Source organism: Hoplias malabaricus, chromosome 11 (assembly GCF_029633855.1).
Source record: "Hoplias malabaricus isolate fHopMal1 chromosome 11, fHopMal1.hap1, whole genome shotgun sequence".
Classification (NCBI taxonomy): domain Eukaryota; kingdom Metazoa; phylum Chordata; class Actinopteri; order Characiformes; family Erythrinidae; genus Hoplias; species Hoplias malabaricus.
The window spans coordinates 19,361,264-19,609,740 of record NC_089810.1 but is presented as its reverse complement, the minus strand read 5'-3'; the positions used below and the strand labels follow the sequence as shown (position 1 = coordinate 19,609,740).

The 248,477-nt window shown below is 39.8% G+C and overlaps 1 protein-coding gene across 4 annotated transcripts; it reads left to right on the top strand.

The window, feature by feature from the left end:
• Positions 1-58,242: 58,242 nt before the first annotated feature.
• tmtc2b (transmembrane O-mannosyltransferase targeting cadherins 2b) lies at positions 58,243-195,256 on the top strand. 4 transcript variants are annotated; one of them, XM_066685326.1, is made up of 13 exons: positions 58,243-58,699; positions 106,075-106,207; positions 130,126-130,702; positions 162,836-163,667; positions 165,502-165,616; positions 167,194-167,279; positions 168,560-168,744; positions 169,029-169,107; positions 173,075-173,196; positions 178,316-178,397; positions 181,299-181,413; positions 188,465-188,528; positions 191,536-195,256. In XM_066685326.1, the coding sequence occupies exons 2-13, from the start codon at positions 106,188-106,190 to the stop codon at positions 191,713-191,715; spliced, it is 2,457 nt and encodes an 818-aa protein (XP_066541423.1). In that variant the 5' UTR covers positions 58,243-58,699; positions 106,075-106,187; the 3' UTR covers positions 191,716-195,256. The 4 variants fall into 4 exon arrangements, with proteins under 4 accessions (XP_066541423.1, XP_066541422.1, XP_066541424.1 ...); XM_066685325.1 differs by lacking the exon at positions 106,075-106,207; XM_066685329.1 differs by lacking the exons at positions 58,243-58,699; positions 106,075-106,207; positions 130,126-130,702 and adding an exon at positions 153,482-153,552.
• The last annotated feature ends 53,221 nt before the right edge of the window (positions 195,257-248,477 follow it).

Sequence of the window (248,477 nt, the reverse complement as noted above, 5' to 3'; positions counted from 1 at the left end):
CAACTATTGCATCCTGTTTAATTAAACACTTAAGTATGGAAGTAGTTATCAACCTTCGGGGGTGGATGAAACACCCTGCTCATGAATTGTGTTTATAGATATTTTTTATTAATATCTTCATATTAATAAAGCATAGAAATACAGATGAAGTAAGTTACTAAATCTGCAGGGTCTGCCCTTCCTGTTCCATCTTATCACAAGATCATGCGTGATTCACATCCAGAGTTATGAGGCTATGAAGAGGGGTTGTCATCTCCTTTCACCATCTGATTTATGTATTCATCCACATTTTGTGTGAAAGGTGAAGGCTTGTTTTCTCAAGAGATATAAAGAATTTCTCATATCAGACTTCGGCTTTAGCTATAGGCCCGAATGATCTCTTTTCAGAGTGCTCTAGGTCAAATGGAGCTTCATTGTAGAAAGAGAAAGCTGAGATTGGTCTAAACATGTTGCCACAAAGCATATGGACATATTTAAAGATAATTTTTGAAGATCTGCAAAAACCAAAAAAATGCCCGCTAGGCCCCAGTCCTTGAACATTTAATATATTTTCCCTTTCAAGGATTAATATTAATATATATTTCATATGAGTGGCTATACTTTTACTGGCTACTCTACCCACACTTGGCATATGTATGCAAACACTCACTAGCCAAGTCTTGTATGGGACTATATTACACTCTCAGAAAAAAGGTATGGTAGCGGTACATCATTGGTCACTATAGGTACACACAGTGTAAAAGTAGTGTTCAAAAGTACAGTTGTGTTTCCTAATGGTACATTACATTCTGCTCTCCAGAAGTAGAAGTGAATATTTTAAAGATTTAATTATACAACAGTGTCAAATAAAAAAAGAAACATAATATATGTCTTGGAGATTAAACGTGGCGTATGAAATCAACACAATTTTACATCTACAATTATAATACAATAAGGTACAATTATGTTCCCTAATTAAAGATACAAATATGTACCCTTGAGGGTACCACCACAGTGACAAATTTTCTGACAGTGTCGGCACTCCACCCTGCAAGTGTACAATTGTAGACTGTATATCATGTGTTACCATCTGTTCTGTGGTCAGTTTTTCACCACAGATCCACACTCATCTGGGTAGTTTTGGGTTGGGGACCACTCTCTAAGCCTGGCAGTGAGACTGACGTTTGTAAAAGTGCAGCAATATCACTGTGTCTGGGGCTCCAACACCCAGTTTAACCTCTTTAACACTGTGTGGAGACACTTATGTGTGGAGAATGCTTTTCTCTGGGCGTGTTCTACTCAACAGTAGCACTCTCCCATCTCGAATCTATTTAGGAATGCTGTATAAATATAAACACTCAGGGCTTTCACAAGAGGAGCCTGTTAACTCTTTCATATAACAAAAAATTGGACTCAAATTGTTTATAGGCAACCCGGAAAAAAAACAGACAAAAAAGTCAAATAATTACAAAGGCAAGCTTTCTAGACATGGATAGAATGAAGGGTGTAGCAGAAGGAGGTTTGTCTCTCCACTAAATGCACACTGGGGCATTTAAATGAATGTTAAAGCTGCAGCTCAATCACAGGTTTGAGACGTTTTGCTCTTTTTTTTTCCATGCCCTTCTCTGACATTGCGGTAAAGGGCAGTGGAGACAGTGAGCAAACACTTAGGACTTCCCTGGCGAGAGAGAAGGACCTGCATCGCTCTGCTTCAGCAAAGGACAGCCACTCACAGCAGATATCCCACAGGAACTGCTGAAGAACACAGAAATCTTAAATGAAGCTGTAGTAGAAAGGGCTGACCAACTGGGCTTAATGCTCATATACACTGTTATCAATAAAGATGCCGCAGAGATGTTTGGAGTGAAGCTATATGAAACATGAAAAACCTCCTCTGATCACCATTCAGTGGATGATATTTTAAAAAGGCTTTTTGTGAATGCAATATTGCTTTTACAACATTTTTACAGTCCCTTGGGCTCTAGGAAATATATAAGCAAGTGTGAGGTACAAACTCCAGAGGGATAGGTCATTAATTTGAATAAAATGATGGAAATATTCAACTCCAACTAAACTACACTCAATGGTGAAGTACGTTTTCGAAATCAACTAAAAACATATTTGTCAAACCGTGATAATATTGTGGATAAATAATATTTGAGCTGGTAAATAATGTAAATAGATTATACACAAATAAAAAAAAAGTTTTGTATAATTTGTACTACCAATGAAATTTAATGAGGACAATAAATAGGAGATATTTCTGTAGTTTTACTGGGTCTTTAACAGTCACAATAGAAAGCAGCAGTCCAAAAACACATGCTGGTAGGTGGATTGGCGACTCAAAGTTTCCACAGGTGAATGTGTGTTGCTCTGTGAAGGACTGGCGCCCCCTCTGGTGTGTGATTCAGCCTTGCACCCAGTGATTCTGGGTAGGCTCCGGCCCCTCTGTGACCCTGAACTGGATAGGACTGTTACAGACAATGAATGAATATTTAGGTATTTTATATGTTAGATATAACTACAATTTCCATGTTACTGAAGATGTGACTGTGAAAAATATTTAAAAGCTCAAAGATCCTCTACATGAGCATATAGTTCATTTTTCCGAGAACAGTACGTCCAGGCCACAAACGAGTATTAGGAATCTTCAGAGTGCCCCGGCCTGAAGGTCTTTTGTTTTTAAAAGGGTGTCTGTTTGCTGTTGCAAAAGCTCAATTTTTACATCCCCTTGCAGGCTTTCCTGCAGAGCTGCCCAGTGCTACCACATAAACTTCACAGCCAAACCTCTAAATATCAACTTTGCATAAAATAGGATTAAATGGGATTCAGTCTCATCTAGCAAACACAGCATTTCCAAAAACAACAACAAGAGTGTTCTATACAGTAACACACACTTATTAAACTTCTTCAGTTTTTTTGGGCTCTTTGGAGCAGTGCTATAAAATAATAAAGGTATTTTAAAAGAACATTTTACTCGAGCAGTTCACCCCAGGGCAGGAACACTTCAAAAACCATTCTTAAAAGAGAATTCCCAACGTAGTTCAAGGTTTCTGCATAATTAAAACCAAGCCATTCAGCATCATTTAATGTGAAATGTTCAGAGAAATTAAACTGAAACCAAATGATAGTGTCTTAATGACAATATTATTAAAGAGAAATGAAATGATTATTCAGTTCATGGTGGAGGGGTACATTCACGCAATGCATGGCAAAACCATTAAACAACAAGTTTTTTCAGAGCTCTACTGCGGAGCTCATGGGGTGCTGCAGCATGCTCAGTGCCCGCCTTTTTGTTCAATCAGATTTGTTCTGTGGGGGATTTTGAGGGTTTTATGTAATTTGTGTGATTTGTTTGTGAGAGGCAGGGTTTGTTTATGTGCTGTGTGCTTGTTTTGGCTTGGTATGTGACAGAGTTTGTGTTGGTCAGTGGAGGTCACTCTGGCAGAGAGTTACAGGGCTTAGAATAAGGTCTCTGCTGGTTCTACAACAAATCAAGCCCATATTTCTGCACATTCCCTTGCTCCCTTTTCCTTTTAAGGGTTTATTAAAGGTTACTTAAAACGCAGTAATGGCTAAGTCTCATTTACCCCATGTCCAGTGACATCACACTACGTTTTGAGTCTGTGTAAGTGCAGATAATACCTAAAAGTGTTGAACATTTCATTGGCAACTCATGGCAGCAGAAGGACATTATATTTTAGCAGATCTTTTTATGCTTTTGTAATGTCTTAGCTTTTACAAACATCATGCGCAGAGCAGCTTTAAGTCTAGTTATCAAAACAAGTGTAAGACAACGCAGACTTCCAGAGTGAAACAGAACGTATGCAACATCATGAAATGTACTGTAAACATGAATGGTGCCAGACATGTTATAAATTATGCTTTCAAGTCAGACTTCAAGGCCACTCTTATGACTGGGTTTTGGCTGTAATGGATAATGGGATCTAAAGCAACGCTCCTATTGAGGCATGTTATAGCTGAAAGCGATGATTGTGCTCATCGCTGAGCCGAGAAAGGTCAGGCAACAGCGCGGAGATACTGACGAGTTCTGAGGCAGGCCAAAGACACAGGAATATTTTGGAAACACGCTCGTTCTGGCAGCCGACATGTAAACTCCTTTAGGAAATAAATCTGGAGCTGAGATCCTTTATTGGGCTTGGTGGGGGACTCATCTTGGACCGCAGCCGCATCAAGTGCTTGTTTATATCTCACTTCTGCAGTGCCAGAAACCATAGGAAACCACCAGTGAGAACACACAAGCGTCTGAGCAGAAGACACGTCACTATTTCACATTTAATGAAGCACTGGCAGAACGTCAAGCACCTCACGGTGATGATTATCTGTAATAACTCGTATTATCCAGATAGCACCTTGTCAGTTGTGCTTCTCATCCTGAGGTGAGCTCTCCCATTCAGTCACTTTGCACCACTCCCCTCGTGTGTATGCAGTTCAACTGCAAGCCAAACTTCATTCATACAAATACAGTACCTCTGAGTCCCAGCTTCAGGGTCCAGTGCGCTACTGAGCTGCACACTCGTGTACTGAGGAACTTACAGAGAAAATATAAGGAACTTTTCAAGTGCTAAATGCTCTATGCTAAACAATATAATCCATAATAAACTCACTGGCCAGTTTTACACTAATCTTCCACTTTATCAAGCTGAATTACAATATGGGTGTACTTTTTACTTTTACGGTTACAAGCTGAAGTCCACTCTGTTACTTTCTTCTGAAAGTTAGATTATCAGTGGTGGGATCACTACAGTATCATCCCCAAACACCCACAATCATGGGTAGGTCATAGATTTGATATTGGAACATTGCTACAATCGCCCATGTTTGGCTTTAAAAATTGTGACCTATGTTCAGCTGCTCCAAAATGTATTCTATGTTTTTTTATGTGGTGATTCTGTGAAACTGTGTGCACACTTGAACTGATGTGTCAAAAGTACAAATACTTTTTTTGGCTGAATTTTCTCATTTTAAGGAATCCTACAAAAACTGTTAAATATTTTACACATTGTATTCCGTTTACACCCTCTTATACAAGTGGTGTGCTATACTGTACATTACACTGGGCTTTTTACAGGGGTTTATTTCATCCACTGACATTTCTCTTGAACTTTGGTTAAGCTTGGCTAGAGCTTGGTTAAGCTGTGGCCAGTGGGTGACAAAAGACCTCAGATGTAAATTTAAAAATGCCCTCCGATGACAATTCATTGTTTGACTTGGTTAACATACAGGCCTTGTGCTGTTTATACGCTAGAAAAATCCATGGCTGTGCATTTCCACTTTGAAACTATGGTGCTTAAAATACGCATTTCAAACTAGCTAATTTAGACAGCCAGGGTTTCTTATGTCATAAACTTAAGGACCTAATTCATCAACTTGTGGGGTGAGGTTTTCCAGGTGAACCTGTATTGCAGGCGAGTGGCAGAGTGGTGGGTGGAGACAGAAGTGTTGACATAAACATATTATTTAGATGAAAAGAGCTCATTTTAGGGGCTTAATCAATGGCTGGATGGGGACTGTTATTTTCCCCCCCTTCTCTTGTGACTCCTGTGAGGATATAAAAGAAATATGTCATTATAAGAAATCAATATCTTTCAATGCTTTTCATGCTGTTGGGGCTGGTATTAACAGCACAGTAAAGCACAACACACTGCTCTCTCCTTAGTCTTGTGCAACAATTGAGGGTGGTAGTGTGCCAAACAGATGTGTGGTCTGTACCTCAGTTTTCCTGAGGGCAGCATCGGCATGTTCCAGCTAACTGCTTGCAATTGGAACTTGGTTTTCTGCAGTGGGTGATGTCACCTCAACTTTAAAACAGTCTGCGGGTGGTGGTCTCTCCCAGCTCCATGCTTTTCTGAATCACATTTCCTTTATTACTTCCATTGCCATTCACTAAATCAGAGTGGAGCACTGTGATGCGCAGGAGTAGATAGGAGAAGGAGAATTTATGCAGGTTTGCTAAAGAATCTCAGGGCTCTTCAGTTCATCCTGAGCGTCTTCCAGTTTGTGCATATGGTCCCAGGGCATATTTTCATTTCAGAAAACTCTGTCAAAACAGATAAGATGCTGTCAGCTGGAGGGACGAAGAGGAAAAGAAGTGTTCTGTGGAAGGTAGACATGTGTTCACCACATGGGCAGTAAATCCTCCACTACCTGGCTGAACACATGGATCCTACACCCCTACTATCCTTCCGTTCTCTCTGTCTTTCCTACTCACTTCTCTGGCCCTTCTCTCTCTTTCTCTCTCTCTCTCTCTCTCTCTGACATCTACCTCTCCCTTTGTCTCTGTCTCGTTCCCTGTCTCGTTCTGACTTCCTATATCCTTCACTTTCCCTCTCACTTTCCCTGAAAAAGGGTTTTCTCCCTAAAGTACCATACATTAGAGTAAATATAGTATGGAAGTAAATACAGTGTATGTTTTGTTTAATTTTGAAATATTCATGGATCAAACTATCAGGAAAACCTGTATCTGCTTCCTCCAAGACAGTTCATAATCTGCGTATGAAAGATTCCCAGACTGTTCCCATTTTACAGGCCAACCCACATGGGCTGGTTAATCAGGACATTAGATTCTGGACGTGTGCCTTGTGGTGACAACATTACAGACTTCAAGCTTGTGGTTTGTGAATTATTCATTGTACATTCTGATTTTGTTTGTCATTAATCATCATGTTTTGGAGAAAGCAGGGAAGTAAATGTTGTGAACATGGTACGCTACATAACAGAAATTTGGAAAAGTACTTATCTGTACTTCCTGCTGAAGATGGTTACAGGCTACTGTAATAAAAGTGAGCACATCATACATGCAGAGACTCATCCATCTCATCTGCTTTTGTTGATATGATCTTGTGCATTTGTTTTATTATTTTTCATTATTTGTTTTTTATCTACTTGTTTTAACTTTGTACTATAAAGTACTTTGGGCTGCACCCTTGACAGGTGCTATATAAAAAATAATTATATTTATCTGGGGCATCTCTGCATTTGGTTCTCAGAGCAGGAAGAGCAACAGTGATTTGATTCAGAATTCATTACCCTAATTTGTAGCCTGCTATGTGCTGCTTGGTGATGAGGAGCAAAACGGGAAGCACATGGAACACTACGACACATTAGTACTCCTTCCTGTGGATGTCTGCCCATGAGATCCTCAATCACCCTCTGAATAGACAAGATTCCTGAGTGTTTCCTGGTTTTAATGTTCATCACTGCAGGGATTTGTTTTATTCAAAAATCAGTCTTAGAACCTGGTTACTGTGTGTTACTGGTCAGTTTGTGATACCCTGTGATGGACTGGTGCCCTGGCTTATGACCAATGATCCATGTAGTTTTTGGGCCCACTACAACACCCACAGAAACAACTGTGTATGCTTTTTTCAGGATCACAAAATAAGAAACCAGCTAGACTTAGTTGTTTATCTGATGATGATGAGTTCTGGTGGTCTGCCAGGGCACACACTGTTGTTACACTGTATTTATTTATTGTAACATATTTAAATCCTATTTAAAACAGTTTTGGAAACTCTTCGTTTTTGTTCATTTTTATGTACTTTTCCTTTGGTTTTCCCCTTGCTTATATAAGTAGATTCCTTACTGATTCTTATAGGGAAGTTACAGAGGTAAGACGTTACACGGGGTGTACACAGGGTGTATTATAAAGTGTTATATATTCAGTTGATAATGTACTGATACAATAATACAACTTTAATATTTTAATGCTATAACTTAGAGGAGCAGAAATATAGGGTCTTCGGTGAAGGTCTTCAATACTTTCCCAACACTGCAACCATATACCTTTCATCAAGGTGAAATACTGTAGAACTGCCTTTATATTAAATAAATGGAGGTTACATTTAGTTTGTTTCACAGGTGGCCTACATCACAGCAAGAAAACATGGGAAGCAATGGATAAAAGTGCTGCAATCTTGTTTTTAGTCCATCAGCACTCAGAAGAAAGTTTAATTACAACCCTCTACACAAACCCCAGCCTTAATCTCACTGCTAAATGGTCTCAAGCTGAACTCACCCATTTTAGACCCAGGAGAGAACCACATTGCTGTGCTGTTACACAATGCGATCCATAGGTCTGTGCTGTGTGTGTGAGATTGTCTGCTGTACAATGAGTAAATGTTGAAACAATGCCAAACTGTACACATCCATCAGTGGCTATATTACAGCAGAGAGGATGGAATGCACTTGCCTAACTCTTGACCTCTTGTAATTTCCCGGGCTGTTATACAGCAGTTTGTAGAGCAGCAGTAAAGCCTAAAGAGGGAGTAGGAATAATCCTAGAGAGGTGCAATGTACATGTGCTGAAAACGTACATCAAAACACAGCAACTGTTGTGTCCTGTTACACAAATGACCACCAGAACATAGGGTCAACCTGCATGGCCAAGCAGAGTTCTTATTCTTTCCAGGCTAAATCTGCTGCAGTTATTGACGATCCCACTTTTATAAGATTGAAGTGAATAGAAAAGTGCTGCATAGCTTTTCCCCCATAAAACAGGCAGAGTCATTTATGACCATTCTACCAGCTATGGCTATCCTACATTTCCCAGCATATAGACATAGATATAGACTTGTGAACATTCTTGTAGAATCTTTATAGAAAACCATGAAGTCTAAAGGCATGCTGCAGCAGCTACACATGTGCTTAAGTTCTCCATGCTAAATGGCAAGCATAGGCTAGAGGAATATACATTTTTGGAGTGTAAGGAGTACTATTTAATTCCTCTGGGACAAGTTTAAGTGGTGTTAGTATAATTTATATTAAACACTAGTATACACACCCACTTCAGGGTGTATTCCCGCCTTGCGCCCAGTGATTCCAGGTAGGCTCTGGACCCACCGCGACCCTGAATTGGATAAGCGGTTACAGATAATGAATGAATGAATGAATGAATGAACTAGTATGCACATATTGAGATCACTGTTTTGCTGAATTTAAGTCAACTGTGTCATATGTACACAAAAAAGTGCTACAGAAACAGTGCTGTAATCTGTTTGTAAGAGAAAAGCCCATTACACAAACACTACTGTTTCTAACCAGTTAAAGAAACACTAGATAATAATTGGCTTTTTTTGGCTCCTGGGCTTCCACTACCTGTGGCAAACTGCAATTTACCTTACAGTACTTGTCATGAAACCAAGTCATACAAAACACCTCTCTCTCTCTCTCTCTCTCTCTCTCTCTCTCTCTCTCTCTCTCTCTCTCTCTCTCTCTCTCTCTCTCTCTCTCTCTCTCTCACACACACACACACACACACACACACAGTAACCTAACTAAATTAATGAACATAACATAATGAAAGGGCGACACGGTGGTGCAGCACATAGTGTCGCAGTCACACAGCTCCAGGGGCCTGGAGGTTGTAGGTTCGATTCCAGCTCCGGGTGACTGTCTGTGAGGAGTTGGTGTGTTCTCCCCGTGTCTGCGTGGGTTTCCTCCGGTTTCCTCCCACAGTCCAAAAACACACGTTGCAGGTGGATTGGCGACTCGAAAGTGTCCATATGTGTGTGTGTGTCTGTGTTGCCCTGTGAAGGACTGGCGTCCCCTCCAGGGTGTATTCCCGCCTTTGAGGTTTATTTACAAAAGCAACATATTCAAAACTCATCGAGGCAGAGATAAAGCCAATAAGAATACATTTTACACTGCAATCATTCATAAATATCATTGGCAGGGGTGTGCATCTTGAAATAAACATGCATGTTTAGTCTGTTCCGCTGTGGAGCACTCAAAATTTCCCCAAATCAGTAGCAAGCCAAGCTAACAGAATCTAAACTAGAGGCATTATCCTGCAAAAACTTGATTATAAACATATGTTGTAGTAACACACTTGGACTCCACCAGCACAAAGTGTAACTGTGGTGTCACAGTAGCCAATACAACTGCACAGCAACTGACAGCAAAGCACTTATTACCAGAACTAATGTCTAAAAAATATGCTAATCTGGCTAAAGTTAGCAGGTGCTAAACTTGGGGTGTGACTGATCAGTAACTCTCAGACATCTGACTACAACATTGTGTTGTCAACAAAGCTTGGATTCTGTCGGCACAAAGTCTAACTCCAGCCAGTACAACCACACAGCAATGGACAGAAACGCACTTGTGACCACAGACAATGTCAAATGCTAAAAACTTTGTTAAACCCTGGGGTTTACTGCTAAGTAACTCTCCAAACTTGACTATTACACTTCTTCCTCAAAGCTTATCTCTAACACAGGAACACATCCAGAAAGTGCAACATGTTATTACTTACTAGTCCAACATGACAAAGGCAGTTGTGTCCCCATGTCTCCTTCAACTTACAACAATCAGTCCAATCTCTCCTTTTCTCTTCCTTGCTTCCTTTGGCAAGGTTTTCCTCTGGCAATGTTGTCTCTTTGCAGCCTCTGCCATAATGTCCATACTTCCAATACTGAGATATGAATAAGGGAATATGTCACAGAAGCCATTTCCACCAACAGTAGACAAAGCAGTGGCTGCCCATAGGTACATAGTAAATGTGACCAGCATCATTTGGCTAGAATTGTTTATGTAACAGATAAGCAACTCTGACAGCAATCACATCCACAGTCAATGCAGGAGGCCCAATACGCATGTCCTGCAGGTCAGTGCAGCATTCTTTAGCTTCCATGGGATATGAGAACAGAAAACCCATCACAGTGCCTCAGATAACACATGAACTAAAGGGCAAAAGAGCAAAAGAATTCTGCACTGACTTGTGGGTTATGTGTGTGGGGCCTCCTGCCTTGAACGTGATTTCTACCAGAGTGTAGTCTGCTTGTTTGGACAATTCTAGCCTGACAACATTGATTCTGATCATTACGTCCTGGTGGGTGGCCATTGTGCTGTCCACTGTTGTTGTAATATCCCATCTGCTATCCCATGACTTTAGGCATGTCAAAATAATCCGTACAAATTTTCAGTTGCCAGTTATATTTGGTACACATTGAACAAATCCTGGGAGCATTCATTTAGTCAAATATAAATGTCATCAAGTGCCAAAAATCCTCATACTACAATAGCGTGAAGCTTTCTCAAAAGAATAGAAACTCTTACTACAGCAAGGAGTGGACTGCCTGCTAATACCTTTCATTTAGAGGAAATGTTCAATAAACAGTTTGATGACCTACTGTTGACCACATGGTGTGTGTTTGATTTGCCTGGCTTTGAAGCTATTCATTAACATTATCATACAAAACAGTAAACTTTTTAATGTTTTATTGCTATCCTTTTAATGTTGAATTTATATTAGGTTTTTGCTGCTGGTTAGTCAGGTGTCAGAGCTCAGTCCTTGAACCTGTCACAGAGAAGTGAGTGAATGGAAACTTCCCCAGCCCATGCTGAGGCCTACACCGAGCAGTGCTGGATCCTGTGGTTTTTTCTGTTGTCTCCAGTGCCAGGCCTGTTTAGGCTGGACTTCATCCACGCATGAGCCTCTGCCATCATATTGTTGTCTTCTATTTAGCCCACTGTAACAAACTGGATGAATCATGTTTTTCTAAATTTCATTTCTTTTTTCTGTGCCTCAGGCTCTGAGTCTCACAAAATGGGCACAGATTTGAAGAAAATGACTAACAAAATTAACCTGTGACATTATACTTGGCTGACTCTACAAGAGCAGTCCAATAGTCTTAATTACCTGGGTTCAAACCCCACCTCAGGTCACAGGTGTGAGTATGTGAGTGACTGGGTGAGTGTGTGAAACTGTCCACAGGTGTGAGGATGTGAAATTCCCACAGGGTGTGTTCCTCTGTATGCCCATTAATTCCAGGTAGGGTAATGACTCTTTGGAACTCTAAACAGGATGAAGCAGTCACAGAAGACTGAATAATGTTTTGGCATTTTCCGTGTTTGTCAGAGGGTAGCGGTTGGGGTGGGGGTCCTCAGTACAGCAGATTATTTATAATTGTCCATATATACAGTGGACTTTGTTTAAGAAATCATAGGCCAATGTTCTTTTAGCTGTTCGCATGCACAAACCCAAAAGATGAGAAACACCATTATGAGTCAGGTTTCTTGTACACTCTGATTTACACCATATGAAATCATAGGAAAATCCCTCCGATGATTTTAATAAGGATGTTTAGACAGTGGATAGATTCATCCTGTTGAAAAAGCCTGAGAAAAACAGAGCAGATGAAATAATGAACATTCTCAGGCCATTAATGCTGTATATTGAGACTGTAAAAAGAGAGTAATGACCACATATGATACTTTTGGGAAACAGAACGATATTTTCCCAGGCCGTTTATACTGTATGATGCTCTGTAATGTCCTTTGTTTTGTGTAGAAATGTCTAGGTCATGGGCTTTGTTCTTCTGTGATTTTAGGCAGTTTCTGTGAGGTATGGTGCTGTAGCTTGATGAAAAACTGAAAGAGGGTTGAGTCCCTGGCCATATTCCACTACTCCCTAAATGATGGTATGGAAAGTTCTCACATAAGTCCCACTAAAATGACAGAAGAGCCATCATGGGTGTCAGGATGTGAAAGTATAAGATGATCGGGACAGTTTCCTGGCAAACGCCAAGGTCCTGAGATGAGGTTATGGTCTCTGAACATTTGATGAGCTGAAAGGTTGTGATTCAGACAGTGTCCTCGTATGTGCCCTTATAGAATATGGGTGTTCCACTTTGTACCTGTCAGCAATTAACCGACCTCTCCAGTGCCGTTTTGAACTGATGGATTGCACACATCTCTGTCCCTGTGTTTTCTGGCCAGTGTTTATGGTTACAGGAGCATATTGGGTAAACAGAGGGATTAGCACAAGGGATGGCTCTGCCTTACATCAGCACTGTACTCTGAAAAGTTCCAGTGTTTGCTCCACAGAGCCTCAAATCCCATGGAAGAGATCTATCAGCTGGTCCTTCCTCATGCGGCAGCAGCAGCTCTCCCTGGGAGGCTAGCTCCATACAGACATGGCCAGATAAACCCAGACAGGGCCAGATAAAACCAAAGTGATAGGTAGAGCTACAAACTTTCTGGGACCACAAAGTGGAACAGCATCGGTCAAGCTCAGGCCATGTCATCACTCAGCTCAGCACACGCACTGTAAACGCAGGACAATTACCTCTCTGATATTCCGATTTATTTACCACTACCATGGTTTTCCACACGGCCATCAGGAGTTTGTCAGGAACGTCAGCTTGCTGTCCGCAAGCTAGTGGAGGTGCTGAGAAAGGGGGAAGTTTTTAAATTCTTGGCTCCATTCATATGTGCTTAATCAATGGTGTCACTAAGGGATTAGTTCCCGGTCTCTTCAGTCTTCCATGCATGGTTATAATTCAGTTAGCTGCATGCAAACTGCAATCAGATGCTTAGACAGGCAGGGCTTTATGGGTTACCTATTGTACAATATACCTTTTATGGTGTGCTGAGCTTTGTATCTTCTCTTGGCTTGTCCTGCGTCGGATTCCTTTCCATCTTCTCAGTGGACCTCCCTGGTGGGTGATACGTGAGCTTAGCATCGATCATTCCACATGTAAAAGCTTTAGTATGCATTAACTTGCCTTCAGTGCAGTTAATGCAATTTGGAACAATTTTCAGGTAACACTTTCTTTACCTTGTTAAACAGCATTGTAATAACCATGTCATGACATATGATGCATTTTGAAGTGAGTGCTCATAGCAGATTATGCACTTTTAGATAACAATAAAATTTAACCATTACTAGTAAGTGTTGTAGCATTAAGTCACGACAACTAATGATGCTTGCTAATTTTTGCTAATTGAAGTCTAGCACAGCCTTTTCCCACAGCTAGAACAGTGTTACAAGCCTGTTATAGTAAACCACTTTTCGAAATGGAGCTTTTAATTATTTTTAAAAGTACACCAGCATCATGGTAGTGTTGATTATTTGTGGTGTGTTTAGTGCTGGTGTGTAGAATAAATCATTGCAACAATTTTATCATTTTACTTTCTCATAATGCATTATAAAATAGTTTGTTATGTATAATTGCTTGACAACACTGAAGAGTAGCTCTCATGCTCTGATAATACTGTCACATGATGTCTATTATAACACATTCATTTCTTGATTCTGTAGGGTTCATATACACTAATCGGCCACAAAAGCACAATCCGGTTTACAGATTAATTGTCAGGCAGTTACATACATAATTACAGATAATTGCAGAGTCTTGCCTCCATTCAACCTGGTATTCAATGGTCAGGACCCCTACAGGCACAGCATGTAGTGTTGCAGTCACACAGCCCCAGGAACCTGAAGATTGTGGGTTCACGTCCTGCTCCGGGTGACTGTCTATGAGGAGTTTAGTGTGGGTGTCCTCCAGGTGCTCCTGTTTCCTCCCACAGTCCAAAAACTGTGTGAGTGAATGTGTGAGTGTGTGTCGCCCTGTGAAGGACTGGCACCCCCTCCAGGGTGTATTCCTGCTTTGCGGCCAGTGATTCTGGGTAGGCTCCAGACCCACCGTGACTCTGAACTGGATAAGCAGTTACAGACAATGAATGAATTAAGACCCCAAAAGGACAATCACAGAGCTATTTGTGTGGTACATCATTTTCAGCACTTTAGTCACACTGATGTGTTAGCGTGTAGTGGATCAGACACAGCAGTGCTGTTGGAGTTTTTAAAGCCCTCAGTGTCACTGCTAGACGTCCAAGGATTTCCAGCCAAAAGCATCCTGTGAGCAAGCCCTGTGTCCGCTAATGAAGGGCTAGAGGACAACTAACACAAACTGTGCAACAGCTGAGCTACTGTTTCTGACTTTACATTTAATGTGGGCCACACAATGTAGGGGTGTCTAAAAGTGTGGAGACTGAAGAACAGTGTTTAAAATGTCCAGCAGCAATGTTGTGTCTTATCCACGAGTATTAACACATCACACACTAACACACCATCCCCATGTCAGTGTCTACCACCCAAATCATACCTGCTCAAACCTGGTCCCGACTACAGACTACAGTCTGTAACTGTAGAACTACAAAGTGCACTTAAATGGTAAAATTAAGTTAAATTTAAGTAAATTTAAGAGCAGACAAAATGGACAATGATCGTTTTAGTGTTATGGCTGATTGGTGTAAAGTGATACTGAGGTTCACAGTGCATGAGGCACATTGAATGGGGGTAAAGACATATGGATACTTGAAAGAAAAGGGTCCCTAAAAGCTTTTTGATGTGGGTGTATATAACTCTAAGAACACCATTCATTTCTGGAGAATATTTGTATAACATGGAGTTCTAAAACTTTTAAAAGACTCAATACATCATAGGTTATTAGTAAAGTTTTGCAACAAAAGTGCACAGAACTGACAAGTCAACGAAAAGAAGAAAGGAAGGAATTCTTGGCACTAAAGCCGAACAGGATTTAAAGAAAAAAGACAAGACTAACCATGTGATCAGGGCAAAAAACTGCTGACCAATAGCTTTACATACTTGCTGGACCTCTTGACCTCAAAGATGGACTAGATATAAGCCTCTTTCCTTCCCAAACACATGTTGCACATATGCGAGCTTTCAGATGCTGAAGCCACAAACAGAAAACCTGATGCCTCTAATTTCTGGGCTATAATTACCAGTGTCTGTAGTCAGTTCCCAAACACAGATGACTAAAGTACCAACAGACCCTTTTGGAAAGTCCGTACGTTTATTTCTTTGTTGCCAGATAGCACCACATTTCTAAGCAGAGTGCCGAATGTCAGCTAAATGTGTTCAAAGACCTCCGCTAAAGCTGTCTTCAAAGGACGACTGAGAGGCATTGTGTATTTGTTGGAGTTTGTTTGGTTTGTGCATAACGTCTGTCTGTCAGAGAAGATAAAGTGTTGTTTGGATCACTTTCCACTGCTCAGCCTTTTGGCCCTGTTTTATTCATTAGAGCGGGTACGTGTTGTTATGTGATTGATTTCATTTTCGGCCGAGGAGGTGGAGTGGACAAGCGAGCAACGTTTCCACTCTGATCTGTGACCTACAAGTTGTCAAGAGAGAGTATGTCACAAAAGAGGGTGTTAATATTTCAGGGAATTGCATTATTAATCTGAAAATGGCTTGTTTTTCCAGTATTTTGTTCTGTGGCATATTGTCCATTATATTCACCACCACTCCCATTCTATTGTCGTTCAAATCATATACTTTGGAAAAAAAACCTCTATGTGCTCCACAGAAATTGTTCACGGTGCAGTCTTATGGAGTTGACTTCACGGTCAGCTGCTCCCAAACCGGTCACTGTATGTAATTGAGCTTAATTGTATATTTTTCCACATTTCTTTTTCCCTTCTGCCTGACGAGACTCTCAGACTTGTTAAGCTCTTACGATGAAAGACACACAAGCACACTTGGCTTGCGGGAATCCAGGCAGACTAGGCTACGCACTGAAAGCTGAGCTCAAGGGGCTATAGGCTGCAAATTGTTTGAGCAATTTGCTTGATGCACTTCAGAATCTGAGGCCAGAGGAGCTGTTGACCGCAGGAGCTCTAACTTTAGCTGATTGTGGCAGAAGCACCAATGCATCAGCCTTCAGCAGAGAAGGCTTTTACATGGGTATAAATGGAATCTGGAGGACAAGTCTTGGAAAAGGAGCCCAATCACTTACAGCATAATGAATAAGATCATCCTTACAGTAACAGGGGCATCTTTGAGCCATATGGTTTATATCAGGGCTTAATTCCTGCAGAGTGTTTTCCTTCTCCATCAGATCAATGTAATGACTCGTGCTGCCATGCAGTCGCATAATTCATACGCTTGACAAACCTTTTAGACTGTTCCTTTTACATAAGACATACATCACCCCAAGCTTCATTCATCATGCGGTTCAGAACAGTCCCAGCCTTGACCAGGGCACCAGGAACTGCTACTTGTTTTGGGATGATTTGTACTGATTTTGGAGTTTCTGCTTAACTTTAATCATCAAAAACAAACAATTAATATTAGTTGACAGGAGCTGATCACATCAGGAAAGAAAGATATACATTCATTCATTCATCTGCTGTAACTGAGCAAGGTCATCATGAGCAAGGTAACATCATAAGCAAGGCCACAGTGGGTCCAGAGCCTGGCACAAGCTAGGGGCACTAGTCCATCACAGGGCAGTTGTCAATCACAGGGCATTACATAGGCACACAGTCACTCACACCAGTGGACATTTCACACAGCCAATCCATCTACCAACATGGATTTTTTTGGGATTGTGAGAGGAAACCCGACACCTGGAGAAAACCCACGCTGAGGAACAATCCTGTAAATGTGCAAGGTGGAGCTTTCAAGAAGGACACATTTTCAAAAGAACTCTTCACAGTTACCTGAGGCAGGAATTGATGACAGGACCAACAAGATCCTGTACAGTAGACACTAATGTTCAAAGTAATTAAGTGGACTGAGTAATTCTAAATTTATCGAAATGTTTCACTCAGTTAAATATTCATTCATTCAATCATTCATTATCTGTAACCGCTGATCCAGTTCAGGGTCGCTGTGGGTCCAGAGCCTACCTGGAATTATTTGGTGCAAGGCGGGAATACACCCTGGAGGGGGTTCCAGTTCTTCACAGGGCAACACACACACCTATGAACACATTTGAGTCGCCAATCCACTTACCACTGTGTTTTTGGACCGTTGGAGGAACTGGAGCACCCAGAGGAAACCCACGTGGACACGGGAGAACACACCAAACTCCTCACAGACATTCACCTGGAGTGGGATTCAAACCCAAAACATCCAGTTTGCTGGAACTGTGTGACTGCGACACACCTGCTGCGCCACCATGCCGCCTCTCTCAATTTATTTTCAACAATTTCCCATTTTTGAGTTTGTGAAACTGTAAAAGTCTGATTTAGCAGAGTCCGGTTTGTGGTTTCAAGTAAAAATAGCTGGATTTGAGAGATTTAACTGAACTTAAATGTTATGAGTTTATGCGGCATGACGTCTGAAGTCACAGACATAGGATCAGTGCTGCAATTTTCAGCCGAGATGGTGGATAGTATGGGGTTCACTGCTTTTACTGAAGTTGGACAGGTTCATGTGTTTATTTCAGTGCAAGGGGCGGTGGTGAAACCGGTAGAATCACTGTCACACAGCTCCAGAGTCCTGGGGTCATGGGTTTGAGACCCGCATCGGGACACTACCCTGAGGAGTTTGGTGTGTCCCCCCACAGTGCAAAAACACACATTGGTAGGTGGAATGCCATGCAGGAGTGTCCATAGGTGTGAGTGTGTGGTGCCCTGTGATGGACCGGCTCCTTGGCCACAGACAACGAATGAATTTATGGTTAAATTAGTTAATAGTATTTAATAGTACTGAGTACCAGAAATGCATATTTTTGAGTTGTATTAAGCAATAAACGAAGTTGTGAACATTTAAAGTAAATGTGTTTGCATACTTCTGACATTTGAATTTATGAAATTAAACATTTTATGGCAATATAAATATTTTGATGGCCTTAATTTTTTTGAGGTTCTGCTAACTTTTTCAGGTTTACAGTGTGGAGCAACACTAACTGCTGTGCACAGTTTCATAAATAATTTAGTCTTTATGATCAAGGCCACTGTGTAATTATTGGCTTAGGATGAGTTGGAAGGAAAGTGATAATCGTGTTTTTACCTTAACATGTCACTGTGGTGTTGTCGTGACACTATAAGACATATCACAAGTGCCATGTCTCAGCCAATACTTTAATATATGCACTGCTTTAAGATAAAAAAAATGTTTTTATATTCATGTGGTGTGTTTTATTGAGTTTTGGAAACATAAATAATATAAGTGTTGTTTCAACACAATTTCCTGACTAACCATAACTCTATATATTCCATTAAATACTAAAAAGCAAAAATCAATTTCTGGCAACTCAGTTATTTGTACTGGACAACGCAATTTTCTCATTCATATGCTTTCTCCCGCCCACTCGGACAAGATGAATTTTACCAGAGTAGGCTGCTTCAGTTTGGTCCACGCACACCTTATTGTGGATAAGGCACAGAAAAGCTACCAGGGTGAGGGTTATACGCATTTTCATGACCCAAATATGTGGTTTATTTTGTTGGTGTGTTTAAGTTTGCCCGTTGTTCTGTTGTATTGATGGTCTGTGTTTAGTGGAGGCAGAATTAGCCGGCTAGCTTTCCTTAACTCTGTAAGAGTGTTACAATCGCCAGGAACACTTTTATGACCCTCAGGTATTTTTTTATTTAATTATTTACTTGCTTTGAGACTTAAGGCGCAACAAGTTAAACAGAGGGAGAGGGAAACGGAGGAGAGGGAAGTTAAGTTTCTATTACTGTTTTTATGAATGTTCTCATGTTCTTGCATCATTGTTTAAATTGTCTTACACTCAATTGACTGAAATCAAGCCTTATAACTGTGACATTTATACAGTAAACATAATACATATTTTTTACTGTTTCAGTTATGACAAAGATGTGAGATAGGATCACAGTACGGAATAAAAGTAAACATACTGTTGAATATCTTTTGATGGTGACATTTATTAAGTTCATGTTACATAAAAATGCGTTTTACTATGTCTGTCAAAGTAACTCACTGTACTCAAAATACTATGTTGGATCAATGTAATTTTACCAGAAGTCGAAAAAACTCAAAAAGACTGTCGTAAAACGTTGCGTTGATTTTTTTTTGTTGACCCAATGTTTTATGTTTCAGAATGTACATGACATTTTCACTTGAAAATGTTTCACAGACAGTTTCAAACAGGCAGATTCAGACAGCCAGTGATTCTTCATAATAACACCAATGAATAAGTCCTCTCTACATGTAGGGTGGGGCTTTTAACCTGCAGTAAAGCAGAGGAAGAATCGGTGAAGATAGACCCTGATTGAATTGGCTTATTTATAGATCTGTGCATACCGAATGAAAGGGAAGGTGTAGAGTTACATTTAAGTCACACAGGTATTACGTCAATTTCTTTTATTGGAATTAACGTTTAAATCTGTTACGCTGATGAAAAGACACAAGGTTTTAGGCAATTAATACATGATCAGAGGCGGAATTTCGAACATTGCACTCACACAAACTCTTTAAAAAGCTATGCTCAGGAGATCAACCCCTGATGATGCCATTCTAGGGAGTCAAAGAGAGCACAGTTGGCCCCTCTGTCTTCTCTGGGTGGGTATGATTTCCAGCCCTGGTCCCCTTTCTCTGCACAGTGCAAGCTTACACAGGTGGCTGTTAGGTAACAGAACTGGATAATTACTGTTCTCCTCCAGGTCCATTGAGCTATCCAGTGATGATGTTTTGGAAAAGAAGCAGTATGGCCTCATGTGTGTTGGAGGAGGAGATACTATGTACAAGCTTTCACCCAGTGTAGTAGTATTGTGTACTGGGTAGGCATGGATAGTGGCCATTCTGTTACTTTGCCCATTTACTTCAAAGACCAGGAGCCAAATTAAAAATCTGATTGTTCTGTGGTCATTGTATGATACTCTAATGAATGTGTTCTGGCTAGATATCTACTTTGCTACCTCACAGAACTAAGTTCTGTTCTCTTCCAAGTTTGGAATAAGAATTCAGTTTGGAAGCGAATGAGGAAATCATTTACCTAGTTATTTTTAGGATGCTGCCACTTTCGGGGCTGTTTTGTCCTTTTCTAACTGCCTTTGAAGAACAATGTAGTTGTTCTGTTTATTGTTTTACATTTCACGAGACATTTATATTTTGAAATGCTTAAATTAAAAACTGAATGCGTGGAAACGTCAAGATGGCTTTTATGGTTCCCTCATGTAAAGAAAGATATTTGGAAGACGCACTTGGTTGAGTTGTAGAGGAGTGTGTTTCACTTGTTAGATTTTCACAGATGTTGCTACACAGGGGGAATCACTGATGGTGTGTATTAAATCCAGAATATTTTTCCTGAAGGCTGCTCTTAATCCAGACCTGAGCCAAGAAAGACCATCATTCAAAACAAAGGGATCCAAAATGTGTCTATTTCTGGCACACTTTGAAAGTCTGAAATAATATTTGCTATAAGGACTAAAGCTAGTATCACATAATATGCATGATATGAAAACCCTGTGGTGTTTGCCCTGGAGGATGGCGCAAATTTTTGGTGTTTGTTTGTCTGAATTGTGACTTTCCTTAATACATTGTCCTCACTCGGGCAAAAGAATAAAGTCTAATGGAACACATCCCAGACACAACACTTTTACTCCACAGACTGACTTTACAATGTCAAGTGTATCAACACATTATGATAAAATATTTCTTTTCATTATGTGATTAACACATAAAACAGCTCAGAAACAATCTGATCTCAATGTGAATATAGTTCATTTTTCATAAATGTATGATGTATAACCCTGATCTTAACTCTAAACATAACCCTGGCCCCAACCCTGACCCTAATCCTAACAGCAAAGGCCAATTATGCTTCTTTGTTTAATCAATGCAGAGTCTACGATGCAGCTTTTACTAATGGCCTTGTGAGAGTTTATACTTGTGCACTGTTATGTCTACGTTCCTCTGTGATTTCAGCCAGGAAAGAAACAAATACAGTGCTGGCACTTTTTCCTAGCTCCTCATACCAAGTTTTTTGGAGGGGACTGTATTTTCCCCCATCTTCTTTCACCTCTTCCTAAACTGATGTTTGGGGAACTCTTTCATCATGATTTTCCTGCCATCGGGCAGTCTTCAGAGTGTTCCACAGAGAAGTTCGTATTCATGGACTACATCAATTAATCTTTCCTCAACTTGATCCATGTTCAATCAAATATGGGCCAATCATATCTGTAGCGTTTGGCGTTGCCACATTGCACAAGGGCAGTTCTGGAGAGTTGAGCCCCAGGCTATGGTGTAAAATATGGTGTATGGTGTAGGGTAGGGTACATGGCTATGCGGTACCTACGTCATACTTGCGGAGGAGATTTGACACATACATTGACCTTAACAATAAGCCTTACTCTAAACTTGAAATGTTAACAAGTTGTAGGTTTTCTTTTATCATCATCCTGTGTAATACTCTCCCACAGTTGTGTACAGTGCTTTCTGTAATCTTTCTTTCTGTGATTCTTCACATGTGATTAATTTATTTATTTTTATTATTTATTTATTTTCTGGGAGGGAGGTTCTCAATCAAGATGATATTTCATGAATAAACAACATCCATCTATTTATATGTATTGTACAGGTAATTTTTCATTTTTTATTACCACTTCATCCTAATCGGACCCTGCCAGTAAGTAAGCGCAAGTCAAGCACACCCTGGATGTGGTGTGAATCCCTCACAGAGCAACACTCACTCATCCATTTATTCACATCTGTAAACACTTCCACACAGACTGTCCACCTACCAACATGTGTTTATGGATTAAGGGTGGAAATTGGAGAGAAATACACACAGGGAGGAAGCACACACAGACTCAGGAGCACACACCAAACCCCTCCCAGACAGTGACCCAAGGTAAGCTTTAAACCCAGGACCTTGAGACCCTGGAGCTGTGAGGCAGCCCTACAGTGTGCCCTTACAGTACACACCGAAACATAGAGAACTGCTGCAATGTTGCACAGTGTTCTGAACAACAGAACATCATTTAAAAAAAACAGACAGTTCTTCATGAAGTCATGGATCTATGGATTTATAACCATTGTCTTGACTCAGAACCCTTGAAGAACCCCTCTTTCCATGGGCAGCCTTCATTGCCATTTATCTCTGCCGATCTGCTTCAGATGGCTTTTATTTTAATCTCAGATAAAGCAGTACTAGTGTAGGGAATTCTAGCTAAAGCCTGTGGAAACTGATCTGGAGTATGGTGTGAGACCTGGCCTTAGGTTTTGTGTTCTCCCGTGTGGCTCGTGATTTATCAGCTCTCTTTTCCAGCCTTAATCTTCTCTGCCAAAACTTTATATCAGCTCAGGCCTCTGTGTGACTCTGCTTTATGAGGAATGGGGGAGTTTTCCACATCCTTACATGCAGTTCATAAACACTTCCTACCTGAGCCTCTGGTTTTTTCAACCCTGCTGGGAGAAAAACACAGCCCCCCTGGCCTATTAATGCTGTGCATATATTTTTGCATTGCCCCTGTGCGGAGACAGGCACACTGCTGGGCCAGGGCAAGGGAAATGATCCAGGAGCACCCCCCCACCAAATCACACCCAGGCTGGGGGTCCCACAGGGCTTTCCGTCTGTCAGCCCTCCCTCATTTTCCATGTACTGTTTTGAAAATGAAAAAAAAAAAAACAATTATTATACAGGCAGAGGGCCTTGTGTATTGTGGTGAAAGATGGCTGTTTGGTGAGAAAACATACTTCTGGCTGTGAATCCTGCATCCTGGGATTTAGCCCATCTGTGTTTTCAACTGTTTACATGTTGCTCATGTTTGTCACAGCTAAGTTTGGGATTTTACACACTTTGAACCATCTTACTGAATTCTTTTGTGTGTATAGATTTAGTGGTGAGGACAGCCTTCTAGAGGACTTGTTCTTAATGAACTGAGCCAAGATCCACCTTCAAATAAACCCCTGGCAGCTGTGGATAGTTTGGCAAAAACACTTGCAAAAAACATTCATTCTAATGAAAATTTGCAGTTGTAGTGCACCTTTGTCTGGAGTCACTACATTAATTTTCTAGATTAAATATCAGTATCATCGCTAAGTTATAAATATACTATAATAAAGCAATGTTGTCATTTGTAGGTTGAGGACACTTTGCTTCATCATAAATCATAGTTATATTATGTTCACTAAGGAAGCCCTGAACGACTGGTGGCTCTTTTTATTTACATACACCTTTGTTCCCAAAGAAGAGATGCGAAACAAGCAGAGGTTTCTGTCAGTGACAGCATTACGCAAGGACAGAAAATATATGCTTGTATAATGTTCTATACTTTGCGGTTAGGTTTACAGGTTAAATCAAAAGATAGAGTTTGTGTTAAATTTAGCTTTCGATTTACAGTTCATTTCAGCCTGAGTTGGCAGATATTCATGTCTCGTTCATAAACAATTTATGAATCCTGGGAATGATCTTTTAGTAAAACTATGTAAATGTTCACATAGATAGCAGTCTGAGCTTAATTTACTGCACGAACAAGCTCTGTAGCTAGTTCTGTGGTATTCAAAATTGTAAATATATTTTGATATTAATAACACAGGAATAACAAATTAGTTATAAGTTATAAGTTATAAAGTTATAAGATTGGTTTATTTCAAAGATATTTGAGTTGTCTGCTAGTAAGTTAAAATGGATTTTGAAAAATATAAAATAGAAGGCTTGCTCAGAGTCCCCTACAGAGGTTAGAAATCTGGATCAATATGGATCACAGAAAAAAAATTTAGCAAATGCCTCCCTATAGAAGGTATGTTAGATTAGAGCTTTAAAAATATGATCCTAGATTTTTTCTCCTTTATATCTCTGCCACCCGGTATTATGTTTGTATAATGTCTGTGAGAGAAGTTTCGGTTCTTGTCAGTGTGCTTTAAAACATGCGTTATTTATTGATTCAGTGTTTATTCTGGCTGCTGGATTAAGCACATATTCCACACATTTTAAAATAAATATTCAGACAAAATTTACCCTTCTACCCCTTTTTTCCAAAATGGAAATATTTCAGGAAAAAAAAAATGTCCTTAAATTTTATTGTAATTTAATAGAATAAGAATTGGTTGAAAGTTGTTTTGCAGCAAAAAAACAAAAAACAAAAAACAAACAAAAATGGAGATACAAGGTTTTATCCAGACAGTAATTATATAATTTCATGATGTATTTGGCAGTGTAATAATGTTACTTGAAACATGTCCCAAATTCCATTACCTGGTCTTGAATGAAGAGAAATGGTATAGTTTTCAGAGGAAATACAAATATTATTTTCATTAGAAAAAAGGAATGAAAAAGGCCAAAGGTGAAAACATGACATTTGATTCCAACAGCAACAGTTTTGGCATTGTTTTTATTATTATATATTATTATTATTTAAAATCTATTATTGCATTATAAAAGGACAAACATGTATTGAACCTCATCCCAAATTCCAGTAACTGGTTTGTAGCCAACATAAAGGGGAATGATATCGTTTTTAAATTATGCCAGATCATAAAAATTGAAAACTGGAGATATGAGGTTTTATGCAGGCTGACACATTGCAAATGGAGCCCAGGACCTGCCACTTTGTCACAGGAAAAAAGTGTTGGGCTGTAGGGCTTTTCTGCACAGATTTGCCCCTTTTAAAGGTGATAGCTTCCTCCACAATTACTGTGATTTGCCTTCCCAGAAGGCCCTTTCTCATTAGTGCTGCACAATGGAGGCACACAATGTTCCTTGTACTTCAAATAGAGCCATATTTTTCAGCGGCTAATTATCAGCCTTTAGATCTTAATGGACCTTTTGTGGAGGTGAGCAGCCAAATCAATCACAAATGTTGTCCAGCCAGTGTTTTCTTTCAAGGACCCAATTTGTACCCTGGTCCACATCAGGGGCCCTATCTCCCAGGCCCTGGGTGTGAGAGTGCTGCAGGTTAAATGGAAAGCAGCAAGAGGAGGTGAGAGGGGATGGATGTGGCAGCTTTAGCATTAGCATCTGCTCTGGGAATGAATCAAGCTGAGGGAACAACAGCAGCTTGGTGTTTTCAAGCAACACGTGGAGTAGAGCTCTTCCTTTACTCCCTTCATCATTGTCTTCATTCATCACCCACTGTACCACTCAAAATGGCTCTCTTCTAAGGGCTCTCTTCCCAGAGAGAGAGAGGGAGAGAGAGAGATGTAAAAGTCTGACTTTACATGAGCCAGAATGGCCTGTCAAAGTCACACTGTGTAGTTCAACAGGGATTGAGAGCTGCTTATTTCTCTTCAGTGAGAACAGGAACACTTCCATAACACATAAAGAAACAGGCCCGATACGCAGGTTCCCCCATTAATAAGGTGCTAAATTGCCAGGTCAGGGCCGCAAACCAGCAGCCGCCAGAATTCACTCTCCATAAACGTCAACCTGGCAGTTTCCTTATTACTTACCAAATAATTTCCTTGCTGTTTCCTTTCTACCATAACTCTTCTGATTCAAATGTCCTGTAAACGTAGGTGGGCTGAACAGCACTAGACGACCGGGTCTAAATGCTGGCTATGGAGCAGGGGATTTAGAACGTGACAAATTCTAAAGCCACTCCCTAGTATCTGCTGTGTTTGAGCCAAAATCAGGACAGACCTTTGTAACAAAGTACACTGACTTCACTTATAAAAATACCAGGAAACCGACTGCCTCCAACATTTCAAGCACAGTAGCTCATTACCTTTAAGTATATGAAACTAAATTGGTCATGGCACAGGTCATGGCCATTACTGTGAGAAAAAAGGACTTCTAAAACATTATTATAATTACAAGGTTTTCAAAAAAAAAAAAAAAATTGTATCCTTACAAACATTTTCCTTTACTTCTACCTGGAAAATATCAGGACCACTGGGGTCTCAATGTGAAAATGTATATATTTAACAAAAGACCAATCCCAGCATTTATGCAATTTGAAATGATTACTTATATATAAGCACTTTCTTAAACAAAACCTGTGTAGGCAGTAGTAGGGGTAAGCGTGTGTGTGTATTTTTATAATTATTTACTACTCATATGTAAAATATGTAAAAAATACTGCAAAATATAATGAGTTTTGCTTCTGTGTAAGCGCCATGTGAAAATACAATTGGTTTAATTTGCCTGGGAATTAAAGGGGTTAACCATTTGGGTTATTGGCATGAGGAATGTTATCGCAAAACCATGACTATAGCACAGTCACCACATCACTGAGTATGCTTTAGATAGCAGTGCTATTTTGCATCCTTGGCATGGGTTTTCAGTCTGGACGGAGCTAAAAGGAACACTTCAGGGGCAAAATCTTCCAGTTTTTGATGAACAGCCTGCAAATCTCAGTCTACAGCACTTCAGTAGATATAACCACACTTCACTGCAATTAGAGTGGGCTGGAATGGCTTAAATCAGCATTTGAGGGAACTTATTTTAACTCCAGTGAAATTGTGACTCGAATGTAAACTTGACCTGCCAATAATAGTTTAGTAAGAAAGCTGGAAAAGATGAAAACAGAACTCCCTGAAGAATTTAGTTTGTCCACTCTCCTTGTAACAGAACAGCAAGACAATTATTGTCTCAGTGTAAGGGTGTGTAATGGGACTAATAAAACAAATATGCATGTAAAACAAATAATTAGCAACTCACAATATTTAAACATCAATTTAAAAGTAATTTCACTAATTAATGCAACTAAATTAAATTGGAATAAGAATAAGAGTGTTGTCATGCCTTACACTATGCTTATACATTAGAATATGTGACAGAATGGCCTTCATAAATCTTCCTTAAAACTAACAGAACAGCCTTCTTGAATCCTTAAATTTCTCTAATGAAACATATTTCCCACATTTAAAAGAAAATTTATACAAATAAAAAATATATTTTCATTATGTCATTATTACCATTCTCACTGAAATCTCTACTAGTGTGGTAAACTCTTTTTTCTCATTCAAGTGTTACTGGGTTTTAATAATCTACATTACACTAGAAACACATTCACCAAGGGTATAGAATTAGCATCGACGGAAGTGACCAATGTCCAGCAATTTTTAATTGCCCCACCAATAATTTGATCCCCTCCAAAACAAACAAACAAATCCCTATCTGTCAACGTCTCATTAGCCTAGATGTGCAGAAAAGGTTAAATCATGTTCTCTACTCGAGTCCTACCTCCCCGTAACACACATGGCCAGTGTGATTGGCTGTGCCTTTTGCTGATGTCACATGAGACTCTATTTACTTTTGGTTGTTAGCGTCGCTAAAACGGGAAGGAAAACTTTCCAGTCATATGCGAGACTCACTGTGCAAGACTATTTCAGAGTCATGGTGGGCCCGGAGCCTGCCTGGAATCACTAGTTGCAAGGCGGGAACACAACCAGGAGGGGGCACCCGTCTATCGCAGGGCAACACACACTCACACATACGCTCACACATTCACACCTATGACCACTTTGAGTAGGCAGACCACCTGCCTACTGTGTTTTTGGATTGTGGGAGGAAACCCATGTGGACATAGGTAGAACACACCACACTCCCCACAGACAGTCACACGGTGTGGGGCTCTAACCCACAAGCCCAGGACCCTGGAGCTGTCACGGAGACATGACCTGTTGCATCACCATGCCACTGAAATATACTTTTGAGACAAAAATATGGTTGTGTACAATGAGATAGTGATTAGATCTTACTGAAAATATGCCTAAGGACAAACTGTTGCTGAGAATGAAATATGCTTCTTAACCTTGAAAACAGTATATAAAAAAAACGCTCAAATGATGTAAAGAAAATGAAACAGGATTCACGGTTTTATTCTGGCAGCAAGAATAAGTTTGCATAAAAGCAGTGATGTTGTTCTTTATACCCATGTTGAGTTTTGGTTTGTCTCTCTGTGTGTGTGTGTGTGTGTGTGTGTGTGTATGTGTGTTTCCAGAGTTACTTTTGGATTCTGTCAGGATGAGGCTGCACAGGAGCCGTTTCTTGTGACTGTGGGCTGCAACTAAGTCTAAAGGCCTGGTCCCCTTGCTTCCCTCAAGCTCCATAACTCAACTCTGACATGTTTGAGCTGGGCAGTTCATTAAGGTACGAAATCACTCCCACTGGGAGGCAGGTCTCTTATCTCTCAAAGAGCCCCCCCCCCACCTCCCTTCAACATCTCACCCTGCCCCCAAGGCTAGATCTTTACTTATGAACACAGGGAATGATATAAGGCCCACGAGCCAGAGAACATGGCTGTCGTTGGTTAGGCCGCTGATATGTGATAGAGTCCAGATGCTGAGAGAGAGATCTATTGCTACTGACCAGTGGCTCTGTAAAGTGGACTTGAGGGATGAGTGCTCTCTTCTCCTGACTCAGGCTTCAGGCCTGGGTCTCAGGGTGACTGTCTTCTCCATGCGTGGTCCCAGGACCAAAGTATTAGGCTCCTTGGGTGGGAGGACGCTTGGCTGTTGAAGCTGTGCTAATAAAGAGGCCTGCTGCACAAGTTCTGGCACACAGCAAAATGATGACAAAAAACATGCAATAGCTCAGAGTGGAGATATTTAACTCCTAGAAGTTGCATTGTCGCCAGTGTAGCAACAGCATGTTGTCAATTTGAAATTTATGGAAAAACCATTGTTGTTTTGAAGAAAAACAGAAAAACACCAACAGAAAAAAAAATTATATTATAATTACAGTATTACATTAATTGGGATATTTCATATTGGGATTCCTATTACAATAGAGCCTCGTCATTGCTACTCCATGCTCAGCACTGCAGAATCTGCACTATGTAACTTTTGGAGGAGGGTTGGCATTGAGTATGCCAACATGGAGCTCAGGTACTCTTACCTCATGTTTTACAAATCACACCCTGCACACAACTGATTGTACACAATGTCAACAACAGATGGAACTTAAAGGGACGCTAGGTAAGGTTTACGTCTTTTACTCCTGGTGCTCCCCCTAGTGTAATTCATTTTTACAGCATTGTACTGATTTCATTGGAGAATGATATTCTTGCTCTAAATGCAGAGTGTAATTCACTTTTACAGCACTGTCCTTAATTCAAGTGGGACAGGGAAGTGTTGGGAGGATGGTTGCCTATCCTCTTCCAAAATGTTACGTTAGTGCAAAATGTTATGTTAGTGCAGTGCTGTGCCTGGAGTAGCAACTACAGAGGCTAAGTCCTCCCTGCTAAAGGTCAGTGAAACATCACAATGGTTTGAAACCGTTTTAATAAAAATACTACCCAGTGTTCCTTTAAAGTAGTTCAATTCTTGCATTGTGAAGTTTGGGCACATGGTGTAATTTTGATTTAGTAATTGAAGTGAACAAACATGTTGTTCTTTTAGTAAAAGTTGGAGTTAATACCAATAACCCTGACCTGTTTTCACTGGTGTAGTCTGCGGCTCCTTCCTTCCATCTTTCCCCAGGTCTGAGTGCTGTGTGATAACTGTAGGGTGACTGTGAGGCTGGGAGTGGGCTGGGCAGGTGTTTAATCAGTACTTTAAGTGCAGCATAAGCCCAGCTCAGGAGTAATGAGAGGAGTGAGCAGCAACCTAATTGGACTCTGGCAGGCTCACTCCTCATCAGTCTGCCCTTTATGATGTCTGGGTGGAGCAGAAGGGAGCCAGCCGGCCCACCACTTCAGAGCTCATGGCAACCCAAATAACACTGCGCTGATGAGATTAAGCAATTCAAGATGTGTACATGTTCATTTTTAGGCAAACAGAGACAGAGTCTGTTCCGTTCCCCTCCATGTGCCACCCCTCTCCCTCCCTCCACCTTTCCCCTTGTTTTGTAATTGTACGTGCACCCCCACCCCTCTATACCCGCGCTCACACACAGTCACAAAGCACACCACAGCTTTGTGTGCCATCCACAGTAAACACAGCTCCACCGTTTCCTTTGTTGTCTTGTGTGCCACGCTGCAGTAAACAGACCCAACGATTTCCTGTAAAAGCGTTGGGGAAAAAAAGCACAAGAAATGCAGGATATTGTGAAAGAAGGTCTGTGAAGACGTTTACGGGCCAAAAATAGAGCCTTGACGAGGCACAATGCGCTCCTCCCGCGTTCTCCATGAACCTGCTTGTTGGCAGAGGCCACAGAATGGAAAGCACGAGCTTGAGTCCTGCTCTCAGCCAATGTTTCTTAACTTTTCACACACTATAGTCAAAAAAAAAAAAAGGACAAGAGAGAATTGAAAAAAATTAATGGAAAAAAGCTTCCATTTCCAAAACCAAAGTATCAAAAGACATAAGAGCCCGTTCCAAATGAAAACCGCGGAGTTAATTTAATTTAAAGAGAAAATTTTGCACATTCAATCATTACTCTTCAAGGCCAAGAACCAAGCTTTATAATTTGGTCCCATCTTACACAGGTTTAGCCTTCTGCCCTTATTTATCTCCCTAAATCTCCAAAGGTCTGTCAGCAGGTCCAGACATGCATATCACATTCTAGTAAGCACATACTTTATACACCATTAAATCATAATATTGTGACCACCACGTAGTTTCTACACCAACTGTCCGCAGTTCTACAGTTACAGGCTGGAGTATATGTGTTGCTCTGCATACTTTGTTTGCACTCTTTCATCCTGTTTCTTAATGGTCAGGATCCAGACAGGACCACCACAGAGCAAGTGTGATTTGGGCGGAGGATCATTCTCATCATTGCGGTGAGACTGACGTGGTGGTGGTGTGTTACCGTGTATTGTGCTGGTGCAAGAGGATCAGACACAGCAGAGGATCAAATGCCTCAGTGTCACTTCTGGACTGAGAATCATCCACAACCCAGAAACAGCCAGCCAGCAATGTCCTGTGGGCAGCATCCTGTGACCACAGACCAAGGACTTGTCAGTAGTCCAACACCAACACAAACTGTGCAGCAACAGATGAGCTACTGTCTTTGTATCTATAACGTGGACCAACAATGTAGGTGGACAGGGAGTGGACATGATTTTTAAAGACTCCAGTAGCACTGCTGTGTCTGATCCACTCAGAGACAAAGAGACAACTGTTGCTGATGTGTTCCTCTTGTTCTGGTCCAATACTCAGTAACATTAAGATAACACATTATTCCACTAAGTACTATTCAGTGGTGGTCCTGGACTCTCATGACAGGCGTAAACCTTTATACACTGAAACAGATGGACTAGAGTCTGCTAGTTTACCACTGCAAAAGTGAACCTCTGTGGTCACTAGACTGGAGAAAATGGACAATAGATACAGGGATGCCTAATAAAATGGCCAGGGTGTGTTGGTAAATGTATTCACTAGTCCGTGTGTACACACGCTCTGAATTCAGACTGCAGCTTCAGTCTCAAAGGTGAGCGAGTCGAGACAGTGCTGTACTGATAACACACACACACACTGCTTCCAGAATCCAGCCATAATTACTATCTCAATGTGGGCACATGAGATTACAGCACTGCATCCCTCACTGAAATTATATCTACTACACCAGCATTTATACACTGCACAGAAAGGCAGCAACCCTGTTTCACTTCTTTTACCTTCTCCTGGTGTTCATTTCTTAATAATATGCAATAAAATTCCATATCAAATTGTGTAAGCGCATTGCAGTTTATCTTTTCATGCAGCTTTTTGTTGTTTACTTTTGGTTATGTATTTCAGTTGCTTAAGCACTACTACTAATGGAATTAAAATATAATGAAATATGAGCAGTTTACTTGAAATGATTTTATTTTTGTTGATTTCTTTTAAACAGGAATTTAGCTACATTTGCTGTAGCCTACACTTTATCTTCAGTGTATTGAATATATTTAATGTGTAAGTGTAGAAATAAGGTTTAAAGAGGTTTTGTGTAGTGTAATACTGTAATAAAAATTCAAACATACTCCTGCTCTTTTGTTATTTATAGTAACTGTTGTGCAATATTAAGAATGTTACAATACACAAAACATGCTTTAAACCTTATCTGTGCACCTACTACTATTCCCTGCACATTTGTGTTTGTATGAGATTATGTAGTTGCAAATAATGCAGTGAAATGAAACATAGATGATGTAACTAAACAGATCACACATCTAAGAAGTAAAACTAACCATTAAATGTTTAGTTAAATTACATAAAACAAAAAGAAAGCATGAATAAAGAACCCACATTTTGAAGAAGAGACAACCACAAGATAGAACAGGTAACCCCTGTAATAATTTGCTTACATGGTAACTGAAAACTCACAGGTGCAGGGTGGGACTAAAATGAAGAATATGAGGAGACAATAACCAAAACTGTGCGCAGAACCTTACAGATATTTACTAGAGTGACACTTTTCCTCTCATAATTGGCTCTTGCCATTGACTTCTTTCATTTTATGGTGCATTTGCCGTAATATTTATGGTTAATTGGACAATTCAGGCTTTATATTCTGTTTCTGAACACCAAACCAGTGAAAGAACTATGTTAGCGCTCTCTGTCTAGATATTGCTTTTTAAAAAATTACTGTGGTGATGCTATAGGGGAGGGGTGCTCACAGGGGAGTTCCCAGCATGCATTGAGGTCTCATTGTTCATGTTCTTGGGGTTATTTTGGGGTGTTATGTTGTGTTTATTGTGTGTTATGCGTGGATTGTTATTCTAAGGCAGTGGTTCTCAAACTTCTTAGTTACCACCCATTATCAAACCAATACGATTTATACCACAGAATCATATTCGCCCCTGATTCTTCCTCTGTCCAAATTCTTTCTTGAATGTGTGTGTGTGTGTGTGTGTGTGTGTGTGTGTGTGTGTGTGTGTGTGAGTGTGTGTGTGTGTGTGTGTGTGTGTGTGTGTGTGTGTGTGTGTGTGTGTGTGTTCCGGGGTTTGTTCCTTCCTTGTGCCCAATGATTCCAGGTAGGCTCTGGACCCACTGCGACCCTGATCTGGATAAGCGGTTACAGATAATGAATGAATGAATGGTCTCGGCTTGTTTTCTCGTTTTTGCTTTGCCCTTTTTATAATAAAACCCAAATTGCTCACATCTGTTACTAGCTTGTGCTTACGTATAGTAAGCAACTAAAACTTTCTTTACACAGATTTCTCAAAAAAAAAAAACAAAAAAAAAAAACAAGAAAACAAAATGCTGTCTCCTGTTCTTGTACAGATGTAATCAACTACAGTGAATGTATAGCATGCTGTATTTTTCTACAACACAAATTTGTTTAATTGGGGCATAATTACAAACTGGGGGCGGCGGCGGTGGTGCAGCAGGTAGTGTCGCAGTCACAGCTCCAGGGACCTGGAGGTTGTGGGTTCGATTCCCGCTCCGGGTGACTGTCTGTGAGGAGTTGGTGTGTTCTTCCTGTGTCCGTGTGGGTTTCCTCCGGGTGCTCCGGTTTCCTCCCACAGTCCAAAAACACACGTTGGTATTGGCGACTCAAATGTGTCCGTGAGTGTGTGTGTGTGTGTCTGTGTTGCTCTGTGAAGGACTGGCGCCCCCTCCAGGGTGTATTCCCGCCTTGCGCCCAATGATTCCAGGTAGGCTCTGGACCCACCGCGACCCTGAATTGGATAAGCGGTTACAGGTAATGAATGAATGAATAATTACAAACTGGATTCCAAACAAGTTGGGACACTAAACAAATTGTGAATAAAAACTGAATGCAATGATGTGGAGATGGCAAATGTCAATATTTTATTCATAATAGAACATAGATGACAGATCAAAAGTTTAATCTAAGTAAATGTAACATTTTAAAGGAAAAATATGTTGATTCTAAAATTCACAGTGTCAACAAATCCCAAAAAAGTTGGGACAAGTAGCAATAAGTGTCTGGAAAAAGGAAATTGAGCATATAATGAACAGCTGGAAGACCAATTAACACTAATTAGGTCAATTGACAACATGATTGGGTATAAAAAGAGCTTCTCAGAGTGTCAGTGTCTCTCTGAAGCCAAGATGGTAAGAGGATCACCAAGTCCACCATTGTTGTGCAGAAAGATAGTGCAGCAATACCAGAATGGTGTTACCCAGCGTAAAATAGCAAAGATTTTTAAGTTATCATCATCAACCGTGCATAACATCATCAAAAGATTCAGAGAATCTGGAACAGTTGCTGTGCGTAAGGGTCAAGGCCGTAAAACTCTACTGGATGCTCGTGATCTCCAGGCCCTTAAACTTCACTGCACCTCAAACAGGAATGCCACTGTCAAGGAAATAACAGAATGGGCTCAGGAATACTTCCAAAAAGCATTGTCAGTGACCACAATCCACCGCGCCATCCACCGTTGCCAGCTGAAACTCTACAGTGCAAAGAGGAAGCCATTTCTAAGCAAGCTCCACAAGCTCAGACATTTGCACTGGGCCAGGGGTCTTTTAAAATGGAGTGTGGCAAATGGAAGGCTGTTCTGTGGTCAGATGAGTCACGATTTGAAGTTCTTTATGGAACACTGGGACGCCATGTCATCCGGACCAGAGAGGACAAGGATAACCCAAGTTGCTATCAATGCTCCGTTCAGAAGCTTGCATCACTGATGGTATGGGGTTGAATGAGTGCTTGTGGCATGGGCAGCTTGCATGTTTGGAAAGGCAACATTAATGCAGAGAACTATATTCAGGTTCTAGAACAACACATACTCCCATCTAGACGTCATCTCTTTCAGGGAAGACCCTGCATTTTTCAACAAGATAATGCCAGACCACATTCTGCAGCAATCACAACATCACGGCTGCGTAGGAGAAGGATCCGGGTACTGAAATGGCCAGCCTGCAGTCCAGATCTTTCACCTATACAGAACATTTGGTGCATCATAAAGAGGAAGGTGCGACAAAGAAGGCACATGACGTTTGAACAGTTAGAGGCCTGTATTAGACATGAATGGGAGAGCATTCCTATTTCTAAACTTGAGAAACTGGTCTCCTCTGTCCCCAGACATCTGTTGAGTGTTGTAAGAAGAAGGGGGGATGCCACAAAGTGGTAAAAAATGGCCTTGTCCCAACTTTTTTGGAATTTGTTGATGCCATGAAATTTTGAAACAACATATTTTTCCCTTAAAATGATACATTCTCTCAGTTTAGACTTTTGATCTGTGATTTGTGTTCTATTCTGAATAAAATATTAGATGTTGGCACCTCCACATCATTGTATTCAGTTTTTATTCACAACTTGTTTAGTGTCCCAACTTTTTTGGAATCCGGTTTTTATGAAAACTGTGAAACATTATGTAATTTATACATAAAAACTTTAGATTTTCAATTATGAATACAATCTTTAATTAAGGTCGTTTGACGTACCACCTCTTGCTGCTTCACGTATCACTAGTGGTACGTGTACGACAGCTTGAGAACCACTGTTCTAGAGTGTTTGCTGAGGTTTATTTGTGGTTGTCTGGGCTGGGTATGTGACAAGAAAAGCATTTGGTCACCGGCCTCATCCCGAGGGTCTGTCATGGAAGCTGCGGTGAAGTCCACACGGATTCTTGTCACATACCACACCCAAACACAGCCTCTCTGTGTTGTTGTTCTCTACATTCCTCTTAGAGCAGTAATAAAGAACTATTAAAGGCAGCTATGGTGATGTTTACTTCTTCTCTACAAAAGGCATCAGAACACTGATTAGACTATAATTAATGTGCCCTTTCAACAAATAAGGAATATTGACCTGTATTTGGAACAAAGTTTTTGAAGTCATGACCAATTTCAACCAATAGCTTTGATTTCGCCAATCATAGAGTGCCACCAAGCTAGGGTTGTTTATGGCTAGCCTGTGCACACTGCAGCTAGCACCTTGCTACCAAACACACTTGAAAGAGAATGTTGTGTTAGCGAACAGATGCTAACAGTACTTGGAATTTGAAAAGATGGAAATGGTAATATTCCACTTCTTTTTTTGTTTTTGTTAATTTTTTAGGCAAGTCTGATTCCTGGTGCCTTGAACCAGGTGCTTTTTACTACCCACTCATTCATGCATCCAAGCAAGCCAAGTTGGGACTAAATCATTTAGTGCTGACTGACCAGAGAGACTTGTCACTCATGATAAAATGACATCCAGCACAAGTTAACCATTGGTAAAACCTCCACACTAGTACTGAAGATTCCCAGCCTGAAATGCCCCTTCATATATATAATGAGTGAACTGATGTTTGTAAATGTATTGTTAGTAAGAAAGTATATTAACATAGACATAAATCCTTCCATCCACCTCTAAACAGAATAACAGCTGCTGAAAGTTAGGCTAAAGAAATAAGTTTTGAATTTGAATTTAAAAACAATCACAAATCAGACATTTTTACAAAATAAAAGTTTATCCCAACCATATGTAATTTACGTCATATCAGAATGAACTTGGTCCCCCCGGCCGGCACGTGCCCTGCTTCTACCGCAGGAGCTGTACAAGCATTCACAAGCTGTCTTATCTTTGTATACTGATTTGATGAGGAAGTAAAGGCAAACACATTTGCTGCCATTTTATCTTCTCATTACGTTTGGCCTTGACCCATGGCCAGACAGGATGGCCTTGCTGTGGAAACACTATTAGAAATAACATAAGGCTGTCATTAGCCATGTTCTCACACGTCACCACTGCCATGTCAACACTGAAAACAATCTTCCATCTGAAAACAACCTCTGGCCATCCTGTTCCTATTGCCGGCACTTTCCTGTCTCTGAAAGAAGACCAAAACAACATTTGCTGACAGTTTATTTGCTGTTTGTATGAGTGCAGTGTCAAATTCAGTGGTATAATGGACAGCACCATGACACAAGTTTCATATTAAACTTAAGAATGTTATGCTTCTTATCACAATCTGAGTAGTACAAATGCTCCCTTAACCAGGAATATATCACACAAAGCCAACATATATCTTGCGTGTGGGCAACCAAAGGAAGAACAGAGGTTAAAAAGCATATTTTAGCAATGTTTACTATATAGAATTCAATGTGGCCTTTATGTTTTGCTTGAGCTGAGTGGAAGCAGCCATGGCTCTGGGTTATGGAAAAAGAGATTATGTTGTGGAAGGCTGTCAAAATATTATCAATCAATATGACCAGTCCAAATATTTTCCTCCACATTCTCCATTCATCTTTTTATGTCCGTTGGCTGAAATGCCTACTCTGCTGAACCCCTGTCTAGATAAAAACCCATTCCAAAATGGACAAATAGATCACAGCTTACACTTAACACTGATCCAGGGAGAGCGTTTGACCCCCGACAGTATTATTACCAGTGAAGATATTTGAACTGCTTTGGGTGTAGCAGAGTTCCACTGTGTCTGGGGACATTGCCCTTATGGCGACCATTATTTATGATCGAGTGCTTGGCTATCAAGAGGTTTCCTGATATTTAATGCTATTGCCTGTGGCCAAACAATCTCTTATCTTGAATCTCTTCTCAAACATATTGCACAAGGACGTTTCACACTATTGTCAGGGTTTTTAATGATTTTTTTCCTCTCTAATAAAAAGTGATTACATCAACTCCATGATTGAAAATACAAGATCCTGCTTCCCTGCAAAGTACTTACAGCTGACTCCCATGTAATAAATAAATGTATAGACATGAGGTAACTTCTTACTTATTTTCCTTTGTGTTTAAGGGAATGATATTAGAAATATGTTCTTAAACTTGAACAACTTGTACTAGATGGCTATTTTGACTAGAACTAAACTACACAGTAAAATCAGAGATCACCATTTATTTATCAGAAATTATTCAGTTGTTTTCTCATTTGAATAATGGCTAAAAGGTAGAATGACTTCCAATTTAAATAGCAAATACAGACCTGTAGCCTAAAACACATGGTATAGAATGCTGAGTGCAGTTGAGGATCAAGTGTTTGCCTCTATTTGTAACAGCATCTCTTAGGGCTGTAAAACATGGCTGTATGTATAGTTTGGCCCCTGCAGTTTAATACTGAATAGAATAAATATGCAATACTTAATTCACTGTTGGCTTTGACCCCTGCTTGTGGTTAAAATACAAGGGCCCAAAAAAGAATGAGGCATAAATTTTTATTTTATTTGACAGCTACGGTGCACACTGAGAGCGCCTGTCAGTGGCTATGCCTCGAGTACTAATTAAGTCAAAGTCATTTCAGTGCAGTACACCAATGTACGAATGCAACAAATGGGAATTCTGTCTCGGGACTTGGATGGCTTTCCACAAATAGTCCATCAATCCATGTCAAGTTCTAGCTTGGTGTTAACTGCAACTGAGCTACAAACCACATTCCGCAGAGAATACAGACCAACCGCACCCTTAGAGCAAAAAGTGCAAGCTCAACTTTTGACTTTACAAACAGTAACTGAACTTGGAGAAATCTGAGTTGTTCATGACTGGGCAGAACTCACTGCTGTCAGTCCCCCGCCCCCCCACCACCTCCCACTCCTTTTATTGTCTGTTTAAATAGGTGGACCTATAGGTTTAATAGTAAGATACATATGTTTTTTTGTTTGTTTGTTTGTTTTTTTTGTGACATTACACAAAGATGAATAACATTATGAAATGGTTCTACTGTTTTGCTACTTGTAAAGTGTGGGAGTGAACAGTACATTTTTAAATTTTTAAGACTGTCTACACACACATAGACTGCATCTTTGGAAAATTGTGTTCTTTAGTCACACACTGAAGGCATGGTCTTATCTACAACTACTTCATGTACAAAACTGGCAAATGTATCAGGTGGCAGAAGTTATGTGGAGTGATGTCATAGAGGAATCAGTCTTGGTTCCCTAAAGGACATTTACAAGTGTTGACTGATATTATATCATAGTATGAAGAACCTTCATAAACCTTGAAGGTCCACCACATAGCAGATTTTAAACCAGTTTAGTTCTAGATTCCTAGTCATATGCCAGGCAAGATTGTAATTTCAAAATTTATTTCAGCTATGAGAATAATGGCCCACTTTTTTTTTATTACCACTGTATAGCAGAGAAAGAGAGACAGAGAGACAGTGAGAGAAAAAGAGACTGAAAGAGTAATAGAGAGTGACTGAAAGATAGAGGGAAAGGGAGACTGAGAAAGACAGAGAGAGAGAGAGAGAGAGAGAGAGAGAGAGAGAGAGAGAGTGCTCTCTCTCCCATAACTTGTTAATATTCTGAGCATGGTTCTCTCCCATTAGAATTCAGCCAGTAGAAGTGGCCTCTACACTGCTGCCTGCACTAGAAATAAATTACTGAGTCCACAACTTCCCAAACACACCGCATTATCACACATCACGCTCCGGAGCAGTTACAGATATGGACACAACCGCTGACTTCTAACAAATGAGAGGGGGTGGTGTCCAAACACTATGGATTTTTATGAAAATGGAATATTGAAGTAATGTAAACAGATGCTCAGATGCTTGTAAAATTATACGGTTCATACGGGACATATTTTGCTCATATACCATAATCTCTCAGTGGAATGTGTCTTTGGGGGTGGGCAGTCTGTAGGGGAATTCAGCACACGTTCACTGGAGGTGTGAAATATTGCATTACACATTACATTTGATGGATTCATTAAGGGTACAAGCGCATCAACTGTACCATGGTTATTAGATTTTCATAGCCCTCTGATTGTTGAAATGTTCAAGTAGGACAAATATCATTATCATTATTAAATATATTATCAAATCAATACAATGTTTCAAGAAATCACATAGAGAAACTTGGATTATAGCTCAGTAATTGGTTGCTTCAGCATATGTGTACTCTTACTCTGATTACCTTTGCTTTTCTACATCTGCACATGAGCTGAAACAGAAGCGGAGAGAAATAATATGGCAGTAAAAACGTACACATAAATTTCAAGGCTATAATTTTGAAACTAATGGCTACCATTAATTAAGTAATTAATTAGTTGCTAATTTCTGGTCATGTTTCCATCAAATCTTCATCATGTTCTGGGTTGTGCTGGGTTTGGAGCCTACCCTGAATCAATGGGTGCAAGGCTGAAACGTCCTAGACAGGGCACCAGTCCATCACAAGACACCACACATTCACCCATTCAGTCACACAATCACACTTCTAGACAATTTCACAAAGCCAATCCACCTACCAGCCTGTATTTCTGGATTGTGGGAGGAAACTGGACCACCCGGAGGAATCCCACGCTGTCACTGGAAGAAGACATCAAACTTCTCACAGCTTTTTTGTGTCGTGTAAACCTCGTAATAAATATTCATTAGTAAAGGTGCCTTGTGGTAATAAGACAACTGCACCAAGAATGTTTTGTCACCTGAGGTGATGAGTTTATCAGTGAGTCACCTAGCAGCAGAACAATGAAATCTTATATCTGAGGTACTCGTATAGACTGTACATTTTTTAATGATCAGATAAAGTGGTGATTCCAGGTAGGCTCTGGACCCCCCGCGACCCTAAAATTGGATAAGCGGTTACAGATAATGGATGGATGGATAAAGTGGTTGTAAACTTGTTGAACAGATTACACAATACATTCAACTGGTTAACTAAATGAAGGTGGAGGGAGAAAAAAAAAGCAACCAAGCAATTAAGCATCTAGCCAAACAAAACAGAACAAACTGTAAAAAGGCTTGCAGTTAGACATGTTCATATGTAATTGAGAATTTTAAGAATATTAACAATGTTAACAATGTCTGTCCGATGTCCAAATAGCTTTTGACAACTATGCAGCACCTACATGCCCCTCTCACACTTCAGAACTATAAGAATACAGGGTTCCTGCTCACCAGAACTTTTATTTATTTATATATAGTTACAGTTATATAGTGCCTCACCTTCACACCAACTGAGTGACTGATGAGACTGGACTGTAACTAGAACTTCTCATTGTTCACCTACCCTACTTTATACTATAACCGCTACTACGCTCACTGAAAATCCACAACTATTCATTCATACAGCACTTTGTTTATATTGTCCAAAGAAAAGCTTGCATCTTCAAAATAGTAACTTTACAGGAGAAGGAAAAAATCTTTCAATGGAAGTCAATGTAAAAACATTTAATTCCAAGTAATCCTGGGGAATTTCTATTGGTCGATTGGTCATCATGAAATTTTCGCAGGACTGCTGTGTTCAATCGATCAACAATAAAATGGATATGAGGCCAGTTTGCTCAGTTGGTTTGAACATGGTGCTAATAACGGCAAGGTTGTGGGTTCGATCCCGGCACTTTATAGGGGTGGCACAATGGCACAGCAGGTAGTGTTGCAGTCACACAGCTCCAGGGACCCATTCTGGGTGATTGTGAAGAGTTTGGTGTGTTCTCCCTGTGTCTGTGTGGGTTTCCTCTGGGTGTTCCGGTTTCCTCCCATGGTCCAAAAACAAATTTTTGTAGGTGTGTGTGTCACCCTGTGCAGGACTGGTGCCCCCTCCAGGGTGTGTTCCTGTCTTGCACCCAGTGATTCCAGGTAGGGGCTCTGGACCCTGAACTAGATAAGCATTTAGAGACAATGAATGAATGAGTGAAGATATACTGCTCTGTGTTGTTTTGCTCTGGTGTCAATCAGAGAGCGATGGCTCCCCTTTTGAGTCTTGGTTCTTTAAAAGTTCTTCATCATGTTCTGAGAATATTTTCTTGCTGCTATTGCATCAGCAATGCTCAATTGGAGCTTTGACCTGGAAGTCTCTTAAGCTGCTTTTTGACAACACCAGCTTAGAAAAATAAAAATGAATTGAAATGATTAGTATGCAACTGTTTAGTATTGTCTAGATCCTTTGGGTTACATTTTGTAATGCACAAAAGACTACATAGGGTCAGCTTTAGCTTTGTACATTATATATTTCACTGATATTTAATCAAATATCTAATTATGCCATCTATGATTTACTGAAGTCTTCCAGTTATTTCAAAGCATTTGTTTCTTTGGGACTGAAATCTGATTTTCTAAGTGAGTAACATTCGGAAAGAGGCATGGGTGATACGATGACATGGTATTACTATCATGGAAAAATAAATAAATCCTGAACACACTGCAGGTATTGGGAATGTCTGCAGATCCCTGGTCTGTATTATACTTTATAAAAAGTAGAGATTAGACCACTTGCAGAAACGACGTGTAATTATGCACTGCTGTAATCAACACAGAGCCCAGACAATGCTGCACTGAATGTGTCAGTCATTTGCGCATGAATAAAACATCACATTCTCATGATCCTTCTCCAGAGAAGTAAAATCAAAGACAACTAATGTGTGGATGTTACATCTTTAATTCATATACTACCAATTAACATTGAATCATTCAAATCCCCATATTTACCAGAAGGCAACAGAATAGAAAAAAGATGACATTATCTTATTCACCACTTTTACGCACTGTGTGTGGTTCTTTTCTGCTTTTTTTTTTTATGATAATAACAAATAAATCATAGTTGTAAAGTGTCATGCATGGACCCTGTCCTGTGCTTTATTTTGCTCTTGTCATGTATTTTCCTATGTTCTGGGTTGTTTCTACATGCTCTCTGTGTTTGTTTTCCCAGCTATGTACTTTGTTTGGTCATGCCGTCATGTCACTGTAGTTATGCCCATGTCTCTGATTGTGTTCCAGGTGTTCTGTGTTTCTGAGGTCTTTTAAACATGTGCCTCTCTCTGTGCTGAGTATGTTGATTGTTAATTTATTTGTTCACTTCTTCATATGGTTGTCATTTGGTTCTTACTTCGTTTGTTATTTTTCTTGTCATTTCGGACATAGAAAAAACTAAAACATAAGCTTTCTGTTAGGCTTTGGTGGAAGCAAAGGACACAGAGGTTAAATACATCCACAAACTGGTTCTTAATTAGCATAAACATTGAACATTAAATCACAAATCTAAGCCAGTAATATCATTGTTGTTTTGCTCATTGCATGTATTCATTCATCTCTTGCAACTGCTTCATACTGATCAGGGTTGTGTTGGGTCCAGAAGCCTACCTGGGGTCACAAAGCAGGATCACACCTTGGACAGTCCATTGCAGAGCTAGCGGTCCACAAAACCCAAAATATGACGGTATGTACTCTGTATCAGATGCTGATACAATATTACAATTTGGCTGTATTGGGAAATTAAAACCAGAGGTTCAGATTTTTCTTGAGTTTTGTGGGAGCAGTGGCCTAATGGTATGAGAAGTGGATTTGGGACTGCAGTTGCTGGTTTGATGGGATGCAAAAAGGAAGAAATTTAGAATTTGTTTTGCATGCACACAGAGTGAATCACCAGGGAAGGAAAACAGTCAGAGTTAGGTCACAAGTATGGGTCCTGAGTCAGTAAATAGCAAATTATGCTTCACAGGGAAATGTAGTCTGGCTAAAGGGCAATACTCTTTCTCTCTCTCTCTCTCTCTCTCTCTCTCTCTCTCTCTCTCTCTCTCTCTCTCTCTCTCTCTCTCTCTCTCTCTCTGTGTGTGTGTGTGTGTTTGTGTGTCTGTCTTTCAGAGTCTCTCGCAGCTCCTGAGTGTTAGTTATGGTTTGTATGTATGTAGAGTGCTTCAGATATCACTCTCCGTGAAACACAGTCCCACAGCACACAGAGATCACAGCGTGAAGGACACTTAAACCTGAGGTATGAATAATGCCATGAAGCCATATTCAAATATTGCAAAAAACATAATGTAGGGGACATATTGCTTCCTGGAGTGACTTTAATGTGACTTGTTATTATGAGCAATATAAAAATCCAATGGCATAAATTTGAAAGGGACTTATTTGTTTTGCTAAAACATGTTGTACGTGTTGTACATTCTGAATATTAGAATATGATGGCTGTGCTTTGGGACTTCAGTGAAAACATGCTTCTGTAGTTTCTGAAGCTTAGTGAAGCTTAATCCCTGTCTGAGAAACCAGTCTTAGAAGCTTAGAATAAGTTTTGAGTTTAGAGTTAGGTTTAGGGTTAGGTTTAAGTTTGGGGTTATGATATAGGTTTCAGTCTGAGTAGAAACAGACAATGCACAACTGCCTGCTAGTTGTCCTACACATTGTGACATGTGTTTTAGCAAAAAAAAAAAAAAAAAAAACGCAAAAATTCTCCTTGAGACTAGACTGTGTAAAATGTCATTTTTTTGTGGATGCAGTTCAGATCTGACAGCAACTATATTTTATTAAATTCCTGACAGACGTGTCCCTTCCCAAACTCAAGAGCAGTATTTTATTTCCAGAGTGAAGGCACTAGTATAGTTTCCTGCTGGTTATGGGCCTGTCTGCATGGGCATTGAGTAGCGATGGAGCAGCAAGACTGTGTGCGTAGTCTGGGGTTTGAAAAGATGGATCCAGTTTTCTGGCAGACGCATCAGCTCAGATCAGCTGGGATTCCCATCACATGCTTGCGGGCTTCAGGATGGCACGGCACTCATAACAGCCTCATGCCGCTGCATCTTTATCTGCTCTAACCCTCGTTTAAAATCTGAAGCCAGAAACCTCTGCCTAGATTTCTATTTCAGGACTTGGCTGCTTCAGTGCAATGCAAGCAATGCTGATCCTGGACTGCCATGGCTGCAGAGTTTCATGGCTAATGTTTCATTGGCTAGCTAATATGCCAAGACACGAGAAACTGATGTGGAAATGTTTTTCGTTTTCTAATAGAAGCAGTTGGGCTTTCAGTGAAGAGTGAGATTGTAGTGTGTGGTCAACAGGACAAAACGGATTAAGGATGATTTATGCTCCTGCGTTGACTCAATTCTGTCATCAAACTGTTCTTAATTTAAAACCCTGATGTTTTAAATGTAAGTAACATTTGTTTTATTTTTTTTAAATAGTCAGAGTTAGTGTCAGGTGAGAAATTATTATTATGGAGTTTTCCTTCATATGTGCAGAAAGGAGGAGAAAATCTTATTGTCATGCATTTAATTTAATTTAATTTAATTTAATTTAATTTAATTTAATTTTATTAGGATATTAATAATAACGTTAAAGCTCTTGGACAAATGAAACTAATTGACCTAAATTGGCAGCAATTTAGGCTTGGTATGTCCAGGGGTAGCAGATATCCTTCTGCTCCATGGTGAGTCCAGAAATATATATACAGATGTAAAACAACAACAACAACAACAACAACAGCATTCAAATCTCCACAATAACCCCTAGAAGCTCCAATAAACTGTCAATGAGTCCCCAGTCGTGCCCAAAGTCTGGCATCTGCCACACTCTAATGTAAAACTAGAATCCTACAGTGGTGCTAGCAGAAATGTCCAACTTTATAATGTTTGTTTATTTGCCAGTGGTCCATGGGGTTTTGAGCATGGGGTTCTTTTTGCAGATGGTAAGTCTAATAAGAAGTTTGGAACTATTAACCCACTGAGGGGGGTCAAACTGAGGCTACATCAAAAGCCTGAACACAGAGGAATTCTCTGGAGACATGAATTGGTTTGTTTTTGCTAAACACTTCATTGTTATCAGGCTTCCTTCAGCAATTGGCCTGCCACTTTCCCATCCTTTCACTTCAAGCTCTGAAAAGTGAGTTTTGCTTTAATGGAGTGTTCCTGCAATCATGTCTGTCAGCTCTGGAACTAAAGGTCAGTGCGAGGCAGTGTGTTGACCCACTTTATGTGATGTACCAAGATGAGACCTGGCCTAAGGCCTTCTGAAGCACAGTGAAATGCCAGCTGGAGCCAGATGGATAAGGATCAGTGTTCCTTCTTCACACAAGGGAAAAGCAACTCTGTGATAAAAGAATGAAAGTAATCCAATTTACCGCAGGCCAAACTGCATTTAAGTGACTGCTGGAAAAATTCGTAGGAAGATGGACGATCTCATGTTATAGTTTCTAAATCTCTGTAACTACACATTAACAATACACATGCTAGTGTCTTAACTGGTGATGTATTCATTGTTAAACATGTAAATATGCATTTTAATCTGCTTCAATTTAACCAGTATAATTACACAACTCTATCTTAATAGCTACAATTGTTGAATGTAATTACTAAAACTTAATACACGTGTAAATGACCTAGATTGAAGTAATATGTCCTTAACTTTGAATACACCACAGTAGAAACAGTAATGCTGCATGTATTTTTAATGTGTAATTACACAGTTATTGAATTCTATGTAAAGTGGGACCATACATTTCCCTTTACAGTATTATATTACTTTTTATTTGTAACTACACATTTATTACAGACACTTGGTAGGACCAGATGGACTGAAGACACTGGTTAACACACTCATTAGTGGCATTTACAGGTGTGAGACTAGAACACTGACATCAGCTGAGTTTCTATGGGAGCATGTAAAGCAGTGAGTTTGCCCTGAGCATGGAAAACTCTGCAGCAGGGTAATTTTATTATGTAAATTAGGTAAGGAGAGGTAGCTGGACATGAGAAGGGATATGGCTCAAGTGAGATTGACCGTGGCTGAGTCAGGACAAAAACAGGCAGCTTGTGAAAAGAAGGCCTCTATCCAAAACCTCTTAATGACTGTCATCGACCCCCTCCTGTGTAGGAAAGCCACAAAAATCTTTACATTCCTGGATAGGAATAACATAAACAGATGGGAGGGTTAAGATATTCCAGAGAAAGGGATAAAGTACTGAATGACCTTAATGACCAAATTAATACATTCCTGAGGCTAAAGTGAGAAATTATAGTAACAAAGTGGGGTACGTTAATGACTTAATCCAACATTATGGGTTTAACCCTTTTAACCCTTAAAATTCACTTAGTCCTGCTGAAAATGAAAAGAAAAAACATGTTAATTTATATTAAATGTATCAGAAACAAAGGACATACACTATTAACCTTTCTGTATAAAATAGAATATGCTTTATTGTGAATGGAATTTGATGAAAATGTGGTCATCACATGCTGCAGGTCATTGCTGCAGTGTCACTACACAGCTCTGGGGTCTCAGGGTTCTGAGTTGGATCCCCACCTTGGGTCACAGTCTGTGAGGAGTTCTCTGTGTTCTCCCATGTCGGTTTGCATGGGATTTCTCCCAGTCCAAAGACACATCTTGGTAGGTGGACTGGCTATGTGGACAGGGCGTGATCCTGCCCAGTGATCCTGAGACTTACCATGATCCTGGTCAGGATGAAGTGGTTACAGAAGATGCATGAATGGCTGGGTGAAAGGATATTATTGTTATTTTATCAGTATAGAAAGCAACCCTCTCTCTTTCTCTCTCTCTCTCTCTCTCTCTCTCTCTCTCTCTCTCTCTCTCTCTGTCCATGTTTTATAATATTTTATATTATTTTTAATATCAGAGACTAGATTTGAGTCCTTTTAATGCAGTGTCACAGGAAAGTATATGTACTTAGTTGTGTAATTATTTAAGTACAATGTAATTAAACAATAATAATGGCAAAATAGTAATAGCTCTGTAATAACAATAATTTTTAAAAACTAAAAAGATTTCAGCACAGTATGAAATTGAGGTAAGGGCCCTGCTCATGCCATGCAGAAGGCTCTCATTAACTTTTTCACTGATGTTACAAATCCAAATCCAAATCCAAATCATAATTTATTGCCACACTTTAATAATGCATCATACACAGAGATATATCAGAATGCTTGTACATTAAGAGAGCAGTTTTCTACTGCCAAAGCTAACACCACAGGTTCCAGGATTCTTATTGTCACTGCTGTGTTTGCAGAGATATCTAAAGAATCCTTCAAGATGTGAAAGGATTTTTCATGGGAAGATTGCATTCGGATCCGTAGGGAGACTAAAGAACCTTGAGGCACAGTTTTTTTAAACATGCGGTCCTGATACCGAAGTTATGCCATTTTTGTATTGTATCCAAAACCTGCTTATCATTTAATAGGGTTTTTGACCATGTATCGTCTTTTTGATTCCATTTCTTTTCCTAATACATCCCACACCACCTCAGCACTGTGGAGAACACAGAGGCCTGGGTTTTGTTATTCTGATGCAAATCCCATTCCACTGTTGTGTTGCTGCTTCTTTCCCTCGTGTGCTACTTTTCATCATCTCTCCTCTGTGAATAATCAGGCCTTCCAGGGCCCTCCACCTTTTGTGGAAACAACCTTGACCTCTCCTGATGCATGGCAAATGTGTGCAGGTGCAGGTACCAAAGCAGAAAATATTGCTTCTTTGAGCTTTATGGGCATGAAACCCATTGGCTGGGCCCAGATAATGGAGAATGACTGGGGTGGCTATTGCCCAAACAAGGAACTAACCCTTGTGCCTGCATTACAGACCCAGATGGCAGCACAGCTAAGGCACCTACCGACCTTCTGGTCTTTTCTGAATGTAGGTACAGAGGCCAAAATCATGGACATGGATGCATGGCTGGAAATTTGAAATGTATTTATCCGTGACTCATCCAATCCAGATTTGTCAGATTCCATCTTGGGTTTGATTTAGGGATTTATTACGGTTCTGCCAGTCCCTCCAAAAGTTTTCCAGCTTGTTATTCAACTGATTCTTTTTTTTTAAACTTCTGTTGAGCTGAGCCTCTTAAAGGACTTGCGGAATCGTAATCCATTACATGGCCATCCTATCTGGTCATCCTACATTTATACTAAGAGTAACAACCTCAATTTTCATTGGGAGGGTTTTACATTAAATGTTGAAACATTGCTGTGAGGATTTGATTTCATTCAGTCTCGAGATCATCACTAAAGCCAAGAACTGATGATGCTCCAAACTCCAAAAACACAGTTGATGTTGATTTATACCTCTCTGATTAATGCATTGTAACCGTATGTGCAGCTGCTCCAAAAGCATCCCCTTTCTTTTTCATTCTACTCTGTGAAGTCATACTAATGACTGTATGTGCCAAACTGACTTCCTACTTTGAATTCCATATGGAGCACATCAGTGAGCTTTAAAAGAGGACAATGTGAAAGTAAGATTTAGAGATGCGCTCAAGTTTTAAGTTCTCAAACACACTAAGCAGTTCAAGGAGTGAAGGACATTACATTTCCCGCTGGGATATAAATGTCAGCACCCCACCATCCGACCGCCCGCCTGCCATTGAATTACTATACCCACATAAATGCCACCTTTTAATGGTGCTTTTTAATTAAGTAGAGAGTGTCTTGCTCTCTAAATGGAGGCGTCTGTAAAATGGCGTCTTTAATTTCCTCTCCACTGGAATGTACATCACACATCCAAAAGTCTTTCCTTCAAAGGTCACCTCATTTTTTACCGCCAGACACTTTCAGTACTTTCCCTTTGGCTCTGGACATCCGTGTACCACTCATAGCTCTTCTGCAGGTGGCCAGGCACACTACTAATACTGGCATTTCTCCAGTGCAGGAAAACCCAAGTGTGGATCTTAAATGAATGTCTCTACTCCCTAGTCCCCTACATCAGCTAGGTAATGACTAATACAAATAGTGTATTGTGTTTTATATTTGTATCCACCATCAGAGCTCTCTATTACGAATTTAGTCTACTTCTGAGTGTAGAAGACATAGCTTCATGCAGGTAAAATTACTACACATCACATTTTCTTCATACTAAACCTTTTCTAGTTTTGAGGTTTCTATATCTCAGAAGAACTGTCACTGAGGTGGTTCCTTTTGCTATCACTGTAGTGGTAAAAAACTATATGTTTTTTATGCATATGGTTTGGAAAATTTGGGAATATAATTGTAGCATATTTCATTTTAATTGCAGAGTTTGATTAGAAACAGTTTGTTGCACAGTGCTTTCCCTCTCTACCATAAAAAGGCTCTCAAAGGCTACTTTGGGGTAGTGTACCTCTTGATGACAGATCTACAGGCCCAGCTACAACATCTGTGGGCAAACGCGATGCAGGAAGCCGTAGTAGGAAGCAGTTTGTGTTCTTGCCTTGTGCCTTGTGCCTTGTGTGATTCCGGGCAGGCTCCTGAACCCTGAACTGGATAAGCAGTTACAGATAATGAATGAATGAATGAATAACTACATTCACACATATAAAGTTTCTTTTGATTACAACAGCATGATTTTTGTGCTTTATTTATTTATTTGTCAATGATTGTATTTTTTGATAGGACAAGTGCACAGTTTCTACTATTAATGAATAACAATGTACATATCAGCTAATAAAGAAACTAATAAGATATGATATCAAGCCTGAAAATCCTGCCACTATGATAGAAGCTATTATCTCTGATCTTACACAGCCAGACTTCATCTTTGCCTTTTTTTAGCAGTTCATCTGAAAACTAACCCCAACCACACTTGACAGAAGCAAAAAGCGAGAGAATGTTATTAATGACCATTGTCGCTGCTTCCAGTCCCAAGATGACGGATCCACCGGCCCTCAATATCCACACCATCTATCCATCTGTGAGCAGGTCTTCTCCGTTACCACTTCAACCCTAAAGTGAGAACATGATTTAATAGCGTTCACCTGCCGTAGCCCTGCTGACGAGGCTCTTCTCAGCCATGTGCATAAGACAAACGAGCTAATGCTCTCCCTAGTGGCTGGATACCATTAGAAATAACAATCACCAGCAGAAGCGCCGATGAGATATGGCCCACAACAACAGTGAGGGAGAAGATATGAGACAAACACATGTTTTGAGAAATGGTGGGACTCGAAAATAATGAAATGTATTTAGATAATTTCCCGCAGCGTTTCCTTTCATTTACAATCTCACACTGAGCGACGCAGCAGGGCTTGTTTTTGTTCATTCAGAGAAAGAGCTCTTTTGGTCAATACAGGTCAATGTGTAAATTTATACACAATATGTTTTATTATCCATTTTAATTCTCTTTAAACAGGAAAAAGTAGCTTGTGCATTTTTGCTGTTACTGACTATAGCAAACTCTAGCTCCTAATTAATAAATTTAGCTTCATTAACAATTCACATTGAGACCATTTAACATTGTCCATAAACCTTGCATCAATTCCTTAGAAAACATGGCCAGTAGAGTGGGATGAAGCTGTACGTGAGTCATCAAAAGCCATGTATCTGCTAGAGGGTTATTAAACCCCTCAGATTTGGACTGTGGAGCAATGGAACTGTGTTCAATGGAGTGGTGAGCACAACTTAAACGGGATGTTCACGATTATAATCAAAAGAACATGTTTCTTCACCATTTGCTGCTCTCCAGTCCTCAATTTGTATGCTCAAATCCCCAGTGACTGTAAATGAGTAAATTAAAAACCAGACTGACTTGGTCGGGTATGCTAGGCTTTCTCTCTCATCAGGAGTTTTTTAGACAACAAAGAGAACAAAGGATATTGCTCTATTCCTGCTCCATAGGTGTGTAATATTGACTTTGCCTTTGCTCTTTCTGATCACTTAAGATGGAAATATCTCCAAGCTCTACCGAAAGTGCTACAAAACGAAACAATTCACACATGAGTTTCTGTGGTAATTCAAACAGTGAGTGAAAACATACAGACAAGTTAAATTCAGCCAATTTTTCCCAAACAACTTTTTGGCCTTAAAAGACACAGAACTTCTGAATGTAAACAACCAGTGAGAACTAAGTTTCCCCACAATCGTAGATGTTTTCTTTAAGGAGTTTAGATTAGTTTGTGTTATTGGGGTCATCAACATGAGTTCCTGAACTCACCAGTCCTCTTGTGGCTGAATGCATTCAAATCAAAATGTTACTCTTAGTGGTGTAGCAGCCTATGAAGATGCGATTTAAAAAGTTACTTATTTGAGAAGTGGGAGTTTATATGCTAAAAAAAAAATCGCCCAGCAGTTCCAAGTAGTCTCTGGACCCACGCAACCATGGAATGAATATGCAGTTACAGACAATTAATAAATAAATTAATATAAATCATTTTATACAGACACCATGCTTATAGATAAGATGCATTTATTTTAAATAATTATATTAATTTAGGTGCCTAAGACACAGTACTGTAACTGAATCCCAAGAAGAAATTATGGTTCTGAATTGTAGGTTTAAGTTAATAAGCTTACACTGGTGCATTGACACAATATACCCTGATCAGCCATAACCTTGTTTCTACACACACTGTCCAATTTATCAATGCCACTGACCATGTAGGAGCACTTTATAATTATGCAATTACAGACTAGAGTTCATCTGTTGCTCTTCATACGTTGCTACCAACAATCATTTTACCCATTTTTTTTTTTTGGTTCATAGAGATGAACCAAAAATATTTGGGTGTCCTTTAGAGGCACTGCTTTTTTCCACGGAACTTAAGCCACATTAAATTATGTGGTGGTCAATAATTTCAAAGGACAAATTCTTAGGGTTTATTTACAGACCTGTAACAATCATCAATCAATTCATTTAAAATATAACTGAATCTTTAAGGATCTTCACTTCTTTGGTGGGGTTGAAAGTCTAAATTGGAAAATGAGACCCCCCTCAAACCCCTCTGTAATTTGCACCCTGGTTTTGACACAGGACTGTGTTCTTCCTGGTGTACTCTGGATGTTAAATCTATCATGGACTGAAAAAGCCACAAGAATGCAGCCTCGGCGCTTGTTCTTTGCTGTCATGGTTGCGGTTCTCCTGCTTCACTTCCAGACAGCAGTCACTCAAGCCACGAACCTGCATCCATAATTACCCAAGCTACAGTACACACACACACACACACACACACCATACACTCCACTCCTTCTTGGATGGGAAAGATGGGAAAGATGAAGGCCCTGGTATGAAACAGTAGATGTGGTACTGGATTTCCCTGACTGCACACATGCTTCCACTCAGCTCTAGAACCGCACAGTGTGAGGCTGAGAGAGCAGGCCACCACCACAGCACCAGGGAAACACAGCGCAGGAAACAATGTCATCATTCACACACTCGAAGTGGCATGGAGCTAAAGCAGAGCCTGACGTACAAGCGTACGGTAACACCTCGGCCAAACGTCCCTACTGTTTGCCTTGTCTGTAGAATGTATTTCAGAGGCATTTAGCACCTTCATAAGCTGCGCATAAGCATTTTCTTTGGTGGTTTCTATGGGAATATAGCTATAAATACACTTGTGTGGACTTGCCTATGGAAATAGCCTGAATAGGCTGTGCCTCATTGTAGCATTAGTAGTTTTCAACTTAATTCTACTGTATCTCTTAGCAGTGAAACACATTTCATAAGCTTCATAAACCCTGCATAAGTGTTCTCATAGGCCACTGTTATATGGACACAGGAAAAAAAAGTCTCATTGTCATGAAATGAGTTTCACTGTCAAACAAATTCTACTGTTCATCTTGTCTGTCAAGTATATTTCAAAGATACCAAACACGTGATGAGCACTATATAAATATTCATTCATTCATTATCTGAAACCTCTTATCCAATTCAGGGTCGCAGTGGGTCCAGAGCCTACCTGGAATAATTGGACACAAGGCAGGAACACACCCTGCAGGGGGCGCCAGTCCTTCACAGGGCAACACACACTCATACCGACACTTTTGAGTCACCAATCCACCTACCAATGAGTGTTTTTGGAGGGTTGGAGGAAACCCACACGGACACGGGGAAAACACAGCAAACTCCTCACAGGCAGTCCCCCGGAGCAGGAATCAAACCCACAACCTCCAGGAGCTGTGTGACTGCGACACTCCCTGCTGTGCCACCATGCCGCCCTATATAAATATTGTCTAGTATAATTTCTGAGGGAACTGTTGAAATGAATAACGAATTTGGGTGCATATTATATTGTCTATCAATAATAGCCTGATTGTAGCACTTCATATGCAATCACAAGCAAACATCTACTTTCCATTAAACATTTAGTTGTTAACGCATGTAGTTTTGCAATGTTTTTAGTTACTTATAACACCCTAATAAACCCTCCAGAAGCAATTTCATATATTCTGCCTCTTAAATGTGTAATACAGTGATGTACATGGACTATGTTACTCACAGGCTGGATCAGTCTCAGCAATGCAATGACATTGGCATGGTGGTGTGTTAGTGTGTGTTGCGCTGGTGCAACTGGATCTGACACAAACCCTCAATGTCACTGCTGCACTGAGAATAGTTCACTAACACAAAACATCCAGTCGACAATGTCCTGTGGACATGAAGGACTAAAGGACGACCAACACAAACTGGAGCAACACATGAGCAACTGTACAGGGTGGACCAACAAAGTAGGTGTGTCTAATAGAGGAATGGACTTGAGACCGGAAAGTTGCTGGTTCAATCTCCACAAACAGCAGGAACCGTGATTTCCAATTTCCTCATTTTTACATATAGAAAGTCACTGTATGGCCCAAGTGCCTGAGTCAATAAGTCATGAAGCAAATTCTACGGTATATTTTTTTCTGACAAGCATATTTCAAAGGCATTTAACTTTGATAAGATAAGGCTTTTCTGAGGTGGTTTCCATGAAAACAGTTAATAAATGTTTGCAAAAACAAAAACCCATTAATTAAAACCTATACCTATTAATTTTACCGTTTGCACTCACATTTGAATTTTGTGGTTTTTTTTACTTGTTGACTATAGGAGCATTGACACAGGTTTTTTTTCAACAATATTAAGTTATGTTGACTTTATCAGCAGATGACCGTACACTATGAGGACTGCTGTATGACCTACTATAAGGGTCGTCTGTATAAAAAACACTGCTATACTTAATATAAACTCTAATGTACATCAGTGTGTAATGTTTACTTTGCATGTGCATCACATCCTGTCAAGTGGACTATAAAACATCTGTCTGACCAAGGCTGATTTTATCTAATCTACAATTATACAGTGAGTGTGAGTTACTTGTAGCTGCATGCTTCCAAGACCACCAGTAAAGCAACGTTCCCACTCTACCCATTCTCAGCCCAAAGATAAGCTGTTGTAACCTACTTTAAAGCAACACATTTTTACTCTGGACTGTTCAGTTTTAAAATGTCCAAACGCACAATTCCAAATGAATGTTACAGGAATAAACACATCAGTGGAAAGATTTCATAGGAATGGTTAAATTAAAAAGCACTATTGTTGGTGTAATAAACCTGAATTGGAGGCTACTCTTGAGGCTATGTGCATGGAATCATCTTAGATTAAGCCACACAGCAAGAAAGCAGTAAAGCACACATGGTACTTAGCAACTCAGAATAAACAGACGCTTTTCTTACAGCACACTCGTGCCTGGAGGACACCGTATAAATGTGTTTGACTGTATGAGGCATCTACAAATGGAGGGATTACAGTGGAGCAAGGTCTACTGCTCTGTTACTGTGATCACTTTAATTAATTCCTCTAATGGATTACATCATAGCGTCCCGCTGCCCTGTGAATGGCCACATTGAGGGCTGTTGCAGTGGACTGGGCCCTGCTATTGAAATAGAATTGCATCAATATTCACTGGACCATACTGCATTCTTTGTCCCTTTAGCAACTCCAAGATTGATACTCTCTCTTTTTCTTTCTTTATTTCTGCTCCCCACTTTTTCTCCTCCCTCTTTTTTTCTGTCACTGACATTCACTTGATTTCTCTACTGTTTAAAACTGAGCAGAAAAAGCTTCATATGCTGGTAACTTCACTTCTCCTGTAACAGGAATCGGAAAAAATAGATGTAACTGCTTGTTCTATTCTTTATAATTTTGCAGTGATGGATTTAAACATATGTTCTGCCCTCACTTTGCCATCAAACATGCTTTTTCTAACAGAATCATAACTTGGCAGAGAGGAGGCTGTGATCTTTTGTGTATGCCCTCTACTGGAGGCTCTAAAACTGAGTTCTGCTAGTGACTGATATATGAACCTGAGTGATATATGCTATTGCTTCCTAAATAATAAACATCCAAAACAGTAGTAGAAATCTGAATTGGATTAGATTACAATAATTATGAGCATTTATAATATTTTCCTTTCAAACAAAAAAAAACTAATGTGTCACTCATTTGCCTATCAAATAAATGGCTATTCAGTATACACTCACTTGTTGAATACAAACAGGGTTCATATGGCTTATTCTTTTTAAACAGCAAAAATCACTTAGAAATGTAGAAATATTGCTCTCCTTCAGGTGAAGTAAGAGCCTCTAATTTTCTAAGAGTTACCACTAGATAGTGGAACATTCTGTGATGGTATTAATTTCTTTCAGCTACATAAATGTGAGGTCAAGTATTATTATTGTTATTTAGTTCTGGCACTATAACTCAACCAAAGTGTACTGAATGGCTCCACCACTCCAGAAAATGCAGTTCTATTACTTTATACCTCTCTAGCTGATGCTTGTCATTACACATGTTGATCATACTTTTAATGTAGCTGATTTTTAATGAACACATTTTTCAGCAATGAGTGCACCTTAAAGAACCTAAAAAAATTAATTAGAAGAAGTCTCTGCAAATAAGGGCGGCACGGTGGCGCAGCAGGTAGTGTCGCAGTCACACAGCTCCAGGGGCCTGGAGGTTGTGGGTTCGATTCCCGCTCCGGGTGACTGTCTGTGAGGAGTTGGTGTGTTCTCCCCGTGTCCGCGTGGGTTTCCTCCGGGTGCTCCGGTTTCCTCCCACAATCCAAAAAAAAACCACACGTTGCAGGTGGATTGGCGACTCGAAAGTGTCCGTAGGTGTGAGTGAATGTGTGTGTGTCTGTGTTGCCCTGGGAAGGACTGGCGCCCCCTCCAGGGTGTATTCCCACCTTGCGCCCGATGATTCCAGGTAGGCTCTGGACCCCCCGCGACCCTAAATTGGATAAGCAGTTACAGATAATGGATGGATGGATGGAAGTCTCTGCAAATATTTGGACATATGTATACAGTGTATATGACAGATGTTGTCATTTCAGGCCATGCAATTGCAGAAGCTGAACATAAGCAGTCTTTTCACTAAAGTACCACTGGTCTGCTAGTGCTAACATGGATTCTTTTTGCGTTTCTGAGTTTTGGAATTGGAGTCTGGTGTGTGTGGTGGTGGTGGTGGTGGGGGGTGGGGGGTCGCTGGATCTGTGTCACCGCAAGCAGACCAGTGCTTCCCCTATAACTGGGCTTTGTTTTATGGCTTCCTGGCATATCTCAGAATCGAAGATTATTTATAAGTTATTTGTATTTGTATTTTCTCTTATTCCAGTATTGAACCCTCAAGAGTTAAGAGGGGGTCTGACGCCAGTTCATATGCATAATCACAGTGAAATTAAACCATGTTCCTCCAGGACTATGTTCCAACAAAACTGTTCGCATTAGTGTTGACCAGATCCAGATGTCAGAAATGATTGAGACTACTATACAGACCTAAAAGAAAGTTATTAACTTGAGGCAATCCAAAGACTCCAAAGGTTCTGGAGCTGTGTGGCCGAGACACTACTTGTAGAACATTTGTGCTGCACCATTTCACATCACACCATTATAAATTTCCCCTGTAATTATACTGGCACAGCTCTTAGATAAACACACATCACCTGCTTTATCTGTGTCAGTCCAAAAAGTTGATTGTTTGAATTTGGAATCTTGGTACAGAGTCCATGTAGGAGCATATTATAAGTTTAAGTGCGGAATGTTTCTATTGTGGTTAGACAGGCTGTCTATAAAATTACACATAATAATTTCGTTTTTGTTGTAAAGTAGTCAGAGAAATGTAATATCTGTAACAAAAAGTTGTCCTGCATCAGATATTGCCAGTGCCAAATCCCTGCCCATGCCTATGGAGCTGATAAAGGTGAATCGGGTGTAGTTTAGCCAGCCTCTGCTTGTTGAATATGTAGGTTATTTAGGGTTAGCCCTCCAAATTACCTTGGTATGGACAAAAATCATTAATAATGTATTCTTTAAAGCTCTCTGTATGTCGTTTGTGTGGAATCGACTCCCTCAATTAGAGTCAGCTCCATCATTTGTGGTATGGATCAGCCCCCCCAGCCGCTTCAGCTAAACGCAGCGCTGTCATCGCCGTGGCGACCGTGCTGCGTGTCATTAGGGATAATAGAATGACTGAGAGTGACGTGTAAATGAGTGTGCAAATGAAGCAGCTGTTGATTGGTCGGTGTGACCGGTACCGCACCACGTGAGCATTTTCATCTTTAATTGGGGCGAGTGAGTGAGGCGGAGGGGTTCGGCGCGCATGCGCAGTTTGCACGACGACCACACGCGGCTCCTTCGTCTCGCCGTTTATTCCACGGCCAGCACCATGCAGCTGCAGCACAACAGAGAGAGCAGCCGGAGAAAACACAGCTCTCTCAGCGGACTCAGCAGACACGGGCTCAGACTCAGTCTGTCACATCGTTCCGCTCCTCCAGCCTGGATCAGCGGCTCTCTCCGTGGATGAAGGCCGCCGTGAGCGCGCTGAGTATGGGTTAAATAGCCGCCGTGCTCCCGGACTCAGCGACTCACTTACTGCGCGCTCCCGAAGATGGGGACTCGGACTGAGATTTTCAGCTTTTGGCAAAAGGCGTCCTGACGGAGAGAGAAACCTCCGATTTCTTCGCTTTTTCTCGTTTTCCTTTGCTCCCGTCGCTTGCAGTGTGTTGTTGAGAAATGATCGCTGATGTGGTGTGCAGCGCCGTGGCTCTGGTCCTGTACGTGAACACACTGGGAGCTGACTTCTGCTACGATGACAGGTACATGGAGGAGGGTACAGTGCTGTTTGTGACTGTAGTATAGTACGGTATAGCCACTCTTGTGGACCAACGTGTCTGTCTGCTGTCCAGTTGTTTAGGCTGAATATTTGCCTTTGGCCTCTCGGCTTTTATCCGTGGTTCACTGTGAGAATGAACAGCGGGAGAATGGCGGTTGGATGGAGCAGGAGTAGGCTCCGTGTTTCACTGATATGAGCGAGGACATTCAGACATGCACCGAGCTACAGCTGGTAAACTTTAACGCCTGTGGGACTCCCGTAATCTTAAATGGATCTTAAATCTTTCAGATACTGAAGCCAGCTGGCCTCAGTTAACTTGGCGTAATGGACTATTTCATTAACGCGCTCCAACACTGACTTGTTGTAAACAACCGCGCCGCTAACGTAAATATCCCGCGCCTTGTTTACATTGTTTACCTCAACCGGCTTCGTTAGCTCAAATAGGCAAAATTCAGAGACCACACTTCATCTCGCTCATTTTCAGCTAAAACACATTATTAAGTAAAAGCTATTGAGTTTAACATGAGGAATATGCACAGAAATATCAGAAGCGGAATATATTTATTCAGTGTTTATGGTGTCCCCCATTTGCCTTCATTATAACTGTATTACGACTAGTTTCAATTTTGGAATCATAGAGAGAGTTCTCCACACATCCAAAGTGCAGTCTTTTTTCTTCTTTTTTTTTCTTTTACCCTCCACCTAATCCCCAAACATCCAGTGATGTTGGCACAGGGCGGACAGCTCCTTTTCAGATCATCATTAGCTTCTTTGTTTGTTTTGGATATTTTGTAAAAATAAAAAAATAAATAAAAGTCATTTTGTAAGTAACATGTCTGGCACCTCCTCTTGTCTCAGAATCATAGTATTGGGCTCACTTCTCACAGTAGAATGATGGACAAAAGCACCTGTAGAGTTTTAAGTATTATTTCAAACAATAGTGTAGATTTATTATCTCCTCTCTCAAAGATGACAGCTTTAGGTGCTGTTCATGTAGTGGTGATTGTTTTGGTGCCCTACCGAGGCCTGCCTGGTTGTTGAAAACCTCACATTTTAAACAAAACTTCGGGGAAAATCTGTTTTATTTATTTTTGTTAGTCCTTTCTTTTTATGCACCCCCTGGAAAATGAGTAACTTGTACCTAAGATGTGCTTTGCCTTTAGGACTAATTAAATAAATTGAGAGTGATTTCTGATTTTTGCACAGAATATACAGTTAAATAGATCTGTTTTTATTGATTGTTTTTTTTTATCAGTTTAGTTACCAGTGTTAAGACTGTGAAGTGGCATTTTGTTGTCAGTTTAATAGAGTGAAGACTGTTAGATATAATATGTGGACGTTGTTGCAGTCTGAAAGTGTTTAATATTCATTTAGTATATTTGATTCTCATCAACCTTTTGAAGACGCGCTTCTTCAAGGTCTTATAGTGTTTTATACCCGTTTAAGGCACATTTCCAGGGAAGCCTTCTGGCTGTGAGGAAGTTGTGTGGGTTTGATGAGGGGATTTTTTAATGTTGGATGACTTTCTGTAGTTAATTTTTTTCCTCACATATAAGCAAAAGGAGCGCTGTTGTGGGAAATGTGTGCAGTACAGAGATTTGCTATAACTGATTCTGGTAAAAGTGTCGCTGCATCAGAAAATTGGGAAAGTCTCAGCTAGCCTCCTGTAATGTGTGTTAGTGTGCAGGGTGCATGTTCACGGCACGGCTGGAACTCCTGATTGTTAGGGGACTGCTGTGTACAACAGGCTGGTCCAAAAAACATTCCGGGTTGGAATCCGGATCGACCATGTCTTTATTTATTTATTTATTTATTTATTTATTTATTTATAAATATAATCCGCTCTCATCGTGACCTCACTGAGCAATACAGTAAATCTCTAGGGACGTTCAGATTAATAGCTTACAACATAATCAGATATTATATTAGATATTAGTCCTTGCTCTGCTGTTTTTGCTGCTTGCTGTTAACCTTCAGACACACAGCAAACAAGTTCAGTAAAGGTGAATCAGGGATAGATCAGCTGCCTTTTTTTGCTGCTGCAAGTGCAGCAAGTGTGAAAGCGATTGTGTGGTGTGAGACAAAGGTGCAGTATAGAGACATCATTCAGAAGCAGGAGGGTGTGGGAGAGCTGTGAGATGAAGGCTTCAGCAGCGGTGGTTATTGATAGCAGGCTGCTTCTGGTACGTGTGCAGGAGCTACAGTTGTTTTGGAGCAAATAATTAGTGTAAGTTGCAGTGAAATAGTTTGTGTTATTTGTAAGGCACCTGAAGAGAATTACAGAAGCCCACCCCCAAGTAGAAGCCACTGTTTTAATGGCTGTTTATGACAAGTTTTATTCTAAAATGCTGTTTATGGGTATGTTATGTTCACTGATAAACCCACTCCTAACAACTAGGGGAATAACGATACTCGGCCTAAAACATTTATTTATTTATTTTTTAAATACAATATTCCTGTAATTCCACCCTCCGAGGTCCTGCCTTTCATCCCACCCTCTGTCCAATTACAAATAGCCCAAACCCACCATGTTGCCAAGTCTACAAAGATAGTGTTATGCAGCCATGAAATTACTAAGTGAACATAGTTAATGTTATATTTTACCGCACCAAAAAGCCCCATTGCCCTTCTACAAATCTCCATGACCTGAGACGGAGTAAAATGAGAGGAAGTATAGGCGTTGTGTTTGAAAAATGGAGACAATTTAGATGCAGCAACATCTAGAACATTGTAGAACAGATCCAGAGCTGGCAATTTTTTTCCTGAACAGGTAACAGCAAATCATTTACACCTTTCAATCATTCACCTTCATATAAAACACACAAAACATAGTCCTTAAAAAAAAATGTACACATGCATATATTAAAAAGAGTAAATGCCATAGGTTGAGTGTTTTATATAAAGAAAATGAGGCATAGTGACATTATCAAGGTGTTAGGGCTATGTTTTGTGTGTTTTATATGAAGGTGAATGATTGAAAGGTATAAATACCGTTTGCTTGTTTGTTTTAAAGAAATTGATGCAGATTCATGTGCATTTCTCCATGGTGTGAGTTTTAAACAAATTACAGAGTAAGGATTGTGTTTGAAATTGTGTTTGTATTCACCTATTTAAGGTGGAATGGAGAAATCAAGCTTGGTAGTACACAGAACGTATAAGGGTCAGTAGGTGGGTATAGTAGGTAGATGTTTTAGTGACATGATGCACACTTGGTTGTGTGTTGTAAACGGATAAAATGGGAAATATGTGTTTAAAAACAAGTTTAGTTAGCTTTGCTTCACATAACTGTTTAAAGTGGAAATGAGTATTCAATAAGAAGCTGAGGAATAACACAAATAAGGTGGGACTAAATGCTTGAATACGAAAATTATGGATAAGAAGCAAAAATCTGCCTCCTAAAATGACATTTATGGTTGAAGGGAAAATTTAGTGTAAAATTTTAAGGTGGTTTAGAGAGCCCATTCTGTTAAATGCAGGGGAACTGGTGGCGGCTCTTTCCATTTTTGCCACATTCTTAGCTCTTCCGGTCCAAAGGTCTTAAACTTGTCTCTTGCTTGTTCATTCAGTTTTCCTCAAACTGGCAACCTTGTCGACCTTCAAGTCTCGGGGAGTAGGAGTAGGGGGAGGGGGCAGACAGCTCTCTCCGCTGTTTTGAAACTGTATTATTGTTCTCATTTTAATTGCTTGGTATCAGAATTATAGATTGCTCCTTTAAATGAGTCAAGAAAACTGCCTCTTTTGAGGGGGCTAATATGTAAACACTGACCAATACAACACTTGCTGTTAATTGGACCCATTTCCTGCCAATCAAATTGTATGCTAATGTCCAAATGTGTTATTAGGGGCAGAGAAATATAGCTCCACTGTTTTTAACCTAAACTAGAATTTTCTGAAATTTCCATAACATGTAGCCTTGCTATGGTGACCTTGGTTTAAAACCGAAATAACACTTAGCTTAATCTTTTACCACCACCTGGAGTGAAGCTTGTGGAAGGAGTTGAAAGCCTCTCCACCAGACTGGTCCTGGCCAGTGTAACAGCTCAAACTAGTTATTTTTTCATTTGTGTTGAGAAGAAGCAGACATGGTATGGTAGGAAAATAAAGGCTATTTCGATGCCCTATGCGATGTGTGTGGAAACATGTTCAGACCCAGCATACATCCTTCAGAACGCCACAAGCTCAAAGTGGCTGCTCTCGCTTTCAGTGCTGAGGTAATATTTAACCAAACAGTGTACTATCAGATAACCCCAGCCACAACTGTGCTTTATTGAGTTCATTATGAGAGATTGAGAGATTGGAGTGTGGCAGGAGTGTTAAGGAAGGCAAGTTAAGGCCTTTAACATTTCAGACAGGAAACATGGCACTTGTAGGAGCAGCCCTCTGCTGATATTGTGATCGGAGTAATGTACAAAACATTCGTTGTATAAAACGCTCACATAGAGCTTGTAAAATATGATGCATGTCAAATGTGCACAGTGGAGGCAGAATAAATAATGCATGGTTGCGTTTTACTCTTTTAATGAAAGCATTTTTATTTATTTATTTATTTTTTAAAAGGAAAAAAGGTGTCCTCAGTTAACTTGTTGCTGTGACCTTAACATCACCCTTTATGTATTTTCATATCTAAAATCTATGTCTCACATGGTGCCCATATGTCTTTTTTATAGAGGAAAATGCAGTGTACACTGTAGAATGTGCATCTGTTAGAGAAATGGAGAGAGGTGAAGGGGCTTTATGAATCAAAAGAGAAATCCCCACCTACTTAATGGTTAAACGTTGAAATGTGATGCAGGCTTCTACTGGAGTCTATGGAGACTCTCTTGGAGACATCCGTACCGAGGAATGCCAAAGAATATACATTATTATGAATCTTTTTTCTCTCTCTCGCACTTTCTTGCTCTCTTTCTAATATATGTTTATGCAAGCCTTTTATAGTAGTAATTTTTCTCTTGTACTAAGTCATTACAGAGCCAGGCCTGTACCCCTTTGTTGTGCAGCCTGTGTTATAGAGCTGTTAGAACATAAATCCTTGTTGTTCATTCCCATCACGTAAAAGGAAAGCCTTCTTTTCCTTAGGCCATCAGTGTCCTTGGTGGATAGAGAGCACTCCTGTGACATTCCCCTCTCTCAGGTCCATACGAGTTTAAAGCATTTGCAACCTGTATAATCATAGCCAGTGGGCAAATTCTGAAGCAACGGCCTATTGCTTTCAATTGTGCATGTCTTTTAGCATCAGCTCATATTTGGATATTTATACATTCCCTAAAACAGGGAAACATTGGGATTACTGTCCATAGAAACAAGTCATATGACATACAGTATATAGAGGATGGATTGAAAATGCTGGAGTATTTCTTTTAATAAGGTCTTTAGTATTCAGTCTTAGATGGTGCTCTGTCTTTGCTCAATGTCTTCTATTGCACCGGAGCCTGACACCTGTGTTGGGGAGTGAGAGTCATAACTCATGGTGTTCATATCTGTGGTGCCATAAGCCCGAGCTCAGGCCAGAGATGGACAGATGAGCGGCTAAATGGATAAATGCCAGATATGAATTATGCCTGGTTTCTGCTACCTGCCATGAAACTGTCCACAGTCCTGACAGATGTGCTCATCTGAGGTCTCCTGCTTGCTGGGATGGTGAAGGTTAGTGTAGAGAGAGCAGTTGATCGCAGCTTGTTCTTGGCCAGGTTGACCCTGGCTGGGCTTAGGGCTACACTAATAAATCATTGGTTAATCACCATCGCAGCATTGGCCTTTGCAGAGGGTCACAACCCAGAAATGTGTCCACTATCAAATCACATTTCATGATTTTGTGTCCGATCCCAGATTCATGTTTTGAGGGATTTATTTAAAAGTCTTTTTTAATGTTAACCTTTGAGCCAACAATTAATGCAGTGTAATGTGTATCACAGTTGCAGTATGGAGCAATGCAACTACTTTTGAGATCATAGGTAGGTTTTAGCATTGTAGTATTTTTAACTTGAAATTACAGCTTCAAAATCATTGTGATGCCTCTCTGAGCTGTAACAGAGAGGATAGGTCCTCTCTCGTTGCTCTGCTGGGCTCAGCACTGCGGAAACTGCACTGTGTAACTTTTGCAGCAGGTTGGGGTACATCCCCTTCCTTTTGATTTCAGGACAGTGCTGTAAAAGTAAATCATACTCTGCTTTATAGGGAGCCTGGGAGGGTGGAAGCAAAAGTACCATCCCTAAAATAACCCAAATCTTGACCAAAGAGAAGGTTCATATGTAAAGCAAAGCGGTGCTGTAGTTTTGCTAAAACGTGATCTTAATGAGTCCTTCAGTCAATGATATAGTCCTGTATATATCTGTGTGGTGTTTATAGAATGATTTACATGGTTAAATTAATCTTGAAATGGTTGAAATACTACTTCAGATTGGTTGTGAATGCATTGTATATCGTGCTTTGTAGCGCCTTTTTAGAAAATGCTTCTAGAAGAAGTAGAAGAAGAAGAAACACCTTTATGGATCTCCTTAGGGGTAATTGTTTCTCTGCATTTGACCCATCCGTGGCAGTGAACACACAAACACACACTAGTGAGCAGTTCTTCACAAACAATAGGTGCAATGAACACACACACACACACACACACACAACCAGAGCATGGGCCTGCCAACCATCTCAGTGCCTGGGGAGCAGTTTGGGGGTTAGGTGCCTTGCTCAAGGGTACTTCATCCGTGAATGAATTCTTCCTTTACGGTCCCGGGAATTGAAGCGGCGATCCGCTGACCTCAAGCTTGCTTCTCTAACCTTGAGGTTCTGCTATTGTTGTAAGCTGAAATTTGTTGCAATAATGGAAGAGCCCTTTCTAGTGCCTTATAGATCCGTTTTCAAAAAGATGCATACAGTTCCATATAGAACACACACAGGTAAATTGAGAACATGGTTCAGAAACTTTTACTTTACACGTAATTAAGAACCATTTAAAAAGATTTTAAGAGTGTAAGTTCAGCTATGCTCAGTAAGGCTTCCAAACAAAAATATCCTTAAAACACACACTCTTAGTTTCTCAGTCTGTGCTGAGCGTGTGGTGCTGTCAGGGACAGTATAAATATCTAAAGGAAAAAAATTAACAGGTTTAGTATTTCAAATAGCTTTATGTGTTCAGAGTTATTGCGGCAAGTTTTAGCTTCGCTGAATGAATTCTGTTTTAGGAAGGTCAGTGTGTGGTTGAGATTTCAGGGCCTGGGCTCTGTGTGTGAGACGCTGTAAATGGGCTGATGCTGTGCTGATGCTGTGGTTGGTAGTGAGTGTTTGGAGCTGCTCTTCACAGGCAATGCTGTGGTGTCCACATGCTCAGAGTCCAGTGTGTGTGTGTGTGTGTCTCCCTCTCTCTCCTCCATGTCTACCTTGAGCTCCCTGTAATTATCCCTCTCTGAGAGGGACTCTGAGGCTCACATTCACTCAGAGAGGCCTCCTCTAATCCCCCAATGGCTGCATCCAGATGGCCATGCTTGCAAAGCATTGTGGGTTCCCTTTTTCCCTATAAAATGGACCCACAGTGCTTTGCAGGGTGGTAACTTAAAAAAAAAAAAAAGTAAATAAAAGAAAACAAACATTGTTGCTATATTCTTTTGTTTAAAAAAAATAATAAAAAATCACAAAGAGAGTGAGTTGTGGTACAAATGTCAGTTTTACAGGAGATTGGCTGTTTGTCCCACTCTGCTGTGGGACTAGCTTTATGGAGCCTGATTTCATGATGTTTTCTTATTTGTTTTTGTGGAGTGTGTTTGTTGTGTTGAGCAAATATTTGTAAACCGTGCGTGTCACTCAGTGCTTGAGATTAGCCAGGAAACAGTGTGCCACTGAGCTGTGACTCAGTACTGGCATTTCACTGTGGTCCCCAAGCTAGGATTAATCCTAAGCAGCAGTCCAACTATCCTTTTATTTATCAAATTTTCTGCTTAAGTGTGTGTGTGTGTGATGCGTTGATGTATACGCTAATGCTAAACAATTGTGGCCTTGTGTACAATAGGCATTATGTATTTTATATGTTTTGATTTACATTTTTGTGTGTGTGTGTAATAATTAAGCAGCCATAATTGAATGCAGTTTGTGCTTGTTTCAAAATCACTCTACTGCAGTAATTCAATTGTTGTTACAGTTATAACCCAAATAAGTGAACAAAACACAACTGTACATTGCGGTAGGTGACCAGGAGGGCCACAGTGCTGTGTGTGCTGAACACTGGAATTCTCAGCTCTATGTATATCTCACTGAGATGTCCATACGTCTCACCACAAATAGATGCTTTCACTTCTCCTGAATGTTTTGCTACACAAGTGAGAGCCCAGATTCCTTCCCCACTGACCACAAAAGTATGATGGACGAGGCACACAAGAGCTTATTTGCTGCTAAAAATAATATTAATGACACGCTGCAGCAGGTTGTGTGATGCATGGCTGTGTACATGCCCTTGTTTTAAGGAACACCTCGGTTCTTTGGGTTAAAACCCTTCAAAATTCCTATTTAGAATGTGATGTACTTGGTTTAAAAGTGTTCCACACAGTGGATTTGGGAGATTACAATATAGCGACAATGTTTGCCTTTAATTGGAAAAGAATGTGTTAAAAATAATTTAATAAATAACTAAACCTTTTGCACTTGTTTTTTTACTATTTCTTCAACATGAAATATTTAGATACATAAACATATAGTGCACATCTTCACCAGTTGCTAATCTTGTTTGGACAATTGGACAAAAATATAATAAATTAAAAGCACATCTGTGTTGGCTTTTGCTTCTGTGTAACATAACACATTATAAACTAAACAAAACAAAAATGATGTTGTTTTACAAAGGCCACAATCTATGATATGATACTAATGCATTGTAGTGTTTGGTGTAGTGTAGTGAATTAACTAGTAAATATGGCATGCTACACCTGTATACGTCTTTTCACAAGACTCCTAAAATACATTTATCTTCATGTGTAAACAGATTAGATAATTGCAAGTCACCGGATATGAATATCTGTGGAGTTTATGATTTGTTCTAATCCTACCAGACTTTGGGTCAGTATTACTTTAGGAACAGTATATTTATTAGTGCCTCTGAGTTTGTACAGCAGACTTTGTTGCCCCTGAGAGGCTGTGGTCTGACCTGCTGCCTTCCAGTGACAAATTCTCCCCTCACTTCTGGGTCAGTGGTCCCTGCAGAAATCATAAACACTGTTAAACATACCCTTACTTTTTGTGTGTGTGTGTGTGTGTGTGTGTGTGTGTGTGTCAAATGCACACTCACTATGGTTTGTTTATTTTAACAAAAATTGACCTCATAAATGAACTTTCCCGACCAGAGCCTTGTCTATCATACAGGATCCTACAGCAGGAGATATTTAAATTGTATGTAAATCTGCCAGACCACTCTCTGAGACTCTGAAATGGATTAAGTGGCAAAGATGATGATGATAAATCTGCCACATTTTATTTTGATGGTTCCTTGTAGATATTAATTAACAGACCTGTTGGTGGTAGTTGATGATCAATATTGGGGTAAAGGTGAGTTTCAGGAGAAGGTGTGGGTTGGTGTTCAAATTAGGTTTAGGATGGGGAAAGTTTGCCATTATTTGTGAAGTATTACAGTATACAAATCTGTTCCTTGTATGTTGAGTAAACTACTGTGTTACAGGGGAGTAACTCTTGACTCTTGATCTTACAGCATGGAAACAATATGGAGACCCCATTTGACTAAAAGTTAAGCACAAATAATATTTTTAATATTTTTAACTGATAAAAATATGGTTGAAGACTGGGGCACCAAACACATTGCAGGTGAAGCTTATACCCTCTCAGCTCAGTGGACAGGAAAATCCCAACATACTCTTTTTATTCTTGTAATAATTAATTATTATCATTTAATTATAATATGGTGGCGCAGCAGGTAGTGTCGCAGTCACACAGCTCCAGGGGCCTGGAGGTTGTGGGTTCGATTCCCGCTCCAGGTGACTGTCTGTGAGGAGTTTGGTGTGTTCTCCCCGTGTCCGTGTGGGTTTCCTCCGGGTGCTCTGGTTTCCTCCCACAGTCCAAAAACACGCTGGTAGTTGAATTGGCGACTCCAAAGTGTCCGTAGGTGTGAGTGTGTGAGTGAATGTGTGTGTGTCTGTGTTGCCCTGTGAAGGACTGGCGCACCCTCCAGGGTGTATTCCTGCCTTGCGCCCAATGATTCCAGGTAGGCTCTGGAACCACTGCGACCCTGAATTGGATAAGCGGTTACAGATAATGAATGAATAATTATAATATTAGCAGCATGTAGTGTCACAGTCACGCAGCTCCAGGGACTGTCTTTGAGAAGTTTGTGTTCCCCCTGTGTCCGTGTGCTCCGGTTCCTCCCTCGGTCCATGTAAAGTGAGTGTAAATGGTGTTTTTGCCTGTGTGCATATGTTTAGTGCCGTCATCACTAGCAGTGATGTGTAGTGTGTCCCAAATGGCTCCTTGCTTCCTACATAGTGCACAGTGCAAGTGAGTAAACTACATCATCTGCACCAAAATAATGCACTTGTTTTGGAAAAGGGTGATAGCTGCATATAAATAGATGTGCTTAAAAAATATTGCTTATTGCTTAAATATTGCTTTAAAAATATTGCTAGGTGTAAAAACCCTTTAAGGACCTACATCTTGTGCTATGTAGTGCCTAGGGGCCCATTTTGGGATGGAGCTACATAGATGTGTCACTGTGCCCTTGCTTGCTATTTCAGAGGCTAAGTAAACAAAGAGCAATGCGTGATGTGACAAGATGATCTGTTGAGATGCAGAATCTTTAGCTCTATTCTCAAACAGCTCAGATAAGATCCTTTGATAAGTGCCATAACCATGGTCCAGATGGTGTCTAGACTCAAATCTGAGGATTGGGAGCAAGCCTGTTTTTTCTTCTTGCTGGCATTTGGGGGGAGGGTCTGGTTGTAGGCCATTCCAGGCTTCATTATTGAAGTGCGGTGCTGTCAGAAAATGGCAAGACTGGATGGCCCTTGTCCCATTCCACCTAGGTTTTCACAAAGAGTAAATGGGTTCTTTGATTGCTGGGGCATTTGATTGTTGCTGACGCTGGTCAGGATGGAGTGCGTTGACCCCTCGCTGTCTTCTGGGCTCTGAAAGGGCCTGTTGTTCACAAATGAGTCTCCAGATCAGACAAGCCTGGGCAAGCCGTGATGTTGTCTGTCAGGAAGCAGAGTGTACTGGCCATATGTAGCCTTTCGCAGTAGTGGTCAGCAGAAGGGATTAACTTTACCGGACACAGTGGGAGAGCATTGCTCATCATCTTCTATCACTTTGAATGCTACTTAATTAAAGCCAACAGCTTATCTCTTCGGGATCATTATTTTTAGGCATACATTTGTCCTCAATTCATGCCGTATAAGGCTAATCACATTAACTGGGTTTAATATTTAGGCCCAGTCCTCCTGTTGTGATGTTGCTGTGACTAACCTTGCACTCATCCCACGCTTGGGCAGTGGTGTTTAGCAGGAGATTAGGAATTAGACCTTGTGGCCCATCAGGATTACAGTTTCAATGCAATTAAACAGTCTGTTTGTTGAGAAAGGACAATAAAACTTGGCAGTGGTGACGGACAGATTGATTTTGTTGGCACGAAGGACTGCTAGTGTGCTCTGGTTTAAAGCGACGTCTGGAAGGAGGCCTTGCAGAAGGAGTTTTGGTGTAATATTTCAGCCTCGTCATTAGACATGGCTCTCAGATCATTTTCTTTCGTTTCAGTAGGTGGTTAATGGCTCTAGACAAGGCCTTTGATTTGGGACTAATGTATGCTGATGGATCTTATTCTGTGCCCTACTCCAGCTCCGTCCTGCCTTCTACTTTAATGGGATTAGCAGAGGCTGAGAATGATTGGGTGGGTGGTGGTGGTGGTGGGGTGTGTGTAAAGAGAGCATGCAGTCCATTTTAAATAAAATCTCCCCAGTCACCCATATCAAAGATAACAATGATGAATACTGCAGTAAAAATACATATATTTTAAATGTTATTAATATTTATTTTATTACATTTATCTTTTTAATAATTAAGACTTCCCCTCTCTGGGCACTTCCCATTCCTATTCTGGATGCTGAGACTCAATCAGGGCTTCTAACTCTACTTTGTGCTTTCTAAAGTCCTGTGTGGTCTCTCTGTTCTTTTCTCTGGCTCAAGTGCTTGTACTCACAGTTAGGAAATAATATCTCATCTTTGTGAGCTTATCTCAGTGTAGAACAATGGCAGAAGTGTTTGTGTTTTGGAGCAGGAGGGGGATGTAACGCCCTTGTGTACCAACCTGTCGGAACTCATCAGCACAGCGTGGGAGAATGTGCCTGGATGTGTTTCCTCTGCAGCTGAGAGGCTCCAGCTCACTTTAAGGCCTGCTGTGTGGGTGAAAGGGCATATATCACCTGATATTAATATCTGCAGTACTGGTCCGCAAGCAGAGACCACCCTTCATTTCATTCCAAACAGACATTTTCTAGAAATCATTCCTTTTTTTTCTTTTTTTATTGGTTGAGAGCAGAAAATCTACACGGAAAAGAAGGTCACAGAAACCTTCTGAATGGAAGCTGTTTTTGGTATTGCTGTATCCACACTGCTTTCCTTTATAACTTGCATTCTTTTTAGGCTTACTTTTTACAGAGATGTTTGTCTACACATCAAAAGTCCAGTTTTAGGAATTGGCTGTCTTTTCTGCTTCTCATTTTCCTCAGTCTATCAAAACTTAGTCCACATTTTGGCTAACTGTTTTGGTGTTCTCCATTCTCACTAATGGGTCCTTGACATCTACACTCTTTAAAGGTGCTACAAAAAAAAAACATGTGTGTTTGAGATGTGAGTAAAAGAACCTTTTTAAAGGATTATAAATCAGCGACCAAAGCACAATCTCACACCAAATATAAACAGTGCTCAAAAAACAAAAGATCCCAGCTTTAATACTGGAGCATATTTACAGTACAAGCCTCGTCACTGAACAATGAGGGTCAAAAATACAAAAGCAAAAATAATCGTTCATTAATCGTAATCATGGTAAAATGTACAATTAATCGATATTGATTAGAGCTCATATCGCCCAGTACTAGTTCTTACCCATTTAAATGTTATTAGCAAAGATTGTTCTTTATGGAAGCAAACACAGTTCTTCTATGGCATTGCTCAAATAACCTTTTGTTGCACATTTTTCTAATAGTGTTCACATTCATTTAGACCAGAGGTATGTAGTTATAATTCAGTGAGGTCCAATGGACAAATATTATCCCTGCAAAGTTCCAAACATCTGGTTTCTCATAGGCTATGTTCACGCAGCAGATAAAAGTGGCCGAAATCTGATTTTGTGATCAAATCTTATTTATGTGTTTTTTTATTTATTGTTCTGCTGTTCACACTGTCTACATAATGTGACCTATATCTGACATCAGTCTGAACAGGTCACACTCCTAAACTGACCCACATGTGGAAAAGGATGATGCTTCAGGCGCTGACCAGAAGGAACTGTCTGTCTGTTTCATATAATGTATGTTTGTTTTTGAAATGAAGGAATGGGGATGGATTGGTGTTTTAGTGCAACACTGTATAGCACCACCTCCTATTTCTATATTCCAAATGAGCTCAGTGTTAAAAACAGAATAAAATATAGACTGTAAAGGATATTAAAAACGGATGTTTCTTTCTCTCTAAGCTCAAGGTTCCAGGTTCTCTCGCAAAGACAAGGTCTCCAAAGAGAACTAGGATGAGCACCGATATAATCCGAGTTTATAATGAGGGTAACATGAGTAATATTTCCATGATCCACATATGCAGCTTCATACCAACATGAAAATGATAAAAGTGATATAGAACTACAGTTTGTCTTATAAAAACAATTAATACAAATTTCCATGCGTTTTTTTTTCTCTTCTCATAAATTAGACATAAACCTGTATTCAAAATTGTTTTTTTTTTCCTTTGCTTCCCGATATTTTTTTTTATATATATATATATATATAATTTTTTTATTTTATTCTATTTATTTATTTATTTATTTTTTATTACAAAACCAAAAATGATTTGACCAGTGCTTTTTGATGCTAAAAGAATAAATGTAAACCGCATGGTCGGTCTGGTCTTTTTATCTGGTCTTTATCTGCTCTCACATACGTCCCTCTTGCTCTCTCTAGTGAATTGGCCATGCAGAACAAATAAACGATTTGATTGGCTTGATTCTGTCAAGCTGTTGCTGTATCAAGCAGATTAGCTGCACACATTGTCTTCCTCTTGAGAAGGCCAAACCTGGGTAGTTCTGTTTTTCACATATACTCTGTGTAATACACATCCTATTCCTCCTGGAACATGAACATGAATGGCTGTGCTGAATGGAAGTGAAAGGATTGAAGGTTTACTGTGGTAATGGTTGAGTAAGTTTAAGCAAGAACAACTTGGTGTCCTCTGGTGTAGTCAGTATATGGAGCCCACCTACAAGTGAAAGCCCATGTCAGCATTACAGCAGTGTTAGTAATGGCATTGCAGAAAGATACGTGAAGAAAAAAAAATTCAGCTAAATCACTTGGTACAACTCCAGCTGTTTTGAGTGTGTTTGTTTTGTCAATGATCCTTCTTCTGAAGAGACAAAAATGAGGATAGGAAAGAGTCTGTTCTTGCACCTGCTCTGATTCATTCATTGAGCCAGAGGTTTTTTTTTTTTTTCTGCCGTGGTACATGCCTTGTTAATGGGCCATTTCTCCATGAGCGGGACTCCTTTTGGAGCACTGGAGGAGCTGGGGAGTTTTCCCCTGTAACCAGAGAGCATTTGCACATGTGGTTCACCTGCTTTTGCTTCTGTTTGATTTGCTTTCTCAACGCCAGCTGTGTTGGCTCTGAAAACAGCCAGCACAGTACCCACAATATCCTGAACTCTGCTGTTCTGAGCTTGTTATTGTCTAGTACCTGAATCTCGAACTGTTCGCATCGCCTTTGAAGTTAACTCCGCTTCTTGTTCCGAGATATCCATAAAATGTGTAATAGGTGTATTCCGGCCACAAGCTTCTTCTACATTTGGCACAATGAAAGGCAAAAACCCAAAAGATTTCCTTTCATTTTTTTTCTTTCCAATATTCCTTTGAACAAAATCTCATGTGTATGAAAAGTGGACAAATAATGTAGCTAAAGGTCTGGCAAAAGCAAGATGTTTGGAGTAATCCTGCTGGATAAAGACATGATTAAGCTTGTATTACTCTTTGGCTGCAGTCTTTTATTTTTCAGATAGTCGTCTCATGGTGTTTGCTTGGTGCAGAGTTGGGTCTTGGACAGCAACCTAATATAAGCAAACCAAGGCATATTTCCTGTATTGCTTCCATTTCCATATCCACATCATTTAAATATCCATGGTCTGTTGGAGGTCACACGAGTGGAGCGTTATGGATTTGGCGTGATCCTGCTATAAGAGGATGTCGTCCTGGTGTTTACTAACAAAGGCTTTAGAAGAGTATCTGGGCTATCTAGGGATGGGAATATGAGAGGATTAGCAGCAGACCTCACAGTTCCAGTCATAGCTTATGCCAAGTTTGCTGTTGGCTGGACCTTTCTGGTCCTGTTTTATGTGCTTAACCCAGTGCTGGTCCTAAGAAGGATGATAAAATTCCATATAGGTCCTTTGATTATTAGAGACAAAGTGACACATGGAACTTACTTGTAACTCTCACTCACTCGCTCAAACATACTCCTTCACATTTGGGACATAAGGCACAAAGGCTTCATTCATTGTTTTGCTTCAAGGGTTTGGTGTCCTTGTTTTTAGTTCTGAGAATTAATTTATTTTTGGTAATGTGCACAGTAATGGTAATGGTGCAGCAGGTAGTGTCGCAGTCACACAGCTCCAGGGACCTGGAGGTTGTGGGTTCGATTCCTGCTCCCGGTGACTGTCTGTGAGGAGTTGGTGTGTTTTCCTGTGTCCGTTTGGGTTTCCTCTGGGTGCTCTGGTTTCCTCCCACAGTCCAAAAACACATGTTGGTGGGTGGATTGGTGACTTAGAAGTGTCTGTAGGTGTGAGTGAATGTGTGTGTGTCTGTGTTGCCCTGTGAAGAACTGGCGCCCCCTCCAGGGTGTGTTCCCACCTTGTGCCCAATAATTCCAGGTAGGCTCTGGACCCACCGCGACCCTGAACTGGATAAGCGGTTACAGATAATGAATGAATGAATAATGTGTGGTATGTCACTGTTGGAAATGTCCTGTTGTCGTGTGTGTGTACCAAACAGCCAAACATTTCGCGACCCTGAATTGGATAAGCGCTTACAGATAATGAATGAATGAATGAATATTTTTTCTACTGAGTTTTATGATTAAAAAGCACTGGTCTGTATAGGCCCTAAGACCAGCAGATGTTTTCTGAAATCCTTATAGAGTCCATCATTAGATTTGTTTGAGATAAACTGTCCCTTGCCTTGGTGCTCAGCGAGAGTAGCCAGTTACAGTTGGGGGAGAAGGTAGAAAAGAGCCGTCAAGTCAAGCTCTGGCAGATCTCGTGGGGTTTCATAATTAAAATCATAAAGAATATAATTTGTCACGCTACTACAGAGCAGGACATTACTGTACATACAGGGTCTGTAAGAAAACATTATTTTACATGATTTAAATTTTAGAATGAAAAGAAGCAAATATCAAAGCTTCTAACCAGTGAGAAACTGTTGTTATCATGCCGTATCTCAACAGCACATGCAGTTTGTGGAGAGAAACTACAGCGTTTGTCTCTGAAATCGGGAGCAGACAGGCGCAGGCAAGATTATAATGGCATATGTTATTGTGACACTCCTATGGTGCAGAGGCAAGTTGGCTGTATGCGCCTCACTGAGCCAGGTGCCTGTTGGCCTGTGTAGCGCCGAGCTAAGTTGAACAAGTTGTTTGTGCACGCCCCCCCACCTCCTTTGGTGGTGGTGGTTGTGGTTGTTCTTCACGTTGTGCAGCAGCCATTACACTGCCATCTAGTGGCCTGGGTGTGCCAGGAAGTCAGGATTCTGTCTAGCTTGTGGGGACCTGCTCTATGAAATATAAACTGGTATATTTGGTGAAATAGTAATGTCTTAAGTATTATTTTACTGTAAAAATGAATATTTTATATATTTTCCCTAAGGGGAAAAAAGACATATTTTGCAGCAGCTGCTGGGCTGCCTTTGTGCTGTTGTGCCTCAGTTAGTTCTGCTCCCTGCGTTGATACTTCAGGCTGAGACGGTTACAGCATGGCATCACAACAGAGATGAAGTTGACCACACGGTGGATTTGTTCAGCTTCCAGCACGTCTGCCTGTGAGGAGACGTCCACGCTGACTGGCGCAGTGGAGCTCCAGATGGAGAAGAGATTGCGCTGTATTGTGTTTTGTGCACTCAGCCAGATCTTTCTCAGGCAGTTTAAGAAAGGTCTAATACCCGCAGGGGCTGGCTTGCCTTGTCCAGTGAGTGATGGACGTAGCCTTGACTCTGGAACTCCAGCTATGTCTGTGTAATTTGGAGATGCTCCTTCATCTGCTCAGAGCTTTGGTGCTGACTGGGAGGAGTTTTCTGTTCACCTGTGAAGGCCTGCACTGGTGAGTGTGTGGGTTTTCACTGTTGCGCACACAGTAGGGTCTTCATCTCCTGAATGAAGAGGATGTGAGTGTGACCGAGTGGTTATGGCTCACTGGGAGTTTGGGTTTTTGAGAGTGTAGATTTTTTTATTTATTTTTTATTCATTTATTCATTACTTTATTTTCTCTCTCTCCCCTCTTCACACTTCATATCAAGTGGGACCTGAACATGTGTCTGTTAATTTAGCACAGTAATTGCATTTCTTCTTTGTGACGGTCTGAACATGACAACCAAACAAGTGCAATCAAAGTAAGTTCTGGCTTATTAGAGAGACTTAGTCACAACCAAACTGACTGAGAAAGTTTGTGTGGTCTCTCTGCTCATTGGGACAGAAAAAAATGTCAGAAAAACATCTAATTAACTGGGTTCCCTTCACTCCAGATGTGTTTGAAGTTTGCTTTTTTTTTTTTTTTTTTGCACAGTTTTGCACTGAAACCTCAAGGCTAACAAGTCATAACCAATTATACCCCACCTAATTTCATGCAGACAAGGCTAAGATGTTACAAAACAAGTTTTCAGAATACAAAACTGAAATGTATTTAATTCAGTGCATGATATGGTTCCAAATGGGTAATATTCAGCATTAAGTTAAATTATTATGGTAATACTTTTATAACACGTACTACACACAAAAACAAAAGAAAGATTGACCTTCTGTAGCAACTTCATCCTGTTTATGGCTCCGTTGGTCCAGAGCCCACCCAGGATCACTGGGCACAAGGCAGGAGTGCATCACACACTCATGCCTATTGGCGTTTATCTCAGCCTCACAAAACTTTTCTTATAAACTGTCAAACTGAAGAGGCTCTTTTCCAGTGGATATGTTGACAAATCATAGATAAAGCATCTTGTGTTCTGTTGGACCTATGCTCAAAGGACTGTGGGGACAGCAGTGGACTAAAACCCATGATGGAATTTAACTGACTCAAGTAATGAGCCATTTTTAATGGAACAAATAGATATGCTGTGACAGTCCTGCCTCAAGCCAAAATGAGCGCTCTCATAGTATGAAGTGTGATCAGAGATAGCAAAGATAGCATGATAATGCAAAAAAATAAGTCAGTAATTGAGCTCACGGTCTGATGTCCTGCTATTGCCTCCTGTATAGAAAACAAAGGTCTACTGTTCAGTTGAACCCACTTGGGACAACAAACACATCACAGAAACTCGTTTAGTTTTGTAGCCCTTCAGTTAGTTACTTTCATGCAGTTGGCAGTCTCCTGAATTTAGAGTGAATTCCTGCCTAAATAATCAGAAACAGCAAAAATAAGTCAATATTACCCACTTATGGAGCAGGAATAAAGCAATATTCTCATCCCATTTCATGATTTTTCAAAGTTTGTAAGGCTCCTTGCCATTTTTCAGCTGTGAGCAGAGAGAGGGGAAGTCTAGCATGTCTGATCGAGCCACTTTGTTTACTTTTTCTGGCCATATACTGACATGAGGGCTTTGCACACTGGAAACCAGTCTGATGTGTTTACAAACAGACTGAAGAGCTAGCAATTGGTAAGGAAACACTTTAATTCGATAACACTGTGTATTTATTTAGAATGTGGCTTTTAAATGATGCTAACTATAATTAATTAAATGGCCAGAATCAAATGGTCTACTGTGCACTCCACCTACTTAACCAAACTCATGCCTGTGACTCTAAAGAAGTTGTTTCACAAAAAAAAGTGAAAGCACAGGTGCAGGTTTTTTGTTTTGTCTTGTTTTTATTAATTTTTTTTATCTATCAAACATACTTTTGACTATTTTTCATTATCAGCTGCATGTTTGATGGGTAAGGAGTATAAAGTGTTGTTTACTATTTTGTACCATATTTAAATTGACTATAAAGGTTACTAAGGTCTATAGTTTTATTAACAAAGGCTCAGCAGACATCTTTAATATTCCCTTGCTTCATGTTTAGATGCTGAATGTTTAGTCACTCTTGAAGACTCTGGGTGAATTGTCCCACCCTAGCCTTGCTGTCCCATGGTGAGAACATCATCTTGCCTAATTAGAAACAGTTCAAATGAAGCATCCCCGCTGCAAAGCATTTTGAACAGTTAGAGCTTGTGCTAGAACGAGACTGAGAATCCTCCCAGTCATTGGGAGCAGTTCTCATCAGAGCTGGAATTCTTTTAAAACAAAGAGTCACTCAAACTCCCAATTTGCGCTCATACCCCTCATCAGAGCTTGTTTAGGAGACCTTTCTGGGGTCTCTAATGAGGGTCTCCTGCCACTCTTTGATCAACTGGGTTGATTATAGCAGACGTGGTGGTTGAGCTGCGTTTTGGTGATTATGTCGGGGTGTGGATGGTCCCGCTTGCTTTCTGTGGCTTTGTGTTTGATGGAAGAGGCTCTGCAGCTGCTGTACGAGGAGCTGAACTCCTTGAATCCCCTTGTTCTTCATGTTTCACTGTTCTCACATTCGCCACAGGAATAATAACGTTTTGAGACTGTGGTCAGTTCTTAAGGTTAACTGTTGTTATTTTTAGTGACTGAAAGACTTGACGCTACTGTGGTAATTAATAGCTGTGCGTGATGTTGGTTAACAGAGTTGTCATGGCAATGGACCCCAGTGATAGAAAAATGATTGTACCACTAGTTTAAAAACTCCATCGTTGTAAATAATTGCTGTTTGCTTCTGAAGGAGTGCTGCACAAAACCAGAGCTTCGTCAATTCTCTGGAGATCTGGATACTCTCTCTTCATCTACTATACCCATCCATTGGGTTTGTGCTTCTGGTGCTGGACTCAAGCCTGTTTAAAATGTAAGGGTTGCGTCAGCTGGGTGGGTGGCCATATGTAGAATAACAGCAACAGCTAAGTCAAAATTACTGGACAGTATGAAGTTCCTAGTTGTGAGGGCTCTTTTACAGGGAAAGGCCTGTTAACTCTATTAATAAATGATTGTTAAGGAAATATTTAATGTGTTTAGATTCAAACCGATTGACATGTTACACTGGGGAAATGACCTTAGAATAACTGTATTATGTAGCAATAACTGTTATTTCTGCAGTGGATGGCTTATGAATGTGGTGCAATGGGAAAGCATCCTCTCACCCACGCTTTGTCTTGGAAGGCCTGTGTGGGTGTAAATTGCCTCTGTGATTGATACTGGATGTCAGTAGGAGCAGATGAATTGGCAGGCGGTAGACCCCCACTTTCAAATGTTTGCCTCCTAAATGTGTCTTTAATTGCATCGAAATGGCCTGACATGAGAAAAGACTGGGATCTCAAGCAATCACAAGCCTTTCTGAAGGATATGTAATCAAATCTCGCCTTCAGTTTCAGCAGGCAGCGAGCCAAAAACAGGAGGCTTTGTCAAGAAAAGAAAGAGCATTGTGATCCCTCTGGACCCAGAGGACATGTTTCCATCACAAGTTGCGTAGCGATGTGCAAGCTTTAAAAAGACCCCAAGAGAAAGCCGCGCTCTTTCCAGGCAGAGTGCGGTGACCTTGAATTCTTCTGCTTGTCCCAGTTGCGTCCTCTGGTTCCTCTGTTGATGTCATCTCTGTGAAAGTGCCAGCGTCGGTTCAGAGTGGAGAAAGGCATTCACATCCTAAAGTACCACCATTGAGGTGCTTGTAGGAATCAACACAAAGGCCTTGGAATTAGACTGTCTCAATTGCAAATTACCATGCCTCTCACACAAGACACCGCATCACTTCAAGTTGCATTTGTCATCGTCAGAGCGGTCCCTCCCACCTTATTTTACTCTGGTCTCTTAGTAAGACATCACAGTAGTTATAAGCATTTCATGGTTTTATACTCTGATTGGAAAGGTGTCCAACCTTTAGACCCTTTTGGGGTTCTCATGTTGTATTCAGCCACATGCCCAAATATGGTATTGCATACGGATTGAATGCTTGAATTTAAAGAATGAAGACGTATTTATGGTTCAGGGTCATGGTGGGTCCACAGTCTACCTGGAGTCACTGGGTTCAAGGCGGTAACACATTTCAAACAGGGAGCTAGTCCATTATATCAAACACTCTAGACTTCTGTGCCCTTAGTGGCATGAGTTAGCAAAAGAATTTTTATATTTAAAAAAAAGCAGTATAAATTGAGTTTGTCTTGCTGTTTAAATCCGTCTACACATTTCAAACAATTTAGCAAACTTACTTGTTGAATCTCACTTTTAGTAGGTAAAATCAATTCTATCTAACCCAGATTGATTTGTGACCACACAAATGCATCCGTTTGACCGCAAGACTTTTCCATATTAAGCCTGACTTATCGACTTCCATGTAGGTACATTCAGAGTGATGTTCCAGGCACTTAAAAGTATCTTATGCCATAAATGGCTTCTGTGTTGTATCAATAGCACTGAGAAAGATTTGTCTTACTTAAGACCGAATCTGATTTATAGCAGAAAGGCCTGTTTGAAATAACAGTCTTGTCTGAACTCCATATCCTCAGATGCATCAGGAGCCCCATGGCTTTTCACGGTATTGTGTTTCCAGCTTGTGGAATGCTTGTCAGTGGTTAATATCCGAAGTTCAGCTCCATTTAAAGTGCTTTAATCATCCGCTGGCTGAGATTGTCTTTCACCTACGACTTGCTTGAAGGGGCTAGTCAGCTTCACCAGGAAACCTGACCTGCATGGAAGGGCTTGGATGAATGCTTTAGATCTATACATTACTCTGTGCCCTAGGGCTCAAAATGACATGCAGATTTGAATGTCATTACAGCCTTGCTGAGCAAATTCACTGATTAATTTTTGATATAAATTTGACTTTTGTTAATATTGTACCAAGCGATTTCTCGTTAATAAAATTTGTGTACTCATACTGCTTCTTGTCAGTGGAGTGCTCAAATATTTTTGAAGAGAAGAGGCATGCAAATAATTGAGCTTTCATTTTTGAAATAAATATTTAATATAGTAATAATCAAATTCTTTATGTGCCATTTTAATTGTAAATTACATGAATTCTAATGTGCGGTGATCAAAAGGAGATCAAACATAATTAGTGGCATAATGTACAACAAAACCCCCATAGACATTAATAAATCAGAAAAAACACCAGCTTTTGTTCAGAAAAATGAACATTTGGCTGTGAATTTGTCATGTTGGTGCATTTGGATATTTTCTGTATTGATATTATACCATCTATGGACGTGGACAGTGCCAGGCAATAGAAAGTATTTATTTATTTATTATTATTTTTTTTTTACTATTATTATTTTTTAACTGATTTTGTTTATTTAATTTGTATTAGTTTGTGGTTTTGTACCTTTTTGTACCCAACACTGTGCATGTTCCAGTTTCCCAAAGTTTAAAAGTCATCTTACAAGAGAGAGTTTAATGCTCACGCTATCATTTAAGAATCGTCTTTTTTGTGTTTCTTTTGGGAAGCCCAGCCCATGTCATCAAATGAAGAGCTGTGTAACTGCTGTGTGGCTCACTGGAAGGAGGCAGTAGCCGTTGTGGGCTGTGAGTGAACTAGATTATGTATAAACCCCAGTAGAGGGGTCAAGGGAAAGCCCTAAACCCCTGCTGTGATTTACATGCATGCTCACTGGAGGGCTTACATTTCTGGAACGACATAATTGCATTTAGAAAGGGACGAGAAGCAATTTTATTATCATTGCCACAGGCTTGGAACTCACGAGGATGGAACAGGCCCAGATGCAGCCCAACCTGTTGTATAATCACGCTGCCAACAAGTGAAAACGACATTGAATCATGGTTGTGTGGTAGATTTACAAGGTTCAGTCTGTACTTAGCAAAACAGAGCTTTTCTTCATATGTAACCCATCTGCTATTTTGATGAATGAATTTGACATTCGCAGCTATTGCAATGCACAGACTGTTGATTGATTTTTTTTTTTTTTTTTTTTTTTTTTTTGAGGGGGGGAGGTTTCTGAAATCCTCAAAGTTGGAGGTCAGCATTTTACAAGGCATAACTGACTGGCCTTAGCGAGAAAAACGAGGCTTTCTGACAGGTCTTGTAAAGGGCAATGCTGACTCCCTCTCCGGGGGTTGTTTGGGGAGAGCGAGTGAATTTATTAAGACCCTGCCCAAGCAATTCCAGCTGTGGAAGCTGAACGTGAACTGACAAGCCCCTTCCATGAAGGCCTTACAGCCTCTTATGAATTCCCCAGTCACTGTCAGAGTGCTTCACCCACACTCCCGCAATTCTTAAAGAAAATCTTATTAGACTTGAAGGAAAAACAAGTTTTGTTCTCCATACCCAGCCCCCACCCCCACACAACAACTGTTTCTTCTCCCAGTGGTAATCATTTATTTGGTGTATGGTTTTGAAATAGCATTAACCAATTCGACTGAATCGCTGAAGTCTCATTAGGAATTAAGTGGGGTTTTTTTGTAATGTACTTTGACTGGCATCAGTTGGAGCTCTTAAATTATTATGCATTTGATGTAGCAAGGGCAAAGAAAATGTGATGTCAAAGTCAGTCTGTTTTTAGTTCTTTTGACATAATTTATGAATGCATTGTATGATTGCACTGTAAATCCTGACAGTAGTGATGCGACCTCAGCACAGCTTTTTGCACTGTTGACATTGGACAGCAAAATAAGCATTTTATTATGGTTATAATACCATCTGACTTCACTACTACTACTACTACAGTGGGTTATGCCTAGCATCTCCTCTTGACATTGCTCATCAAGTTTTGATTAACAACTCCATTTACTACAATACATGAAACAACTATTATTGTTGCGTTATTTGGGTGCATGTTGAATTAAGTCATGAAAAATGGATGGAAAAGGGTCGAGCAAATACATTTTGCAGCTTAATTTAGGTGTTTCTTCTTTTTTTAGGAATGGATAGTCCACTTTTTAAATGTTTTGCAATACCGGAAATAATACAATTACCTGCTGAAATTGCTGTAGACAAAACGGAGCAGTGTGTGCTGGAATCTGATATTGTGTATTTTTAAAGCAAATGTGAAATGTTAAAATGATTGAAGGTGCTAAAATGTTGAGTTTTATTGTTAGCATTGCATCTGCTTTTAGCATTTACCACATGGCTCAGTGTAACCGTTTTTGTCCTCAGATAGTGTTTTCTCAGAGTTGAAATGGGTTTATTTTGAGACAACTGCCAGTTGTGTGTTGCTGTCTGCTGAGGGAATAAGGAGCCTCATTTGTTTTTGTTCGTTGTTAGGCGTTTGAATTTCTTTAGAAATGTGGCGCATCAGTAAAGAAAGTATGTGTTGATTCTGCTACCTGTATACTTTAGTTAGGATGATGAATGTGGCTGGACGGTGTTCTCTGGCCACTGCTGAAATGGTGACTGGAGGATGTTGAAGTGGAGATCCATTAGCTGTCAACCTGGCTTGTGGCCAGTGCTTTATTCTCTTTTCCCCCATTTCTTTTTACTTTATATTGATCAAAAGAGGTAATCAGCACTGCTGACCTCAAACTCTTTGGTCCAGGCTTTTAATCCATTGTCCTCAATCTCCTAATTGTAAGCGATGAATCAATAGCAGCACAGCTCAAACCGGGACGATTTGTTCCTGTCCGATTTCTAGCGTTGGCTCCGATTTGTGTTCAGGGGGACTGATCCAGAGGCCATCAGCAGGGCTGAAGAATTGAAGCACTGTCTGGGCTCTAACCCAGTTTAATGGTGATTGGCCTGCCCCAGGCTAGTGGTCTTCTGGCCCGCCTTCACACAGCATTCCACAAAGACACAAAAGCACATTGAGATAAATGATGGAGGACAACGGCCCTTGTTTGTCCAACACACCAACAGCCATATCAAGGACAGGGTCGTAATTAGGAGTGATTCCTGCACAGGACCCTGTTGAGTTTGGATTAGCAGAAGCTCAAGAGTTTCAAAAGCAAAAACCACAGTACTACAGTGTGCCTAAATCAGAGACCATCCTTCATTTTTATATTTAATGTACAGTTGTAATGGACAGTAAGTTATTAGTTTTTTAGGGGACATTCCTAAGGGGTTTAGATGTAAAATAATTCACCTGTGGCAGAATGGGAAAGTTGAGGACAACAAGGGCATTTTCAGACATAATTATAAGACAGAAAGAAGAGAACATGTTGCTCCTGACAACCTTGGAAGGTGTAGTACCTTTACTACTAAAGATCCAGAGGTGTAATTTTTCTTCCACTGTATGAGGACAGCATGGTGCTCTGTTGCCCCACTTATGGAAGACTGTCTTCTGGGTTCTCCTCTGTCCCACACCAGTCCAGCTGCTCACCGTTCATCTACTGTTACCAGCTTCAGACCACTTGATATTACTCACCATCATCAATTACATGGAAGTAGGCTCTGATTATTAACCCTCATATTGATGAGTGCTTCATATTGAAGCACTTTTATAATTGCTATTGCCCCAGAGTTATATTATTATTATTATTATTATTGTTGTTGTTGTTATTGCTATAACCTTCATTACTTCCATCGTTCTTACACCGGTATCATAAATGTATTAGCACACTGTAGCATAATGACACTTAAAGAGAGATGGTGTTATTTCCATCAGTAGTTTGATCACAGAAGGATGGATCCCACTTGTGAGTCTTTTTTCCTCCCAAGGTTTCTTCCTCCATTCTTGAGGGAGCCGTTCCTTGACACTGCAACTTTTCACTGGCTCACCTGGGGCTGTCTGATTCACATTATCTCTTATTCTGATACTTATTCTGTACATCTGCTTTGCGACATCAGCTGTAAAAAGCACTATACAAATACATTTTGACCTGACGTTGGCTATGCATTTTGAAGAATGTGTAGCTGTCAATAAGCACTACTGTGAAAGGGAAATCGAACATACAGCTAGCGTTCATAGAACTATAGACTGGCCACCCCTTAAGCCAGAACTCAACATAATATGAATGTTATGAATTATTTGGAGCAACAAAAGCAGAAAATGTAACCAACTTCTAAAGGCAAATCTATGTTTCTGCTTCAAACCTATGCGGTGTAAGTAACACGTAGATGTGAGCCCTACACTTCACTCAGCACCGTAGCTAGATGCGAACCTCCATGTAACTACTGCTGCAAACACTGTGATAGGTCTGCATTTGGACCAACATGGATCAAGTACTGAGGAAGTCCAGAACTCCTCCATTGAACTCCTATTCAACGCACTCCAGAGACTGCAGACAGCAGCATATTCACTGCCAGATATTTCCTCATACATTGGTGTGGATATGTATCAAAATATGGAACAAAGGGAACAAACTCTGTCCCCAATAGCTCCCTTCTCCCCACAGGGTGCATTACAAAGATTACAAAACGAATACTACTACTCCACTACATTTTATACTACATGGAGTTGAGGAATATGTTTGTGATTCAGCCCTATATTGTTCTGGTGGGTTAACAGTAGGGTGACACAGATGCACAAGTATAAATACTCAAGAGTATAGGGCACTTTCACAGGCTACAAGTCAACCCAGAAGAATTAATCGGCCTTATGACAGAATTTTGGAAGTGCAGGAAAAATATCTTACTGCATATGTTGTACTGCTGTACTTTTAAAACTCTTAATGCTATTTTATGTACAACTGTTTATTTATGTATTTATTTATTTGACTAATTGTGTTTTTCCTCCTCTTTCTCCATGTTCTTCAATGCTGTCCTGTCCACTGCTGCTTCCCGTACCTTTGTCACAGGTAATGAATTATTATTATTATTTTAAATTCATACATGTCCATGATTGCAGATATTTTTGTGTTTGGCCCAGTGAAAGCCATTTAGGCTGACACTGGCTTTTTAACAGTATCAGTACAGAAGTATATCTTATAACATCATAGGTCTGTCTTTTGAGGAATTAAAATTTCTGTGGCTGACCCATAGATGTAAAAAATGTTCACATTTGTCTAGTTGCTTGTTTTGGAAATGTACTAACTGTTTTAAGAGTAGTAGAAGAGACAAGTATGTGGGCTGAAACATTGTCTCTGTTATGCCCAGCCCAAATAGAAACCAAATGACTCTAGTCATCCTTTTGATCCTCTTTGGGAAAGCAGGCTTATGCAGTTTGTAGCCCGTAATGAAGTATAATTCCATCTGGCCGTGGCCTCCGACAGTGGTCCTGACTCTGATCATTGATTTGATGGAGCTACACTCTCCAGACTAGGACGAGGATGACAACTGCAGTTTAGAAGATTGCAGAGGCTGAAAACAATCAATTAGATGAAATGGAGTGGACTCATTGATGCACTCTGGCTACCATAAGAGACTTTGACTTTAACAAAGTCCATATTAGTCCATATTTCTGCACAGCTCATTTAGTTTTATACCCACACACTGCACTGTGGCATGTGGTCCTTCAGTGCCAAAACAAAAATTGCTGTATATTTCTTTTAACTTGCTGCTATTTCATTATATATGCTGCAGTAAAATGGACAATGTCTTGGGTTGCTTTATTGGATCTGTGCTTTACTTTTTATCCTTTGAAAACTTTGTCTGGCTTGCAGAAAGAGTTCATCATAAAGGGGCATATGTGTACACGCATAAACAGAACCTGTCTTTTTCATTATTGTACCTTTATTTCAAGGACTTGTGAGTAATTGCAGTAACTCTCCAGTGACTTGGTCAGTTGTCATGGCAACATTGCTGTGACAGCTATAAAGATGTGTTCGGTAGACACTGGCATTTTCATCTGAGCTGAAACGTCTGGCAGGCCACTGTGATCTTACAAATCAGAATTAAAGAAAGCGTACGGTCTAAAATGTGGCTGGAGTCCTGAATCAAAGATTGATGTCAGCAGGCTCTCAAAGCAGAATTTCATTTAACTACATCAAGGGGAAAAAAAAACGATTATACTGATTATTCAGACATTTGAACGCAGCAGTCAACTGCATTAAAGTTAGTTTGTTGATTCGACATCTGGCATGATTTTTGGTGATTCTTCAGTATTTGCATAGGTTAGCCATTTCCCCCTAGTGTCCACATCATAAAATAGATACAATTCCAGTGTGAATTTGAAGGTACAACAGCAAACTCTCCAGGTCACTGTATCAGAGGAACGACTATCCAAGAACAATGTGTTCCACTTGTTATTAAGCAACATACAGAGGAGCATTTAACTAATGATAATGGTTTTGACTGAACCACTGAACTTATCAGACTCTCTGGTGAAAAATAGCAGCACAGTTACAAATTGTGTCTGCCTGCTGATCATCATACAGCAAATGACTGAACGGAAACTGCTGTAGATTACTGTAATCATGGAGCAAAAATTAAATGTGCAGCCCAGTCAGGATTTCGTCTGTGGAACCTACATTGAACAAAGAATTGTGCCTATGTGGGGGGAAAAAAGGCCAACCCATGGCTTTGTACATGGAAAAATGAAGGTTGGTGATGGGGTCCAAAGCTGCTGTGTTCTCTGTTATTGTCTAACACAATTTGACTAGAGCTGGACAATATGGCAAAGAATTATATAACAATATATTTTTTAATTATTGCCAATACGATATTCCAATATCAGTATGAACAATAAAGTCACAAAGACTGCCAGGAAAGTCCAAGAACGTCCACGGTAGCTTTCTGTACCTTGCAAAAGGCAAGTGAATTTGCCAAGTACATGAAACGTATTACATGTGGTGTTATGGCACAAATATCTAAAGCAAAACACTTTGTAGACCATACTGTTTGAGGATTTATTTATTATTTTATTTTTTGTATGCAAAGTATCAACATACACAGCAGCTTTGAAATTTGTCCCTCCTTGGTCCACTGAGCTAAAAGAGGAAAGTTTTTTTTAAACCCTGAGCTTTGCTGGAGTGTAAGCGATCCAAATCTTGTGTTTTTATGCACTGAGGCTTGCCATACCTGGCAGCCTCGTCTCTCAGCAATAAGCCTTCCAGCCAAACACAGCCCTTGGTCAATTGCACTGACACTTTTCAAACCATAAAAACCCGTAGACATGTATTTTCTTTGGTTTTAGGAATCCCTAACCAAAGCAAAGAGGGAGGGATGAGGAGGATTGGGGCGGAAATAAACGGACGCCCCACTTTGCACCTCGTAAAGAGTAGAGCTAACGTGTGAAGGGAGTTTTATCCAAGGCTTGAGCCCACTCATCCTCTCAGTGTGTTTTCTGAAGTGGTCTGGAAGCCGGGCACACATCTTTCATGCATGTTTATCTCCTCATCACTGAAGATAGCGAGCCGGCACCTGACTTGACCTAGAGTAGCGAGTGAGTGATAGTAGGAGGATCATGTCTGAAGCCTGTAGTTGTATGAAGCCTGTACTAGACTTTTTTTCTTTTTTTTTTTTTAAAAACAGCTTTACTGATTCAGTCTGAGCATTGGGCTGCTGTTACAAGAGTCAGAGCAGAAGGCCTGGATCGGCTGTGGAAGACTGGTCCTTTTGACCTCTGTTGGTTTCCATGGCACAGACTTGGCACCAACTGAACAGTGAGATGCAGTACATTGTGTGCGGAGATTATCCGCATTCGGCCGCAAATCCCAGAAGTTGGTCGGCACCCTCGGCCGCCTGGCCAGGCTGAATATGCTCGCTGTGTGAGGCTTTAACCCACTTTGTGTGACTTGAATTTTTAATAAGAGTGGAGCTTCAGGAATGCGCTCAGCAGAGTGGGATGAGTAGTGAACTCCCTCTCTCCCTCTCTCTGTCTCCGTCTTCCTCTCTCCCTCTTTTTCTCCCCTGATTTAATTATTCAGCAGAGGGTCGGGGAGACAGCCCACTGATGCAGAAGTGGTGATTAGATTCACCGGGAGTACAAAAGAAATAAAACACATCAGCTGTCAGAACACATTTTTACCGTCTAAAATAATTCCACTTTTAAAGGTTTTTGTTGCGGTCGAGTGAAGAATATCAGCAGCATGCTCTTCACTTCCAGGCTTTCTATTTTGTTGAGTCTTGCCGGGTTATGAAAGTCCCTTTTTCTATAGGTGATGCTTTACATGGATTTACTATCAGGTTCTAAAGAGCTTTGAAATTTTAGTCATATACAAGTGTTCAGTTATAGGCAACAGTGTTCTTCCAAGGTTTCTCTGCAACCTACATAGAATTCTCTATCGGTGTACCTGTTGAAATGAGCAGAGTCCTGTAATAGGCAGGTTTTAATGAGGAACACTGTAGAAGTAAAAGAACAATATAAGTGAATATGTAAAGAGCCAGTAGATACAGTTTATATTAAAGTAAAGTTAGTCTAAACCAGTGGTTCATGATCCTGGTCCTGCTGGGCTGCTGCCTTGCACATTGCTGCCTTGCTCCTCACTCCGTTACACCCACTTCACTTTCAGCAGGGGTTGTTCGTTAGCTCATAAGTTGCATGAGGTGTGTTAGGAGCAGAGGGAGCTCTAAAATGTGCAGGACAGTAGCCCACCAGGATCAGGATTGAGAACTTGTGGTCTAAACTATCAAAAATGAAAGAATAAACAGCAGTCGTCTGCACAGAATATTTACCTGGCAGTACCTGGCAGTGTTAAAACAATACAGAAATCAAGATTGCATTATTAATAATGGTACATTTTAAGGGTGCCTGATGTTTAAGATGGTAGTGTCAGCAACTGCCAGACTTTAGAAGGACATCAACTCGAGGCTGTAGAAGTGACCTGCCAACTTGAGACAGTGTAATGTTGGAGTCTGGTGTTTACTTGAAAATGCGAAGAGAACAGTTTCTGTGTGGGTTGTTCTAAGGCATTTTCTGTTTAGAGGAATGACATTCTGTTACTGTATTTGAACGTGTGCCTAAACAAGCAACATATGGAACCTATAAAGTTGAGGGTCAAAATTCTGAAACCACCTTTCATAGACTAAATAGTGTGCTGTTAGAAAACACAGCAATGTGTTGCAGTATTCTATAAACAGCACACCATTAATTCAGAAGGAACAACAGACAGAGCATGCATTTGTTTACATACTGGCTGATTTTTGTTTATTTATTTATTTATTTTATTTAATTTAAAAACACTTTATACAAATTAGAGAAAGAAGTATGAAATAGTTTATCCAGATTTGATGCTAGGCCAGCTGGAAACAGCTGTTTGACCTATCAGGCTTAATCGGAGGCCAAGGCTTCATTCCAAAAATGCAGTTTAAAGATATTGTGGTGTTACTGTAGCCAAACAATGGCGCTATCTCATTTTTAGAAGGGTCTTCTTATTTGACACCTTAGAAGTTATTATTAAATCTGTGTAGCTGTGTTTGTAATCAGCGTAATGATTAGAAGAACCCGGTCAGATTAGTCAGAGTAACCTTGGCAGGAAATGGAGCACGCACTGAGGAAGTCCTGTTGTATCCTGGTGAAAGAGGCTTAGCTCCTGCATAAAAATTAACCTTGAGGAAACTGTGAAAGAGCCAAGCTTTAGACATCTAACCCTCTCAGTTGTCTGCTGCTCTTATCTAGAATGTCAAATGAATGTCTAAGTCATAGACAATGCCCTTATGTTTGCTTTTTGCAGCATTTTATTTCCTATATTTGGAGTATGTTAAATTCACAAGGAAATAGGAATTATGCATTAAAACCTGCTGATAATGTTTAGTGATCAGTTTGTCTGTTTTTACTCTCTTGTTGGTTTTCCTGGTGTTACCTCAGAGCTTTTAATCATCCAAGGACAGCTGCTCTTTGAAATCAGGATTTGTAAGGTCTTTGAGGGTTTTCTAACATTTGTAGCATGGGCAGTAGCCTGGGAGTAGCTCTTGATTCAGACAGTACACTTTCTTTCATCATCCACACAGCAGTGGTTTTTGACAGTAATGATTTCTGTAGCCCCTCATCTCTGTGGCTCCTGTGCAGAAAACTCATTACTCTGATGAGTTTGAGGCATTCGTCCAGCACCTGAGACACCTCATGCCAAACAGATCCAGTAATAATAGCTGACTGGCTCTGGTATTCACCACATTGTTGGACACTATGGGTCTGGCATTACAAGAGTTTCAGAGAAGATAAGAAACTGATCCGCTCTTTGATTTTGCCCTATTTTCCTACTCAATTTAGTCCATGCCAAGCCAATTTAGTTGGGTAGGACTCACCCAGTCATACCATTCTACTACAAGATGGCAGAGTAAGATATGCACACACGTACATGCGTCTTCCAAGACATGAAGCCGGCCTCTGTTTCTTTTCACGCTGCTGATTACACAACATCACTTTAATAAATGCTTGGAGGAGAAGTGTTACTGCCCAGATTGCATGAATAGCTAAGGGGTCATCAGGGACTGAATTGGCACTCTCTGGACGATGGGGCAAAATCTTATACAACAATCTTGACAATTAATCTTAACAATTAAATCTAGACTGAAAATCAAGACTGAAAGATGGACATTAACATTTTGTCCCAAAAGCCAGTGAGCTGTCTAACTAGAGAGCATGATGTAAGCACTGAAGGAAGTAGACACTGGTTGTGTGCAGTGTCTCGAATCAAGCCTTAATGCAATTGCGCTCTAACTACACAGTCTCAATAATTTGCGTCACGAGGACAGAAGATCATTAGAAAGCTGCCTACTTAAAAAGCTGTCTACGTAGTCAGTGCATACTTGGGCAGTTCACTAGGTTTCGGGACAGACACATCAGTGTCACTGATGTGAATTACAGTAGCATCCCTTGTGGCACAGTCACTAAACTTGATGTGTCATGTAAGAAATGGTGCCCCTTATGGTAAAGTTTCTGAAAGTGAGAACGTCCGTCTATGAGTGAGTTTCACGCCAGTTCATTGTGTTGATTTACATTTGCGAACACTTTATTCCCACAAGAATTAGTTGAGATTAATTTTTTTCTATTTTAACTCTCGCTTGTTCTCTCTTGCTCTGTTTTTGTTTTCTTTTATGCTGATTATGTATTTTTAATTATGGTGAGAAAGTATTCGGCTGTTTAACTTTCTGAATTTGCTTGAAGTAATTGGTGTGAATGCCAGAGGAATATATCCCAGGAAGAAGAAGCTGAATTATTTGGAAATATTGATGCTGATGACATACTCAGTGTTATAAATAAATGATCTTTAAGTATCAGAGAATTTCTACTGTCAGGAAGCTGTGAACATAAGACTTATCTCTAGTGATTTACCCCTGTGCTGCTCTCATGTCTGACAGTGTGTCTGTGTTTGTTCTTTGCCATTAGACTCAGATTGTTAACAGCAATAAAGATCAGAATCTGTATTAACTTTTAAACTTCAGTAGATACTTTGGTTTTCCTGCAGAAACTGGCTTGACTCAGTGAATCATTACCATGAATAAGCTTCAAAATTATAAAAGCCTAATAGTTAATGTTTTATCTTGCCCCTGGCCTTGTGTAGCGAGACTGTCCTCCATAATGCATGAGTTTCTGTTGGTGCAGCAGGGAATTTCCACATTTGGCTTGAGTATTAGTTTCTATTTATATTTTAGATGCGAATCACCTCGTGAAAATGGCTTGTATCGTACTCACTCACTCACTCACTCACTCATCCTGTTTACACCTGGTCACTTCATGTGTCTTGTATCTGGATTGTGTCCTTTTAGATTGAATCCAGATGCATTGACTTGTGGTAGTTAAATGTGTCTCTGGTTAGTCGGACTGAAAGAGTGCTGTGTGGGATGGAATATGTAAATCAGCTGGAGACACGGCAACCAGTTGTTTCTGTTCAGCTGCTTCCTGGCAAGGAGTTTGGATTGATCTAGGAGTACTTTAGGTTAAACTGGGAGGAGTTTCATTGCATTGGGAGGAGAGATTAATGCTTTTAAATTTCTGTTGTGTCTTGGTCAAATGCATCTCCAACCACATGTTTTTTTTTCATGCATGGTGTGTTAACCACATTGATTGTGAAAAGAATTTCTGTAGTAGAGTGGTTAAGAGTATTCTACTCCATTATCATGAGAATTGTACATTGTACACCAAAAAAAAAAAAGAAAAATCCACATTAGTGGTACATGTAATACAGTTTTGCATGGCCCCACAGTCATAATCAGGTTTGTGAAAGACACTGTTTATTTAAAATAAGTAAATAAAACCTAACCAAAGCAATTAATGTGAATTAAAAAGCCTCCTTTTACCGATAGGAATGAATGAAAATGACCACTGTATCCCCTGACACATGAATAAAAGTGAGAGTTGTGTTACGGTCAGGAAGAGGCACAGTTTTTGTTGGTTTTGAAAGCCTCCTCACAGTGTTAACAAGCTCACGACTCTAATGCCCTACAGTGAATTTATTGCTGTGGATTCCTGTGAGCGGGGTCCTGCTGCAGACCTCCCAGCCAGGCTTTCACAGACACACAGTAAACAGGTGCTACTGTGGACAAGAAGCACAAAAACACGGAAAAGAAAAGCTGTATTATCCTCAGCTCTTTTATAGGCTGTTTACTCAGTGGCCTTCCAGGACAAGGCTTTTTTTTTCTGTTCTTTTTATGAGTTTATTCGTACTACATGACCATGTCTTCGTCTGGTTCCATTGAGACAGCTGGCTTTGGTGACGCTTTAAAGAGACGTCCAGTAATAGTGATTTGGTTCTCTTCTGGATTAAGCTATTCAGTTTCTGCAATGACATTCAATCTTTTGGAGATGAATTTGTATATATTCATATATATATATATACACAGTGAGCTGTGTTTCTGAGAAAGCTGTTTGTTTTGCATCTTACAGTAGGCTCACACCTGGAAGGAGAACTGCCATAAAAAAATATTAATTGCTTCTAGTGTTCACCCCCCCACCATCACCAACCCCCACCCCATCCCAGCCCCTCTATTCAGCTTCTCTCAGCTCTTGTTGCTCAATGAAGTAGCATCTGCTTTTAGAAAGGTGTAACACCTTTTCACGTCAGGTATTTGTACACAACATATCCTGGGATTTGTTTTAAAAACATCTTTCTAGGCAGGAAAAAGCTGAAGTACAGCCATTCAATACACACAGATGCATGTGTTTTTGCAGTATTTATCAAACCATATCTCCAAAATGGGAATGGTATAAGTGAGAAACTGTAACATTCATTGTATTATTGTTATCATATTGATGTCATCCCAGGCAATTTCACCCCATTTGAAATGTTTGTATATTATGAAATATCAACAGTTTCCATCTTTTTATAATAATATTAATAATTATTATTATTATTTTGAATTAAGTGGGTTTATTTTCTCTCTCTCTCTCTCTCTCTCTCTCTCTCTCTCTCTATATATATATATATATATATATATATATATATATATATATATATAACATTATCTGCCCTTTAATGAGCCCATGTGACCTTTAACTTTCGGAATTAAAAAAATCGCTTATGTAACTAACAATTGTTGTAAACAAAAAATAGAGATCAGTGGGCTATTTAGCTGAATGAGTCAAGCTTAAATCTGATGCAATGTGTAGATGGGGCTATAGCAGCAAATATTTAAAGGCTGTCACTTGAACTTGGCTTGCGTTATTCACGTCCAAGGATTGTCCTAAAGATCAATGGCGATAAAACGGATTGCGAATTCAGATCTCGGCCAATTCCAGTCTTGCATCCTGCTCTCTTCACATTATAACCAAACCTCTTCTTTCCAGATGATTGCTGTTTCACTCCTATATCTGTTTCTATGGCTAGGAATCTGAGCTGGATAACAAGCCACAAACTGCTTTCTTCAACTCCGTACCAGTCCAAGTGGCGACATCTCTCCATACGTCTTCTGAAATCAGCACAGTCCTTTACCTCAAGGTTTAGCTTAGTCTGGAAGCTTTTGTGTATCCCATAGAAGTAATGGCTAAAGTAGCATAATTACTTTAGAAGACACGGTTCCATTTGTGCTGAGAGGAAGAGTAAAGGTCTGGGCTGAACTGCAGCCTTGATGTGGTGCCAGCTCCTCTGCAGCAAAAACACTCCTGTGCCCCATGCACTTTAGTGCTGGCCCCTCTTGTCATTTTGATTTAAAGCGTGGTAAACCTATCCACATGAAAGAGTTTGGTTTACACTTAGCTGTCAGTGGCGCTTCAGGAAGCTTGCGATAAGTCACTCTGGACTTGTCAGGTCTTCAGCGTACTCAATACCTCAATCATTCAACATGTTTAGTCATTTTTTTGCATTTGGTTTCTGATTTTAAACAATGTCCAGACAGGTTTTTGTTCTCTGTTTAGTAGATGATTAAAGACTACATGGTGTTTTGGATAAATGGGGCTATGGACAAGTCTGAGAAGCTGTGGCTATACTTTAGCTCTCCCACTATTCTTCGACTTCCACTTGGTAATCTGCATACGAAAGAGCAAATACCCCAAAATATATTTCACTGACATTGATAAAGTACACTCCAAACTCCAAAGCCCCAAAGTGGTTCACTCTTTTTCAGAAAGAGATTACATTATCATTCAGCTCCTGCCCTCATGAATGCAGAATCATCAGGCCAGACCTCAAACTGATGTATTACAGTAGACCAAACTGCTGATAAATGTTTTACCAATGAAAGTGAAGTCTTTCAGATGATTAATGGCCCAGGAGTGGTTGCTCATTGCTGTGCGGTGCAGAGAGAAGGAGCGACAAAATGAGGAGGAAAGAATGAGAGAGAAATGATTGGACAGGTGACTTGATGCTGACGTTTTCAAGCTATAAATTGAAATGGAAGTGTACATATTGAAGGAAAACAGATGCTTTAGGAAAGTTTCAAGCCATCACAGGCCAACAGAACTGCTTCTGTCCACCATGATATGAATTCTACAAGTCTCTGGGAGTGTAATGGCTTGATGGAAACCCATTCTCCTGAAAGATATTCCCTGATGTTTTGAGAATGGTGGTGGAGAGTGCTGTCTTAACATGTTGACCCAAAATGACCTATAGGTTTCCGTTTGGGATGTGATCTGGTGACTGCAAAGGCCGGATTAGATGATTTATATCATTTTCATACTCATCAGACCATTCAGTGAACCCCTGTGCTCTGACATACAGCCATTGTCGTCCTTGAAGAGACCATTGATCTGCAGTGAACTTTCCTTCTAAGGGTGACAAATGGACCCAAAGTATGGTAGCAGAATGCACACCACAACATAATAGAACCACCAGACTCCTTAGGGTAGGGTCAAACATTCAGGCCTATCTTGCTCACTTGGCGAATGCAATACATGCACCCGCTGATTTGTGGAGACGATGGTAAAAACTGACTACCCTGAACATCACTTTTTTTCATCTTTTTTCTTTTAATTTTCTTTTTCCTTCCAAACAATTTGCATTAATTTTGGCAGATAATTTTGATTGTTTATCTTAGTCTTTTGACTCAAATACATGTTAATTTGTCTTAAGTCATTTAATAATTAATATAGTTTTAATAATTTAGTTGACCAAAATTCATTTTAGTCTAGTATTAGTTCATTAAGCTAAAACAAAAATGACCTAATTTTACTCATGATTTTTGTCAAGGTTGTATCGTTATAGAGGTATTATTTATTATTTATTATTAGTTAGTAAATTTATTATTATTTACTAACTTTCATAAACAATAACACTAAAGTTGCAGTACATTTAAAACATGTTTAAATCCAAAATTATGGAAGGAATATTACCACTTATTTTTCTCTTCACATATATGTTGCAGTTGTTTAGTTCTTGTGAAGCACATTTAGTGTTTGCAAACAGAAACTGAGTCGACTCCAAGAGTTTCATCTTGAATCATTGTCCAACATTTGGTATGCACAAAACCTAGAATCCTGAAGAAACCATTCTTTGGTTTGATTCTTTCAACTCCTCTTCAATAACTATGTTTACTTTAAATGCTTCCGTCTTTTCCACATCATTTTACACATGACACAAAACACACCACATTATCTGCCACTATGTCTCATGATTATGGGGAAGAAAAGGGTTTTACTTTTGGAGTGTGAGGAGATTTCGGTTTAAAACGGCAGGAGTCAACATTGTCTTAAAAAAACCCTCTTTCTTCTTCACAGTCCTGTGACTTGGGCCAGATATTGCTCTGTAATATACAGTATACTTTCCAGAGTATGGTTCCAAAGCCTTAGCACTGAGCAGCAGTTCTGTTCACAATGAGAGCAGCAAATTAAAGTCCAAATAATCATAGTTGGTGAAGAGTATTTGAATATTTTTAACATTGCCATGGTGGTACTCCATCTTGGGGTTGGACTGTTCTTACTGTACACATTCTGTTGTGATGTTCCCAGTCACCCGAGCAACTGTTGCTCTTATATTTCAAACTAAAACACAGGGTCACTCTAAGCACACTTTGCACATAAGGTTTTTTACGATGTATACAGTTGATTTGTTGCACAGACGTGAATGCAGATGTTACTTTAGTTCTATTAGCTAGTTGAGCAGATACTGAATCTCCTTCCATTCATGCCCCAATAATGAAGCCTCTTGGAAAGTCACATCTTTTCATTTTCTGTCTCAGTCCAAAATTGGGTCTTTTTACAGCATATTTATACATGCCTCAGAGTATGGTAGGATGTTAACTGAATAAATGTAGCATGAAGTTTATTTGTCTGGGAACATCTACTCATTTATTTAGGGATTATATATATATACAAACATACATTTTATTCTCTCAGGCTCTGTCTCTTTGTTTTATCCAGTTGCATCCAGTATTGACGGGTTGGTATAGATGCAAGATTAGTGTGTGGCTGCAGTAAGAATGTAAGCACACTGTGTGTTTGGAGAGCTCTTCCTCACACTACAATACGTCTTTGTCTGGCCCTCCAGTGGATGACTTCGAGATGCAATCTCTGCCTTTGAATAATTTGTGCTTGGGTTTATAGGTCACTGTGCCGTTTCTTCTGCCTCTGTCTCTGTCTATCCTATAGTAGTGTTAAGTGGGGGAAGGGCAGGATGACTTGTGCTGTTGTCTTGTCAAACCCTCCCATCCGCAACTGCCCTCCCCTTTGGCCCGAGCTTGACCCATATTGCACTACTTTTCCAGTCTTCAAGGGATTAATATCAGCAGAAAAAAATATTCTGCCTGAAAAATGTCATACCATGCTCAGCATTTGCTGATTCATAGTAGCATACAGGATTATGGCATGTTGTTTGCTTGGTCTTGTCATATGTACATAAAATAAAATTAGGTTTGAATTTAGCTCCCTATAGAACCTTCCTTCCTTACAGTCTTTTATAGGGCCATTTTTGTCAACATAATGTGAGTATGAAGGACCTTTTGAGTAACTTCTGTGTTCTAGTTAAAGGTTTTTTCTAGTTAAATGTCATATCCGAACCAAGAATCATTACTTTTTTTGTGTGTGTGTGACTGTAGTGCCTTGGAGGTCATAGAAACACATCTTCTCTACAATAGTGGGTCCTAACAAACTGCTGATAAAAGATGTTATGGCTCGTCTTTTGTCATTCTTTTGAATAAAATGTAATACAAGGCAATACAAGCAAATCAAAGCAGAGCTCATTTGCATATACGACAATTAAAATGCCTTTTGATACACAGAACCAAACAACCGCAAAGTGGACTAGAGGCAGTTTAATGAAACACTGTTTATGTTGCTCATCTCTCCCTGTGAAAGTTCCCAGAATATTTCCAACAAATAAAAAATCTATTTCCCATGACCTTCTCTTCACTCCACAGCACTTGTCTGTGGGGAGGGTCTGGATAATTAACAGTTGTCAGGGCAGAACATCTTGAAATGAAAAATTTCCTCAGTGGTGCTCACCCATGTGCTAAGGTGCAGCAACATTCCTCTGATCCGAGCTTTGTTTATACGAAGTATCTTCATCCTCCACTAATGTGAAGCTTTGCTGAACTTCTATAATGTGCTGGGGATCAAATGAGCCTCTCCTATAGCCTCGTCCAAGTACTTCAGCCTCTCTCTAATAGGAGGAGGTAATGTTTCATGATGTTTCATTGTTGCCTGGCTCAGAGTAATGCAAGCCCACTGCTTCTTTGCCTGAGCTGTGTGATAAGATAATCTAATGTTTAGACAGTTTTAGAAGGGAAATACACAGCAGTTGAATATCACTGTCAACACTAATTCTGTGAGCGTAGAACATTTTATCTCCAATGAGCTGTGAGCTGTTGTTTCATAGGCTGTCATTCAGTGATGTGTGTTGAAGGCTTTGTTTCTTTTCTCTTACAAATATACAGTCTGCATTCTGTAATTTAATTTATGAACAAAATAATTGGTTTGGCAGGAAGCTGGCAATAAAATCTAACACTTTGAAATCAGTGTTTGCATCTTTGCACAGGTTGAGTAGAGCTGAGTTAAATCATAAAACCTAATCCAGCTCTCAGTTGCTAAATCTATCTTCCTCATACCTGAGGCTGGTTCTTAAGGTGGTTTTTGCAGTCACTGCCAATGAACTCTTGAGTGTAAATTCCTGGCAGCCTTACTTGGTGAAATTTGTAGACCGCAACTTGCCACCTGCTCTTAAAAATAAATGTGCCAGGCCTTCCTTGAAGTAATGCCCTAGAACTGCTTTTAATTTCCAAGGTGTATATACAGTTACTCTGTATATTTTATATACAGAAAGAAACATATTTTTACAGTGGTGTGCATGTTTATTTCAAACTAATGGTGAAAACATGTACCCAGTCAGATTGTATGTTTTCAGGTGCAAATTCTGTATTTGTGAAGGAACGGTAGTAAACACACACAGTATACAAAATGAATGATTTACAGCAGGGGTGTCAAACTAGATCCACGGAGGGCCGTGTGGGTGCAGGTTTTTTTTTTTTTTCAAACCACGCAAAAGCCCCACACTACTGAAAGTCAAGATCTACTGATTAGATCCAATGATTAAAAACAGGTGGAATGAGGTGTGGTTTCTGCGTGGTTGGAAAGAAAACCTGCACCCACACGGCTCTCCGTGGATCTAGTTTGACACCCCTGATTTACAGGGTCAAAATTTATAAGACAATATTTTTTCTGAATACGCCAGCAGGTAATGGGTTGGGGGGTTACTTCCGGAGCATGACCGCCATCTTGAAAAACGCCATATTGTATCAAGGGCAAGTTTTTCCCAATGGCAATGTGTTCATGTAGCATACATAACTGGAACAAACAAGATACATTATTGCAAATATTCTGCCAAGGGCTGGAGCAATGGATTACTAAACAATTAGCTTTGTGCTGATTACCATGATTCATATATTAATTCATTCATTGTCTGTAAACACTTATCTGATTCAGGGTCGCAGTGGGTCCAGAGCCTACACAGAATCTCTGGGCGCCAGGCAGGGACACAACCAGAGGGCACCAGTCCTTAGCTAGGTGACACATTTACACGTTCACTCACACCTACAGACATTTGAGTAGCCAATCCACCTACCAACGTGTTGGACTGTGGTGTGTTCTCCCTGTGTCCATGTGGGTTTCCTCCCAAACTCCTCACAGACCGAACCGACCCCATCCAGGACCCTGGAGCTGGGACAGTGACACCACCTGTGGTGCCACCGTGCCGTTATTCGTACTATTAGTAGTATTATTATCAAAAAAAAAAAAAGTTGAAATATGTATATAAAAAAACACTGGTTGACGCCAGCGCATTTGTCAGACGTCTTTGCTGTGTTAAGACTGCCTGAGCAATGAATATTTCTGAGGACTGTGACATGGATATGTTTTCATGTGTAAGCAGAGCAGTACTTGCGTGCCGGGGCTGTATGCTTTCTCCAGCAGTCTCCTCACGCTGATCTGCACACACACATCTGTCAGCGCCGCTAACAGGCTGATGACATGCATGTGTGTGTGTGTGGCTTATGAGTGCACATCAGCCTGCCACATACACAGGAAGCTACAAACAGCGTAAAAGGAAGGGAGTGAGTGTCTCCAAGCCACTGAATCTGCTGTTTCTTTATGGATGAAAGATCAAGAACACTGTTGCTGTCAAAAACCCTCACGTATCCCTGAAATGGGAACATTACAGAAGAATACAAACTTTTTATGCAACTTAATGTAGAGACTGTTACAAACATTTTGGAGCATTTCTGTAGATTCACCTGCTGTGTAAATAGCAGCTGATGTGTTCAGAAGTCGCTTCTGGTGGAAATAGATGGACAGTTAAATGTACCTCATGCTTTGTATTGGTGCTGTAGTGAATTGCTGCTTTGCATGAAAATGATGTACCATGTATGATTTGCATATACATAGCTATATACATATGCATATATATATGCAAATATAAATCTCTCTCTTTCTCTCTCTCCCTATATAGATATAATTTATTTGTGTGTGTGTGTGTCCATATAGATATTAAAATTGTTAGAAGTGGACATGCATGGTTTTCATTGGAGCGCAGTGTTCTGCAGAGTCTTAGCCTTCAAAGACGCCGAGTGTCCAGTAATCTGCTGAAGTGCGTTAGTTTAAGCTTGGTAAGCTCGTTGTGCAAGAGTTAGCGTGATGTCACTGGCCTCTTCACCTTCCTGTCTGCATGATCTCCCGTCTCCTGCTGCTCACACACGCATGTACACACGTGCGCACACACACAGAGACACTGACCCTGATTCTTTAAGAGAAGGCTTCCTGCCCTGTGCTCTGTGACCTGGCTCAGTGAGGACCCGGACAGGGAGAAGAACGGCGATGACGCATGTTAGTTCAGCTGTTGGGATGGTCTCAGAAAACATGGACAGCTTTGAGCTTTTGATGCGTGGGAGATGAGTTCCTGTCTGTTCTCCTCTTGCCTTTGAGGCCGAGACACACCAATTAAATAAATAAAAACAATAAATAAATGTATTGCACATTTTTCTATATTAAAGAGCCATTTTGGTGACAACTGCAGTAGACTTTTTAGGGACAAAGCAAGCTCTACTTCTGTAGTTTAATGTGAAATTAATTTTTTTTTGTTTTGTCTCCAATGATTGTAAGGTTGTTTTGTTGCCAAAATTACATTTGGTCTTCAAGGGTTAAATGGAATTTTGAGCCTTTGTCTTGTGATGATTATTCTTCCCCATAAGCATCTTTTTTTATTTTTGTAATTCTAGTGTGTTCTTATGTGGAATTATGAGTTGTGTAGCCGCAAAGCCTGAGATATTTAAATGTGGAAACCCAATGTGAGATTTATAGGCTGAGCAGTGATCGTGTGGGTCCCTTTTGTCTTTTGTCTGTCAAATTCCTCTCTGTGTTTTGATTTTCTCTTGTGAAAAATAAGCTGCGCAACATGCTCAGTGGAGCCTTTGTTTATGGTTGGACAATATGGATAAATATTATGATTCTTGAGGACATTTTACGATACATGACATAATAAAAACTGTATTTTAATGTGTTCTGAGGTTTGAGAAGATAAAAAGGATGCAGTGAACCAGTAAGTAATTACTGCTGCAGTTGGAAAGGCCTGGGGTTGTTTTAATCAGAAATGTATTTATTTCTTTTCAATTTTGTAATTCTTACAGAATAATTAGGATAATGGGTAAAGCTTCAGTCTTCTACTTGTTACTATGTTTTTTTTGTTATTTACAAACTCCATACTTGCATGAATACTTTTTTTTTTTAATCCTTATTTATCCTTACATATTTGCTGTCAATAAATAAATAAAAAGATCAACAACCCCAACAATTATATATAATTGTGACTTAAAGGAATAGACAAACTACTTTGCTTCTGATGCAAGTTTGTGTAAATCTGTTTCACATAATTATTTTGGAACATTTTCATTGGTCCAATTTTAACAAATATTTCACACAATGCAAAATATATCCCATGTTCAAAAGATATTTTGCAGGGCCATGTATCTGAGGCAGGGCTGGACAATATGGCCAAAGTGTATATCACGTTATATTTTTTTTATTTTGGTCGTTACAATATAATTCCGATATCGATATAAAATTCACTGAAAAACGTCCAAGAATAAACAAGAAACATGACATCGCCAACAAACATAAACCTATTGGCTTTGTCAATATTATTAATTTAAGCTAAACTTTAAATTGGAACGAGTTGAACTGGCAACAGCACCCTGTAATGACCAGTCAGTGACAGATGGTGTAAATAATGTATACTGAAATATTGAAAATGTGTTTTAAAAGTATCATTTTTATTGAAGCATTTTATATTGTGATTGAATTATTGTCCAGTCCTTATCTCTGATTCCCTTGTAGCCCTCAGCAATGTTATGTATGTATGAGATGTAGTTTATCAGGACGACTATAAAACCTCATTATAATGGCCACTGATATCTCCTGTTCCTGTCAGCAAGCAGCAAAATCCCCACATTCTCTCTCTCTCTCTCTACCTCCAGCAGGAGATACATCTATATTCTCCCTTTCTCCCTCTTTCTCCACACAGCACCTGTCAGCGTTATTGTCCTCCGTGCTGATGGAGTTTAAGTGGCCGTGTACTCCAGCTCTCACTCTCTGCACTCAATAGCTCTCTCAGTGGTAATGAATGGGCTTTGCTGCTTTTAACCAGACTCTTTGCTTCCCCCCTCCCTTCTCTCTCTTTTGGCCTATAGGGCTTGCTCCTCTTTTAGTGAGAGAGGCCAGAGGGTGTGTCACACTGCTGGCCACTGCGGTAATGGACCACACATGGCTCTGCTTCACTGCCCTTCTATTGCCGAGGCCTGAAAAAACCTCCTCTCCCTCTCTCCTCCCTCTGTCTCTCCCTCTCTTTCTCTCCCTCGCTCGCTCTCTTTCCGCAGCCAGCGGACCACAGTTGTTCTTTGTGTCGTTCATTCACAAAGCGCTGTATGGGCTGAGCTGGGCCTTTCTCTTTGTCCCCAGCATTAGGTGGGGTATAGGGGGGCTTCTAAAGCCCCCTCCTCTCGCTTTTGTGTTCTCCTCCCACACTGCACTGACAATACGTGACCTGCTAACATCTCAGACACGCCACAAATGCTGCTCTGCTCTTTACAAGCAGAGTGAGAAAGGAGGAGAAATTCGTTTTTGAGACGCTGACGAAGGTTTTGTTCCAGAGAGTTTTCAAAAGGGAGAAAAATTTCTTTTATATTTATTCAATTATTATTATTATTATTATTATTATTATTATTTTTAATTATTATTATAAAGAAAATATAAAGCCACTCCAGAAAGCTTCATGGCTTTATACACCCTTTACACCTCTCATATTAAACATATAACTTATGTTTCAGCTGTTGTTCTTCTGAGGTTTCCTAAAGTTATTTGTTGATTTTATGTACACACTGCCAGTGTGTTCTTGGCAGTAAAGGCTTGGTTTAAATGCACAAACGAACCAGAATCTGATCTGAAATCTGAAGCTTAATTTTATACAGCCCCTTTTTAAATACTTTTTAAACTCCTGAACTCTGGGTAGCTAACCCAGAAAACTGAGTTTTTCACTGTAACAAAATGTACATCAGAGAGTATGTGAAAGGGTTAAAGTGCTAGCAACCCCTCACCTACTGTCTCCCTTTGAGCTGCCTGCAGTAGTAGACCATTGTCAGCTAATTATTTTACTGTCTCTTAAACAGTTCATTAATCCAACAGAACCACATGTTCTCAAGAGAAATATCTAGAACACCATTAGGAGCGGTTTGAAAGCCGTGCTCATGTCTAAAACCTCATCATTATTTCCAAGAAGGTGCAGCTGTGGCTCTGAGCTTGACGTGCTTCTTTAATCCGCCACAGAAATGCATAATTAGGTGTACAGAGCAAGAAGCTGGAACTTTATTTACAATGCCACATGGACAGTAAGCAGTGCTGTGGAGTAAACATGGCTCTGTAGTCTAGTGTAATATATACACAGCCTCGGTTCATTCTCTTAACGTGGCTTAGGCTGCGCTCATAAATCCTGCTGTATGTGAGAGGCTTATTATTGGGTCTTTTTGGTTAAAGCGAGACAGTGTTTGATGTGTCACCCATGTGCTGGAGAAGTTTTCTCTGCCACCCCCCCAAGTTCTCCTCATGTCTGTTGATGCCGAGGGGCCAGGGGTAATTTCTTAAGCTGCTGTGGTGGGCCGATCCCACTTTGCCCTCTCTGTTTATTCCTTTTTTTTTTTTTTATTTTGTAAAAAGATGGATGTAAATTTTTATGACTACCGCAGATGTGAGGTGGCATATTTCTCTGTAAACATATAGAAGAGGTTAATAGAGAATTTAGACCTTGTGAAATGTTTTAATACTGTTCTCTCCTGTGGCTATAAACTAACCTTCATGCCTAGCACTACAGGAATGATATTAACGCACCTGGAGAATTGCTCTACAGTTTTTCATGCACATTATCAAGGTCTACAATTTATAGTCACTATGTCCTTTCAGGGATCTTAAAGTCCAAATGTGTAGGTTACCTTGCGTTCCTCGGGAAGAACTATTTGATTGTGTTACACATGAATGAAGGAAGGAATGAATGAATGATGTGCAACTAAACTTAATATACAACAAAATATGGTACAGTTCTGTGCCCTGGAAAAACAATAACAAAACAAACAAACAAAAAAGTGTATTGCCTTGGTAACATCACAGGTACCACCCCAGAGACTTTTTTTTTTTTACCCAGGCAAGGTAAGTTTTATTTATAGAGCACCTTTCATACACAATGGCAATTCAAAGTGCTTTAAAAAAAAAAAAGAAAGGTACAGAAGGATTGAAATGATTAAAATGTTTAAAGATAATTTAAACTATTATCAAGCAATTCAGATAATAATTATAACATAAAAGAAAAATAAAATGAAAAAAGAAAAGACTAATTAAAATAAAATTAAAATGAAAGTAGCACAGCATTAGACCGTTCCTGAGATCAAGCATTCAGAAAGGCTTTTTGCACAGATGAGTACAGGACAATACCGAAGCCCCTAGAGAATGGCTTGGCTTTCTCTCACTGTATTATCAGGACCTATGATGTAAGTTGAGTGGAGGTAAAGACTGTCTTGGAAGGAAAGTGCTAAAATGGCTTGCCTTAAGCATGTGGCTTTGCTAAACAGGAAATGTGCAGTGAAGAAAAGAGAGGGGGGGAATCTTCAAAGGACCACATTTGACAATGGGAAGTGGGAAGCTAATGGCTGAGCCAAGCTCACGTTCAGGAAAAAATAAAACCCTTCAAACGTTCTTTTCTTCTCCTTCAGGGCCATTTAAGAATGATATGACCCTGACGTCCGGGGTTATAGAGATCCAGTAGGAAAAAGCGCTACTCTGAGAGGAAGTTGGTAAATGATCCGAAGTTATAGGACTCAGTTACATGTGCATGATATATCCAAGGTTTGTAAACTCACCTTATAATGAGTCAATTCAACTACTTTTACATGCACCACAGTGGACACATTGTACACACAGCATGCAGAATTAACTTGGACTTAATGTAAAGTTAACTTGGAGCTAAGCATGGAATGAAATGAAATGTCCTGGAGTAGCTGTACATGAGCCATGCTGAGTGGAGAGTTTGGTGAAAAGCCTCCCAACATTCAGTAGTGGAACTACATTCTCTGAAGTGATAGAGCACCATTTCATTCCTTTGCGATGAGGTGGAGTGACTTTTATGATCCTGAACTAATCACCCAACCCCTGTACCTGACCTCACTGAAGTTCTTGTGGCCATTAAAATCCTCACAGAAATGTTCTAATAGCTAGTGGAAATCATTCAGGTTGTTAATGCAGCCAAGGAGAAGAGTCCAGTGTTTTCTAACTGTATTGTAAGGGTGTTCATTTTATTTTTAATCAGAAATATATTTTTACTATTTGGATTGATAGTTAATTTCTGCATATCATCTGTGTCCAATGAAAATCATTCATCTCCAATATAGTAACTTTTAAAGGAGAAAGAAAAGACCTGCTTAACATTTAATAGATTTAAAGACAATATCAAATAAATAAATTAATAAATTCCAAGTAATTTTGGAGCTCTTCTATTTGCCCATTTATCATGAAATTTTCATACAACATGAGCAGCTGCTGTGTTTAAATGATGTAGTAAACTATCATTTGACAAAAATTTTGATATTTATTTATTTATTTAGGACATAAGGTTAATTTCATTGTTTTTTGTGTTTTGGTGGTGGCTGCACCTGCTCTACTTCGTGATTGGTCAAGACATTGGCTTGGTCTTTTAGTAATAGTCACACTTCCATTGGAACTTCCAATGTACAATTTTTGCAATATTAAATGCGGTCTTCCACCACAATCAAAATCCACCTGGGTGATGCAGCATCAGCCAATCTGCATTTGCACACTCACCACACATCAGCTAATAGATAAAGAACAGACTACAGGCAATGAGTGATCATGTTTGGTAAATAGTGATGACCAGAAGGTCAGAAGTGGCCAGAGGAGCAGATTTAACCAGGACATCTGGGTAACACTTCTACGAAATACCTAGGGATCTTTCATGACCTCAGAGTTGAGAACTTGAAGTACACAGCCACGTACAAACAAGAATCGTGTTTTCCCCCCTCAAATCATTCCACATTAAAAAACACAGAGCTTGTGAATGTCAACAAATCAGAACTACAATTTCCCACAATCATAGATGTTCCCTTTTAATATACAGTATCAGTCAAAAGTTTGGACACATTCCCCATTAGTCATTGGTGGAATAAGGCTATTCACTGTATAGGACTGTGTACCAGCCCTACCTCTGCACAACCCAATTTATGGTCTCAAACACATTAAGATGTGGCGAACAGTTCTACAAATTAACTCTTAATTACTTAATTTTTTTTTTTTTTTTTTTTTGTAATGCTGAAAACCATTCCGTGTGACAACCTCATGAAGCTGATTGAGAGAACGCAGAGAGTGTGCAAAGCTGTCATCAACGTAAAAGGAGGCCACATTGTAGAATCTAAAGTATAAAACATTTTCTGGTTTGTTTAACACTTTTTTGTTTATGATATAAGTCCATGTGTTCCTTTGTAATTTTAATGTCTTCCATATTCATTTACAAAGTAGAAAATAATAAAATAAACAAAAAACCACTGAATGGGATGTGTCGAAATACTTGACTGGTACTGTATATTATAAGCTACTGTACACTCTTCTACAAATAATTCCTGACTTCTAACTTCTCTTCCAAACCTCCAACAGCCCTATTCCTCAAATGTTTTCATAACGAATGATTTTTATGGTCTCCTTTTCAACAGTCAGACCTGCACGTCCGTGTGGCTGCAACCGTGGGGTTTTTCTGCTGGTAGATCAGCAATGTGCCGTGTATTAATATTATGACTGTTTCCACATTTAGGGCAGAAATATATAATTATGCTGATGAGGATTTGATGAGCATCCTCCTGTGAGGTGTGCCACTGAGCCCATCTGTCCTGAGGTACTGAGTGTGGGCTGGATATGTGCAGCTGATTATGCAGGCAGAGAAGATTGGTGAGATTTTGGCCCGGAGTGCTCATATCCATCTGAGGCAGTGAGGAGGTTGAAGGCTGAATGTAGGAGAGTTTTTAGCCTGTGGTTGATGGACTTCCCCTATGTGTGGCCAGCTGGAAGTATGCACATATGGACAAAGGAAAGTCTCGTGTTATTTAAACTGCAGAGTTTAAGGACATTTTGAGGGGGCAGGGGAGAGAGAAGGCAATTCAAAGTCTTTGCATCTGTGTATAAAAACTCACTGTTTATGTGGCTAATCTTTCATTCACACTGTAAAGCAGTGTAGGATTATTCTGAGGCCTAAAACAATGAGTGTGTTCTTCCATGGCCCTAGAAGAGAAAAAACAATTGTGAAATCAAAAGGCTGTAAATAAAATGCAACTGCTTACTTGGATGGTCATGTGGTTTCTGTGAGTTGGCGACTATAAAGTCTAAAATGCGTAAATGAGCTCCTTTGCAGTGATTCAAATCGACACCATGTGGAAGACAAAGCACTTAAACACAGTTAAGTGGCTGTTTGGGGTTTTTTTCAGCATGTTTATGGCTCTAGACTTCTCTCTCCTCTCACGCAACAGCGACACTAAAGATAGTTTTGTATCTTTTGACTTAATGGCCTGTCTTTAAAAACTAGTAGATGAAACCCTTTTAATTTTCACTAGATAAAGATATATAGTTTATTTGGTCCAGATTTTGCTAAGTGATCTGGAATTCAAACGGTTGTTTCATCAAGGCTCTGCCATAAACTTAAGCCCGGAGCACCTATTTTACAATTACAACAAATTCTCAAATCGGAAATGAGGAAATCCTGATTGAGAGGTGAGTTGGAAGTGATTGCCGTGTGGATTATCTGGTCGTGTGAGAGCAGCAATGAGTCAGTCCAGTCGTTTTCTACCATCCACAAAGTTACATGAGTTTCTGCAGTGCTAAGATGCAATACAATAATACCGCGCTCTTGACAACTCAACTGCAAGGAATGGCATGCAACCATCACTAGCACCATGTTTTCCTTTATTTTGCATGGTCTTTTTTGTTTTACATTTTAGGTTGTGTGTAATGAATGTTAAATTTATTTTAAATTGTTAAAAAAAAGTGTAATTTTTGCCAACATTTGGCATCTGAACCGCTACAGTTAAATGGCCGAGTGCCAGCCCTAAGTCAGGGTGCAGCCTCAAAAGGAATGGTTCAGGCCAGTTCCATGTTACAGTTAGGAGTGTAGCACCATTTTAAGCATTTTGGGGCAGTAATACAGTAATATAATACTGTATACTGAGCACTGTTGAAACACAGTGTTGGAAATTTTTTCATCAAGACAGCCCTAGTTACAAGACAGTGAACCATCACAGTGCTTTTGAAGCTGTAATTGTGAGGTAAAAATACTACCAAGAGTTCATTATAAATTTATAGGCAAACCGTTAAGTCTAATATGTGCTGACAATATTGAAGTAGCTTAAGTTTGCTAGAAAATATTACATACCTCCAGCTCCTGGTGCAAAATATGTAAAGAATGTCCTAGCCAGAAGTTCTTTTTTTTGTTTTCCCTCTCCCCCATTTCCTTCCCTCCCCCATGTTTTTCTGAACGTATAAAATCACCAAATAGGACAGCGACTTGCTCAGTTTCCACATCTGTGTTTACATGCATATGTAAGTTCATGCTGATTCATGTGAGATTTACAGTGTGGGAGTATTTTTATTTATTTTATTTTGTTTTTTCCCTCCCCTCCTTTTTATTTTGTTTTTTTCCCTTTTCTTTTCTTTTTTTCTTTTCATGTGTGGCATTTGTGCATTGTAGGGGTCCTAATGAGATGTGCTCTGATTTTTTAGTTATTTATTTATTTTTAAACATGCATTTATTATTTATTTTAATGTAGATTATTTTAATGATTTTCAAAATCCTGTATTGTGTGCTCAGTATATCTGTGCTGACCTGACATTTAGTGTGAGATGTGTGTTCTGGCCTCTGTTAGGATTTTCAAAATACTGTATAGTATAGGTAAGGCTTTAGACTCTCGAAACCGTCCTGTGACTGACCTGTGATTGTATTCCATTAGCTTTTAAACAGCTGAGACCATAAATATAGGACAAAAAAAAATCTCTTCCACTGGTAATTTGAATTAATCATTGACTGTCAATCCATCTATAGTGCTGTACAAACACCTGGAAGTAGAAAGATATACCAAGTGTGGTAACTGATTACCAGGCAATGAACCAGTTTAAAGTTCTGTAAAAAGTAATTTTTTTGCACATCACATGATGCATGATGTAAATGGCTGTTTTGTAAATATTCCAGTGCTCAAATACTAACATGTTTTTACTGTCCTTTTCCTGTTTTTGTTCCTTCATTTTAATGTATTTGAGTGCATTGTTCGAAAGCGAAAAACAGCCGGAATGTGTGATTTTAGACAGACAATACAGTGTGTGTGTTCGTGCTCTCATGGAGAAACTTGGGGTCTCCCCTTGTACATTTCAGGGTCAGCTGTGGACTCACTCACAGGGCACCAAAGCGGGGTCGACAACATATGTAAATTCAATTAGGAACCAGCCTCCTAATGGGGAAGCTAATAATTTGTGTTCTTGAGACAGGCATGTGTGATAGCAGCTCTGCTGTGTCTATCTAATGAGATCACACTGTGCAGTGCTGTGAAGAGTCCCCCATGAAGCCTTCATAATTAATGCCAGCACATGTGGAATCGCACATGGGTGGGTGTGTGTGTGTGTGTGTGTGCACACGCTTTGTGCTCCAGTGAGCTCATTAACGAGCGAGTGTTGCACAGTAGCTAACTCAAAAGAGGACGAAATACACAATGACTGAAGGCTCTAATGTATGTTTGCTCTGTTTATTTGAAAAGTTCTTGTATGAGTGGAACTAAAAAAGTTTAAAAGGAATATGAGAATGACCGTTAGATATAGATTGGATAGTAGAGGCATGAAGGAGGTACATGACTAGCCGGTGGAATGAGTTCCTCAATTTGCCGGAGCTTCTTTCATTCCTTCTTTCATTTTCCACCTTCATTTTTCCTTCCACTCACAATGCAATATCCATGTCCAGAGATGAATTCATTCCAGAGTGAGAATGAAAGTATGAATTTCAACCCCTATCACCCGGTCATTCAGGAGCAATCTCCTTCCCTAGATTGATTTGCTGCTAGCTTGGCTCTGAGGGTGATGGATTGCATGGGGCCTTGAGAAAGGGCTGGCTAATCAGAATCCTATCTAAAGGATCACCTCATGATGAGCAATAGTCTATGTGTCAGGATACATGAGAAGACACTGTTTTATTGCTGTTAGAAGCGATTCTAGGCAATGTATATAGGACCTTACTTTGTGGCACCCTTCCACCGCATGGTACCTACTCAACTTTTACTCTGCTTTTTTTACTTCTCTATTAATTGATTTGGGGTGGCACGGTGGTGCATCAGGTAGTGTTGCAGTCACACATCTCCATGGACCTGGAGGTTGTGGATTCAAGTTCTCCTCCAGGTGACTGTCTGTGAGCAGTTTGGCGTGTCCTCCCCGTGTCCACGTGGGTTTCCTCTGGGTGCTCCGGTTTCCTCCCACGGTCCAAAAACACACGTTGGTAGGTGGATTGGTGACTCAAGTGTCCGTAGGTGTGAGTGTGTGTGTGTGTTGCCCTGTGAAGGACTGGCACGCCCTCCAGGGTGTATTCCCGTCTTGTGCCCAATGATTCCAGGTAGGCTCTGGACCCACTGTGAACCTGAACTGGATAAGCGGTTACAGGTAATATATGAATGAATAGTAATTGATTTTGGTACCTAGAACCCAGTACTATGTACCAGCCATCATCTTTTAAATAGGTTCAACTGTTCCTTGGATTTGTGGTGAATGAAATAACTATGCTTATCTGTCTGAATTGATGTGTGGCTCAACTGTGTTCAGTCCCATTAAACAAAATCAACACTCAAATCATGATGAGTAAACATTGCTTTACCTTACCATCTCCATTGTGATTTCCAAAGCCTGTGGTTCCCATTTAGATGGTGTTTTTTGATGTGTCTGTAGTCCTGGGTGATATGACTGCAAATCAGTATCATGATTTAAGCATTTTTTTCTCAATTATTATTAATGAATGATTAGTTTTATTTATTTATTTATTTATTTATTTTTTGGTCAGAGTTTAAATTTGACTTAATGTTTAGTGTCATCTACTGTCAGACCCTGTCCAAACAAAAGAGTCATTGACTACATTTTGGCAGGTAGCCATTGTAGTTGTAAACCACCCAGGTTGCCAGTGAATGAGGAGAGCAGAGTAAAGTTGTGTAGAGTAGGTACTTTGCAGAGGTGATCAATCCTCAGATCTAGTTTTTGGGCTTTTTGGAAGTACTGCACAATGGAAGTATGCAATATCCTGTATTGGTGGATTATTGAGTAAATCATTTACATTTTTCACGTTGGGAATATGTGCATGGGTCATCTATAAGCCTAGAGGTTTTTAAAATGGTTTCTGCTACATAAGAGTGCACCCGATACGAACAGTCTGCGACGGGTTGGAAAGCTGTAGGCTCTATTCACTGCCTTGTGTTAAGTTGGTGTGGTTTTTGGTTGTGTGGCTGAATTCAGTCACATCCTCACTGCAGTGTTGCAGTGTGTAGTTTAAAGCTATTCCAGATGAGAAGAGGCTGTTACTGCACAAGGGTGTGGGGAGGAGATTTGATACATGATCCCTGTTATTTCAGAAGAAACATTGGGCAATGTTGTGAATTTGGTCCATATAGTGTGAAGTTGCATCAGTAACTGTCCAGTGAAGATGATCTGCTGAGGTTCATTGATCCCATGGAATTTGCTCTACTGAATGCTGTGCTCTTAACCGTGGTTAGTCTTGGCTCAGGAGTGGCATGCTGCAGCCTGGCCCATCCTGTTTGCTGGTATGCCTCATAAATAAGCTCTGTGCCTCATGCAGCCTCTCCAACCCACAACTGCAGAACATCTGCCACGTGGCTTCAGCTGGAGAGCTCCAGTGGCAAGAGCAAAGCCAACTGCAAAATCTTACTCTGAAACAAGGCTGGAAGGTTGACTTTATATGAAAATCACATCGCAGTTAAGTCCCAAGCGCGGTGGTTTTTGTTCTAGCCAGCATCAACAGTGTTGTCTTAGGAAATGTAAATTTGGGAATTTAGCCCAAGAATGAGTGACCGATATGTGGGTGGGTTAGACCAATCCGAAGCAACTTTTAACATGCATGTGATGTGACATCACTACCATGACACGCTATGTTTAGTGTTAAAGCCTCAAACCAGAAAACTGTTTGTACTGGACTCCACTTTTATAGCAAAATTCTAGAAAACAATTGGAAGTTAAAGCACAGTTCTGGGGGGGACTGCTGTGGCCTGAATGCTAGAGAAGTGTTGTAGGAACCAATGGACAGGTAGGAAAAATGGGGCTTGGCAGAGTAATGGAACAGCTTTCTCCTCCCTCAGCATCCATGGTTGAAGTCCCCTTGAGCAAGGCATCTATCTTCTGACTGCTCCACAGGTGTTTGGTGTGTCAGTGATTTGTAGGTCTTGCCCTCCATAGAACCGTGGATCAATCTGCAATGTTTAACTTTAATACAGAATACAGTTTTAGTGCCGTGGTTATTTTCACAGTGACAGTTCCCTAAACCTCTAAAGGGGCTGCGGTGAAAACATGTAGACCAAGCAGTGGTGTGTCCCCTGCACGGAGCTTGTGGATAAATCAGTTATGGTTTGTAAACTCTGTGCCACTAGCGCCATGAGTAACTGCAAAAAATTGGTCCTGTATACTAGATTGACGCTCTGCTCGCAGCAGAGCCTCTGCATCTGGAGGTGTTTAGATGGGATGAAGTGCCTTCCAAAAGTTGAAAATTATGAAGAGAGATGAAGATATTCCTCTATCGCTGGTGGGTATTTTTGACTGTCTTTTGCTGTTTCAGACTAAACCAGAGAGAAGAGCAGTTCCCCAGAATAGTCAACCCTGCCTTTACAATTTCATGCGAAAATGGCCACGTCAAAATAAAAGTCAGTTATACAAACAAAGCCTTAACACAAAATGCTACAGCGTCGGCCATGGACTTTCGGGGACTAGGGGAGAACTGATACTAGAGGAAGCAGCTATATTTGAATGGCTGTGCCCTATTTATTTTTTGGGGTTTGCCTGAGACTGTTTATGGGATGTTTAGCTTCATTTTTACTGTAATGTTCAGGAATATGAGTGCACTTAACCAAGCACCTGTTAGCTCAGCTTGTCACTACATATGTGTTTATATGTGAAGTGTGTGATGGTGAATGATGTTCCCCATTTCTTCTCATTGCGGTTATGCTCATTCTGAACTCTTGTTTGATGCCCACAACAATACTTTAAAACTCAAAACGAAAATTGCTGTTTTATATTTTTCTCATTTGTTTATCAATTGGGAAAAAAAAAAACAATCCTATCCTTTTTGTGAGTTTGTAATCCATTACGTCAATGGTGGGTTAGATGCAGTATCTAGATATTGTTGTGCCTTTCACGTTAAGTTGTCATGTTCATGTTTCTTTTTTCAGGGTCATGTTTCATGCTCAGGGTTTCTGTTACATTTTCAGATTTCACGTTCACGTTTGACATCCAGTAGAAACCCAAAAGATCCCTACTGGGCATTTTCTCAGTATAGTTTGCCTCTGCTTGCAGTGGAATCGGGATCAGAAAATCTTCCAGACCATTGCACATCACTCTCTCCAAGAAAACCAAGACACCCCATTATTAAGACAACAACCAAGATTGTCTCTGACATACCAGCCTCCAAACAGAAAGGCAATTGTCTCTGGAAAAACAACAGCCTTGGTTTTTGAGGGCACAGCAGATTGTGCCTCATCTGTGTTTGTGTATAAAGCAGAAGTTCCTCCCCCAGTTGTTGTGGAGCTGGAGCTGTGCATTCCCATCCCAGTGCCACATGTTTCTCTCAGCCAGATCCCTGCATTCTTCAGCCCTGTTCTCATTCATCTGCTGTCTGTCTCCTCGTTTCTCTCTGCCTGTATGCCGCCAGGTCAACAAGAACCTCCCCGAATGATAAAGCAGCCCGTTGGTGGTCAGGATGGGCCTCTCACGCGAGCCGGACGGCCCTCTCTGTCTCTCCACAGGAAGCAGAGAAGCTCCACACATGCGGGAACAAAGTCCAGCTAATTTATCGCACCCTGGCCAGAGTGGGCTGCAGTATGACAAAACACCTCCTGTGGTGAGGCCTGTGTGGAGGGGCCAGAGAGTGGGCAGGGCTTTCAGACCTAGGTCAGAACCCTGGTTTTAACAAACAGAGGAGCTTCTTTTCCCTCCGAAGAGGATCTACAGAGCATGAAACATTTGGCAGATTAAGCTAATTGGAAGGATGGATCACATCCGCCTGCTGGAGCAGAGGATAAGAAGCAGTTGATGAGGCTTATTTGTGAAGTGTCCTTAAAGCTGATAATAGGCTTGTATGGAAAAAAAGGCCTCGCTGTTGTTCATATGTCTGACTCCCAGTTGGAATTCTATTCCAGGAGTGTAGCTTTACAATGTACATTTTACGTAAATGTGTTTCCCAATGTTCTCCCACTCTTTTGTCATTTTATGGTCCTTGTTGTGTAATAATAAAAAATGCCAACTTTCACTTTAGTTAGAAAAGGATGTTAGTCATTTTGAATGTAACCTATTAATACTTGATTTTTATTTATTTTTTTAATCTAAAACATTACACAACACTTTGCATAAAATGGCAGAAAAGCAGCAGAAAGTTTGAATTATGAATTGCAATTATACCTCACACAAAAACACTTTAAAAGTTATTTGTACACCTTAGGTTTATCTGATTCAAAATGGTTTTAGGTTCTGTCCTGTTTACAATTTCCTTTTATTCTCTTCCTTATACATCTATTCTCTACAGAAATATCTCCTGAAGAATGAGTAATTGTACATGGCCAAAGGGTGCTCTCTGACTACTGCCTCAGCCAAATTCAATAGCGCTTGAAGCAAACTAAACTCTAGTGATTGGGAATGTGCTAGTGCTGGCCCACCATTCGAGTGCTTTCTTCATCCTACATAAAAGCCAGATCTGCTCCAAAGCTTATTACCCCTCTTCTTCCAATCAGATTAGTGGCATTTTTGCACATTCAGCCTTTTATTGGCTCATTATGTGCTGATTTTTTGCTTTGGTCCCCACCAGGCGTATCTCCGTTTCATCAGAACTAATGTAGACAGGATGGAAAACTGTTCTTCTTAGAATTTAGAGGTTACATTGTCAGTGGCTGCAAATGGGGCCTGTATTTTCATTTAGCTTCTTTTGTTCTTTGGGTTTTTATGACATTTTCCACTGTTTAACTGTAGATTCCTAATTGACTGGAATGTCTTTTGGAAGATCAGTTGAATCTGCTTAGAGAAAGAGTGCGAAAGACAAGAATATATCATTTTCCTAAATGGGAATGAAATGGGAATGTAGGAATAATTAATAAATGTAGAAAAGGGGTGGGGGCGGTGTCACAAAGATATAGTTATGACGTATTTGTGGTGTTGTTTTTAAAATTGATTAGGCAGTTTATTTTTTAAAAATTTGCAGGATTTGGTTCAAAAGACATAGTATATTAGTATTGTAGTATTGGTTTATTTTCTAAAGACATGCAGAACTGATCCATCAAACAGACACAGCTATATCAGCAAGTATATCTCTAGCCTAACAGCATACTCCAAAACAGAATTCAGCTTCAGCAGTTTAAGGCTTCATTCTGCTAGCAAAAATAAATAAATAAACTAAATAAAGCAAGTCTCAGTCTTTTCCACAGCGATGTTCAGTACTGGGGTCATAATTTGGCAGAGTTTGAATATGGTCACAAGCTGTATTCAAACTCTGGTATGACCACTAAAGTATTATATTTAATAGAATTTGAACAAGCCATGAACCGAAGCCAGGGATTTTAAAGTAGCACCAAACAAAGCCATATTTTAATGGACCTTGAGTACACACATTGTCTCAAGTAGGGGATCTTGCACAGAAACAGCATAATTTGACAAACGCAACATTGTTGGTGCATGTCTTTGTTTGGACATTGTGGGTAGTCTGCTTTATGCTGAGGGACAGTGGTCTGCTTTAGCTGGTAGTGATTTATGGGATGCTGTAATGTAGGTGAATGTCACTCCAGTCTGGCCTGCTGGGGCTGGGGCAGGTCTTTAATTTGTTCACCCCAGGAGAATTACATTACATTCTTTACAGCTTCCCTGCATCACACTCACTGTTAACCACAGGCTGCACATTTCTTTTAGAGATGTAAAGACCCTCTCTTCATGATGGTTCCTACATGGGCTGCCTGTGTGCCATAATTGGAGCTGGTTTCTCAGGCTGTCTCCTGTTGCTGTGTACAGTGGCTGTGTACAGACAGGCCAGACTGAAGCGAGCACGACGCGGTCATCAATCACAGTGGTGTGCTCTCTACTGAAATGTTAATGATGCAACAGAGCAGCGTCCTGCAGCAACATTCCTCCACAGTTTACCGAACTCACGTTACACTACCGAGGGAAAGAACGCCAAACCTGCAGGAACGGAATGTGGATAATGGATAGTTCAGCTTCTACAAACTGATTGGTTGAGCCCTTATCGAAGCTACTACATACGCATATCATCACTGTCAGAGTGTAAGCCCATATCCCCAGAATGAAAACAGTTCAGGAGAAGAGAAAAGCATGCCTGTGTCTTTCAGTGCGAGTTAATGTGAAACAAATACATTCTATGTAATTCTGAAGTTTGTTGGACCAATTCTCACAAAAGAAATAGCAGTACTGAGCCATCTCTAATTCTGTATTCCTGTGCCAGTATATTAAAAAACAAATTGTTCAGTTGAAGGAATAATCATGGACCAATTTGTGCAATTGGCTTGGCAACTCTAACTTAATAGCTGGGCGTATTTCTTAACAGTGGTTATTATTAATAAGACATTAAATTAAAGTTGAATGTTGGTGCATTATATCATAGTCAGTTGAGGCTATATGGTACAGTAAATTTTCCCACGGCGATGGGGGAGGGGTGTCCCTGTCCTTACAGTCTTTAGCAATTCATTTTCCAGCCACTAGCCTCTGGCCAATAGCAGTGCGTTTACTGCCTTCATTTGGAAGAACTATTAAGACGAGTGGCTGCAGTGGAGAATGATAAACAACTCTAGTATAATTCTATTATACCATTAGTATAATAGAATGCAAATGACAGTGACAAAGTCAGGGTGCTCAGTTTCAGCTTTTCTGTGGCTGAATCCAGCACCAGCACCAACATACAGTCTGGGTTTTTGTCTGGGTTTATTTTCAATTTAAAAAGAACACACACAGACATGCACTGGTTCACACTTCTTTAACCAGAACACCTCAGAGGATGATATAACACTGTGCAAATGACACGTCCAGCTCTTCTGTGTGATAAAACTTTTATTAGAAGCTCTGTGCTCTTTCTGGAGCTTCTTTAACTCAACACCCCACAGACCTGATCACAGTTCACACTGAGGAACCAGCTGTCCTTTGGTTCTAGCTGAGAATGAACTTTTTCTGGTTAGGGAGCCATTTTATGTTGGTGGAAACGCACTGAACGTTTCTAAATTAGGTTTGCAAACCGAAACAAAACCTGTTCCATGCTGGTGGACAAGGGCTGTCACGGTCTTTGCTGTGGGTTAGTGGCACGTGACAGTGGTCCAGAAAGGTTGAAAACCCCTTTCTTAATGCATACTGCATTCTTGTTTTTTCTTCTGTTTTCTGCCTTTAGAGTCTGGCACTGAACTGAGAGGTATACAACTGAAAATGTATGGTAACAATGTATCTTAAGCAGCAATATGTGAAATACAAACTGTGATCTTTCAAGGACCTGATCTTAAGTTACACAGAGGGAAATGGGGAAACCTGCCCTGAATCAAGTATTAAGTGATAATATGTTGCAATAGCGGTCTCAGTGATGGTGTCTTATGTGCACGCGCCTGTGTGTGTGTGTGGCTATTGTTGCGTGAAATGAAGTAAGCTCTCTGGAATTGTACTCACATAGCATGACAACTAACCTAGTGTGCTGGACTGCCGAATGTATTAACGCCAACATTTCTTGTCTTGGAGATACCATAGCTTTCCTTTTCAAAGCTCCTGTGTCACCATTGTTCATAGCTGATGATTTTTCCATGAACAGGATTGAGGTAATGATCCAAATGCTCTGTTTTCCTCAGGAGATGTGGCAAGCCAAAACGAGATGAGGTGATCTCTGTGGCTGTAGACTAATTTGCTATAGGCTCTGAGATCCTCTGAATGTGCTGATATTTTTTTTTTTTTCCCTGTCTTTTAGTCAATAGCGCTTAAATAGGGTCTGCACTTTCATTGATTTAGCCATTAGAAGGAGATTGATTCATAGCTGTGTATGAAGAGCTTAAGACAGGTGCTGATAAAAGATGTGTACGCTGAAGAAATTGCCCAGGAATGAGACTGTGAGCACGTGAGAGGAATCAGAAGAGAACAATGAGAACAGAATGGATGGAATTGAAATGAATGATGAGGATATGACAAGACTCAAAAGATTCTGAAACTTGAGTATTCATCCGTTACATCTGTCATTTGTTGATGGTATTTGATTCTGTATTTAGTATTCGAACGATTAGTCGATTAGATAACGATTAGATAAGTAACACATTTTATCTTGATATTTTTAAAGCATTTTTGTGTAAGGTATAATTGTAATTCAAACATTCTACCACTCTAGTCATGTTATAGTATTATACTACTAAATATAATACTATTATACACTAAAATCATTTGTTACACGAGAGAGCGAGCGAGAGAGAGCTTTATATGAGGAGATTGAAGGTCAGATGAGGCGACTATGGCAGTGTGTTTCATATATTGGGAGCCTTGACACTGTAGGATCTGCACACAGCAGTGACAGACTAAATCTTGGGACAGACAGAAGACAAACATCAGATGGCCTTAGTGTTCCAGCAGGACAGTAGGGACTCAGGAGTTAAATATGGAGTTCTAAACCATGTAAGAATTTGTTTGATAAGAGAAGGAGTTTAAGTTGGATACATAAAGACACAAGGAGCCAGTGTGACTGAAACAGAATTGGGGTAATACGTTCTTGTTTATTGTATATATTTTAAGCTGAGGGTCTGAAGTGTAAAAATAATGGTTTTAAGTCTGCTTTTAATTTTGAGAGGGTATGTGAGTGCTCCTTTAGTAATACCCATGAGAACTCAATCTGTAAAACTCAGTTTGGTCCAGCTCTATAGAACATTGTCTGGGGAATGTATCTGCTCTGATAAATTAGTAACCGAGTTTCACACTTGTTTGGTCCATAAATTTACTAATGTTCCTTTTATTGCATTGAGATCAGGAACATCCTCCCATGACAATGTTAATTTCATGGTGGCCTGAGTTGGTTTGTGCTGGCTCCAAAGCTCCTGACCCGCTCTTTGTGTGTGTGTCCGAGTGTATTTGTATTGGCCTGTGGGCTTTCACTCCTCCTTTCTTCAATTCACTTACACCCGTTGGCTGACATTTTGACTAATCATCTGCCAGACCGATATGTTAGATTAGCAGCGAGAAACAAATTGACTTTGTATGCCGTGGAATAGATTTTGAACTGTTGAACCAGGGAAATGCATAGAGAGCTCTTTCTTCAGCTGTAGACTCCAAAGAGAAAAAGTTCCCCATTCATTGGCATCATTCTGAGGTTGTCGTTAGGACTGTCTTTCTCCCCTGATGAACTGATTTGTAATGTTTTGCAAAATAGCCCCTCTAACGTGCTTTTCATCTGCATATTATACTCAGGTATGAATAATGTATGTATGCAAATGGATATTGTTTCCTCAAATGATAAGAAATGGCATCTCACCTGATCTGCATATGGTAATGTCTGTTTTACAGACCCAGGCTTCACTTATTTGAGAATCAAAGGCTGCGCAGAGGTAGCGATGGAATGCACAAATGAAGTAGTTCTTTACGTCTTGACCTTCCTTTTTGTAAATAGAGTTGGATTTTGAAGTCTGCTAGAGTAACATGTCTGTCCTCCTGGTTGCCTCTTGTTGAGTATGTTTACTGCATTTGAAAGCTTGAAGAGGACTGTGGAATTCTCAAGGACAGCACCATCCTGGTGGAGCCTCATTGTGTGAGACAGAACATAATAGCTCTTGCATTCTAATCATGAAAACGAAAGCCTCGGGTGCTGAGGAGACCGTAGCGATGCTGGATGCTGGGGGACTGTAGTGAAGATGCTCTATTCATGTTCATTGTTAAACGTGTTGTGAGCGTTGACATTGTGATTTTTTTTTCTCCCTTCCTCCTCCTTCTCCCCCTTCTCTCAAATAGCAATGGCGTGCCTGAATGTTGGATCCCATAAATTTTCCAGGTCCTTTATCAAGTCTGCAACATTTCTTACTAAATGGTGCTAATCATTCTTGGGAGAACAAAGCAGCAGTCCTTGAATTCCTCATAAGTACCACTGGGGAGGAGAAGGTATTCTATTATTGACCCACAGGCATTCTCATGGGAAGAAACAGTAGACAAAGGCTTGGGCAGGAAAGCAGAGTGGCCAGACCAGAGGGCCTCCCCGTAGGCATTCTCAAAATATGACTGTGGCCCATTCAGACATTGAAGCTGGGTGATGACACATACTTGGCAAGGAGAAAAATCACTTTCCCTGGCTGCCAGTGCTGCTCTCCATTTTTCCAATTTTTTTTCTTATACTGGCACAAACAGTGTATTATTGTGTGTTTTTGGGAGACTATTTCTGGGCTGGTTTATTTCACTTTGCTGCCGTTTTAAGATGGTCAAAGAGCTGTGAATCATGTGCAGTGTATGTTTTTTAACTTGAGAAGGACATACTTTACATTAATGGCTGGCGAAAGAAACCCTTGCATTGCAGGAATTCCTTCAGCGCATTGTTCAATCAATCTACATTTTCTACAGTGCATTTGTCAGCATGGCATGAAAATGATCCCCTTTTCTGAGATGTAGGGAGCGGCGTGCAGCTTTGATTATGAAGACCAGACACTTACTGTGGTTTGTTTTGCTTTAGGCTAGAATCACAGTCCTCTGTTTTGGATGTGCTTGTCTGAAAACACTGAGGTTCCCAGATACCTTTGACACCACCACGGGTTCTTCTCACAGCCACAGAGCTTACTGAGCTTGGCCTTAGGTCCAGGCTCTGAGCAAACCGGTCTCTAGGTTACAGCAGCTCCATTCGGACATCACTTCTCATTAGCGCAGAGCTAGCCCCGGCACCTAAGGAGGTGCCAGTCACGGTCGGGAGAGTGTGATAAGTAAACAGTTTCTGACAGACTCAGTCACACTAGAGCCAGCCTGCTCACTGGACCTCAGACAAGGCTCTATAGACTGCCTAGGGTTTGTAGTCACATGATCCTTGCGGTCCCCCAAGAGGCCACAGTCGTGTGGTCACACAAAGAATGTTCTCCTGACTGGAAAAGGTATCACCAGAACCTTAAACTCACTCTCTCTGTTTCTGAACTCTGAAGTCTCTCGCTGTTTCAGTTTCTTTTTTCATCGTGCTCTCAAAACACCAGTCCTCACACTGGAATAATGTAATGAACTAAAAATTGCACGTACAGTTGCAACATTTGCAACATTGACCTCATTCTAGGCTCCAGTGTACTCTAGAGTAGTCTCATATTCCTCACTTTAGAAAAACAGATCCCCCAGATTCCAAATGTAACTCATCAGTCAAGACGTTTGGGTCCAAAGTTCGGCGCTATTAGGTGTACTTCTTGTGTAGCATGTAGCTGTAATTCAAAATTCAAATGTTCTCCCACTCATTAGTCATTTGACGGTAATTGTTGCGTAGGATTAAAAAGAACAATTGTCATATCTTGAAAAGCCTAAAAATGAAATACTTATATGTTACATTAACAATTGTCTAAACTAAATCTCACACTTGGATGCAATTTTTATTTTTATTTATTATAATTTTTTAATATAATATTTGTTTTAGCAGCCCATGTGTATGAAAGTATAATTGTTACTGAATTCATGCACCATGTGGCCAGCATTTCAGGACCTTTCCAAAGTCTCATCTGAAATGAAGCATAGTACTAGATCATGTGTTCCAGTTGCAGTATCAGCAACAAAGCTACACTTCTGGGAAGAATTTGGACTGGATGTTAGAACCTTTTCTGTGGGAATTTGATGGCATTTTGCCATGGAAATATTAGAGAAGTCAGGTCCTGATATTCTGGGTTTAGTTCTGGATCACAAACTCTGTTCCACAGTCAAGTGCTGGGGCCATGTTAGACATCTTGAGCCAATGCTTGGCTTCAAATATGGAACCCTTAGGATCATGTGCAACATCTTCAGTGTCCCATTTTATTACATGTATAATATATAGACATTAAACGAGCTGATGTGCATGAGACAACAGTAGATGCATCTAACAGACTGATTTCATTTCTTCCTGGGGTATCTGCAACCATTCCTAAGTGTATAATTGTTCTTTTTGGTTATGAATATAATGGGGCATTTACACTGCTGTAGGTGCAGGGTGACTTTATTTTTCATTTATTCTCTCATTAATTTCTGTGGAGATGAGCAGCAGTTACACACAGAGGACTGTTTGAATGAGTGGCATGAAGCAGACGGAGACAACAATAAAAAATTGAGATTTTCTCAGCTACATGAAAATAATGAACCGGTTTCTCTAGGCAGTGGTTAATCAGCATCATGCAGTAATCACTTCATCATATGTCCCGTCCTCTGCTACAATACTTGCTCTGGGACTGAACCTGAATGTGAATTGTGATTGCATTTTAGCGGCATACCCCCAAAGTGGCCAGCATTTGGCAAAGAGAGCGTTTTGCTTCGCTGCAGTGTTAATGCACCGTTATAAGTTTTGATTACTTTTTGACTGCACTAGTCTTGATGATCCAGAACAAACTTTGCCTGCCTTGGCTCATCTTCTACCTGTGGGGTGGGGGTCTGTACATTTAATTATCTGCCAAACTGGCACTTGAAGATATGTATGAGTCCAGGGAGTTCCTCCTCTAAGTTTCTCATTTACAGCGTCCTATTTGAGATTGGTCCTCTCTGAGATGCCGGCATGCTTAGTGTGGCAGATGCTTCTGTTTCAGCCCTGGGGCTGTGAGTGCTGTTAGTTTTTCCTGGCCCAGGGTAACAGCCCCGGTGTATTGGTCATAGAGCAAAACTGAAATTGCTCTCATACTGGCTCTTTACACGGCAGTATGAAGATCTAATTTGAAAAATGTTTTAAAGTGAATCAAAAGGCCATACCTGAATAAACATAAACCCTACAAAGCTTGCCAAAGGAAGAATGGAAGGACTTTTACCTTGCGGAAAAATGTTAATGATGTGTTTGATGATAGATCACTCATTTTTATGAGGTTTTAACTTACTTGGGAAGGACTGCTCGCTATATAACACTGATATTGTGCAGACTGGGCAAAGAATGCGGTTCTTTCACCTTGGCTCGAAGACACTATACTGGTGGTGTTTTTTTTGGTTGTGTATAGAACGTTTACACTGATTCAAATGATTGTCTGGAGTGTTTTTGAATATTTACACCCAGAAAATAGTAGCTCACTTTCATTTATACAACAGTATGTCCCTTCATTTCCCATAGACACTTCTAAACTGGGTTGTTATTCAACAGGGTGAATATCTACATCTTCTTACCCAGCCCTTGCTTGGTGAAGGGGAAACAAACCAAGTGGCTCAGACCGAGAAACACAACACACTACCAGCCAATCAGCAACAGTTCATGCTCATACCCAGGAGAGGGAAAATGGATAGGGAGATTGTGGCTGTGTCCCAATTGTGTAGTACACATTAACTACAGTATTAGTAGTAATAATAGTAGTAATAATAGTAAATAATAAAAATTAGTAGTAGTAGTATTTTCTATTCAGTAAATGTGCTAACCATAAGTGTGGGTTGGTTCAGCAACAACATACTACAACAACATACTATATGTGTATATATACACACTGCACTGTCTATGTGTACTATGTAGTGAGTAGGGCACTACTGAGATGTGAGAAGCTTCTATGTTTCCATTTATTTACTACTTATTTATTTATTTATTTTTAGGTACACTCAATTGTGAGACATGCTACATACTCAAATGCAAACTAGAGTTAGTATTAAGACACAGCTTGTGTATCTTGTTTCAGATGGACCTTTTGTTTTACTATTTACTGTTTCAGTTCAGGGGTTTCTTGAGCTACAGGCATGGCAGTTACACAAACACACGCACACACAAACACACACACATACAACAAGAGAACATTTTAAAATGTAAACTATTTTAATATTTTTACCATGATTTTTGTGAAATAGACATGATATTAAAATATTACTGTTAAAACCTTACATTTTTAAAAGTTTCATTAGTTAAAGAAAAAATTCCCAGTTGTGTGAAGTGGGTGGAGCCTGCGAGCATACTCTTGCAATTATGACTTGAAAAATTAAAATAGCAATTTAGCCTGAAACGCCCAGCCCCCTAGTCCTGGCTGTTTTAGCGGTGGGCCGCCCGGTTCTGTGTGCATCTGTTGTTTTTGTGCCCGGTGTTAATTGCCTGTGGTAATTACGAGTGCCTCGGGGACTGATTACAGCTCGGCGCAGCGAGAGCGTGATCACACGTGTCTTGTTCCATCCATCACAGCTTTTAATTACGGCCCTGTATGTTTCCCCACGCACCTCAAAAGGAGTCTAATGATGCTCGATGATCCTGCAGCCTGTCTGCACGCACGCGCTTCATAAGGGCAGTGTCTGTGTTTGTGTGTGACTCACAGCGAGGTGCCACATCAGAGGGCATCGGGAGAACTTTGGCACAGATGACTGATAAATAAGGCATAGTAATAATAAAGGCTTTGCAGAATTGTTGTCAGGACCACCAGAGACAGTGTGAACTCAGTGGGTGTCTATGGCCTCTGGAGCATATCCGCCACCATCTCTTTGTTCCCTGCTTTTATTGGACCATACAAACACATTTAGATGTTCCCCAATGTCTCCACGGCCACTAGGGAAGACCGGCTAGTCTCTGTTTATGTCCTTTGCCTTTCTTCGCTCCTTCCTAGTCGCCTTCCTTTGTTCCCTCCCTCGCTCCTTTTTCTCCTACGCCCTTCTTCCTCCCTCCCAGTAGTCAGCCGTTGGCAGAGGGCAGGCGCTTTGATTGATGGGGCTTTGGTCCCATTCTCTCCATGTTTGGTTCTGCCAACATGGAGATGCCTCTCTGTTTGTTTTTGCTCAAGGGCGTGGTGCACGTCCTCCGACCTCCATCGTCCAATCAGCAGGAGGAGACTGTGTCCATGTACTGCCTTTGCTTGTATTCTTTCTCTCATTCTCTGCACTGTTTGTGGTTGGTCAGTGACTCAGACATGCTTCCTAGGCTCTCTTTGTTCTAGGAATGTTGAGTTATTTAGTAAATTACACATTATTCCAAGGCAGAATGTCATGAATTTTAAATGAAAGAGCACAGCGTGAGTGCGGTGTTTCTTCTATAGACGCTGACTTTAGATTCTGGGCACTGGGTTCCTCATGAAAAGGCTTCTGAGATCCTTTAGCTTTTCAGAGTCTAATCCTCAGATGCAGTGTAATTCTATATAACTGAAATTAGGGATGACCTGACATTTATATTTCTTGGCCGATAGCCTAAACAAGTAACTTACTGCGGCGTATAGCCCCCATGTGTTAAAATCTACTGTAATTGTGTCCTCTGCTGAAACAGTGAAACTTTCACATCAAGGAGATGTTTGTCCTGCTGCAGCATAGAGTGACTTTACATGCCTTAATGGGCTCACAAGCGGGAAGTAATTTATTAATTTTGTCTGTCTCCCTCACAGTGCCCTATCATTTATATTAGGACCGTCACTTTGTGCTGTGTACTTTTATATAAGGTGACAGTTAAGAATAGACAATTATAGCAACCAGTTTATCCTGGATAAGGAACGCTTACCTTGTACCTACACTCAGTGTCTAGTCCAGCTCCACTGACCATACAGGAGCACTTTATAGTTCTACAATTATACACTGTAGTCCACATGTTTGCATATTTACTTATCCCAATTTCACGCTGCTCTGCTGTGCTCAGGACCATAACAAAGCAGGTATGATTTGGGGGGTGGGTCATACTCAGTGCTGCATTAACACTGATGTACTGGTGGTATGTTAAGGTGTGTTGTGCTGGAATGAGTGGATCAGACACAGCAGTGCTGCTAGAGTTTTTAAACCTCTCAGTGTCACTGCAGCCCTGAGAATAATCTACCAACCAAAACGTCCAGCCGACAGCGTCCTGTGTCCAATGATGAAGGACTAGAGGACAACCAACACAAACTGTGCACCAACAGGTCTACAGTCTCTGACTTTACATCTACAAGGTGAACCAATGAGGGAGTTGTGTCTAACAGAATGGACAGTGATTGGACACAGTGTTTAAAAACTCTTATCAGCCCAATACACCCTAACCAGCACCAGCACATCATAGTTACTGCAGTCTGGAGAATGGTCCCCCACCCAAATCATACCTGTTTTTTTTGGGTTCCTGACCACAGACTTTAATGGTAAAAGGAAAAAGTGTTCTTGTATGGTCAGTGGAGCTGATAAAATGCACAGTAAGTGTCGAAACAAGGTAAGAGTTTCTAATCCAGTGAGATTTCAATGTATAAATTACCTCTTTCAGTAGTGAATATTATCTGTGTTATTATTCAGATTGTAATTGGCTGTAAAATCTGGACTCTTGGCTAGTGATATTTGTGGTTGTATATTGTGTAGACTTGGGGCTATTCCAAAAAAGCAGGATTTAGGGGGCAGGTAGATAATTTGAGCCCAGAGTTGAGGATTGACCTACTGAAATGTCCTTCAGCTGTTTTCCTATTCACTACATTTAAGATGAGGCTTGACTTATCCAGGAAAATGGAGAAATCCTGCTTTGTGAAGTCATTCAGAGCTCCCTGACTAAACAAACAAACTTGGTGAGTTTGATCTGTTTGAGATGTTTTGGAGCATCTAGAATGTTCTTCTCATTCACACTGGTTCATTTCACTTTCATGTTCTCATTCCTAGGAGAACAGCAAATGTTAGAACATTGGTTTTTCTTGACTGTTCACCCTCTGACCATAAGATCAATATTGCTTTGCAGTATTCCAGCACTATCCATCACTCTGCTTCAAGGACGGAGCTTGGCTTTAGGTGCCGCTCATGCTTGAAGGTGGAAGCTAGGTCCGGGTCGTCAGAGATGAATACCCTTCAGAAAGCTGCATTACTCAGTCGCACACTTTCATCCTCTCATTTACCCCAACACCCCCCCCCTCACACACACACACACACACATTCATTCACACACCCTATCCTGCCGCACTTCACACTCTTCTGGCAGGAATGGGACTTCAGCTCTGTCCTTTCAGTGCTCTGTCAGGGCTGGTTTGTCAGCTCTAAGAGCTCTCGGCGGTGATGAATGTCTAAAGCTGCCCGCTCTCGGCCTCTCGCACAATAACCGAGCAAGTGCCATGATATGAGAGCGGCCATGCCTTTCACTGCCCAAAGCAATGTCAGCGCACCCAGCGTTTCCATTCAATTTCACTTTCTCAGCACTCAGAGAGCTCCCCCATCAGCACCTTTGAACTGACCGTCAGGCTGAATTCATTAAGCCTTAGGGAGAATTTAACCACGGCTCCTGATTGTTTTTGAAAGTGATGAGCTGAGGGCCATTAAAGAGTAGAAATGTCTCTCGATGCTTTGTTTAGTGCATGTTGTGTAGTGTTGCAGACTGGTATTTGTTTCTTCGCAGATTGTACAGATCAGACAGTGCACCTTAAATGTGTATTAATAGAGTTTGTAAAAACAATCCGGTTTCACTAACATAAGCAAGGCTTCCAGGTTTTATGAAAAGTGGCAGGGTTCCTGCCAGGGTACCTGCCCTACTGAGCCAGAAGGCATGGGCTGAGCTAGGAACAGTTGTGGATGATTAATTTGTCAGACACATTTCACACTGGGGTAAGTCACCTGCAATTTCCTTGCAAAATTTCACCAAAGAAAAAACACTAAGTACACAGAATTATAGTTCTATTTAGGCTTTCGGCCATTTTGTAGTGCTGTCTGAAAATATACTGCATAATTAATTGTACTCAGATCTCACAATGCACCTCAATAAGTAGTATGCAACATATGTAACCTAGGGGATTATATTTGGTAAAGGAAAGAAAAACACATGAGGTTTCAGTTGGTTCACTACCCACCTGATTTCAGTTAATTATAATAGTGCACTATACAATGAGTAATGTAGTGAATAGTGAGTATGGATCCATTTTGAGCACAGCTATTATCTTTCAGAGAAGCAACAGCAGAGTAAAAGTAGATCAGCAGTTGAAGGTTCTCTATTATTGCAGCTGCTGTTTGTCTACTGTTTATGTGAGATCATGTGACCCATATACAACCTCAGGAGAATCTTGCCTATTTGTAGCATGTGATGGGGAATTTGACCACACTGACACTTGACCATAGTGTGGATAGTTCTTGGTTTGGCCTAATAACCATTCTACAGTGCAAGAGCCCTTCACACTTACTGTCACTGTGGGTATCACCAGTCTTTTTTGCTGTTTTCCGGCTTTAAAATGGACCCACACACAGGGCTTTTTTTTTTTTTGCTTGTTTGCTTTCAGATATGTTTGGCTTTCACCTCTACCCTCTATCACAGTTATATATGGCTATATTTGATTTATAATAAAATGAACACTTACAGCTTCAGTATCATTGTGATACTCCACTGACACTTCATATCATTGCTAATCTAAATTATTTTTATTCATTTTTTTAATCAAAGAGCTACTTTTTGGAGACTTGAAAATTTTCTTTTTTTTCTTTTGCAGCCGTGCGATCAAAACCAACCAGGACCTGCTCCCGGAGACCCCCTGGATCAACATCTTTTACGACGACTTCTGGGGGACGCTGCTTACCCATAGTGGCAGCCACAAGTCTTACCGTCCACTCTGTACGCTCTCCTTCCGCCTCAATTATGCTCTGGGTGGGCTGGAGCCATGGGGATATCATCTGGTGAATGTGGGGCTTCACTGTGCCGTGACGGCTCTCTTCTCCAGTGTGGCCGGAGTTCTGCTGGGCAGAGGATGCTGGACCCTCCTAGCTGGCCTGCTCTTTGCTGCCCACCCTGTCCACACAGAAGCAGTGGCAGGGATAGTGGGCAGGGCAGATGTAGGTGCTGCACTATTCTTCCTGCTGGCGCTGCGTTGCTATGTAGTCCATTGCTCCCTGAGGGCGGAGGGGCCCAGGGGCTGGTGCTGGATGTGGTTTTTGGCCAGTCTGACCTGCTCCGCGTGCAGCATGTTGTGGAAAGAGCAGGGTGTCACAGTACTGGCTGTCGCCGCCGCCTACGACGTCTTCATCTTCCACAGGATGAATCTCCGGGAGCTCCCGGGAATCTTCTATAAGGTACACACTTGTTTAAGTCCTGTGTTTGGTGTTTAGGAGAGTAGGACTGAAACAGGTAATAGATTTTTTTTTTTTTTTTTTTTTTTGTAACAATGAATAATTTAGTAAAATCTAATAAATAATCAAATAAAATCCTATCACACAAAAACATATGGGTGCTTAAACATACAAGCAAACACATTTTAAGGGTTAAACACACTACAGGATTTTAAAAATCCTAACCTATATTGAAAACCCAGGGCATGGAGAAGGAAAAAACTTCTTAACTTTCAGTTTTTGTCAGTGTAGTATATTTGGAGCATTCCTATTGGTTCATTCATGATGAAATTTTCACACAATGTGAAGGACATCTACTGTGTTCTAATTATGTAGTAAACTAAAAACAGAAATGGAAATACGTGTTTTTCATTGGATAGTGACAATATTTATGATTCACAATGGGAGTGGCCTGACTGCTTGGAGAAGATTGGAGGAGTAAAGATTGGAGGATTATGGACTCTACAGGATAAACTGGGAAGATGATCATTTACGTTCATCCTACAATCAGGAGACCATCTGTGATTGTTGTGAGGAGAGAATCAGCCTCAATATCTGCCTGATTATCCTGTAGGGTGGGCCAGGCATTGGACACACACAAGGGAAAACAAACAGTGCTACTACATTGTGACCAACACATGCATGATACACTTCAAATGGAGTCAACCATAAGTCTTTAAAATACACAGAAAACATAGTGCTCATATAGTTCTGCTTTTTCAAGAGTTTTTTGGGCATTAATTACTCAATAAGGTTTCATGTCATTAAGTCTAAACAAGCAGAGTGTAAAACAGCCTTGAGCTGCTTCATTACAGGCACTTTCCTTTGGCCACTACAGCACAGAGCCTTTCCCCTGGTGTGTGCTAGACATCAGCCAGCTGTTGCAGTCTTTCTTTGCTTACTTCTATGAGCTAAACATGTAGACTATGGCTGAGACTATGGTTTTTGATTTCAATTGTACTTCTAGGTTTCTAATGTATGTTACATTTTGATGTCAAAATTAGTTTCTGTATTTTTAATCTGAACACTGAGTGCTTAATGCTTGGCCATGCTTTATAATATTGGTACAATCCTTCTACCAGAATGTACAACACTACAGGAAGCTGTGGTCGCAGTATGACATCACAAATATTAAAGTAACCATTAGTTGCATCCCTAATGGAAAGCTTTTTCTTTTGTTTTCAAACCCATGTTGTCAGTTCCTGTGCTCCTGTCGTCCCATGAGTGTTTGGTGACCCGTAAATGGAAAGCTGATATCTGTGTGGACCTGGCGTATGTGAATGTGTGGATATGTATGTGCATTGTTTGCTTTTCATTAGGATGAAATTGGAAAAACAGCTCTTCGGTGTATGTTCAGCTGGGTGATCCTGTTTGAACTGGAGTTTTATTTTTCTGGAGCTACAAAAACATATGAGAGCAGAGGGCAAACAAAGGGAAATTCTGGTTTGTTTACATGCAACAGGCCAATGCTATTTGTGTTTTCTCAGAGGAAAGCCTGAGTGTAATTATGTAAGGGTTTCAGTGCAGACCTGTAAAGATTTTGCTTTCTTTGTCCAGTCACAGTAGTCCGATTCAGATTAGTGTGAATGCCAGCTCTGTAAGCTCCACTGACCCGTTGTGCTATTGCGTCACAGCTGCAGGCTTTGTTCTGTAAACACATCCTTTAAACGAACCTGCAATAATTGCAAAATTTCCACAGTAGTCAAACTAATAAACCTGAGAATGCTTCGCTAATGCTGAGGTTGTTTAACGACATTACAAAACATTTGAGATAAACGGTTCTCTAATGAGGAATAATGATGTTGATGTATTTTGTTTACATGAGAAAGTAATTATTCCAGTGATCAATCATCAGCAGAAACAATGTCAGCAGTGTAGGCAGAGAGGGAGAGATCCCAGCCACACGGAAATCAATGGAAATAAATGGATTTCACATAGTGATGCAGTTCTCTTCTAGAACAGACCTCTTTTCAGAGCGCCTGACCGTCAGAGTAGCTTTTCCTCAGCCATGACTTGTCAGGAGCATTTAACGTCCACTGCCGACAGCCTGTGACTTTACTGACCCCGAGTTCGTCTGTAGAATTTAACATGACATGTGCACTACTGTGACTAGAGGTTAGAGAGGGCTCTGGGACATGGTGATGCAGTCTCACGCTCACTCGCACATACAAACCGAAATGAACATGTTTGTTTTCCACATCAAGAATTAGAGACAGTGCGATATAAACAAAAATATTTTTAAAAATATTTATACTAATACAATTTTCATTTCAAAATATAAAAAAAATAAAACGTCATTAAATAATGTTATTCACTATTAAGAACTGTTTTAAAATTTTTTACATGTATTATTTGCAGTTATTTTGTTGTATTTGGTTTTACAGCATATGACGTAAAACCAGTTGTGGAAATCACCATCTTTAAATCGTCTAAACCAAACCTCACCCAAACATTTGGATACAAAATTATCTCCAAAACAGAACAAATGCACATCAATAGGAGCATTTTACTTGATTAAACTCAATTTGTTTTAGCATATCTTTATTGAATAAAATGACTGTTGTGATTTGCATACAATTTAAAACTTACCATAAAATGATAAGGCCGGGAAAATATTTTAATTTTGAATTTCAATTATACATTACACAAAAATGCTTTAAAACCTATTTATACACCTAATATATCCCTGTGGTTAATTCAGTAAATGAACATTAATCCTTGGTCCAATCCAATGTGCTGGCATTCAGCACAATACAAACTCGTGGGCATCTGATAGCTTTAGCTGATAATTGGTGATGAATTGGTGGCTGGCTTTGTCTCAGTGTAGGAGGAAACATGTGGCTTACACCCTCCCTACTTGCTGGCACTATGTGTTTTGGGGAGCTCTACTTCCTGGGTGGACTTCAGAAGATAATTTATTTGAGAAAAAAACTATGTAAATGACTATTTTCTTGCCTAGAGTGCATAATTCTTTCTGTAGACTCTTTTTTATTTTTCACATGCACACACTCCTCAAGAGCCCACCCAAGCCCTCACTTAGCTGTCACCCTGTGGAGCGGTTGAGTGGGATTAGCACTTAGTCAGCGGCAAATAATTCCAGATTTCCACGGTGCAGGAGAGACTGTGTCACCCTGACTCATGGAGGGGATACAGAGGAAAGCCATCATTACCATGTAAACGTTTAAGCTTTTTCAGAAACACCTCTGATCCTCAATCCAAGGGACAAATGCGTGGTCTTGGCGCTGCACTTGTGTGATAAGTCCCGCACTGAGAGCTGGGTGGGTCCGTCGGGGAGAAAAATTACTTCCTGCAGTTTAGAGGATGAGGGCTCCTTCAGAGCATTCAGGAAATGTGCTAAACGTGTTGTGATTAAAGCAAAAAAAAAGGAGGAAAAAAAGCAGAGAGCAGCTAAGACACAGCTGTCAGCGGTTCATAATAAACACATTCATATATCTCTCTGCACCACACTTGCAGAGCAAGACAGCGAGGATGTGCGAACGTGCCACTCACCCAAGGCTGTGTTAATGTTCTGCTGTCAGAGCAGACGACTGACACACACGTCCATGCAGGAAAAAAATGAAGCTCTTATCTGATAATGGGTTGAAGTCTGTTACGTTATGCTGCAGCGGTGTATCTACAGTATCTCGGTCTTCTACGATCTGCTGGAAGTGAATTTGAGGTGTGGGAGTTCGAGGCTTCAGTGCAGACTAACATCACTGAGTTTTATACAGACACTCGTAACACAAATAAATAAGTCTTTTTATAATGACCCTGCAGTGTAACAAGACTCGCTTTCCAAATTTAAATAAAGGTAAATGTGACTTAAAATGTGCGTATGTTTTATATAAATGATGTGTGCACCATGTTGTGCCCAAAGTGAAGGTCAATGCTCTTACAGTCAGTTGTGCCATGTTTTCTGTTTTATTTTGTCCTAATATGATACATTTAGCAAATAAATAATAATGTACTGAAATTATTAGAAAATGTCATATGCAAATTTGTATTGCTGGTTTGTGAGGGGTGGTAAATTATTTTTTAGGTAAAGGATCAGTTAGGTAAAAGTTCATGGTCCAGTGGCAGGACCAAAATATGTAATACATGTAATCAATAAAAAATATACTAATAACTCTTTATAAATGTGTATATCATAAATGTTTAAAAAGGAAAGTTACAGTATGTAGTATAAGTTATCAAATGGATAACAGTAAAACAGTAAAGCATCAGTGCATTGTTAGTTGCTGTCATGTTTTATACCTTAAGAAATGCAACTTGATTTTAGATGTACATTTTTTAATGGATGATATAAGGGACGCAAATATGGTCACCTCCTGGATAAAGTCTTTATTCACTTGTCTGAAGGAATGTTTTTGATGGCTGAATCAGCTGTGACTTTGCAAGTAGTGAGTTTAACTAAATTCTAAAATTCTAAATTCACTCAGTGGGTCGCCGTAGGAACCATATTCAGGCCAATTGTTTGCCAGTCCTGATAAAGCGAGTGTTTTTACTTATTTGATCACTAAAATCAACAAAACTTAAAGACGTTAACTTTTAGTTTGTCAAGGGATGTCCGTCCATCTCTACTTGCCTCTATATGATATTTCCTGTAGAAGAGTTGTACGTTGGTCATTTAGACAATGTCATTAATATCCCTTTCTTAAACAATTTACTTATTAGGTCGTATTCAGGATATAACCTTTCTCCGTGTGCTGCCCAGCTAAACACCACAGGGGGATTAATCACAGTGAAAGCTTCTGTGTCTATTTCCTCAGAGTCAATGTGAGCTGGGCAATGCATCCCGGCACTTCCAGGGATTAGCCAAATGTCACTCAGCCAAGTGTGGCCAAGCTCGCCAGGCTCTGCTGAGAATGGGAACACTCATTGATTGCATCCAGTTTTTTTTTTTTTAACTAACACTGTCCAGCTACAGTATACATGTTGTGTCCATTTTTAGAAAAAGACAGATGGCTAGGTGAAGACTTATTACATGATAGGTTCCATCTGTGTGTGTATGTGTGTGTGTTTACATATACATACTACATGACCAAAACTTACTGGTGCTGAATTGTCAGCAATCCAGATCATCTCAAAGGTACTGGAAAGTTCCACTGCCCTATGCCTGGGTCCCTTATACTCTTCTAGCTGACACTTGGCTTTGGGCTCTTCTGCAAGCTGCTCCTGAGTGTCTCTTTTCCCTGGAGGTTATGTAAGCTCTTTGACCGTGCACCTTAGGGCAGCAGAGTTTTGTAATTATAGGGGGTTGTCTGTAAACGATTTGGAAACGCAATGTTTTTGAGTGTGTGTGGAGCATATTGAATTATCAGCTTCTAAGCAAACCTTAACAAAAATACCAAATAAGATACACACAGTTTATATCCGTTTGCTTTAAATCAGGAAGAAGGGAAAAGCGCTAAAAAGACATCCCAGTGTTTTACACTTGCACTTATAATTTTTTTTTTTTTTAATCCTGCACATCATGCCGTTATTGGTTTGTTAAAATGCTGCTATTCTCCTCACCCTCACCCACACTCTCCGTACTAAACCCACTGCAGTTTGTAGCCAATTTGTCCATGCAGGCATTCAGATGCTAATGCTTTTTGTGTGTGCCTGGTGTCTAATGGCTGATCCCCCTTTTCTCCACACCTCTGCTCTCTCCGCATCATAATGATACCCTGACAGCCAGGCCTAGTGTCAAAGCAAGTTACTGTTGTTTTTCTTTTTCTTTAGACGGGCTACACTCCACCACCCTTCTCTCCGCTAACAAGTCTCTTGTATGCATAGATTGAAATGCTTTTATTCCATTATGCTCAGTAAGAAAGATTGTGTAGAGGCAATGGAAATATTTAATGTATCTTACGGTTAATCTGGTAAGGAATATATACTTATGAGCATGTCATGGGTATAAGAAAGACTGATCAGCTTCTCGTTACATTAAAAAGAGAGCGCTGGTCCAATTTAATGAGACTTACTGCAGTGCTCTGTGAGAGATGAAGAATAAAAATCCTTGTACTTATCGATTTTTATGGCTGTTTTTTAAATGTTGCACCAACAGTGCCCTGTCTGTGTGAAATTATCATAACAATGGCATAGAATATTTGTATTTCTCAGTTATGTTCTTTATTACCTTAGATAAATAAAAGATGCATCATAGGAAAATGGAGGGAAGTACATCATAATTTGCATGTGCCCTTAAGAAAGAGAACATTTACTGCATTAGCATATGTCGAGTTAAGAGAATCTTGGTCTGTGCACTTTCTGGCAGCCACTGTCTCCAAGGCTCTGGGGAGATTTTGTATTGAGAGGCTTGGTAGAGTTTATTTATTTATTTATTTATTTAAAGGGTAGAGCTTTCTAACATGGTTTGGATTAATACACTGTATTGTGCATTTACTGGACTGTTGTTCTCTGGTCCATTACTTCTGTGTATATACACGCGGTCAATTGCAAAAGTGTGAACGCCCTGGCAAAATTACAGGTTGACGAAATAAACAGGCTACTCTGAGTGAATATTTGCCTGAACATTGACCTTCAGTTTATTTCCAAAAACACTGACACACACGTTCTCCGCAGCAGCAGAGTTGTCCTTCACGCTGTGTGAAAATGTAATCATCTCATCATTTTCCTTAAATCACATTTGTCAGATTGAGTACAATTGTCTCATTAACATATTCCCCCAAGATATCCATGCATTGTTTCCATTTTCTATCATTTTGCCTCCAAATTCATTTGTTGGCATGTTAAATACACCTATTAATTCCTATAAATGATAGCAGTGATTTCTCCTCTTTGTTTGGCTTTATCTCCTGAGCTCTGCTGAGTGTTTCCATAAACTGTTGCTTATTTCCTCTGCGCCCACTTTTCTTTGATTTGCCTCTGAGGCACATAGGATATCCGAGGTGAGCTGATAATGGCTGACTGGTAATAGAAAAACCACCAGTACACCTTATCTTCTAGGGTGTTTTATGCCACTGTTGTATTTCATACTGCTGGAGTCTTTATATCACTGAAATGTAACATGTCTGGCAGCTATTATGCAGTTGTGGTGTAGTCAGCTTATCTTTATGTGGAAAGAAAAGCTTTTATTGGCTCATTTTGTGTGTGGAACTGGTTAATAGGCTCATTTTCAATAACAGATACTGAAGTCAGATACAATTAACACACCTAGCTTGGCGAGCACACCATTGCTTTTCAACATGAGCTCACAATGAGTGTTCGTTAGTAGGGTGCAGTAAAATGGCTTTCCTCAGGACTTGGCAATTCCAATGTTTTTCCACATTGCGAATTACATTGTTGATCGGCTCTTAAAGTGAAAGTCTGAGGAAGGTGGTGACAGTGTTGCTCAGGGATTTAGAACACGAAAGGGAGTTGTTTATCATTATTGTCTGAATAAACACTTTGTAGATGAGAAATGAATTAGTTTGTTAGAACGCTGTTGTTAGAAAGCACTTTTAAACTGTTCCATCCTCGTACAATGACAGCTTACAGTTGTAGAATTGTTTTTGTCTGAAAGAAACAATCTGTTTTTGCTGACAGAGAAACACAGACTGAATCCTTTTCCTTAAAAAAGACTTTGAATGTTGAATCTATTATGGAAATAAATTATGCCTTATTTAAAGTCAGGAGACTTTTTTTTTTCTTTTACCAAAAAATTAATTTAGAAAAAAATATATAAATAATAATAGTAAAATAGTGATTAGTATTGTAAAAGATTTGGGGGGTAAATTGTTTTTGCACGTTTCACACCTCTGCGACTGTTGTCATGACTCTTTAGCAATGTGTCCATGTAATCTACACGTCCCGGAGCAATGTCATATTATATAATACAACAGTACTGAGTGGGCTACTGGAGGAGAATTCATTTGGGACACAGCCTTGGAATGTCTGTCAAGGTTGTGTTGGACTTCACAGTGGACGTGTGTGGTGGTGTTTATAGGGGGGCAGGTGTGGACATAATACATGTCCTTGCCCTGTGGCGATAAATATGCACACACACACACACACACACACACACACACACACACACACACACAGATGGTTTCTCTATGCTCTGTAGGCTTCTGTCAGTGTGTGATGAAGTGATGCTCTATGAAGGCAATACCCCTGCTCTCAAACACCTGCCCACCAGCTGGGCGCGCTCTCTCTCTCTCTCTCTCTCTCCCTCTCACACTCTCACACTTGCTCACGCTCACACACACACATACACACACACACACACACACACACACACACAGAGTACCTGCTTGCAGACTTACATTTGCCTATATTGTTTGGGTAGCTGCTGGGGAAATCAAAATGACTCTGAAATTTACAATCAGTCGCAGGTCCCCTGTGTATACCCTGCTCCTGGCTCCTGTATGAATTACAAATGATATATTATAAGGAAATTGGGAGCGGGACCAAGTGGGAGTTTGTAGCTGGGTAATGGAGCTGGATGTATACCGTACTTAGAAAAGCATTAACATTTAAAGTAAATGCAAATGAGCATTGATGCACTGGGATTTTCTTTGTCAGTATGTTTTAACCATTTCCAGACCACTTTATTAAACATGTCCTGTATTTAAACGTATCATCCAATGTTTGGTCTGAACTTGTCAGCACTTAATTTAGTTAAGTTCTATTAATGGAACTGAAAGGCAGTGCATTGGTGCAGCTCCAGGGCTGTGGGAGCCTGGGTTTTAGCTCTGTTTGGTGTGTTCTTCTACCGTCTGCTACCCAGCCACTGGGGTTGTGCCAGTACAGCTCTGGTGCCTATTCCAAGCATAGAGGTAATGGTGGGTTGTGTCAGGAAGGGCATCTGGGGTAAACCCTGTGCCAAATTTCATGTGTAGATCATCAGTCAGGTTGGTGGGTGGTCTGTTGTTGAAACCCGTTGGTGAAAAAAAAAAAAATTGTTTTAAAATTGCAGAAAATCTACAGACAGCAATGTACCGAATATGTTCCAGTCTCATCTCAGTGGATATCACCAAAGGTCTTCATTGGCCATCAGATCAATGTATAGATGCATTGTCATTCAGTTTTAATGTGGGTACACAAGGTAACACCTGAAGCTGAGCTTGAACAGGTTTGTCCTACAAGGGCAGATGGTACGTAAGGGCAGACCAGATCTCTTTTTCAGATACAGAACTTTACTGAGTTTGTACTGGTATTTACTGATTAAGGTCTTCAACCCTGCTTGAAATGAGCCCTACTGCTGACGTGCCTTTTTACAGTACATGATATTTTTGACATTGTGACAGATGCTTCAGTACTGCCCTTTCCACTATCATTTCTATTGGAATACAATGCTTCGACCCATGGTTTTAGACAGCCTGAGCGTGTGTGGACAGACACACACACATTTCTCTACTTTCTCCTTTTTTTTCTCCTTCACAAGGCCGCATGAACAACATCCCTGGCATTTGAACAACAGAAAAATGTCTCTGGACCTTATCAGCAGGTTTCTTGCATTTGAGTGGAAGTGATGTATGTCTCTCTCTCTCTCTCTCTCTCTCTCTCAAATTTTAGTCAAATAATTAAAATGTTTTTATTTTATATTTAAATGTAAAACATTAAAAAGTAAATTGAATCAAAACAATAGAGAAAATGATTGTACAAAATAGTAATTACTTCTCAAATTGCAAGAGCTGCAATTTTTATTACAGCCCATCTGCCTTCAAATTATTAAGGTGGGAAATTTAACCTTATACGAGCCTGTAAACTGGTGATCTGGCACTACACCCTGTGTTACAAGTTCCAAGTTTAAAAATGGCTCAAATTTTAGAGGAGATTCCATGCCTGGAGCTAAAGGTTTGAAAATATGGTCTGTCTCTGTACTGGTGAGAAAATTCACAATGAAATATTTGCCCCAAAAGGTTCAGCCCTAACTGGAGTAATACACTGTAGTGGTGCAGTGTTCATTAGAATATGGCTCGTTTTCTCATGCAGCTGAGCATTAGAAGTGAACAAACCTCACAAATGTTAATGGGTTAATTTGGGCTAAGCTGCCTTTTGTGCACTGCTCTTGAAAGAGGTTTGCTAACCTAATACATGCAGATCTCTCTTTCAGGTTATCCAAACATGCGCTTCTGTGGCAGAGCTGCTGGAGCTCTCGTTCTGTAATTAGCCACTGTCAAACAGCCGCTGACTCATTTGGTTATTGCTCCATGTAAGGAGAGTTCATACAGAGGTTAGAGGTTGCACACATGGAACTGTACATGTGGTGTTATACAATGAGTTATGATGAACAATGACTGTATGGTGTGGGATTATTATGCAGTGGGTTATACAGTAGAGTGGGAGGTGTACAGTCTTATAGGTCTGGCAACCCATTTGATGAAGCTTACGTGATTAGTATTATAACAGGCCCTTTCTGTTGCTAATCTAAATCCGAGCAAAAAGGTCAGTGCCCACTCACTGTCCCTAGACTCCAGAAGATGCTGAGAACCTTCAGTAACATTCATACACAGCGCAGCTCTCATTTCCACTTCCTCATTTCCACATCATGACCTCTGAACCACGACCTCTCTCAGCTATTTAAGGAAGAAATTTATTTTACATTTCAGTTTCAGGATTCTCACAGTGATGGCAGTAATATCCCCAAGACATGTTTTGTTTATTTGTTTTGGAATTTGTTGGAGAGGACTATTTAGAAACTCTGCTCTCAGTGGAAAAATCTAATGGCCTTTTTATATCTAGGTTCTTTCTTGCTTTCTTTTTCTCTCATGCTTTCTCTTTCTCTCTGTCTCTTTTTGACTTTCAAAGCTACTCTGAAAGGCTGGTTCTAGGAATCTTCTCATGGATAAATGATAAATAATAAAGTAATCAAAATTCATCAGTTCGATATAATGTAGATTACAGTCTGAAGTGAGAAATATGAGACAGTGGCAGCTAAAGCCAAACCTCTCAAGGAAATTAGGAAGTTAACGTGAGACTTGTCAAATGATCAGAATGTCAGATTGAACTCTTTTTTCTTTGTTTCTGAGTTCAGTTCATATAGTGCACTATAATATATAGTGTGCAATGTAGGGAGTAGTGAGTTCCTCTTGTAAGGAGAAAGCACTTTAAAGATACTTACATATAAAAATAAATGAATCACACAGATCAACACAGACTTATTCTTATTTTATTTTATTTTATTTTATTAATTCATTCATTAATTATTTATTTTTATTAGTGCCTTGATTAAAATGTATGGTAATTTAAAGTTAAAACGCTAGTACTTTTTAGGAGAAAATATGTAGTGTGAGATGCATGACAAACTGGTTAGAGGAGGCTTTTTAAATACTTTGTTATAATAGTTCAATGTTTTGATGATTTTTTTTTTTTTTTAAATTAGAATCTCATAATTTGATGAGCCTTAATAGAGAAAATGAGCACTACAGAGCAGCTTATGGTGTCAATTGTGGTGGGGTGGTGGTAGAGTGAGAATTAGTTAGCGATATTTAATACTTATTTCAGCATAAATAAAATGTAATCTACCTTTTGAATACATCATTAGGGACTGTGTTTACATTGCTAGATAAAACTGCTAATACGTCACTAAGCTCTGTAAAAAATGAAACATTGGAGGATGTTGGTGGACAAATTTGGCAAAATGATTGATTAGCGTTAAAAGATTAAACACATTAAATACGTGTGTGTGAGTGAGAGAGTGTGTGAGTAAGAGAGTGAGAGTGTGAGAGTCTTGCCCAGGGTCTCTTATTGCTATAGCCGGGTTTTCCTGCCTAAGCTGGGACCCTAAACCCTAATTACTATGCTGTACCAACCACTTGTTATACAGAGGTATTAGAAATGCAGTAATGATTATGATATGCGATTAAGGAATGAAGCTGGATGTGATTGCTTACATAAGTTCATTGAACGGTTTAGTGCTTACTGCAGTTTCAGTAAAAATGTGGAGGGGGATTTGCCTACATTTCGTGCCCTGAAGGAAAAACCATTATTTTAGACCTTGTCTCCAACCTAAACCATTATACATTTGTAAAGGCACACTTATCTGCACTACCCTAACAAGCATGGGGTGATTAATGATGTCTGCAAGGTTTATCGGGTAATTGGTCACACACTCCTTCCACCCCCCTCTCCGATGGTACATGTGAAAACGGTGCCGTTTATGCTAATGGACGCACTGAGGATGCAATGATATTTTGCAGCTGCTTGCTTATGCAGAATCCCTCCACCCTCCTTCCTTCACTTTCTAAACATTTGCTGAATTGCAAGTTGTTTCCCTAATATTGTTTGTGGGAGCTTCGTCTGTGGCCTTTTTCTTTCTCAGGCCTCATCTCTCAGTCATGCCACATTGGAATAATTATCACAGCGGTGTGGAACAGTGCTCTGGAGCATCAGCTTGAACATGAATGCTGATATTGTTCAGTGTGAGAAGGCTCCTCTTTTAACCCTGTTGGAGAAATGCAAGTGGCCAGCTCAGCATTATTCTAATAGCCTGATGTTATCGTAAGACAAAAGCTATCATTGTGAGTTATAATTCACTATATTTTTGATAGTGTTATTATTAACTTCTCTCTCACCACCCCCCCTTGCCTGCCCCGCTTTACAATGAACGATCACTGGATTAGGAACAGCCTTGTATTTACACTGTCTGTTCTCTCAGCTCCACTTTCCACAGAGGAGCATGTTGTAGTTATAAAATTACAGACTGTAGTCTATCTGTTTCTCTGCATACTTTCTTATCCCTATTTCACCCAGCTCTTCAATAGTCAGGACCCCACAAGACCACCAGAGAGTAGGTATGATTTGGGTGGTGGGTCATTCTCTGTGGTGCCGTGACATTGACATGGTGGTGGTGTGTTGGTGTTTGTTGTGATGGTATGATTGGATCAGACACAGAAGGGTTTCTCAAGTTGTCAAATCCCTCAGTGGCACTGCTGGAGCTGCTGAGAATAGTATACCAACCATAAATATCTGGCCTGTGGACAGTGTCCTGAGTCGACCGATTTATTAGAGGTCGACCAATACAAACTGTGCAGCAACTGATGAGGTACTGTTTCTGACTTTACATCTACAAGATGTAGGCATATCTAACAGAGTGGGACAGTGAGTGGACACACTTAACTCTAGCAACACTTTACTGTAAGTTGTCATATACAGCTACATAACTCCTTTAAGCCTTTCATGACACAAACATGGGTAAAAGCTTTTAACAAGCATTAGTTGTCTTAAATGAAAACAACTTTTCAGCCTTTATGACCACTGACACTTCTTGGACTAAGCCTTCATGGATGGTTTTGTAGTATTTTCAGTTGTCATGAATGGTTCTTGTCTATCCTTGTGAATAACGACTTGCATTAGTGTTAATGAAATTTAACCATGCTTTATTCCCATCTCCAATAATAGTCATATAAAAACATAATAATAATAATAGCCCACCCCAAAAGCATTTAAGACAGATTCCCTCACAGTTGCATCCAGATGTGCGCTCTTGTTACAAGATCCTGCCTGGCACTGTGACTTTAGCTAATTTGTTGTTGGATGAAAATGACAAAGCAACCAAACAGAGGGAGAACCCTAAATGGAGCTTGTCTCTTTGAGATGCTGATGCAGGCTTGGCTGTTTTTCCATTGAAATTGAGTCAGAAATGTTTTTTGTCATAGATCATGAGAATAATAGCAGAGTTGCACAAAGCTTGAGCTCTGATCTGCAACATCCATCAGTTTACCAGGCTAGAAGAAGGTTTTTATATGGCTACATATTTCTCATAAGCAATATAACAGTTCGGTTCAAGATAGTAAGTGCCTTAAAAAACAATGGAGCGCTGAGATGCGTCAGGCTGACCACACATCGCGTTCATGCCAGCGCTGGAAAGAACAGCCTGCACATCTGGGAATTTCTCTGCTCTCTTTAATTGGTTTGTAATGTGGAAGAATGCTGCTCAGCTGAGCCTGTAACAAGCTATCACACTGCAAAGCAGAGGCCAAGGCCACAGGGACGAATCAGCAAAGCTGCAGATCCCAGATCCAAAGCAGAGGAGAAAGAAGACAGTCATGATTAAAATATTCACTCTACCCCTCCCCCTGCCTTTTTTTTTTTTTTGTTTTGTTTTTGTGTATGCCCTATTCTTTGGCAGAGTGGTCTGAAAGCAGGAGATGTGTTTTATCTGCTCTTCCATTCTGATATTTTTTTTGTTTGTTAGTTTTTGGCCCAATTTGCGGCAATTTTTTTTTTCAATTCCACTAGCATTTATGGATTGTGACTCATTCTCTGTATTTTCTATTTTCTCTCTACTCTGTTGTATCAGTGTCTAAGAGGATGTCAGTAACACTCAGTGGAGACAAATGTGCTGTCATATTAAAGCCGTTCATATTCCTATTTTGACATATCATGTTTAAACTGTGTGATAACACTTTGATGATAAATCCTGAGGATTTCCTTCAATTGTTTTGTATTCTGTGGACTGTGAAGAGGTATTCTGAACATGCAATATCTGTGATAACGCACTATTTATGCTCCCCTTTTCTAGGATGATGCCACATGTACGAAAGGAATAACAAAAGGACTTGCAGGAATAGTACACATTATGCTGACCTTAAGTTATATACCGCTTCTGTGATAAAACTTGCATACTGACGGCAATGAAATACCAGAGAACATTTGCGTTTCTAGATTCCAAATTATAACGTGTTGTCACATGATTATGAGTAAGGTTCTAGTTCACACATTATATTGAATGTATATAAAAGTAACGCTATATACATGTAGCTGCCGTTTAATTGCTCCTTTTATTAGGCCAATCTCCATTGATTTTCCTTCTTCTGATAACACTCTCCCAGGTGAAGTCTTGTGGACTTCAAACACCTAAACCAAGTAAGAAGTAGGTTCAGTAACTCTTTCAAATATTATTGTTTTATTGCTCATGGAATCTGCTTATGGAACCATATGATTAAAGGCAAAACACGGTGTGCAGCAGTGCCCAAACTCCTATTTAGATCTAATTGTTAAAACACATTGCAGATTTGCATTCGGACAAGATTAAAATCATCAGAAAACAGCTGAGTTCAGTGAAAAATGGTATGAAATTCAGTCTGTAATTTTCTCAGAGCATGTCGGGGGAATAAAACAGACTTGTTCAATTCAAATGGAAATAAAACCTCAGAGGACCCCTGTAAAAGAGAGAATTACACAAGGAAATTACCTTGGAAATTTAATCCCTTCCATATTAGGGCTTTAGAGGTGTTTTTGTTCCACAGTTGATCACCCAACAAGCGTACCTTCCCTCACAAAATCCTTTTCTTTTTTTTTATACATTGTATTTTTCCTGTTTGGAACTAATACAATATAAAGGGAGTAAACAGTTGCTGAATTTGCTACTGTACAATTGCACAAACCCATCATCCATGTTGACTCTCTGAACAGTGAGCCAGCCCTTGAGGGGAGAAAAGCAGATTTTATAGGTCATTTTCTAAGATGATTATTCTGCATTAGCATGATTGAAACATTTCTTTTTACAGCATGACGTGGAGTACAGCGGTACCATATTAAGCGTCTGTGGCTCAGCAGCCTGCATAAGGAGATTAGAAGAAAAAGGGATGTGAACCGCATTCTAATCCAAAACATGTCATTTTGCAGGCTTGTGATTTTTCAGATCCAGTTGGTCCTGAGCTACATCTGTTCACCACTGGTTGCACTGTTTAAGACTGCTGTTTCTCGGAGGAGATGGTACGATGGTGCAATAGAGCCACTGTCACACAGCTCCAAGTTTCTGGGGTTTTGGGTTCAAATGCTGCCGCGGCTCACTGTCGGTGAGGAGTTTGGTATGTTTTCTCTGTGTCTGGGTGGGTTCACTCCAGATGGTTTAGTTTACTCCCACAGTCCAAAAACATGAGTTAGAAGGTGGGTTAGTTATTCAGTCATGTTCATAGGTGTGTGTGGTGCCGTGTAATGGACTGGTGCCCTGTCCAAGGTGTGTTCCTGCCTTGCACGCAGTGAACAAAGCGCTCTGGACCCACCACAACCCCTGAAGATGATAACGATTTCTCAGAGGATCATAGTTGGGACAGCTAGGTGTCCATTTATTTACTGGACAGGACAGTTTGGCAATTTGGAGCTGTTAATATAGAAATGTCTGATCGAAATAGTGCAAAGTGATGTTTACTTGGAAAACAAAACGTTATGAAATTTGACCAGGTTTGTCCAGGTTTTTGTCAACAACTATACATTATCTTCTGTAAATCAGTGAATGAATCTGTTACGCTGAAGCATTTGAGATTTTATTGCGCAACTATATATACGTTTTTTGTTTTTTTTTCTTGTTTCTTTGTTTTGTTTTTTGTTTTTTTTTACACTGCTCCATTGCGGTGCAAGTGTTTGACCAGCTAATCCTGGAAACAGTGCCCACAACTGATTTTTATTATACGCCTAAGATGACCACAGCTCTGTTCCGTGAAGCAGCAATCTGCTATATACCACAACTCATCACATCTCACTCACTTACATCCAGTGTGTTTTCTTTGGTCATGTGCAGCCAATACAAACAGACCCAGAGTTACTGTACACTGTCACAGTAATGTGGTGGAAATGGAAGAAGTCTAAACATGTCATAAAGCACACAGCCGAATCAGTCAGAATATCTCACTCTTGCTCTCTCTCTCCCTCTCTCTCTGTCTCTAGCTCTCACTCTCTCTATCTCTCTCTGGGAGATAGCAATTTCAGACTTTGCTTTCTGAAGGTTCGGCTGCTAAGTACAGTGCGTTACTACAGGGTAGCCTCAGCTTCTCTCTTCTTACGCACACAAACGCACGTGTGCACACAAAAAACAACCTGTTTCACATTGTTTAGTAATGTGCCGCTTAATCTTGTGTAATAGAAGTACTCTGGGTAATGGGTTGTGATCCAGTCAGAGGCTAAATCACTTTGATGTATCTCTGCCAATACTGGAGGAGGCATGGGCTGCAGTTTACACCCTCTGTACTCAAGCTGTTGTTGAGTAAAGACAGAATCACCAGCTGATACTTAAACTGAGTTTGGCAGCATTATGGTGGGGTTTGGGATAAATAAAAGTCAGCCCATTGTTTCTCAGTAACTCTATTTTAAATTAGATTTGCATATTTAACTATTATATGAATTGTTTAGGAAGTTATCTAATAACTGTTACATATTTTTAAAGATCCCCATGTTCATTTATTTTAAAAAAATAATAATGTGGCAGTCACACAACTCCAGGGACCTAGAAGTTGTGGATTCATGTTCTGTTCCAGGTGACTCTCTTTGACTCTCTGTGATTAGGTATGTTCTCCCTGTGTCTGTGAGTTTCCTCCCACAGTACAAAAACACACGTTGGTGGACGGATTGGTGACTCAAAAATTGTCCATATATGTGTGTGTGTGTCACCCTTTGAAGGACCGGCACCCCCTCCAGGGTGTATTCCCGCCTTGTACTCAATGATTCCGGGTAGTCTCTGGGCCCACCGCGACCCTGAACTGGATAAGCGGTTACAGACACTAAATGAATTGAATTGAGGTGAATGCACTATATAATATATAAATATATAATAAAGTGCTGAATAAAGTGATGCAAAAGCATTAGTTTTAGTTTAGCTCATTTAAAATTAGTATTTTAATTATTATATGTTTTTTTAGGTTAACAGTCAGATTAATGCCATAAATTGACAAAAGAGCTGAAGAATGCTACAACTAGATATTACACAAAAATGCTTTATAAGTTCAGACATAGCCTACAAGACCCCTCACCCAAGTAGACACAGCAACCAGGAACACATGGACAACATGGGGTAATTTGATGAAATAACAGGTTTAAATAATAGACATTATTCTGACTGTTTAGAATGACATAAAGCCTATTTGTCACTGCTAAAATCTTGCAAGCCTAATTGTTGTGTATCCCTATTAGTATATGGGGTAACATTGCTGCCTCTCACATGTCAGTTCTCGGTTCAGTTCCCTGTTTGGACAGGAACTATATTTATAAAAGTTCTTGGCCATGTCTCTTAACATTGTATCAGCCTTTAAATCAAACTGGGAGTAGCTCTGGATGAGAGCAGCTACCAGATGCTGTAAATGTTCTGGGTGTCCCTCAGTGTAATTTTAACTTAATATTATTTAAAATCATTGTTTACTTTAATGTAATTTTGCTAATTTTGCTAAGGATGAAATCACAGTAAAAATGTGCAGACACTGCTTTCCTCCCCCATCTTACCTTTGAAAGCATGAATCAGCGTCTCTTTTCATCAAGTGCAGCCTTGCCCAACCGTTCTGGATAAATAAATGCCAACAAAGGAACCAGAGCTCAGAGAGCAGGTGTTTACGCAGAAGGTCTTTCCACACTCGCCCTCCATACATTTCTACTGCTAATGATTTTGAGCCTTGAGGCAGCTTTTTCTCATCAATTTATTTGTAGTGGAGGTTTTCCACTGTGGCTGAAGCTGCAGGTTGTCTGTCTAATGATGAAATATTGCTGCAGGTATTTCTTTTGGCCACTTCGGGAAACAGTTTAATGCGTTTGTGTGTTATTAGAGAAACGACCCTAAAATCACTTCACACTCTTTGGTGATATGGGTGCAATGGCAGCAGACTGTAGGTTTGGAAAAGAAACAAACCTGCTGCCAACACTGGGTTGGTTCACTTTGTCCTTTTTGATCTGCTTTGCGTAGCACATCCCTTAAAGAGAAATATTCTGCTTTATTTATGGAATAGAAAGTTTCACATGACACAACGCTTTGCAATAGGCTTCATTTATTAAATTTCCAGTTCAAATTGCCTTTAAGTCCTGATGAATAAAGATAAATATATAGAACTGAAGAATATTACACAGAAGCATCAACTATTAAATATACTGCTATTTTCTCAGTGCTATGTTCACCCTTCACCTTGTTTACATACGTCTACTCTTAGCTAGCATTAGCATTGTCTTCTCACAATCCAATTAAACTGAGTTTGAGATCCACGTACTTTCATACCCATACACTTGACATCTCTTTGCACAGTATACTGTCAGAAAATTTGTCACTGTGGTATAAAAAAAATTGTGTTGATTCCATAAACTAAATTTCATCTCCAGGACTTTTAATATGTTTTTATATTTGACACAGTTCAATAATAAAAACTTACAGATATTCACCTCTCCTTCTGGAGAAGAGAATGTAATGTACCTTTAGGGAACACGGTTGTACCTTTAAAGGTACATTTACATGATTTTTTTTGACCAATAATGTACCTCTACCATGCCTTTTTTCTGAGAGTGTAGAAGGATGTGGAAACAATTATGGATTTTATTTCAGCTCTGATAAAAAGGAGTAGAGTTTGTTCTCCTTTTTCTCAAAGATGAAAACTTAAGCCCCATTTTCGCTGTATCTTTTAATTAATCACAAGTTTTACAAAGCCCTATTTTTCCTTGAAGCAACTGTTTTTTTATGCCAGTGGATTATCCTGTATCTAATCATTTAGAAGAACGGAAAATTAGCGTTAAATTAATATAATTTAATTTCAAATTTAATAAAAAATTAGTGGTCTATGAATTTGCAAAGTACTGTAATTCTTTTGGACATGTCTGAATGCTGTTAGAGAAAACACCATTAAGTCATTTCAGTGTGTCTGCTGTGGGTGTGACAGCTACAGTCTGCAGACCTGACTGCTGTAATTAGGAAAAGTCACCAGGGGCTTCGTTTTTGTTTTGCTTCATGATAAATTATCTACTTTATTTATTGAATATACATTTTTTCTGTAGATAGTTGTGAGCTAAAGCCCTGAGTTGCTCTCTGAACTGTAGCCTGCTTTCAAAAAGATGCATTACTTCCTTATGAAACCGCTTCATATCCACATCATACATTCCTTGCTGTTTGTTTTACAAGTATGGCGTTTCTTCCATGCTGATCGACTCAGGACCATTTGGAACTGTACATGAAATTTCTACCTTGAAAATGTAAACATTTTTTGCCATTATTTTTGCTGGTTATTGAACTTGGCCAGCTCTAACATCCTTAGCCCTGCGCTGGGCCAAGTTCAGCCTTTCCACTTTGAGTCTTGAGGATTATCTCTTTATTCAGGACTGTCTAAGCTAGCTGAAGCCTGGCAGATATATTCTTGAGTTAAAGGGATTCAGTCCTACCTTATATAGATAATAAAGGTATTTTTATGATGTTTTGCTTAGAAGAATGGCACCAGAACACAGCTCCTAGGGGAAGGTGATGTACCCTTTTTAGTTTGAGAGGTTTGTAATCAGTTGCTGGAACTTGTGGAGTCCTCTAGATATGTCTTGCTTGGATGAGGCAGCTGCACCTTGATTGGCTGCTCGAGTGTGAATTTGCTTGTAGCTGTGAGCAGAGCCAGTATAAAGTAATTTGATGGGACCACCTAATAAAAGCATGCCTAATCGCTTCTAGTTCAGGGTGAGGAAAATGCTGGTATGCAGTTCTGCACAGCAGCCTCTGTTGATTTTGTTATTATGGGTCATGGAGAATTTGCCCAGTTATATTAAAGACTGGGCAGATTTGCTCACTCGCTCCCATGCTCTCTCTTCCCCTCTCTTGTTCTTGTTTTCTCTGAAAGACCTTGTTTGCTCTCCTCTCCCCAGTCCTTGATGCCAAATGCTGAATACTAAATGTATGTACATTTCAGTACATTTTTCATCCCTGTGAAATATGCTGTGAATTTTGCTCAAATATCGGATCACAACGTATTGAAAAGTTACAGCTTCAAAATTATTGTTATGTTCTACTGATCTGTAATAGGAGGAACAGAGCCTCTGTCATTGCTACTCTGGGCTCAGCACCTCAGAAATGACACTGCAGAAATAACTTCTGGAGGTGGGCAAGCAATCGGTCCTTCACGGGGCTTCACACATACACCCAGTCATTCATTCATTTGCTGCTATGGACACTTGCACAGCCAATCTCCCTACCAGCATGTGATTTTGGATTGTGTGAGGAAGCTTGAGCACCCACGGGACACCCACACAGTAGAGTTGTCATGATACCAGAATTTTGACTTTGATACTGATTCCAAGTTTGGTATCATGATTCTCGATACCAAATCGATTTTAAGGGCAAAAAAACCTGCTAAATATTAGTCTTTCTGTTTGAGTTCCTTAAATGTTGAGATCAGTGGGTAAACTTGGACAGGGTGCTATGGTCTATGATACTGCTTTCTCTCTGCTCGAGTTGAGTGAAGCGTGTGGCTCAACGTGCTAGTTGATTCACTGATTTGATTTGCCGAATCAATCAAACAGAACAACCTAACAACCGGCGAATCAACCTAATATAGTGCTATTTGATTTACTTATTCAGTATACTGATTCGGTTCAGCATCGAATGAGTCAGATTCAAATCCTTTACAACATTGTGGTATTGAAAAAGAATCGAAATTTTAGCGCTTCGTGCAACCTACCACACAATCACAGTAAGAATACACCACGCTCTGATAGAGAGGGACCTGAGGTAGGGTCTGAATCCACAACCCTAGGGACCTGAATAGTTTTATTTCTAAAAGATATTCAAATGGGAATAATGTGAAGGAAAGGGTGGTCTTGAGCTTGTGCAGCCCTGTATATGACTGAACTTCGTAATGTCAGAAGTGTGTTCGTCGTGCCTGAGCTTATCTGATGTGAGACAGTGGAAGCTCAGGGATTTGTTTTATTTAACTTATCTCAGCCTTCACTCCAGTAAATGTCACTGTTTATCGGAGGCTAATTCCTGGCCTTCTCTCTGCTCTGTGTCTGGCTCGTTTATGCTACAGATCTTGGCAGAAAGCTCAGCTGAGGTGCTGCTGCTGTTCCCTCAGAAGACCCTCACAATGAGAGATAAGTTTTAACTTCTTGGGTTCTGTGGGTTCAATTCTCCATTCCTGGCTGCTCCTCTGTTATCTGGAGAGCTAGGCTCTGGGCTCATGCTGTTTGTATGGAACATATTCAAGAAGAGCAGTGGGAAATATTTCCTGAGAGCTACCTCAGTTTTGGGTTTTGTAATTTTGTTAAAACTCTGTCATGATGGACATTATAAATTTGAAAGTTCTACACACCATTACTTTTGAGTTGATCTGCAAATTATGCAACTAGGCAACAAAACAAAGCTCAGAAATTGAATTGACTGCTCAAAGACTAACACAGGCATGGGGTATAAGGATTGTTGATGAGTTTCTGAATGCCTGCAGCGGACCCCCTGTCTCAATATTCACACTTGGACAATCACATGTGCACACGCAACGGGGGGGATGTGTGCAAGGCCACAGGCTGTCCCAATTCTTTAATTTTCTTCAACAAGGGCACTCTTGAGTGCCCCATATGCACGTGTCTCCTATGTCTGCATCAGCCAACACTTTTGTGAAGGGAATTGCCCATATTTCAGTGCAAGTCTGTAACATTCCTCACAGAAACCAATAACAATATGCTTCAGAAAATGGAGAAACATTACCCTTTATGTGTAACTGGAATCTTTCTCTTTAATAAGACTGGCGAGGTGTGAGACGCATTTTCAAAAAGGCTTTTTTTAATGTGAGGTACGTTACATTTTAAAAGTGTTGTTTTTAACTTTACCCAAGTTCTTTTATATTTATAAACCAGGAGTAATATATATTTGATAAATGAACAGGACCTCACAGGTAACCAGTCATTTATGAAGAATTATAATTCTATCATTAGTAAATGGTGCTCTATGTAATGCAGCAGACTCCGCTTAATAACCGTACTGAGCAACTCTCTAACGTTGAAACCAGTTTGGCTGTAAAGCACAGTGAATCGTACACAGCTGAATGTCTCATTCTGCTCTCAAAGCCTTGACCTTCTAAACACTTGTACCCTTTGTGCCCCTTAGCTTGGACTACATCATCAAAGTGCCTGTTTAAAGAATGGCCTTAGGGCAAGAATTGAGACAGGAGGTGAGTTTCATTGACAGGGGGCGGAGCCAGAGAGATTTACATTTTTCTATTGCAAACACAATGTTGAGTGCATCAATCACCTACTTATTACAAACTAAAAGCTGATTTCATATGCAGTTGTAACTCATTTAAAATCTGTGTTTCTTTTCAGAAGCAGGAGTTTGTGCTATTATTTTTCCCTTTTCAAGGGTGTTTTTTTTCTTCATTTGCAGCCCACATCTAAATCTGCTCAGTGAATGCCCCTTCATCACGTAGTGCTGAGGATCCTGCTGCTGTCCAGAGTGGAGGGTGAAAATAATTCAGCTGTCACACAGCTCCTCTAAAGCAGCTTGCTTTATTCAGGGAGACTCATTAAAAGTCCCACTTTAATAAATGCAGACTCAGGCCTCACGTCCATCACCACGTTTCTCCTGAATCCACCCAATTCACTCTCAGACAAGACAATCTCTAGAGAGGCAGATTTAGAGGAACGCTCCTCTGTAAGCATGTGTCCAAGGACAGAATGGCTGACTTGGCATTGCCAGAAAGTTTGTGTATATAGCTTGCTGAATTATGAGCATGCTGAGAGTTGAAAGGCTGTGCTATGTATTGATGTCGAATGCTTTTCTGTGTGTCTTTGTTTATATTTGGCATTTATGCTCAATTAGCTCAGTTAAAGTGACTAGCCATATGCACAGTTCTGATAAACACTTTAAATCAATTCTTTAAAGATGGACTGCTGCTGAGAGAAAGGCTGTGGTGCTGATTGAGAAGTTCTAATTTAAATATAGCTTTGTTTTATTTCATTGAACTAGGTGTCCAAGTGAGTTAGACCAGTAGCCTGCCAGCTGTGCTTGGAGTTCTACTTTTTTTTTTTTTTTTAATTATTGAATTTTGAAGCCTTTTCCACTGCCAACGTACAAAAGAAAAGCATGAAAAGAATGAAAAGGGGCTATTTTTTCCTCCTCTTCTAATTGGGCTATTTTGCACTTCATCTCCAAGGATATTATCCTCACTCGCCTGCTTCATAAAGGCTAAATTGTTTCATTTTTAAACTGATTGAGAGTGAATTACAAAAAGAGAGAATGGGGTGGGGAGGGGGGTGGTAAACAAGACTCTCTCCCTCCTACTGGGTCGTGCTAAACCACTTATTTGAAGCTAAACTGGATTACAGACAAAAGAGACAGAGCTGGAATTCCTCTGTGTGCTCCAGAAAGCCGTGGTGGCACCCCCTCGCTGGGCTGTAATTGAACTCATGTTTTTAAGAGTCTGTCATTGAGAACAGTGGTGTTATTATGCAGATGCTCAGTGTGTGTTTGTGAGAGGGAGAGCTGATATTGGCTGAGACCTGAACTCCAAAACCCCATCCTTGGCCAGTGGAAATACCACAGAAAGGATTAGAAATTATCAGGTTTTGTCTTTTTTTTGCTCTGCCTATTCTTCACTATTGGAAAGAGAGGGTGTGCTGGATTGCTGCACGCAGAGCTGTTATTAGAGACACTGTTTGTGTGTGATACTGGTCAGAGACACAAGTCCATTCCTTTACACTGACATGGTGTAGCACAGACATGGAAGCAGCAAGTTCTGAGGACTCACATGTGGATGTGGTTACGAGCACACAGTCACTTCCACTGCCTGAGACCAAGCAGACTGGAAATGACACAGTTGTTTGTCCCCTGGCCAGGTAGTGACTGAGAGTGTGTGTGGGGGCCAGGCGCCAGCAACCCACCCGTATTAAAGTTTTCTTAAGGGTTTTCTGGTTTTTATTCATTCATGGCTGACTGTGGAGTTGGAGACAGGTGGATACACAACTTTATTTACTCAAAGGAAAATGCAAAGTTGTTGTAGTAAGGTATGACATATGTAAATGCATGTATATTTCTGTCCAGAATTAGTAATGACTTCTTTACTGGTACACATCCTTTCAGATCCACAGCATTGTGTTGTTTGTTGTTAGTAGTGGAAATATATATAAAAATATATATATATATATATTCTTGTATATTCTGTGTGTATATGCATGATTATGCATGATTTTTAAAGCTAGTAAGACATTGCACTGAGTACTGCACACATGCAGATGCACAAACACACCCAGACACAATGAAGTGTGGTCCCTCCAGATGAAGTAAATCTTTTTTGGCAAGAGCGTCTGGACTAGTGCCCTGCAATGTACACACACACACACATATATACTGATCTTCAGTGACACACATGTGAAAGCTCAGGATCCTTCTCAATTTTGTGTCGCTTTGAGTTTGATGAAACCCCGAATCTCCATCTCTTTTCCCACACACAAGTGCGCGCACACGCTCTCACAAATCCCCTGTCTGTGTGCTTTGGCTAAACGCTGTGAGCGCCGTGTGTTAAATCCCTGCTGGGGCCCGAGAGCCGGCCCGATCCTGGACCCTCAACCTCCCCATAAATCCACAGAGGGTCCAGAACAGAGCGGAGTGTGTGAGCATTAACACAGCCTCCTGACCCCTCTGGCACATCTTTCCCTGCCTCTCACACTCCCGGAGACCACCAGTAATCTGAGGCTCAGGTGGATTTTCTACGTGAAAAGCCTGAGCAGATTTGTGGAGTTTGAGCGTGGCCGGCTGACAGGTTCATGAGGGGTTCAGAGCACAGTCGTCTGTGTGTGCAGGCGAGAGTACAGTACACACATGCCATTTTCATGAGTGGCCACCAAATGTTTGGAGACACCTGGAAATTTAAGTTTGACTTATGGTTTGAGTTTATGGTCTTTTAGACTCATTTCAAACTTCTTGTACTTTTTAACTCAATGTCTTTGTGTTTTTATTCATTTCGGGTATTTTGTGTTAACTGGGTTAGTATCATGGAGGATTACCACATTTCATTGTGGAGGATTAAAAAAAAAGGCAAAGGGCAAATGCTGTAGCACAGTACCCAATTTATTTTGTAATTAGAAAATTATAATTTGCATAAGATGAATGCAAACTGTTTCTTGCCTTTTATTTTGAGGCAAAATATTGTTAATATGTCTGCAATTGTTTTTATGGGTGCTGTTGAAGTATTAATAAAGTATGATATACAGTACTGTGCTGAAGTTAAGGCATCATAGGTAATTATATATGTGGGTAGGTGAGGTGCTTGTATAGAGTTATATATAATTACAGTAAATAAAAAAAATAAATATATAGTAAGAATGTTTTCTATAAAATATAAGGCATGAGTGAGTTTGAAGAACAATGTTTAATTCAGACTCTCCTTGATTGGATGAATTTGTTAAATCAACAGCACACATTGTTTAAAGTCATTTTTTATTAACCGGTAAATCTAGGTATTGGATGATAACCTCAAATAATACGGACTTCCACAATGAAAGATTTGGACAAAGTTAAACAAACACAGAATATCTCACTTACTGGAATAAAGTTATTTGGTTTTATTGTAATGTTGGGAGGTGGTGCAGCAGGTAGTGTCGCAGTCACACAGCTCCAGGGACCTGGAGGTTGTGGGTTCGATTCCCGCTCCATGTGACTGTCTGTGAGGAGTTGGTGTGTTCTCCCCGTGTCTGCGTGGGTTTCCTCCCACAGTCCAAAAACACACGTTGGTAGGTGGATTGTGAATGGCTGAATGGGTGTGTGTGTGTGTGTTGCCCTGTGAAGGACTGGTGCCCCCTCCAGGGTGTATTCCTGCCTTGCGCCCAATGATTCCAGGTAGGCTCTGGATCCACCGCGACCCTGAACTGGATAAGCGCTTACCGATAAAGAATGAATGAATGTAATGTTGGGCGTTATGTTTGTTTTTTTTAGCAAATAAACACTTACTGCGCAGATAAATAGTTTTTTAAATCTCATCTCTGGTGCCTAAAACTTTTGCACAGTACTTTACATTAAGATATTATAGTTTAAAAAGTAAATGTTATAATTAAATTTGTGAAGACCAATGCTCATAATTGCAATGCTATTACTTTTACCATCCCCAGTAACTGCACATCTCTGAAATGATATTTTGCACTGTCAAAAACAGTTACAGATGTGCTCAGAAAGGCAGTGTTTTTGTTTAACAGTTGTGAAGCGGTGTTCCTGGAAGCACTGTGCCAGTGCAGATCCTGTGACCAAAGAAATCTTAACTCCCTTTGGCACGTCTGTATCCCATCTAATCTTCCTTTTGTTATTAGGCCTGTAGACTATTATGATAATCATCTGCAGTAATACTAACACAGTGCCCTTGGGCCAGCTTCTCCTTTGATGCCTAACCTGTACAATGATTTATGCCATTCCTATAGCTTTCCTTCGGCATAGAGTTGAAGATGGTGGAGATAATACATTTAGCTTATTTGTTTATTTTTGTTGTAAGGATGGCATGTCTTCTATGCAGACATAAAGGTGCCAATATAAGCCAGTGAACTCTTCAGCTCAAGCCTACTGAAATCTGCTGTTATGATGAGAATCCCTAGCTTGTGACTGGTCATCTCTGCTATGTGGTAAGGAAGTTACAGGCTCAGGCCTTGTAAACTTTGACCTGGTGTTAAGAGTGTCTCCTGCTCAGGCCTAGTCAACTGCGATACCATGCAATTTACAGCACGTGAGAAAGCCCTCTGTATGCAAAGATAAGTTTCACTGTCCTGTTGAGTCTTTGATGCATGACTAGTCTTCTCTCTGTCATGTTAGTGTGTGTCACTTTTGTAACTTATGCTATGTCTGAAAGTGTGCTCTATTCACTATATATCTGCATGTGATAGTATTCAAACTTAACTATCCTCCTGAATTGAGTTTCTTAAAACACTTCACTACTGTATGTAGTGAGTAATGAAGGGAGCCATTTTGAACACAGCTTTATATTGCATAAAAACTCTTAAGCCAGGAGGAAAACTTCAAAACAAATCATAAACATGCTACAGACAATGAAAAACACACCAAAACCCCAGACTGAATTTTTTTTTAACTTCAACTTGGTCAACATGCCAGTGGTTGGAGTTTACAGTAAAGGTTCAAAGTGCCTTAAGTGTACTAAAAGAGTACATTTCTGAGCCAATTCTGATTACTTGACAGGCCTACAGATATTTTAATTGGCCAATTTTCTTCTACCTTTTTGAAAACAGGGGCAAGAAGTTCATTCTTGTGGTGATTCATATGCTAATATAAGAATGCTGTAGAGATTCTGATACCCTTTTGAAACACATGTAGCATTAAAGTCATTAGCAGTAGTAGCTTTGATTTTGTTTATAATTGGCTGGTAATAATACGAATTGCTTCTTACAGTGTCAGCAACTTTTAGTTTTACCTTTAATGAGCAGTTCAGCTGCTAAACAGTCTCAGTCTAACACCCACACACACAGAAATACAGGGAGAGAGGGTGAGAGGATGTAGCATGATCAACATTGTGTCATATGCTTGGCTCTATATTTGTTCCCCTGTTAGGAAAACAAAGACTAAACCAATCTTCACTGACAATCTGGTAATGGCTTCAGCCCAGTGCTTTCTCTAATCTTGAAGGTGACACTGAAGGTTTGGCTTGTTGCTTATGCCAGCCTTACACCATTTGAATCTCCGAGCGATTTCAGACACAGACAAATTTCCAATTTTGGAATTAAATCTTTTGCTAAAGATGTGGAGTGCTCCCATGATATTGATATTGAGGGCAACTTTAGACCATTATCTGGCACTACTGTTCTCACCGAAAAACAAACTCCCCTTCAGTTTGTGTTCATTCAGAAGCTCTACATCTTTTAAAGAACTGTATATTTGAGTAAAACACTGACTGTAGAGCGACACCCCCCGCCACATTTACTGAGCCGGGGCTGCATAAAAACAGGAGCATTTTTCCAGAGAGCTAGCATAGGGTGAGGAAAAATTCTCTGAATTTTTATAAAAAGTCTTTTGGATTAAAATTGGGAACATTGCCTTCAAGTATGTGCTTTTCTCATCTTAACATTCTGATGAAGTCAATCAAATGCAATACATTTTTTAAATAATGTAAAAATATCTTGGCTCAGTAATTTCAGCAGTATCAGTAATCTTGGCTCATGTGAATAGTAACCCTGCAAGTTCCCCTGTCTTTACACAATCAAACTCTGGTTAGCATTATATGATATATGTTTTGTCCATACATATGATGACAAACTCTAACATTATTAAGTAGCTATACCCACCACCACCAAAACTCTCCGCAGTCTAAATTCATGGCATTGGCTAGTAACAGAGCAGAAAGTGGGACCCATACCTGAGCATGACAGAATTATTGATAACTGGTGGAGATTATGGAGAAATGGTTTTATACTAGATTTAGATTCCCCATGTCTCAGCATAACCAGTCCACCTTATTTACAGTGTAAAGTTGTAAAGCATACAGTCTAAATAAAAGGAGTGATTATGAAGTGTCAGAAAAACCCAGTCTCAGCTGTAATGCTGATTATGCACTTCTTATTCAAACTCTGCCATGTTGTATGTGTGGTATGCGTGTGTGTTTGTATCATACAGGTTGGAGAAGTTCTGTGTTTCTCTTTAGTGGGGCTGTTCCGCTTGGCCTCTGTAGCCTGCCGCTTAAATATGCCAGAGGGACAGGCCCTTTACATCCTCTTCCCTTCAGCCCTCACTTCAATGCTCCAGGGTCCGTGCAGTCCCCCTGAAACCAGACTGAGGGACAAGATCAAACCACATTCATCTCTGATCTCTGCTGTCTCTCTCTCCTCCTACAGTTTGCATTCCTTGAGCACAACAATGAATGGGGTTATTCAGAGGTGATGTTTCATAACTATAAAGGGCTTGGTATTTGTAGATGTCATTACTGCAAGCAGTGTATGTCGAGAATGGTGCTTAGCTTGCGTCCGTTTTTCACCCGATGAACTTTACCAGATGTCACAGGAACTGAGACTCAGGCAGTTGAGTTGATTTTGTCCTGGGCAATCCAATGATGGATTTATACGCCTCACGCGTGTGGAAACTACTTTGTATTCATGACTGCTGGCTGCCAAATGACTGCCAAGTTTTGGAAATCAAAACAGTGGAGTGTTCCGCGGTTGCAGAGTGAAGATTCTGGAAATGACATTTTGGGTTTTGATTCGTTAGCGCCTCTTATGTTCTGGCTGCATTTGCGGATGTGGGTGCCCTGCTTTCTAAGTGAAAATTTCTTTGTGATCATATGCTTCTATGCTTTCATTTTGAGGATGGTTGGAAATATAAGTGCTTTAACAACAATAGGTTTATATACCACCACCTCTAGCCTGTCACATCCATTACTTACAGCTATAACTATGTCAGGACAGGAAGCATTTATAGGGGGAGATGTTCACTATATCAGCATGAGGTGGGATAGTATGATTAGATGAGGAGAAAGTGGCCTCTTTTAAGAGATTTCCCTTGAGAGCACTTGCCTGTTCTCACTGGATATAACACAGATGACAACGGACAGGAGAAAATCAATACGCTGCTCTACACAGCTACTGGGCAATAAAAGAGAAAATCCTCTCTCGCTCCTGCACTGTGATCGAGAGACTCATCACGCACAACCTTGGCTCAGCTGGAAAGAACTCTTATGTTTTGTGCAACTCGCTGAGAAGTTTGCTGCTTCTTATTGCTGGGACTTGATTCTGGTTCCCAGCAATGCCACAGCCATCTGTTGTCTGCAATAACATTGACCTGTCCATGCTACTCCCACAGATGCATTCTTTCAAGAACAACTCCTGGCAGCTTGTTGCTAGGATGCAAAAGAAAAATCCCTTTCATCTTAATGAGTTTAGTTTGGAGTTTTACGCTGAGTTCTGTTTAAATTCCTATGATGTTTTGACTAGTAGACTACAAGCAGGTTGAGCTTTGCCACCATGCCATTGTTAACTCGGACTACAGAAATACAGCTAAATCTGACTCTAAACACACATACTAAGTGAATTTGAAGATAATAATTGTATATATAATGTTGAAATTGTACACTAACATATCTCATTTGAGATATTGACCGGATTTTTTGTTGAAGTTCTGTAATGCTGGTCCAGACTCAAAAGTTCTGATAAAACACATTTGTGGGTGGAGCATGTTTGTAGCCCTGGCAAAGGCAGTGAATATAAGACTGATACTAATTTGTAGTGGGTACAAAACGGTACTACATAGCGTTTCCCAATGAGTTGAATAAGGGTTTGAGTTGAGACAAAGAAGAACACGATATCTGAGTAGCTTAGAAGGTCAACAAGTGAACAAAGTATTGGATACAAGGGCAAACATTCATTCATTCATTATCTGTAACCGCTTATCCATTCAGGGTCGCGGTGGGTCCAGAACCTACCTGGAATCACTGGGCACAAGGCGGGAACACACCCTGGAGGGGGCCAAGGGCAAACAGCCTATGTTCTTATTCTAATAACAGCCATGAGCGTGTTTTGTCCTGGACCAACTACAGACTACAACATACACTTGGTCATAGAAGCAATATTGAGAATTTGTTAATTGCAATAGTCTCCTTTTGCTCAGGGCACTGTAGAAGTTTGTAACATTCTGAAGAGGAAGTCATAAAACCACTTGAAGGAGTGTAGTCTCCAACATCAACATCGAGGAAGGCCAACTGATCAGCAAAGTCATTCCGCAGGGAACAATACAGCTTGGCCCTTTTGTTCTTCTCAAAGTGTAAAATATTCAAACACCCCATAAATACCCCATAATCATTTCCCTGCTGGCAGAGGAAGAGTGTTTAATATTGGCTCGGTACTGTAATATGATTGATGGCAGCATTTATAGCCAGATTTAACATGTACTTGTTCTGAAAGCCAGGTGTGGTATGCCGAGATGAATGTGGTCGCCAATCATTACGTCAGAGTATATTTACTTACCAGCAGTGTCTTGTGTTTTATTCTTATTGTCTTGGACCCAATAAAAGATATGAAGGAAGTTGGTCTTTAAAATTGGCCAAGTATATTACATTCTTGCCACTGATTGCTTATACTCTCAGCTTTCCCAGAAATTAAACTGACTGCTTCTTGTTATCACTGTGTGCTGGATGATGTAATGGTGAAATCAGAATACAGGCGGCATGCATGGTGTGTGCTTCATGGTTGTACAAATTGTACATGAAGGCTACTTGTGTTCCAAATTGTTCTCTGTTCTGATTTCGTACTACTACAGTATTAAGATGTTCTTTATTTTCCTTCGGTTTACATCAGAAAGCACAGCAGTGGTCAGGTTACAACCAACATCTGGAGTAGAATCAAGCTCAGTTGTAAGAAAATCGCAAACTACCCAGAAAACTGCTTTGGCTCCACTTTCTCAAAATAATGTTTGTTACTGTTGTATTGTTCCAGTTGATCTGAGATATTCTGGCTTCATAGTTTTCCTTCTCTGTGTTTCAGAAGAAGAATTTGCGTCTGCTGATGAGTGTTTTCCTGCTGGGTTCCTGGGGGGTCTTCCTGCTGGCCTGCCGCCTCTACTGGATGGGCAACAAACCTCCAAACTTCTCCAACTCAGATAACCCAGCAGCAGACTGCCCCAGCTTCTTGACCAGGGCTCTAACGTTCCTCTACCTTCCCGCCATCAACATGTGGCTCCTCCTCTGCCCAGACATGCTGAGCTTTGATTGGTCCATGGATGCTCTGCCTCTTCTGAGGAGCATCACTGATCTGAGGAACCTGCACACTGTAGCGTTCTACACTGGACTGCTAGCGTTGGCATGGTTTGGCCTCAGTAGTCGCCAAAGCAGGAGCAAGGAGACCAATGGGAAAGCCCACCATGTTGCGAATGGAAAGTCGAGTACGAATGGACACAGTTATCACTCTGACTATGAACACTCCATTCCAGACTCGAACTCTGTACACACAAATGGGAATGGTACCAAAAAGCACTATGTATCTAGAACTTCTTTGCCCACTACCGAGAACATGGTGGTCTTCTCATTGGGCATGCTTGCAATCCCATTCCTACCGGCTACCAACCTGTTCTTCTATGTGGGCTTTGTGGTGGCAGAGAGGGTCCTCTACATCCCCAGCATGGGCTTCTGTCTGCTGGTGGCAGTAGGGGTCAGAGCCCTGTGGGTCAGGCTGAGGAGGAATTCCTCCAGGACCCTGATACTGACCTGTAGTGCTTCTCTGGTGCTTCTCTTTGGGATGAAGACAGTTCTGAGGAACAAAGACTGGCACAATGAGGAGATGTTGTATAAGTCAGGGATAACTGTGAACCCTGCTAAAGGTGAGTTGTGCACCTGTTTTTTTGTCTGCAGTATTGCATTTACCTACCATTGTATGACTCTTACATGTTAAAGATTTACAATATTTGAAATGATTATTCTATGCGTATTAGTAATGTCTTAGATATGTAAACCTCTGCGTGTTTTATCGCCATTGGGTTTAGAGTATTTTCAAAGTCTTCTAGTATATGGTTAGTGTTGGTTAATAACTTTAAACTTCTTAAAATGAAATCAAACCATATTCAATTATCAATAGATAATTATCATTAATAGATATTCATCATTATTGGCCCAGAATTTTGCTACAAGCGCAGTGCTGTGTTGTATATAGTCCAGACATTTTTGAGAATAGTGTGTTTAGTTGTGTTCAAGCTGACATTTAGAAAAGTGTTTTGAAGCAGTTTCAGGCACTCTTCTGGACTCCAGTTTGATTTTGACATTTGATCCTTAAAAAAAAAAAAGTGCTTTTAAGAACTGTCACTTTACCAGTTTGATTCCTGCTACCCTTCCCCTTCAATGCTTCACACAGGCATTCAAATACAAGAGAGCGAATTATTTGCAATTTTCACGTCTTAGCATCTTGATCTGTCTCAGCGAGATTCTGTGTTCCAGGTGCAATTTTGCTAAGGGTAATGATTCGAGTTAGCTACTCGGAGTAGATTAGCTCCTCATGGGAAGTGAACTGTTCAAATTACTCAGAGAATGATAACCATTTTATGAATTTCCCAGCAGGCCACTGTGCCTGCTGTCTCTGACAGTTCGATTGTAAGGCCATCGGGGCCATCAACATGTTCACATTTACCCCGCAATTAGCACTTAATCAGTCATGAGGAATAAATTAAATATACAACCCCACTTCTCCCGACAGACAGACAGACAAACACACACACACACACACACACATTTCTCTCATCCCATTTCTTTCTCAGCTTTCATCAGAAATTTGTTAGCTCCAGAGCTGTAGTCTGAAAAGGACTAATTAGGACCACATCATCATCCAGACTAGTACTAGACTTTATTAAAATCTGACATAGTAGTATTTTTTATATTGACTATATTTTGCAAGGGACTCTTGATATTTTGAAAGCTTATGTATAGATACAGCTTCAACCATTGTATTATTTCTGTCAAGTGCATCATGTTTACATATTTGTTACCACCCCCAAATGTTATGTAAGAGGTTCTTGCAATTGTCAGTTTAAACACAGCCCTCCAGGGCTGTATCTCTGTGGGTGTTTTAAAGTGGTCAGAATTTCATTTGAACACTTACCTAATGCAATTTACCTTAGAAATGACCTCTTGATGGTCCACTTTAACAGCTGATCTTGCTCTTTTCATTGTATGGCACTAGTGTTCTGCAGATAAGCACTCTCCTGTGTAGCGGTCAATAGTAACGCAATTTTACCAGCGACAAGCTATGACTGTTCGAGCTAGTCCTTCAGTTTCAGCCACAAGTGTCAAAACTCAAGCAAAATAACAGCTTTATGGTAATGCTGACTTCTGCTAGCACAAGTATGGCATTTCAGTAATGTTAGTGCTAAGTTGATGATGAATCACACTAATATTTTGTGGACTTTTCTGTACTATAGATTGCTATTTAAAAACTGTAAAAAAAAATACCCACTTATACACGCATTTCCAGAATCCTTAGAATACCCCTCCTCCTCCACCATCCCCCATCCTCAAACATCATGTTTCTACACTCTCTAATAGTGTTACTGGTTGATCTGACATAATAGCCCTTCTATGTGAGAGGTATTTTGGCTGTATCCAAGTAGATCCCACATATTTTCTCATGTCAAGATTTGAACACTTTCTTTGTCTTTCTTTCCTAAGCCTGGGGGAACCTGGGAAATGTCTTGAAGAACCAGGGGAAGATGGAGGAGGCTGAGCAAGCCTACAGGAACGCTCTGTACTACCGGAGAAACATGGCCGATATGCTGTACAACCTGTGAGTGCATGTGTCCTTTCTGCAGCAGACATGGGTCTGACAACCCCCCCGCCCCCATCCCCCCAAGGCAACCCTGAACTATAGAGAAGTCCACAGAGAAAGCCCCTCTCTAACTGTACTCTCATTAATCATTCGTCTGTCTCCTGCAGGGAAAGTACAGAGACCCCCCGCTTCCACATTAACCCCAGGGGTCAGAGCACTGATACCTGGAATTCATAACTCGCTCTGTGTGTTGATGGGCAGACCATAATGAAATCGAGTTGTAAGGATGATGTAGCACCAAAGATAACGATGAAAGACCCTGGTAGAATCTCCCAAATATTGCACATTTCATAGGTTCTTTTCCTCATTTCTCCAAAGGTAGATTATTCTGGAATATACAGTGGAAAGAGAGTATGGGGTGTTTTGGAAAGTGATAGCTTTAAATTTGGCTCATATTTGTGACAGATTCACAGCCATAATTTTATTAATATTAACCATGGTTGCCCTGAAATAATAAACAGATTAATCAAAAACAGCATGCAAAACAAATATTAAATATTCCTAATAAATGTAATGGAAATGAGTGTGATTTAAAAAAAAATGTTGTTTTCACTTGCTTGTGTTTTGTTTAGTGCAGATGGGTTCAAGCTGTTTGAGCAGCAGGCAGTCTACAGTGGAAATATCAGCCATATGGAACTCTTTTACTGTTACTATGACTGATATTAGACAAGAAGCAGAAAGTCGCTGCTGTGATAGGAATATGCAGGGTACAACTAAAATACAAGAGCTCATTACCTTGGTTTGCCAACATTTCTTTATTTTCTAATATGGTGGATTTTTGTGGGACATAGTTTGGATTATAAACTCAAACAATATTACATAACAATCAAAAATGTAACTGTTTCATAGGAAATTATCAGCGTTCTGTTAAGTTTAGTGTCTTGAACTATCAAATCGTCTTTTCGTTTCAGCAAAGAATGTTTGTTTCATTGCGTCACTTTCACTTCAACTCATCATTGCGTCACTAACGCATCACTTCAAGTTGTCTATTGCTTATCTACAATACTTTTGAAGAGTAAACACACAAATAAACCAAAACAGCCCATATATGCTTTAATTGTTTTCTGGCAACTTTCTTAAATGATCATGGTTTAGCAGCTGATGGACTGTGGAATTTTACAGCTACAGTGGACAACATTCGACAGATTGAACAACATGCATGGAATGTTTTTCAACCAGTCAGACAGTACGATCAAAGCATCTGCTTTATAGCAGGTGTGAACCTAACTTATGTTTGACATGAAGTAGCAGTACTGTTTGTATCTAAAGAATTACTTTCTGCTTTCTGTAGAAGTAGTCATGGGTCACCTGTGTTTTGAATGGAGGAAATGGAAGAAATAAACAGTCTCTCTGTAGATTATTAATTAATGTTGGAACTGGGCACGTGTGTTCTCTGGCACAAAAGCCAGTCTTGTAACATCAGTCAGCACTGAAAAAAGCCCTCGTTTGCTTCTATAAAAAAGTGTTTGTGAATGCTGCCAGCTTGATTATTGTCCTTGAACCATTTCTTCTTGCTATTATTTTCTCGGTCTCAGGGGTCTGCTGCTACAGGAGAACAACAAGTTCTCTGAAGCTCTCCACTACTATAAGCTGGCCATTGGGAGCAGGCCAACCCTCGCTTGTAAGTGCACTGTCTCTTTTTATTGACAATTTCAAGCTCCCACAATCGTGACTGTGTCCAGGCAACTGCAGATTCTATGTGTGTGTGTGTGTGTGTGTGTGAGAGTGAGAGTGAGAGAGAGAGAGAGAGATGTTAGAGTGCGTTTGGCATTACTTCAGCATTATTTTATAAATGACTCTACCCAGTTTTCTGGATATTCTCTCAAATCCCACAATGTCAACACTTAAACAAATTACATTTGATTCCAGTTGAATCCAGGTCAAAAAGTTTAACTACTTTGGCTTGCTGCGTGTACTGTTGGCGTCATGCGAGTCTGTGTTAAAATGAAGTACCCCTCTGCTATTTTAAGACAAGATGGATCTGAAAACTGTTAGGGCTCTATGTGAAATCATAATAAAACAGAAAGTCATGATTCAAATATTCTCTTTGACCTGTCTTAAATAATAATAATGTAAAAAAGACATACTTTTTTAAAAATAAATTATGTACATCATTTTTTTTTCATGGTATTAGAAATGCCTACATTGTATCTACATTCATTGTCCATTTAATCCTCTGACCATAGAGGAGCACTTTGTATATCTATCTATCCATCTATCCATCCATCCATCCATCCATCCATCTATCTTCATATACATCAGTGCTCTTTTCTCTAAAAAGCATTTAAATTGATACAGGTATATCTGAACTTTATCTTTATTTATGTATTCATTTTCTTTATTTTTACAGCTGTATGTTTAAGTTTAAGACTCTCATGCTTTTTATATAAATCTTTAAGTATGGGAAGTAGATCCATCACCTGTAAAAGTCTCCGATTATAAACACACTTGACACTTTTTCTGCACTGCAGAAGGGTGCTAGTAAAAGTTCCTAAGCTCCACACTTCTCAGGATTAGAGAAGTCTAGAGAGGTCAGAATTGATGAGCAGCCTTGAGGAGCACAGACAGGGACTAATTCATCTGAACCACTGTGGAAAATGGCAAATAACAAATCTAGTAAATCAGGAGTGCAGTGTGCGGTCCATCAAGGCTGTCAGATACAATCCTGCCAGTGGAGTCAATAATTCTCTGTGGTTTCGCATTTAATTTCAGCCCTGTGAGCGGTGAATATGTATTGGCGCCCCACAGACCAAGCTGCCACTGCATTTTCGGCAATCAGCAGGGGACGGACCAAAAGTCCCAAAGGGACTAATTACCCTAACCCTCTATGCTAATGCACTTCCACTCCTGATTCTCACTCTCCTTGCTCCTCTCCCTCCTCTCTCTCTCCCATTCTCTTAGCGGCCTACTTGAACACAGGTATCATCCTGATGAACCAGGGTCGTCTGGATGAGGCTAAGCGCACCTTCCTCACCTGTGCAGACATCCCAGATGAGAACCTGAAGGACCCTCATGCACACAAGAGCTCTGTCACCAGCTGCCTCTACAACCTGGGCAAGCTTCTGCATGAGCAAGGCCATCAGGAGGTGAGTTAAGGCCCAGAACACAATCACAACAGGTGTATTTCCACCAAGGAAAGCTATTATATTTTCTCTGTAACACTTTGAAAACATGCTTGGAGCAAAATTTGACGTTCAATACTCCAGTGAAATACCTGTGCTTCCTGAATAAATTTTCTGATTCCTGTTGTTCACGACCCAATAGAGTGTGTTCTGTCTTTCTCAGTGGAAACAGAGGGCTATATGAGCTCGGGCCTTACAGAAGTTTCTTATGTTTACTGATAATGGAATATTGGTTCTTTCTGTCACAGGAGGCCCTGTCTGTGTATAAAGAAGCAATACAGAAAATGCCCAGGCAGTTCGCTCCACAGAGCCTCTACAACATGATGGGTGAGTAGGTAGAGGTTTTCTGTCAGCCCGCTGTCTGGGAGGAAATGGATATTGTGTCGAGTGAGGTGTATTGTTGTGTATTTGAGGTCTGTATGTGATAAAATCATTACTTTGCAAGTTTCTCTTACAGAGTCAGTACCAAGAACTTTCCTGGATCTATATTATTGACCTGTCTAAACTAGCATGTAGAGCATTTCGATTCCAGTTAGATTCAGATAGGGCAGTTCATTAGAAGTTGCTCTCTCGCTCTCTCACTCTCTCCTTCTCTTGCTCTTTCTAGCTAATTTATATTCAGAGTTGCTTTATTGGCATGACAAATATTCACACTCTGGTCAATATTTTTAAGAATATTTAAAAAAAAAAATTTAATCTAAATGTAAACCATGTAAAACTGAGTAGGCATAAACAAGGAGATGATGATCATAATAATAATAAACACAACAACACTTAATTTCCTCAGCTATAATGTTCTCTCTCTCACTCTCTCTCTCTCATTGATTTCTGCACTTTTCTGTATCTTCTTCCAACTTATGAAATATCTCCTTTCAATTCAGACGTGACCACTTTGTGTTTTTGCCTATCCATCTTCTTCAATTTGTCTTGAGTGATCACTCTCCCCTTTTGGCTCTTCTCTTCATGCTCTTTCTGCTCTTAAATCTCCTGGGCCATATTCCAGAAACACCCAGAACCCTCTTAAAGCCAAATATCACTTGATAGAGCACATATTGTTGAGATTATACCAGAGTGTTGCTTATCAGGCCTTTAAATTCTCCACCACGCTTCCACACTCCTCTGTGTAGTGTTTGGACATAATTCCTTTCTGTTTATTTGAAAAGGTCTTATTCACTGGAGAGGCTGAACACGGATGTCCTCTTACTTCACTTGATAAATATGTCTTCTGGTAAATACTAATATGTTTCATCCCTTTCTCCCTCCTGTCCAACCCACTCTGTGACTGCATTAGTCTTCTGGGTGTAGGGAAGTGGTCCTGGGTGGAATTTCAGTGTTAATCAGGTTTGTTTTTTAATATTTCCCTCTCGGAACAGTGTGGTGGAATGGGCTGTGACGGCATGGAGACATGCCTTTCAGCACTATAGTATTTGTGTCACTTTTAATTGAGTCTCACTTCTAATTCTCCTGCTGTAAGCCCAGGCTCAGGGTTTCTCTCAAAGACTGTTGCACTGCCAGCACTAAGGATCACAACCACACGCATTCTATGATCATGAGCAGTCAAGCAGAAGTAGGTTGATGTTGTGAATATATAAAAATTAAAAACGGATAAAGGAAAAGAACATTAACAATCGCTCAGGCACACTGCTTAGGAGTTAAAACACACACCAGTTTTAATTAGTTAATTTAAAAAAAAAATAAAAACCTCACCCTATAGAGTGCAGTAACACAGACGATGGGTAATTTACAGGCCATTAAAGATTAAAGGCATTTTTAATGTTTTAATTTTGGCCACAGTGTCTTTTTAAAACACAATTTGTGCAGTGCTTGATTCAAACCAAATTTGATGATGTTCTTTTGAAAACAAAATCTTGAAGGTACTTTGCTGCTGGTTTAAATGTTTTCTTTTTTTTCTAATTCCATGTTATGTTTCTCTCAAAAAAAAAAAAAAAAAAAAAAAAAAAAAAAAAAAACATTTTTAAAACATTATTATCACTGTTTATTGTATGTAAATATAAATTCTGCATTTGTGTATGACTGACCAATCCAGATGGATGAATGTTTTAGTGTGTGTTCATTTTCCTGTTTGATTTTCCTTGCAGAAGATTTCACTTAATTTGGAAAATTGGTTTTGGACTATTCCTTCACAAGGCAGGCCATAAATATTAAATGAACGATTTCTTGAATTAAATGATAAATGCGCACCCATTAAATCATTAAAAATCCATTGTTATTTAGGGGAAATGATGTTCCGAGCCATTATCAGATGCAGCTGTTAATGTTTTTGTGCGTGTATGAATCACTGACATATAATCTTCACCTATGGGTATTACAGAGCAAATTAATTAATCGTAATTGGATGAAATGTCTTATTGCAACGAGACCAAGAGGGTTAAGCCATAATCAGCCAACCATCTGCAGCATCTCCAGTTTCTTATCTTTGCAATAATTGGCAATAACTCCTTAGTTATTTCAACTTTGGTCCGTTTGACTGAATTACATGTTCAAGTACTTCTCATTGGGATATGGGGTGAGGATTGGCTTGTGATCCAGGCTACAAGGTTAAGTGAAACTTTAGCTTAGTCATACAGCCTATGGTTTTATTTTTCCTGTGGTAATTCTATTAAAAACATTGTTTTGACCATGTTGTTCTAGTTTAGTAGCCATGCCGTTGAGTTCCCTGTAATAATGGCGAAAGTGAGAGGAGTGTAGTATTATTGCAGGTGCTGGGCCAGCTTTGAGGCCGGTGTCGGATGATATGTGAAGGATCAGAGTCTGTGTTTTTCGTCATGTCATGAATAGACGACTTTAAGCCTGGTTTTCTGAGAGCAGTGTTAGCCCAGGCCTATGCCTTCCTTTATTTCAGTCCCACAGGGGACAGTTCCACTGAGGTCAGTGGAAAACAAGCTGCGGTTGAAAACACCAACCAGCTTAATTCTTCCTTGTTGTATCCAGACCCTCTCAAAGGTCTCTCTCTGTCTTTCGTTTATTATCTCACACAGCCTTGTCATTTTGACACCTAACCTTAGTTCATGACTCTGTCATTTTCATGTTTTCTTTCAACACAGCATACGTTACTCAAATACATCCTAATGGGAGTCTCTGTGGTGTCATCTAATCCTGACTGCTAGCTTAGCCACTTGTTTTGCAATGGTGGACTTAAACTGAAGTATTTTCATTTTGATAATAGCAGGAAAACATGTCTGTTCAGTTAATTGAATAGATGCAGTGTCCGTTTTTATTGTGGGGCTGATGTGTGTATAAAAGTCTGTTTGAAGTTTTATTGTGAATTTTATTTTGTTCTGATGTTTTGATGTTGATTGTAATAATAGTTATTTAATATGTAAGGTTATTTTTAATATAGTCTTACTGTCCAAAATAAAACATTTATGTCCAATTTTTGTTTACCACATCTTTACTATGTCTACATTTGAATACAGCATTTGTTCTTCACATTGTGTGAAAATGTCTTGACAAATGGACTAATAGAAATACTTTAGAATTACTTCAAATATTATTTTTTACATTGATTTCAATTGAAAGTTAAGAAGGATATTTTCTTCTCATAAAGTTACTATTTTAGAGATACAGGTTTATCTTTGGACAACGTGTAAAATATGTAAAATAACTATTTACTAATTACTGGCACAATATAAGCTAATGTAAAATTAATGCCCTCTTTAAAATAAAAATGACAAAACACCACTTTGGGTTTCCTGAAGAAAACGTGAGAAGCAAGAATAAGGATAACATTTCTATAAAGAACGATCAGAAAATTAAGGGTTTTCAAATATACATTTAATTTTTTTTAATATATCTATATATATATATATATTTTTTTTTTTTTTTCTTCTTTTTTCTTCAAGGATTTCTTCCACAGACACTTTTTGGCATATTGGTTTTTAAAAGTCTTTGTATGGTGTGTTGAAATTATGTTCTACTTTGATCATTAATCAAACATCTGTATAAATGAATAGAAATGTATAAAATCCCTCTGAATGAACTGTGTCAGAGGAGCCACACTAATATTATTTGGATGTTGTGTGAATTTATGTGTTCCTTTTTTACAAAAACAATGCAGAGATAACATTGAATTCACATTTTACTCAATAGTTGCTCAGTGTAAATTGATGGAATGCTGCTGGATCACATTTTGCCGTGATCCTGACTTGTTTCAGGTCATTTTCAGATGACTGCCTTCCCCTGTTATAGGATCTCACAATAAAACAAAGAGGGGGGATGTGTGCTTCTATAACCTCTGACCTGCTGACCTGCCCTCTGTCTCTGCCCCTCACAGGAGAGGCCTACATGAGGCTCAACAAGCTGCCAGAAGCAGAGCATTGGTACAGGGAGTCTCTCCGAGCTAAACCGGACCATATTCCAGCTCACTTGACCTACGGCAAGCTGCTGGCCATGACGGTAAGAGCAATGTCTCTTTCAGGAACTTTCTCAGTGGCTGAGTAACTTTGCTCAGGTTGCACTCTCGGATTCCTTAAGGACAGAAAGAGTAACTTCACTTGTTCTGATGTTGCTGAAGAAGTGGCATGTATTCCTGCCATACCCTCAAGTCTGAAATCCCTCAGAGAAAGCCGATTGGACAGCTATGACAGCAAACGTGTCCGAGGGGGATCAGGCACTGAATCTTTCATTTTAGAAGTTCCTGCTTGTTCATGAGGGGGTGTATTCTATATTCTAGCTTTCCTGCTCCCCGTCTCCTCTGATTTCCAGCTCAGCCACATGGCCCGCTCCTGAGCTGCCTCCCCCCTCCATCACAATGTCCCCCTCCTCAAATGTAAGAAAATCACAGTCACCTTTGTTTACCATCTTCCAGAGCTGAGCTGCCAGTAAAGGACAAACAGTGAGTTTACTGAATGAATTCTTATTTTTAACTGGGCAGCTTTAGCAATGAGGAGTTCCAGTGTAAGAAATTTAATAAATAAATAAATCATCAGAACAGGTCAAGATTGTATAAAAAGTACACAAGAAAAAGTCAGGCACATTTTACTCCAGGGCACTATTCGTTTCAGTTTTTGGTTATACACCCGCCCCCTTCCCCCCTGTAGCCCAAGTGGTAATCTACAGCTCTGCCAATGCCAAGGTCATTCCCAAAGAGCAAATATAATGATTTTTAAATAAAATAAATGGGTTCCTTGGAAACTTTGGACTCTAGCCTGTTAAATAAATGAAAGAAATGCAAGGGCATACAGATTCAATAAGTTAGGATGGACTTGTATGTGTGGAATTTTATCATTGATATCAGCTTTACCCCCCCCCCCCCCCACCCTGAACATATTATCAATTTTTTAAACATACTGTGTTACATGCCTAATTAAAAGTTGACACCAAACTTTCTGAATCATGCTGTTTGGGGGAAACAAAATTCAGAATGGCTTTTGGCACTTTTCCACTGCATTGTACCTACTTCACTCGACTTCTTGACTGTACTGGCTTTTTCATACCTAGTACCTGGTTAAGTGTTTCTTACTAATTGTGTGTTCACGTGTTGTTGTTTATGCAGTTCATAGAGATCAGTAGTTTAGTTTTTCTGTCCTTTGTGTCGTCCATCTCTCCTGATTCTTTCGTCAGCCACCAATCCAAGGAACATTTTGAATCCTCAAAAGACCATGACCTAATTTTACCAAATGTCATTGTTAGTCGAATTATACTAATTGTGACCTCTACAGTAGCTTGGAGTTCTTACAATTTTTTAATAACTATTTTATGCTCAATGTCTGTGTTTTGTCATTGACAAATCTAACTGTTTCGTCCCTACTTTGCTTGATTGGAATAGTGAGTGAGCAGGGACTAAAAACCAGGTACCTGATTTGCCTAATGTAAAAGCTGAGTCAAGTGGAGTAGAGAAGGTACCATGCAGTGGACAAGGGCCATCTGTCTTTGAGAATGATTACTCTCCTGTTCCGCACAGACCCACTGGAGTGAGGAAGACAATGTCTCAGCTTCAAAGCCCAGTATTGATTGGAAAGAAAGCGTGGAGTTCAAAGCTTACTGTTCATCCATTTGCTGTTGGCTGTTTGATGCAGAAATAGAGTGCTGAGGGGGCAACCTCCCAGCCCATCGTCCTCTGGGTGTAAACTAAGCCACCTCAGAGCTGTGTGGAGACCTGAGAACCAATCTGACACTCTGATCACTGACCTTGAAATTCCCAAAGAAGATGCTGAGAAAAGTTAACTGTTTTGAGGAGCTTTGCTCAAATTTCAGATGATTGCAGGTTATGGGCTCTCCTGTGATTGCAGGATTCTTTGAAGTGATGACATGGAATAACCTCTTACAGTTTCTAAAGAAATTTTCGATGAATGGTTTATATGTGAAAAGCCTTTTTATATCTTTGAGATATTGTACTGGGTGACACCCGCCCTTCAAATGGCAGACAAGAAATCAGTTCCTGACCCAGACAAACACCCAACATTTAACCAACATCAGCTCTTGGGCAAGAATCTTGGAGTAAAAGGAACAAGGCTATATAGCCACTAGGCCACTTGTTTGTGGACACCTGCTGAGTCTAGAATGTCTTCTGCAGTTTGGGCATTATTAAGCAGTGTGTCCCCAGTTACAGTTTCAAATTCTACAATTCTAAAAATGCATTGCACTTGATGTTGTAACACATCTGCGAGGATTGCTTTGTAGTGTATTCAGCTACAGGAGCATAAGTGAGGTCAGGTCCATATATACCCGGTGACTAATTCTGGATCAAAAAATCTGCTAGTCATACTGAATTTATTGGATGGTGGTTCTGTCACACCACACAGCTCCAAAATTCTACATCCCCAATTCTGAGGTCTTACTGCCCGAGCTGAGCTCATGCTGAGCTCATGCATGGCGTTATGCATGGTTACCTTAGGCTACTGTTTAGCTGTGTCTGTGTCAATGGTTTTCCATCTCAACACCCATTGTTTGGACTGAGTGTGCTAGAAGCAGTTGTATCATGAGATATCGGGCTTCAAACACACTTGTTCAAAAAATAAACAATTTGGGTTCCTATAAAACTAATTTTTGTCAGGTAAAACAGTAGGTTGGCTCTAGAAAGCACTTCAGAGCACTTCAAAACCTTGAAATTGTGTTTTGAGGACCTTGTAGAAGAAGGTTGTCATCTAAAAACCCACCTCTTGTTTTTCTTAATTATTTTCTGTGCTACACACCAAGGCTTCTGAAACAACAGTGCCTCTGCTCATGCACACACGCAATATTAAGTGTCAAAAGTGATTACAATCTTATTTGAACTTCAGAAATAAAATTCCACACCAGCGTTTAATATAAACACACACACACACACACACAATCCCAATGAACACAGTGCCACTGAGTGTTGAGAAAGCATTTGTCCTATCAGTGTCTTTTGTGTCCAGGGTGGTGCTAGAGGGAGTGGGGGAGATGTGGACGGTCAGTGGGTGTCATGGGGTCATGGGATGAAAATCAGCTCTTTCCCCTGCTGAGATGACCCTCCCTGACCCCCAACCCCCCCCACCCGCCAAACACACACACACACACACACACACACACACACACATACACACACACCCTGGGGGTCAGAGAGCCCAACCCTAACTGTGTCCAAGAGAGCTTCTCGAGAGTGTTATTGAATTCTGTCATTTCCGCAGCTAATCAGACTCAGACTCCATTCATAAACACCTTGACGTGGCCAAGGAGTGTGTTTGTATGGGTGGGTGTGTGGATGTCTGATGTCACGCTCAGATTAAGGGGTCAGCAGAGAGCAGAAGTGGGATGTCTGTTGAGAGTGTGGGGCTGACAGGATATTGCTTTACACTGATAAAATGAATATCAGCACATAGCATCAGACTTGGACTTAAGTAAAACCTGTATTATTTTATGATTTCACTTAATGTAGATGCCATTGTTTGTTGTTATTGTGTTCAGTGATATGTCCGTTTGGATTAGTGAAGCCTTACTTCCTGGTTGCTACTAGACTTGAGTCCCATTCACACATGCACAGAACTTTTCCATACATTAGCTGGAGGAGCTGTGTGTGTGGACACAAATGTCCGTAAAATCCTACATTACCCAGACTTTTTCCAGCCAGACCCCTAGTACAAAGTCTGTGTAATGCCTGAGTGAGCCAGTAATATTTTACAATTTTTTTGAGTTCATATGTGACTCAAATGACTTTAGACAACAAAGGAAATCTTCAGGTAACAGCCAAATACCGGCTCTAAATTAACCTTCCAACTGCTTCCTCGGGCAAAACGAAAAAACGAAAATAAATTAATGTTCAAAATAATATATCTGTGCAAGACATTTTATATTTAGTTTCAATGAATATTTAAAATCAAACAAGATGTGGTAATCAGATGATGAATGTTCTGTGAAAACTAAATTAAATCTTTCTTCACACAGCACTCAAGGATAATACATTCTATTCACTGTTTTGATCCTTTACTTGTCATGTTATTTTGGTCAGTGAGTGGCATTTTGAAAAGTCTGAACTCAGCCTGCATGTTTAATGTGTTCTTTCTACGTTTGGTGTAGTAGTTAGAACAGAGTGTTCAGAACAATTTTACTTGTACTTCAGCATGACTTTACACACTGTGCAGCTGAATGCCTAGTTAAATTGGTGCTGCTCTTTACTGTCTCCCTGCAACTGTGCTACCTTTTTTCTCCACCACCCCATTTGTTTTCTCCTGCTGACTAGTTGACCACTTTCGAATGCAGTGATTAGTGAATGTCCTAGTTGACAAGTCGACTCGTCTACGCAACACATATTAAACTAAAACTAGGTATTGTATTACACCAATATTTCCTTGCTGCTCCCGATTATATCCTCAAGCATATAATATTAAGTTTGGCTGTGACTAAAGATTATTTATGACAATGGAATTATGTGTTTTGATGTTTAATACCAAGCAGAGGTCACCATGTCCACTGCATTAATTTACCCTGAATACTTCTCATGTTGGCCTTGGTTCAAGGAAGCAGGCATCCATGTCTAACAATAAGCAGCAGAGCCAGGACATAATGGAAATGCATTAAACTGATTTAGTGTTGCACACTACTGCTTTTGGAAACTTAAACAGTGCATATAATGTAAATATGAACATATCACACTTTTGCAGCCATTCTAAAGCTGAACCCTTGCTCTATTTATCAACCAAAGCGTGAAAGCATATTATGATAATGCTCCTGAGACTGGAACCAGTATCTCTTTCACTGCCTCAAGGGGCATTAAACATTAACTCACTTCAAGTCAAATATTCCATTTCACAATTTTATTCATAACAAAGCTCTTGGCTCTGTACACGCAATGTTCATGTGAAGTGTACACATACACTACAAACTAACAAATGTTTTTCATATTCTGAGAAATAGACATGTAGTCATGTGATAGGATTCCTCAGCATAGCTATTAATAATATTAAGTGTATGATTAAAAGTATTGCATCGTTTGATGCCAACATTTATCAAAGATTGAATCCAGGGTGCCAGCAGTGCCTTGTCAAATCATGTTTTTTTTTTTTTTTCTCGTTATTATTTATCCTGTCTACAATTGTGCTTATATGGATTTCAGGGTCAAAAAGCAGAAGCAGAGAAGTACTTTCTGAAGGCCATTCAGCTCGACCCCACTAAAGGAAACTGCTACATGCATTATGGTAAGCAGAACCATTTACTCAATCTTCAAAATGGCATGGATATACTTCTTTTTAATATATTTATACAAACACATATTGTGCAGAATTAAAAAAATTGCCCCATTATTTTCCAGAAGATATTTCTGAAAATCTTATATATATCAAGAAAAAAAAATCTGCAAGTGTGCAGCCCATCATTCAACTGTGAGAATAAAATTCAGTACTGTGTGTCTAAAAAGATGTACCCTTCAAGAATGCATTACTGGGAATGGAAATAAAATAAAATAAAAAAAAACTGAAGACATCACTAAATGTGTTTGGGGAATCTTTGATTATGCGGACACATTAATAGTGAATAAAATTATATTTAGTTTTTGTAAAACATCATTTTCTGCCATCTAATTGTACCTAATAGCCATTTTGTTTGAATATTGTACAAAAGAATTGTGTTCTTCAATGGCAAAAGACTACATACTCTTATCTTCCATTAGGAAAATGTTAATATAAAGGGTCATATAAAGCTGCCTAGCTACTGCAGAATGAAAAATGTTTGTGTCACTCTAAGCTGATTTTCATAATAAAAGAGCTGAAGTACTGTTGAATGTGCCATGCTCCTTTCAGCATGTTAATTGTTTGTTTTTAGCTCTTTACCTGAAGTGAACATTGTGTTAATTGGTGCTGGATTTCTAGGGTCTCCAGCAGATAAACAGGGCATTGTTGAAGGTCCTTATTTCAAGAGAACTTGGATGAATATGTTACTCCAGCAACTGCAGGCTGTACATGCATGAAGGGACAGAGACAGGAATAATGAGGATTTACTTCTCTCAGGGGAAATGACAACTGTGTGCTCATGTGTGTAGTGTGAACATGAGTCAACCAAATAATACCCAGTGGCCGTTCTCACTCAGAGCTTAAGGGTTTGGAAACCTAAATTTACAAAGATTCCCTTCACTGCATCTCCCTAAGGTTGGGTTATATAATGGAATGCCATCAAGACCATAAACTTAATGTTTCATCTATAAACAAAGTTCTAAAATCACCGGGAACGGAAAGAAACGAGCTGTGAATGTACTTTGTGGTTTTCATTTAAATAAACCTCAAAGACAGTGTTTCATTGAACCAATAGCTGAAGTAGAGTAAGTGGTTGCAAGGATTTTAGGCATTTCACCCTGGTGGCATAACATCATTAACATATATAATTTTTTTTTTGTGAATTTTTAGTTTACTACATCACTCAAATACAGCAGCTGTCCTTCACAATGTGTAAAAATGTCATCGGGCAGACCCATAGAAATGCTACAAAAGTACTTGGCAAAACATGTACATTGACATGCATTGAAAGTTAAGTAGGGCTTTTTTTTTTCCTTTTTCCTTCTCCTGTTAAGTTGGTAATTTGGAGATGCGTTTTTCATTGGACTGCATTTGATGTATCTCCCCTTTTCTTTTAAAACTTGCAAATTTGTCTTTAGTGCCTAAACATTTAGGAAAGGTGATGTAAGGGTGTGGGATAAAAGTCCTTGACGTAATGGTTTGGCTTCAAGTTCGGAATTGGTGCATAGTAAATATCATGTTTTTGTAAATAAACAGGCATGTATTTATCACTGCTTTCTAATTATACTAGCATTTCACACAGTTTCAGCTTTTTTGGAACTAGAATTTGAGCTTCACACTGCTTTCATGTTCAAAGCATAATTCCAGTGGAGGTCATTATATCAACATACACAATGTTTTCATCGGCTCCTGGTGTGTTTTTTGTGCCAACACCTGTGCATCGTTTTCCACAGATTCCTTTCAAATCCCACATTTTCCAGAGCTGGTCAGCTTCCAGACAGAGCATTTTCTGGGTATAGACCAGACTATTATCACAGCACTGTTGGCTAACCCTGCTGACATGCTTTCTCACTCTCTTGCTGCCAAAGCATCTGCTCAGCGCAGCTTTGTACGTGTCCAATCAGGGATCACTTGGAGCGAACAAAAGGCCAGTAAATGAAGAATATCACGCATTTCTGTGCATTGTTCTCTAAAAGCGCATCCTCCATGCTATAGGACATGGCTCACGCCTCAGCCTGTACTGGTGCCGTGTTGTGCTTGAGAGAACTTGCTGATATTTTTACGTCAGTGTCTTGCTGAGTAAGTGAATTCTGTTGGACTCCTTTGCTCTTGGAAGTTTGACTGGGAAAATGTCCTGCCAGCTTTCAAAAAAACCTGAAGGGAATTGGGGTGATTGGTGTCCAGCCTGAACCATGTTTGTCCTTGGTGTCCTAAAAACACAGTGTGTGAAGGTAGTGGACTCGTGTTTGCTCTCCTAGAGACTCATGTTCCATCCCTCTGCTATTTGGGGGAAAAAATGCCTGGTTTGGCGAGACAGTGTCGGCGTGTGGTACTTACCAAAAGCAACACGGTATGTATTCCAGTGCAAACCTGGCTCTCAGCATGTGAGGGGCTTCCCAGATCAGCAGCGCCCCCGCCCCCCCAAGCAGTAGTGCTGCGGTCTCTCCGGAACCCAGGCACTTAACTCCCCATAGTTGTACAGCACTAACCAACACACATCACAAAATCAAGCCTATCAGGAAATCTTAATCAGACAAATGGACTGTCAGAAGGCCAGTACAGCACAATGTCTTGTGTTACATATAATCACCAGAGAGCAGCCAGACTAGACGAGAGCAGGCCAGAATACCAGCCCCTCTGAGCCAAGGGAAATGTTTCACATTTGTCCTCTTGAAAGCATAAAAGAGAATGTAACTCTCCCTTCATATACAGTAGGCTAGTTTGACACAGCCTTGCTTACTTTCAGTAAAGATCTCAACCTCAGACACACTGGAGCTGTTTAAATTCATAGTAAAGCCAAAAGTCTTTTAGAAGTGTCTATAAATTAATCACATCACTGTCATTTTCTCTCTCTCTCTCTCTCTCTCTCAGGTCAGTTTTTGCTGGAGGAGTCCAGGCTATTAGAGGCTGCTGAAATGGCAGAAAAGGCTGCTCGTCTGGACAGTGAGGAGTTTGATGTGGTTTTCAGTGCAGCCCATATGCTCCGGTAAGACCCTCCTCTCTGACCTTCCACTCCCAGCTCTGTGGGAATGTGAGGAAAGCATAAAACCATAAACAAAAGCAAGGGCATTCGAGCAATTGCAGCGACTTATGGAGCTGGATAACATGAAACTGACCGTGGGCATCGGTTAAGAGGTTCTACAGGGCAAACTCAGCATCCTGTGTTGTCCCCTTCCTGGAGGATCACACATGTACATACACACACCCATGTGCACACAACCAAGACCCTCATTAGTTCTCTAACAGCACCAGCAACCCTACTGCTCTGCTGTTGTTAAAATAATCTCCACAGCTGAATGAGCCCAAAATGGTTTCCAGAAAAGCAAACTGATGTACCTCCATGCTTGTGCCCCATCGCTGCTGTTGCTGTACAAAATGAACAACATATCTTTATCGATTATAACCTCCTAAGACGTATTTTTTTGTTTGCATGTACCACATGTCCAAATGTTTATAGACATATCTAGAACAAGTGAATGCAGCTCCTGTCTGGTGCCCTCGGAGTGGACACAGTCCTCCAACTGTGCATTTACATAAAATGTTATGAAATGAAATGGGAAGCTAGATGATATTGATGCTAAAGAATATTTCAGACCCACTGACCGTTAATGATGTATAGGTTTCGTTTATGCTCTTATTTGCCACTTTGTCTTAGCTGATATGCTAAAAGAAGTAAGAAGTGGTGATTATCAGCTTAGAAACCTGGCACATGGTCAGATGGTGAGAAACGGTATCACTTTACTCTAGGTGATTGTTAAGGTTTGTGATGGCTACGTATGCCTTTCATAATTATTTCACCCTAGAACATGGTATGATGATGCGTTCTTGTTTGAATCAGCATATATATGTAGGCCTATGTAAGTTTTCATGATGCACTTATATGGGTGTCATAAAGCCTTATGAACAAACAGCTACAGCCAGAAATACAGTTATAAGATCTTTAAAAGGAAGTGAAAATTAGTGTTTACTTTAGTCATGAGCTGCCTTAAGGAGTTTGGTATGTTCTCCCTGTGTCTGCATGGGTTTTTGTCCGGGAGCTCCAGTTACCTGGCATGGTCCAAAAACACACAATGGTAGGTTATTTGGCTACTCAAGTGTCCCTAGGTGTGAGCTTGTGTGAGTGAGTAAACAGTTACAGGCAATGAATGAATGAGCTGCCTTATTAGCCACTCTCTACACAAGCAGCTGTCAGAGTAGCCTGCCATTTTGCAAATTACAACCTCTGCAAAGTAGTCAGTGGTTTTCTTTATGCTTTATTGAACAATTTATGAAGTAAATAAAAAGAAAACGACAATTTAACAGTAAATGAGGACACGTTACAAATATAATATTAAATCGGTTATAGTGGTAGTGGTATAGCGTAGTATCTACCTTCATATGGATACTGATTCTAATTCCAGTTCACCACAATTTTTCTACTTTGGCCCCTAATGTTTTGTAATTGCTTTATATTCAAACACGTTCCCAAAAATGAGAGACTGATCAGATGCTCTAGTCAGTCAAAGATGACACCACCACTGAAATTCTCTCCACTCTGCTTCAACAGCAAAGGAAACATCCCTTAAAATTACATCACAAGGCACCTCTGTAAGCAGCCCAAACTGGGAGAGTCTCCTTGTGTGGAGCATGATTTTTATGATGCAAAATGCTATCTACATGGAGTGCTCTGTATGTCTAGGGACAGATGCTGATATCAAAGTGAAAGAAAATGTCTTTCATTCACAAATGGGTTTCTAACTTGATTTTTCGGCACTTTCTAAAGTCCTCTGGTAGGTTGTCAGTTAATGGCTTTGGACCCTGTGTTGTTAATTGGAGTCTCAGGCTCTGGCTCCTGCCGACCTGCTGGCATGTGGTCGCACTCATTTGGAGCTCATGTTCTTTAGATGTTTGTGTTGGAAGGCTGCATGGACGGATTTCAGATGGGGGGGAGGAGGGGAGTCGGAGAGAGGTTGGGGGGCTGTGGAAGCGGCTTCAAATGTGCAGTGTTTTCTTATTGCTCTCAGGGGCCCTTCTTTTCTGACAATTTTGCTTCCTCACTATCCGCTTCCTTAGCCTTCTTCAAACGAGCACTGGATATTTGAAACCTCAGCCAGGCTGCACTGCTGGCGCGCTGAGGCAAAGACACCGACTCACACAGGATTGTGTGTGTTTTTCTCCTTATACCACCAGTCAGATACGCTGTACACTTTTTTTTATAGAGTGAACTTGGTGTTCTTTCTTTCTGCTTTGAACCAAAGTCAGGATAATGACTCCAAAATTTATAGCGTGCAAAATGAGTCTGATCAATAATGTATAGTTTTTTTCTGTGCAGCCATATGGTGCGGCCATTTGCATGCATATTATTATTGCTGTTAGACTACTACCCATTGTGATCACAGTACCTTTACAACAAGGTTGGCTCATAATAAGCCAAAGCTTATTTAACTGATACCTACCCTTTTTCTCACACTGTATGTGATGTTATTAAAATAAATGTAAGTAATATTCATACTACATATAACTTGCTACATTCTTATTTTAATGACAAGATATATTGTAATTAGCATGAAACTACATTTGTATGCTGTTTAATCTTCAGCCGTCCACATATTTCTTGCTTTGGCCCATAAAATTTTGGGCATGTTTGCTTTACTGGTGAAGCATTAAAAAGCGTGGTAGCATTGTCAAGGACTGCACTGGGTTATTTTGATCAGAATTGTTATTATTTCCTGCATCCCATAAATAACCTGTTTTATCCTGAAAAACTGATCAGGAACCATCTGAGAGTGGTCAGGGTGCTTGGAGCACAAAAATGAGAAAAATATTTTCACCAGAAGAGTGGAGTGTATTGACAATATCTGTAAATGTGAATAAATTCTTGACTGCTTTCTCTAAGGCACTGATGCAATTCATATTTAACTAGCTCAGAAACACTGAGAAATGATTGGATGGTGGCACCAAGTCTTGTACATGAGCGATGACGTAAAACCAACACAACGAAAAAAATGCTTTTGATGTTCTAAATTTTCAGAAAAACAAATGAATTCTGGAACAAAGAATTTGTATAATAAAACAAAATGAGCAGATACTGAAATGTTGTTTGGATTTTTTTTTTTTTTTAAGAAAAAGATCATTTTGAAAGTTTATAGTGTTTAACCACAATGTAAGGCCAGGCACACTCTGCCGGCTAAATTCTGCCCCCCTGGCCATGACTGAGAGTAAAACTGACAATCCCTATCCACGGAGGTCCACTTATCTACACATGCTAATCCCAATTCATGGAGGTCTGCATATATACACACACACTGTCTTCATTTTCCCGTCCTTCTGCCTCTAATCGCTCTCTGTCTAATGTTTATCCCAATTATGTGGTTTTGAGTATAAACCTAGTCCCCCACTCAGAAATATTTACTCACATGGTTCCCACTTTCAAGAGAGACCGCTTTCCCACTGCTGGTAAAATGGGGGTCTCAGGGTCCCCACAAACAATGGTGTGGCAAAGGCCCAAAGCCACATTTTATTGTGTGCATGTAAATGTGAAAATTACATGGAATTAGACTCATCGTGTAGGCTTGAGGAATTGTAAAATGGGTTTGTGGATTACACACATGGTTATGGTTAAGCACTGTGCTCACGTTAGCAATCGTGTTAGATTTTAGTTTGTTTAGCTTTTTATAATTGCCAGAAAATTCAGGCTATGGCTTTACCTTCTCTGTTGAAAAGGTCAGACCAGTTCAGATTCATGAGCTCAGAGACCACTTTCGGTCATTCCATGTCAGTGGACAACACTATAATAAAGGACACTCAAGACCATAGACTTGTTCAAGTTCTAGACAAATTATACGGCTTAGTAAATTTTTTTGAAAATTGCTGGTTATTTTCTGGCCATTTCCTTTTTCGTGAAGCTCCAGTTTGAGCACACTGCAGTCTGTCACAGATGACTATTCACAAAGTAAACTGCTGAAACACTGTGACCTATATTTGCAGCACTTCCCTGGCCAGAGGGAGAATGAAGGACAGCAGTGTCCAAAGTTAGCACAAAAAGGTGAAGCCTTTCACCCCCGCAAAAAAAGTTTTGCTGCTCAGCACTTTTGCCTGAACTTTCTGGAACTTGAGAAACATTGTGCTTTTTCTGGCTCTGGACATGAGTCTGTCCTGTATCAGGAATCTCTTAATTCAACATGATGTAGCTTTCAAATGTTGTCTAGTTTTTCTGATATATATTTTGTATAGCAAGTATACCCTTCTCATAATCACAAAATACAATCTTGGGTATTATTTCATGATCACTTCCTTTTAGAAACATCAGATTTCTTAGTAACTCTTTCAGGTCTTCATTCTTAAGGCAACATGAAACCTGCACAATCTTTCATGACATCTGATATAAACCTGCATTACCATCTATTAATAAAGGCTTACAACAACAAGCACTACTTCCTGTTTAGCTTCTAGAATGTGTTACGACAATGTCTACTTACTTGATAAATATTTTACAAATATTTTCATTCATTCATGGTCTGTAACCGCTTATCCTGTTCAGGGTTGCGGTGGATCCCACCCTGCAGGGGGTGCCAGTCCTTCGCAGGGCAACCCACACTCATATATTCATATATAACACACTCAAATATTTTGACACTTATGAGTAGCCAGTTCACCTACCAACATGTGTTTTTGGACCATGGGTTGAAACCAGAGCACCTGGAGGAAACCCCCACAGACACAGGAAGAACACACCAAACTCCTCACAGATAGTCACCTGCAGTGGGGCTCAAACCCACAACCCCAGGACCCTGGAGCTGTGTCACAGCGAACACTACCCCACCGTGCTGCCCCCTTTACAAGTATTTAATAATAATAATATTATTTTGTCTTTATATAGTGCTTTTCAGGAACCCAGAGTCACTTACAATTTGTAATGAACAATGGAAAACAAAATAACACATACACATAAACATACACGTAGCATACACAGTCCTGTCAGGACAGGACCTAGTGGAAGAACTGATTAGGCTTGAGGCGATTATATGCAAGTGTGAAAAGATATGATTTAAGATTAGATTTAAATATGGAGAGAAATTTAGTTTAACCAGTGAAGGAAGAGAAATTCTGAGTTGAGTTTATCAGTCGTCATGAAAGGGTTACGTAGGTGTCATGTAGCCTTATGAACACATAACCTACAGAAAATCTAATCTACAGGCCATTCTGCCACAATGCATGTACTGGCCTCTTTCAAATCTGAACTGTTTTAGCTGCAGAAAGTTAGTACATACCGCTGAGAACTATGAAACTGTTTCTGGTTCATCAGAAATGAACAAATGCAAGGCTATTCTTAGTAAAAGCCAGATTGGCCAAAAGCTAGATCAAGATGATCTGAAAGGAATAGGTTTATATGTGGTAAACATAAGGAACAGACTGCTGCCTCATCTGGGCTTTTAGTGTAGCATCTGTAGAGGGGGGTCTTCTGGGACGATTAGAAAGGCTGTTTTTCTCTCAGCAAATCATGCTGGTCCACTTCACCTTGTTTCACGGCTGGTCCATTGCTGCTTTTTTTTTTTTTTCCTCCCCCCTCTCCTCCCACTTCCCCCACCCAGACATGGTGCCTACCTTGTTAGTTGCTAGTATTAAAGAATAAAATAGCTTCTTGTTTATTCTTATTGTATTATTGTTTAGATCTAATACACTATTACTGTATGCATACCAAACAACAATGGTTTTAGGTTGTGTGGCAGGTTTGCTCTATTTGTTTAATAAATATCTTTGTTTTTCTCTCTGTTACTACTTAATTGCAGTGGCCTAACCTGAGTTTGTTATCAAATGCCCATTATTATAGACATGGTTGAGAAGATAAAGGGAGTATGGACAGCTCTAGCAATATTTTTTTTTTTAACTGCTCACTAACATACTCAGACCTTTGTTAAATCCAGAAACACCATTTGTCTGACAAACTGACATATTGGGACATTGTACAAATGGAAGGAGACAATCTCCTTATAAGCACCCATTGTTCACCAAACTCTGTTTTCCTAACAGTTTACTTTCAAGTATATTCTTCTGCATGCTGCAGATTGTTTGTGAAACACTGGTGCTGTCTCCAAAAAGTTTGTTAAAACCTTCTTCAATACAAAACTTGTCAAAATGCACACAATTTACATGTACAATATGTCATATCTAGAGCAAGTGACTGTTTTTTTCTGATCATCGCATGGAAATAAGATAATGTCTGTTTAGGAATCTTGCGTAAGATTTTGTGTACAGTACCAGTCAAATGTTTGGATACACCCACTTGGATGGTTTCCTTTATTTTGGGCCATTTTCCACATATTGTGAATGTACCGTACCAGTAAAATGTTTGGCCAAATCTCATTCAATAATTATTATATTTTTTATTATTTTATGAAAGACATGGAATCATGTAGTAAACAAAAAATTTGAACAAACCAAAATATGTTTTATACTTTAGATTCTTCAAAGTAGCCACCTTTTGCTTTGATGACAGCTTTGCACACTCTTGGCGTTCTCTCAGTCAGCTTCATGAGGTGGTTTTCAGTGAAATGCTGTGGCCTTGTCAAGAGTTAATTTGTAGAACTGCTCACCGCCTTAAGACCATAACCTGTGTTGTGCAGAGGTAGGGTCTGGTACACAGTTCTATACAGCGAACAGCCCAATTCCACTAATGACTAATGAGATGGTGTGTCCAAACTTTTAACATACTGTGTGTATACATGGTGTACATACACGGGTAAAGAACTGAACCCTACCCTGTTGCAAAGAAGTCAGCGATGTTAAAAACTATGGTACTCTTGTTTCAATGCCAAAACCAACAGACCTCAGTGGCTTATCCAGTAAGCTGTAAGTCATAACCTGGAAAATGATTGCGGTCACACTTCTTTTGCCTGTCAAATGAATCTGTGTTTCTTGTAAATGTTGTGAATACAGTATGCTGATTATATGGTAAGAATAAACAGAAGCCAAACCCCACTTTTCAGTGAAGAGAACTGGGTAATAAATTTGTTTCATGTTTGTTGAACTACCAACTGTTGTTTTTCTTGCTCTTTCAGACAAGCCAGCCTGAATGACGCTGCAGAGAAGTACTACAAGCAAGCAGCCAGCCTGAGACCTAATGTGAGTACCAAAACCTGGCCCCCCTATCGTTGTACATACAGGGCATTACACAGTCACACATGTGGTGGTTGACTTGAAAGTGATTTGTGGGACACGACTGCTCCCCATTAGTTTAATCAATGACCAGCCGTGGCGGCAGTGATGGCAGTTGGGCGCAGTTCAGAGTTTGTTTGCTCTGCATTAATCACACACTTTAAAGCAATGGAAAGAGCAATTCTTCTCTGTACTGTGCTGATTGTTACAACTGTTTGACTTGTTTGAAATATACAAACTGATTCAAGGTTCTTTATGGCGTGTATTCTCTGGGATGCTGGGTCTTTGGTATGATTTCCTGTGTGGGATGACAATGTCTGATATGTCATCTATGGAAACATTAGTGACGTTCTTAATGATTTATGAAGTTTGATGTGTTGTTATGAAATGATAATCAAAAAAGAACGTCCAGAGGCTGTTAAAGAATCTACACACGTCTCTTGGTTTAATATGAACCCTACACAAGAAACAGAGACATGGCTTTTTGTTAAAGATGGTATGCCATGTAAACATTTGGATCTCATAGCCTTGGGTTACCTGCTCGTCCCTACTCTCCAGCTGAGCTCGTCTCTCAGGCAGCTGTTTCTGCAGAGGTCATCTGATCCTCGCCACATCTGGAGCTGCTGTTGCTGCTGCATGCCTGGAGGAGGGGATGAGGAATGGAGAGGGGCTGGGTAGTAGGCTGGATAGAAGGGGTGGAAGAGGAGTGTGTGGAGAAGAGAGTAAAGCTCTTTGACGCTGTGGCAGAACATTGAGAGCATATCCATCAGGTTCTTGTTTCTGATGCCCAGGCATGTTCACCCACATTCGTTTGTCTCTTTCTCTCTCTGGCAGTATCTGCTCTAGATGAATGTGCCAGAACGGTGCTAATGATATTTCATGGTGTTTTGCTCTTGATTGTTGCCTTCTCCACAAATACAGAACCATCTGCTGAAGCCTAATTTCTGTTTTATTACTCCAGGGCTGCTCCTAGTCATATCCTCACCATTCACATTCATTCATATTAATGTAATTCTGATGTGTAGGGTGGAGTGTACAATTTCATAGTAACACATTTTGTAACACTGAGGAAAAGAGTAGGTGGCTCCTGGAATTCCAGTAAAAGTGCAGTTAAAATATCTAGGTCCTATCTACAAATTTGTTAAAGGATGATTTTATAGAATTGATTTAAAAACCCTTTTGAAATGAATGACAATTTATATCTGTACACATTACCATCTAATGTACCTTTTAGGGAACCAAAACGGGACTAAAAGCACTGGGGTATCTTTTTAAAGGTACATTTATGCTGTTTGTACAAACATTAATGTAAAGTTGATAACACTTTATAATACAGCCTGTGTGTTAGAGTATATTTTCCCTGTAGTGTTCCCTTGCAGTGTAACATGCCATCTTTTTGTGTGTAAATGTACACGCAATTTCAGATGTTACATTGTAAGTTCTGGGAAATAAAATTGTAGGATTTAAGTGCCCAGATGATACTGTACTCACTGCACATAAAACAGTACAAACTGGAACCACTCAATAAAACTTATTTATTTAGGTTATTTTGGATAACTAAGTTAGCAAATGTTTTCATGCTGCTACTTGTAGAATGTTTTTAAACTCAATGTTCAATGTTCAGCACTTCTAGCATTGTGTTATTTTTCAAAATCAAGCAAATTAATATTTGGATTTAATAAATCACTCTGAATTAAAATATTTTTCAAAATAAATATTTAAATATTAAAAATGTTAATTGTGCATCATATGTGATTAGGGTAAATGGGAATTCCCCCGGCATACTATAAAATTTGGTAACGGTTGCTAAAGAATGTATTTGTAGGCGGAGCATGGACAGAACCATTGCAGTTCCTTTAAATAAAATACATCCCATTTCTAATTGGGTCTGTCGCACTTTCGTTAGCAATTATTCATTTTCATCTCCCCTGGCTGAATTCTTACATTACGCAATGTAACTGTGATTTCTTTAATAGCTATAACACAAACTTTTTTGATGCAATGGTATGATGTTTGTTCTCAGGAAGAGAAGCAGGAAGGCTATTTTCAGCAAGTTGTTGTTGACTCTTAAGCTCCAAATACCCCTTCTCTGTGAATATGCTCTAATATATGCTGACTCTGTGTTGCCTGTGAGTAGTTAATGCCACAGCTTCAGTTAGTTGGTCCCTAGATCTCATTTTGAGGTTTGACCTCTTAGTGTAGGGTCACATACTGGGGTAATTTATTACTTAATGCACCAGCAAAATGACCACCTTTCCTCAGTATTTCCATGTCAGATGCCTGGCAGCAGGCCTACAAATGTCTGTGCCTTGAGATCTGACTCTGCTGAGTGTTGAGGAGAATATACAGCCTGTTTTATTTTTTTTATTTTTCAATGTAGAGTCAGAAAGTGATGTATGAAGTGGTTCCAGAAATGAGTTAAAAGATTAAATCACAATCACACATTTGTAATTAAATGTTTTTAACATATTTGAGGGGGATTTTGCTCCTGCCAGGCTTTGCCTTTATTTTGGCTCTGACCATCTTTACAAATGTGCTTCCTTATGTACGTACGGGGACGGTAAGGGCCCTCTACAGTACACATAGATTATGTCAAAGGCATTTGATTTATTTATCTATTGAAATCCCTTTTCTGCTGGAAGAATCACTGCGCTCAACATATTGTTCCCATTGAAATCTTCACGCACTGGACATCATTCACTGGACCTTGACACAAGAAAAACAGATGATGGTTGTCTGCATAGATGGACTCTGGAATAACGGCATGTCTGAGGCAGAATTTATGCACCAAAATGCTTTTAAGCACAAAAAAATGCTTATGCCATTAGTGTCCTCAGGGGGAAGCCTGTGGTTGTGTTTAACAATGAATAAGAGGATAATAGGATAACGTTGAAGTTAGTCCTCAGATGTCCTTTCCAAGAACTAGAACCAATCCACTGTCAATGCAGTAACATTGCTTTTTCTTTTTCTTCAGTACCCAGCAGCCTTGATGAACCTTGGAGCCATCCTTCACCTCAATGGAAAACTGCAGGAGGCTGAGGCCAATTATCTTCGAGCCCTTCAACTCAAGCCTGACGACACCATCACACAATCCAACTTACGCAAGCTCTGGAACATTATGGAGAAGCAGGGTTTGAGGACAATGGCCCCCTGACTCTAACGCACTCTTATCTCACTAATGATCTTCTGGACATGTCATCCAGAGTGACCGATGCCCTCAACACAGAGGGGATCCATAGCCAGAGCAGGTTGCCAGGACCTAGACTTCTACTTTTTTAGACTTTTCACCTCATAAGTGGAGTCAGCTTTGGTACATTTGAGAACTTTTAAAAACTTCAAGGACTCAACTTGGGGTGGACCATCGATACATACTTGAAGTCTCTTAATACCTTCAATTTGAATTAGTTAACTGATGTGGAATGGTCTTTGTTGGGCAAGTTTTTCCCCAAAGACATGCAAAATGAATAGGAAAGGAAAGTAAAGAATACTGCAGAGGTGTGATCTAAAGCTGGAGCACTCATGATTCCTTCTTGATTTCTTTATTTGTAGGAAATCCATTTGGTTCTGTTCACTTAGTCAAACCTATGTTTGCTGCCATGTTTAAACATGTGCCATTTTCAACACTGATGTTGGTAGAGCATATAAATCCATCAGCTAAATATTCCTCACGCTAATTATTTTGTAAAGCTTTTATATTGAATGATTCCTGAGTTTAAAAGCTTAGCTCTGAAGGCATTGCAGACTTAAATGATGAAGGTCTTGAAGTGAAGGTAAGCTCTTTTAATGGCATTTTGGTTTAGTCAGTGTTATGCTAACTAAACATAGCAGCTGCCACTATTTGGAAGGTGTTTAGCTCGAAATATGGATGCTTTGGAAGTATTTGCCAAATATTGCTTAAATGTTGCTTAAAATGTTGAAAGTCCAATAAGCTACAGGTAGCTTTGAAGGAAATTTGATGAATGACTCTTATGAGTTTAGTTTTTTGCCTTACTTTCTCAAAATGCAAGCCTTGCACTGTAGCATAAAAAAAGTAAATCACTTAGACAGTTTCTTTGCTTCTTAAAGAAAAATGGTCTGTGATTGACCCAGAGCTAAAGCATCGTCTAATGTTTAAGTTGTACATATAGTACAGAGATGGTGTTAGAAGGAATGTCCACAGTGCATCTGTTTATGGCCTGGATCTCAGTTTTGCTAGTAATTCAGAGTAAGAGTATGGGCCTTCTAACACATTAAAGTGATTCTTTACTATTTCAGTCCAAAGGTTTAAGACACAAATACATGTAATAAAGCCTCTGCTCTGCTGTGCCCTTTATGAAACAGGGATTTTAAGGCGGTTTTAAGGATCTCAAAATACATGGAAATCTGTTTACAAAGACTGCGGCATCTTTCGCTCCCACATTTCAATGTATTTGGCTTGTGTTATAGTTCTTTAGTAATTTCTGATCAATTTCCTGTTTGGTCCTTTGTGGAGGCCTCATTTCCATTTATCTATTGTCTGTTTGCTCCAGCAACTTGAAATTATAATCCAACATCCCTGAACTATATGAATCTCGACTACAAATCTTTCAGAACTTCTTATGACAGTTTAGACTTCACCATGTCTTAGAATTGTGTTGAAAATATGGTTAAAACAAAGCCCATGCAGTCAGGTTGGGCTTTTGTGGATACATCCTGACACTCATGGTCTAGATTTGCCAGAGATGTGGTCACATAATTTGAAATAATACCAGTAACAAGCAAAGTTAAAAAAAAAAAAAAAAAAAAGTATGAGCCTGTGATTTACACATTGACCTCTCTCTAGGAGGATAAAATAGCTCTCCATCACTCAGCAACAAAAGAGAACTGGGCTGTGTTCTCATTTTCAGTGATGAACTCTATGGACCCTATTAGACCACCCTCCACTCCCACATAGTGAAGCTGTAGCTGATGAAAACATGTTTGGAATCCTGATTTGTGAAGGTTCACTTTAATTGCAGAGCTTTGACAGTCTTCTAACCAAATATAAACCATGTTGCACTCATCTAACAATGCACAGCCATAGGTTTTGTAAGGAATTGTTTAAATGTCATTTGGGTTCATTGTTTTTCAGTTTTGTATCTCATATGGAAATCTAGTGTATAAATGAAACCTTAATATATAAGACGGGGCTTATGGTATATGTATAAAGACTAAGTTGTACTGCTCACAAATGCAATGTTGAGCCAGATATCACAAAGTTCTAACTGTACTAAAGCATTTTTCAGTTTTTCTTTTCTTCTGTTTGTTCATCTTTGATTTAGTTTTTTTTTCTTTAAATTCAGGTTTTTGTATTTGTACATACTGTGTGAGAAAATATTACATCATTAACTATGTACTGTAGTCAAGCCTACCACTATCTCACATTGGTTTCAGTGCTATTATTTCAAGTCATGAAGAACATTTTAGAAGTTTTTGGGGTTTTTTTTCCCCCTTTTTTTCTTTTTAATATCTCATTTATTGTTGGACATTTAGCTGATTTAATTCCTTAATTTATTTCCTTTTGAGTTGTCATCAAAAAAAAAAAAATAATAAACCAGCTGGCACTGTGTTGTACGTCAACCATAATTCACCCATTCATTGTCTCAAAGCTTACATTAAGTGAGCCGTGAGGAGTACTGAGCAGAGGGAATGAATGCTTTGCTATGGACGTATAAAAACACTCAGCCCTCACTGCACTACAGCCGTATTTTAATGCAAAAAAAAAAAAATATCTGAAGAAACAAAACGGGTTGGAAAACTCAGTTTTCAGTCACTTCTTGGTAATTCCATACACACAATTGCATTTCCATTTTGTAATGTGTGTCCAAACATTTGTGGACACCAGCTCATCTCTCCTACAAATGCTTTACACTAGCTGTTGGAACCTTTCTCTCAGGATATTAATGGCATTCTGCCTTAAGAATTTTACTGAGGTCAGGTTCTGATGTTCTGCATCAAAAACACCCCTCACACTTTAAAGAATACAACCCAGTGCTGTGTGGTATGTACTCCTCTAGCCCACACTTTGCGTGAACTTGTTCTAATATATAAATCTCCAAAAAGCCCATTAAATTTCATGTGCTTCTATGGAGATTCTGTACGCAGGGAGTGACTACAAACTTAAACGTAAAATGTATTTAAAAAAAAGACTAAGAAAATCAGACTCATTATTTATGATTACAGTTCCTTCACTAAGAGCCTCATGGCTTTCCCTATAGTTCTGCAGCCTATGGCTCTTCTCCACAAAGCACAGTGGTCACTCTTAGTGTCCAGGTGGATTTAATAGGGTTTTAATAGCGTGTGTTCAGATTGTGCTGTGTAGTTGTACTTGACCGTACGTGTCCGTGTGAAATATTCAGTGCACCCCTACTCCTCCACTCACTCTTCTGTTAGCGCGCCTCCTTACCCGTACAGAATGACACAAAACAGCGAGCACCGTTATACATGCGTGTTACGTGTTTTTGTCTTTCCTCAGGGATTTTAATGCGGTGGGGGGGACAGCGGCACAATGCTCCAGACGAGGGCTGAGAGTTTACTAAATTAAGAAAGTTTTATTTTTTTGAAACAGTGTTGTATTTGTATAAATTATCGAATTTGTAGCCTTCCTTTTCTTCTTCCCGTTTTTGTAATCTTGCAACGGAGTATTTGCCAGATTGGACTTTTCCTGATGTCACGCTTTTCCATAATAAAGTACTGGTGTCTTGCTTTTATTTCTCCGGACTCATCATTTTGGCTGCAGGTTTCTAGAAGCCCACCTTTGCCTTTTGCTTTACCATTCATTGTCTTGTGCTTTGTCATTGCCCATAAAATATGGAGGCCCAGAGAGTCAAACCTACGACGAAGATTCCAAGATTAAAGTCAGAATTCTGAGAATATTCTCGGAATAATTCTGAGAAAAAAATCTCGTAATAATTCTGAGAATATTCTTTGAATAATTCTAAGAATAATTAGCTGTGTATAATGGAGCAGACACAGTGTAACTGTGGAATGCAGTGTGTTGTTTAAGTCATGCTATGGTATAGATTTCAGGAATAAACACTCAGTTCATCAGGACCACAGTGTGATTAGTGTTTAAACCCTGAATATGTGCACGAACCCATGGCATGTAGTTTCACATGATACAATTAATGATCATGAAAATGATGGATCCAGAGTGAGTGGAACTCCATTGTGTTACGGGACTCGTACAATAACTAAAGCCTTATGCATCGCAGTCAGGGGCTGCACTGATGGGGTCATCATGTCGCGCGAATGCGTTAAATAAATAATTCTGTTCAGTTCACTGACTGCTTCTTTCACAACTCACTCATGGCACACAGACTATTGGTCTCTCTGTCTCCAGGGGCCTGGAGGTTGTGGGTTCGATTCTGTGAGGAGTTTGGTGTGCTCTCCCTCTGTCCGCGTGGGTTTCCTCCCACAGTCCAAAAACAACCGTTGGTAGGTGGATTGGCGACTTAAAAGTGTCCGTAGGTGTGAGTGTGTGTTGCCCTGTGAAGGACTGGCGCCCTCTCCAGGGTGTATTCCCGCCTTGCGCCCAATGATTCCAGGTAGGCTCTGGACCCACCGTGACCCTGAACTGGATAAGCGGTTACAGATAATGAATGAACCCAAACAGTTTTTCTCTAAATATTTTGATTATAGTCTCTGAATTATACAGACCTTTTTTACTCAAATGTTCAGATATTCTTCTTAGAATTATTCTGAGAATATTCTCAGAATTCTTACTTTATTCTCGGAATCTTTTTTTTTTTCCCTCAACGCCCAAAATCTCTGTCGTACAAACCAAACAAACAAGCTAAAAACATGACCGAATGAATGGAAAACACAAAAACATCAAGGAAGAAAAAAGGCTGAACCCACAATGTTTTATAATTCGTGGTGTCTCTCCCTGAAACATTTACTCAGCAAATAGAGATTCTAATGAAAACAAAATCAAAAATACTCAAAGTGCTTCCTCTAGCCATTTTGTCATGCATGTCACACTACACATTTATTTACCTATCTAAAGCATGAGGTTCTAGCATATTAACTTTATTGTTGTTCTTGCACTTTTTTAAATGACAGACACTGCTAATGTAAATATAATTTCATTTTATTAACCTTACATTGATTCTTTATTATGAATTTAGTTTTAAGAAAGAACATTAAGATTAATCGCAAGAAACTCATGCAATTAATTAGTTTTTAAATCGATTGACAGTTGTGTTCTCCCTTGATATTGTTGTGGGTTTTTTTTTTAATTTTTTTTTGCATTTTTTGTCATGCTTTGACACTCTGGGCCACTGTAAGGACTCCCCTTCTGACATATGCTGAATCATTAGCTTTGTACCAACCCCCTCATTTGAGTATCTGCAGTCTCAGTGCCAGACCCACATTCATGTTTGAGGGCATAGACCAAGATGAATCATGAAGCAGACATGAGGAGAGTAAGTAAATAAGAGAAACAAGTGAAAAGAGCTCCTGTGTCTTCCTTGTTGCTCCTGCTCGCTCAAGGCTGTGGTAATCCATGTTGTGGCTCATTATCTTGTAAAGGAGCTGACGCTGAAAGGTTTTTTTTTTTTTTGTTTTTTTTTTTGACCAGAGCCGTTTAAACCAGGTGAGAACTGTGCTGAGTTGTTTGATCTTTGTGGTATTTTCAGTTATGCTTGTCACAGACATTTCATTAAGACATTTCATCCTCAAACTGTTAAACTGTGGAAAAGGTTTATAACGTGTCCCCTTTAAGGTTTTCCTAAGGTTTCGTAGCGTGTCTCGTGGTGTATTTGAAATGGATTTGCCAGAAATATTAAAGATGTTATCAAAAATACAGCAACATATAAAATATCCATTATTGGAGATTGTGTCTGTGTCACCGTCCTGACTTCATGTATCCGTGTGCTCAGAGTAGCAGGATTTAATAGATGTCAAAGTCCTTCTTGCAAATTTGTTAAATTGTGTCATAAACTGCTGAAATTGCTGTCTGCTGCTTTGGCCTTCCTGTGAAGAATGTCATATAAATATTCCCAGATGGATGGAGAACTTTCAACATCTACATCTGGGACATGTGCTAAAATTCCCTCCTCCACACACACACTCCCCTGCTGACAAGCAGAAGCCCTCTACCCTGAGAACTGGAGGCTGAGCTGTGTGATGTTCCTCACACATTCTCCTCTGTTCTTTCTCATGTCTGATCACGCTACAGGGGTCATGTTGGTTTCAAATGTGTGAGGCATGTGTCTGTTGATCAGCTGCATGTGTTTAACCCAACGTAAAACACAGGTGTGCAGGAGCTCTGGAGATCACACACCAGCACATCACAAAACATCATTTCAAATGCTGGAAGTAACTAATCTGACAAGTATACACACTGTTTTCTTACTCATCAGCAGTCAGCATCGCCCAGTGACCACTATGAAGCAAGGCCTTAGTCATGAACTGAACATTGTCGGGGTCAAACCTCCTCCAAGGGCTGGGAAATCATGAGTTTAACTTTTATAATAATAATAAGCATTAAGGGAGTCTTTCCCATTAATAAGTCCCTGCGACATTGTGTCAGAAAGCACCTCTAAAGATCTGCCGTACGTTCCTCAACATCTAGCTCAATTAGAACATTATGACTGCACCCTTTTAAGTGGAATGGAAAAATTGAAACATGAAGCAGGAATAATGGCGTGGTCTTACTTCATTCATTTATTCATTCATTATCTATAACCACTTTGTTGCCTAAAAACCACCAAAATGGTGTTTTAATGCTGGGAGCAGAGACAGAAAGTCTAGCATAGCGGATCAAGGACCGTTGTTTTTTACCCATTAACATACACTGGGGATTCATAAACAAATAAGACAGGTTTCAAGTACACAAACAGACTAGACAGCAGCAAATAGTGAGGAAACACCCTCAGGATTTTATAAAAAGTGTTTTCTTTTCTTTATTATTTCTAATTAAAATCGTGAATGTCATCTTTAAGGTACTCAAAAAAAAGTAAGCCAACAAGTCAAGAAGACCAAAAGAGGGAAAGACCTAGTCTGTTTTATTCAGAATATCCTGTCCACCTTAAATTATGCAGGCTCAGGAAAGTAACTGTGGCACCATTTAAGGTGGAAGAAAATCCATACAAACAAGCACCAAAACAATAAGAGCAGCTCAGTATTATTAAGGTACCTAAGGCAGACTTTTAGAGGTGTTTCCCAACATAATGCCACAGGGAAAGGAAGAACCCAAAGGTGAACCAACAGCTAATAATATCTCAAAAAAACTCAAAGCATTGGAATGTTCTGCTCCCTTATTAGCTAATCGATGGGCAGCCTTCAGTTTGCAGTGAGTGGGCAGTCAAGGCTGAATTCATTCATTATCTGTAAGCGCTTATCCAGTTCAGGGTCGTGGTGGGTCCAGAGCCTACCTGGAATCATTGGGCGCAAGGTGGGAATACACCCTGGAGGGGGCGCCAGTCCTTCACAGGGCAACACAGACACACACACACATTCACTCACACCTACGGACACTTTTGAGTCGCCAATCCACCTACCACCTTGTGTGAGGAAACCCACACGGACACTGGGAGAACACACCAAACTCCTCACAGACAGTCACCCAGAGTGGGACTTGAACCCACAACCTCCAGGTCCCTGGAGCTGTGTGACTGCGACACTACCTGCTGCGTCACCGTTGACATCCCCCAAAATATATTGTGACTGTGGCCTTGCTATGAAGAACTAGAAAATGACCAAAACCTATTTTTGGGAGAATATATAGCCCCCAAAAAAGCTGTCCTGTTAAAAAAAGAATTACTGAGCATTTGGACACTAAAAGACATGTTCTGTATTGAACCAATACTGGAGTGATTTGTTTTGTATTTTTGACGTTAGACTATAAAAGTTATGAATTTTGAATGAATCATGAATTTGTTGAGAATTTGTTGTTTAAGTGTCACCCTCATTAGTTTTGTCAGGCAGCGTCTACAAGTGCACCTTCCTACCGGTGGATCCTAAAGTTTTTTGTGTTTTTTAAATTTTCCACCCTCAACCAACCCAACTCCCTGCCTCGAAACAAAGTGGTTTGACCCTCCATCCATCCATTCATTATCTGTAACCGCTTATCCAGTTCAGGGTCACGGTGGGTCCAGAGCCTACCTGGAAACATTGGGTGCAAAGCAGGAATACACCCTGGAGGGGGCACCAGTCCTTCACAGGGCAACACACACCCACATTCACACCTACGGACAATTTGAGTCACCAATCCACCTACCAACGTGTGTTTTTGGACTGTGTGAGGATACCGGAGCACCTGAAGGAAACCCACGCAGACATGGGGAGAACACACCAACTCCTCACCCGGACAGTCACCTGGAGCGGGAATCAAACCCAAAACCTCCAGGTCCCTGGATCTGTGTGACTGCGACACTACCTGCTGCGCCACCGTGCCGCCCTGGTTTGACCCTCCTGCATGCAAATCTATTGCATACATACAGTAGTTGTTAACCTGGCTAAAATGAAATAAAAATCAGGCTCTCAAACACATACAGAATGGCAAGCGACAGAGACAGAGACAGAGGCAACAAAACGAGTGCAGGCAACTTCTGACCCATTTACCTCATCTGTGAACTGGACATGAACTGGAAGCAGGACAAACAGTACTGTAGTAGTGAAAGCTAGGTAACTAACGTGTTATTATCTATTTTAAAGGCCAACTCAAAGCATTTTGAAGCACTTCAATTTGTCGATTCATTACGAGATTTTCACATGATGTGAAGGACAGCTGCTGTGTTTAAGTGTAGTAAATGTACATAAATTGACATACATGTATTTTCTTTAGACATAAATTATATATTTAAATGAAATATTTTAGATATTTCAGACCAATACCAGGATTAATAGCTAATAACAGCCAACAATGTAAAATGACAGTGAGTGGTCATGGTTTTTAAAAACGTGTGCAGCACTACTGTTTCTGATCCACTCGTACCAGCGCGAGACACGCTAATACATCACCACCACGTCAGTGTCACTACAGTGCTGAGATATTATCCAGATAATTCCTACTCTCTGTTGGTCCTCTGGGGGTCTTTACTGTAGACAAACAAGGTGAAATGGGGCTAATAAAGTGTGCACAGCAACAGATGGACTACAGTCGATAACAGTAGAAGTACAAAGTGCACCTGTATAGTAAATATAGTCGGGTATATAGAGATATACTTTAGGGTGATCAGACAGGCCTGAAGTCAGGACCTATTTTAATGTCTTTTATTATTTTTTATATTAAGGCTCCATCAAAGGCCGTCTGATTTCCTGCACCTCTATCAATAAAGGTATACGCTGATCTAGGCATTAGGCATTAAGTCATGGACTCCCTGTGTCCAGCACTGGAGGAAATCAGGCACATCTGTCTCACATTTCCATGACCCACTTCATCACTCCAATATTGTCTCTTGTATTCATGAGGACTCTGTGCTGGAGAAGAGGGGCTTACCATTTCCTTATGAGCGTCTTTTTCTTATTATGTTGTTATATGGCAAATCTGCCTGCTGTTATCAAGCAAATATTGTGAGGAATGCGCTAAGGACATATCGGGCCTTTGATCTGGTCAGTTAGGTCCAGCAGCTCCAGGCACCCGTGTGGACTCCTCTGAGGGAAGCCTGGTGCGTGACTGCAGCAAGTCTCTCCTTCTGGACCCAATAGCTGCTGTTATGGCATGACAGAAGTGGTATTAACTGAGGGATTGGATGCAGAATGCTTAACTCAACAATGGGGTATCAGCCTCCATTTCCTTTTATAGAGCTGTCTTTCTTCTGTACTGTCTGCTGTGAATGGCATGTGCTCCTGCCTCTCAGAAGAGAAGCCTGAGTGTGTGAAGGATGTGTGAAGTGTGTTGTGCATAAAGACCTGAATAAAGACCTTTTGTAAGTACAAAAATCCATTAGATTTCATTCATTCATCTGTAAGCGCTTATCCAGTTCAGGGTCGCGGTGGGTCCAGAGCCTACCTGGAATCATTGGGCGCAAGGCGGGAATACAGCCTGGAGGGGGCGCCAGTCCTTCACAGGGCAACACAGACACATACACATTCACTCACACACTCACACCTACGGACACTTTTGAGTCGCCAATTCACCTACCAACATGTGTTTTTGGACTTTGGGAGGAAACCGGAGCAGCTGGAGGAAACCCACGCGGACACGGGGAGAACACACCAACTCCTCACAGACAGTCACTGGGAGCGGGAATCGAACCCACAACCTCCAGGCCCCTGGAGCTGTGTGACTGCGCCACGGTGCCGCCCTCCATTAGATTTATTTTTCTTCTTTTTTTTTCTTTTAATGTAGTGGAACATTCACAATTGAAAGCGCAATGTAAGTTAACACTATGGGAAGTCCAGAGGAAAATGGAAAAGGAATTTGTGTACATCCCGCAGTTTGTAGCAACAGTGTGTTTCTTATTTTTCATTTATTCACTGCAACAAAAAGGTGCACACTTTCACACATACTCGACACTTTGATTATTTCGACTCTGACCTTCAAACAGTCTGGGTCCGCCACTGTTTTTTTTTTTTTTTTCTTTTCACTGTGTTTACTTTACACATGAAATTATACTCTACACGTTAACACAGAGAATCCAACAGGTTTTGAGACCAATGGCCTTTGATAAGATGTGGAATTTTAAACAGAACAGGGCTGGGACTGATAATGTTTCCCAAGAACACGAGAACTTAAGAACACACAAGAACTGAGAAACCACTACTGTTTTCCTAAGCAGAGAGGAGCTTTATCTTGAAGAGTGAGTAAATTTAAACACACAAACATGAGTTAGTCTTTACCCACTGTCCTTTACAGATTTAAACAACTGGAGCACGTGCAAAGTGTGCTTGTTTATAGCTAATTATATTTGTGTAAATATGATGAGTTTCTGCGCATGCGCAGTCCAAATAGGGCAGCGCCCCTCAATGTCATTGTCTTAGTTTGAGTTCCAGCTATTGGTTTACAAAGGTGTCAATCATATCTGATCCACACGCTCGGAGATGTGAGCAAATCGCTGACAAGAATGTCACAACACTAATCCGCTTGTTAAGCGTGATGCCACACGTGACGCTTTGCCATTTCCGGGTGCAATCGCACCTTTGGTCAACTCTATATTTCTACTGTATTTCCATTTCAAAATAAAAGACGCAGACATCCTTGTGTTGTCTTATGGAAAAAAAACCCCTTAATGATCTTTTTTGAACCTGAACATTTTTACTATTATTATCATATATACATTAGAATAAATGAATGTATAAAACTACATTAAAGCAGTGCACTTGCTTAAACAAATTATTTATTTAAAATACACGCACACATACGTTATCTATCTTGTTTGTAATCTGTGTGAATGTGGGAAATGGATTAATAAAATTCACTTTTTCTGCATGTTTCTATTATTTACACCTCCTCATTTTCTTCTTATTCTTAAGGAAGGCAGGTAATTCTTTTCCCTTAGGATAAGGGGGAGTATACAGGATGATAAAAGTTGTGTCACGCCTATAGTGTGAGAGACTCCTACATGTGCAGTGACACTCGTTTGATATAAAACTGCATGTTTTCAGAAAGAGGAGTGTCTGGAGAGTTCATTTCACTAAGGGATTTGTGTTGACACAATGCATTGTTTAGGCTGTGTTCCATTAATACTACATCTATCTGTAATCGGTGTGAGTTAATTACGCCTCAGTGTGTGTCACACGTATAGTGTGAGATTCTTACAGTGATGCTTGTTTCATACAAAATTATGAAATGCTTTAGAACAAATTCTGAAGTTAAATATTCATTTGCATAATTACAAATTTTAAGGTATTAAATCTCAGAGTGTTTTGTTGTGAAAAATCAACTTCCGGCTGCCGTGGGAATCTAATCGCTAGTTTTGCTGTCTTCATATTACTCCTTTGGTTCCATCTTTTACATTTATAAGGCATGTGTTTATGGTTCATTAAATGGAATAAATTAAACGTAAAATGAAGCAAATGTGTCTTTAGCAGCACTGTTTGCACATTCGCAGCTCATGCTGATCTGTGTGATCTGCCGTGCGGACTGACCGTGCTCCGCCTCTGGGAGAGAGAGCTGCTGTAGCTCCGGCTCTGGGAGCCGATAAACTACGAAGAGAGAGCTGTGTCTCCTGCAGCTGTTTCTGGGAGCCGAGGGACCACGGAGAGGGAGCCGTATCTCCTGTTGCTCCGTCTCTGGCAGTACAGGAGCAGAGGAGAGAGACTGGGGTGACCATATCTGAATATTTAAAAAAAGAGGGCACATGGGGCATGTTGGCAGCAGAAATGCTTCCATAACCATGCAACTATGCTGCTGAATTTAATACATTAACAGATACTCTTTAACAAGATACATAACAAAGGCCTTTTTGGACAGATTCCTTTACATTCAACATTCGGCCCTAAGCAAAAATAATAAAATAACAGTTTTGTCCTTTTTTGACAGTTTATTATCAGCGAAACCTGTTATTTTCTGTTCATACCAAACTTCAAAACTGAAGTCCTGTATTAAATCGACTTTACACCAGAAAACTCATCATGACAGAAACTGGTGAGTTTTTACTTTTTAACTGTGTTTTTAAACGTTACTAAAACCAAGCACCACATTTTATCAAACAGAAGTAATACAGACTTGATCAGAGCATTGCTGGGATCCAGACATTTATGTAAAATATCTACGTATATTTCATATTTTATAAGGTCTGGCTGATAAAACGTGCTGTATGTGAGAACTATAATTCAGTCTCCCCCCTGTTCCGGCTTTAATAATCCGGAGAGTTGGCCTGTTTTCTTCTAAAGTTAATGTTAAACAGAAAAGCTGCGCAGATGTAACTCGTCAGAAAGTCAGTAACGGTCAGGTGTGTCCGTGTATTTGTGTCGTTATGGGGACAGAAGTGACGACTTTCAGTTTTTTAAATATAGAGCAGAAAGCGAAAGGCTCGTGTGACACAGAAACGCTTCCAAATACAAAGAACAGACTATGATAAATTACCTTAACAACTTTCAACACATTTCTGTTCGAGGATCCAGTAAAACGCTGTGATGTGGAGTGGAGCTCGGCTGAAAGTGATGTAAGCGCAAGAAGGTGCGCGCGGCGAACTGTGTTCCATTTCTGCTCTGAGCTCTGACCCCTTGAACACTTAATCGCTGCGCGCCCCTGTTGCTCACCTACAACAACGTCATCATACGTCATCGAAGTGCACACTTCAAGAAATAAATTAGGGCTTTCTGTAAGAATTGGGACGGGGGAAGACGGTGGACGGCAGTTTTGGAATCCCGGCGGACGCATTTTTTAGGTCCCGAAATGAGGACATGTCCGGCAAAAAAAAGGACGTCTGGTCACCCAAAGAGAAACGTCTCCCGCTCACAGTCAGTCCCGTAGTTCTGACGAGTTGTACTTTAGATTATCTAATATACAGTAGGTACGGTTTGTAAAGAAATGAGCAAGATTTGGTGCCTGTCGGTTTTTTTTCCTTCTTTATAATAATTCGATGTAAGGTCTGAAAAGCCACTAATTTGGCTATATCTAAGAAATATTTGGACCCAGGCGTGACGTTTCACGGGGTAAAGCGGATTAACACCAGAATCTAAGAAGGAACGCCCCAAGCTTTGAATTCCCGAAGACGTTAAGTAAATACTTTCCATTGACTAGCGCATGTTTACTGTGGCCTGGTGAACGAGTGAATACGGAGCTTTACGGATGTTTTAGGAGCTTTTCGCTGGTGTACTCCCGAGACTGTAAGTGATTTTACAAGACGAATCTGAAATGATCTTGCATGTTAACAATGTTTTAAAATGCCAATATTTAAAAGTCGTAGTGCTCTAGGTGTAAACACTCAGTAGAGCCAGTATAGGGTAGGAGTATTTCTGGATTGAGTTAGAAGACTTAAAATCTGTGTGTATGTAGTTGAATTACTTCTGGAAAATGGGTTGATGTTTTGGACAGCGATAAGTACATTTGACAAGGGCATTTCTGAATTGTCCTCTAAGGGTTTAAAGGCAACGTAGGCGATTTTGGAAAATCTGGAGAATGATTGGTCAGTCTGTCTTATGTAAGATTGTATATTAGTTAGTTGGGCCAGAAGAGTATTTAGTGCCTCCTTCTGTTAACCTAAATATGTTATTATTATTATTATTATTATTATTATTATTAAGCCCACCCATGAATATCTCCAGTTTAGAATTTGGGCAGCACAGTGCTCCTGCAGTGTCACCTCCATGACAGCTTCAAAGTGTAGGGTTCAATCCAGAATGAGTTTCCACCCACAGTCCAAAAACACATGCTGGTTGGCAAATTGGCTATAAAAGTGGTCCGTAGGTGTGAGTCTGTGATGCCCTGGTGCCCTGTCCTGGGTATGTACCTGCCTAATGCGTAATAATTCCATTAATTCGCGGAGCCATCATGACCCCGATCAGGACAAAGCAGTTACAGACCATGAACGAATGAACATATTCATTACTTCTGGGAAACACTCCTATTGGTTTGCTCATCATGAACTGTTAAAACACAAATGGTATTTTAAAATAATAACACACACAGAAAATGCAATCTAAATCTGATTCAAAGAGGTTTTATGTGAAACTTCATTACAGACGGCCACAAAAAACACTTGCAACAAGCCCTGACCTTATGGCAGATAAAACAAAAAACAACATAAAAGCTGAAACAGCTGGTGCTTGTTGTTTTGCAGAGTGCAATATTCTTAGATGACTTCGATAATGAAATTTCACCTTAGTGTTTATTCATCACCTTGTTCCATATTCATTCCTCTGTACATAATTAACACTTCACAGTATTATTCATGCAAGAATTCCATTACACTGTCTCAGTGCTAAAATGCAGCAAAAATCTTTTAGTTCTTCACAGTTATGTGAAGATTTATGTTTTCATAAATTCACTAAAAAACGTTTCACTTCCTCTTCTCATTAAAAACTACTGAACAACCCCACCAATATCTGTAGCTGAAAGTCGTGGCCATGCATGTGTATGATAGCATCAAACACAGATTGTATCCTGCGCCTGATTTGTATTCATGAGGGCTGTGTATGGAGAGTGCAGCTTACGGCCACTTCAGCCCCAGGAGAAGCTATCAGTCCCACGCCCAGTCAATCAGTATGGACGGCAGATACAGCAAACACTCTTTAGAGTGAGAACATGTAAGGGCCCACAGTGGATAGTCTAATTACATGTGAGTGTGAGAAGAACCAAAAGTGCAAGATTTTCTCCGAAACCACATGTTCTATCTGGGTCCATTTAGGACCCTTTTGTTTTAAAGAGTGTACACCTCTCTCTGGAGGATTCTTTGGAGTGATGCCATAGCAAAACCACATGTGGATCCCTCAGGAACCTTTTAGTGAAATATTATTTAAAGAACTATCTATGTATATTAAACATGTGAGCATGTAAGGCTTTGTAAATTATCCTGAGAGACGTCCATCCAAGCCAAGAACCATATAAGAGCATTTTTTTCTTCTTCTTCTTCAGAATGTACACCTTTATCTGGAGCGTTCTTTGCAGCAGTGTTGGAAGAAACTCTTTTGTATCCCTGAGGAGTCATTGATGAATAGTTGGAAGAAATGCATGAGCCTAAAAAACCTTTTAAAAGATTAAGGACCCTCCATATGGGGCTCAAACGGTGCAACTATCTAAGCTTTTTTTTCTTATCACCAAGAGACCGCATGGTTGTTCTTGGTGATGCCTCAACTGCAATTCAAAGAGAGCGCAGTTGTCCTCACTCTCAATAACAAAATGGACAAATTGGTGTTCTTAAATTGTATTGAACAATGAATGTGAGTTAATGGTATGTTGAAAAAGTGGCATCTGGCTTCATATGTCACAGCCTTCCAGGCTAGAAATGAAGTGATATTGGTAATCAATAAAATTGGGGGAATATAATAATACAGTTTGAGTATGTAGTATGATTATAGGCGTCAAAGTTACTAAAAAGTCCACAGTGCATGCTTAGAACCAGTTGATTTTTGAGTATGGTAATGATGGAAACTGTTGTGGACATTCTGCACTATGCAATAGGGATGTGCATGGGTACTCAAGTACTTTAACCATTTTGGTGTCGGTTTTTCAATAATGAAATCACTATTCAAGTTTCCGTTACCACCGGATCTTGTAAAGGAAACATGGCATTGAAAAGTAGAATTGTGTCGACTAAGGCCGCAATGACTGTGATTGGTCAGTAGTCGGACAGACATTGTTTAAGTTGAACCAAAAAATTAACCTCTTATCTCCACATACACAGACTTTAGACAGCAGCAAATTCATGGCGAGAGATTTCTTCAAGTTCAAAGAGTTTATTGTCATTTGCACAGTAAGGAACAGGTTCCGTGTACAGTGAAATTCTTTCTTTGCTCCTCACCAAGAATGCCAGATTTGATTTGGATGTCAGGGATGAATAAAAGGTTGAACAAAGGTAAAATGTGAACGTCTCCACCTTGCAAGGAAAAACGGGACCACACAAGGAAAAACCTGCCAGTTTTGTATTTGTTTCTTTCCTGGTACCTCATGTAAACTATGCTCTGTCCCAAACAACAACCAACTCCCTAAATAGTGTACTTTAAATATTTAAATACACCACTACATCATTTACTACGCTGTGTAGAGGAAGATGTTTGAGATTCAGCCCTAGTGTTGTGGTGGTGTAATTGCAGAGGGTCGCAGACATCAGTGCAGAAGAGCCCAATGTGTTTCCTTCACTCTGAAATAATCACAACAAATTGCAAAATGATAGTGAAATATGCCGCCCCTTAATTTTGTAGAAGGTTGTTTAAAGAACTGATGAGTGAATTGAGTCTTGAGTATTAAAGACCATATCAAAGAGTATAGAAAATGTATATGAGCTAATGCTAGGAAAATGCTAGGTAAACACCTGAACAGACTTAAAAAATAACCTGTCATTACATACGTGAGTGGAAACTTTAAAGATTTGTTTTGCTGCCGGGCTGTTTGGAAGAACAATGTTGCACCGAAAGAACACTGCTCCACAGTGATCCTCTGTAGGGCTCGCAAAACTGTTGCAGGGTTTGAACTTTAGGATTTATTAGTTAACAAGTTATCTGCTCATTAACTGATATGGCTGCTTAAAAGTTAATACAAAAAAATATTTGAGATGCACAAAAAAAAATGCTTGGAAGATTAATGTCAAATCATGTCAAATTTATTTTTATAAAGATTTTTACAACCTGATGATGTAGCAAAGCAGCTTTACAACATCCTTGGGCAAGACTCCTAACACTGCATTCGTCTAAATCTGTAGGCAGGATTGTAAGTCATTCTAGATGAGACTGAATGTCAATGTAAATAGTGTAATTATAGTAAGTCCTCCTGCTTAGAAGCTGCTGTTTGATGGCTTTCTTAACCCTGTCTTTTAGGTTTACAGCACTGAGTGCGGCTGAGTGTCTTTCAGTTCCCTAATTCATGCCTGTGCAGTCAAACCTCTGATGAGCAGTAGATGGATGGTAGGGAACACATAAATATTACCCAGAAAGGGCCTTGTTAAAGAGATAAAGGGAACAGGCTGTGTTTAACATATGTCAAAACCTACCATCTGCTTTACACAGAACCTTATTTAAAAAAAAAGCAAAAGATAATCCTGCCACACAAAATGACCTTAAATCACCCCTTTAATGCCACACTGTCTAACTGAGTGTGTGGCTTTGCAGCATATAATTAGACTGAGTGTGAAATGAAGAGTCCAGACAGAAGTCGTCCCAAAACACTCGTCTCCTCGGAATTACAGGGAACACTCCTCCTGCCAAGTATGGAGTGCATCCTAGATGTGGTATAAGCAAAGGACATACCAGTCTAGAACAAAACCTATAGCAATGACGGCCCTCTAGCCTCACATCACTCTCTGTCTCCTCGAACACACTCATTTCCCTCGTCTCTTGTTATTTCTACCCTGCCTGCCTGCACCAAAGGGGGGGGGGGGTGGTTTAAGGTGAATTCATATATATTTTACTGACAGACAATTCCCAGGAAGTAAACAATGTGTACGAAATATTATTGTCACTCATAAAATATGTCCTGTTTATATTGTGGTGATTACATAAATTTCTGGCAACCCAGTGTAAAAAATCAGCCCTAAAACTTGCCCTAACTGTAACCTTTACCATCAGCCTAACCATAACTCTAATCTTATCCTTATCTCTAAGGCGCCATAAACACATTTTCACACATGGTGCTGTTCCAGTGCATTGAACGTACTTGACTCAACTCAGCTGGGCTCTTTTGGAACCAGGTACTAAATTGTGAAGTGTAAACCCTGCAGTGTGGTGATTGTCCAGAGAGACCTGTCAATCATCACGAAACGCAGAGCTCCAGCACAAACTAGCCACTTGTTTAATCACCAGCGTTGTGATTTTACAAGCATGCAGTTCCTGTTGGAAACTGGGTTTTTGCAACATCACCAGCTCCATTTTGCGGGGGAGCTGAGCTAGTGCAGAAAGACCAGCTAAAAGTGAACCGAGACGATCCCATGCAGTGGAAAACAACATGTAGTTAAGATGCTGGAAGGTTGCAAAACAGTGCCTCTGTAAACCAGACTTTAGAGGATAAGAGATTTAAGATTCTCACTGGAAGGATGGAAAAGACCGGGTGAATGGATGGTTGTCTCTTAAAGGTGAAGGCTTAAGGTAAACTCATAGTTTTGGTGGTCTATGGGTCTAGCTTGTTTGGTAAGGTTTGTAACTCCTTTAAAAAATGCTACATATAATCACAAATAGTGGTCTCTGACTTTACATAGTACTCACATAGCACTCTCTCAGTCACAGCTGGACTTTGTGTGTGTGTGTAGTGAAAGGCGTTGAGATTGATTGGTGGTGGGCGTCCAAACAAGCTGCACTCTTCCGGCTGTGCCAACAGCTGGACATCAATTGGGTGAGGTATTGAATGGAGTCTGAAAGAAGGACCAGAGGAGACACAGCCTGAGTGTGTGCCTGTTATTGCACTGGGAAAAAAAAAAAAAAAAAAAAAAAACCTCAATTGTTCCAAATGAGTGTTTTGAACAGCGTTTGTACTTATGTTAAGTGATGGGGAAGATGACAGAGAGCTTGGCCACCTGTTCCTCCCCTGGAGTATAGCTGTGGTCACTTAGGGAGGGCTGAGCCTAATGGAGGATTATTTGCAATAGTGTGTGACTCTGTGATTACGGAAATCAATTATAGCACAATAATCTGTACTGTGGATCAAATGTATCAAAGAGAAACAAGACTTTAGACACTGTAAATGTATTTTTATTCTCAAATCAACTTTTAACAGTGTTAGAAACTCAGTGTTAGTCTAGCACTATTGGAATTGGATCAGTGTTACCAGGGAAGGCTCTGAAATGTAATTTGTGAGAGATTTGAGGGGATAATTGATATGAGATGAATTAACTCCATTACTGCAAATTACAGTATCCTCTCAGGTAAAACTAATGCAGCTATAACAGGGTTTTTGTCTTACAGAGTAAATGGCATTACGCTGCTGTTGTGAGGCATGAGTCTGGGGAAAAATACCAATATCTGTTTAAAAAAATTGTTTATGCTTTGGTTTCATAACACTGCAATGTAAAAGCATCTGCAATACTGCTGTTAATGAAAATGTATTATATTAGATTTTTTTCTAAGTTTCTCTCTCTCTTTCTCTCTCTCTCTCTACCCCTTTTTCATCTCTCTGCTTGTCTTTCACTCTTTCACCCTCTCTGTCTCTGCCTCTCCCACTCTCTCTCTCTCTCTGACTCCCTCTCTATCCCTCTCTCAATTTCAATTGTAAAAAAGCATTATTGGCACGAATTACTATGATAAATTTTTGCCAATAAAAATCATACATACACTATATTGCCAAAAGTATTCACTTGTCTGCCATCGCACGCAAATGAACTTGAGTGACATCCCATTCTTAATCCTTAGGGTTTAATGTGATGTCAGCCCACCCTTTGCAGCTATAACAGCTTCAGCTCTTCTGGGAAGGCTTTCCAGAAGGTTTAGGAGTGTGTTTATGGGAAATTTGACTATTCTTCCAGAAGCGCATTTGTGCGGTCAGACACTGATATTGGACGAGAAGGCCTGGCTCGCTATCTCAGCTCTAATTCATCCCAAAGCTGTTTTAATGGGTTGAGGTGCAGGCCAGTCAAGGTCTTCCACACCAAACTCACTCAGCCATGTCTTTATGGACCTTGCTTTGTGCACTGGTGCACAGTCATGTTGGAACAGGAAGGGGCCATTCCCAAACATTCCCAGATATACGGAGTCTTGAAATTGTCTAAAAATCATGTGGCATGCTGAAGCATTAAGAGTTCCTTTCACTGGAACTAAGGAGCAGAGCCCAAATCTTGAAAAAACAACCCCACACTATAATCTCCCTTCACCAAACTTTACATTTGGCACAAGGCTGTCAGACATGTATTGTTCTCCTGGCAACAGCCAAACCCAGACTCATCCATCAAATTGCCAGACGGAGACGTGTGATTCGTCACTTCAGAGAATAATGTCTCCACTGTTCTAGAGTCCAGTGGCTGGACGCTTTACACAAGTGCATCTGCATTGCACTTGGGTAAGGGTTGGATGCAACTGTTCAGCCATGGAAACTCTCTATGAAGCTCTCTCATGAAGCTCTCTATGCATTGTAGGTCTGTAGTGATGATGCTGATAGTTGGTGACCTCTGTGCACTCTGCACCTCAGCTTTTGCTGACCCCACTCTGTCATTTTATGTGGCTGAGTTGCTGTCATTTCCAATTGCTTCCACTTTGTTATAATGTCACTAACTGTGGAATATTTAGTAGTGAGGAAATTTCACGCCTTTTTGCACAGGTGGCATCACAGGTACGTGCTGAAATTCACTGAGATCCTGAGAGTTACACATTATTTCACAAATATTTGTAGAAGCAGTCTGCATGTCTAAGTGCTTGGTTTTATTCCTGTGTGGCCATGGAAGTGATTAGAACACCTGAATTCAATTAGTTGGATGGGCGAGTGTATAAAATATAGATTGGAGTTGGGCAGTATAACAAAAATACAGTATTCCGTGGTATTTCCAAATCATGGACTGTATCTCAAAATGAAGGTGGTATTTCAAAATGATTATGACCTGTGGTTTAGCAAAATTCTGTTTTGTGTTAGACTTTAAGTACAAGGCTAGAGTTCATTCATGTGCATTTAAGAGAGCCACAGGGAGGGGATGTGTGGGAGCTCACTGACTGCATGGTTTTCATGTTGAAAACGGGTGGTGGAAAAACACAAACCCAGTAGCCCATCTCAGTTGTCGGTTTAGTGCTGAGTTTGACTTAAAAGAGAGAGGAAGGAAGCAGACAAAATACTCAGAAGACATTTCACTCTATATTCTACTCACAGGTTTGAGGCTTGTATGGCATGGGGGTAGGGGTGGGGTCACAGTCACACACACAAATCAGTCAGTATTGAGCATATCTGTCTTCAAGATAGAACATGTTGGTCTATCATAAAACCTTATTCAATGCCACTGGATGTAAAGCAGTATGTTCTTGACATGTGATCATGCAGGTTCATGATAAACTGGTATGACAAAAAGGACAGTGACAGTAAAGGCTTTTCAAGAAGTGAATAGGTGTAGTTGTATAGTACTGGTGTCTATAAATTGATCCATTTTGTTTCATTGCTAATGTTTGTTTTGAAACAAAGGGTTTATATTTTTGAGACCTCCAGCAGGAAATCCAGGCAAGATTGTTTTTTGTGTGGTTTCTAGGCAGATACAGCCAATGTCTACCAACATATAGTATAATGTTTCAAACTATTAACAGTTTGAGTGACTGACAGTGGAATCAACCAGTCATGCTTTGATTGACAGTGTGCAGGATACATTTTGTGAAACAAAAAGTGTCACTTAAGCATTCCTGTCTGTTGTACACACATGACTGACTGTGAATATCTACAATAGATGTTTCACTCAGATGTTAAGAAACTGTTGTAGATCTACACCAGAGCTTCTTGCTGAATCTGGAGAAGGCAGTAAGTGTTGAATGTGAATCCATGGTATCTTGCAGTCTAGTACTAACATACAGTGTAAAAAAAATAAAAAATCTGTAAATATAATTAGACTGTAAAATATACAGTGAAAACCGGCAGCTGTGGTTGCCAAAATTTCACAGTAAAATATATGGTCAAAATGTATAAGATATTACAGTATTTTTGGCACCATTTTGACCATTTTACATTCAAGAACTGTTTTGTTTACAGTACTTTTCTCTTAAATAAACAGATATACACCATAAAAAAACATTGTTTTAAGAAACGTTGTTTTATTAACATGTAAACAGTGTGACAAATGAAAGAACTGAGACTAAGATATACAGTAGCCATACTGCATATATAGCCATACCGCATCCTATATTCAGCCCTTAAAAAGAGGTATTGCTGAGAAGAGCAAAGAAATGTGCAGTATCTGGGTGCCACACTCCAGCACTCAGAACACAGGCTGATGGTGAACTTTCCTGACCAACACACACACGCACACACACATCTCCTCACAATATGCCCAGAAACACAAACACACACAATTACACAAGATAATCACCCCAATGCAACCCAAAATCAAAAAGTCTCAAAGACAGAGAAAAGCAAAGAACAATCACAGAAAATATGGAGCATCAAGGCATGCTGGGGGTTCCCTAATGTGTCTCAGCTCCTCCCGGTCCTTGGACACTTGTACCACCCATAATGGTTTTTGCATTTAACAGTGAAATAATGTAATTTTTACAGGTAAGAGATGTACAAATTTGTGTTTTGGCTGTGTATTTGTGTATTTACGATATTTCACTGTTTTAGAGTTTATTGTCATGGTTTTACAATTTTTCAGAGTAAAATTTACAGACATTCTTTGCAGTGTATAGTACTAGAATCCTGTAAAGGTATCAGCAAAAAACAGTATTATATTAGAGGTGTGTTTTTCATTGTCGTGGATTAGTGACACTTTTGCCCAAAATGAAAACCAAGACCTAATAGTCTTTCACATACATCAGTTACACTTTAAATAATGGTTCTCTGAAGAATTGCATTTTTATTTTGTTATATACAATTTATTTTTAGAAAGGAACCAAATGGCATCCCGAGATGGAGGCTTGACTTTTGATTTTGGCTCAGAAAAGAATAGTGTTATGTTTCCATGAAATAATTCCACTTGTAAATGAGCACCTACCCCTAATTATTTTAGACAGCGTGGCCCAGAGTGGTAATTACTCCACAGAACGCTTCATTAAGGATTGAAATACGCACGATTTATGTCATGTATTTCTGTGCTTCCTGAAACATAAGCAGATGATCATGTTATTACTCACTATTATACTCACTATGAAATCCATGTTCACGTTCATGTGATTATTTTCCCTGCTATTGCATGTTAAGACATAGATGAATGAGCTGTAGACAGGGGCTCCGTTTTTGTATCCCTGTAAATTGACAGATTATCAAAATATCTGGCTCTGCCTGAAAAATAATCTCCCATAACTTTTCTGCTTTGGATTCGGCTAAGTCATAATGTCACTTAATGAAATTAAAGTATCTCCTTTTCAACACTTAGCAATTATCTCCTCTCTGTATGTCATCAAGTCAGCTGCTCAGCTAGGTTTTTTTTTTATATATATATATATATACTTTCATACCAAATATTGTTGATTTTATGCTCCATTTCAGAATGCAGCTCAGAGGAATACTGGCATGTGGACACTGGCATCATGGTCGGCTTTGTTGGTCCTGTGTTTTCTCAGCCATCTGTTAAGTGTAATCGCCAAGTCCTCCGCCAAGAAGTGAAAGATCAGACTCTTTACCTAAATGACCGCAAAAATCTGCTCACTCCAAATGTTCATGATTTATCCTCTCTAACTCTGAGGCTTTACTGTGGACCCATCGGAAACCACCAGGCCTGTTCCGTGCACCCCCTCCCAGCCAGGCTTCTCGAGTGCAGATTGTTTTCAAGCTTCAGAGATATTCTAACCATTTGTACATAAGCTTCTTTCTGGAAATACACTCTGGAATTAACAGGACTTATGCTGTGCTCATACAGTAATATTTGTTTACGGTACTGTTAAATTGTACTATACTTAAGCACTCAGTTCAAAACATTAATTGTCTGTAACCGCTTATCCAGTTCAGGGTTACGGTGGGTTCGGAGCCTACCCGGACTCACTGGGCACAAGGAGGACACACCCTGGAAGAGGTGCCAGTCCTTCACAGGGCGACACACACATGTATGCATATGTATATTACTATGCAAAGATTTTCATTTGCAATTATTTATCTTGTTTATGTGTGGTGCTTGTATAAAATAATATACATTGGGTCCGGAGCCTTCAAGAAATATCTGGGCAAAAGGTGTGAACACACCATGCAGGGTGCGTCAGTCCTTTGCCGGGCGACACACACTCTAACATTTGCTCACACCTATGGACAGTTTGAGTCGCCAGACCATCTACAAACGTATGTTTATGGACCGTGGGAGGGAACCGGAGCACCTGGAGGAAACCCACAATAATGCAGCAAGAACACACTAAACTCCTCACAGAAATCATATGGAGTGGGACATGAACCCACAACCTCCAGGTCCCTGGAGCAGATTTACAAGATTTATTTATTTTTTTCTTGTAAAAAGTAGTTTGTGAGCTAGTGAAATGAATAAAGTTTGTTTCCAAAATTTCTCCTTGATCATGTGGATTTTGTCACGCTTGCGGGGAGGACTGACGGAGGCAGATGCACACGCTAAAACACTGAACTTTATTTACAAAAAGAATAACAAAACAGAGACTTCGATAATAAGACAACAAACAGAGAGCTAACAGAGACTTGGACAAAAGGAGCTAAGTGAACTAAACTTGGACACAGAGAGTTAAACAGACTAAACCTAAACACGGAGTGCTAGACAGACTAAACATAAACATGGAGTGCTAAACAGTGCTAATGGGACAGACAGACTAGAGAGCTAACAAACTAACATAGGACAGAGAGCAAAACAACGACAGTGGAAACAAGAAACAGCAGAGACAGACAGACTAGAAGGCTAAACAACATGACCTATGTATTGAAACGCAAAACAACATAACTAGGAAGTGAAACAAGAACATGACACAATGGAGACAGACAGACCGGACTGAGCGACATAACAAAGCAACAATGGAAGCAACACAAACGACCGACAAGAGTAAGTGAGACAAGGGGACTTAAATACATAACACAGACAAGACACACTTGGAACAGATAATGAGGGGGAGGAAGAAAGGCGGGACATGGGCGGAGACATGGACAATAACAAACAGAGCCATGTGCTAAGAGAGCATATGGCAGGGAAAACAGACATGACAGGACGAGGGCGTGACAGATTTTTTAAAATCTCCAGCGCAATATTTACATTATAGATTATGGAGTATTGATTAACTAAACTAGGTATTGGATGATAACCACACATAATAATGGACTGTGCAAAAATATTGTGGACCTGGAATAAAAAAAGATATATCTGGGCAGTAAACACTGGCTCAGAAAAACAAACAAACAAAAATATATTACAATAAAAACAAATAAAATTAATGCACTACATAGTGATTTTTCTCTTTGTGAATGAGTCGGTTTAATTATTTTTATATTTCTCTTCATGGCAGTTAGGTATTTTTTTATTATTATTATTATTATTATTATTATTATTTGAGGTTACCATCCAATACCTAGTGTACAAACAAGGAATTTCCCAGAACACCGTATGCTGTCCTTCACTATAGGTTTAGCAGCCTGTTTACTGCACACACACAGACAGGTTGGCCTCTACTATAAATCACCTTTTTAGTGTATATTCACCTGAATCTCTCTTCCTTTCAGTGGCCATTATGTAGATTGCCTTTTGAAAAGGGGCCCAGTGCATCACTTGGGCAGGGTGCTGAAGGTTCCCTTACTGGTGTGCAGTCTCATTATTTATCCTCCTAGCTCCAGTAGAACCTGATTGGGGTCCTCAGGGAACCATTAGACTAGACGAGCCCTCGCAGCCAACCACCGCATTCATCCATCATGCAAATCTGAAGCGCTGTCAAGTGGCCTCCACCTTCGGCAAGACCTCTGGCACCTGCAGCACACAGACGTGTCGAAAGGCATCATAAAATACTACTAATAGGTATGGACACTGAGAGGGGGGAAAATGCCAGACTTAGAAATGTGACACCGATGGGTGGGTTCGTAGGTGTGCCGCAGCTTACATCGGAAAAGAATAGTCTTACATGCTTTTAACTGTTTTGGCTTGGCTCAGCAGTAGCTGACCTAGGTAGACTCCATCCTGCTAGGCCAACATTATTTGACCCACCACTGTCTTAACCCGGAAAGCAGGGTGCAGTCAGGGCCAGGTCTAGACAGATATCCCATAGGCCATACCAAACAGAGTGGCCAAAGAATATTTATTAAGCACTTTCCAAATTAAATATTTGTTTTATACTGCCACATTATAGCAAATCAACATCACTTCAGTATTGTGCAGTGTTTGAATGCTACTGTAGTCAGAAGATGTACCTGGGGAAGATGTGGGAAAAGAGAAATTGTTGATAGAGTAGACTTTTTTTGTGTATTGTACTCTTATAAAGTCAAAGGAAGTCTATAACTGGTAGAGTGCTTTTTTTAAACATAAAATCTTAAATGGGGCCTGTCAAAGCTTGGGTTTACACATGCACACACAGCTCCAGGGCCCTAGGAATGTAGGTTCAGTCTTCAAGTGGTGTCACCATCAGTGTAGAGTTTGATGTGTTCTTCCTGTGTCTCCATGGGTGTCCTCCAGGTGCTCCAGTTTCCTGGACTGGTGCCCTGTCAAAGGTGTGTTCCTACCTTGGATTCAATGATGCCAAGTAGGCTCAAGACCCAGCACTTACCTGATCAGGATGAAGGGGTTACATTGATGATTGATTAATTAATGACATTAGACTTCACAAAAGCTAGATTACACACAACATAACACACAAAAATGACACAAAACTTTAAAATAATGAATAGCTTTCTGTAAGACCCCACCGCTGCCCATATTCCAGCTCTGCTACAGTCTGTAAATTAGTCTTTTGAAAGGATATTAAATTGCTTTATAATGTCACACACTCATACCTTATAAAGTGTTATGCATGATGCTAACTCTGTTTATCAGTAATTATACAGACATGTTTCAGTCATTGTAAGATATTATGTATGCCATATAATAAATACATGGGTTGGACAATGAAACTGAAACACCTGGTTTTAGACCCCAATAATTTATTAGTATGGTGTAGGGCCTCCTTTTGCGGCCAATACAGCATCAATTCATCTTGGGAATGACATATACAAGTCCTGCACAGTGGTGAGAGGGATTTTAAGCCATTTTTCTTGCAGGATAGTGGCCAGGTCACTACGTGATGCTTGTGGAGGAAAACGTTTCCTGACTCGCTCCTCCAAAACACCCCAAAGTGGCTCAATGATATTTAGATCTGGTGACTGTGCAGGCCATGGGAGATGTTCAACTTCACTTTCATGTTCATCAAACCAATCTTTCACCAGTCTTGCTGTGTGTATTGGTGCATTGTCATCCAGATACACGGCACCGCCTTCAGGACACAATGTTTGAACCATTGGATGGACATGGTCTTACTGGTGCAATGTGCAATTAATGAAGATTGGCCACCAGGCTGCTCCAATTTAGCCATGAAACCTCCCACATTAAAATGACAGGTGTTTCAGTTTCATTGTCTAACCCCTGCATGTTTATAATCCATTATGAATACAGGATTCATAGGAAGTGTTACCATCTTATGTGTGGTCCAGAAGGCTGTATGTGTTTATATAATATTTTCAGATTTGTTTGTGAAAAAACAGGACATAGAGGTCCCTTCATGATACAATCTTATGTCAATAAGCTACAGTAAAAAAATCAAAACAGTAGCTAGTCACTTTCAGGCTTAGACTCTAAAGGGTTAAGGAGCCTAATCTAAAAATAGCTTTGAACAGTTCTGGGAGCAGCCTGCCTTTGGGCTCTTTGACGTTACGATAAGAACTCAGATAGAATCCACCCACAGTTTGTGGTTTGGAACTGTCCCAATCGTTTGGAGTAGCCAAACGCTCCAGTGCATTTGAGATTCATGTGAAACCTAATATTTTCCCTGACTTTTCTGATGCCATTGAGCCCGCTGAGTTTGAGGGATAAGGATAATAGAGATGATTGCTGGGTGCAGGGAGGAGCCACCCATCCTGTTGACATCCTTAATCCTCCTGAAGTATCCACAGATAGGTGCCTAGTCATGTCCACTATAGTTGAGTTAAAGCTTGGCAATTCTGCCATTTGGACATGAACTCAAGCTTGCTTTCATCGTTGTTCGGTTTAAGATTTTTCCAGCTGGTACAGCCAACTCTGGATACCCCTTGGGGATGAGGTTCCACTGAGATTTGAGCATGTGCAAGGAATTTAGCTTTCAAAACATCAGCAGGCCTGAAGAAGTGCAGAAGTGTTTCAGATCTGAGCTGGGTTTGCTATAGCTGGCAGTCGGGAGGCGTCTGCTCGGGTTAACAGCTGAGATAAATGACCACGCTCTAGAATGCACTCATACTGTGAAATTTGTGCAAGACATAAAAGTCTGACAAAAACAATAGCAGTGAACTCACATATACAGAAGATCTGAGTCAGTATGTGTTCTACACTGAGAGGAAAACCTTGCTACGTTGCGTTAGCAGCAATCTTCGGAGACTGGATACCATAGCATTTGCTAATCCATCAGTTTTTGGTCAGTTTTGTATATGAAGTTTGTTTGTTTGTCTCTACCCAGAAATGCATCTCTTGAACTCAAAACAGATACAGGGGATCAATCCTGTAATCTCCCAATGTTATGTCCAACTGGAGTGGTAATTTAGTATTAAATCTGTGTAACTCTAGAACAAGTACAGCTATATCTCAAGAATTTATGAGCTGAGGTTCTGTGGCAGAAGTTAGTCTGCTCCACTCATTACCAACAATGCCCTGTCTCATGAAAATAATGGGGCTTGAATGGTTGTAGTTTTATCATCAGTAGATGGCTCAAACTGCGTCTTTGTGGCCTTCTCATCTCAGCCAATTTATTCCCCCTTTGCAGCTTGTGCCATGTACTGAAACTAAGTAACTCACAGCAGTTAAAGAATGTAAGATATGAGTGTTTGTTTCTGTACTGACCAGCCAGATGTGAAGGCAGATCATTAGTGACCACGTCCAGACATGGAAGAGGAACTAGTGACTGAAGTCAGGGATTTAAAAAAATCTTTGATCTCACAGATCCAGATTATTAGGATATATGCAACTGATCGCATGTGAACTACGTCGGACGGGACTGACTAACTAGAACAGTGCCTACTGCTACAAAGTGGAGCCCAGCAGAACGACTGTGTGCTTCTCATTTACAGTCTGCATTTGGTACTGAAACATTAGCATTACTTTATTATAAACAGCATTTCTGTCATTTTCAAAAAGGATCATCATTATAGCTGTTTTAAAGTTGTATTTGGAATTCTGTCAGTGGAATATTTAACATATGGCACAAAATAGGAATTTAAACTAGTGTTTGTTGTGGTGTGTTCCTTCTGGAATACTGCACATGGACTGTGTCTGGACTGAACAAAACCAGCTCCAGCTCCACCCTGGCTCAGTCCACTCATGATCCCACACACCTGGGACTGAGCATTAGTTAGAGTTTCACCTCTACACACTTTGATTGGTTCTGCACCTTCTATTCGATCGGGTGTTTTTGAATCGTGTTATCATCATTATAGATAAGTTGTTACCCAGACAGCACACATTCTTTAGCCATATCTGTCTCATTTTTGGCACCTACAGCTCAGTCAGGGCACTGCTAAGTGTTGTGTGGACAGGATTTGGGATGACTGTCATGAACCAGGCTTGACTTGAGTTACGTTGTGTGTTGTGTGGGCCAGATGTAGATTTGTTTGACAACACACCTGACATCTGGCCTGTGTCCGTGTTAATTTTGGCAGCTGAATTTGATTCAATTTTAGTCTCATTTAATAATGTAATTATTTAGCTTCAGTCTAGTTTTAGTCATAGATAACTAAAAACATTTTAGCCTATTTTTAGTCCCTTAAAGTAAGGTCCCATTTTTATCATACATTTTTAAAGGTTTTACATTTGTAGAGATAAAAAATGGCTTAAAAGTGGTTACATTTAAAAACACGTTGACATCCAAATTAAGGAAGGTATATGGCCACTTTTTTCTTCAAATATATTTTGCATGTATTTAACATTAACATTACTAAGTTCACCTTGATCCCAGAAAGCACTAGAAAACAATGAATCGACTCAGAGTTTCATATTTATGTTAATGAAATAACTGGTCCATATAAGGTGGACCCATGGCTGTGTTGATGCAGCCAGACTCTCCCTGAGTCAACAGCATTACTCAAGGTCAAATGTGGCCCTAATGAGAGCTGTAGATGTGCTATATTTTTTGGCCAAACATTCATTACTATGTAGTTGTGTTCTAACCCCTATCTGTTACACTGTATGGCCAAGCTTTTGGACACCTGCTTATCCAAAACTTTGAAAAATGAAAAATGATCATTGACTAATTTACAATCAGCAGGATATGGCATTGTCATACTGTAAAAAGCTGAGGCCATTTCTCAGTGATCTCTGACTTGTCTGTTTACAGCATTGGCTTATGAAACCTCTTGCTTCTTTTGGCAACCATCTGAAAATTCAAAACAGACTAGACACTGAGCGTTCAATAGCTGCGAACCGTATGGTGTGCTTTACGTCCACAATTGAATTACAGTATATATAAATTCTACACAGGTTTCAGGCACTTGTGGGTTTTAAGAGATTGCTCTTGTGTAGTTTGCACAGCAGGGTTTATTTTATTCACTGTATAGTAACAGAGGACCATGATTTAATCAAGGCCAATGGCCAATGGCCGGATAAAGATCTGTCTAGACATTGGACCTGTACTGAAGTTCTACAACAGATGCATCTCTTCTCATCTCAATATGAGGCAGATTCTTAAACATATAAAGAGGCTAAAAGGGCCTTTTGAAGCAGTCCCATGGGGTTTCTAAATAACATTTGTCATTAATGTTTTTTAAAGAATCTTGAGCTGTGAGCAAAGACCCTTTTAAAGCTACACTGCAAATAAAATAAAAAGTTAGTTAAATTTACAGTTAAATAGCCGTGGTTGTCAGACTTTCTATGTAAAAAATATGGAATATTGCAGTATGTTGTTTTGTAAATTGTAAATTTTATATCAAAGAACTGTTTTGTTTAAAACATAATACTTGGGGGAAGAAAGAAATATGGCTTTGCCATGAAGTTAACACATGAGCACTGTGACAAACACAAGAATAGAGATTCAGACATATAACCATTACTATAGTATTAACATCCTTTTATACAGTCCTTAAAAGGGGAGGAGTGAGGGAACAGGCAGAGAGCTTGGTTTGTGATTACATTCTAGCGCTCAGATACAGGGTGATCTCCCCTGACCAACAAAAGTCATATCCCATTTCAAACCAAACCCACGCACACAAACAGCAATACACAAAAGAATCTCCCCAACACATCTTCAGCACAAAAAGCCCTGAACAAAAAGAAAAATCCAGAATAAACCCTAAAAAGCACCAAAAGTTGGGAGACACTAAGTATGGGTATCTCTAGGTATCTTCATGTGAGTCCCAGCTCCACCAAGTCTTTCGCCCACTTGTACCGCCCATAATGGTTTCTGTTTAACACTGAACTTTCATTTTTTTATTTTTCCCAAAGTATAAGTGCTTAAATTACTGTTCCTTGTATATACTACAGAATAATACACAGCAACTTCACCAGTGTTAACTGTGTAAATTAACACATTTCAGAGTGTTAATGAGTGTTTAAATTTTAACAGACACAATGTTAACAGTGTTGCTTTAACACTTGTGAAATTGCTGGGTGCCAGGGCAAGTGCATTTAACAAGGGAGTAATGTAGTTTTCCAGTAAAGAGATGTAAACAACGATGTTTTAGTATTTATAATATTTCACTGCTACAATTGAATTTTACTCTCATGGTTTGACAGTTTTTCATCATATCTGGATTTTTATTTATTGCTTTATTCATTTATTCATATATTTATTTATTTTAACAGTGCAGAACGTAAAGATTCTATGCATTATCCAGAACATGGCCACAAGTTTGTAGCCAATAATCCTTAGCCAATATTTCTTCAAAAACTGAGCGTATGTAGCCTGTTCCCTATTGCTGCCTACTGCCCTGTGAAGGCTTCAGACTATGAGGATGATGAGGATTTGATGGAATTCAGCCACATGAGCATTAGAAATGTACTAATGTTTGATGATTAGTTCTTCATTTATTCTGAATCAGAGAGCCCACTCCAATTCATCCCAAATGTATGGAATAATTGCTCCATCATTACAGAACAACGGAGTTCTACTGCTTCAGAATCCTGTGCTCGTGGGTTTACAGCCCTCTAGCCAGCACTTGGCATTGAGCTTGTTGATCTTATGATCTTGTGTGGCTGCTCCAGAGCATCCCTTATTGTTTCAGGCTTTTCTGTGGAGGTTATAGAAGCTGTGTGTGTGTGTGCAGTTGAACAATTGTGTCCACACCGAGGACTGCATGTTGTATTTTATATACAGCAGTCCTTTTGGCATCAGTCCTGCTGAAAGCAATGAAAATAACAACAGGGAGAAGACTTTCTTTATGCCTTCTCTGATAAGTCTTTCCCAGCAATAATATCAGAAGTCATTAGTCTGAACAATCAGAGTGTATAGTAAGGTACTGATGTGTTTGATTTGTGCTTCACAGCTATGCTTCCAACACCTGAAGGAAGTATTAAACGAACATGAAAGGCAGGTTTGATCTTTACATCAAAGACCTCTGCCTTCTGTGAACTCACACAGAGGCTAAGCACAAAGACTTCAAAGGTCAACACAGGAACAACTTTACCTACACATAAAGCAGCTTCATACCACTGTAACCAATCAAATGTTCCACAGCCTGAAAGCACAGCCTTTCACATTTAGCATTTTCAAAATCGGTCTCTTGCATTTGGTGTACTTTTTGTTTAATCTAACACTACCCTCCAAAACAGTGTAATCTGAATTAATAATTAACTATAATGCACAAATGCCTTCATGTCTATTTTACAAATATCAGCTATCGTTAGGGGATAGTTTACTAAAGGAGGGCATTGTTTACTGTTGAAGTGCCCTTATTAATTCTGAATGGGTCTGTGACTGGTGATGGCAAGCCGCTCATTTCTACATTATGCAATATCAAATATTACTCAGTTCTGTCCATACGTGCTCATTAATACACTGATACTACAACTTTTAAAGCTTAGACATGTAAGCAACTCATCAAATAAATAGACAATACTCTTTAACTAGCTGTTTATTACCATATAATAAAGCATTAGCTAGCACTTTATGTAGCATTTGCAATATTTTTGTACAAGATGAAAATCATTCTCAGCAGGGCTGTTTAGACAGCGGGAGAGTGGTGCTGTATTCTTTCATCCTTTTTGACCAAAGCATGTAGCTGAGGTTTCATTAAGACCGCAGTGAACTGTGTTAATTAGTGAAGAAGGGACATAATGATCTTATTTAAAACTAAGGCTATTTTTAAAAGTAATTTAATTTGTGTAATAAGTAACTAGCACTGTTTTTGTTCATTATTACCATTTTACAACTTCATGCCATGGAAAATGCTACATTTGTTTAGGGAAAAAAAAAGAACAGCAGAGGTATTTCATTGTCACTAAAGGTACAATCAGTGTTTATGTACCTTCAACAGTTACAACAGTGATGTTAAAGTCCAGTTGTGTTCCGTAAAGGTACATTACATTCTCATCTTCAGAAGGAGAGGTGAAGTTTTGTAAGATTTCATTGTAGAACTGTGTCAAATAAAAGAACATAACATAATCCCGAAGATTAAATGGGGTGTATGAAATTAACACAGCTTTAGAATCTTCAATAATTTTGAAGGTACCACCAGGGAGTTTTTCTGAGTGTAGTTACTGCTTAATGATTCCTGCTCTTAGAGTTTAATAAGCCCATTATAAGGGCATTATAATGTCAGCCTTCAGTATGAACCTAATGTCTATGTGTTCTACAAAACATAAAAATATTCAGAAAAAAATCTAGGAACTTTCAAAAGGCAAAACTGAACAATACAGTATAAAACGCTTACCATTTATACAATGTATTGTTAATTGTACATTATCTAGAAATGACAAAGTATACAAGAGAATTATGCATTCATGGATTTTGGCGTCCTTTTTGGGGGTCCTGGAACCAGTCCCATGTGGATACAGAGGGCTGACTCTACTGAGTGTTATTTAATAATTAATTTGTTTTTGGTGTTGTGCTGTTCTAACTGATGTAGAACTGTTTTGTGCATATGGAACTCATTAGGATTGAACATTGAAATGATTCTTTCTTGTGGTTCTGTAACAACTGGTTTTTCTAAAATCCTTTGAAGAACCCAGTTGTTTTTAATGGGGTTCTGACTTGGATACTGGCTTCTGGCGTTTAGTATGTGTGAAAGAAAGAATGAGAGAGAGAGAGAGAGAGAGAGAGAGAGAGAGTGTGTGTGTGTGTGTGGTTCATACACACATAGAAAAGCTTCATTCACTCATGTGCGCCAACCATAAATCATCATTCATTTAGCTAAAACACTGGAGCTAATACTACATCAACACCAAATGAACCATGAGAAGGACATCTGTGGCCTATAATGGCTATTCCTTCACATTAGACCAAAGAGCTGCAGATCACATGTGTGACACACCTTGCTTATTCTACAGTATCAACACACTCCAACATGTGTGTACCATTTGTCTCAGACAATGGCCTGAGAGTGGAGTGGAGGGGCAGGAAGTCCTGTGTTTGTGAGTCTGTGTATATAATTTACACATGATATATTCACAGGGTCTTTGTAACCCAACAGCTTAATTTGCAAATGAGTTTGAGTCACGTTTGGGTTGAGTCAGATGCTTATTCATTTAACATGCTGGACACATGAGTGAATTTAATTCCGGTTTATACTAAGTGCCTGCAATTGCAATGCAGTTATGTAATATACATAAAAGTGTAATAATCAATATTACAACTGATGATGGTTGTAATGAGCCATTGCAAATGTTTATATAAGTTGATTTACAGTGATGCACAGATCATGTTTACAGATGGATCACAGTATTAAAGCTCATGGAATACTCCAGTACCTCAGCTTCATATTTTTCCCCATGTAAATTTATGTAATAATATAGTAACTAACTAGATACAGCTGTGTAATTAAATGAATACAACTCATAAAAACTATCACAAACTATATTGCTTTGGTCTGTAGCAGTAAACACAATGTATAGATTAAACTTTTGAATGCATTTTAATTGATAAAATGTTTATATTACATAGTTATCACACAGTTGTTAGGGACATGGGGCATATATTCTCCTGTGCTGGTGTGAATGTACAGAGATCTGAGGACTCTCGCTCGCTCACTGTGAGCAATCTTCAGCTATGCTGGTGGTCGACACATCAGATAAACCAGCCAGTGGGAGCTGCTTGAGAAACAGTGTGATCTTAAGTAAGGCACTGAGAAAAGAGTTATGGAGTGTTGTTTTAAGCACATGAGGATGTAAATGTAGCCTGTTAACAGATAACTTTTACATTTAATGAGTAAATCAGCATGCTGCTGTTTGGATTCAAACATGCTCATCAATCTCATCATCATCTGCAGGGCTTGGGCCATGTTCTCTGAAACTTACTAAGCACATAATGCTTTATAAATGTGTCATTTGCTGTTGAATTTTTCTAAAAGCTGGACACAGAAAGTATTTCAGTATGGCTTATTCAACATTATTAACATATTTAAATGCTTATTTATAGTTTGGGGAACACGAATAATTGTCTTTATATAGTGATTTTATAAGCTTCGAGCTGCATTTTTTTTTCAGTAATGAAGCATTCTGGGTGTTCATTTCATTAAGCACTTTTGGATCCAACATCCTGTAAACACCGCTTGAGTGAATTCAGTTGCTTGAATGTGGACACAGACATTCAACTATACACTCACACACACATCATCTCCTGAGACAAACACAAAGCTAATAGGGATCCATGGAGTAGCTGCACATGAGCTTAAGGTCACCATGCATCAGATAAGATAGAGTGGCTTTTGTGACCTAGAACATAACATTGCTAATGTTCTCATGGTTAAGGTCAAATACTCACGGATACATTTCACTATGAAGTGTTAAGTCTTTCCAGAAAAGTAGAAAATCACAACCAAGTAAAGTAAGGCAAGTTTATTTATAAGTTGCATTTCATAAGGCAGTATATTTTTTTACATATAAAAGAATAAAGATCAAAGGCAAGGTAAATTAAAAAACAACAACAAACAAGAGAAGTGGAATAAAAAAAACACAAGATAATACTTATAAAGAAATCCTCATGGTTCATTTATACTCAGGATTAATAATTCTCAGTTTTCAAGCACCCTAAGAAAAGAAGTGAATTGCTCTCATAGTAAATAAAACATATTAAAAAAATGGGGCATGAACATGGAGTAGGTGATTTTGTAAATAAGAGTGAGTGTAAGAGAATATCCAACCAAAAAAGGCCTATCACCTTCCTTCAGCTCACGTTCCAAAGCCATTCCTCAAAACACACAAAAACATACAGCCTGAGTACAGCCGGAGGAGTCCATGAGCGTTGGAGGGAGGAGTACAGCAAGTTATTATTTTATTTTATTTATTTTTTTTACCTCTGTTTTTTAACATTCTCTGCAATTTTTTAAATGATCTCAAACCGTTTGATCCGTTCATTGCTGTCAGGTTGTAAAGAGTATTTCAAAAATATATCAGGAATCCCTATAAAAATAATTACTGACCCTAGCCTCTAACAACCCAGCCTTGTTTAATGATAATGAATCAAACCCATTGTGCTTTTAAAAATGCCTGATTTTTCTTTTTCTTTTACTTCTGTATGAATTGTCTCAGATTGCACTCTGAGTAAAAATCTTTCAGATGCTCTCAGATGTTTTCATTGCCTCACTCAGGAGTGAATGATGGAGCACGTGAGAGTACAGTCTAGAAATATGGCTTAAAGCACAGCCTGAGAAGAGAGCACTCTTCATGTTCTCGTGGTTTTCAAAAAATGATCCCCCCTCTGTTGCTTAAGTGAAAACACTGGCTGCTTTTTGTTTTACTGCCTTCTGTCTCTGGACAGATACTTTCACGAGTCATAATTCCTTGGATTAAAAAGATGCAGGGATGCAGTGGGCGCCTGCATAAACAAAGGCCTGCTTTTACCATCCTGTCTGCACAGCTGCACAGGATACAAAGACCACAAGCCGAGCACAGCGTTTGGAAATTAATGCAGCTTATCATTTAAAACAACCCTCAAAGGGCAAAGAAGCACAGCACAATTTCTCCAAGTAACTGAAGAGCAGAAACAACGTCTGCTGTGTAAAAGTACATTCATCATTCAGCAATAACTTAGAGAATAAACATACCCAACACAAAACAGGAGAACACTCGCTCTACTTTTAACTACACGTACAGATTAAATTCTCCCAATAATAATTTATCATTATTATTCCAATTAATATTCCTACAACTACTTCTGCTGTAAATATTTCTGTCATTACTATTATCATTTCAGTTATGGTACCAGTGGGTAACTGAAGAAGCAATGTCGAAGGTGGCTAAGACTATTATTATTATTATTATTATTATTATTATTATTATTAATTCATTCATTCATTCATTATCTGTAACCGCTTATCCAGTTCAGGGTCGCGGTGGGTCCAGATCCTACCTGGAATCATTGGGCGCAAGGCTGGAATACACCCTGGAGGGGGCGCCAGTCCTTCACAGGGCAACACAGACACACACACACACATTCACTTACACACTCACACCTACGGACACTCACTTTTGAGTCGCCAATCCACCTACCAACATGTGTTTTTGGACTGTGGGAGGAAACCCACGCGGTCACAGGGAGAACACACCAACTCCTCACAGACAGTCACCCGGAGCGGGAATCGAACCCACAACCTCCAGGTCCCTGGAGTTGAAATGAAAAAGCAGATAAGCAAAAATTATCAAGGAAAAGTTCAATAAAGTAAACTGTGCGCATGTTTATGATTTACAGACCTTTATTTTTATTGAATGATTGATTGCTTTGATTTGAATGATTGCACTGAGACATATGATAGTGTATAGGCACCACTAAGAAGAGTGCATGCACTTCTGATGTGTTTTTGTAATCATCTTAAAGGGAGCAACTTTCTATTGGACAAGGTGTCAGTCACACACTCTTCCTTTTCTCATTGGTTGGAGGTGGGAACAGTCAGAGCCTGGATATTTTGACATTACATCTTTATTTTAGCCCCACAAAGACGTAGGGTGTGTCAGAAACACAGAGGGAAAAAAACACAACAAATAAGCACATTTAATACACTTTAATACAATAATTAATTCTGGCACCTAAGCTGCTTAATAGAACTGAGTCTAGACTGCTGCATTATTTAAAGTGGCATAGTGGATTGCTATATAAAATCTTGTTTTTAAGGACATTTGTAAACTTATATGCTAGAAGACATCAACATAAGTTTTAAAATCAGTTTTTAGTGCATAGGATCAGCAGTCAGTCTTCAAGGTCTCCACATAGTTCTCAGCCTCCATGAAGCTGTTTGCAAGTTGAAGTTTGTGGCAGGTTGAAATCTCTTTTTAGCCCACACACACAAGCTCTCACCGTGTTGCCATGGTTCCCTGCCAGATCAAACATTGAGGCATGATGGTTTTCCTGCTATAACACCAAGAGGGATAGCTTTATTGGCTGGGAGGTTTTAGCAGAACTTTTTATTGCTTTATACTGTTGGAAAAGGCTCCATAGGAAAGTGGAGAAAAGGTGTTACAGTAGGTGATGGACTGTTTTCATTTACCTTAGTGCAGTCACTGAATCGCCTCCAAATCTTCTCCAAATCTGTTCTGTGTTTGCACTCCGAGATTAACCTTTGGGAAGCCTTGTTTCTTCAATTGCTGACTGGTTACATTTTATATAGTCATCTGTCATATTAACCAGGCAAGTTAGAGGTACAAACCTCAAAGTATAGCTTTCTTTTCTTTTCTGTTCTTTTCCTTTACTATATCATGTGCAGTACCACAGTGGTCCAGAGCCTACCTGGAATCACTGGGTGCAAGACAAGAGTGCACAATTGACAGGTCACCTGTCCACTGCAGGGTGTCACATTCTCACCCAGTTGCTTGAACACATTTTGCCCATCCAATCCACCTACCAATGTGTTATTTGACTGTGGACAGAAACCAGAGGCAATAGATAAAACAAAATAATAATAAAGTAAAACATATTATATTTGCTATAACATAAAGATACCACAAAAGGTTTTTTGATCAATGCCATAGAAGAATCATTTTGGTTCCATAAGGAACCATTTTTGCTCATAAGTTTTAAATTGGTAAAGAACCTTTACATCAAGAGCAGGTTTTTCAAACCTTTAAAAGGTTCTTTATGGAACCAAATGTGGTTCTTCTATGGCATATCTCAAAGAAACCTTTGTAGCACATTTATTTTTAATAGTGTATGTTCAAATGTGGCAGACACCCTCCTTTTAACTTGCACTGATTATTGCCACAGACATTTGAATGTAATAAATTAAATTAGCTGTGGAGCAGCTGCACATAAGCCAAGTATCAGTTAGAGGGATATAAAGGCCTCAGCACTGACCCATGAAACTGTGGAACAGAGTTCTCGGGAGTGATGGAATTCCTTGCAATACAACTGGAATGAAAATATTCGGATCCTGAACTAAAAACCTAACATCTGTACATGACATCACAGTAGTTTTGTGTGTGTGTGTGTGTGTGTGTGTGTGTGTGTGTGTGAGAGAGAGAGAGAGAGAGAGAGAGAGAGAGAGAGAGAGAGAGAGAGAGAGTGGATGAAAACACTTTGAACGTGCTAAGGTTTACACTTCACTGCCCAATTAACACATTGCTGGCTGTATGAACTGCCTCAGTAGGGAATATATGGCACTGTTTGGAACAAATAGTCACTTGCACAACTGTCGGTTCCAAATTATATGAGATGGAACTTAGGTTAGTCTTATATTTTTTTTTCCTTTCCCATTTTACCATACTTGTACTGAACCGTGAGGTCCAAAGCCGCAGTGTGAACTGAGCCCTGACTTTTGTGTTCCCTTACACCGCTAGTCTGTATATGAGCTCATATACAGTAACTAAGATCTATGCTCTCATAGACCTGGAGTGTTGCTTTAACTCAGCAAAAGTAAATGAGGCTCTTGGCGGGGGTGAATGGACTGTGACGCTTTATAGATGTGTCTGCTGTCCTCACAGTGCTGAGGTAGTTAATGCAGCCCTCAGTCAAGCCCCCTGAAGCACACAGGCTCATCCAAATCTATACATGGAAGAGTTCAAAATACACATGGCAAGCAACAATCCACACAAATCTAATGCCATTTGGTGAACCAACCATGGATTGTTCAATATATTGTCACACAGTGAGAACCAAACCTTGTTTGAAATAATTGAAAAATGCCAGCTGCCCTAAAGATTTTGTGGTGTATAAAAAAAGGTAATAAAACAATGAAATATTAGCACATATTACACATCTGGAATAATCACCACAGAAAAACATGTGTATGGTTTGGAGCAGCTACCCATTTGACTTCCTTCACTGTTCATAATGCCAAGTGTCAGTAGCGTTTCAAATCCTCTAGCACCGGGCTCTTGGGTTAATACACTTTAGGTCTGGGTTTAACAGACAGTTGGCTCAGTAGTGTAGCTTTGATCAGATACTTTTTTTGAAGCAACAAAATCATTATGTATTTCCACAGACCGTTAAGAAGTGCATTTAATGCCTAACAAGTGTAAATGCAAATTAGAATTTCATAATTACATTCAAAAATCATAAGAACTCCTTATTTAATTCATATAATAACAACGTAATTGATTATATTTTAGCACAAATTTAACTCTTTTATGAACCATATGGCCTTACTTAGCCATAAGTGTAAATAAACTTGGAAACCCTCAGGTAGGTGACTGCCCAAGGACTCAGTTACAGTTAATTACGGCATTATATAACAAACGAAATGAAAATACAGGAAATTATGTTAAATTAATCATATTTGAAAGTACCTCATATGAAAGGCTTGGCAAATATGTATAAGTGTGTACATGGGTGGTTAAAGGCCAGTGAAATATCAGTGCCATTCATTAAGGCATACGCCGTCCAAAATAAGCAGAGCCAAGACCTTTTAGAGTGTTTAGCTTTCCATCACTCTAAAGCTAACAATCCCTCATGGATTTAGCCATGTGTAGCATTATAGCCCTTAAAATCACGCTTTACTTCTGGTGGTCTGATATTGTCCAGGACTCATTTTCTTGTGCCACATCTGGGTGAGGCTTTCATCTAATGTGTCATTCGTCCAAAACTTTCAACATTCGCAATGGCTTAAAGGTACCAGCTGCTAGAAGGTTCTCAGCACTGCTCTAAAATGACTGATGCTTATTCAAGATGTGGCCTTTAACCTTAAAACATACAGTTATTGTCAGTGATAGAAACATGGTGTATTTTGATGATATATTATTGTTCACTCATTGCTGAAAAAGGATTCAGTCAAAACTGCAGATTCTAAACTTTCAGCTGATGCCATGTTATTGTACATTTTTTTATGACTTGAATTTGATGCAAAAGTATATAATCATTATGATGACAATAGTATATTGTCACTGTAAGAACAAAATCTTGCACTTCCAAAATGATAACTTCACACAAGGGAGAATGAAATTACATTTAAATGTAGGTTGTTGTAACTAGAATTTATATATTACAATCATCACTGGTCCAGTCATCTTAACATATAATTGTCTAAATTTTAAAGGGTTTTCCCAAACATTCTCCCTCTCTTTTGTCAGTTTATGATAACTGTTGTGCAATATTACAATTATAATTGTAATTTTATTTAACAAAAAGTTGGAAGATTAAATTTCTTACTGCATTTGTTATGAGTTGTATCAAGGACAAAGTGCTGCAAAAGCATGTGCATCAATTTGTTCTGTTCTTATAATATTGTATCCAAAAGTGCTTGAGTTATGGTTTAGACGATTTAAAATAATAACTTTGGTGTTAGCAATTGTGAATGTAGAATATAAGTACTATGCTTTTTCTGTTTTTTTTTTTACATTCAGAAGCTCTGTCTTTTAATGTGGTACATTTTGTTTGAGGGGGAAAAACACTGTTGTTTGTACGTGGCTGTTTAACTTGTCTTCTCTGGAATTTAGAGTGGGTTCCTACCTAAATAATCTGAAACAGCAAATTTAAGTTAACATTGTTCACCTATGGAGCAGGAATAAAGCAATATGCTCACTACTTTTGATTTCAAAATCTGATTAAACATTTTACACAAAATGCTTTTAAAACATATTTGTACAAATTATGCACATCAGGGTCCAGTTTCCCAAAAACATCTTGGTGTTGATCTTAACAGGGAGAGAGTGTGTTCAGTGTGATGCTCATGCTACCAAATAAGAATCTTCTTTATTCTAAGCTGCTCCAGGCCAGATTTCTTGTCTTTGTTTTGATTGTGATTCTCTAATTTTTCTTTTCTTTTCCCAAACTTCTATTTTGTTATATATATTGATTCCACCATAATAAAGATTCCAACATTATACAAGAAAAGGAACAGAGATGCAGGATGGACATGCTGATTTTAAATACGTGTGTATATACACACACACCTTGGAGGGGGTGCCAGTCCTTCACAGGCCAACACTAACTCACACCTACGGACACTTTTGAGTCGCCAATCCACCTACGAACCTGTCTTTTTGGACTGTGGGAGGAAACCGGAGCATCAGAGAACACACCAAACTCCTCACAGGTCCCTGGAGTTGTGTGACTGCCACACTGCCTGCTGCACCACCGTACCATCCTCAATTACATTGAGCAGACTTTTGTTGTACATGTTGAAAGTAATCAGCTTTGTACATTTACATCAAAAATTAAACAGTACCATTAGAGGAGGTTTTATCATTATTTTTGCAATGTTCTAATCCCTGAGTGGTAATGAATATATAACCTGTTTCGTTTTTATGCAGAGGACTACTAGTTTAGAGGATTACAAAAGCCATAAAAGCATATATATTCATCCTTCCATGAACAAGAATGTCCTACAGTCAAGAACGAGGTCAAAACACTGGAGAACATGTACTGCAATACCCTTTAAGAAGCCCAGAGGTAAGAGTAATGCCGTATTTAAAGCTGGAAATAGGTTATATTTCCATATTGAAAGCTGTGTTTCTCTCCCACAGCTATTTCTCCTACATACATACACACAGCAGCTCTCAATTAATAACAGTTATGCAAATGCTGCCTCACTGTAGCTTGTTTACTTTTCCCTGGTTCTGAAGCACACATTAAAATGAGGAATGCCTGCAAGAGCACTCACTGTCACCTTTAAGTCCTAATGGGTTCAGTTCAGATGGCGCTGGAAGTGTGTTCTATATTCAGGGTGTTATAAAATAACCCAGAATAAGCCCCAGAGTCACAGCACAACACTTTCATTCATCAAGCACATAGCTGGTAGGGTTCGTATAGTGAAGACCCATGCTGTTTTCTTTTGCTGTTATGTATAATGCTGATTCTGAATGCTGAAAAGTGCCATTATCTCAGAGGTATGCATATATTTGTGTATTATATATCATATATCCTTGCCCCTTTTATCTCTCCTTCTCTCTCTCCCTTTACGGGCACCCCCCACCCCATCCCCTGCCCCTTCAATTCATAGTCTTTAATCTTTATATATATCACAGATGAACACTGTTTAGTTTAATCACATTATGCAATGTATTTGGTCCAGTACTTGTCAACACAGTACATTCATTCTGACATATTAAAATCATCAAATCATCAGCTAACTCACTGACAGATTCCACTTACCAAACCCCTGTGCAGCACAGAGCACTCAGCTCCCTGGTGAAAAATCACAGCTCAATGCATTGACTGTACAATCATTATGTTAGCACAACCATGGCTTCCAGTTGCCATAACACTGGTCATTCAGTCAAGCAGAGGCAGAGATACATGCTATGATTGGCTCTGTCTGCAGCGGTTAGAGTCCCCTCAGCAGTGAATGGGCTCCATTTTATCCTACGTGCTGTTTATGTTTCCCAATTTGGAGCGTGAACTAAATACATTAGCTCAGCACATCAAATGCCAATTATAACAAGACTTTCCATGCTGTGAAAATACCTTTATTCATGGATGCTCCAGACCTCAGTGCCAAATCTATCATAAGTCTAACCTTGAATGCAAACTTCATCTCTTTGTGGAATTTTTGCTCTTTTATATTTGCCAATAATACTGTATGAAAATGTGTGGGTTTTGGGTGATCTCGGTTAATGTGGCCTTTGATGAATTTGCTGATGTTATTGGCCGCTGGTTTAAGTCTTATGGCACATTTAGTGTGGCCATTTCCGAGAGATTCCAGATCTACCGTTGTAAATGTGGAGGATAATTTATGCAAGTTTAAAAGCCCTCTTAACATGCTGAAAAGCCAATATTTACCCATGAGGCTTTCTTCACTTAAATTGCATCTACACACTCCCAGCAGGCATTGGCTGATTCACTTTTGAACTGTGATTTACAGTTTAAACTGCAAAATATAAAAAACCCACAAAACATGCCAATCCCTCTAGCATGTTCCCTTTTTACAGTATGAAAACGAATTTAAATGTGTTTATGTGAATTAGCATTTTAATGAAGAGCAGATACTCCTGGGATCTGAGGTATAATTAAACTAGAACAGTAATTACATGGAGCTAAATAGAATGACATACCTGCCTTTAATCTCACTATTCCCTGTGAGGAAATATTTAATAACTATGTTAATTTGGACTCAGACTCAGCTCTAGGCGTTGGAACATTACGTCTCTTCCTTAGGTTTAGAGACTTTAGAAGGTCAAAGCTAAGTTTAGAGACTGTGCTGAAGCTGCAGGTTACCGGCTCCAGTATCCATAAACACAAGAGTTCCTTTTAAACATGCACATTTTTTCACATGATTTTAACATCAATTTAGTGACGAGACCTAAGAATAACAGAGGTATAATATTCACAAAGTTGAGAATTTTATTTGTGGCGATACATTGTTCTCATGCTGAAAGGGTTTTCAGTACAGCAAAAATAATAAATGGCTATCATCCCATGTTATGTTCATTTGTTAATGTCTCCAGATTATTAGAATAATCAACATGTAAAAAAAAAACGTGTTAGAGAACACGAATAGATGAATAAATGAACGTGAACATTTGAAAAAAGCTGTACAGTATAGTGAAATAAGAATATTGCTAATAATTACTGTAGTTTTACCATATATTATTCATCATAACATACTGTTGTCTTCAATTACAGTAAGCTGTTGTATTTTGGTATGACTCCTTGGGGGTCTTTCTTTAGTATATTTTAGTTTATTTTCCCTCTTGAACTAAGTCTTTCTGAAAATGCAGAGCTCCATTCCATTCATACTTCAGCAAAGAAAGTAGTAGGCATATTTTCTTGTTTTGTCTTTGATTAAACTGTATTTTTATATTCACTTTAGTGTTGTAGTGAAGTCACAGTGCTACGTAGTTTTGGGAGCCAGACCATGCCCCAGTCACCTCTCCATCGCTCTATTTATACCACTTTAATCTCACTTCGTCCCTGTGTTGAACAACATTGCACCCACCAGCACCCCGTCCCCTTTCTTCTCTTTGACTAATCAAGCCCTGGGTGAGGGGGCACGGCATTATGCACACGCATCCAAGTCACCCAGAATTCCAGCCCAAAACCTCCTGAGTTCACCCATTCCCCATCGTGTCTCCTAGCACGGTCTATGCTAGCAAAGTATTCCCTAAGGTTTATTATAGAGATATTAATTGTTCCTTTAAGATTTACAGCCACTTGTTGGCAGCTTAGCTTACATTATTCATTCATTCATTGTCTGTAACACACTGGATCACACCCTGGAGGGGGGGGGGGGGGCAGTCCAATTATATTTATATATATAATTATATTTTGAATACATTCAAAATATATTATTGTACACTTCTACCAGAGACTGACAAACTGTACAACTAACAACACTCTACTAAAGGGGGATATATTATGACTAAGACATCATGTCTTCTGAAGATTCACAATTTTAAATCTGGCTGGATGATTGTCATTCATTAAATATATATCAAGAACAGTGCACCTGGCAATTGAATGGGTAAGTCTGGGTTTGGTGGTTGCCAGGAGAATGGTACTTGTCTGATTGGACTGTGTCGAGTGTAAAGTTTAGTGGAGGGGGATTATGGTGTGGGATTGTTTTTCAGGAGTTGGGCTCTGCTCCTTAGTTACAGTGAAAGGAACATTTAATTAGATTTTGGACAATTTCATGATCCCAACTGTTCCCAATGTGGGAACGTTTGGGAATGGCCCCTTTCTGTTCCAACATAACTGTGCACCAGTGCGCAAAGCAAGGTCCATAAACACATGGCTGTGTGAGTTTGGTGTTGAAGAACTTGACTAGCCTGCACAGTATTCTGACCTCAACCGGGTAGAGTACCTTTGGGATGATTAGGGCAGAGACTGTCAGCCATCAGTGTCTGACCGCACAAATGCGCTTCTCGAAAAACGTCAGAAATCCCCATAAACACACTCCTAAACCTTGTGGAAAGCTTTTCCAGAAGAGCCGAAGCTGTTATAGCTGCAAAGGGTGGGCCAACATCTCATTAAACCCTAAGGATTAAGAATGGGATGTCACTTAAGTTCATATGCGTGCGAAGGCAGACGAGCAAAAACTTTTGGCAATATAGTGTATATAGAGCCTAGTTAGAATTTGTTTTGAGAAGTTTATCAAGCAGTGGAGTTTAGGATTCTCTCTCAGGCTTTTTCTCTTGGGACCTCCCTTGTGTTCAGATTGCACTCTGACACCTCATGAAGCTGCTTATTGTTTGAAAATCTTTCACTGTGGTTTTATTGTTCTTCTGACAGTGAAAACAGAGCCATCTCTTCACTGAATACAGAGGAAGAAAATAAAGGTTCATCCAGTACCCACAAACTGAACTTATTCAAGGTTAAAACAAGAAAAAAAATCTAATGCAGATGCTTACTGTACTTAGAATTTCCCATGCAGTTCTCTAAGTTACTAAGTACAAAAGTGGTTATTGAGCTGCTACGTACTTAAGCTGTATTTTGGGATTGTAATTTTACTTTAAGTACTTTTTTTTTTACCAGAGTAACTTTATCTTTTCTTGAATATTGATACTATTTGTATGACTTTAAGCACTTCCACATAAATCATGGAACCATTCATCTAAGTCAGAAACCATTATTTTTAAAACTATTGCCAGTACAGTAAATGATCATGATGGAGCGCAGTAAAAAAAAGTACAACAAACTTTCTCATGCTTGTGTCTGTCAACAGAAACCTTAGACTCCTTCTTAGCCTCAGGATATAAATGGACTACAGTAGGTTCCTCTACAGCTCATGTGGGATATATCAGGTCTGTGTTGCCTGGATCACAACCCTCTCATCTTGTGTTATTCATGACTGCATGCCCTAGTGCTATTGCTCTCCTGGTTGCCCACTTCATAAATATCATATGACACCTAGCTTTTAATTGGCCCTTGCAGGCTGGACCTGGATGTTTTCCCATGGTATATCAATCCCTGTAAGTGAATTAACATGAATTATGGGTATTTCTTTTATTAAAGACTTGCAAAGTGTCTAATAATGCAGTGTGATTTATACTTGGGGTATTGGTTCTGCTTGTGATATGTTACACGACACAACTCTTCTTGTGATATGTTACTTTTAAGTCCTGCATTGCCCAAAGAGACACGATTAGATGAACCATGTCCAATTGTGTGATTTCATACTTGGTGTCTCATAATTTAAGTAGGATTCTGTATTTCTGTGCATAGATTTGTGCAACAGATCCTTTTTCACAAGGATCTGTTGGACATAATTTGATAAATTCCAAGCAAAGCTGAATAGACTGTAGGTACTCGACTCTTTCAGGGCCCATTAGAGTAACACTGCAGTGTGTGTCATAAGGGCTTTAAGTGCAGAGTAGGATTAAGACCTCAACCGAGGCTTTTAAGAGGTAAAACCAAGCCAGTTATTTGGCTTGGATTCAAGAGAAATTGCTGTGGAGTACAGTACTCACGTCTTTAAAACTTTCTGTCAGAGCTGGTTTGATTTTTCAGGAAATTATGACAATTCCTTTTTTTTAACTTGATCAATGCATGTATAACATAGAGCACATTATTTTAGTTGTATATAACATCAATAATTTTATTGCATGTCTTATCCAAAAGTGTTATTTTTCTTTCTTATGCTAAACATCTAAATGTTGTCATGTTTTGATCAAAAATTAAAATTTAGAACTTTAATATTTTTGTAAGCAAATAAAATGAAATCCTAACAGCAGTGTTCCAACATCTAGTCTAAAGTCTAGGAAAGTAGAGGCTGTTACTGCACCTGGTGGTAACAAACTACCCATTAATAACCTTAGCTTCAGGAGAAATGCTGGATAAGCAGTTGTTCATAATTGTTACATATATGTAATTATTGTCTTGTGCTGTCTTTTATGTTCTGTGTATGTTATTCTGTATTGTGTTCAATTAAAGTGCTAAGCTCACACATGTAAAAATGATAGGACAATAAAAGTAGTTCAATCTCCTTCTCCAATTAAAATCCTTCCAAAGGTACAATGTTGTGATGGCCTTCACAGGCCAATGAGCACAGCGTTAGGACCTCACTGACAATGTCATTTTGTGTAACGCTCCGGGAAATGTGTTCTACAGAAGGACCTGGCACACACAGATGTTCACTGAATAATGCCCATCTGTCTCAGACAGGAGTGACCATGAGAAGCCCTCAACTACACCCCAGTGTCACATGTGGGAACAGAGCCAACCATGGGTTAGAAGAAAAGTATTCCCTTTACAGGGCTGTCAAGAGATTTCATCAAATGTCCATCAACCTGTGGGCATGTAATCAGCATCAGCCTGAGTCCTCAGAGAGGTCATCGTGTTGGGCAGCTTGGGTACTGTTGTGGAATGACTGCTTTTGGATCACCCATGCCACTTCAGACCTTTGAAAAGTCATTAGAAAGTGCTTCATCTTTGTATTGGCTCATGGGTTATCCTAGGTTCATAACAGGTGTCTAAAAACCTTTCAGTAGATTGTGTATACATTTAGATAGATTGATTTTATGATTTTGTTTCAAGTAAAGAGCAGTAAATTATGACTTTTTTTTTTCAATTTGTCCAATGCTTATATACATTTTAGACAGCAGCAACTCATGAAAAATGTTCTAGATGAGAGCTGTTTGTGACACATTATCAGTCATTTGTGAAAATCTGCCTTTTTTAACTGACATTAACAATCAGCAGACAAATAGTAATTAAAATGATCATAAATTTCAGGTCTAATGTGCTAGTGTACAAAGTACATTACATTATATGAAACATTACATTACAGAACGGTTCAGAAACATGCAGAAAGCATATCACTAATAAGATAATATTAGGAATTTCTAGAATGCAGGCAATATACCAGTGGCAGCAGGCAAAATATATTCTAGGTGGAGCTGTTTGTGCCACACTGTCAATTTCAACAGCTATCCCAATACCATTTAACCTACGCTGTCAGAAAAACTGTCACTGGACTTGTAACTTTTAAATATGCATTTACACTGTGGGTACCTTGACAATAATGTCCTAAATTCCCTTTCTGTGAGTGTACATCAGGACACCAAAGCTTGGTGAAAATCATTTAAATTGTTATTAAAAACAATCAGCAGACTAGTTATCAAACTGATCATCAAATGTGGCTCTAATGTGCTCAGATATTACCTTATATTAGGGCTGCCCAATCCTGTTTCTGGAGATCTAACACCCTGGAGAGTTTAACGCAAACTCTGATCAAACACACCTGATCCAGCTAATGGAGGCCTTTAGGGGAATTTGAATATTAGAGTACGGTGTGTTGAATCTGAAATCTCCAGGGTGCTACATCCCCAGGACCAGGAATGAACAGCCATGCCTTATATGAATCAGTACATTACAGACATGTCCAGAAAGAAAGAACAAGACAATATTAGGAATTTCTATAGTGTTGTATATTGCTGCATCATGATGTATCTATATACAAAGAAAACTGAGCTCACTTTCTGTGTGTGTGTGTGTGTGTGTATGTGTGTGTGTGTGTGTTGACTTTTTTGACCTGTTTTATTATTAAACTACTTAAAATTGTTAATTTTATAAGCTAAACATATATTTCCATTAGTGGGCAGTGCCCTAGCACCATCAATTATATATTTATATATATATTTATAAAAATGTTAAATATACAACAGAGGTTTGAATGCCATGAACCTCTCATATTGATTTTCTGGCAAATGTCCATCAACCTAAGGTCATCCACTCAGTATGTGTCATCAGAGAGGGCACATTAAATGCTGCTCTGATTTATGAGTTGTTCAAATTCCAAGAAAAGCTAGAGGTTCCGTGGCCAGAGGTATACTGTCCAATAAGAGAAAAGAAGAATTTAGTCAAATAAAGTAGCAGAAATGTGCTAGAGTGTTTTTGCTGGAGTACTTTAATATTCACCACATGCTGTGTGAGCGAATTTAAAAGATTGTGAATTTTTATTAAATGGATTTACAGCTACTGTGCGAGGAGCTGAAGAACAGAGACACTCCAGCAACAGCGGAGATTTCCAGCAGTCCTACAGGGTATTTAAAATGGGTTTGAATTTTGCACGTATAGCCAAACACCATCTCTTTGAAAACATTAGCATGTTGGCTAAACCGGTAGCAGAGGTACGAGGGAAAGCAGCAGTGCATGCCTGGCAGGGCCCAGAGGGAGGAAATAGGGAACAGCTGTGGCAATAGTCTGAGGGAAGAGTGTTCTTGCATGACTGGCACTGGGAGCATAGTGAAGCCAGCACTACAGAGGGCTTCAGGGAAGGCCGGTAGAGCTGCTGAAGGTGACTGCATTGTGGTCTAACCGTGCTGCAGAGTAAGGCTCAGGTCTTGAGAACAGTTGGAGCAGAGTTCCCCAGCATGTGGTGTAACAATCACAGTAACTGCAACCAGTAACAAATGTTTACATTTTTACATATAAATTCTTATTGGTAGCACACTGAAACAAATGGAGAAAGACTTAACATTAGGGGCTGTTCACTTTCTATTGGTATCACATTTGTGTTTATAAGAAGTAAAGTAGAAATAATAATAATAAAAAAGCAGTACAGTGAAACTCTCTCTGCATTTAATCTGCAGTGACAGCACACACACACGCGTACACACATCAGTGCACTAGAGGCAGAGGTCCCCAAGACCATGCAAGTCAGCTGTGGTCTGCTAGCTAATTAAGTAGGGACATATAAAGCTGCAGTCAGACAGGGTGTGTCTTCAAATTCTGACACTCAAACTCGCATCCCTGACCAATAGTGCTGCTCTGTACTGCCTTTGCCCTGTCTGAGCCAACATGGGGACAGCGCTGACAGTTTCTGTTTCAGAATGGGAGATATTATACAACTATTAAATGTGGATTACAAGGTACAACACAAGCAAGAGTCACACTATACCCAGGTGTTCTGTCGATTCTGTTTCTACCTTGTCGAAATGTGTGATCCTAGTGACTGGTGTAAATACAGCTGCCTCAATAAAAATATAAAAATGAAAGAAGCATATCTAGTATAAACAGGACATTTGCACAGTCTAAATCCCAGTATGAGGGTGAAAGATAAGGTAATTAAAGGTCATTATAGTGATAATAATTTTTTTAATTTATAGTCTTTTTTCACATTTGATTCAGCATGAACAGTTTTGGAATTCTGAAGCAAATAACAGTAAGCTAAGGTTGAATTTACCAGATTTACCATGAAAAACACATTAAAAGATTCAAAATTGTGGGTCTGAGCATGCGCAGAGCTGTTGTAGGATGGGTATAGGATTGTTGTAGATGTTGTAGGATGTATCGATGGGTAACACAACTTGTCATAACACCTGTTTAGCACTTGCAGACAGTGTACTGCCTCAGGCACTGAGTACCACCACAGCCAACACTCAGTACATTAATGATGTAAGTAAACAGTTTCATTTTATTTTATTGGACACGATGGGGATATATACTGCTTTGTTATTTTAATAGCCCAAGCCTGGCAATTCCGCTGGTAGATCATTAATTTGTTCAGATTTCAAAAGGTGATCATATATGTAAAAACGTTGGTGAACACTGACCTGAGGAGTAGTTTGGGGAATAGGTGCCATTCTCAGGTTACACCAGAGCCCATTTTTTCTGTCAGTTATGGGGTAGAACTGACAACCATCCAGATATAAAACCCGCTCTTTAGTTTTTGTCCACAGCTGTTCCCACCTTAGGCATGTTTTATACAATATCTTAGTTAGGTTAAAGCCTGAGGAAAATTGTTGTATACTCCAATTTCTATTGCATCTATTACAGCTTTTTAGCTTTGTAGTCATCGCTATAAATACTTAGTAATAACTATGCAATGCAATGCATTTGCTATGTAATAAATGTTTGAGTTATTGATATTTAACATGGTAATCCCTTCTCAGACTAAATTTCCAGTCCACTGTGCAGTTCCTGTGTAATGGAGAAGCCCCAGCCCGGGTGTGTATTCAGTTCTGGAGTAAAGCTGAGCTTCTAAGCACAGTAAGCATTGGGATTGAGGCTTGGGCCTCCACGGCCAGATGAATGTAGGTGAGGCAAACTCTCTAGCTGTCATATCTGCCTCATTATTCATCCTAATGGCTTGTGCTGGTATAACCCACTCATTTTCAGAAAGGGGAACCATGTGCTATTTCTGGAGGCCAGCTCCCAGGACAACTTGTAGAAGATGCCCCATGGGATTTGAGAAAACTTTTCACGGGAAAGAGCAGCTGATATATACTCACCAACGGCACATGAATCCTAACTTTCATGAGACTCTTAATGGCACTGTTTGATGTCTGGGTAGGGTGGACGGATGGGAAACTAGTTGGGCAAGGGACTTTTTTTTTCTCTCTTTTGGGTCTGGTAATTGCTCCTTGGTGGTCTGTCCTACAAGCGGCTATAAGCCCACCACACCAATGAAAAGAGGCCCAGCTCTCCTACTGCCCACTCTAAGAGGTTTGGGATGAAAACAGCAGGAGAGTGATGGACAAACATAGGGATGGAGAAAGGGAAATTAATGAAACAGAGCCATTTTTCAGGCCACATTCCACTCTCTGCAGATGGGGAACAGAGCCGGCGCTCTTTAGCAGATTGTGGAATTTTCATCTCTAAACCCACATCCACATTTGGTCACAGGGAAAACATCCAATTACACTTTCAAGTTCCAGTGACTGATTGCATTGTTTTCATAGGACAACTAACTGGACCAAACCTTTTCCTTTGTCCCACTCACTTGTCTCACAGACTAATATAAAAAAAAGTCTATGCTCAGATCACAATTTTGCTGATCAAACAGTAATCGGGAATGGAGGGACGTTACCTGTTTGCCAGGCATTTCCTTTCTTTCCTATTGTGTGCTGAACTCCACACACTGAGGTCACAATCAAAACACAGTCCAGCTGAAAAGCCCTGGCTTTCATATAGATAATTTAATCCAGCTGTGTCAATTAAAGTCGGAAAGGGAAAGAGGAAGTTCCATCCATGTTTATGGTCCCCCTCAAACCCCAGAACATGGCGGCTACATCATCAATCTCACATGGCCACAGTGACCATAAAGCCGCTGGACACACCAGATGCAATCAAGTCCTAATCATTTAGCTCTGACATTGCACACAGCACATCGGACTCAAATAAAACTGTTTTATGTATAGCAGCCATACTGGCGGGATATAGGTTGACTAGCACCGAACATGTGGCCTTTTCCTCAGATCCTCAGATCCCTCTGCTGGTTGAATGTGTAAGTGCTGGCTAGTAAGCTAAACCAATCCAAACATACTGCATTTAGTTCAGTGTTTATATGAAATGAGAATATATATATAGAATATATAGAATTCTCCTTGTTTGGAATAATATGTGCAATCCATGGTTCTACAATTACAGACTGAAGTCCATCTGTTTCTCTGCATACGTTCTTACCCCCATTTCACCCTTTCTCTTCAATGGTCAGGACCACCACAGAGCAGGTATGACTGGGCAGATCACTCTTGGTGCTGAAGTGACATTGACGTGGTGGTTATGTATGTTGTGTGGATCAGACACAGTCATACTGTTGTATGTTTTTTAACCAATTGTGTCCACTCACTGTCCACTCCATTTGAGATTATAACCTTGTTCGGCCCATTTTGTAAATTTAAAGTCAAGGACAGTAGCTCATCCTTTAGTCATTCATCGGTGGACACAGGTCTCTGTCTAGAAGACGTTTTTTGGCTGAATACTTTTGGCTGGTGGATTATTCTCTGTCCAGTAGAAGAGCAGGTTGAAAAGGAAAACAGAATGAGGTGACACAGCCTGTAATTGTAGAACTACAAATTTCTGCTGTATGGCCAGTGGCCAAACACCATGCCCACCAGAATGTGGAGCAGTGCACTTGTATTATTTGAACTGATGAAACAACTATTTTTATTACTCATTTATTATCATCTATAAAGGGCAAATTAAAATCTATTAACATTTTATTTCAGCTTGAGTAAGTGTAAGCAGTTACTACAAGCTAATGTTTGAGATTGGAAAGTTAACTTATGACTTTAAATTTGCTATGCAGCATCAAAAATTTAATTAATTAATACAAATAATCCATCCATCCATTATCTGTAACCGCTTATTCAATTTAGGGTCGCGGGGGGTCCAGAGCCTACCTGGAATCATTGGGCGCAAGGCGGGAATACACCCTGGAGGGGACGCCAGTCCTTCACAGGGCAACACAGACACACACACATTCACTCACACACTCACACCTACGGACACTTTCGAGTCGCCAATCCACCTGCAACGTGTGTTTTTGGACTGTGGGAGGAAACCGGAGCACCCAGAGGAAACCCACGCGGACACGGGGAGAACCCGTGTTGACAGGTAATCCGCAGAGCCAGAGAGAGGCAGCAGCCATACTTCAGTCTGTGGAACATATTGGGTCTAAGTTTTTGCTTAGAAGGCAGGAAGGCAGGGCACAGCAAGTGATGTAGCTCGAGCATGCCGCCTCTATAATAATAATAATAATAATAATAATAATAATAATAATAATATTAACCAACTCCTCACAGACAGTCACCCGGAGCAGGAATCGAACCCACAACCTCCAGGTCCCTGGAGCTGTGTGACTGCGACACTACCTGCTGCGCCACCATGCCACCCACTATAATAATAATAATAATAATAATAATAATAATAATAATAATAATAATAATAATAATAATAATAATAATAATAATAATAATAATAATAATAATAATATTTACTCTGGCCTTTCTGTGTGTTCCTTAAAAAAGCAAACCATTCATTCCTGGGTAAGTTAAAGGAAAGTGAGCCTGTATTATTTATTTTCTGAGTTCACATTCTTCTTCTGCGTGATGAGATGTGATGCAAAGCTGTGAATGTATCATATTAGAAGCAGATTTCTGTGAACAGGGCAGAACAGTAGGGCCATGTCAAAAAAGCACAAGCCAGGTTTCCACAGCTCAGATTTATCATTCCTAAGCTTTCTGTCAGTTAGCTTGTCATGGAAACAATGTGTATCGACTGTGCCCAGTCCCTACATAAGACTGATATTTGACAAATTTACACTGGCCTTGATTCTGAAAGAGGCCTGAGAGCCTTTTGAACCCTTAATCCAAAGCAGTCTCTTGTGCCAGGTATATCTATCACAGCAGACAGACTCTTCAGAGTGGGTAACTCAGCCATGCACAAGTCTCTCATCTCCTGCTTACTGTGCTCAAGATGTGGCCGGCATCTTAACTCAGAACACATGCGCCCAGCCTGAGTTCACGTTGCTTTAAAAAGAAAAATATAGAAATAAAATGGGTGGTTAATACAGTAATAGATTATTAACAAACTTGAAGAGATTATGCTGAATGTGCAGAGACTCATAGCGATTTATTGTGCGTAATTATTTTAGACCACACTTCCCAAAGCAGCAGCAACATCAGTACCTAAATGTGCATTCCCTGAAAGAACTACAGTTCTTGCAAGCACAATGCTTGTCTTCCTACATGAGAGAGAAAGAAAGACACATATGCACCCATGATGTGCTGCCCTACACAAATCAAAGATTCAATTATTTAATGTCTTATATTTATAAATCCAATTCAAATATTTATAGTTTAAAAAAATAAACATTTTAAAAATGAATAGAATTAAGGACAGAGTGTTTAAAAAATATAAATGAACAAAAATACAAGTCAGTTCCTTTAAGAGCACTGAAGAAAAACTGAGCAGTTAATGAAATGATCGTTTAATCGAAAGAAAAAAAAACACTAAAAATGACAGAAATTAAAGACTGAACTTAGAAAAGACAAAAGGTCAAACAAGTTTAAGCCCTAGTTGCCTTTGTTTCATAGAGCCAAGTATCTGTAAGCATTAGAAATGCAGATGTAGATGGGCGGTGTGGGTTGTGTTTTGGAATGCCGGTTTACTGCTGAAATATATTTCACAAAACTCTGGCTTTGTCTGAGATTTTAAGCTGTTTTTGTCAGTTCTGTTCAGTTTGTTCTTTATGCTTTTACCCAGTTTAAAATAAACTGCAGTTGTCCAGACATATCTTCTATAGATTGGACTCTATGTATTCAAGGTGTTTATTGCAAGACAACAGAGTATGAATGTTCCATAACAGCCCTGGGCCATGCCCCACTGGAACAGTGACTGCACATTTCACCCATTTAGCTTATATCATCTACATTACATTAACACTTTTTG

Coding starts and splice junctions, on each gene's coding strand:
- tmtc2b (XM_066685325.1), top strand. CDS start 58,617: ATGATCGCTGATGTGGTGTGCAGCGCCGTGGCTCTGGTCCTGTACGTG. Junction 130,703..162,835: donor TCCCGGGAATCTTCTATAAG/GTACACACTTGT, acceptor TCTGTGTTTCAG/AAGAAGAATTTGCGTCTGCT. Junction 178,398..181,298: donor AAACTGCTACATGCATTATG/GTAAGCAGAACC, acceptor TCTCTCTCTCAG/GTCAGTTTTTGCTGGAGGAG.